We start from the raw sequence: 225,245 nt of genomic DNA on the forward strand, positions 1-225,245 counted from the left end.
AACGGTTCATTGTGGTAAACGAAATTGTAAGTTAATCTAAGTAAGAATTTTTTTTCTTCTCAATTTATGAAAACTCCTTAAGTGAGAGAAAAAAATGAATATTGGTTTTGAAATCCGGTTAGCTAAATTATGAAAGATCTGTCATGAAAACCAAAACAACCTTTATCAATTTTAAATTTGCAGGCTTGAGTTATGAATAAATATATGTTCAGAAAAATTATCGTCTTTACACAATATTCCCTGGACTTTTTGTGATACTGTTTGTTTGTTTTTTAATTTCGCGCAAAGCTATTCAAGGGCTATCTGTCCCTAATTTAGCAGTGTAAGACTAGAGGAAAGGCAACTAATCATCACCACCCATTGCTAACCCTTGAGTTACTCTTTTACCAACGAATAGTGGGATTCACTGTCAAATTATAATGCCATCACGACTGAAAAGGTTTGGTGTGACGGGGATTCGAACCCGCAATCCTCAAGTTACGAGACCAGTGTCTTAACCACCTGGCCATGCCGGGCCTTGTAGTACTGTTTTTATAATATTTTCCAAGTTCAATAATGCGATTACAATAGGACATAATTTCTAATCATGCTTATTAAATAAGCACGTTTAAAATATATATTTATCATAGCATACTCTATTTCCAGCCTTTTACTGCTAAATTCGGGATGGTTAGCGCAGGTAGCGCTCGTGTAGCTTTGCGCGAATCCAAAACAAAAAGTACAACACATATAATTCAAGTTATCAATGTCATAGTGACACTGTAGGTACATAGCTAAACGGTCTGTTTTATCCAGGTAACGCCCGTTAATCATCCCATGGTTGTCAGAATCCAATAGAAACTATCAACATGAATTATTATAAGGTGAATGTAAATAATAAGTAAAACCGTTTTGTAGAATTAAACCTCTTGTTTGAATGGATGCTTTTTAAAAAATGTGGTTTGACCACTAGTCAGTTTAAAGACATGCAGAACTAGAAATGTATGTCTCCGATAAGTAATAAATATGAATCTAAACGACGCTAACTTGCCAGTAAAATATATAAATATATATGGCACTAACGGTGGAAGTTTATATTTGACCTGACATTGACCTTCTCTTATCCAAGGAAAAATATCGAATAAAAAACAAACTTTTATTTGTTTATTAGCCCTTGTAATAACGATCTAAAAGCTGCTCTAACTGTCTCTAAACACATTATATAGTAACCTACAATACACTACTCCTATAGAACAAAGTTTAGCCATTTTCACTATATAATTTGTTTATTGTAAGCAAAAAGCTATACAATGGGTTGTCTGTTCTCTGCCCACAAGGGGTATCGAAAACCGATTTCTAAGGTCGTAAGACTCCTGATTTACCACTAAGCCAGGGAAAGATTTTCCAATATAACCTTACAATTTAAATACGTATGTTTATAAGCTGATGTACCCATTAGTCACTCAATTGAAACTAATAACAAAGTCAAAATACCTTGGAAGATAATAGCATAATATATGTTGAGAATATAGAGGGAGATACTGAATAAAAAATTCATGGTTCTGGCTTTTTTGCTCAGCTTAACACATTGATTTTTTAAATATATAAAGATTTCAGCATGTAAGTTTCTCCCGAGTTTGAACAGATTATATCAATAAACTTTTCATTGGCTTAAATGATGATAATACTTGGATAGCAAAAAATGTTATTTTCTCCTAAAGATTGTTATTCATTAAAAACTTCTTAAAACGGAGAAGGATATTGCGGGGTAAATATAAAACAGTTCGATAACATGCACGGTTCATCCTATCTAATTACTTTTACCATAAATTTTAGTTTAGTTCGTGCATTTCAAAAACCTATAAAATGTTTTATAGCTATAATAAAGCGTAGGAAGTTCTAGAATCACGAACTAACTAGGAAATTGTGTCGTCACACTTTCGTGCTGAAATCAATCTAATCTGTACATTAAACCACTAAAATTTAATTTGATTTTTTTATTAGGCGTCTAAAATTCCTTAATCCAGCTAATTTTTTTCTTTTAGAATTGGTTGTTATGGTCGACAAACTTGAGGAATTGTGAAGAAATATCTTTGTATATGTCTTTATGTTTGTTTCTTGTTAAACACAAAGCTACACAATAGACTGTCTGTTCTGGGCCCACCACGATTATCGAAACCAGTGCTTTTTTTCGGTGAAGTCCACATGCTTACTGCTGAGCCACTAGAAGGCTGACTATATGCCCATGAAAATGTCTAGTATTATATACATATATATACACATAAGATTTCATGTGCTAATATACTCCAGCCATAATCAAACTGTCGTGAATGTGTTTATTTTTTCGATGTTACTAAAGGTTATAAAACCTATGTACACGTACCATACAGTCAGTACCTTTTCTATTTTCGTTGTCTTAGTACTTTGTAATGAAACGGTAATCCACATAAAATTATTCTACTTAAAACAACTTTGAAAGCTACAAACATATTTGAAAGGCATTTAAATGGACTATTACTAGTAATAATGTTGATAGTGAAAGATTCCTGGAGAAAGAAAGGCTTTGTAATACCTGAAGTAACTTTGTGAAAAACAATACTGTGAAGCTAACAGGTCATCCCTTAAGTAACGTCTGATTTTAGGTTCAGAAGAAGAGAAAGGATTTCATATGCTTTTAAATGTTATTTAATCAATAATGTTTGTTCCATTATTACTAATCACTTTCTGTCAACGATTCACTAGCTTCTGAATGCCACTTTATAAAATTATTGGGGTTTGGAGGAAAATAATGTAGAGAGAGTAGTTTTGACATCTTCATGTGTTCCAAGCTTTTCTTCCATCAAAATACTTCTGCAAACTTTGGAATAGATTATAATAAGATGGAGCAAGATCTGGAGAATAAGGAGGATGTTACCCAGTCTAGCTCTTCAATCTTTCCAGATGTGATCGTTGCTGTATGCCATGCATTAACCTGGTGTAACACAACACCTTTACGACTGATTAAAGCCAGGCCTCTATTCTTTCAGTACAACATTGAAGCGCTCTAAATGTTGACAGTAGAAGTCTGATGTAATCGTTACATTGATTGGCAGCAACTCAAAGTGGATCACACCAACAATATCCCAACAAACGCTTAACAAGACTTTCCTAGAGTGTACGTCTATTTTGGGTTGTGCTTCAGCCAGTTTACCTGCACTGAGTCATTGTCTGCGGTGCTTAATATTTTTATAAAATATCCATTTTTATCTCCAGTCACTAACCTGTCCAAAAAAGGAAAGTGCAGATGTCCACTTTTGCTCTAAGGTTGGCTTCTGTGCTAGTTCTTCAACTGTTGGTCTGGCATGGCTAAGTGGTTAAAGCACTCGACTCGGGATCTGAGGGTCGCAGATCCGAATCTTCATAACTCCAAACATGCTTGCCCTTTCAGTCGTTGGGGTGTTATAATGTGACGATCAATCAATTTGTTGGTAAAAGAGTAGCCCAAGAGTCGGCGGTTGGTGATGATGATTAGCTGCCTTCCCTCTAGTCTTACACTGCAAAATTAGGGACGGCTAGCGCAGATAGCCCTCGTGTAGTTTTGCACGAAATTCAAAACAAGCGAAACCTGTTACAGCACAATCTTCATCAAATACAGCCAGCAGCAAGTCATAATTAATCTCAACAGGACAACCTGAACGTGGCACATCGCTTAAGCTGTAGTCAACTGATCTGAACTTCTGAAACCACCTTCGACATTTTCTTTCATTGAGAGATTCCGCACCATAAACACCTTGAATGTTTCGTGTAGTTTCTGCTGCACTATTGCCTTTTTTAAACTCATAAAGTATTATATGTCTGATGTGCTCCTCAGACACCTCCATTTTTATACGGGTTTATTTGATTAATTATCTGAAAAAGTGGAGTTGGACTAGTTTCTTTTATTTGTCTGGACATTTTTTACACATCCTACTACATATTTTCCTTATTAAAGCCTTCTGTAAAGAGAGAAATGATGATGCACTTTCTGTATTAAATTTTCGGGCATTACTTATGGGATGACCTGATATTTTAATCAGCTGACTGACATTTTATAAAATGATATCACAACTGTCGAGTGTAAAAGTTGCGATGAAGAAAGACGAAAACTTCACTTATTGAAACCACATGAGCGTAGGGACAATGTACCAGAAAGAAGTCTACAGAATTTTTGAGTGATATTAATGAGCGTAGGGACAATGTTTAATCCTCTCTGAACTTAACAGTTTTGTACTTAAAAGAAAGACCAGAAAGACTGAACTTGTGTGGGCCTTGATTTCAGCTGGAGGTTTACAGTACAGTAAACAGCCTCACAGAAACAGAAATTTTGGACCCCATTCCGAGCTTGAAGGGGGAGGTGGCCTCTTATAGCACACTTCAAATAACGTCTCTGACTTTTATAACCCCACATAATTACAAGGCCAGAAATCCGTCAAACTTGGTTTGAATTATTTCTAGCCTTTAGAGCAAAGCTAGAATGATTCGTCTGTTCAGTCCATCATGGGGAATCGAAACCTGAATTTTAGTGTTGTAAGTCCATAGACTTACCACTGTCGGACGTGAAGATAAAAACTAATATAGTTGTTGTTGTTTTGAATTAAGCACAAAGCTACACAATAGGCTATCTGTGCTCTGCCCACCACGGGTATCGAAACCTGGTTTTTAGCGTTGTAAGTCCGCAGACATGCCGCTGAGCCGCTGAGATAACAAACATTAGTTAATGTTTTCAACATTTCAAGTCTGGACATGCTGGATCAGCTGCAACCTGACAAACCAAACCTTTCATTCATTATTTTAATTTACAGACTTAAACTGGTAATATTGGTAGAGTGATGATTGGGTAAATTATGTTCATTATTTACTACAACCTATTTGTGAGAATAAGGCTATATAAGTGTAAACATAATTTCGAAAATAAAATGTCACTTAATATAGTACCTACATCAATTAAAGGACGGAAAATCAATTGCACAGGTAAGGGTGATGGTAAGAAAGAGTTTGTAGGAGCCAAAATGTAGCCCCCCATCATCGGCATTTCCTACCTTAAATCTCTCCTTTTAAAAACAGTAAAGGATACCTCTTGTTCCTTTATTCTAACTTTTGATAGCAATTGCCAGAGAAAACGAGCGTCCTTACTATGGTTATGTGAACTTTATGCCATTTCACCCATAGAAAGGTTATTTGACTTTGCTTCTTTATTGACTATATTATTCAGAAATTCTTCTGTTACACTATAAGATGAACGTAATGATTATTATTACCAAAAATAAATTCTTATTTAAACAAGATGTGATGAATAGAATAAATATTTCTGGTTTACTTGCTACATACAAGGTACATTTATCTGCACCAGTAATGCCCAGAGAGCATGAAAGGATTACAATCATTTTACAGCTAGGTATATCCTGTCTAATTAAATACAGTCAATCTCTTCTATCTAAGCCTTTTCTTTTCTGCTTTTCTTACACCGTGAAGTGCAGTTCTTAGGTATGCCACCCATATGTAAGTACATTTTTTAATATAACCTATATAATTTGAGATAAATCTGCATCTTCGAAGTATTTACTACATCGCACAGACAATAGGCTGAAAGTAAAAACATCGTTCTTGGATACAAAAAGCAGTCCTAGCTCTGTTGTCATCAAATTTCTACTTGCCATTAGCCAGGTTCAAACTTTCAACTCCTATATGAGCAGATCTCATGTGTCCAGATATTTATTGTGTAAGGCTGGTGAAAAATGTTGATATATGATGGATCTTACCAAATGAACTCATCGGTAATCAAAAGAGAACTTTTTACGACGTTCTTTCTTTTTAACAATCGCTACTGGAAATGCCAAAAATAATTCAGCATTCAAACCGCTTAAACATCGGCTATATTCCCAGCGTTTCAGTAAAGCCTTTAGTTCGTTTCGTGATTTGTGTTTTTATTCAAACATATGTTGGGATAAAGTGTAGTCTAACATTTAGGAATTAACTGTTTTCGTACTTCCGCAAGATTTTATCGAAACATACATACAAAGTCAGGATGTGAATTGTAAGATTTTCAATTTTAGATCTCACTATTCCGAAACCAAGTCGTTTTGACCCTTCTCAGATTTACTAACTTGAAACAGCCGACATTTGAAATTAACTTCCTTTCCAATTTACGCGCGAAACTGATATGGTGGGGTTTACGAAGCTCTTAAGAATCAGCAGAAAAAAACCTGTAGGAAAAGACCCGAGAACTAGAGCATGATAAACTGTCCAGTATGTGAATTACAACTGATAGAATAACAAATAGCCCCAGACAAAGTAGGTGGAAATTGTCAATAGATCTAAGCCTCTAGATAATAAATCGTAAACCATTTTAGCTCTGTTATCAGTCTGAGCAATCAACCATTTCACGGGAAAATGTAGCTGTTATAAATTATGGCTTGTGAAAGTTGTTTAACTAATATTTAAAAATACTTATATAAATATTTATGTTGCAAACATCTGTGTTTGTTTAACTGAATATGATAGGTAAAATAGTTTCAGAATTATATTAAACAAATACATATTTCGTGCTATTAGCGTATAGCTACCTATTACGGTACGTTGTTAAAAATAAATAGCAAGTAGTGATGGAGATATGCAATGATGGCTGAGTAGGAACCTGGAAACCATAAAGATTTCTTTTAGACAGTCTCAGAACACCCTGGCTTGATTCCATTGGAGTAAGTTTTCATACTGTCAGTATTTCCTACATATCAGAGTGTCCGGGCTGGTCGACATTACTCAGCTAGGATCCAGAATGTGAAATATATGGAGCACTTGGTAGAGCGCAAAAGAGTATTTAACACAAGTCTGAGATCTGCTGGCTCATCATGGGTCTTCCACCATTGACCTACGCCTCTTCTTCCTTGCTATATGTCTTTCTATTAAAATAAAAACACTGATCTAAGCTGTTTACAATAAATGGAAAACTAAAAGGAAAAGTTCGTATGGCTTACCTTTAACATCAATTACTTAATCCAAGATGGTCCCATCTTTAGCCTTTCCAGAGCCATAATTTAATATTATATGGTTTATTGGAATAGAAACGTTCTTGTTAAAATTCATTAATGATATAAAAGTCTGTTCGTAGTCTGAGCTGCGCTAACTTAGAAGAATGTGTCATGGCCCTAACAAAAAAAAAAGTTATACCTGCCTAATATTGAGGTAATGTTAATCAAAATTAGAACACTTAGATTTGGTCTACGTTATTAAAACTTTTTAACGAATAATAATAAGACACATTGAACACTACACAAATTATCTATAAATGTACAACATATTAAAGACTAATTTAAAATATATCACAAATGTAATTCCAAAACAGTTTTGTATTTCACATTGTTAATCTGTGGGAAAGAGCAAACAAAAACCTAAATACAAAATCTTCATCCTAAATTAACAGGCACAATACATTTCTTTTTCAACATTCATGTAAAACAGTATATAATATATGGTTGAGAAATAAACACAAAAACGTTTTGTTTTAGTATTCAGTTGGGATTACTATAGGGTATCCTCCCAGTGGCACAGCGATATGACTGTGGTCTCACACCGCAAGAAACCGGGTTTCGATACCCTTGAGTGTAGAGTACAGATAGCCCATTGCGTAGCTTTGTGCTTAATTCCAAACAGTCAATCAAGCGATATGGTATATTAAGCATTGTTAAGATTTCTAACCGATACTTATTTGTGAACTACATAATTTCACAGGCATATTGTTTTACGCATTCATATCCGTACATGCATTTATTCCTTGATATACCTGTTACATTACACTCACATGCAATTATATGTTTGATCAAAATATACAGCAAATTTAACTTTTACAGAAATATACAAGAAATTAAAACCAGTTTTTTTTTTTACACAAATTCCAAATTTGTCCTTAAATACACATGAATGTACAAGTACGTCAGCAATATTTTCCAGAAAAATCAACATATAAATTGCCAGGAAAGTATTGGAATTGCGCGAATGTGTTATAAATTACAAAATACACCTTTGAATGAATGTGTGTTTCCCAATGCTTTTTATTTTCACAAACACGTCTTTGAACATGAAAAATACGAGTGAAACAAAATCTTGTTTTCAAAAAATTTGTACTCATATATACCAATACACTTTGTACTGACATACACTTTCTTTCAGACATCGCAGATGATTATGAAACAAATGTTTTCAGAAACGTGATTTACTTCTAGTTGTTTGTTTATTTGTTAATAAATGATAAACACTGACGAAACATTTGTCTATCAGATTTCCTCACGATCTTAAAACCAAATAATTTTGTTTGTTTGTTTAATTTTTTTTAATTTCACGCAAACATACACAAGGTCTATTTACGCTAGCCGTCCCTAATTTAGCAGTGTAAGACTAAAGCTAGTAGCTAGTCATCACCACCCACCCTCAATTCTTAACTGTCTTTCCAACAGGCCTTATTTTGCTCAGCTGACCGAATTATTTTAAAATCATTGACATATGCTAGTCGTGCACTTTGTCATAAAGAACGATTAGTGTTTGAAACGTGCTACATAATTTTAAGATGCCATATATCCACCTTTTCTGATAAATATGTAGTACTTAGCTTTTATGTATTTTCTTCTATAAATTTAGAGGCCTAAGTTAAATCAAAGTTCTTAGTACATTTATAAGTATACTTCGTTATGGCTCTAATAGTGTGGTATATTTGTTTTAATCCATGTGATATTGTTTACAACAGCAGTAAATAAACTCTAATAATGTAAATGTACAGGATGCTAGAAGTATAAATTCCAAGAAAGGTTCATTAATTTTTCTTCCGTTTATTACTTATAGAGTAATAAAAATCAAGTTTATAAACAGTATCGAAATAACTGGTTATTTTGTTATCGATCCAGTAATTCTATATTGACCTTCCACCCCAGTGGCTCAGCGGTGTGTCTGCGGACTTACAACGCTAAAAACTGGGTTGCGATACCCGTGGTGGGCAGAGCACAGATATCCCATTTTGTAGCTTTGTGCTTAATTCAAAACAAATTCTATACTGAGCCTAGTTTTTAAATTCAAGTGTTCGTTGGAGGTTCTTATATTTTAACAAGATTCTTAACTGCTTGAAAACACAAAAATTTTAAAATTTACAACAAAATTACCCAACTTCACACCATGGTTCACAACGCTACAAAGAAACTGATATATATATACATCTTATCTCGAAAATATACATTTTATTTCTGAACATTACGCACATTTTAACAAGTTTATTTCGATGACCTTCACAGCTACTCAAGAAAGCCTTCTAACTAACTTAATGAAGAATTCTATTTTATGAGGAATTAAAAAAAAATGGAAAACTGAATAGTGTTTGCAAGAGAAATAAATAACTGTCCATTGAACTTCATTCAGCGTACAACCATTCAATACTCAGAAGTATCACAGAGGTAAATCTTCGGATTTACAACGCTAAAATCAGGGGTTCGATTCCCCTCGTTTGAACACAGCAAATGGTCCGATGTGGCTTTGCCATACGAAAATACACACTTCAGATGTACGATCCAAAATATCCTTCACATCGGTCTTTCATAAACAGGATGTTAACAGACTGAGTATACAAATTCATATTTTCTGTAAAATACGTTGCAATAATTTTATACAAATTAGAGTTGCAGTATGTTTTATCCAAGCATCAAGTTGTTTTCAGATTTAATTTCTGAAATATTCTTGGGTTAATGTATATATGCATTGGTCTTATTTGCCCTCCTGGTAGTTCTACCAGGAGGTAGAATAGGTTTAAGGGGCTTAAACATCAAAACTCGGTTTTCAATACACAAGACTTGTTTTGAATTAGTTGTTTGGTTGGTTTGGTGTTTTATGGCGCAAAACAACTAGACTATCTGCGCCGTTTTGAATTAGAAAGTGTCAGCAATGTCCTCTCCTCAGAAATTGAATCATGGTTTGTTCTCCTCTTTCAGACATATTTGTATTTGGAATGTTAAAAGAAATAAACCGCTTTACTTTTAGTGAATGTGTAAAGCCATAATGAAAAGACAGATTTTTTTTTCTAAATAACTAAACATTTTAATGTTTAAAACCTGAAGTAATAGGTGTTTAAGCGAATAAAGCACAAAGCAACAAAATAATTATTTTTAGGCCACAAAACGTATACTCCAATACGTACATCAGTTTTTATCTCTTTAGCAACTTGAAACAGTGTCTGCTAAATTACATGATAAATTCAAGTCTTATTACAAAATTTTGCTACGGGACAGTCAATACACACTCTATTTCTACAACATAGATTTGTAATTAAGTTAAATACACAGAAAGCGCTTGCTACTGTGATTTTTTTACGATTTCGCTTCGTAGTAGTTAGTTCGTATTCGCTACTCATAACACAAGAATCTTCAACTTGCAGGCTGTTCGAAGAGTCTTGTTAAGAGACTGTTTGAAAAACAAATTCTTAAACGAAGTGACCCGAGTTCATATTTATCACAGCAGACATGGATTTGTTTATAACACAATCTGAGGCAGAGTTAATACACTGGGCTTGCTCTTTTTCTTTTTGCAAGATATCTTCCTGCTTCCTTGCCTGTTTTCTTTCTTTGGCCCTACGGTTTTGAAACCATATTTTCACTTGTCGCTCCGATAGGCCTAACATGACAGCTAGTTCACTTTTTCGCCGAATAGTGATGTAACGACTGTAATGGAATTCTTTCTCTAATTCCAGTCTTTGGTGGTCTGTGTAGACTACACGGTATTTCTCTTTAGTCCTGGTTTTTACTGCAATATCGAAAGTATGAAATAAATTAAGTCACAGCAATATTCATTAAACATACTTCAGTTAAAATAAACACTTACTATTGCAGCCTAAAAACAATTGCTATTTTGTTTCCTTAAGATAAATAGATATCACATGGTAAAGCTACTAAATTAAAAATACCATATATTATTTTACTTAATATCAGTTCAACTTAGTTCATTATAAAGACAGTTTAATATTTTTAATTATCTACCTTATCGAAATAATAGAGATATTCAAATGGGAATGACGCAGATTACAAGATGTTCAACTACTGGTGTGTGATTTTACAAAATAATGTTGATCTTTAGGTGTGTAAATACACTGGCAAGCCAACTAATATAAAAGTGGTTGTGGATAAAACAACACCCATCACGCTTTCCAGGAATTACGACGTGTAAGAGTGCGACGACATATAACTAAGGCACCTTAAGAATCTAGTAACTTAACAAGTGCTCCAGCTTTTGCTTGAGGGGACATTTAATCGGCTTCATAAAAACAGCCTGTCGCGTTAAGCTCATAATTCTTTTGTGGTGTAAATGGGCGTCATGCGATTCCAATTTATGTTACCATAAGCTTAGAGTATTTTTATAAAACTTAGCAAGATTACATGGGAAAGTTGAAATTGAAAGCTTTAGTTTAACGTGTCCTTTGGTTACTGTTGGCTTGAATAGTACTCCTGAAGCATAACAAATTGAGGATATTAACCACTTGTGGTTCCATAAAGTTTATAATTCCATAACACCAAATGTTTTACTTTCGTAATAATACACAAGCACGTGAAGAACGAACGAGACTCTGGATCGGAGGTAGAGCACTTCAGATTCAAGAACACAGCTTTGTGTGTATATTGTGGTGCTGTGAAATAGTACATCTGTGCCTCTATCCAACACGTACACTTATTCCTTTAAATGTATTTAATTTTTAAAATAAATTATCGTTTTATATTTGTTACAAAACGTGATTAAATTTAAATATTATTAAATATCGCAATACCTTTCAAGTGTAGAATCGAATTAATTTGTCCACATCTGGTCTTTAATATGTATTGTTTTAGTGGAAATGTAAAACATTGTTTTGTCTGATATAAAAAATGCATCTCCCTATGATACTGAAACGGCACACACAATATATAACTTGCAGTAAAACTACAGAAAATATTGTATGAAAAATTGCTCTATTTAAATAACTTTTTCAAAATACTTTTATGATGACCCAGAATTTAGGACCCACTTTAATAGTTTCATTAAGTCACTGACGTCACTTCTGAAAGTAATAACCCGCCAAATATAACATAGAGACTGTTGCTGGAAAAATTATAATTCTGCGAGAAATACATCGAAAGAAGTATTTATATTCAAACTTTAAAGAGCAGAGAAACAACTTGAATAACATTACAGGTCTGTGGAATAGAGGTTTGTCGGAAACTGGATCCTACTGTTAAAGTGATAGCTGGTCCGGGTCTCGAACTCGAACTGTTGTCTTTTAAAATTAAACGTTTAATTTGACCCACAAGCAGTTCATTGTTAACCATAGCAGAAATATTAAAAACACGAAGAACATTGATACATTTGCTAATAATGTATTACTAGTTCAACCTGTAATTTTCATACATGTATATTTTGTATTTACAGTAAAATTATAAAAAGTGTGACATTTAGTGCATGACATTCACGTAAGCTTCCGTTTTTTTTTTCTCACATAGTCCTTTTAATTTGAACGTTTCAGATTCTAAAAAAGTTAAGCTGGACAAATGTTAGCACTACTGGGTTTCAGTTTTTAAGTCTCCGTCATTCGAAAGACAACATTCAAAGAATCTATTCAACACTAATCTGCTATAATCTTGCTGTAAAATGTATAAAACTGTCAACGGGAGCTTAATTATTAATAATCTTGTATGTTCGTTTGAAATACACGCGTATGTAATATGAAATATAACTTTATTAAAACAGTAACAAAAGGGCAAAATTCGGAGTCATGGAGAAACAATTCACTATAAATATCAGCACTATACTCTACCGGTATAATATTATTGAAACCTAACAATATGATCTCTCACTAATGACATATCCATGTTTCGAGAAAGAGAGACAGAAAAAAAACAACAGAATGCCGCCTTCATTATTGCTGTAGCTGAACTTGTATTCATACTAAGGAAAGACGTTCAACACTAACCGCCTGTCGTAACTGTCAAAAAGTACCGCCTAGTTCTGAGTTCGATGACGTGTTTCCCCTGAGAGATAATTTGTCACAGGTGGACTTAGACTAGAGGTCACCGAGAATTGTCTGCTGTAATGCCATCCCCAACGCCAGAAGCATCAGTATATCTCTAGCGGCTCCTATTATCTTCAATGTGTAGCTGGTAGTGTCTCTTGATATCCTTTTGTCCCGCAGTAGTCTGAAGGGAAGAACGCGCGGTGCTTTGTGCATTTCTTAAATAAACTGAAAAGCGATGCTTTTCGTTGTTATCATTTCTGTGAATTGAACAAGCATAGGCTGACTCTTGCTTCCCACTAATTAACTAATTTACAGAAGTATGGAACTTTTCGAAAACAAATCAGAAGAATCATTAAAGTTTGCTGTTGCTTTTGGTGAAGAGAGAACACAAAAACATTTTCACTATTTATTAAAGTTCTCTGTTATCACGAGAAATAAAAAAGCCACTGTTATTTACAAAAAAAAGAAAAAAGTTGTCACTGATTTACATCCAGTTAGCAATGCTTAACATACACTTGTATTATATTAATGCATTTCTAAATAAACAGTTTTTTAAATAAACAGCCCTCATATAATTTTTCAATCATCTTATTTCAGCAAGCATTTCAATTAACCCTTTGTAAGTTGAAAGAGCATTAAAGTTTTAAAATTAATGTGTAGCTAACTGACCGAACTTTCATGTTCATGTTCTGTATGAGCCCGAGTTTCGAAAGTTCTGAATATCCATTACAGAAAAACACATTCATAACTTTGCTTTTCAAAATTACATTCAACAGAATATTCAAAAAATAAACCCAGCTGTGAAAACAACAGAACTTCACGCCTCATTATTTGTCCGTAGGTTTCGAAAACTTCAAAATGTTGATTGTAACAGGGCCCATAAACAATCCTGCAGGTCTTAGACTCCTTTCACAAATAATTAGTATTTTAATTTGTCGAACGTGTATGGCAGCGGAATTTGCGACTCGGGTCTCGCGAAGTTTGAGATTTACAATGTCCGATTTAACTTAATTCTTAGCTGAAATTTTAGTATTTGAAGCCTGAACCACGACTTAAAGAACATACATTCTCCACAATATTCAGTAGAGGTAATTTTTTATGATTTTCTAATAGTTCAAGGTTTGTTCTTGTTAAGCGAAAAATTCACGGTTAACTATCTTTGCTGAACGTCATACTGGAATAGAACCTTTAAACTTAGAGTTATAATCCCTCAAGACTACTGCTTAGCCACTTAGGTCAGGAATGTAAGGAGAGTTACGAACCATAATGTAATGTAATTGTTAAGTCTACAAGTTCATTGATGAGACACGTTTCTTTAGTACGATTTATACAAGAATATATATTTGATAGTTAAAATTTGTTATGCTGATGATAAACGTTTTAGCAACAAATATTAACAGTTATCTTACACATATACACAGTACGTGTATTAGAAACAAAGAAAACATAATTCATATGGATAATAAAACAAAACATTTTTATTTTAGCCATTCTTACACAGATTAATTATATAAAATTATATTTTGCGAGTTTTAAAACTTATTCAGTCCCATGATTCAGCCATCTGAAAAGTAAAAATATACACTATAAAGGTCGAATTACGAACTTTCAGAATGCAAAAACTGTGTACTGGACTTATTAGTGAACGTTATGGTTACAGGATTCTGGTAAAATTTTGGGCCAACTCACAGTGAGTGAGCGCAACGAATTCTTACTCGTTTGTTTAAAATAATCTGATAGATAGAAAGGAGTAGAAGAGATATATAATACATGTGCTTTTTTAATAATCTTCCAAAAAAAGGTCATTTATCGGTTTGTTTCGCTATTTTCTTGGTTATTGTATTAAAACTTTTACCCCCTAGGTTAGTAAAGATTCAAACGTTTCCAATATATTTGGATATCACATCATTAATTACTTCAAAAAATATTATTAAAGGGTTATAGATGACTGGTTTGAGTTCCTGTGTTCGTATTCGTGAAGTACATATCAGCTTTAATAATGTTTGTTCGAATTGTGGGCCTAACTTGGTCTGTGGCTGGAGTGCCCGGTACATAAATCTGGATACTCGTTACCGCAGGAACTTAAACCGTTAGAGCTATGGGTACTTCTAGAGTAAGACCAACTCCTACTCACTATTAGATCAGATAGAATTTTGCTGAGGGTGCTGTCTTCTCTCTAGTCTGTAAATTAACATTGTGGACGGCTATACGCAGATAGCCCTTGAGTATCTTTGCGCGGAATTCTTAATATTCAAATTTCAAATTTTACCTATGAATCAGATAAAAATAAATAGTGCTTTCAGATGTTTAGATTTTGCTTAAGACGAACATTGCTAAGTCTTATCTTTATATAGAGTGTTTTGGAAATCACTCAAAATATATTAAATTATATATTCCAACTTCTTTATCTGAAAGGTTTTGTTTCTTAACCTCAAGTGTTAAAATGAGAGATCATCATTTGTTATAAGTAAAATATTCCTATTGAATAATGATTATCTTATAAGATTTGTGAAAAAACTTATGATACTTCCAAACTGATCTAGCATGGCCACGTGGTTAGAATACTTGACACATAATCTGGGGATCACGGGTTTGAATACACGTCACACCGAACATGCTCGCCCTTTCAACCGTTAGGGTGTTATAATGTAACGATCCATTCCACTATTCGCTGGTGAAAGGGTAGCCCAAAAGTTGGTAATGGGTGGTGATGACTAATGCCTTACCTTTGTTGTTTTACTGCTAAATTAGGGACGACTAGAGCAAATAACCCTGATGTAGCCTTGAGCGAAATTTAAAACAAATAGTCCCTTAAGTTCTTCACACTATAGTTAACCAATTATTTTAGTTCTAAAGATTCTACTTATTTAAAGTTTTTTATACTTAAATCTAGTACTTCTAAACTTACAAACCTATTAAAGTTTTGCAAATTGCTCAAGTTTACTTTTCAATGATGAAACCGGATCATCCTTATGATATGCAATTGATATTTGTACGTGTTTGATTATTGCAGGACAGCTCAACAAATAGATTTTTAAATTTAGAAATATTAGCGTTTTGTTATAGTGAGATTATTTGTATTACGAATAAACGAAAACGAATGTTTATATACTAATACTACTTCTAAAAACATAACAATACGTTAATCACACTATATGTAAACCAATAATTAATTTCTTTAAGCTAAACTTGAACTATTCTAGGGTGAATAAATAGTCTTACTAAATTTTTTTTTCACACAGAGTTAAACTGAATCAAAATCGTTTTCTAATCATGATAAGCTGCATTTATCAAAAACTGATAGTAGGTCATTTTTAAGCCCAATAAGTTGATTAATGAACTACGTTTTTGTTTTTCGATAAGTTACCTACATGTAAACAAAACACAACAACAACTTTGTGTTGCTAAACACAAAAACAATTTTCTTGACACTACACGAGTAAACGATTACTACAAACAGAACTCTCAATCAAGGTACTTCTTGTTTGTTTGTATTTGAATTTCGCGCAAATCTACACAAGGGTTATATGCGCTAACCGTCCATAAGGCAGCTAGTCATCAACATACACACTGTAAACTCTTGGGCTACTCTTTTACCAACGAATAGTGGGATTGGCCGACATTATTATAACGTCCCCACGGCTGAAAGGATAAGTATGTTTGATGTGAGAAGAATTCGAACATGAGACCCTCGGGCTACGAGTCGAGCGCCTTAACCACCTGACCATGTCAGGATATTTCCTTCTCGTGCTAAGTTAATCCAAACTTGTAGGCTATACTATGATATATTAGTGGCTTTAAGTTCCTTTATTTTCATTTATAACTTTCGATAGTGTAGAATGGACTATGCAACTGATATATCGTTTACATATGAACGTTGATCTTCAGACTGTTGAATGGTCAAAGTTTTCACTACGACTATAAAACTAGTTCGACATAAAGCTGCTGGAGATAACAAATGCTTAAGCGCCATGTTTTTCGAACCTGTCTAAAAATGTACCATTGGTTTTTCAACATTTTTAAAGGATATTCACTCACAAAACAGCCTTTTCTGTAGCTTTGTGCCTTATTACGAATAAACAAAAAATATATTAAAATATTTTATTTAATTCATCGCTTCCAATTATCTTTCCAATTTTAAGGAAAATATTACAGTGAACAATTATGTGAATCTAGTGATGAATTACTTGAACATTCTTATGGCAACAAAATGACAAGTAAAACCGTGATGTTTTGTGTTTTGGGGCACACCTTTAAGAAAGTGCGGGATCGAATCCTCTCACCGAACATTCTTGCCCTTTCATCCGTGGGGGCGTTATGTGACGATTGATCCCACTTTTTACTAGTAAAAAACAAAATAGCCCAATATGTGGCCGTGGGTGGTGTTAATTAACCATCTTTCTTCTAGTTTATTACATCTAAACTAAGAATGTCTAGCCCAGATAGCCTTAGACTGTTGTTTTTTTGCACGAAATTCAACGAATACTTTGATTTCTTGTCTCACTATTCCCATACGGCATGGCCTAGCGCGTAAGGCGTGCGACTCGTAATCCGAGGGTCGCGTGTTCGCGCCCGCGTCGCGCTAAACATGCTCGCCCTCCCAGCCGTGGGGGTGTATAATGTGACGGTCAATCCAACTATTCGTTGGTAAAGAGTAGCCCAAGAGTTGGCGGTGGGTGGTGATGACTAGCTGCCTTCCCTCTAGTCTTACGCTGCTAAATTAGGGACGGCTAGCACAGATAGCCCTCGAATAGCTTTGTGCGAAATTCCCAAACAAAAAAAAAACTATTCCCATAATATATAAATTTGATCACGGATGGATAAGTTTGAAAAATAAATTATGTAAATTTACTTAATCATATTAACCACAAAATGCGGCAAGAGTGGACCAAAATACTGTATAAATTTGGTTGTGTTAAAAGCAATAAGTAGATTCGTAACTAGGGCGTGGTAAGCGGAGTAAACACCCAAGGCGCAAAACTGTAAAAGCCGGGAAAATAACCGAAATAGCTTGCAATGGCACGCACAAGAGAATTAGGGGGAGGGCGCTAATATGATAACCTGCCAAGGGCGTTGAACTGCCGAGCTGCAGTTCTGGTAGTGAGATATCAACTGGTATATACTTCATTGTTTTCAACAAAAAGCTAAATCCAATGCATTTTAAATATTTGTTCACAACTGTAAATTTGTAAAGTGCCACTAAATGTTAAGAGAACAAAATACAGTTTTAACAACAAAAGAACAAAACAGTTTGGTCCTGTACTGGAGCCATGCTACTAGCTATGAGATACACAAAATTATTTCCCACACTTTATGCTGTCAGTGAGTTAAAAGAATGACAATCAAATCCTTCAGAGTAGATGGTTAGTTGTTCAGAATTTGGGACGGCGGCAGATAGCCTCAGAAGATCAAAATTATATATATAAAAATAAAAATTAGGGCTAAAAATTATATCCCTTTTTTCTTATATATACATATATTACTTTCATATAACACGTTTTAAAAAGAAAGGTTTAGTGCTTCGCCTACACTTTTTTTTTTAATTTCATCAACTCTGTATTTGGTAGATGTAGACATTATTTCACTGTTTGAACCAGTATTATACATATTAATTATTGTCCTCCAGTGGTTCAGCAATAAGTCTGCAGTTACAACGCTAAAAACTGGATTTCGATACTCGTGGTGGGCAGAACACAGATAGCCCTTTGTGATTACTTAGAAAGGGACCAACTGTTAATGCTAAATGCTCCTGCCATATTAGACTCTATTTGAATGTCGCATATACAACATATAACAAACTCATCGCAACATTATTTTGTGTTACATCTTCAAAAAACACTATATTATAAATTGTGATATTTGAATAATACTGAGAATATTTAGAAATACGTGAAGACAGAGAAAACTGTTAGATAGAAAATAAAAGGGAACAGTTCAAGGTATCAAAAATAACAATATATCAAAACGTTTCGATAACAAACCTGGGCGTAATTGGTCTGATTCTTGGTAGGACGGTGGCTTCATCCATTCGTACGGACTATGTGCATGTTGTGGTTGAGACTGGTAGGAACTATCCGGTGACGGAACTATATTAACGTTGATTCCAGAGCATGGAGACAGGGACTCCTCCGTCGGAACTACTCCTCCGTTGTCATTGGAATGAGCTACTTCCGTCAAACTAACTATTCCCTGACAGTTGGACAAAATATCTTGCTGTCTATAGGGGGGAAGTCCGAAATTCCACTGTTGACTGGCAGTCGAAGATAAGTTTACTGGTATACCTACGTTGGAACAAAGACTAGATTTAGATAACGAACCTTGCGACTGAGACCATTCCTCATAACAGTTTGGGTTTGAGGCCATATGGGCACACGAGTTGCCGTTAGTGCTAGAAATTGGGTAAAATGGAGAGTGCCAGCCCTGTTGAAGCATGCCTTCAGACATTGGACATTCTAGATCATAACCCTGTTGATTAGGTCCACACTGTGTCAGTGAAACCTGCTGAATTGGATTGGAAGAATAAGGGTGGGAGTTAAAGGTCGCCTGATGAGATGGTGCAGGAAACATAGTGTAGTGATTATCATAATAAAGGACCATAGTGTTATTTCTATCTGGGCATAATCAAGTTCTGTCAGAGGACTCAGTCAAGAGATTCTCCTATCAACACACTAACCTTGGTTAGTTATGTGAGGCAAATCGGAAACTTCTTATGACCGTCGGTTTGTGTGTAATAATGACACTTTAGAATGACGGTTTCGTTTGCTTTTATCTCTCATAAATCTAAGTCTTACTTCTCCGAACAGAATTTCTTTTATTCCACTGGAATGTTAGTCACACTTTCTCTCACCTTGATAACCTAACTTATCTAGTATAGCTACAGAAGATCTGTGCAAACGATTGGCTAAGGGTTTATCTCCTCCCAGGTCTTCTTAATCGGGCCAATGAGTTAACACAATAGTAAAGCAGTCGAAAGCATAACAGCGGTAGGTGGAGCCTCTTACGACAAGAACATCTCAAGGACATCTGTTTCCATTGAAATGACTCCAGAAATTGGTACTCCGGTTCCCCCCCTCCATCTAAATAAGCCAGGGCATAAAATAGTTTTATTCTAGCGCCCGGAAAAGAGTTGTTGTCTTGTTAATTCAATTGGATCAGTTTTATCCTATATCCTATATATCATTTTAACTTTCAAAATTTCACACAGCTTTTGACAACCAAGCAAACACAAACTTGTGCATTTGGTCACACTTCTACCTTTTCCACTAAACTCTGACTGACGCTATCACCACGTGCTGCAATTACACGCGCTTCGATTGCAACCAGCGGACAACGGTTCCTCTTCACGACTTTCTCTGAAGGCCCGGCATGGCCTAGCGCGTAAGGCGAGCGACTCGTAATCCGAGGGTCGCGGGTTCGCGCCCGCGTCGCGCTAAACATGCTCGCCCTCCCAGCCGTGGGGGTGTATAATGTGACGGTCAATCCCATTATTCGTTGGTAAAAGAGTAGCCCAAGAGTTGGCGGTGGATGGTGATGACTAGATGCCTTCCCTCTAGTCTTACACTGCTAAATTAGGGACGGCTAGCACAGATAGCCCTCGAGTAGCTTTGTGCGAAATTCCCAAACAAACAAACAAACAAATTCACGACTTTCTCTCCGGGTTTGAGTTGGCATCTTCCGCGTCTTGACAACCTCTTACTCTGATTGCTTCTCTAAAACTTAAGACTCGAGACCATCCACTTCAAATGCGTTAACTTTCTCATTGCGCTAAGTGAAAAGAAACACAATTTTCCGAGTACCAGACTGTCGTTCAAACCCAAAATTCTTTGAGCCTTGATAGAAAGATATTAAAGTTAAATTCCTGCCCCGATTTTTATTGATTTGACTTCAGAAACAATAGAACGCGTCAAAAGGTTGGGAATCTTAACAATAATAAATCGTATACGCATAGAGATCTCTCATTTGTTACAATTGATTGAGTTTTTACGTGTTATTAGGTTAAGCAACTTTTATTTATGTACATTCTATTGAAGGAATGGTAAGAAATGTGATAGTGAGGAAAGCAGCCAGAAAAGAGTTCCTCATTTGTCAGTAACTTGTCATACTCGAAATGTAAATTGTATTTAAACATATTTATATTGATCCAATTCTTCTTTCATTATTTTGTCGATCACCGTGTTATGCATTCATATAAATATACCAATAATCTGAGTTAAAGAAAAAAATAATGTGTCAACCATACCACATTATTGATATATCATGTGCCGACGAGGCTTTTCGAATATACCAGTACTCTTAAGGCTGGCCGGAATGCCACAGACATAGTAGTGATGTAGGCGTTATCTACATCACTAGTTTCCTGAACAGCCATTGTTGTTCTTTGAACTAGATTAAGTCAGTGATACATACAGATACATAACAACAACATCGAAGACAGAATCTTCTAACGACTACAAACTTATTAATAAATAACGTTTTCTAAAGGGAACACTTTTTGGTTTGGTTTTTTTGCATGGTTTGTTTGTTTTGAATTTCGCGCAAACCTACTCGAGGGTTATCTGCGCTAGCCGTCCCTAAGTCATCCCCACCCACCACCACGGCCTGGCATGGCCAAGCGCGTAAGGCGTGCGACTCGTAATCCGAGGGTCGCGGGTTCGCGCCCGAGTCACGCTAAACATGCTCGCCCTCCCAGCCGTGGGGGCGTATAATGTGACGGTCAATCCCACTATTCGTTGGTAAAAGAATAGCCCAAAAGTTGGCGGTGGGTGGTGATGACTAACTGCCTTCCCTCTAGTCTTACACTGCTAAATTAGGGACGGCTAGCACAGATAGCCCTCGAGTAGCTTTGTGCGAAATTCCAAAAAACAAACAAACCCACCACCAACTGTTGGGCTACTCTTTTACCAACAAATAGTGGGATTGGCCGTCACTATATAACGCCCCCACAGCTGAAATGGCGAGCATGTTTGGCAAGACGGAGATGCGAACCCGCGACCCTCAGATTACGAGTCGCACACCTTAACACATGGTTTGATTCAGAGCATATGCTTTTAACAAACTGTCTTATAAAAGTTGTACTGGTAAATTCTTGCATAATAAAATACGTTTATTCTATTCTTAGCACTTAGTACCCTCCCCACTAGTAGAGCGGTAAGTCTACGGACTTACAACTATTCTTAGCACATAGTACCCTCCCCCACTAGTAGGGCGGTAAGTCTACGGACTTACAACTATTCTTAGCACATAGTACCCTCCCCCCACTAGTAGAGCGGTAAGTCTACGGACTTACAACTATTCTTAGCACATGGTACCCTCCCCCACTAGTAGAGCGGTAAGTCTACGGACTTACAACTATTCTTAGCACATAGTACCCTCCCCCACTAGTAGGGCGGTAAGTCTACGGACTTACAACTATTCTTAGCACATAGTACCCCCCCCCCACTAGTAGAGCGGTAAGTCTACGGACTTCTATTCTTAGCACGTACCCTCCCCCTTACAGGCGGTAAGTCTACGGACTTACAACTATTCTTAGCACATAGTACCCTCCCCCACTAGTAGAGCGGTAAGTCTACGGACTTACAACTATTCTTAGCACATAGTACCCTCCCCCACTAGTAGAGCGGTAAGTCTACGGACTTACAACTATTCTTAGCGGTACCCTCCCCCACTGGTAGGCGGTAAGTCTACGGACTTACAACTATTCTTAGCACTTGGTACCCTCCCCGCTAGTAGGCGGTAAGTCTGGACTTACAACTATTCTTAGCACATAGTACCCTCCCCACTAGTAGGCGGTAAGTCTACGGACTTACAACTATTCTTAGCACATAGTACCCTCCCCCACTAGTAGAGCGGTAAGTCTACGGACTTACAACTATTCTTAGCACTTAGTACCCTCCCCACTAGTAGAGCGGTAAGTCTACGGATTTACAACGCTAAACTCGGAGATTCGATTCCCCTCGGTGTGCTCAACAGACAGCTCAATGTGGTTTTGCAATAAGAAAAACACAAACACGTGTTACGTACAAACTGAATGATTGAAACATTCATGTGTAAATTGTGTTGATGATACCACAGTAATAGAGTCAAACATTTAAAACAGACATAAATAAATAAATGCTAATATATATTGTTTCTTGTTCATGTTGATTGTTCTTTTCATTCTTTAGCAATCAACGACAGTTTTTCAATTCAATTGTGCTAGCTTATCTGTGCGATACAAAAATAAATATCAAATAAAGCTAAGTAAATTAAATGTAAAATGTCAATGACACATATCCTAAGAAACACGAAAAAAATCATTGTTCACAAAATTGTTCGAATCAGAAACACTATTTTGTTTGTTATTAGGCACAAAGCTATTGAATGACCTACCTGTGCTGTGCCTACCGTGGGTATCGAAACCTGAATTTAAGGGGTTTTGGCTCTCACACTTACCGCTGAGTTGCCGATTCGCAAATAATACATACACGTATAGCCATTGATATCAAACATGATATCTATTGGTATTTTTTGGGTATCAGGTTATTTTACACATAAGTGACATAGATGCTTTTATTTTTAATTGTGTGCAATCTAAAAAACACAGAGCATTTGCTAAACTGTAAGGACTGAATAAATAGTATCACACCAGGAATATGAACACGGTACAACAACCTCGACAAACAAAAAAGTAACACTCATTGGTGAACAACCATCCGCTTTTTTTTTTCTGTCGTCTGTAATCCATATTTGTTTGTTTCTTTTTGAATTTTGCCTAAACCTACACGAAGGCTATCTGACCGAGCGGTCCCTAAATTAGTAGTGTAAGACAAGAGGGAAAGCAGCTAGTGTTGTGTCAGTGATATATGTGATAGTGATATAAGTGACAGTGTTATAAGTAACAGTGATAAAAGTGACAGTGATATAAGTAATAGTGGTATAAGTGACAGTGATATAATTGACACTGATATAAGTGACAGCGATATCAGTGATGTGTCAGAGATATATGTGAGAGTGATATAAGTGACAGTGATATAAGTAAAAGTGATGTAAGTGACGGTTATATAATTGAAAGTGATATAAGTGACAGTGATAAAAGTGGCAGTGATATATGTGATAGTGATATAAGTTACCCTGATATAAGTGACAGTGATATAAGTAGCAATGATATATATGACAATGATATATGTGACATTGATACATGTAATAGTGATATATGTGATAGTGATACATGTGATAGTGATATAAGTAGCAATGATATATATGACAATGATATATGTGACAGTGATACATGTGATAGTTATATAAGTGACATTGATATATATGATAGTGATATAAGTTACACTGAAATAAGTGACAGTGATATACGTGACAGTGATATAAATAGCAATGATATATATGGCAATGAGATAAGTGACAGTGATACATGTGATAGTTATATAAGTGACATTGATATATGTGACAGCGATATACGTGATAGAGTTATATGTGACTGTGATATAATTGACACTGATATAAGTGACAGCAATATCGATGATGTGCCAGTGATATTTGTGATAGTGATATAAGTGTAAGTGATATAAGTGAAAGTGATATAAGTGACAATGATATATGTGATAGTGATATAAGTGACAGTGATATAAGTGATAGTGATGTAACTGACACTGATATAAGTGACACTGATATAAGTGACAGTGATATAAGTGATAGTGATGTAACTGACACTGATATAAGTGACAGTGATATTCGTGATAGAGATATAAGTAAAGTGATAGAAGTAATAGTGATATAAGTGACAGTGATATGTGTCATAGTGATATAAGTGTGAGTGATATAAGCGACTGTGATATAAGTGACTGTGATATAAGTGATAGTGATATAAGTGACAGTGATATAATTGACACTGATATAAGTGACAGCGCTATCAGTGATGTGTCAGTGATATATGTGATAGTGATTTAAATAACAGTGTTATAAGTAACAGCGATAAAAGTTACAGTGATATAAGTGACAGTGACACATGTGATCGTGATATATGTGATAGTGATATATGTGATAGTGATATAAGTGACTGTGATATAAGTGATAGTGATATTAGTGACAGTGATATAATTGACACTAATAAAAATGACAGCGACATGAGTGATGTGTCAGTGATATATGTGATAGTGACATAAGTGACAGTGATATGAGTAAAAGTGATGTAAGTGACAGTTATATATGTGAAAGTGATATAAGTGACAGTGATAGATGTGATAGTGATATAAGTGACAGTGATATAAGATACACTGGTATAAGTGACAGTGATATAAGTGATAGTGATATAAGTGACTGTGATATAAGTGATAGTGATATAAGTGACAGTGATATAATTGTCACTGATATAAGTGACAGCGATATCAATGATGTGTCAGTGATATATGTGTTAGTGATATAAGTGACAATGATATATGTGACAGTGATATATGTGATAGTGATATAAGTGTCAGTGATATATGTGACAGTGAAATATGTGATACTGATATATGTGATAGTGATACATGTAATAGTGATAAAAGTGAGAGTAATAAATAAGTAACACTCATATATATGACAGTAATATAAGTGACACTGATATATGTGATAGTGATATAAATGATAGTGATATATCTGATAGTGATACATGTGACAGTGACATAAGTGAAACTGATACAAGGGACAGCGATATCAGTAACAGTGTTAATGGACAGTGATATATGTGATAGTGATATAAGAGAAAGTATTATAAGTGACATTGATAAAAGTGACAGTGATATAAGTGACAATGATATATATGACAATCACATAAGTGACAGTGATACATGTGATAGTGAAAAATGTGATAGTGATACATATGACAGTGGTATATGTGATAGTGATATAAGTGACAATGATATAAGTGACAGTGATAAATGTGATAGTGATATAAGTGACACTGATATAAGTCACAGTGATATATGTGACGGTGATAAAAGTGGCAATGATATATATGACAATGATATATGTGACAGTGATATATGTGATAGTGATACATGTAATAGTGATAAAAGTGAGAGTGATAAATAAGTAACACTGATATATGTGACAGTAATATAAGTGACAGTGATATATGTGTTAGTGATATAAGTAACAATGATATATGTGACAGTGATATATGTGATAGTGATACATGTAATAGTGATAAAAGTGAGAAGGATAAATAAGTAACACTGATATATGTGACAGTAATATAAGTGACAGTGATATATGTGTTAGTGATATAAGTGACAATGATATATGTGACAGTGATAAATGTGATAATGATATAAGTTACACTGAAATAAGTGACAGTGATATAAGTAGCAATGAGATAAGTGACAGTGATACATGTGATAGTTATATATGTGATAGTGATACATATAATAGTGATATAAGTGACAGTGATACATGGGACAGTGGTATATGTAATAGTGATATCAGTGACAATGATATATATGATAGTGATATAAGTTACACTGAAATAAGTGACAGTGATATACGTGACAGTGATATAAGTAGCAATGATATATATGGCAATGAGATAAGTGACAGTGATACATGTGATAGTTATATAAGTGACATTGATATATGTGACAGCGATATACGTGATAGTGTTATATGTGACTGTGATATAATTGACACTGATATAAGTGACAGCAATATCGATGATGTGTCAGTGATATTTGTGATAGTGATATAAGTGTAAGTGATATAAGTGAAAGTGATATAAGAGACAATGATATATATGATAGTGATATAAGTGACAGTAATATATGTGACAGCGGTATATGTGATAGTGATATAAGTGACAGTGATATAAGTGATAGTATGTAACTGACACTGATATAAGTGACAGTGATATATGTGACAGTGATATTTGTGATAGAGATATAAGTAAAGTGATAGAAGTAATAGTGACATAAGTGACAGTGATATGTGTCATAGTGATATAAGTGTGAGTGATATAAGCGACTGTGATATAAGTGATAGTGATATAAGTGAGAGTGATATAATTGGCACTGATATAAGTGACGGCGATATCAATGATGTGTCAGTGATATTTGTGATAGTGATATAAGTGAAAGTGATAGAAGTAATAGTGATATAAGTGACAGTGTTCAAAGTAATAGTGATATAAGTGACAGTGATATGTGTCATAGTGATATAAGTGTGAGTGATATAAGCGACTGTGATATAAGTGACTGTGATATAAGTGATAGTGATATAAGTGACAGTGATATAATTGACACTGATATAAGTGACAGCGCTATCAGTGATGTGTCAGTGATATATGTGATAGTGATTTAAATAACAGTGTTATAAGTAACAGCGATAAAAGTTACAGTGATATATGTGACAGTGACACATGTGATCGTGATATATCTGATAGTGATATATGTGATAGTGATATAAGTGACTGTGATATAAGTGATAGTGATATTAGTGACAGTGATATAATTGACACTAATAAAAATGACAGCGATATGAGTGATGTGTCAGTGATATATGTGATAGTGACATAAGTGACAGTGATATGAGTAAAAGTGATGTAAGTGACAGTTATATATGTGAAAGTGATATAAGTGACAGTGATAGATGTGATAGTGATATAAGTGACATTGATATATGTGACAGTGATATAAGATACACTGATATAAGTGACAGTGATATAAGTGAGAGTGATATAATTGACACTGATATAAGTGACAGCGATATCAATGATGTGTCAGTGATATATGTGTTAGTGATATAAGTGTCAGTGATATATGTGACAGTGAAATATGTGACACTGATATATGTGATAGTGATACATGTAATAGTGATAAAAGTGAGAGTAATAAATAAGTAACACTGATATATGTGACAGTAATATAAGTGACACTGATATATTTGATAGTGATATAAGTGATAGTGATATATCTGATAGTGGTACATGTGACAGTGGCATAAGTGACACTGATACAAGGGACAGCGATATCAGTGACACTGTTAATTGTCAGTGATATATCTGATAGTGATATAAGTGACAGGGATATATGTGATAGTGATAAAAGAGAAAGTATTATAAGGGACATTGATAAAAGTGACAGTGACATAAGTGACAATGATATATGTGACAATGATATAAGTGATAATGACATAAGTGGTAGTGATATAAGTGCAGTGATACATGTGATAGTGAAAAATGTGATAGTCATATATGTGATAGTGATACATGTGACAGTGCTATATGTGATAGTGATATAAGTGTCAGTGATATAAGTGGCTGTGATATAAGTGACTGTGATATAAGTGATAGTGATATAAGTGACTGTGATACACGTGACAGTGACATATGTCATAGTGATATAATTGATAGTGATATAATGACAGTAATTAAAGTGACAATGATATATGTGATAGTGATATAAGTGACAGTGATATATATGATAGTGACATAAGTTACATTGATATAAGTGACAGTGATATATGTGACAGTGGTATAAGTAGCAATGATATATATACCAATGAGATAAGTGATAGTGATACATGTGATAGTGATATATGTGATAGTGATACATGTGATAGTGATATAAGTGACATTGATATATATGACAGTGACATAAGTGACAGTGATATATGAGACACTGATATACGTGATAGTGTTATACGTGACTGTGATATAATTGACACTGATATAACTTACAGCGATATCAATGATGTGTCAGTGATATTTGTGATAGTGATATAAGTGAAAGTAATATAAGTGAAAGAGATATAAGTGACAGTGATATATGTGACAGTGGTATATGTGATAGTGATATAAGTGACAGTGATAGAAGTAATGGTGATATAAGTGACACTGATATAAGTGACTGTGATACTTCTGATAGTGATATAAGTGACAGTGATAAAAGTGACAGTGATATATCTGATAGTGATATAACTGACAGTGATAGAAGTAATAGTGATATAAATGACAGTGATAAAAGTAATAGTGATATAAGTGACAGTGATATATGTCATAGTGATATAAGTGATATGGATATAAGTGAGAGTGATATGAGTGATAGTGATAAAAGTGACAGTGATATATGTGACAGTGATATAAGAAACAGTTATCTATGTTATAGTGGTATATGTGACAATGATACTAGTGAGAGTGATACATGTGATAATGATCAAAGTTATATTCATATAAATGATAGTGATATATGTGATAGTCATATAAGTGACAGTGATATAAGTGATATGGATTGAAGGGACAGTGATATAAGTGAAAGTGTTATAAGTAACAGTTATATACGTGACACTAATATAAGTGACAGTGATATATGTGACAATGATACGAGTGACAGTTATATAAGTGACACTAATATAAGTGACAGTTATATATGTGACAGTGATATAAGTTCCAGTGATACATGTGATAATGATATGAGCGATGTTGATATAATTAACATTGATATAAGGGACACTGATATAAATTACAGTGATATATGTAAGAGTGATACATATGACAGTGTTATAAGTGACAGTGATATATGTGATAGTGATATAAGTGACAGTGATAAAAGTGACAGTGATATAAGTGATAGTGATATATGTGATAGCCATATAAGTGACAGTGATATAAGTGATAGGGATACATGTGATAGTGATATATGTGACAGTGATATATGTGATAGTGATATAAGTGACAGTGATAGAAGTTATAGTAATGTAAGTGTCACATTACTATTAAGTGATAATATTAACCTATATATAGGTGACAGTGATATATGTGACAATGATAGAAGTGAGAATGATAATGTGATAGTGATACATGTGGTATTGATATATGTGATAGTGATATAAGTCACAGTGATATATGTGATAGTAATATAAGTGAAAGTGTTATAAGTAACAGTGATAAAAGTAACAGTGATATATGTGACAGTGATACATGTGATAGTGATATATGTGATTGTGATACATGTGACAGTGATATATGTGATAGTGATATAAGTGACAGTGATAGAAGTAATAGTAATGTAAGTGACACTGATATAGGTGACAGTTATATATGTGACAGTGATAAAAGTGACAGTGATATATGTGATAGTGATATAAGTGACAGTGATAGAAGTAATAGTGATATAAGTGACAGTGATAAAAGTAATAGTGATATAAATGACAGTGATATATGTGTCAGTGATATATGTCGTAGTGATATAAGTGACAGTGATATATGTGACATTGATAAAAGTGACAGTGATATATGTGATAGTGATATAAGTGAAAGTGATATAAGTGACACTGATATAAGTGAAAGTGATATATGTGACGATGATATAAGTGATAGTGATATAAGTGATAGGGATATAAGTGACTGTGATATAAATGACAGTGATATATGTGACAATGATACAAGTGAGAGTGATACATGTGATAGCGATATATGTGACAGTGATATAAGTGATAGTGATATAAGTGACAGTGATATGAGTGACACTGATATAAGTGAAAGTGATATATGTGATCGTGACATAAGTGACAGTGATACATGCGATAGTGATATAAGTGACAGTGATGTAAGTGACACTGATATAAGTGACAGTAATATAAGTGACAGTGATAGTTGTGATAGTGGTATAAGTGACAGTGATATATGTGATTTGTGATATAAGTGACAGTGATAAAAGTGACAGTGGTATATGTGATTTGTGATATAAGTGAGAGTGATATGAGTGACAGTGATATAAGTGAGAGTGATATGAGTGACAGTGATATAAGCGACACTGATATAAGTGAGTGTGATATGTGTGATAGTGATATAAGTGACAGTGATATAATTGACACTGATATAAGTGAAATAGATATGAGTGACAGTGATATATGTGATAGTGATATAAGTGACAGTTATATGTGTTATAGTGATATATGTGATAGTGATATAAGTGACTGTGATATAAGTGATAGTGATATAAGTGACAGTAATATATGTCATAGTGATATACGTGACACTGATATAAATAACAGTGATATAGTTTGGAATATAAGTTCTAACCCTTTATTGTGTAAGTTTGCTTATAAATAAATTGAACTAACCATGCATTATATTTTTGCCGCTGAAAGTTATGTATAAAAATAAACAACAGAATAATATGTTATTTCTAACGTTTTATTTTTAGATAAATTAAAATAAACTGTGATTATTTATAATGATTAATTATTAAATAAGTGTATGCAAATAATGTGATTTGCTAGAAAATAATTAGAATATATAATAGAAAATCATATAGTAATTGAAAATAAATAAAATGATAGGTAAAAAGTGAAAACAATTGAAATCAGATTTGTACTTGAAGTAATCAGCTTTACTAAAATATAACAACTAACAAACTCTCTTTGTTAACCTGAAGGTGACCCAAGAAAGTCGAAACGTTGTTGTATACTTCATTATAATTAAAGTTTTTGTACTCATACAAGCCGTCTGGAAAATATATATCACAACTACGTTCTTTCGGCTTTTGTTACTTGGGCATGAACTGCATTGATCACAAGTTAGATTATGAGAAGGTATGGTACGAAACATACACTATTGGTAATTTTGTACTGGTGCTTGCCCTACTTTTATAATTAAAACTGACTTCCCGCCTCAACAGGTGGCGGAAACTCTCCAATCTAGTGTTCATCAAAGTCAATATGATAAGGTTTATTACCTGCAATTAATAAAATTAAAATAGCAAAGTAAAGCTACTTCTATTTGAGTAGCCTGCTTATCGTGTAAATAAAATATGCTTTATAATTACTTTTATTTTTCAAGTTTTGCCGATCATAAATACACGCCACCTTTCAGAATACAAAGAACTGCGTGCATGTCTTTTCTTTACGCATGCAGTATCGAGTTATGTCTGACTGATTCAGAAAGAAGAGCTTTATTTTATAAGAACAATTTACCTACATAAATAAACTTCTTCACTTCCAATTTTATGTGTTACGTTTCAGGTTACCATTAACTTTAGGGCTTCTTTAAAAATTATCATCGTATAGAAAACATTCTTGTATTGGGGAAGCCTAGGTTGCTACAAAATAACAATCTAGTGCATATTTCACTTTACATTCTGTTCTGTTGCTGCAAAGGTTTTTAATTTAGCAAATGTATAATTTAGTTATGAAAATCTACTCATTTTGCACTTAAATGGTGTAGTGCAAAGCCAGTATTGTAATGGTTTAAGTGGTCATTAGGAAAAAGTGTGCACCAAGATCTGAAAGACCTCTGACAAGCTATTCATTATATATTTAATTAGCTCTGGTAGTGAGTGAAAAGCCTCGTGGGCGGTCGCACACAATGGTTGGACCGCAGCTATATGTTTATCATAAATATCTGTGTTACAAATCATTTATTAATGGCTGCTTTGGATTAGTAAGTACTAGGTGTCAAAATAATAAACATAAATCTTATGTTTTGGATTTATTTTCTAGAAAATTCAATTTTCTGATAGAATTACAGATAACAATATTCATGCAATGTTCAGGACTCACTCCAGTCGGTCCCGCTATGGCCGGATGTGTTAAGGCGTTCAACTCCTACTCTGAAGATTCGAATCCCTGTCGCACCAAACATGCTCGTCCTTTCACCCGGGGGGCGTTATAATGTGACGGTTAATCCCACTATTCGATGGTAAAAGAGTAGCTCAAGAGTTGGGTAGTGAAAACTAACTTCCTTCCCTCTAGTCTTACACTGCTATATTAGGGACGACTAGTGCAGATAGCCCTCGTGTAGCTTTGCGCAAATTTCAAACACTCTTGTCAATAAATTTTCTTTTTAATCTAAATTATCTTTGTGCTCCAAATTTCTTCAAAACATTCTTTCCTCAAATTAGTTTCGATTGTTTTCTTTCTAAGTTAGTCTATCAAAAAGTTTATATCCTCATTTAGTGGATTTTTTTAATGTAAATCATAATTTGAAAAAAAACAAACGACAACAAATAAACTGGAATACGTCTTCAGCATTATAAATCATTACCAATGTAAACTTTGATGTGGTCACCGAGCTCAGTTCATCAGTTTGCTAGCTGTTATCAACCAGAATGAATGTTCACAGTTCTGGAATGTTTATAATCACTGTAAGGATATTAGATTCAGATATTATGCAATGAATAAGACAGGCAAATGCTCTATAGAAACATGTAATACGTTCCACAAAATGAAAAAGTTAATTTATACATGTTCTTTTTTCGTTCGCCCCCCGCCAGCACAGCGGTATGTCTACGGATTTACAACGCTAAAATCAAGGGTTCGATTCCCCTCCGTGGATTCAGCAGATAGCCCGATGTGGCTTTACGATAAAGCAAAACACACTTTTTTGTTGTTTTTGTCCAGAACCTATTGAAAAGGGTATGGGTATTTAATGCCATCTAGGAATAGTTTACAAAACTAATATATTCAAGTACTCAGAAATACAAAAGGTAACAATACATTCAGTGGTTTATTTTTGCCTTCGTTCTAAAATGTATAAACAAATGATATTTACAGTGCGCAGTGAAAAAGATGTACAACATAATTCCAGTTCCGTATCCAAACAGAAAAACAAGTCAAGGTAGACAAAGCAAACAATAAAAGATTTACAGATTACAACACCTCACGGTTGTGTTGAAAAACTAGCCTCCTGCATCATGCTTGAAATAAAATACTGAAACATTTTAGTACTTTATACTAATTTTAAAATAAATAATACCTGTTACAGCCTATAAAGAACATTGTTTAATATAAGAATGTGTACAACAGTGTTCTTCAGTGATTTTTCAGGTTATGGCCTCACTGATGTTGTAGTAAGATTGACCAGTTGTGTGATAGCACATGTTACACTGATTAAATGTAAGGTTCCTTAGAAAACTAAGAAATGGTAGTTTGGTAGATGATCTTGACCCAAGAGAATATCCAATAAATTCAATCATCCGATGTTGTAAATACACTGCAAGTACATGTACAGTGTCTGTGTTTAATGTAGGCTCAGTCAAGTAAGTTTTAGCCATAGACATGCTATAATCTGTATCCTAATCAAATATCTAGTTATTTAGTGAACCTATCCAATAGCTGAAAGCTATATTCAGTTTTTACTGGCTGAAAGGAGGATGCTTTAAGTGAATAAATATCAGATAGATTTGAAGTATGATAAATGCAAAGTGATAGAAGTTGGCTATCATAATTTAGATTACAAGTATATTTTTTATGGGAAAAAAAATTCACAGTGTTATAGCAGAAGAGAATCTCAGTGTTCTGCTCGGTTTATTAAACCATCCAAACAGTGGCAATTCTTTCACAAGTTCAATACATTCTGTAGGTAGTTCATACACTCTGTAGTTAGTTCCTTACATTCCATAGCTAGTTCAGTACAATATATAGTTGGTTCATTACATTCTATAGCTAGTTCAGTACAATATATAGTTAGTTCAGTACATTCTGTTGCTAGTTCAGTACATTCCATAGCTAGTTCAGTACAATATATAGTTACTTCATTACATTCTATAGCTCGTTCAGTACAATATATAGTTAGTTCAGTACATTCTGTTGCTAGTTCAGTACATTTTGTAGCTAGTTTAGTACATTCTGTAGCTAGTTTAGTACGTTCTGTTGCTAGTTCATACATTTTGTAGTTAGTTTAATGCATTCTGTTACAAGTTCATACATTCTGTAGGTAGTGTAGTACATTCTCTAGCTTCTTACACTTTGTACCTAGTTCAGTACATTTTGTTGCTAGTTTGTAAGTAAACATGGTTTTAGGTTTTGCTAAAGAAATACTGAATATAAGTGTATAATAGGTTAATATTTTCTTCATCTGCAAATGTATTTTAGATAAATACTTTTCTCTCTGCACCATGAAGAGCTATTATCTTATGTACAGCTCTCACGAAATTTCTTGAGCATACCAGAAGCTTTGAAAAATTTCCTACCTCCTACACAACCACATTTATTGTGCCAGTCTATGGTATAATTGCCACAATGCTATAGCCTACCATTAAAAAAGGGCACCCCAGCCTCCACGTGCAGTAATCCTTGTGCATACTTCCCCACAATCACAGACTCATTTTTGACAAGATAAATGAAATGCACTGAGAGTAAGAAGGAAGATTAGAGGTGGTGTAAAGAGACATGCCAGAAAAATTTTAGCTTCATAAATGTTACTTACCTCTGTGCACCACCAAAACTTAGAATCTGATGTTGAAAATGATAGAGAAACCAGTGTTGATCAATTACAAAGAAGAACTCCTTTTTTTTGAGCTAGCAACAAAAAAGAAATGTCCACTTCACATCAGAATAAAGGAAAACACCCTGGTTGGTGTGAAAGACACAAAATATCTTATAGAAGAAAATAGGTGAGATGATGAAAAGAAACAGATGGAGTACATAAAATTAGATACAAGTCTTAAGGAAGAGCTTGCACAAATCAAGGATCATCACTGAAAGAATAATACTGAGACAATCCTTAAATTTCAAATGCTAGAAGTCATGCTCTTATCTACAGATGTGCCTCAATTGGAGGATAAAGTAGCAGTGAAGAGATAATTCTAGTTTAAGAGTCAGAAACTGAGCATCAAAAGTGGTATGAGCACAATCATATTACCATAAGAATTCTTTGATGTGAGGAGATGATCAAAAACGAGGACAGATCTACTAGAAGATGTGTACATGTTATGCTTCAAAATAACGAAGGATTCCAGGGAAGCCAGACTCCCCAGAAATGACAAAAGACTTTCATGGAAGACGAGAATAAAAAGTCCAAAATCTGGTAACCATATAACACAGGACAAGAGGAGAGAGATGAACACAGCTGAAACAAAACGAAGAAAATGTCCAAAAGTACCAAATATTGAACGTATATGAGAAAGAACTTAGTCCTCCCAACCAAGAAGCCTCTGGTAAAAAAAAAAAGAAGGTTTGAGAAAAGGAAACCAACAGAGAATGAACAAACAAAAAACACTTGTCCAAGAAAAAAGTATTGTCAGCTCAAAGCTGTGAATATTGTGAGGAAAGGCTTTTATAATACCAATGGATACAAAAGGGGCTGATGCTATGTCAAAGGGGAGAACACGGATTGGGAAGACACAAAATTGGTGGACAAAACATAGAAAACATACAGAAGACTGATCAAATATGATGTGTAGAAAGGTGTTGTGCACATATGTCATAGTCAACTGGAGGCCAGATTAATAAAAATCATAGATGGGGTTGAGAAAGAATGAGGAGAAATGCAAAGAAAAACAACAAAAGAGACTATAGTGGAGAAGTGAAAAACGATTGTTCACAGGAAATAAGATCAACAACAGGACAAGTAACTGGTAACCTCAGGATTTTATACATTTGATAGTCATTGACCAGAAGAGCAATGAACTAGAGCTCTGGAAGAGGGAGGATGAAAAAGAGAAAGGCCTGGAATTTGGATTTGGAAGGGTAAGAGTAGACTGATCCAGACGAAGAAAAGGAGTTATGTGCAAGGTTGAGAAAGAGAAAAAAATATAAAAATAAGGAGGAACAAAGCTGTATAGCATCAATTTGGGTCACCAGAGAGAAATGAACACTAATGAAGACATCCAAATGAAGAAATGGAACCCAACAACATATATCTACATAAAAAGGATGAAAGAGTGCCTGATTCAATGAGTCCCAACTTCAGGGGACCAAAGCAAAGAGGGATAGAGCAAAAAAAGTGAAACAAGATAAGCTTGCAAAGAGAAAAGATAACATCTACAAAAAACAACAACAACATCTGAACATGATCAAATTTTTCTGGTAAAAGACAGAGGTAAAACAGGAGATATAGGGGAGCAGTGAGAAAAATATGAAAACGTGAAAATGGAGTACAGGAGTGAAATAGAATGTAAGGGGCTCAGTTCCCAAGTTGAAGAAGTAGTTACCAAATACAGTGAATTGAGAAAAAGAGAATAAAAAGTCTACAAAACAAGAAAAAATAGCCATGAATGCAAGGGGAAAAAATTTTAGTGAAAGAGAACAAGCAATTAGGGAAAAGAAACAGTATAAAACCTAATAAAAAGAAAGGAGGAAAGACGAGGTAAACCACAAGAATTGTAAATAATGGAATAAAACATGAGAAATAACATAGTCAAAAATAAGGAGTGTGTGTGTGTGATTTTCTTATAGCAAAGCCACAAAGGGTTATTTGCTTAGGCCACCGAGGGGAATCGAACCCCTGATTTTAGCGTTATAAATCCGGAGACATACCGCTGTACTAGCGGGGAGCCGAAAACAAGGAAACGAACATACATGAGAATGTAATCTAGAAAGAGATGTGAAGGTTAAGGTTGTTTCCCCAATGGCAAGGTTCAACCCAAAGCAAACCATCTTAAACTTATAGTCCAGTAGGTCATTCTTGACTGAGGAGAAAGAATTTCAGTCGATGGTATCAGAGAAGGAAACCCAGAAAGCATGTTGTAATATACAACTCATTGAACAATAGTTGCAATGTATTAAATAGTTATCGAGCTTCCAGAAGCCACAGCAGAAATAAGCTATTTGTGTGAATAACGTTACCCGCACAGGGCAAAGTGAAATTCACGATTAAAAAATAAAACTTTTGAGAAAAAAAGAAAATAAGCTAATGAAAATGAAAAGCAAAGTTTTATTAACAATGCAAGTTTCAAGAAATTGAACTCAGATGAGAAAATTAAACAAGTCTGTTCAATAAAATGTTTAGGAGAAGAATGAAAATATTTCGAGTAGAAGATTTATTAAAAATATACTTATATTTTATTATTTTAAAGCAGCTTCGATATAGTTCTATAAGGTGACAGGACTGGCAACTACTAGTAAATAGCAAATGTGAATAAAGTGCTGCATCGATCTATTTAGACATCATCAGTATGTTCTTTCTAAATTTCGCTTGAAATAGTAATTTCAGTAGTTCGCATGCAGAATGAAACGTAAATAAGGTTACCAGATTTAATTTCTATTTTGAATTATAAAAATACGTGCCATTTCTATCAATTGCGAGCGTTATAAAGCGTATACAAACACTGAGTAGTATTGTCATTACGTCATAATACGTAATATACACTATGCAGTGATTTGTATTATTTACATGGTTTCATTTAGCGGTGATGTATGGTAAACGGAATAAGTTCGTTTGTGGAGTTTGACATTGAATTATTTTTTCAATGTTCGTTTAATCATTATTCGAATTTACATAAAATCATGGAGTTTCCTGATTTAGGTGAACAATGTACAGATCCAACATGTAATCAACTAGGTAATATTTTCTTTATAAATTGTATAAAAAAATGTTTCACTTAAAATATTTACGTTTGAAATGGTACTGTGCCATAAAGTGACTGATGACTCATTCATTTGATACTGATGATACTCGGTAATTGTAATGGTTATGTCCAACTCAAATACTATAAAATAGCAATGCTGCAGAGTAATTTCTTCCTGAAAATGTAATCAAGGTGTTACCAAATAATTGTTATTATCTTCTGTGTTATATGAAAAGCATTTCAAAATTCGACTTTTATTGTCTAAAAAAAAATTCGCATCCAACTTCGTTAGTTTAAGCTGCTGTCATTAATTTGTTCAGCTGGTAAAATTAAACATTGTGTAATTTGTGATAATCGTAATAAAATTAGGCTATACTAATTTATACGATAAAATTTAAAGGCTAGAGATTATGAGAAGTAATACATATTTTTAAAGTTAAACATGGATAAAAATGCTAGGTGGGTTTAAGCTGCTTATGAAATAATTTTAAAGTACGTCTGTGATAAAGGTTGTAGTGACTGAACGAGTAACATTGCATGTCTCGTCTCATGTTACATTTATAATTATTTTTTTCCTAGCATGAAAGCCACAAATGTGCTTAATGTTTTCTACGTCTGTCAGTCATATGATAATCTATTTTGACAGTGAAGGAAGAAGCTGTGAGATTAAAAGTTAAGCATTTCATGAGAAAAAAAAAACTCGTCATTTCTCTGCCTTAGCAATGTAACACAAAAACCTATTTGTATACTTTTTCTAATTGAATTTTTATCATAAAACTATTTTTAATATTTATCCAAGAAGAATTTCTACAAAATATGAAATTTAAAATTTGTCTACAGTAAATGAAAATTCTTGTTCAAAAACCATAAATTACCATTAGGTTAGTGAAATCTGATAAACAGAGTGACACTTAATATTTCAAGTTAAATTTTTAGAAGAAATCTGTTGTAAGAAGACATTTAGAAATTTATTAAGGTGATAGCACTTAATCACAGCTTTTTACGTATGAGTATTTACAGGTCCTGCTATTACCATAAAAATGTTACAAAACAAATGATAAGCTAAATAAATAAGACACAAAGTATGTATAATTAAGCAATTACGCTTTAGTGCCTTGTAGTGAAGTACATTACAATAAGGAAGGGAAACTTTACTGATGTTTTTTTTTTGTATGTGTGTAACACAGGTAATGAAAATAAACAATAATAGTAATAACTTATTAAATAACATAAAATATTAAAAAGGTACTATACTGATTTGACAAAATGGTTTAAACTTCATTGCAATTATCCATTTTGATAGTTTTTGCAAATGAAGTTACACTAGTTCTGGCTGATTATATTTCACTTTATAGTATGTGTATTTGTAGTAATTAGTATTTCCAATTAAAATAATCATCACAATAATGCTCTTTGATAAGATAACACAGTGATGTTTTCTTGTCTTATTAAAATTACTGAGTGGTTGATATTATATGACATTCAGAAAGCCTTTGGTGACATGCTTCACAATTGTGATATTAATTGTAAGTGGAGTTTTATGGGATTAGTGGGTAAAAAGTGGGTAGAGAATTATTCATTTAATAGTAGAATATTAAAAAAACTTCTATTACACTGGTTTACAAAGAAATTGAGGCAAGCACAAAAATAGCTGTTTTAACCTAATTTGGGGGTGCTGAATTCAGATTTGAAATGTTTTACTCATCACCTCTAGTTTTTAGATATGCATACTGTACATTTTGTACACATACTGTACATAAAGGCGTATATGCATTCAGGGTTAATTTCTAATATTGTGTGACTTATGTCTTCTTTTTTAGTTATTATGCAATAAATGTAAGTGATAGCATTACATTATATATAGCTATTCATCAAGACGGATTTTGGCAGTTAAGTGTAGCCAACACGTCTCAATCAACAACCAGTAGTGCACTGGCAGTCAGTGCAGGAGGTTTGTGTCCCTCGACAATTGTGTTACACAATCTTTGGGTATATATTTGTATTACAATTTCCAACGACGCATTATAATTATTATTGCCTTACATATGATTTAATTTTACAAAGTACTGTTGTTTTCTCTGTCTCTGGGATAGTCGAGCTGTATCCCAGCATTACAAGCAGAAAGACTGGGGTCTAGAAGCACTTTCGCTCCTGGCTTAACACAGCCAAGGAGAATCCTCTGGTTGACATGAAGAAGGTGCTTCTTCCTCCTCTTCACACCAAGCTTGGTTTGATGAAGAATTTCGTGAAGGCCATGGACAAAAATGGTGCTGCCTTTCAACACTTGTCTACTGTGTTCCCAGGTCTCAGTGCTGCTAAGCTCAAAGAGGGCATCTTGTCGGACCTCAAACCTGAGAAGTGCTGAAGGATACTGATTTTGAGGAGCTTCTTACCTTAAAGGAACTGAGAGCATGGGAAGCATTTAAGTCAGTCTGTAATGGCTTCCTTGGTAACACACGCTGCACCAAATTACCAAGCCTGTATTGAGAAGTTGCTAAAGACTTATGAGGATATGGGATGCCGAATGTCACTAAAATTCATTTTCTCCATTCCCACCTCAACTTCTTCCCTCCAAACCTTGGAGCAGTGAGTGATGAGCACGGAGAAAGATTCCACCAAGACATTACGAAGATGGAGAGCAACTACCAAGGCAAGTGGAACCCCAGCATGATGGGAGACTTCTGCTGGATGCTCTTGCATGACATCCCGGAGGCAAAATACACCAGATCATCTAAGAAAACACACTTCTAACTGTCTGCGGTACTATGAATTGTGTACATTGTGTCATCCAAGTATATTTATTCCGTCAATGTTCTTTATCTATCCTGTTTTATCTGTAATAAGCTGCTGCAACTGTTGAAATAAGCACTGTATACTCTGTATATACTAAAATGAGACTATTTAAAAGCCAGAAAACTAGAGGTGATAGAGCAAAACTGTTTATAAATTTGAATTCAGCACACCCAAATTAGTAAAAAACACCTATTCACATTCTTGCCTCAGACAAAAAATATTTTTTTGTAAACCAGTGTTATTACTGTGCCTTAGGTCAGAAATTGGGTATCCTCTCTGTTAGTGGTGTTTCTAGTTTATATAAATGTAAGAAATAGTGGTGATGTATGTAAATAGAAATTTTTCTAACTTAGAAACTAAATGAACCACTGAAGGGTGTGCTGTATGTTATTATATATAGTAACAATATGAATACCTTCTAATACAGGAATATTCTTATTTGCTGCATAATAATATTAAAATTCTAGGGAGAGCTGAATCTGTTGACAAAGCTTTTCTATCCAATAAACCTTGACTGCCCTGGTAAATGACCAGAATATAGAAAATGAATTGTAATGAGAAGTGTACTGTTATCCACTTGACCTATCACTTTTCTCATTGGATTTGTATTTGACATTCAATAATATATCTGGAAAATATAAGCTCATGTAAAGCTTACCACTGTAAATATATCACAATAAGAGTTATAAAAACTTTTTGAAATGATTTAGTTTGTAATAATTCACGATGATTTCAAGCTTGATTACGTTGTTTTAGTTGTATGAAACAGTTGATAGCAGGTTTACATTTATGAATGCTTTAATATTTGATAAAATTGAGCTTTTTCTATAATTATTTTTCTTTCTTAATTAAATGTTGGTAGATAAGTACTAATGTTATTTCACTGTATAGTTTACAGTTGCATATTTGTATTATACTATTAATACGATAAATTTTGTTATTTATACTCTTATCTATTTGTTATTACATCTTGCATGACCAATGCTTTCCCTCTTGGTAACACGGTCTGTATGCCTCCTGTAATTCCTAGAAAATTAACATGCTCCTATAAAAGTGCTTAAAAACCCTGGTAATATACAGATTCCTGAAAACTCATGGAATTAATTTACAATTAAAAAAAACGTTCATTCATGTCACATATACCCAGGAAATTAATATTTTAAAAATTTTATGTTGTTAAATACACATGGGCATGCTAAAACCATTATAACTAAGGCTCTTACATATAGTGTATAGTGCATGAGAAACATACTTAATTGATAGTTGTCTGTATTATTCTCATTAACAATTCACTTGTGCACAATGCAGTTTTAACAACTGGCAATTTATGGGTTTGTTAAAACTTAACAAAGCATTGATTTATTATGCTCAATGCTTGACCAAACACGTAAAGCAAATTGAAGCTATGCCACAGGGAATGCACATTTAATACCTTTTGGCTTGATAAAAACAGAATATGTGGACTGACTTGTATATGGCAGTGCAGTCAAACATGGTGCTGGTTGCAACATATGTAAGGTTTTTGACGTCTTGAATATGACGGAAACTGCAATTAAAAGCCACATGCAACAGTCTAAGCACATTGTGTTATTTAAACAAATCCAACAAACAATGGTAATTTACAAATTTATGAGAAGAAACCTAGAAGAATTAAAACAAAAATCAGAATTTGGAAATACATAGAGAAATGTACAACAAATGCTGAAGTATATGCTGATAGAGCAGAAGCTATGGATAAGTTGAACTTTGTAACAAAGTCAAACAACTTGAAAATAGTAGCCAGTGATCAAAAGAACACTTTACAGAGTCTAAATAATGACATTGAGTCTGAGTTAAAGCTTTTCAAAAAGAAAGTTTAAAGATACTGAAGCAGTTTATTGAACAGAAACATTTTAAAACATTTATTTGCATTAAAACACCCCTATTTGCATGTTATACTATGTAAGAATTAATGCACTTGATATATTCTGCAAGTAAAGTCATTTTTTTATAATTATTCACTTGGTTGTTCCTGGAAATTTATTGATTTATTCATGGAAAAGTTCTGGGAATTTTTTTCAACTTGTGTTGGTACAGATCTTGTAGTAGGAACAGTGTATCAGTTTCTGTTTTGTTTTTACTTGATATTAAATGCTGACCACAAACATGATCATCTTTCTCAATTCAGATACAAATTTTTTCTCTTCACTGTTCCAAGTTATTCTGTTATGAGCATCCTTTCTCTTAGGAAAATCTGAGAATAAATTGTACTTTTCATGTTAAATGTGTCTGTGTACCCATTAAAAAAATACAAGATTGCTCCATTTTTCAGAAACTTGTAAAAAACAAATTGAAACAGATTTAGAGGTGCAATCATGAAGTGCACTTTGCTTAATATGTCAGTCAGTTATATCCCTCTAGTCTTCTATATAATGTCATGACATTTGCTCCTACATTTTTCCAGTGATCTGTCTGCTGATTGTTGAAAAATGAATATCAATATAGCAATAGGTATAAGCATTAGAAACCAAAATTAATAAGAGTTTTGGATACAATACAATACTTTTTCTCATTGATAGCTATTCATGTTCAGTGCTGTCCTTTATATGCAAACTTTTTTTCACATGTCACAAGCTTTGAGCTCTCACATACTCCACAGTCAATGTGGTTCAGTGGTTCAACTATCATAATCGTAAATCACCACCTGTCAACCATCTACCAATAGGATTGTGACACACACACCTGATGTATATGACTCTCTCTATTTGCCCCTCAATGTGGATTCCTGTATGTGGTGAGGGGACCTTCCAGAGAAGGTTTTGTACTTTCAGTTTATCTCCTCTGGAATCTAAACATCCACCTGCGTGTTTGCCATGTGTGCTGACCCATGAATGGGAGGAGTGGATCCTGGTAGTTGAAGGTTCCAACTCCAACTCACCACTTTGGCCTTGAATTTCTGTAGACAGGTGGTCTTGGGGTGGACCCCCCAAGATCAGTTGGCTTGTCCATTTGGGCCAGGAAAAAACTGAGTGCCAGCATAGAACGTCCTCAGTAGGTGTAGTGAACATTATGTCTGATACTGGTGTTCGGGTATAGTGCTCATGAAACCCTGACGTCGCTGCAGTGACCTCATATGGCACTGTAGTGCATCCCTTCATAGGGCTTCATGGTGGGTGGGGTCAGTGGGCACTGAAATATTATTTTTATTATAGATACCCCTCAAAAAAAAATAAAGAAACATGAAAGCATCGAGAAAAATCTGACTACTAGCAAACAACCACACATTGATGACCCTGTATAGTCAAACTCATAACTTGAATCTGTCCTGCGATTTTTAATTATACATTCTTTAACTGAAAAACCCTTAGGGTAGATGTCTCCATTTTTCATTCAGAAGGGTTTGGAAGGGCTAGCTGGCTCTCCTAAATCAGTAAAAAAGCTACAGTCTGGGGACATTTTAGTGGAAACATTTTCATCACAACATTCCAAACTCCTCTTGAAATCAAAGGCCATTGGGAATATACCCATTCAGGTTACTCCTCATTCTACTTTCAATTCTTCCAGAGGAGTTATAGTTGAGAGGGATTTAAAGACCATTCCAGAGTTGGAGATCCTTGCAGGTTTCACCAGCCAAGGTATTACAGCCTTGCGCCGAATTTTTACTCGTAGAGATGGGATTATGTAGCCAACAAATGTTCTGATATTAACATTTGCAACACTACGTCATCCTACCACAATCAAGGCAGGAAATCTGAATTGTAAGGTACAACCTTATATTCCTAACCCTGTTAGATGTTTTCATTGTCAACAATTTGGTTACTCAAAAACATCTTGCCGTGGTTCCTTAACATGTGCTTGTTGTGCTGGTAAAGATCATGATACTTTTGAATGCCAACTAGAACTGCATTGTGTTAACTGTAATGGTCCACATCCTTTCTATTTTACTTCTTGCCCTAAATGGGTGGAAGAGAAAGAAGTACAATGTCTCAAGGCAGTTCATAATATTACTTATCCAGAGGCTTGGAAATTGCTATTCCCAATTCCATCTCAGACTTATGCTACTGTAATCCATTCCACTACTACAGCAGGAGTTGAGACAGACCTTTCCATACCTCCTACAGAATCCTTAACAGCACATCTTAATTAATACCCTCTAAAGTCAACAAAGTTAATGAATCAGTTTCTACTTCTCTCTCTGTCCCTACCACATCTTCCAGTCATTGCCCAGCTTCGCCTTGTTTGAGTCCAGGTATTTCCATGGGGTCTTTCTCTCTTGACACCCCAAAAATTAAACAACCCATTTGTTCACGTCCTCAATCACTAGAATGTGTGTCTACAAACTCCAACCTGCCTACTAGATCCAGAGGAGGATCACAAGGGAGTGACTGACCCACATCCAGTAAAGAAAAAAGCATGGTCACAAGCAAAAGATCTCCATGCCATATTCTCCTCCAAAATAAATAAACATGGCCATGCTAATCCAATGGAACTGTCAAGGTTTTCAATCAAATGTGAATGACATCAAGGATTTGATTGACTTTTATCATCCCAAATGTCTTTCTTTACAGGAAACATTTTTAAAACCTACTGATACAGTCACAAGTTGACAATATTCCTTATACCAAAATTACAGGTCATGTGTAGGACATAGGAGAGTAGTACTGCTGGTTGATCAACATGTGCCCACCTGGTCCTTGTCATTGAATATGCCATCGGATGCTGTAGCCACCCGTATCTCCTTGGGTTGTACCATCACTGTTTGTTCTCCATATCTTACCCCTGGAAAAATTTATCATCCCTTGGGCATTGATGCCTTCACTGAGCAACTGTCAACCCCCTTTTTAATTTTGAGGGATCTTACATTATGAGCTTCATAATCCCTTATTAGTGTTTCTTGCCCCACTCTTTCCTAGCCTTTACTACTTCTTACCTCCAGGGTTCCTCCACTCCTCATATTATTCAATATACCTGAACAAGTTACCAATAGTACTGGTGTCTATCCTGTGGGTTCCGGTTCAGTGGGGGCTCACATGACTAATTTTGTTCCCCTGTGGCAAGATATCGCCATAGTTATTTGGGTTATTAGGGTATTATCTGAGGGACTTGTCATCCACTTCCTTTCCCCTCCTTTACTATCTTGGGTACCCATATCCTTCCTCTTGCCTCAGAATCCTACCCTAGTCAACATCTGCCTGAACTGATACAGAATTTTCTCTCCCAGAAAGCCATCAAACTTGTGCTTTACTCTTTTCCAGGTTTTTATTCAGATATTTGTGATACCCAAGAAAATCAAAGACTGATGACCTATGATCAGTCAGTTCCACCTTGGTCAGTTGTTGATTCTGCCTCACTTTATCAGGTGGGCTTTTCCAGGTCTATGGTTAGCCATAGTAGACATTTTGAATGCTTTATTTGTATATTCCTGTTTCTTTTCAGTTCAGGTACTGTTTTAATTTTGCTCGTCATTAGTTAATGTATCAGTTTTGTGCCCTACCTTTTGGGCTTGTTTTGGCTACAAACGTCTTTTATTGACTCATCCAGGCTGTCCTTGTGTTTGAATTTTCACTTATCTCATGAAAAGTTTCTTTTTCCTCTTTGTCTATGGATATTATCATTCAGGTTTGTCATTGTTTCACATCCTCTGTATTATTCCATGTATGTTCTTCTTTATCCAAATGTTGTGTTCTGCTTTCTCCCTTTTGTCTGGATTTGCACATATTCATGAACAGAGATGCCAACCATTATGATTTGAGTGTAATCATTACGATTTTGGTGTATACATTACGACATTTTGCTCATACAGACAAATATTACGACTTGTTGCAACTCCCAAATTATTATATATTATATAGGCCTATACAATAAATTGTTCTCCCAGTGCTTGAAAGGGGTGAAAAGAAAATTTGTAGTGAGATACAGATAAATTTTAATAATAAATAAAAGACACAGTTCAAATGGCTACTTGGGATAATCATGTTTGTGCTTGAAATAATAAAAAATATTTGTATTTCTGACATCTACCAATAGTTTGAGTTACATCATCAGTGCTTGTCAGCCAATCAGTGCTCGCGTAGATGGGTATTTCTCGTTTTCTAAGCGGCATAGAAACATCAATGCGATTATTCACAAGATGGAATAAAAGAGGCCTCATCAGATTGTCTTGTTTCTGGCAAATCTAAAAGGACTAAAACTGTGAATCAAAAATTTAGAAAAGAGTATAGTGCAAAATGTCTGGTCATTGCACCAAAAGTCAGTGACAGTCATGCATTTTGTACAGTTTGTCACATCAATTTTTCTGTGGCGCATGGCAGGATAAACGATTGTTTCAGACATACAAAATTGGCATCTCACCAACAAAAGGCTGAGGCGAAGACAAAAACAATGCAAATAACGACATTTATGAGTAAGAATTGAGAATATGAAACCATAAATGTAAAAGTGATATTCACGCAATTCGTCATTGATCATAATTTACCCCTAGCTGTAACCAATCATGCAGGACATCTATTCAGAAAAATGCTCCCAGACTTTGATATAGTGAAAAAATAAGGCTGTGCTAGAACCAAAACTACAGTTATTATACAAATGTTGGGTTGTGAAGATGACAAAATGATTTCAAGCATACTTACTAACAGTGTTTACAGTTTAGCCACAGATGGATCTACAGACATGGATGACTCAAAACTGTATCCAGTGATTGTACGATATCTGTATGGGCTCTGTCTACAATCATTACGCTCAGTCATTTGAAGTACTTCTCACCTGGATGCATTTGATTTCTGGTTCTTCATCCACTTGCATTGGCTGTTAATGTATTCAGACAGAATTGGGCCAATAAATAACTTTATGTATCTTTCCATCTGTCTCTTTCCCAGGGTAATTTTGGTCTTTCACACCACTCTGTATCAAGTCCTTTTGATTGCTTGTTACTGGCTGGCCCAGTGTGGTTTGTGTGGCTGCTCCAGGTGCAGTACACTCCACTATTACCTATATCAGCCTTGGTCACTAACATTTCTTCCAGACCATTCATCTTCACAACTGGCTTTTAACCAGTCTTTGATGAGATCTTGTTGGTCATTTTTAACATATTCCATACACTCTTTCTCTTGAATGTTTATCAACGTAAGTGGAACAATTACTGCTGTTGTTCTTTTGGTTGGAGATCTTTATCTGCTGCAACCCATTGTTTCTGTTTCTACAGATTTTCTCACTTGAACATGGACTTCTTTTTCCATAACCATAGGTTATCAAATTGCCTTTTCTCACACTTTTTGTTTTTCTTGATACAGTAAAGTTTTTATCTCTCCTACGCTTTTACTATTGTTGTGTTTCTTCTGGATTTGTTGACCTCTTCAGCCTGCATTCATTCCAGATTAGGATGTCAATGAGGTTTTTCATTGTCTTATCCTACTTTCATTTCAACCACTGTCCTTGTGTTTGAATTTTCACTTATCTCACGAGACTTGTTTCTTTTTCCTCTTTGGTGTGGATATTATCATTCAGATTTATCATTAATGTTTCACATCCTCTGTATTATTCCATATATGTTCTTCTTTATCCAAATCCATCTTTCTTCCCCAAACTTCAAAACTCATGAGGGTAATTTCTACTTCTCTCTAATTTTTCTTCCTTTCATTTCCCTCCTGTGTGTTTAGTCTGATCCAAATATACTACTATGTCCTGTACGTGCTCTTTGTTATACTATCCACATGGCTTTTTTCTGTAGTGCCTGTTCCCACTTTTTCATTCTGTGGAAACTATTTTCTGTTTGTGCCCTTTCTCCCTCCACTTTTACCAGCTGGGTTCAGCTTTTGATTTAAATGGCTCATTCTTACTTGTATCCTTTTTGTTATTTATTCTAGGTGTCTTCTCACCAGGTTAAACACTATACCTTTACCCTGGTATCTCACCTCCATTATCCATTGGAGGAAGTTCTTTAAAAGCCATGTAGGTCACACTACATACATTTCTCTCTCACTCTCTGCATCGGATAGCTGTTTCTCTCTCGCTCAGTTGTCTCCTTCCACCTGTTGCCATTTCTTCATACTTTGGGGAGACTGGGATTGCGTTGCTTTTGAATATATATATCTTCTTTATCAGGAGCATGTTGTCCCCCTTTTTTTTATTAAGGCAAGTCCATGCTGTAAAGCCATTATGACTTTACTGTTGTAATTTCCATGGTCACTAAATGTACACTGTTGAGATGAGTGTGTTTCACAAAGTTGCTCATAAGTTTTCCTTGCAATATATTTGTTTCATTAATATGTCCATTCTAAACCTTACTAATTCATCAACTTCATTGCTATTCCTTAGGTTGAATAAATCAGATGTGGTCTGCTTTTCAAAATAGGGTTTTTGTAGTCACCCATTGCACTGTCTTTAGTATTGATGTTCCTCTTTTTTTACCACTTTCCTGTTCCAAAGCTGCCGGGGTGGTGTAACATGGAGTCATTTTCCTGGATGTGATTGATACATATGATGCAAAAAATACTATATCCATTCAGTTGAGAGTAGGGCAGTGGTGGTGTGCTGGTTTAGATGATATGTTCTCCAGTCTGACACACCATCTTTGAACAGATTTATTTGAGCAGATGTTGCATCTTTGGTGTAAACTGTTGAAATTGCATTTCATCCCTTTGATTGGGATTCCTCATCCTAATATCATGTGGATGTTGGTTCCCAGTGGCTGGATTTTGGATTCAGAGCTGGACTGATTAACATTAGTTCTCTTGTATTAGAGGTGTCTCTGTTTCCTCACTCAGTTGGACTCGTTCTTTGTTACTGTGTTGTGGATGAACATACAGGTTAATATGTCTCTTCCTCTTACACTATCTCCAGATGATTTTCATATACCAGGTGTGTTACTTACTGTGCAGGAGTGTTTTGCATCTGACTGGTTTTGAATGGAATATTTCACAATACAGGGACATTTGAATGTTGGATTCCCAGGTTGGTAAAACATTTTATCACTTTGCTATAATGTCCCCTGCTCACAGGTCAGTGGTGTGATATCTCCCTCTGATCTGTTGAACTTAAGAAGAAAATGGTATGGTTCTCTTTTCCCCCACCAGGTTCCTGGGTTTTAGATTGCGGCTGATTTATCAATGGTATAATCTTCATCCTACCCCTACATGAAACTAAGTTCCTGGTAGCTGGATTTTGGGTGCAGTTGACTTACCATGTAAAGTCTGTCATGCCTTAGCCAATCTACACCTTTGGATACACCCTTTTTACACACACCCACATTACTGTCATCAAAAGAGATTGAGATTCCAATATCAAGTCATTCAGATCTGAAATTAACTATTTTTCTCTCTATTTTGGATGTGTTCTTCCTATTTTATGTCTGTGTTTGTGACACCCATTTCCACACTGGATGTAGAGTATACCTGGTAGAAAAGTGGTATGGTTTTCTATGTCTGATCCTCTACTGCAAGAATCTCCCCTTTTTGAGTGTTGTTTGGAAATTTTTGAAGGATGCTTCTTTCTTTTCCTTGCACCAGTTTCTACACTTTTTCATTGTAGGATTTTAGCTGTTTCCATGACAAGAGGTAATCTACCATATTGAAATCTACAATATTCCAATAAGTACTTACCTCTAGTCACACTTCCTACTATTTCTCCTCATTGAGAACTGGCACTTCCATTTTTTTGCTAAAACTATGTAATAGTTTGATAAAATCAAATTGAGGAGTCGTGTGTCAAAAGGGTATATCACACTCTTATTGATGGAGGGTTGTCACATGATGATTTACATTTAAGGTGTAGTTGAACCACTGTTGACTCGAGGTCTGTGGCATCCAAAAACATTTTTTTCGTATGAAGGATAGCACTGAATGAGAGCAGCTAAATTTGTGAAATATATTTCCAGTATAGGAAAGTTATAATGTTTGCTGAAAGAGCTGTTTTACTGTTATATTTATTAATTTATGATATTATTTGATTTTTAATGAGATTAGTGTGGTTTATGCAGTTTGAATTCTCTTAAATTTTGTCTTGATACTTATATGGATGTGAAGTGCTATATTTAAGTTGGACTTAAAAAAAACAACATTGAATTGTGTCATATTTAAACGGAATGTTAACTTGTAAGGTTTCTTCCCAGATTTCCTGCCATTGAAGTGTGATGCATGTAGTAAAATATTTTGGTAAGTCTTATTAATTTTTTGTAAACATCATTATGCATTTGAAATTAATAATTTTATGTTCTTTTTAATGAAATCAATGAGAAAGTTACATAAGGATAAATATGTAGTCTCAGAGTATGTTCAACTATATATATACACACGTGTATCAAAAAATGAATAGTTAATTACTGATCTATTGCACAGTAAGATAAGGTATACACACATATATTTATGTGTTGCTGACTTCACAAATTACAATCTGATGAATCTGTGGTGTTTGTAAGTATGTTTACTTGATTGACTAAAATGTCCCGACACATAAATAGTGTAGAAATGGTTTAAACAATTAAAGATTAAAAATCAGTGAAAACTTATGAAATGTAAAAAGTCCAAGTCATAGGAATGCTTTACAAGTATGATATATATGGTAATTTCCTTGCACAATATATTACCATTCTTTAAGAAACTATTCTCAGTTACTAAGCACCTTTGATTTTAAAGAAGCAAAATCAAGAACAAGAAAAAGCCTGAAGAATAAAATATTCATAAAATGAACTCATTTATCCTGAAAATTAATAATTCCATTTTGTCAGTTGTTAACTTGCTGAGAAGGTTTTAAGTGTGTGCATAATGAGCCAATAAAGGAAGATTTTCTGCCCAACTAACTTACACCAGGAAGATTTAATTCAGAAATTCACAGAAAGGTAAGAAAGTAGTCAGGAGCCTTAAAAGTAATTAATGTTTTGTGAATAATGTATATCACATGTAAATGTTGGTATATGGTTGTCTAGATTTGATCAGCTGTTGGCTAAGCTAGCATTAATAAAATGATTTTTCTGAAGCAAAAAGTGAAGTAAATTAGATCTTTGTGTTAATATTTCAATTTCTTTTTATCATGGTTGCCTGTTTTTAAATGTACTAGCATAAGAATGAGGAATTAAAATAATTACCATGAGATACACACAAAATTGTGAATTAGTTAGTCCTCTGACCTTCTCTTTGATTTGAAAAATAATAAATACAGTATGTTTTGAAGGATATTTTTAAACACTTATGTTCTTGTGATATTATTTATTTTGTTTTTTACAAAAGTTTTATTTATTAATTTTTAAATAAACACAGCAGTTTTTGATGATAAACATTATTTCTGATAACAATAACATTAAGCTTTTCTATCCAAATTCAACTAATAAAAACCATGGGTTATGTTATCTTTTAGTAAGGACCATTTACCTTATGGTCAGCATAATTGTGAAAAAGCTTACCAGAAGGATGTTCAAGTTCCTGTCTGTCCACTGTGTAATAAGCCAGTTTCAGTGAAACGTGGTGAGCCACCAGACATTACAGTTGGAGAACACATTGATAGGGACTGTTTGTCTGATCCTGCTGCTGAAAGAAAAGTTTGTACTTCTTGCTCTAAGTTTTATAAAATTTGTAGAACATAATGTTCTGCATTATAAAGGTGGTGGAGCACTCATTTGTAGTGTGGGAGGGTTCAAGTTCATTTCCACATATGGTAGTATTAGTTAGTGGTTTACCTCTTTAACTTAGTTGTCAGAATGATTGTTTGGTGTGTAAGGAAGCTCAAGTTTAATCCTTGATTAGTCATACAAATTGGTTACCTCTTCTCACTCTTCCTACATAAATCTCTTGCCTACTGTGGCCAATGCAATGAAATCTACATTAGCAACACACATTATTTTATTAGCCACACTGCTTAAAGTATTAAACTTATGCTAGTAAGTGTATTGAAGCTGCTGAATGTAAATGTACTAAATTTAGATACAATAGTAGTATAATAAAGCTGTAAATGTAAGAATGATAACTTTGAGGCATCTGTTATCATAGCAATCACATCATCAACATTTATAAAATAAATTATAAGAGATAACAAGTTTTGTCTTCAGAGAGTGTTTTTTTTACATATATAAGTTAATACAAGAAGAAGACTAAACAAACTAAATGATTACTAGTATATAGCAATTTACTGGTAATAATTATCAATACTGTTTTACATAATTTATATGAACTATGATAGAGGACAATACTTTGCTACAGTATGTAAAATTGTACTAATATGCATTAGTTTGTAAGAAATGAAAGCTTTGACAAAGTCTCGATGTAATCACGAATAATTGAACCTTAACAGTTCTTAAGTGATCATGTTCAAACTTCTTTTTCTGGATGTCTCGATCATTATCATTATTGTTCTTTTCTGGAACTGGCAGGAAAAGAAGGCTTATTTCTTCTGATTTTTGTATTCTTGGAGCCTGAGATGTTATGTTTATGAAACTTGGGTTTGACCAAAGTAAAGCTATTTCTAATTTGATAAAACTACTCCTTTGGAGTCTTAACAAAAATTCCTGTGTAAAAAATGGTATCCCGACATTTCGCTGCCTCAATTTCGCTCCCAACTCTTGGCAGCCAACAATTTGACAGCCGATTTCATTGGCAGCAGACAATTTTGCACCTAGCCCTTGTGTTGAATATGAGTAGCCGATTGGCACCTGGCCCCGAGTCATGTAATAGAAACAGTTCTCCTGTTTTGAGGCGAGTGAAACATTCAGGCAGGATCATAGTTTCCAGGGGATCAGGCTGTCGTGGAATGTGCTGTTGTCTTAAGCGCATCCGCTGTATCATGTGCTGCAACAGCTGGCACAACTATGGTGGTGGTGTTAGCCAAAATGGTAACAGGTGTCTCCACTGTAGCACCTGCCTGTGTTTTAATTGCAGATACAAGTTCCAGGACAGATTTTCTCAGTCCATTAGGTGCATGGCTGTGCTCCTTGAGGCGAGCTGTAACTGTATCATCTCGGACATGAATCCACGCTGGGCAGTGCAAAGTTCTGTAATTTTCACACATGTAGAAAGTTACCTGATTGTCCTTCTTGCTACCCTTATCGAATAAGTAAACATATCCATTGTTGCATGCTTTTGGCTTTCCTCTGTTTGATGTTACATAAGTTACTGTGTTGTTCATGGTGTTACTAATTGTCTGTTTGAAACTGTTTTAAAATAAATCAATGAAAGCTCAACGAGAAAACTACGTGTTGAAGTTCTAGCAGTAAATGCAGATATTTTATACGTTTTTGTTCCAGGTTTAATAGTGACGTCAATTTTCAAATGGATGTTAATTTGTTGTTAAGTTACATTATTAACATCATGAACAACACCATAACTTAATTATGTATTGCTTGGCTGGGTAATCATCTGCTACCAATTTTCCTGGGTGGGAAATTGTCCACTGCCAATGAGCTCAGCTGTTAAATTGTTGGTTGTTAAGAGCCGGGGGTGTGAAATTGGGGCTGCCAAATGTCATAGAACCATAAAAAATAGATAACCCTAGATTATTTTCCACCAACAATGCAGAATAAGCTTTCTCTGATGGGATAAAAGTACCTCTTTGGTGTCTCAAGAAAAAGTACCCTTGTAAAAAAAAAGAAAGAAAAAAAGACAACCTTAAGCATATGCAGGATGCCTATTCTACATTGGCAATGCACTATAAACATAAAAGCAATTTGGAAATTAAACCACAAAAATATTAAAATGTATTGACAATTCATTAGGTGGTTTTAGTAATATATTTATGTGTGGGTAATTTTCTATTCTTGGGGAAGAGGGTAAATAACTTCAGATGAAAGTTAATTTATTCAACCTGGTGTTTTGGCTTGTGCCTTTTTTCAAGGGTCAATGAATGGCACAGGTACCAAACTGATTTTAAATTAGAGTAACCAAAAAAAAAAATAGAAGTGCAACTCCTAAGAAAACAGTACATAGCATACTAAAAGTATTGTTAAATGGTTTAGAATAACTTGATCATGAAGTTAAAAAATATTAAAAAATAAATAAATAAAAGAAAATACTTTAAAAAAACATTATAAGAACAAGGCATTGTACCTGTTAATGGAAGGTATCTGGATTTAATCAAAAGAGATTCCTTAAATTTTCGTTCAAGTAAATTGTCACAAGTCTAAACTTTTCATTTGACAAAATATCTCATTGACTGTACCGTTTGTCTCAATGTAATGTTCAGTGGTGTTTTCTTTGTTGTCAAGATTACTTTAAAAAGTAGTAATGAATTTCTATTCAGTTTTGTGGTTAATTAAAGGTGATTTAGATTTGCCAGATTGAACTTAGCTTTTCACATTTGCGAGTGTGGTGATTGGCTAACATGAGAAAAGGTTAATACATTTGAACATCTGTATTATTATAGGCTTAGTAATTTACAATGTATTACTTTCAAAATACATTGTTTTCCTTTTAACATTTTTAGTAATGCTTTTCTTTAGAAATTAATGCACACACACACGAGAGAGTATGTGAATGTTAACTGGTAAGTACTTTTAACATTAATATTTACTTCTGATCAAAGGAAGTTACTTATATACATCAGAACCAAAATACTAAAATTATTTTTTGGAAATTTGTTACAGATGTGATATTTTTGTTTTAAGATTTTAAGAAAAAGATGTGCTTTGTTTTAGCTTTTGTATTATCAGAGTTTTTAAACGATTATTATGAAAGTGAAATAATATGCTTGTGGTGTTACTTATCCAAGTAAATTTTAATAGAATTAAATTATGTTATCAATTTGTATTATTTTCAGATCTATACAAATAGGTGTTCTCTTAAAGGTTGTAAACAAAAGGAGGTAAGTAATGTGTGTTACATTATGTACTTACAGAACATATGATGACAGTAAATGTTCTTTTGTAAACAACAAAACCAAAGTAACAGTGTCTGTAATATCAGAACACCCAGTGGCACAGCAGTATTTCTGCAGACTTACAAAGCTAGAATTCAGGTTTCAATGCCTATGGTGGGCAAAGCATGGGTAACCTATTGAGTAGCTTTGTGCTCAACTTCAAACAAATAATTATTAGATGACTTCTGAAGTTATCAAAGTACAACAGCTTTTATTTGCATTTATGAAGAAGTAACAAAATTAGCATAATGATTAGCATTAATTATTTTAAGTGCAAGATGTCAACAGCACTCTAAATGAACTTGTGTTGTTACATTACATGAAACATAAAAATAAGTAATAAATATATGTTAGCATATTATTCCTTTATGAGATTTGAGAAGAAGAATAACTGACCTTTGAAGCAGCTAGCCTTGTAATATGGTTATGAAAAACTTATTTTGATAAAATATTTTTTGAAAATTGTGGGAACTTTATAATGTAAACTTTATACATATATTTCATCAATTCTAATTTACAAATATCACTGATTTTAAGAACATTTGAAACCAAATAATGTGGTGATGCACAGTCCATTCTTGACCTAATGTTCATGTTATGATTTTGCTGTCTTAAATATTGATTGATGTATGTTTATAATAATATCTGAATGGCAGCTTGTAATTCCATTGTTAATTTAAGGTTATAGAAAGCTATAAACCATCAGCAAAATTTCATACTTGCCATACTACCCCAACTTTAATGTAACACCAGTAGATTTTAACAGTTTAGTACTAATCACATTTATATGCTGTTCCAATTTAATTTATTTTCAGTAATAGTTCTCCCAGGTATGTAACTATAGTTTATTTAGTAACAATGTTTTAATTTTTGTCTGAAAATGACTGTATTAGTATATTTAGTTTTATTAAAATTGATAGAAAGTTTATTTGCTAATTAATATCATTTATCTATAATAAATATTTCTGTTATAAGTTATTAAATAATTACCAGTCATTAATATGTAAGCATCATCACCATATAGTCTAATATTATAGAACTGTCATTTACTAATTAGTTTATAAAAGTAAGAAATGAAAAATAGTTCTAAGATTGATACTTTTGAAAGTCCATAAGTTATATGTAAGCTATCAAATTTAAAATATTAGTTGATGTGTATTTTCTTTTATTTAGATAAATTTTTAAAAAGTGACACCTTGTATACCATAATTATATATTTAACCAAGAAATGTTATTTTTTGCAGTATTTATAGTCTGTGCTTGGTCTAAAGTGGATGATTGTATTACTGCAGTTAAAATTTTTAAAAATTCTTTGTTTATTTTGAAGACCAAGTATTACATCTTCACAATTAGAAATTAACTGAATGTCTTGCATACTATTCAGTTTGAAACTTTTAAGTAATTCTTCCTTATAAATTAACAACTACATATATCTATACTATAATTAACATTATTCTTAATTTTAGAGTCAGAAATAGCAATTATTTTAGGAAGGCATGGAACTTTATGGAATAGTTCTTTATTTGTAAATGTTTTCTAAAACTGTGTGTTAATAAAAAAAAGTCATTTTTTGAGGTACTTCAGCCACATTTTCAGTTTTGTAATACTCACTTGAAGTCTGATGTAGTGATCAAGATCATAACTGTCAAGCTTTGGTACATTCAGCAAACAAGGTAGATTAGTTAAATTATTGATATCTCTTACATCATTATCAGAATAACCTGAAACAGCAATATACTATCAACTCCATTTTCACTGAAGCATTGCTCATTAGAAGTAGTAAACCTCTTGAATCAATTTATAGAAAATAAATACAATTCAGGTGATATTATAGTAAATACAATTCTGGTCAACTTTGTTACAAACATTAAGAATATGGACAACTAATCAGTTAAGGTAAATCTTGTATCATATTCATCAGAATTTGCTATTTTTATCTAAACAAACAAGATTGTTAATATCCCACTTTTGTCATTTTAAAATTTTAACAGAACTCATCTATAGGTTGTTTATGTTCTGATTTTTTAATGAATGACACTGATAGTATAGTTTATGCTTGTTTGCATAAGGTTTTCATTTAAAAGTATTTTCTGATGAGATGAGCTTCCCCACTGACACAGTGGTATGTCTGTAGACTTGTACTGCTAGAAACCAGGTTTTGATACAGTTGGTGGGCAGAGCACAGATAGTCCTTTGTGTGGCTTTGTGCATGATAAAACAAACAATCAAACAAATGTGAAATGAATAGCCTAGTATATACACAGTTCAAGTTTGTTTTCTACCTTCCTAAAATGTTTGTTTTAGTATTACAGTTCCCAGATTTTACTGTAATAAATGGTTATACTGCCTGAGCTTAGGGAGTTGATGAACTGTATCAGAATTCCCTAGCATCAGTGTTACAGTGATATCTTGCAATTTTCATTCATATCCTCATTTTCAATGAGTAGTACCCTGGAAAAGTTCAATTGGTCCATTCTTGCATAGGTTCAAGAGCATCAATTAGTCTAGTAGTTGAATTATCGTGGTTCTGGGGGAGTTTCGCTGTTTGCTTTATTGTGGTTTTCTCATCTTTCAGAGAATTACGTTTTACAACCATGCATTTCTGGTTGTTAAACTGGTCAGCTAGAAATTCTCAATTCTTTGTATTTTATCAGTGTTGTATTTAAAAAAAATATTAGTTTTTGCTTTAGCATATTAATTAGTTTTTTATAGTATCAATAATACTATCAAGCAACTTTTTTTCTTAATTTTTCTATATCTTGATAAATCTAGTATTTTCATCATTACCCTGAATTCTAGCCTCAACCATATTAACAGTTGGAGATATTTTGTTGTTATAGTACAAGATCCATCAAGCATACTTTAAAAAAAACTTTGTTCATTCACCATCTATTTCATTACACTAAGGTCTTGAATAACAATAAGAATTTCTTTGTACTGTTAAGAAATATTACTGAATTTCCAGCTACTTCAAACTCCACTATCAAGAACAAACCCATGTTGGGTGCCACTTTAGCAGTTTCTGTTGTAGTTTTATTTCCTTGGTTTGGTTTTTACCCTGAGGCTATTTGCACACTGAGCAAGTCATTTACCAAGCAAGTTATAAGATTCCAAGTGGTTTAGTGATAGCTTTTCTTTGAGAAATTTACCTAAAAATAATTATTCAGTGAAACATCTTTCTCAGTAGCTGTGATTCAGTTAAGATATTTCTTTTGATACACCCTACTGAATTAACCCTTTCGGCACTGAATAAACATTTTTAATGTTTGGCATGGTGCTGAATATATATTTTTGGTACTTCAACTAATTATGGTATCAGTACTAAAAGCATGATATCTTGGCAATAACTCAACAAAAGTCCCTGAAATGTTCAGTGATTGTACCCAGTATTATATATGTTAAATCAATACATAAGAATAACAGGAATAAAGGAAGACACCCTGATACACAACGAAGAAGTGCCATGTAAAGCACAATAATGTATTATAAATTGTATACAATTTGTGCAGCAGCCCGTCGATAGTCTTTATGGTTATGATGTATCTCATGGCATAGTAAAAAGCACATGAGGAGATTGCACTGTTTGCAGAAATAATCAGTCTGCTTTCTTTTCCATCCAGCTGTGTATTTATCACTGCAAACAGAACAATCAGGTTTGTGTTTTTTGTCCTCATATTGTTTAATACTATGTCTTTCCACCAAGCGCTGACCTTTATCAGTACTTGGTCTTCCTTTTCGTTTGGCTTTGCTGACATATCCCTCCAGCAAATTGTGAATAATCTGCTCTCTGAATAGTCTTGGAGATACCAGGTTTTCACCGTTGCTCTTGCAGTCTGCACAATATATTATATATCCATTAACAAGAACTACCCTTGGTCAGTCAGTTTATGCAATAAGTTATATGACCCTAACTACACCATGTGTTTACCTAAAGCGGGGGCAGATTCCAGGCCACGAATGTCTTCATTATCACTTTCGTCTGTTACAAGTAAGCTCTCATTATCTTCTGGCTTAAACTCTTTTATCACTCTCTTCATCGTTAAAAATAATATTGATTACTTCTTTAGTGGTATAAGCTTTTCTTTTTGGCATTGTAACAATGTTGCAAGTATCAACAGAATATGCAAGGAAGGCGTCTTCTAAAACAATGAACAATATGATCTACACAGGCTAGAAAAGAGAAATCACGTTACCTCTGGTTTAAATACCTACTGGGAATCCCAAGTAAACAATAAATACACATGGTTCTAGCCTCAAGTGGGTCTACAGGCCTGTGTGATTATGATAATTAGCCACGAGGGTATGTTGTTTACATCTTATTGATGAAGATCACCTGCTGCACTGAGCCTCAAGCCGACTGCAGTTGGCAACCTTGCAGAGAGTTTTAAAGGCTGTTTACTCTGTAAATGCCTGTGATAACCTAGAGTCCTACCAAACACTTTGCAACAAGAGTTGAGTGATTAGTGAAATTGAATAATCAGTAAATCACTGGACTCATTAATCATTTATTCTCACACAAGAATTGGATGGTTGAAATAATCAGAAATATTAAATTTGAGTAGATGTTTGTGAATCATTTCTTAATTAAGCTGAACAATAAGAAATAATGGCAATATTTTGATTATTTGGTTTCTTAGAACAGTTAAACAGGAATAAGTGGAAACTAATTTTAATTAGTTGATTATTTTTGTGACATTAACCAATTTAGTCATAATTTCAATTAACTGATTATTTTGTATGACCTTAATCTTTATAAGCAATACACATATCTAATGTATTGATTGAGTTAATGCCAATCTTAGACATTGAAGAGAAAACTTAAGTCATAGCAACTGGAAAGTTATTAGGAGGAACTTAGACTTCATTTAACTCTTCATCTATTGAACAAAATTTAATATATTCAATTAAAATGTTCTGTTTCCATTACCTTTTATACTTTTTGGATAAGTTACTGTGTTTGAGAAATTTTAAGAGAGACGCCACACTGTTTTATTAAATTATAGACTTTTATTGTGGAATTTGAACCAACAATGCTACCTGACAAACAGGTGGTTTGACCGTGTTTGATTTAATTTAACTTTTTTTGTCTAGGATTTCCAAAGCTTTATTATTAATGAAACAGGTGTGTAGTAGAAAGACCAACTATCTTCAAGATTTCATGGAAAAATAAAAGCACAAAACCTGACTTGTGTAGTTTATAATTTTACAAGTGTTGAAGTTATATAAGGGTGTTATATATATTTCTTAAGTATTGTATAAACTCTAGCTTTGTTCTAAAACATTAATGTTTTTATCATTTCCTATGAGTTTTATAGTACTAATTTATGGCTTAATGTCTCAAAATATTTTTTTATTTCAGCTTATCCCAGTAATCTGTAGCCAATGTAAGCAAAACTTTTGTTTAAAACATCGCCATCAAACAGATCATAAATGTGAAGGCTTTAAAAGGACTGGGCATATTATATCACCAACAGAGTAAGTTTAAGAAAATAAAAAAAAATGTTTATTGTTTAAGAACTATGTTTTCAATAGCCATGAACTGCAAAACATTAGCAGTAGTTTTTGTGTCCTTTGCTTATATTTTCCTTATTCTATCATTTTCACACGTCATATAAGCTACACTTTCTTACAGACATTGTGTTGGATTGATAAATCCTAGTCTACTAGAAAAGATTTGATGTTATTAGGCAAACAAATTCATGTAGGCATAACTTTATTTAATAAAACTACATATAAAGCAAACAACAAATTAAAGTAATGGTATTTATAATGGAGTACAAAATTTGAAACACTTATGAGTGTAAAGCATATGACACTTTTTTATAAGTTGAAACAAAAAACTCACAAAAATGAAGAATATAATCTGTACTAAAGAAAAAAATAGCTAAAATTTGTTTATAGCAGCATATGAAAAAAACCAAAGCTACATTATTACAAAGCAAAGTAAATGAAAAGTTGTAATGAAAACCACCTTTGCTAAACATGTAGAAACATTTGAATGTTTATTTACATGTGATTTTTGAATAAACTGCACTTACAGATTTCAGACCTAAGTTACTTCAGAAACCTCATATCAATTGTATTTAGTGTGATGTTCATTTTGAAAAAAAAGTTATATGCAGGTTAATTGTTGTGTGTTTGAAAGACCTAATGAATAAAAAAAACTAAAGTTAAAATCAAAGCCAGTGATCATATGATAATAATGACATTGTATTATCACATTGAAAACTTTGATTAGCACAACAGGTAAAATTATTCTTAATTGAAAAGCCAATATGCAATCTAGTGTCCTCATACAAAGGAATTTCTAATGATATGAGGTTTATAATGTTAAATTGAGAAATTTGAAAGTTTCAGACAGACAAATGTAAGTGTATTAGTCATATAGATAATGATGCCACTAGTTTCCAAATGAGTGCTAGGATCAAACAAAACTAGAAATGTCTTTAAGACTATGAAACATTGTGTGCATCTTTCATGAACATCTTTGAACTGTCATGTTGAGCCTTAATTTTTTTTTTACTTAATATGTGATGTATCTTATCTGATGGCTTTAATTTTGAATGATATAGTAACAGTCAAATTTTGTGATTGATGTCTGAAAGTAAACTCAAATTTCATATCATAAATTTGGTGAAGTATCATCTGCCAAAATGAGAAGAATGACTTGAAATTATATTGTGACATTACTTCACATGTAGGCACCACTCTAATAGAAAGTATTTCTAGAAATATTTATATATACATTTTGACTTGCTTTCTTTGGAGTGTTACATTAATTGTCATTTTAAGCAACTCTTTGCTTCTGTGGCATTTTTTTGTTACTTTCTCTTTATGTCTATTGACTAATAAACTGTTCTTGGATTTGTCATTTTTCATATGACTTATAAAATCAGTAACAGATTTGTTGGTCTGTCTGTAGCTATGTGACTTGGAAAACACTGCACACAATCATAGATTACTTTTCTTAATAGTTCTAGTTCAAGTGAAGAACCACTAACATTTGTTTGCATGTTACATTGAAATATACACATATAGTCAAAATTTTGATCACACAGTACATTTCAAAATGTATAATCAATAGATTATTTTACTGAAAGTTAGGAAGTGGCAGAAATAAAATATTTCAAGCTATTAGTCATACTACCACTTTTACCTAGATGTAAATAAAAGAAGAAACCTGAAAACTTAAAGTATTGAATATTTTAGTGACTTTGTAAAATCCACAAATCATTTTTGCTTACTGATTACAAAGCAATACAATTTTAACCTTGTCTGGTAATAGGGATATTCAAATTTTTTTGTAATTCTCTTAAAAAAAATAAACACTTAACTTCCTTTCTATATAAATAACTAATTTTTGTTTAATTTTTTTTATAATTAACCTGAAGTAAGTGATTAAAATAAAAGTAGTTAGTTTTCATTCCATTTGCACTTCACCTTTAAAGTTAATATCAGCATGAAATTTAGCACGGTTGTTGATATTAAAATCTTCCATACCTTAAATTAATTAAAATAAATTGCCTGTAGCTTGTTAACATTGCAGAAAATTTGTAAAATTTTTAATTAGAGGTATAAAGATATAAATTTGCTCTATTTTAAGGAGCAGTGTTACCTTAATCTGCAAATTTAAGTAACTTATTGACCATTCCTTCATCTATATTACTGATATAAATCAATATGATTTAGGCCTGAGTTACTCCACTTTTAACATTAACCCTTCAGCAGTGGGAATGTTGTAAGTAGCCACATCAGTTGATGATGATGTCAAAAAAATTTTTTAAGAAAGCATTTTCCCTTAGTGAAACCATCTTGACTGTCCAATAAAATTATAAATTCTGTTAAACGGCTTTGTAAAGCATCATTTAATAGACTTTCCAAAATGTTTCCCACTACTGATGTAAGACTAATGGGCCTATAATTACTATAGGATTTTTGTCGTTTCCCTTAAAAAGAGAAGTCACATTAACTAAATTTCTGTCTTCTGATACCTATCCACTATTTGAGAATTTACAAAAAATATTAGCAAGTGACTCACGTATCCAATGTTTAACATCCTTTCAAACCCTTAGTGAAATATTTACTGGCCAAAGACCATTATTGTTCTTTAACACTCCTACAAAAAGTGGGGCCTAATAGGCCCCAGAGCAACTTGAAAGGTTATTAATATTAGGCTAATAAATTTGTATTTAAATGAAATCATCATGGAAATTTCATCTCCATGAAATTTAATCAAATTTCATATTTGATTAAATGAAATCAAATGAAATAGCAATTTCATTTAAGTACAAATTTATGAGCCTAATATTAATAACCTTTCAAGTTGCTCTGGGGCCTATTAGGCCCCACTTTTCATAGGAGTGTTAAAGTTTCTCATTTTTCCTACCAACCTCAGAATTAATGCAATCATTTTGTTTGATCTTGTTTCCCTCAAGTGTTCAAGATATGGAATATAAAATATTGCTTGAATATCCTTTAAAAAGTAAAACTGAAGAAAAAATAGAATGTAATAACCGAGCCATCTCCTAATCACCAAATATGAGCCTTCCCTTATCTCTCAAGAGTATTACCTCTATTATAACATTTTATTAACCCTTAATGCATCTAAGGAAATCCTTGCTGTTATTGTTTACATTTTCAACCAGTCTCCACTTGTACATCCTTTTTGATGTCCTAATTCTCTGATTATTCAACTTTCTTAACTTCTAAATCTTTCATCATTCCAGTCAATTTAAATTTCTTAAATTTAAGATGCTTTTCTTTAATTTTATCATTCATACTTTGTGTAAGCCAACTTGGTGTTTTTTCTTGCAGCCCCCCTTTTCTTTTTATAAGGAATATATTTACCTTGAATATTTAAAAAAATTCCACATTTGATCATTGTCTCCAAATAACTCAGCTGCCCTATTCACAACAGATAATTCTCATCGCATTCTTTCAAAATTTACCATCTTTTTTTTTTAAATTTGTAACCAAAATATCATTATCCCTTTTCTCCATATGCATCAAAATATCAAACCCAATAGAGCAATGATCACTTATACCTTGATGTTTCCCAGTTGCCACTTTCTCAATCATTTCTATATTTGAAGTTAACAATAAATCTAAAATAGCATTGCTTCTGGTATGGTTTCTTGACCCATTAACAAAGAAAACCATTTTGAACAATTTCCAAAACCTTTTCTCCCTCATGGTTTGACTTAAGCATTTTCCAAGCTATATGCCTGAAATTGAAGTCACCCGTAATTATGACTTCATTAACAGCTGAAATCATAATCTCATTGTAAGGTTATTTTCACTAATTTTGTAAGTATAATCTGATGGTCTGTAACGAATTTCCACTAAAAACTTTTCCCTTTACATTTGCTAATATACACCCGAATAGATTCAATCTCCTTGCTACTATCTTTGATTACCTCAAATTCAGTAGGATGTAACTCACATTTTACATATAAAGCTACTCTCCCTGTATTTAATATTCTATCCCTTTTAAATAACCTGTAACCCTGTGTTTCAAAGAAATTTCTCATAAAAATCATCTTTATTCCCTTTATATAAAAATCATCCATTTCTACCAGTACTCTAAAGCCATCTATTTCATTTCTTTTACAACTAACAATTAAGTTTACCCTTATAACTACTTCTGTACTCATTTCCTATGCTAAACTCTTCTTTACTTCTTATTGTTTTTGCAATTAGTTTATCCTAGCCGTTACCACTATCTAGTCCTAGTTTAAATCTTTTCTTACAGTTAATAGCCAGCCCTTATATTATTCTAATGTAAAACATCCATCCATTCCAAAATTCCTTGCATGTACAAGATAAAGCTATTCTTGAAATCTTACTGTCTCCAACCTTTTCAATTTTTTAAAGTAATCCTTAATGTTGCTTGAGTGTATATAAAGTTGTATATTAGCTTGTACATACCCAGTATTTCTCCTAGGACAGCTGATGTAGCTTGGACTCAGAACAAATTGACATCAACTAATACTCTCTCAGCCTGGACAAGTCCTACATCTACTTGTCTTCATGCTCCTCTACCTTCACACAGTAAAGCTAATGAGACACTTGTGACTGCCATTCACATTCGGGGCAATCTGGTACGTTGCACATGTTTTTTTTATAAATAGATTAACTTTCTTGGTTGAAAAGTCAGTCAGATGTTCTTATGTAGGTTACAGTAAAAAAATTAAACAATGAAATAGATAATTTTATTCTACTTCCTTACATGAATTATTTGTCCTGATTGGCTGAAAACATATCATGTAGTATTGAATATTTTAATTGTTGCCAGGAAGAGCTGTTCAGTAAATTACTTTAATGTTATCTGGTTGTCAAGGCTATTGCCAAGCATGCATGGTGACATTGCAGCAGAAGTTTGCAGCTAACTATTTTTGCATCATAGTGAAAAATCTGTAAAGTGAATGTAAACATATTTTATGGCTTAAGAGTTCAGTTAATCACAGAAGAAAAGTTCCAGAGACATAGGCAGCAAACCTTTGCAGATGACAGTCGTAAACCTGCTGATTAAGTTATAGCCACTTAGAAACAATATCAGAATTTTACCAATATCCTATGTGGATTTTATACTGATGCATACTTGTGGATCAGACTCATCACAGCACATTTTGTAGTTTTGTGTTTGATAACATCCATACCAAGAGTACTTTATATATTTAGTGATATGATAACATGATGATGGGCTGTTACATTATGAGAAGTAAACAGTTTCTAATTGTTAGCATTTATTATGGAATCTTAAAATTAAATTATAAACATTAGGATTTACATGTAGGCTGAAGGATGCAAACTGGATATGCTATGTGATAGCACTAATTTATGAGATTTTAGTGAAACTGAAAATAGAATTAATAACTGGTTGTTTTGGGCAATAAATCCATTGTTTTTAACTTACAATACAAGATAGATATTGAGTAATCCTTTCTACATGTGTGTTTCAAATACAACTTTTAATGTTGATTTTTATTTTTATAAGTGAAGACGTACATACATACTGTAACAGTCAATTGCTAAGTACTCCAGAGAAAAACATATATTTACAATTTAAACAACTGTGAATCCAGTTGAAAGGGTATGTTAATCCTTAAGTACTAGTATGTGATCATATGGAATGAAGCCAAATAATAATGGCTCCCAATCTTTTAAGTGTACAGTTGCTTAGCATTAAGATGGTGTATTTGTCTTAAAATTGCAGAAAACGTTTCAAGAACTCATTTTGTTGTTTTGACTAACTGTGATATTATACATTGTTCTGTTCATATGTGCTATTAGTTGTGACACTGTGCCTAGTGAAAGAAAGGGCATGGCTTTGTAGATAGTATGCCCAGATCACGGATCTGAGGTTCATGATGTTATTCCACAATAAAACTCTGGATTTTAGAATTATGGCTATACTGTAAGAGTAACAGTCAATCTCACTACTCACTCAAACTGAATAACTCAAGAATTAGCAGTGGGTGCTGTTAACTATTTACTTTTATTCTATGTTATTACTTCAAAACTAGGGACAGCCATTTGCAAATAATTGCCATGTAGCTTTGCACAAAAAGCTGAAACAAATAAGTAAATGTGATATGTCACTAAAGCAAACTAAAAACCTTGGGTCAATCGGCTGGTCCACTTGGGCTAGAGTCAACCAAGTACCAGTGTTGGAAGTTCTCAACAGGTGTTGTGGACATTGTGGCTGATGCTGGTGTTTGGGTATAGTGCTCACAAAACTCTGGCGATGCTGCATTGTCCTTGCATGACATTGTAGTGCGTCCCTTCGTAGGGCTCCATGGTGGGTGGGGTCAGTGGGTACCGAAATTTTTCTTTTTTCCTATGGATCCTCCTTCAAAAAATTTAAATAAAATAGTGAAAAAAACAGTCTATAGGTAAGCGACCACGTCTTGAAGACTCTGAGCAGCAATCTTCAACATCTGTAACACACGTACCTCATTTTCTTATATTACATTTTCTTTCAGAAAAACCTTTAGGACAGTTGTCCCCCTTTTTTATTCAGAAGGGACTAGAGAGTCTTGCTGGCTCTCCAAAGTCAGTAAAGAAGCTTCGATCTGGAGACATATTAGTTGAAACATCCACAACCCACCACAGTGAACTCCTCTTGAATTCAACAGCAATTGGGGATATACCTATTGAGGTTATCTCTCATGCTACCTTGAATTCATCACGAGCAGTTATTGTTGAGAGGGATTTGAAGAACGTCCCCGAGTCAGAGATTCTCGCTGGTCTCTCCACTCAAGGTGTTTCTGCAGTGAGGCACATCTCCACTCGCAAAGATAGAGTTACACTGCCAACAAATACCCTCATTTTCACATTTACATCATCACGTGCACCTGCCACCATCAAGACAGGTTATCTAATTTGCAGGGTACGGCCATACATTCCAAACCCTCTCCGATGTTTCCAATGTCAGAGGTTCGGCCACTCAAAGACATCATGTCGTGGTTCCCTGACATGTTCTCATTGTGGTGGCAAGGACCATGATGCCTATGAATGTGACATGGACCCACATTGCATCAACTGCAATGGTTCTCACCCTTCCTACTTTCGTTCTTGCTCAAAATGGTTGGAGAAAAAGAGGTGCAGCGTTTGAAAACGACTTATAACATTAGTTATCCTGAGGCTCGGAAACTGCTGCCCGCCACTCCATCTCAGACATACGCTGCTGCACTTCATTCCACAACTACAGTTGGAGTGCAGACAGATCTCTCTGTGCCTCCAAGAGAATCGTTTTCAAAACAAATGAAAAGCCTTTTGACCTCCATGGTTAAAAAGGTTGATGAATCGACTTCCACACCCATCTCTGTTCCTCCCATACATTCCAACAAACCTCAAGATCCACATCTTTCAGTTTCAGATACAGGCATTTCTTTTGATACATCTTTTTCTCCCACCCCAAGAGGCAAAATAATCATTTGTTCGCATCTTCAGTCACTGGAATCCCCTTCCACTAACAAAGACCTGCCCAATCAACCCAGGACAGGATCCATGGAGGTTGATAGACCTCCTCCAACTAAGGACAGTAAGGAAAAAAGACGTGGTCCTAAACAGAAGGGTTCTCCAGCCACTTCGCCTACCTGTTATTAAAAATGGCCACCTTGATACAATGGAACTGTTGAGGTTTACGTTTTAATCTGGATGATATCAAAACACTGATTACTTCCTACCATCCTGTAGGTCTTTCCTTACAAGAAACATTTCTAAAACCTGCTGATACAGTCACCATTCGGCAGTATTCTCTGTACAGAAATGACAGGCTGTGTGATGGACGAGTGCATGCAGGGGTGGAACTGTTGGTTAATCAGCATGTGCCCATCCTGTCTTTGTCACTCAACACACCCTTGGAGGCCATAGCCATCCATGTTTCCTTGGGTCATACCATCACTGTTTGTTCTCTCTACCTGTCCCCTGGAGAGACATATGATCAATCAGACCTTGATGCTCTCATTGAACAATTGCCGTCTCCCTTTCTACTCCTGGGGGACTTGAATGGACATCATCCCCTCTGTGGAAGTGCTGTTATTGATGGGAGGGGTCGCTCTGTAGAGCGTATGCTCTCTGATCACAATCTTTCTCTTTTCAATACTGGTTCTTCCACTTATTTTCATGCACCTAGTCAGTCCTTTACCTCTATTGATCTCTCAGTTTGCTCCCTTTAATTATTCTCCCATTTTTCATGGAGGGTTGACAGTACTCCACTAGGCAGTGATCATTTTCCTATACTTTTGAGAGAGACTGGCCGTGGTTGATGCCACCCTACCCGCGTGCCCTGGTGGAAGCTGGATCAGGCAGACTGGTCCTCTTTCACTGCTCTCGCAGAACTTGATCCTGCCATCATGAATCAGCCATCAATAGAAGACTGTGTGGCAGTGGTAACTGGCTGTATTATTCAAGCAGCTGCTCAGTGTATTCCTAAAACCTCGAAACGTTTTCCACGATATCCTCGTCCGTGGTGGAATCCTGCTTGCCACTTGGAAGGAAGGCTCAAAAACAGGCCTGGGATACTTTTTGTAGATATCCCACACTTTCAAACCACGTCACATTCCAACGGGCCCGTGCATATGCTAGTTGGGTAAGACGTCAAAGCCAGAAGGAATCTTGGATTCAGTTCACAACTAGCATATCTTCTACCACCAGTTCCAAGGTCATATGGGACAGGATTCGAAAGGTCAGTGGGCACTACAATTCTGCCCCCCTCTCGATCTTACTCTCTGATGGTCAGGAGGTGGCTGATGTCCGGAGCATCACTGATACTCTAGGTGAAAGCTTTTGCCGGGTATCTAGCACTTCTGCTTGTTCCTCCAACTTCTTGGCCATCAAGACTCGGGCAGAGCGTTCACCTCTTTCCTTTCAAACTGACTGTCTCTTTGACTATAATTGTCCCATTACACTGGTGGAAACTGAAAATGGCCCTTCATCGGTCTGGCAGTACATCTGTTGGACCTGATGATGTACACTATGACATGCTGTACTATCTATTTCCTGCTTCTCTTGATGTCCTTCTAATTGTCTTTCACCAGATCTGGCAGGAGAATGTTTTTCCTGATGCCTGGTGCCAGACTATTATTTTACCTTTCTCTAAGCCAGGGAAAGATCCCAAGATTCCTTCAAACTACCATCCAATTGCTTTGACGAGCTGTATCTGTAAGACTTTAGAAAGGATGGTTAATGCTCGTCTTGTTTGGTTTCTCGAATCAAACAACCTCCTCTCACCCACCCATTGTGGGTTCTGACAACAGCACTCCACCACAGACCACCAAATTCGACTTGAAACATCAATCAGAGAAGACTTTCTCAAATGACAACATCTTGTGTCAATATTCTTTGACATTGAGAAGGCTTATTACACAACATGGAGGTATGGCGTTTTGCAAGACCTCCATACATATGGGTTACGTGGCCATTTACCCATGTTTATTAAAAATTTTTGATGGACAGGAGATTCCAAGTTCATGTGGGTTCGACACTTTCCCGTTCTTTTGTACAGGAACTTGGAGTCCCTCAGGGCTGTGTTTTGAGTGTCACACTTTTCAGTATAAAGATTAATGCCATCACTGAACAACTCCCTCTCACTATTGCGAATGGGCTGTATGTCGATGACTTTTACATCTCATGTTTGACGACTGACATGAGCAGCAACTACAAACTGCCCTCAATCATGTACTGAAGTGGACTAAGGCGACCGACTTTAATTTCTCTCTATCTAAAACCGTTTGCATGCACTTTTGCTGCCAATGGGGTATTCACCCTGATCCTGAACTTCATATCGGTGAAGTTTCGCTGCCAGTGGTCCCCGAGACCAAGTTCTTGGGGCTTATCTTTGACCATAAGCTGACCTTTATACCACACTTAAAGCAGCTTTGGGTCAATTTACACAAGAGCACTGAACATCCTCCATGTCCTCTCTACTACCAGTTGGGGAGCAGATCAATGTTATATGTTACAGGTTTATCATGCTCTTATTTGATCAAAACTCGACTATGGTTCAATGGTCTATGGCTCTGCCAGATCCTTGGCCTTAAAGATGCTGGATCCCATTCATCACCAAGGACTTTGACTCTGCACTGGGGCTTTCCAAATTTCTCCAGTTCAAAGTTTATACGTTGAATCTCATGAACCTTCTCAGCACCTTTGCTGTTTGCAACTGTCTTTACTATATTCTTTGAAACTTCATTCCTTACCAAAGCATCCCACCTGGGGATGTGTTTTCCTTTCTCAGTGGGCCCTACTTTTTCAGAACAGACGATCTGCTATTGCTCCATTTGGCCTTCGCATCCAGGCGCAATTGGATGAATTGGGTCTGTCCTTGGATAACATTGCAGATTCCACAGGTCAGTCCATCCCACCATGGCTTATTACAGCCCCCAAATGTGACCTTTCTTTCAGTCATCTGAAAAAGGCAGATACTCCAGATTGGAAGTACCGTCTTTTATTTAATGAACATCTTTCAAACGATCATTCCGTTCCCATTTATACAGATGGTTCCAAATCAGGGAATTCAGTGGGCTCTGCCATGGTTTGTTGCAGTTCGATGGTTGCTTGCAGAATCCCCTCTACAGCTTCTATGTTCACTGCTGAACTGTATGCCACATCTCTTGCCCTGGATCATATTGAAGCTGAGCAGTACTCCAACTGCACTATTTATACTGACTCACTTAGTTCTATACTGGCCCTGGAATCACTTCACGTTGGTTCACATTCTGTTCTCGCTGATATTCAAAACCGACTGGCCCATTTCTCATTAACTGCTACTTCTATCCAGTTTTTCTGGATACCAGGCCATTTTGGTATTCGCGGGAACGAGCTTGCAGACACGGCAGCTAAATCTATCTACTCCGGCACTATCACCACTGTGCCTATTCCATACATGGACTATGGTCTTGTATTCAAGGCTCAGCTTTGTGCTAGCTGGCAGTCCACTGGGAGTGAGCAACGCGACAACAAGCTTTTTCACATAAAACCCTCTATTGGGCTTTGGCCATCTAGCTTCTGTAAGGTTTGGAAGGAGGAAGTTGTTCTGACTAGACTACACATTGGTCACAGTTTTTTAACTCATCGTTTTCTTTTATCTGGAACTGATGCACCAGTGTGTAGTTTGTGTAACACTCAAATCACTATAAGCCACATTTTACTTTCTTGCTTTCATTACGATTCTCAATGACGGCACTATTTTAAACATGTTTTATTCCAGGGTTTATCTGTAACATTGGATGTTGTTATTGGTGATGGTGACACTGTCCACCTTGATAAAGTTTTTTTGTTTTTAATGGCCATTAATCTTTTTAATCTCATTTAAGTGTTGAATATTTATTCATTACACCTTTTTAATTGTGGTTCCCTTTTTACAGTTTCATTCTCTCTAGTTTAATTTGACATTGGAAAATGGCCAGAACATTAAATAACTCAACACCAGGACTGGAAAGGCCAACTTCAGGTGACTAACGCTGCTGTTTGAACTACTCATTAGTCGTCCTGGCGAGTTGTTATTACACTTTTGCTGCATGTCATTAAACACTTTTATTACTTTACCTTTTAGTACTGGTCATAATGACACATAACCCAGAACCAGGACTGGAAAGACCAACTTCAGTGACTGACGGTGGTTCTTATACTTACCTGTTAGTCTTCCTGGCAGGTTATGATCATTACCATTCTGCTACAGGAAGTCCTTTACAACTTTGTAGTCTGGATGTCAACATTGGTTTTATGTCATTTTATGTTTTAATTGCTGTTTTGTTTTTACCTTCATTTATTTTTACAAATTTTACTCCATTTACTTTACTTTTACCTTTTTACTGGACATTTGGCTACTCATTATTACGATTTTGCTATATGTCTTTTAAAACTTCTATTATTTTATATTTTGATGATGGCTGCTATGACACATAACCCAGAACCAGGACTGGAAAGGCCAACTTCAGGTGACTGACGGTGGTTCTTAAACTTACCTGTTAGTCTTTCTGGCAGGTTATGATCATTACCATTTTGCTAGAGTAAGTACTTTACAACTTCTTTTATTCTGCTTTCTCTCTTACCATTGTAAACTAGGTGTCAACATTGGTTTTATGCTTTTTATGTTTTTCAATGATGTTTTGTTTTACCTTCATTTCCTTTTATGTATTTTACTACATTTACTTTATTTTTACATTTTACCAGACGTTTGGCACAGATAGCCTAGCTGCTTTGTGCCATAAAACACTAAATCAATCAATCAATACACTGTTTCTCAGATGTTTACCACAGACAGCCAAGTGCATAGACTTTTATTATCTTTTAACATTGAAAAAAATTGTTTATGCTGTGCTTTAATGAAATTTTGATGTATCAAGGAAAATCTGTTCATAGATTCTGATTATCACAGTTTTAATGGAAAACTAGTGTTTATTAAAATATTATTAAAGGATACATCTCTGGTGTTCTAATCAAAACCTAAGTGTTAAAGAACTTTTGATGATATTAATATATTGTTTATTTAGAAACCTATTCTATCTGTTCTAGAGAAAAACCTCATGACATGAGAATATGTATATATATTAGTTTTAGTGAAACATGAGAACCTCTGTGCCTATGACAACTGAAGTGTTATCCATGTAATAATAAACAGTATGTTTGACAAAATTATCAGTATTACCTGTACATGGTACTGTAACTGGCAGTGTAAATTTAAGAGACACTGAATGAGATTTTCATACTAGTGTGTGTGTGTTACAGAATAGAGGCTTTTTTGTGATTTATCTGTTATTTATAATTGAGATTAATTATTATCAATTGTAACTGTAGAATTTTAGCAGCTCTTCTAGTAGTAGTAGTAGTGGTTACATAATTGTCACTAGAAGATGGTAATACTCAGCTAACAGACTTGTTTATGGTAGTTAATAATATCGTAACAAAACAATGTAACAGAATAAATAATATCAAGTATATTAATAAATTGTCAGTTTGATCAGTAACAGAAGATTGTATAGTTTTTTTATAGAATGAAGATGAAGCCTTAGCACTTGCTCTGCAAAATGCATTGTCCAATTCTTTAGAGACATCACCTTCACAAACTCGCAGCATTTCGAGGTAAAATTATTGTGATATTTTTTCAACAGCTTAAATGTGTTAAAGTAATGCTTGCTTTTTAATATTCATGCTTTATAATAAATATTAAAATCATGATAATACCAAAAAACATTTTTAGTTACAGATGTTTCAGAATTATTTCAAATTCCATCATCAGCATTAAATAAATAAGGTACATTATCACTTCTCATATAAATAACTGTTCTTATTAAGTACTGCTCTCTGTATGTAAATGAATTTTTTTACACATTTCACAGGCTTTTAGAATTGGCTGATTCCAATGCACCTCTTATGTAAATCCTCACGAGTCAACCAACCTTCCACTAACAAGAGTATAGCATACTCTCTTGATGCATGTAACTCCCTTTATTGAATTTTATTAAACATTTACCTCTTGTTTGGCAGTACTTGTGTTCAGACATTTTATTATTTTTGTTCTTTTCATGTGAATTGTGATTTTAAGAGTTCAGTAGTATCTGAAGTGGGATTTCTATTTTATTATTTGTTTCTTTATATTGAAGAAATATTTTAATTTAACTTAAGTTCCTAGTTTTTTTGTTTGTTTTTTTCTCACCAAACACTTTTGTTTGATTTATATATTTCTTCAATGAATTCTGAGGTTTGTGTTTCCACTTCAAGTGTTTTATCTCTGGCACTATTTTCATAGGCTGCAGGTAGGAGAGACCTGTCATTGGATTTTATGCCACTGACCATTGTGAGATTGATCATTATATTGGTCAACCTCCTAAACTTGTCCCACCAGTCCTTTTTAACAAACCAAACTTGTTGAGATCAATGAAGATTAGATATCCTTTTTACACTAGATATTTTACTGTGTTTTCAACCACTTCTACAGAATCAGCTAGGCCTAATGTGGCATTTTATGACATGGTTTCTCAGATATGTTTTATCCAATACTCTATTTTTCTGTAATTCCTTATTACTTCTATGTTGGCTCATTTGTCATCTTTGGCTCTTTCTTTACATATGATTTCACTATAGTTGAGATTTTCTGGGTCATGATGCAACTCCTCACCTGTTTTTTACTGCCTATTTCTTTTTAGGATTTCTGTATTTTTTCTTTGGTAATATGTTTTCAGTCATGTATCTGAGACTTTGGAATCTCATGTGTAATCTGTGCATCTCTTCTTCTGGTTTTTCACATTTTGTGGATCAACCCCCTTCAGGGATGGGGGTATGGGGTTGATCAACTGGAAGAATCAGGGTTTTTTTTGAAGCCTAAATGTTTTCTCATATCAACATCCTGGAACTTCTTGCTGTAGGTTGTATTTTGGTTCATTTAATCCATCTGGCAAGAAAAATTATCTGATGATTCATTCCCACTTTTCTTCACTGGTGACTGAGATAAGCATTCATATGTTGAATCTTCTTTCTTGGGCCCACACACTTGATATTTCTGTCATTGCATGTCATGTTCCTGGTGCTTTTATTCTTGTTGCAGATCAGATTCCTGTCCAGACCACATTTATCCAATAGAGTAGTCTCTTCTTTTGTTTTCTGGATTCTTTGACTTCAGTGCCTTTTGCTGTGCCCTTTAACCACAATTGTTTTGGTCCTGGTCTTTGGCCTCTTATCTTCTTGCTCTGGCTGTTAATGTTTTCAATCAGGATTGGGCTTACACATTTGTCTAGTCTCCTATTCTACAGGGTGTTCTGAAAGTTACTGTGCAGTTTTGTATGTTAATAAATAAGTGCACAGTGACTTTCCAAACACCCTGTATATCTTATCCAGGTGAGTTCATTCTTGACACCCTTTATTCAGTCTTTCTTATAGCTCTTTTCTGACCATCTTGGCTGTAGTTTTTGTAGCTTATCCAGCTTCAACTTACTTCTCTGCTCCATTTTCATTTGTCTCCATTCCTTCTTTGCCACCCTTAAGCACCAGTGTTTCATCCAGACCTTTTTGTCCTGAGTCTTCACACCTGGTTTTCCTGTGGTTATTGGTAAGGTGATTGGATTTCTTGCAGTGGTTAGCCTTTTATTCTGGCTTGTTTCATTTGCCCTTCCTACATTTAAATTTTTGAATGTAAATATAATTTTTTCTGTCATTTGTTTCTAGATCTAGGGTTTCTACGATCCACTCACTGTTCTTAGTCATATGGATTTCCTCTCTTGATTTTTGGATAGGAGACCTTGTGTCTCCTCAGTCATGGCTTTTCAGGTGCCCTTGTCCCACATCTCTTGATTTTCCTGATCCTGCAGGTATTTACCCCTCCTACACTTTACCAATTGAAGTGCTCCTTCAAGATTGGTTGTCTTCTGCAACAGACTGCACTTCCTGATGGGGATATTAATGTGGTCCTGCACTACCTCACCTTGCTTATGTTCAAGCCACTCTCCACCTTCCCTTATGTCTTTCTTCCTTCTTCAGTTTGCTTGTAGATGTCAGTGGTCTGTTTATTTGCTATTGATGTTTCATATACTCTTTATCTTTCCATACATCTCCTTCCTTCAGATCATTTTTCCTTCCTGATACATCAGCAACTTACGAAGATTACTCCTCCATTTAGCCATACTCCCTTCCTTTCTTTTTACACCTTTATCATTCTAATCCAGATAGATTTCTGTGTCATGTAGGTACTCTTCTATGTTATAATGCCTGCATGGTTTCCTTCTGTGGTGTCCATTCCCACATCTTACTTTATTGGCAACCATCTTTTGTTTGTGTTCTTTTTTTTTTTTCCCCCTTCACCAATTGGGTTTTGGCTCTTCATTTGATTGGCTTCTTCCTCCTGTACTTTGTTCTGAATGTCTTCTCATTCAGTTACAAACCTTATCTTTTCATTGGCATTTCATTTTTGTCATCCTTTGGTGGTACGTTTTTAAACATGACTGTGAACTACCTATGATACATTTCTCTTACTATTTGCATTGGATGATAGCTTTCTTCCTCCTTGGGCTATCATCTTCTGCCTTTGTCCTTTCTAGAATAATGGAATTCAGTGAGACTTTGACTGATTAAGTTTTTTTTCTTATTTATACTTTCTGGGGTTAATAAAATACAAACAGGAAGTAGAAATTATTATAAAACCATTCAGTCTGAGAGTAGGGCAGTGGTGTTTTTCTGGTATAGATGATGTGATATTCTCCAGTATGAAACATAAAACAAATGCGAGTGAAATGTCAAAATTGCAGTTCACCACTTTGATTGGGATCCCTCATCCTCTCGCACACATATTACAGATGTCTGTACTCCTCCCTCATTTATACTCCATTAGTATTGTGATTCCCAGTGAAGATAATTGTAGATTATTACAGTTCTTTTTTCTCTTCCATTATCTGTCAGTGTTTCTTATGCTGAGGATTTTAATGTAGTTACAATTAATTTCATTTTTGTATTATGTAGACATGTTTTTGGTACTGGATGTTGTGTTCTGAATTAACCTATCAATTTATCATATTAACATGTGCCCCATTCTTGAGTTAGTGAGTACTAGATTCCCTCCAGTCTCATGAACTTGAGGTGAACAGACAGTATGATCCTCTTTCCAACCCCAACCAGGTGTCTGACTTTTGGGTTGTAGTCACTTGCCAGTGAATGATCCTCTATCCTACTTTCACATGGATATTGGTGCCTGGTAGTTGAGTTTTGGATGTCAGTTTCCAGCAGCTTGGGTTTCGGATGTAGTTAAATTCCTGTAACAGTCAGTTGCATCGTAGCTACTCTATATCTAGGGGCATATCCTTTTCATTTTACCCACTTTTATAATTTCTGGGATTGAGTTTCGTAATGTTATATCATTCAGATCACTTCAAGCCATTGTTTTCTCCCAGTTGGATCTGTTTCTTTGATTTCAACCCATACATGCAACATCTTCATACAATGAACAAAAAGTATACCTGGTTCAAAAGTGGTACAGTTCCCCTCATCAGATTTTAGAATATGACTGTCTCACTTTGGGAAGTGTTCTTTGGATACTTTTAAAGGATGCTTCTTTCCCTATCTCCACCTATTGAGTGTGGGATTCTAGCTGTTTATGTGAGGATAGGTAAAACACATTACATTGCCAATGTTTATGTTCTTTTAGCCATAAGAACACATTGATATTTGCCCAGTGTATTTGTATAACAAATAACAAATATGCATGAGAGATGCAAGAATAAAATAATTTAGTTTTCTTAGACACGTGAGGACATGGGAATTTCACCTAAAAGCAGATATTAGTTAACTAATCCAACTGAATTTTATATCTGATTGCACAGTGAGAATAACAACCACCCCATACTTTTAGAAAACTTTAAAATTCTCAACACTGGAACTGCAGATATGAACACTTTATTCAAGAAAGCCTGTCTATTTTCATTGATCACCCAACACTAAATAATAACACCATCTCTTCCCTTTTGTCATTAATATAATCAATTGTAGATTCTCAGTGTTTTTTATTTGACAATTATCATTATTTTAAAAATGTAGTGTTTACACTTACATTTAAGCCTTTTTCTTTTATAAGGTTTACTCTTAACAGTGCTATTTATTATAAGTTTGTTACATGTTTCGTCATACATTCCTTTATATTGTTACTGTTTAAAGCTGTTCTTTCTAAACTTTTGAATGAAAAAGAAAACTACTTGTTCAATAGACAATGTTTTTATAGTTAAAATATTGCAAATAAAGTTTTCAAAGTTGTAATCGTGATGATGGAATTTGAAGCAATTCTGAAACATCTGTGATTAAATATGTTTTTTGGTATTATCATATTTTTTTAATATTTGTCGCAAAACTTTTTTCCACCTGATGAATCAGTTGCAAATATTCATGTTTTGTTAAATTAAATATTTTATTTTATTTAGCAGTTAATTAATTTCATTACTTAACAGTTACTGTTTTTCTTAACTACAAGTTAATTTATTATGGTTTATATTGACTTAAAATTTGTGTGGTATTGCTGTATTGGACATCAATTTTTATATTCAACACTTTCACATTGATTTGATATTATATGACTCACACCTGTTTTTAAGTAAATTCAAAGCTTGGTTGGAATGTTGTTTTGTTTTTTGTGCATGTGGTGGAAAGTAAAAACTGAGATAATGTTTAATATTCATGTGCCCAGTATATACACAATTGATTGATTAAGGTTAGAGTTTTCTGAGATGCTTTCTTTAGGGCTACTCACATGAAGTTCTCTTCTATCTCATATGTAGAACTTTACCAATTCCTATTGCTATGTTCACAAGCATCAGCTACATATTAAATAAATTTAAATGTAGCTGGGAATCACATGCAATAAACAGGCCAGGAATAGGGTTAATTATATGGTAAGTGTTAATTATTATAAAATAAAATTTATACATGAAATTAAATAGAGGAATAACCAAATATGCTTGGTTTCTTTTATGAAACTATTGGTAAGTTTTGAACATTTTAAAAATATGCTTATTCTATCTTCAGCAAAATCTGAAGATAGTATTAAATATATTTTTTAACAAATCCTGTAGTATGATCAGTCACTAATTTACCTAAATATGAAGTAAAAGTGGTAAATGGAAGGGGAAGAAAACAGATTATATAATACAAATGTATTATCAAGTATCAGTTTTTAAACGTAAATGTGTAATCATTTTAGTTCTAAAGAGATTTGTAAGTTATTTAGAGCAGGATGGTCTTTAGCTATGAGTAAACTCAATCATTTTTGTCTTTATTATTTTTTATGTACGTTGTTTGTAGGCTATTTGATAGAAGAAGTTTAACATTTCTATAAGTTTTATGAAGTATTTTAGAATTAAAGGTAGTGTGCTTATCAAGTTGAAATATGATCCCATGATTTGTTTTGTTTTTCAGGTTGAAAGTAATTTTGTAATGGTAAATCTTGTGATTTGCTGCATATAACATTGTTTTTTTTAATTTTATGTATTATTTTCTGTATAACGTAAGAAGCAAACACTTATTTTGAATAGGAAGCTATGACCAAAATATTTTATTCTTGGATTTCTGTAATATAAAAAATTATTCAAGTCAAGCTAATAATCAAGTATTACAGTTAGATGCTGAAGTTATATATGCAACACAATATATCATTTCTACATATAATACATCATTTAATTTATTGCTGAACCTACTAGTGGAGCATTTTACATCGTCTTTTTATCATATATTAGTAGGATATAAAATGCTTTATATCATTATCAATGCTTGCATGGTAGCAAAGTAATTGTTAAAAAATGACAGATTTTTGTTGTTTTACATGTGAAATTTAAAACATTGAAAATACACATTGCATGAATTTTGTTTTTTCTTTGTAAAATGACATTTAAGTGTAAGCCAATTCCTTTCTACTCCCTTCCCCCCCAACATCATATTTCATTCTATTAATAATATGAAACAATGCATACTTGCTGTATTAATGATATGCAGTCAGTCTTGTGTAACATTTACAGAAATGCTGCTTATAAAGGTACTTAATAGGAGTTGCTTTTTTAAAATATTGCATTCAATTTCAGCGTGTAATACACGACACGCTAATACTATTCTGGTGATTTATGACCTTAAATATTTGCCCTTAATGTTGTGATCACATTTGTTGATAAGTGTATTTCAACTTATTCAGGCAAGCTTTAAATGAAAAGTGTATATAGCTTTTGAGATTAATATTTCAAAGTATATGTAATGCTTACATAAAATTCAGTTAGGCCTTGTTAGCTATGTTATGTGTTCTATTAATTCCTCCTCCAATTGGCCCGGCATGGCCAAGCGTGTTAAGGCGTGCGACTCGTAATCTGAGGATCGCGGGTTTGCATCCCCGTTGCGCCAAACATGCTCGCCCTTTCAGCCATGGGGGCGTTATAATGTGACGGTCAATCCCATTATTCATTGGTAAAAGAGTAGCCCAAGAGTTGGCAGTGGGTGGTGATGACTAGCTGCCTTCCCTCTAGCCTTACACTGCTAAATTAGGGACGGCTAGCACAGATAGCCCTCGAGTAGCTTTGTGGGAAATTCAAAACAAACAAACAAACGATCCTCCTCCAATCAAAAGGAGATGGAACAGACTTGTGTCAAGTTAATGCTTTATGAAACGTGTTAATGGGTGTTTAAGCTTCTTTGTTATTTTCAAAATGTATATACAGAACATCTAGATGAGTGCTTAAAAAACTTAACATTGAGAATTACATCAATAGCTAAAACAATATACTTTGAAATTAGGTTTGAAGTAGACTTGAGAAACACAAAAGTACCATTCTGAAATGTACATAATTAAACAGACATAACACTTTTCACATTCCCCAAAGTGTTACTTTAAGGTCTTTATGCAATTTATGTGACATGAATTAATATTTGGTGAAATTTTACTTTTCTTGTAATGTGGTGCACATCAGAGGTTGCCTAGTGACATAGTTTGCCAAAACTACTAATGTGTGGAGGGAAAGAGCTGATTGTCCAAACATTATACATTTTAAAACAGTAAAGTTTACACATAAAGTTGGGATATATTTTGCTGTACCTTAATTAATCAACAAGTGTATTGAAATAGTATTCTACAATGCTGTTTAATTCCTAAACTTTTATTATACATTAAGTAATAACTTTTCCTGACCTTTTTTTTTTATATCTTTGTTGTTTCCTAGTGGAAAGTGCTAAGAGAAAAGTATTGTAACTGCTCAATTACCCAATTATTATGCAACAGAATAACTAGAAAACAGACTTTAGTCCTGTGTTTTTTGCTCCAGGTTTGCCCTGTCACTAGTAGTGTAAATAGGTCTTATCAGAAGTAGGTTTTTTGTTTTCAAGTGCATTATGTAACAAATGTCTAGTGTGTGTAGAGTCTTTTACAATACATTTAGTATAGGTTCTTATTCTTATTTTAAGATTATATAAATTTTTCTTTCATAGGAGTCCAATATCTCAGGAAGAGGCAGATCGGCAGTTGGCCTTAGCTTTAAGAGAAAGTGAAAGGAATCACCAAGAAGGTCAAAGGGTGAGAGTACATTATGAAATATTTCATCTGTAGTAGTGATTTATTTACATTTATATAATAGTGATATATTTATTTAAAATAGGTATTGTATACTACACATGGAATTTTTTTATCCACAAAATTTCATCATTTTAAGTTTTTTACAGATATACAGTGCTTAAAACAGGAGTCCTATTTCCCTTGGTAGACACAGCAGATAGTCTGATGTGGCTTTGCTATAAAACCACACTCGATTATTTCATCAGGTCACCACATGAAATTGTATTTAGGATAAATTAAAAATGGTACATCATCATATTAACTTTTTCCATCATCATTATCTGAGAGATTTAAATTAGAAGTAGTTGCCAGTTGTCATCAGGTTTTTCTACCACTAGTGTTAGTTCTTTGGAGATATCTGAAATAATGTTTGTGTTTGCTCCTGTTTTCTAGTTGGTTTAAGAACTTAAAATACATTTAATCACTTATCAGAGGGTTCAAGATACTTTGTTCTTTTGAAGACACCATACACCAGAAAGAGTTTTTAAGCATAGGAATGTAGAATTTGTATGTATTTCATTAATTTTTTCATAGTTTACCATTTAATTCAGAAGACCACTAAATTAAATGCACTATACAGAGGACTAAATATATTATATTATAAAGATTCTGAATATGCAAGTCATCAAGTCACATGACAGCCACAGCCAAATATAAAGTTGTGGTGGAATGGAACGATAAGAACTATATTTTGATTTGTTTAGAATTTGATAGTAATGTAATGCCATAGGAAGTTGATTTGTTTTTGAAAGGATCTGTAAGAATCTTTTTCTGACATAAAACATGCATATTTGTGTTGGAAAACAAAGAAATACAGATTAACTTGAAGTACCAAGTACACTACAGCTGGAGTCTTTTAACATAAGATAATCCACAAACATAAAGGTCAATGGCAAAAGCCATCTACATGTTTCATGCAAGAATATGAAACATAAGTAAGAAGTGTCACCATCTATAAAAGTGACACTGCTTCCATGACACATTCAGAAGAGGAAGATCAACTGTAGGAAATTGTGTGAGTAATGCCTAGCAGGGAGGAAATGGCAGTATATTGTAACATTCAACAAAGCTTACATACACCTGATAAGTGCAATAAGTCTAGTGATCTTTTCAACTATTCAGAGTCAGTGGAAGAAGTTATTTCTAAAAGTGGTATATAGCATTTCTCAAAACGTTTTCAAAGTGATTCAATCATGATCATTGCTGGAAACTGCTATAGGGTTAACAGGGGATCAGAGAGTGGATAAAAAGGTCATTATGGACTCTGTATACTATAATACTATTATTTGTGACACTTTGTACCATACAAAAATAACACCTTTGTTTGGAATGGAGGCTGAAAGGGTACAAGTGAATTAATATAAGACTTTCAGACATATATTTCATTTAACAGTTGCATATTTGAAGCAACTAGAAAATGAAATTATTCTTATGCTATTCCACATGAAAGCATAGCAGTCAAATTGCCTGACACAGCTTTTATGGATCCCGTTTTTATTGAACAGTTGAATTGGAAAACCGTTATCTCTTGTGGTTAATAGACTATGGAAAGAGGAGTGGTGCACTTTAGGCTTGTGATAGCCTTATGACAGTCTTTTTGTAATAGAAAATACACTGCAGGCTATTAACAAGATGTATGGTCATCAGCTTAATGTGGTAACATTTACTGTAATGACAAAATGAGACTGGTAAAATTGTTTAAATAGAATATAATCAACCCTCTGCAGACAGTTGTTGTCAGTAAAATGTCTAATTGCAGTTATAGATTGTAAGTATTGTGATGGTTCTTGGTCTGTGCTTACACTGCCTTTGTTTTTTAAGTAATGCCTTTGTGTTTTTGATCTTTGATCTTAATATTAACTTAGATAAGTAACAAGAAAACGATTTTTGCATCAAGTTAATATTCATATTATTATTTAAAACACACTGAATGCCTTACCTATGATTATCATTTAAGTGGTTTTCTTTTTAAATTGCAAAGATGCATGATATTGAATAGTTTTAGTTCACCTGCATTATTCATATTAATAATTTTTGTAATTGATGTATAATGTGGTTCTTTTAAAGAATTTAAGACATAGAGCATTTAATTTACAACAAGCTAAGTAGTTCTGATGAACAAGTTTTCTTAGTCAATGACATTAAGACACCATATACTTATTTTACTGATAAGGACTTGTTGGTGTTAAGATAGTTCTATTTAGTTGTGTTAGCAACAAAAGTGTTCAAATGAAATCCATTCTGTTCATACTACATGTTACTAGTATTCCATTGAAATTACCTTCACCTTTTAAAGTGACACTTTAAATGCTGTTGAATTAAATAAACATCAACAAAGGTTAATTTATATTACTTTTATGCTGTCCCAATTTTATTTTCAGGAAATTATTTTAAGTAATATAACAGTTTAATATTAAAAGTGTTGTAGAATTAAATATACATCAGTAAAGTTATATTAATTATATACTGCTTAGTTGTATGAGCTCTAATGTTGTCTCATTAACTGTGTTGTCATTACCAGTTCATAATCTGTCAGGAAATATACTAGAATGGGTTGAAAGAACCATGGTGTTGACTTTAGCCTCCTTGTCTTTAAATTGTAGATTGTTGATGTTTATAGAATAGCATGTTTATTCTTTAGTTTTGCCAAAATAATTCCTGTATAGTGTTTTATTGTTACCAGAAAGAAAGAGTTTATTCTTCTTCTTTATTGTGTTTTGTTTCTTTTATCACATATTGAAAATTTGTCTTACATTTACCATGGAATATACAATAATCTTTGTTCTATTTAGTACATTACTTGGGTATATCTTTGTATGCAAAGTTTACTTGTCTTTTTACAATGATATGTTAAAGATGTGATCAGCATTTATAATTTCATGGTTTAAAAGATTAATGTGGGACATTAGTTTTAAAAAATGCATTAAATATAGGTTGCAGTCCTTAACTATAAGGAGTAATTGAATTTTTCAAATAATGTCTGAGGAATAAGTTGACACATTAATGATTTCAGGTTTTCTGCTATATTGAATCTTATGAGTTTGCCATGTTTGAGATGTCATGTACTGAGAAGTTTTATTATATTACAAACATACATTTAATTTGTTGTATATTATGTAATTACTTTGCAAAAAGAACAAAATAAGGTAGAACATTGTTATTGACAACACAATAACTTTTGGTGTCATTGTTTTCAGCACCAAAGGAGCAGCAGCTACTTGTGTAATATTACATAGCATTCTGAAGCCTCAAGTATTTTATGCTGGATAGGAAAAGACAAGCATAAAACTTGACCTTTTAATATTATTAATATTATTATTATACAAATTTATTAGTTTATTTATATATTTATTTATTTTTTATATTTATTTTTCTTAATCATATTTTCTTTATCATGGTCATTCACTAAGTAATCAAAAATATTCTAATGATTTTTATATTATATTAAATTCAAGATTTGTGAAGCTTTGCCCAATTTTTTCATAGAGAAACGGTATTTGCTGTTCAAAATTATTTTATATAAATCATAATTTAAAAGTTTAGAGTGTGATACTTTCAGATCTGTTTTGAACTTTAACCTATGGAGTTCACCATCTTTCATGTGTCATACAGTGAACAGATTTACTTATTTTAAAGGCATATTGTAAAATGTTTGATTTCTTCCAAAGATTGTGTAGTAAAGAGTTTGTAATTTTTTTCACAGATCATATCATAAGTGATTTAACTCCTGTTAGAAGTTATATAAAAAAAAATGGTTATTGCTTATAAGTATAAAAAATTGTATATAAATTGAAATTATAAAGATTGACTTAGAAGTAATTACAGGCCTCTGAACAAACCTTTTAAAACTTTCCCCCCAGAAAAAACCTGTATAATTGCTCAAAGACATTATAATAGCTCATAACAGCATGATGTTTTTAATACCTCAGGTTGTAAAAAATGTATATTTATAGAAAGATAATGTGTTTGGTCTTCAGTTAAATTGTAAAATTTAGTTATTAATTTTATCTGTCATGCATGTCTTGAAACAGACAATGTGGTCAGTGATTTGGGAGTAATCTATTCTTAGTTTCAAACAGTTATGTTTTGAAGTACATTAAGACTTAATCAGTTATAATATAGCATCTTCACAATAGATATTTCACCATGTAATTTTCAAATTTAACTTTTATTTTAAAGACTGTACTGACATCTTTTTAATTTTAATATTACTTTGAATATCAAATTGCTTAACCATTCAGTAGATGGAGGTGAAAACTTCCATTATAACTGAAGTCTAATATTAGTGGAAATGATGGATTTTTCGGTCATGCCAAATTTGTCTCTTTGTTATAGTATGTACAAGTAAATCATGAGCCACATAGGATCTATGGGGAATTCCAATATGGTACTTCCCTCCTTTCACAAGATGAATTTTTCACTTTTTGAGCTGCCATCTATATGCACACTTTTATTATAATTCATGACACAAGCCTTCTGCACCCCCACCCATTGAAATCAAAGATCCCAACATGTCTTTCATGCAAATCAACAGATCTCATCTCCATCAAAAGGAGAGCAACACCATCGCTTGATGCATGTGACTCCCTCTGTGCACCACTACCAGACTATTACTTCTCATATGGTAGTGCTTAACTTCAGACATGTTTATTTTATTCCAGCTCTACTACTGTGTAGGTAAATAAATTGACTTTTAGTTTATTTCATTTCTTTCCAAGAAATTTTCACTTTCATTTGAAAACGTTTATTTACACATTTTATCACCAAATCTTTCACTTGTTAGTTCAGTTTCAAGCATGAATTCCAGAGTTTATGTTACCACTTTGAATCCATCTCATTCTTGTGATGATATACTTCAGGCCACAGGTGCTAGTAACCTGTTAGGGAATTTACTGGCATTGATTCATAGGAGATTGTTATATGAGTTGACCTTTGTTTCTTCCTGTTGCCTCTCTTCCTCCTGAGCCTTTCAGTTCTGGCCATACTGACAAGGATTTCAATCTTTTGTTTTCCTTTAGAGATTTCTGTGCCTTACCCACACCCTGCCTTGGGATTCTGTTCAGCCCTCTTTGGTTTTATTGGATGTTATTTTTCATGTGTGATGTTTTGTCAATTGTTCCTATTTTTTATGACCCCAGTCCTTCCCTTTTCACGATTCTGCCTTCCAAACTTTAATTTTTCCTGCCTTTCATTGGGTGGTATGAAACTTTGTTACACGTCTTCCTGTGATGGGGTTGCACTTTGATTTCTGCATGGATGACTGGCTTATTCTTGCTCTTTCTAAATGGGAGTCAACTTGTCAGCTCTTTCTTGAACCTGCTCTGGAGGTTGATCAAATTGAAGTTTTTCCTCCATCCTACCCAGTACCTCATTCATTTAGGTCTTTTCTTTAACACACATCTTAGTTGGCCCAACCTTATCCTCTCCAGCTTTGTGTTTTTGAAAGGGCCATTTGAAATGCTCTGTCTGTTCCTTCACTTTCCTCTCACAAGATTCTATTGTTTTTGAAGATGTGTTCTTCAGTGACTCCTCTCATACCCCTCATTTTGGCTCATGTGGTCCCCTCAGTGGGCCCACCACAGCCAGTGGAAACTTGCTTACTATTCTTTGGATTCTCCCATCAACATTTCATCCTACATTATGGACATTCTGTGTTGGCATTTGGACAAAGCTCATACTTGGCAGGCATCCTGCTTCATCCTCTATGGTCAGATTTAAATCTGTTCACATATGCAACCCTTCAGGACTGGGATGCATGGATAAAGCACTGAATGGCTTTAGCTCATTGGTCTGTGGAGGAAAGTTCTCTTTCTATCATTGTCTTCAAACTAATTGCTGTTCATTGGGCTTTGAATGTTTTTCTTCCTGTCTCCAGGGGTCAGTAGTCAAGATACTGTTTGTTTGTTTTTTTAATTTCCTGCAAAGCTACTCGAGGGCTCTCTGTGCTGGTCATGATACACTCTGATAATTCAATAGTGGTGGCTCATATCAATCACCAAGGGGACACCTGATCGAGAACTGTTTTCTCACTTGGTATATAGCACATCATGTGACACTTGTAGGCCCAAAACAGAAGATCCAAGTTAGTAGATGGTCTTTTTCAACCAGACCTGGTTTACCAGACAGGGTGATCCTTTCATCTCCTTGTTTTTGGTGGCTTTGCAATCAGTGGGGAACTCCTCTTATTTATGCATTTGCCACCTCCCTCAGTCACCATTTACCTTTGTTTTTGTTCGCTGTTCTTAAGCTTTGGCTCTAAATGCCTTCAATCATGATTAGTCATACAAGTTGCTTTATGTTTATCCTTTTATCTAATTAATTCATTAAGTAATCTTCCTCATCTGTACTGCTCTAAGCAGAGTCCATCTGATTACTCCTTACTGGCCTGCACAACTTTGATTTTCTTGCTCACTCCAATTACAGTTGTTCTCTCCAATCCCTCTCCCCTTATTCCCCAACCTTCTTTTTCAACCACAGTCACTAGATCTGCATCCTGCACTTCGTCCTCCACTTTCATGCCTGGCTTTCTCATATCAGATGGTATTATATTTGCCTCATTCCATTCACCCATAGCTATGTATCAGAAGAAATAGAATGTTTTTTTAACACCTGGGCTCTGGCTTAGGAGGTTCTGGCTTCTCATCCAATAGTTGATGTCTCCAAGTTTCTTTCATGTGTTCCTGAGATGGGGTCTTTGGTCTCCTCAATATCTGGGTATTGGGCAGTTCTATCACATACTTTTCATTTTTCTTTCTACTGCAGGGTCTTTCTTTACCCTGTCCTTATTCTTTTGGGATACATCAACTACTTCAGCATCTGTCTGGATTGATACATTACTGTTGTACTCCATTTCCTTACTTTATATCCATTTGAGCCCGTTGCCTCATGTTCTTTGTTTTACCTACCCCTTAAAGCATATTCCCTTCTCCTCTTGGCCTGCTTATGGCATCACTCAGATATATTTGCTATGGATGTCACTTTTACACTGTACCACCCAACATATCTTCTTTATCTGGATCCTTCTTTCTTTCCCAAGACTTCAGTGGCTTATTAGGGCAACTCTTCCTTTTCACCCAATTCCCTTCTTTCTATTTCTCATCTCTACCCTCATCCTGATCTGGATAGACTTCTATGCTTGATGCATGCCCTTTGTTGCTGTATTGCCCATAGGGATTCCCATCTATTTATTCTCTAAGATCCCTCTTCCTCTTGGGATATTTCTTCTTTTACTTTATTCATCCTTGTCCCCTTCTCAATATATGTTGTTCCATGTTACCTCCCATCAAATCTGCCACATCACTTTGCTTCTGGTCTTGGTTAACCTTTGGAGAAGATTCTTCAGTCAGGCACATGCTCATCTCCTATTATTTCTGCATCCTTGAGGTATTGTGTACTTAATACCTGTGGTTATTCTTTACACTTTAGTGTAACTATGACACAAGGCAAGTCTATTGATGTTTACTTTTCTCTCGGAGGATTTTACTTCGAATTTTGTCTATTAGAATCCTGCTCATGGTGAGTGGTTCCTGACCAGATATTCATTTTACACAAATCCACATTCTACATCATATTTGATTTGCATGGCTTTCCATGGTGTCACACGCTTACCTTTGAAATGGTGTTTCATAAGATCACTGGAGGACCAATAGCCTCATAATATATGCTTCATAAATAGACCTATCCTGAATAGTACCACTCATGTATAGCATAAGTAAAGCAAAATGGGATAGCTCCCCATCCCTTTGATTGAAAAATAGGTATGGTTTACTTTTCAAAATAGGGTTTCATGATCACTTATTGTACTGTCTCATCTCTAGCAGTTCCTCCAGACTTCTCAATGTTCTTTATCTCGCATTCTTCCATTGGAGTATGTGAGTCCTTATCACTTGCCTTTTTCAAGCAATGAGAGAAGGGAAGTACGTATCAGAAATATGTTTTCAGTAAAAGAAAATTATAACTTCTGTCCTCTAATAAATTTGTTTTACTTGGTTCATATACATTACTATCTTCCAAAAGTTTAATGAAATAAGTTTTACATACCTTACAGTTTCTGACAAGAAACATTTAATTCTGATTGTTAATTACAATAGATATTTAATTAGGGATTTATATACAAAATTGTGAGAATTTTCTGTTTCTTTACTGCAAAAACACTGAAATTAAGATCTGTGGTGTTTTTCACCTAATGATGATTTTGAAAAACGATTGGCTGGTAAGTAATTATTTCATATAGGAATATACATACCCAACTAAGTAATATTTTTACTTATTCTGTTTCTCATGTAAAGTACACATGATTTGAACTTTATCAGTTTGTATTACATTTTTGACTTCTAGTTATTATACATATTTTACTACTAATACTACTGTTGTATGGAATATATTTAAGAGCTAAGTAGTTTCCAAAAATATTGGTCATGTGTAATATACATTTTGTAATAGTTAAAGTAAGACATATTTTAATAGCTGGGCCTGGAGGGTATATTAAGTTTTAGCTTTGTAGAAAGCAAATTTAAGAAAACTACTTTTAGTAGTGTATAGTAAGCAAAATAATTTTCTGACTCAAAAACATGTTTTAATGAATACTTTTTGAATTATAATTTAACTAAACAGTTACAATTATAAAGAAAATTGTAACTTTGACATAATTAAAATTAATGCTTAGATAGAGTTGGTGTTTACAGTTAAAAAAAAATTGAGTTCAGGTAGAAAATGTTTCATCAAATTTGACTTAACACAGACAATCTTTTAATTTATGACAAATCAGTAGTTTTGTGTCACAACTGCCAATGACTGATAAAATAGTATCATATTCAAATATAATGTATTTTGCACAAGGAGGTAATAAAAATGTACTCCAGAGTTTCTTTTTCGCTTACTTTTTTGTCTTCTTTTCTTTAGAATATTTAAATTAGTTTTTAACAGTTGAAGAAAACAGAGGTTGAGTACATTTTGTTAAAACAATTTGGAGCCTTTCTAAGTCATTATAGCCTGAATTTCTTTTCTGGTATGTTGATTCCTCTTTAGCATGTAAGAGTTAATTGGCAATATAATAAACATGATTTTCCTGTTCAGTGGATGCTATTAATACTTTCTGCTTCTTGAGAACACAAACTCTGTGAAGATTGGATCTAGCAGGATATCTCACTCTCTTCTACATCAAGCATATTCAAACATACACATTCCCTTCAATATCAACTTCAGTCTTAAGCCTGCTGACCAATCAGAATCTTGATCTGAAATACTTAGCTATGCACATTAGTTATATGCAAAGTTTTTATTTTAACTTATATTTCTACAAGATAAAAATAAATCTTTTTGTAAAAATAGTTCAATGTCTTTTATGAAGTCAGCTGCATGGACAACAGAAAAAATAGTCGAATACCAAGAGCAAGTGATATTTGATGGTTTTAAACACCTTCTGATAAACAGTCAGCACTTTGAAGTAACTGATATTTACATAGTCACTATACTTAATATTTTCAAATTGTTCTGCCACCTAAAATGTAGTGTATATGGTATATTTTAAAATTATTTCCTGTCACATGAGCTAAAAGCATATTTGATACACTTAAATAAGGATGACTACAAATTTTTCCTTTGTTTTAAAGGTTCTGCTGTTAAAGTCTGTCTCAAAGTGTATTTCATGTTCTTTAAATGTTTGACCACTAGCATTGTGTTTGATGTTTTAAACGTTACCAGTAGAACTAGAGGCATATTTAATGTCATAAATGTGTTACAAGTAGAACTAGAGGTGTAATTGAGGAGTATTTGATGTCTTAAATGCCTTATTACTGTAACTAGAGCTGTCTTAGCATTAGTGCTAGAGATGTATTTGATGCTTTAAATGTCTTACCAATAGAAATAGCAGTATATTTATTGTTTTAAGTGTTTTGCTAGTAGAACTGGAGGTGGATTTGACATTTTAAATGTCTCAGCATTAGTTCTAGAGAAGTATTTAATGTTCTAAATGGGTTACTAGTAAAGCTAAAGGCATATTTAATGTTGTAAAAGTTTTGCCAGTAGAACTAGTGACATATTTTGTGTTTAAATGTTTAGTTGGTAGAACTTTCAAATGTGTTATCTATAGAACTAGAAGTGGTGTTGATGCTTGAAATGTGTTACCAGTATCATTAGACATATATTTTTTTTAAATCTCCTACCAGTAGAACTAGAACGTTTTAAATGTCTTGTTACTGTAACTAGAGATATATTTAACATTATAAATGCCTTAAATGTTTTGCCAGTAGAACTAGAGGTGTTTTTCATGTTTTAAATATTTTGGTATGATACTAGAAGAGAGTTGCACATGTTGTAAATGTCCTACCAATAGAATTAGAGCAGATTTTTATATGTTTCAATGGTCTTGCTGCTAGAACTGGAAGTTTGATGTATTTTGAATGACATACCACTATAATCTGCATGTCACCTGGTATTTTAAAACTACAAACTTCTGATAAGCATGTTCACCAACATAAGCTCGGTGACTTTCAAGGGACATAAAATGTTTAACAGGAACCATAGTATTCAAGTGTGCTACTAATTTTTGAAATTTTTCTGTATATGGGATTCATACTTTGATATCTAAAAAACTTTTCTTAATTATTATATTTTATATAGCATTATGATAATATTTGAAACAAGAAGTAGGGTTTAAAAAACAATAAGCTTGAAATATGAATGAAAGTTTAGAAGATATCCATTCATGCACCTTTTTTGGCAAACCATTTTTAAAATGCATACATTTAAACATAGTATGTGGGTTGTTAACATCTTGTGTTTCAACTTTGGCAAGTTAAACGTTTTGTATCTACCTGAAGATAAATAGCATGTGTTTATCTCTCGTCTGTTGACTGGTCAATTTTTTTATTTTTTATTTTTAACCTACTAATAAATAGCTTTTGCTTATCTTTAGCAGTGTTGGCTGATCAAGATGTTTACAATTCTAAATAAAGTTTGTATTTACCTTTGGGGTTGGCTGGACAAAATGTTTGTTCTTACCTGTAGCTTGTGATTTTCATCGGCAGTGTTGGCCGATTAAGCTGCTTGTTCTTACCTATTGGTAAACCGATTCTCAAATTAACTGACATTGGAAGAATATTATCTTGGCTTTTGTACGATTTTGCTATTGGTTTGTAATTCTGTTTGTTATTATTGGATCAAGTTTAATAGTTTCAATCATATGACAAATTCATCATGTTTTCAGTAAAAGATTTTAATTCAACTTTATGTAGAAAATTCGTTGTTATAATTTACATGCGATTTAACTTACAAACTTCAACTACATATTATTGAATTAAATTAGGGAAATTTAAAGCAGCACTAATATATCACAGAGAGCCAGAAGTAAGAAATTACCACCGGGTATAGTTGAGTAAAACATGATATTAGAACTGTGACAATCAGTCAGAAGAAACACTTGACGAGAAGCAGTTATAGCGACCAATGCCCACCAGTACTAGCGCAACCTATTAATTAATTGCTTTGATACACATTTTAAGAGGATTAAAAAAAAAGTAGTGCTTTTGTTTTCTAAATACAGTAGAGAAAAGTAGAATAAATATTTTCCGTATTAGATAATGTTTCTAATTTTAACCATTTTAGATATACGTTTTGTTAACAGTTCATACTAGCAATTTTCTGTGCAATAAATTATATCGAAGTGATACCTATTGTTGTAAACAGATGGCGCTAGACGTGATGGGCTGAAAATGTATAAGATAATGAATTGTTAAATCACAAAATTTTATAGGATTGAGCTCAAAATGTTGTTGAAAAAGAAGTTGGCATGAGCACCAGAAAGCTCTTGTTGTGTTATATACAATGATGAAATTTTAATTCATTAAAAAACTTATGACGTTGGAAGCCTGGAGAAGATACTGAGACGAAAAAAAAAGTTTGTCCTCTCCAACCCAAGAAACGACAGGGTTCAATTTGTAAACATTTTTCCACAAGTATCTTAGTATGTGTTATTTTAACATTTTAATTTGTACATATCTTTTTTTTTAGAAGAAAGTTGAATTATTTACATTATGAGAACAAAGTGAAATATGATTTTCAGTCAATTATTTCCTTTTCTTTAGTTACAGTTTGACATGCACGTTTCATTGTAACCTAAATTGTCCACACCTGAACTTTTTCTGCTATAATGCACCAGTTGGCATGATCATAATAAGATGATATAATATGCAGGTTTTCAACGTATCTTTCAATGAGAGAATCGAGTTCACCCTGGCGAAACACGTGATAATACCGATGGCATGTCATGACACCAGCATCGTCATGGTCCTGCAAGCTCTCTTGAGAACTCGACATTGACATAGATTTGTTTTGAATTACAGAACCAGTTGTGGTTTGTTTGGTAGTAAGAGTTTCTTTCTGTTTTTTAACTTCCAAAACAGTCTGATCAGTGTGTAGTATTTTGGGGATATCAGTTATTTCCACACTGACGTGCTTCTGGTCATTATCGTGTAAAAAATCAACAGAATGGTTAGATTTCTCAAGAACCGATGTCATTTTATTTGTTAAATCCACCGTGTCGTTTATTTCTTGAACTAATGTTTCTTTTTGGTTATAACCCAGTTTATTTTCCAATCTCATGTTTGGACTTTTCAATGTAAATGACTTTTTCATTTCTTGTTCATCTGTTGGGATAAGTTCTTCTAATTTTTTTTCCCCGGTTAAGACAGATCTTGTCATCTTACCACAACCACTTTCAATAACCTTTATCATCTGGACTTCACCTGTAATAGTCTCCAATACTGCACAGTTTTCAGTAGTATCTTCATTTATTCTATGGTCTACAATTGTGGCTTTCTCCTGTGCCTTAAGGTCTCCAACAGTTTGTTTGTTTTCAACTGTAACAGCCTCTAATATATCACTGTCTCTACTAGTATCGGCTATTACCCTTTTATCTGCAACTGCAATAACCTCCAATATGTTACTGCTTCCACCAGTATCAGTATTTCGATCTACTACTGTAACAGCTTCTTCCAATCTACGATCTCCATCTGCATCAGTTCCTGTTCTCTTGTCTTCATTTGTATCGGTTTCTATTACTGTTTGACCTACTTCTTCAAAGTCCTCTATATTCAGATCCGTAACTGTGATAGTCTTTGATGTATTTGGACCTTTGGTTTTCTCTCTTGGAAACTTAATGATGACAGGCTTTAGTGGCTTATTTTTTATCGTAATGTTTTTAGTTGTGGTCTGTTTTTCAACTGTGACACTTTCAGTTTTATGGCTGTTTTTCTCCTCAATTTTTATCTTTTTAACTATGATATCCTCTGATCTCAGTTTTTCAGCTGCAAGTCTTTCCTCTGACATGTCTTTATGTTGAGCTACCGTAGACAACGATTTTGTACCACATATCGGATTAGAAGCACCTGTTTCGAGCGAACATGCATTCACTTCGTTAAAGTTAAGCAAGTTGTATGGAAGTACGTTTCTTTCTGCATCTGTTGCACACTCGCTGTGATTTTCGGACTTCAAAACAACGGAAGAAATTCTCTTATTGTTACTTACTAATACGTTTTTTCTTCCTTCTTGAAAACTGATATAATCACTGGTATTATTTATACAGTTAATTGCATCATCAGCAAATGGAGAAATTTGCACAATGTTATCTTCAGAAAAGTCTTTTGGAATTTCACTCGATTTCATTGGTATTTTAATAATTTTCCTAAAATTTGACTATCGTATTCGTTCAAGCGACTTAAGTCTTCTAAAGGTTCGTTACGTTTTTGACCAGCACTATTTAATGATTTTATTGTAGTATTAATAGTAGTTTCACGAAACTCGTCTATGTTTAGCAGTCTAGGTAAAACATCTACGAACTTGTCGTTTCCATAAGATTCATTCTTGAAACCTTTCACCATGTTTATAGGGTTGCAGGTATCATTCTGAACTACATATGAAGCAATGTCGGAACTACCTGTAGGATTGATAAATCCAGCAGCATTACTCGATAAAGGAGAGAAAGAATATTTCCAATTAATGTTACAGTTTTCAAGCAATCTAATCTGATGCGGGCACTGTACTTTGATGTTATTTTTTAAACTTTGAAGATCACCAGAAACTTCTACGTTTTCACCCTTTACCTCCTCTTCATTTGTTGGTGTCTTCTGCTTCTCTTGAACTGTACCACCCGAAAATGATTTCAATGGCTGCTCAGAGGGGTTTGTTACAAGACCAAGACTTTCTGTATTTCTTGTTTGCTGTAATAGTGAATGTGACCAGCATTCTGGTTTAGGATCAGATTCGTTCTTCTTCTGACATGGCAAAGATCCTCTTGTTTGGCAAGAAACACTAACATCCAAATTCTTAATAAAATATTGGTCAACGGTATTATTAAGTGTATTTATATGAGACTCCTTTTTTCCGTTGTAGAATGATGGAATTGTTTCTTTTTCATCAAAGGTAAATACTTGCTTAGAGTGTAAGTTATGATCTGTGGATGTTTTATCTGCGATTAATTTAGGCGGAGAAAAATTGGGTGATTTTTCGACAGCTTCACATTCTCGAACGTAGATGTTTTTTTGGTTTGATGTGCGACTTTCATGTGTTGTGGTTTCCGGTATAGGCGAGGAATAGCTGTCTCTCTCCAAGGCACCTGCATTAATACTGGTTTGAGAAGACCTTTGGTCTCCATTAGGCCTAGAATAATGTAATCCTGAAGCAGAAAGTGGTGGCGAAGAGTCCGAGGTGTTTCCAGAACTATTAAGTAGGGTTAAAGGTGAAGCTTGAGCAGAGCGACTGCCAGTTCGAGAATGTTCTTTTCGCATCATCAGGGCTTCAATTTCGCTAGAACTCCGTTGGATAACTGAGATAATGGACTCCTCGCTGTCAACACTTGATTCACTCTGCACCCCATTGTTCTTCCGAGCTATAACTGACACTACAGACTCTTCACTGTCAACGCTGGTGTCGCTCTTCAAGCTCTCTCTACGGCTTGGACTTTGAGGGATACATTTAGTTCGCAAGCAGCCAACAGGTAATCCTTGGGACAATGAAGTTGACGATACACCAGACTGAAGAGTTGGAGTCAATTTTTTAGCTGTGTCTATACTTACACTACGTCTCACCTGTCCTTTCGTTAGCATGGAGACGCAAATATCGTTAGATCGATGAGCTGGTAACCTAGCGGTTAAATTTCCTGAAGAGAAGTTGTCATCTTTTTCTTGCCATCTGATTGCCTGGCCTCCATATCCCCAATAATCCATGACATCATCGTAATTGTCTTTGTCGGGTCGATTAGCACTAAAGGAATGGTCAGTAACGTTTAGTTCATTTTCATGTAACCATAAATTTTCCTCAGTTCCTATTCTATGCAGTTCAGGCATAGAATAATAGGAAGATAACCGGCTTTCTACTTTATCTTGTTCAACCTCAAAAATTCTTGCATCCGAATTTAATGCTTCATGATTGTTTTCAGTACTTGTTCTAGTGTTCCGATAATTTTTATTATCATTTTTGTTTTGAACAGCTTGTGGACTTGTTTTCGCAAGAGGTACATGGTTTTTAATATTTTTTCTCCGCATTTCTTCGCCAGTATAAATGTCATTCACTATATTGTGGAGAATATTAGCGTTGTCCGGTAGTGTTAGGGAAGAAGAGTTCTCCACATTAGTGGGAATGAAATCTGAGGGAAGTTTAGGAGGAACAATATTTTTTGCAGTATTTTTGTTTTCCTGACTTTTCATTTTATTTTTTTCTTTATCAGACAGAATGATGTTACCATTAGCAATATCGGAAACTGTGAATTTAGTAGAAACAATCTCGTCAGGTGCTGTTGACTCTGTTACACATGGAAGCTTTACTTTACTATACAAAGTATTGTCTACTAAACTTTTCAAGCTATCAAACCGCGCAACGCAGGACATGGTGGATCTCGATCGCACCAGGCCATTCTTTGTCACAGACTTCACGAGGTACTCACGTGGGTCACTGACCGTAGAGATTCTTTTCTGTATCTCGCTCATGGTATCTTTATCTGAAGTTCTCCTGCTGCGAAAGAAACTCGGTATGATGCTTAGTAGATCAGTCAAAGACCAGACTTTCTCTTCCTTCTTCTTCACGTGTTCTTCCTGCCTATCTTCACGTGAGATATCAGTGAAGTCATCTTCCTCTAAGTGACGTAGCTCTATACACATATCGACAGGCTCTTCAGAATCCTGACTTTCATTTCTGTTTAACTCCTCCTGAGGTTGCTGAGCGGGGGGAGTGGGAGGATTGCTCGACTCTGTGCTTTCAGAGAACCAAGGACGTCGACAAGAGCTGTAGAAGTACGACTTTGAAGTGCTATGTCCAGAGTAAGGTGAAGAGGGTACTGTTAACTTCTTAAAGGCACGTCGTATAAAACTGTAACATGTCTCGTTGGGGCTGGATAGCTCTGAGCTACTGCTCTCATTGTAGAGAATACCACTTCTCTGACTACTATACCTACTGTCAGTGGTTTTAAACCTGTTCTTTCGGCGAGGGACGTGCCCAAATGATGCTTCTGTGTCCGAGGGTGGTAAATAAGCATTGTAAACTAACAGATCGTCGTCACTTGTAGTTGTACTTGTCAGCTCCCGTTCTGCTGAAGAACCACGATCTGAATAAAAAGTTTAAATATCTAGTTTTTAACATTTAAAATTAACCACTAGTAACGCTTTACGATAATTCAAGCAAAAACTTTATATTTCAACAAATAAAAAAATCATTTGCTAAGAGCTGAAGTTCTTGTCAAAATGGAATAATTCAGAGAAAATAATCTAAAACTATAAACCATTCTCTAGAGATCAACTGCGCATTATACATAATCCAAGGCCTGAATGCGTTATTCTCGAGCAGAATAACGATAAATAATTTTGACAATTTCATTCTACAGTTCTGTATAAAAATGTTAAGAGAATATTTTATCCTTCCATTGCTAATTTTTTTCATGCCATTATGGAATTATTTACATTTAACACTATGGTAATGCTTCACTAATCCATGTTGACAACTACATGAGACAGGATGAGGGTTCTTATCATTCTTTAGAATTCCTGTACGAAAGGCATGCCATAAGGGTTCCGCTTAAATGAATATACTGATCAACCGGAGGATCTGAAATAGCTGCTATGATGCCTTATGCAATGTATTAACTGTTATGGAGCTAGCATATGGTACCAGTATTTGTTAGAAGAAATCAATTTTAATACCACTCCCTCACAAATAAATATTGATTTTTACTGATATTGATATTTTACTGTTTTTACAGTATGCAACGTTGCGTATTAAATTTTGTTCTGATACACTGACAATTATCTACATTTTTGGGTCGTAGCATAAGAACAAAATTACCAACAGCCCGCTTTTTGTAATTGGAAAAAGGTGTTATGGACAGATAAGTCCAACTTTAAAATATTTGATTCAAAGCACAGGTTGCAAGTCTGGCGGAAAAAAAAAAAAAGAGATGAAAGATATTTATTTTAACATATAGCACCTACGATGAAGCATTAGGCAGTGTAATGGCTTGGGTTGTTTTTCTGCTGAGACAACAGGAGATATTTGCAAAATAGATGAAATAATGGATTAGCGCACGTACTGGTGGTACTTGGGTATTATTGGTAAATGATTCTACTTCCACGAATATGGTGACCCCATATACTCATCCAACCTATACAAAAAATAATTAGCTTAGAAAGAAGCTGCTGAAGGCATTCAAATGATGCAATGACCCCCACAGAGTCCCAATTGAGTAGATCTGGGATTTGAGAAATCGAAAACTTGATAAATCAAAAGTGTCTTCCAAAGTAACGTCATGGGAGAGTATTAGAGACACTTGGAGTAAAGTTCCAAAGGGCACTTTAATTAAATATATTGCAATAATGTCAAAAAGATTGTGTGCAGTTATTAAAACAAAGAGGGGCACACAAAATATTAACTGTTTACTGAACTCAAGCACATCCACCGAGTTCCTGATTAATAAATGTTGATGTTTCACCTGTGATTAACCTTCCATTGTTCCTTGAAAGTAGCCTGAAATCTAATTTTGATTCTGTCTTAACATTTTTGCACAGTACTGTACATACATGAAAATACAATAAGTTATTTAAACTTGCACTGGCGAGTCATCTTACGTTAAGATTTATCAGTTCATTTTTAATTTTAAAAAAGTCATCTCAAAACACTACAAAACAACAAGATGAGGATAGAAGTATGTAAAACAAAGTATAGTAAAACCTCTTTTATGGCGCCAAATATTTTACTCAAGTAACTGTCATTCAAAGTTATACGTCAGACCTAACACCAAATGTAACTTATTAACTCCCTTAAACAATAAACCACACTGAAGAAAATTCACTGTGTCAAAGTTCATGAGAGCACGGTCAAAAGGTGTTTGAATCTCCAAGTCAAGATAATGTTTGAACAAAATATGGAATCGTGTTAAATTGTCTAACTTCTGAGGTGTTTCTTTAATCTTTAGTACAAGTTTCTTTAGTACATATTATGCAATGTACGCCATCAGTTTCTTCAGTAAAAGTTATCAGACACTACATCTTATAAATCTCCTCAATAGGTCATCAGAACTACACCGTATTTCCTTTTATAACAATATGTAATTAATGAGTTACAAGTTCTGGTAACGTCACAGTAAAACAGTTTGAATTTGTTTGTCTTTCTTTTGTTGCTTTCTTTATCACTATCAGACAGGTGGTAATAGTGACTAGGTAGGGATGGCTCAGATTCTTTATCGAAATGGTTTTCTTAATATTTTCATGGGTCATCAGAAGTTTACAATACTATACATTGTTTCCTTTTATTATACTATCTATGTAATGACTGAGCCACAAGTTCTCGGAATATCTCTAAATATCACAGCAAAGAAATATGAATTTATTTTTCTTCATTGTTTTATTACCTAACTCAAAAACCAAAACAATGGCGTCAACCAATTTCACTGAGGCGATATAAAAGTGGATCCTCCGTTTGAAACTATAAGTATTATTCATAACTGATAGTAACTTTTAGTAAATCATAATTCTAATATAAACAATGGTATCATTACCCTTCAAAGTTTGTTAGATTAAAAAAGAAATTTTGTGTTCTCTTGAAAAGTTTAAGTACAGGGTGAAACAGAAATGAACAGTCAATAATAGGTAAACAATAAATATCAGTTTCAACCGAATTGTATTTAGAACTTCTTATGTCTACTGAAACACTGCATTAAAAGACACGATACAAACAATATAGTAGTGATGGCATTTGTATCATCCCTATGCAAGCAAGCATTAAAACATAATACATACAACATTCAATCACTGCTGAATTTAATTAATCATATTTTTGTCTGTTAATATTCTACTATACTGGAAACCCGTCCTCTTATGTAGAAATGATGAAAATGGCATCCATACTTTTTTTGTGTATGGTTTTTCAAGGACTGATATTAACCATCCCTACATTTACTTCCTTTTCTGTTTTGTTTTGTTTTTTTTAAGTTTTTTGTTACATATGTGGTACATTTCGTAACTTGTACTGGAAGAATATATAACTACACGTTTCTGTAGTACGAGTTATATAAACGCTGCGAGACTAATCTTTCTCCCTAATCATACTTTGTACAGCTAAGCAATGGCCCCTTAACGACGAGAGTTAATTCACCACAACGCAGTTAAGGATGTTGATGGTTAAATACTTGCTATAAAACTACATACCCATGAACCATATGGTAATGTAATGCTATTTTTCAACACTGTTAATGACTGACAGCTTGTCCATGAGGCATCAGTTAGTCGTGAATCACGAGGTTATATAATGTTCTTTTAAACATTATTAGGGACCGAGCATCTATGTACTATGCGACACTAATTATCCATGAAATATAATGCTATATAATATTCCTTTTCAACATTGTTTAGGACCGAGCACCTATCTCCTATAAGACGCCAGTTATCCACGAAGTATAATGGTATATATACAATGTTCATTTTCAATATTAAAGGTTAAAGACCTGTCTGCTGCAAGTAGTGCTTACTCATTAGCTACCATATTAAATTATATATCATGTACTCCCTCTGCAGCTATTTGTTAGAAAATTAAAAGCTAATTACTAACTATAAGAACACTCATATGGCTTAGTATTAAAATTAACTAATTACCACAAAATAAGAGTTACCGACTAATTGTAAAGTTAAAGAATGCTTTATTTCAGCATTGTTAAAAGTTGAGTGTTACGGTTACCTAGCTAACGACAAACTGTAAGATTATAGAATGCTCACTGGTATCATTGTAAAAAATTAAGTGTTAAAGTTAACTAGTTATCATGAGGTACAGCTGTCGATTGACTGTAGAGATAAATAATGCTTACTTTCAGTATTGGTAAGGGTTGAGTGTTAAAGTTATCTCGCTACCACAAAGTAACGGTGCCTGACCAACTCTGAGATGACTGTCAATATTATTAAGGGTTTATCAATTAAGTTATCCATCTGTGACAAGACTAACGTTTTGAACATAAAACATGACATCTTCTCAGTTCCATGATACCTAATAGGTGCAGATTATAAATTATCAATAGTAATTAATACTTTACGAAATACAATGCTCGTGATAAATAAAATATTTAGAAACCAAGGTGATTTTTAAATTACTGTTTTGAGTGTAATATTTTTGGTTAGTTTTTCTGAGTAAAATCCTCACCTTCACTGCTGTTTGTCACAGGTTGATGCCAAGGCACTAGCACGTCTTGAGAATCGAACTAAGGCAGAATAGAAACAAGAACGTAATTTTTCATAATATAATTTAAAATGGTACAAACAGTAAGAACCGTTTGGAAAATTTTAATATTTATTAATTTATAATGCCAATTTCTACTGGTTGGAATAAAGACAAAGTAAAATTCTATTGTGTAATGTTATATGGAATTTTTCTCTAATTGTGTAGTGCCATCTGCGTGAAGATGGTTATGTAACCTAAACATGCAAAAATATACGTTTGTTTTTTAATTTCGCGCAAAGCTACACGAGGGCTATCTGCGCTAGCCGTCCCTAATTTAGAAGTGTAAGACTAGAGGGAAGGCAGCTAGTCATCGCCAACTCTTTTTCCAACGAATAGGGGAATTGACCGTTACATCATAATGCCTCCACGGATGAAAGGGCGAGCATGTTTGGTGTGACGGGGGTTCGAACCCGCTACCCTCGGATTACGAGTCCAGTGTCTTAACCACCAAGCCAAAAATATAAGTAATTCTATAAAAATCCCGGAAAATACAAAAAAGTTTATTGCAATGTTAAGATTTCTGAGACATGATTCAGCAAAGTGGGTTTCACTGATAAAAAGCTAATTTAATACACAGTACCGATGACTTTATTATTATTATTATTTGCGCATTGACCGAGTACTTTTTAAATGTAAAAGGTATAACATTCTATATTTATAATATGTGTAATTCAGAATTAGAACAAAATTAGACTAAGGCTTATTAACATATTTTTTTATTCTGGAAATGTAGCAATATACTTACTTATTAATTACGGTAAACATGATTATACGTAAATGTCTTAAATATTCGAGTATACGATTGTATTAACAACACCAATTGAGGACAAATCGAATGGTATATTTTGATGTTTTCTAGGCTATTCCCGTAATAAATATCTGTTTGAAAAATATGCTTGAATATGGGTTAATACCCTCAAAATTATCAGCTTCACTCTCTTGTATGTTTCTAGATTGTATGTGGCTTTTATCTCATTCGTCAGTATTTCCTCCTTAAATGCATTTCAAAACATTATTATTGTTATTGTAAATGAAGGGCTAATATTAAAATGTATTTATATAAATTGTTTGTTAGTTCTTTTTAATTTCGCGTAAAGTTACACGAAGGCTAGTCATCATCACCCACCGCCAGCTCTTGGGCTACTTTTTTATCAACGAATAGTGGGATTGACTGTCACATTATAACGCCCCTAAAGCTGAAATGGCGAGCATGTTTGGTGTGATGGGGATTCGAAACTCGCGACCCTCAAATTACGAGTCGAGCGCTCTAACCACCTGGCCAAGACATACATTGGAAAATGATCAAAGTGCTTGATGTTACTACATTACAATTAATTACTAAACTATAATAATCAGTTGTCATCATGCATATAAAACAATGTCATTTTCCACTGAAAGTTTACATCATTCTTTATTGACCTCAAGATGTACTTATACAGGAGTGCTTATGCACTCTCAATGAAATATTATTATAACATAGCAAATTAACCTTGTTTCCAGTTGTATGTACAATAATACATACGTTACACACGGAATAATTTCAGCTCATTGAAACTGCACTCAAAGAAACTGTATTTATTACCAAATACGTAATTAGATGGTGATATAAGGTTTTAATACGAAAATAGAACTTACTTTCCGATTATTCTGCTCCATGGCCCATACAGTTATCATTACTTTGCCACCTATCCTCACAATTCGAGCCAGTTCTTGAAGTGCCCTCACGCGGCGTTCAGTAGTAGCAAAATGGTGTATAACAGCTATTGATATTACGGCATCAAAGCTTTCGTCACGGAATGGTAACTGGTGGTTGTCACATACGAGAGCTTCGTGGCCTTTCTTCCCAGCAGTCTGGAGCATGGAACTACATCGATCAACTCCCACTTTGTACACCTCGGAATTGATGTCTAGATATTTTCCATTTCCACAGCCTGGAAATTAATTGTAAATGTACTGGTATATAGCGGTGATAAATACCCTCATCCCCCCAAATAACAAAAAACAAGTTTGTAACTACCAGAATGAAGGCGTTTTGATGATCCTAAACTGATGACATAATGCCAAGTAATTATCCACATGAAATAGGTAAATCCAAAACACGAACATAGGAACAACTCTTTGTGTCAAATAAACTGATGCTAAATCATATCTTTATTTTTATGGCTTGATATTTGACTTTTTTTTTTTTTGTCAAAACCATTTCAATATTCTCCTAGTATTATCTGAATGTGTGGTTTCAAGGAGAAATAAAAGTAAACTTGAAGAGAGTTTTGTTCAAAATAATTTTGAACAAATACCTTACAGGGTCTCCTTTTTCAAATGTGAGAGATGACACTTCACACTGTTTTAACCTATGGGAGCTACCTCTTCACATAAAACTATGATAGATACCACTTCACACAACTCTAAACCGTAGTAGATAATACTTCATACTGTTCTAACCTCTGGGAAATGTCACTTCACACTATTCCAAACTTTTGGATGTGCCATTTCACACTAAATCCTTGAATTCGCAAACTTAACTAAAATAAAAAAAGAGGATGGTATTGAAAGTTAAGCAACTTAAACAAATAAACGACCACAATTTTATTAATTAAAGGAATTTATGGAAAAACAAGCTTAATTTATTTGATGTATTTTATAACTGGTAATGCAACTCAACAACTAATGGTAATCAGACTAAATCTTAAATAAATTTTGAAGGTTTCCTGACTGACTTAGTTTATACTCTTGAATTGTTTTAAGTAACAATATATTCGACCATAAACATTTATACACACATTAATTGGCAAGTTGAAATATCTTTTAAATAGTTTGATCTTACCTTTAAATACTATAGTCATTTTCGTTAAGCTACGTTTTAAACACCGAATGTTAAAAATATGGACTTTCCTCATACTTTTCTATCATGTGCATGACGAGAAAATAGTAAAAGAAACATAGTTTCATTTGTGTAAGAAATAAGCTATTAGAGGGCTCACAGTTGCAGACTCTCGAGGGAATATATTCCCTAAAGCATCCTCTTTAACTCACGTTAAACTATGTTAGTATCGCTCAACGTAGACATTTATTAACCTCTCCAATATTTATATGAGAAGTACATTTTAAATGACTGGTAGTTATTGATGACAACATGAAGTGGAAGCTAAGGAGGTAAACAATTTGAAGTTCCTTAGCCTACAACATACAAGGTGTTAATAACCTAAAAGTTCATTCACTCAATATGACTTGTGAACCTTCCTCTGTCACGACTGATGTATCAGGCAAAAATAAGAGTTAGTAATTATGTTTCATAAGTTAAGAAATGCCGTATAGTTAATAAAACACGTGAAATTACGAAACACATTACCTAACTTTAACAGATATTGTGAAGTTAATAAAAGCATACACAGTAACAAAAAAAACCTAACCTAACATTCACAAATATTGTAAATTTAATAAAAATATGTATGTATTTACCAAACACACAACTTTAACAGGTATCACGAAGTTAATCATTTAACCCTCACTCCCGAGAGTTGCAAATACATATATACAGATTTCGCTTCTTTAAATGTCAAAGTGTAGAACAGTTAAGTATCAACGATTTAATGGATTATAAAGATAAATATCACAGAGCACTAAGAATGTTTATTACAACATGAACATTGCAGTTACAACAGTGCTTGGGATTAATTATTTACATAGTTACATTGTTCACCACAAGAGGTCGCTCAATACCACATGCTCGATCTTAATATTTTCTTTGCTCTGAGTAGATGTTTTAACCCAAATAACTTACGCTTCATCATAAGTTTTACAGAACTATATATATTGTTCTGAAGATAAACAAAACTCATAATAAGGCTGCACCTCTCTATATAAAACAATCAACTGTTCTCAGTTATATGCCGATTTAAATAAATGTGTTTATTAGAAAAATGTAACTTGAATTAGCATTCTACTAAACTTACCATTTAATACATACAATTTCTTAATTTGTAAACATACTTACAGCAAGCACCTACATTTTTTTATATATTAAAAAGTTTTTTCATCATAAGTACAGCATTTTAACACAGCTTCAAAACTTTAATAGAAAATTTAATCCACTTACAAAAAAACATAAAAAGAAGTTAAACTTCCAGATACAAACATTAACTTTTATTCGCTGCTAGTTATCATAAATATTTCTAAAAGCATAAAGGTTAAGCAATAGTATCTTTATCTATTTTTTTTAATAACATCTACGATAATATTATTGTGAAAATGATAACAACAAGAACAAAGTTTGAAACTGAGATGATTGTTACTGAAGTGCTGTACGTGTAAGTACAGCTTGTCCAGCTTTTACTGTAAGTAAAAACATGATACCAAAGAGAGAACTGATTAGATTTTATTTTCCGTTTGCTTTTTGTTTCTTGTTTTTTGTAATATATCTATACACACACACACACACTATTATATATGTTTTGTTTTGAATTTCGCGCAAAGCTACTCGAGGGCTATCTGCGTTAGCCGTCCCTAATTTTGCAGTGTAAGACCAGAGGGAAGCCAACTAGTCATCACCGCCAACTCTTGGGCTACTCTTTTACCAACGAATAGTGAGATTGACCGTAACATAATAACGCCCCCACGGCTGAAAGGGCGAGCATGTTTGGTGCTACAGGGATTGTGTGTGTGTGTGTGTGTACCGTAATTATTCGGGGAATATATTTGAATGTTAATAATTTAATGAAGCTATAAAATATAGTATGTTTTTCATGTGGTTATCCTTGCACCCCAATGGCACAACTGCATGTCTACGGATTCACACCGCAAGAAACCGGTTTTCGATATCTGTGGTGGACAGAGCACAGGAAGTCAACGGTGTAACAATGTGTTTAATTCTAAATAAAAGAAATCGTTATTCCATTTCTTTTAGACTACACAAATTAAAAACGTACATTAGTTTTCAACTGTTTTTGATTTTCTTTCTCTATGTTCTTTTCCCGTTCACCGCCAGTTTTCATTAGACTTTAATTACTTTTCAAAAATACAACTGTGGCATGCATAACTTTTTGATGACAATCAAACTTCTGACTCCCAGCTTCAACTTTACGGCAGAATTAGAAGGTAATTCTGTACTATGATATCTGAAATAAAAGTCAATATAGTTTTTCTAATGCTGAATTATCTGCACTTTATTTTGTCTTTGACTTATTATTGAGTTAGTGTTATTCTCGCTCGAGTAATTGTTCGCCACCTTCCAAAACTAGTTTGCGAAGAGAAAACACCTTGTCTAAAAATATGTCATTTCGCTTTTCACGAAATATTTCTTACAATTAGCTGAAGAGAAATATTTTTCGTTTTATTTAATTCAATTATAACGACTATCACTGAACGAGCCAACGTTCACGTGCATGATTTATTTCTTTGCATTATCACTCGTTTCTGACAGTGTTCCATAATTATTTTTAACTAATAATTCGTCCACAGTTCCAACTGTCACAGTTGTTTCTTTGTCCACCAAACGAAGACAGTGAAATATCCTTATAAAATTAGAAGGGTGTAGTAACGTTATTTTATAAAACAAACAGTGGCATAGCAGTATGTTCGTGGACTAACACGCTAAAAACCAGGTTTCAATACCCGTGGTGGGCAGAGCATAGATAACCCTTTGTAATCACAAAGCTACACAAACAGCCTTTCTTATATTATAAATAAAATTTATAATGATAGGTTTTCCAGGTTGTAGAAACATAACCTCGCGGCACATTCTTTATTTCCAACATGCAATTTAATCTGTAGCAATCCATTTGTTTATTTTTTTCTGTTGCATTATAGAAGGCCATATAAACGTACTTGGTTTCCGTATATCTATAGTGATGGGCAAGTTAAGGTTGTTTTGTTTGCGTCAAACAAAATGACCAACATTTCCGTCTCAGGAAATGGGTAAAAACATCAAGCAGTTGCTAGGATACCATTGCCTTAGGAACAACGTTGACTTGGAATCATTTTACTGGAGGCAATCAACATGAATTTTCTGTTCTTCAGATGGTGCATTTCCTGTTTTACAAACTAAGTGCGCATTTAAAGTTTCCACGTGAATCACATGAAATATCAAAGTTTTGCATCAAATCTACGGTTATTAAACAGATAATGCAATGATTTAATTAAACTGTTACGTTCGTCTTTATCATAATGTTGTTTATAAAGTGAATAGTGGCGTTGGCATACGCGCGTGAATATATTTAGCCTGCACGTAAGCATGCTTTTACTTCAGAATTACGCCGAGAAAAAGAAAATCACTAATATATATTTTGAGCTGGAAACTTCACGTATAGTCAGAACCATTTTACTCGGAACAAAACCAGTAGGGAATAGATTTGAAAGTCTTTCCTGAAAAGAAACAGATATATAAAGTGCGCTTATTAAATCACAAGTAAAAAAAACACGTGTAATTGTAATAATAATAAAAAACAAATGTATAAAAGTAACAAAACGTGTAATTGTAATAATAAAAAACAAATGTATAAAAGTGCGTTTATTAAATCAACAGTAAAAAACGTGTTATTGTAATAATACTAATGAAATAAATGTATAAAAGTGCATTTATTAAATCAAAAGTAAAAAAAATGTGTAACTGTAATAACAATAAAAAGTTTGTATTTTTACTTTATATTAAGTAAAAGCAATCGAATTTAGTATAATCCTACCAACAATAAAAGCAGAAAAAACCAAGATAAAGTGCTTCCAGCTTACAGAGAAAAGTCTTTTTTTTTTTTTGTATCGTTGGTCCATTTTATGTTTCAAATTGTGTTTTCAGATACCTTGACTTTCAATCAATTTCTGAAACTTACGAGCTTGCTACGAGTTCCTTATTTAACTTTCTGTATAAATTCACGTGTTTATACTTAATGTTCATATTTAATATGAAATCACATGGAGTTATTTACTACGGATACTTAGGCATTTAATAACAAAGTCATTCCCATGTTTCAATAAATGAGGCACAAACGCTTAGTTCGGACATACTGAACTGTTCGGATAAAAACTTATATATACGCATTTTATGGTACTGTATGTGGCTATAACTAGAGAGACAAAAGAAAAAACGTAACGAAAAACAAATTCCTACGCAATATTTTGGTTACTGTATAGATGGACTTTACCCACCTACTAAAGTTCCGTTCATAATACTTTTGTGGTCATCATTTCTCCCTGAGTCAAGTGGGGATAGCATGCTCGGACTGATATCCGGAGGTCCATTGTTCGTAAACCGTTGCCGTAAAAACTGCACTTCTCACTTTGGGGCTATGGGTTTGCTATAAGAGTAACAATGAATCCCCTCTATTTAGCGAAACAAGAGTAGCCTAAACATTGGCGGTAGGTACTGTTAACTAGCTACCTTCTCTCAAGTCTATCAGTTTAAAACTGAGGACTAGTATAAACAGAGGGTTCTCTGAATAGCTTTGCACGAAAATTCTAAGCCAAACAAATGTTAACTATTTCAAAATATAGCAAATATTATACTACTAATGGCATGACTTCTTCATCGGTAAATATTGTTGTGTCCCAAGCCTGGCCTAATAGTTAGCATGCTCGGATTTTGAATCAAAGGATACATAGTTCTCTTCTCTTTACCACAAAAACTGCCCTCAAAACTTTGAGGCAGTAAAAGCCTGATAACGTATGGGTATCATAATTACAGTGCTAATTTATTTCCATCGAATAAAGGCCGTACTTAAAGACTTAACAAATGTTAGGCCTAAAAATAAAAGTTAACTTACAGATTTTGGTGTTCGCGATTAAAATTATTTTGTAATATTATAAAAAAATCCTGTATTTAAAGAAGCACTGTTCCAGTTAAAATATTGGTTCGACCACAAATGTTTTACGAGTGTCTTAATATATTATAAAGAGAAACCCTGCATGAATAATGACAGTTTAGTTTCCTTAATTTATATATAATGAGCTTATATTTTCTCATTGTTGACTTTTTTGAGACACTGTAGGCCTAACACTGGCCTAAAATTGTTAATCCAGGAGAAAAGGTGTTGTAGGTCCCTTCTGAAAGTTGGAATCACTAAACCTAACGTGTAAGAATAGTATTTAGAGCATTTTCCATTAGGCATTCTTCCGAGATGAAATACAGAAGTGCTCCAGTGCATGACAACTACATCCTTCTGTTCTTGCTCTAAGATGAGCATCTGAAAGGAGGATATCTTGTTTAAAATATTCTTAACGTGATGTATGTGGATATTATGATGTACCGTATTTTCCGGTTAATAAGCCGAATCGCCGAATAAGCCGAGGCCAATTTTCAGCTCTGAAAATGAGGGTTTTTGCTTATTACCGCCCAATAAGCCGAAGCCATTTTTAAGAAGTGACAAGTTTCTTCAAAATGATTTCTTAGTCTCGTTTCAGCGTCAGCATGCATGTTGTGTGTGATCATTGGCGTTCTGTAGTGAAGCAGAACGTGTCGTATTGAGACAGAGATGGAATCAATATGTCATTCGTTATTGGCTCCACTCACTGTAATTAGGTAACCAATGAAATTCCAGAAACAACGTTTCACTGTAGTCTTAACGTGCTTTGCTGATTGGACAAAATTACCGCCTATGGTAATTTTCAAAAGAAAAACATTTCCTAAGAAGAAGAAATTTCCGAAAGGAGTGATCGGCCAATAAGCCGACCCCCAAAAATCAGGTCCAAAATTTAGGGCCAGAAATTCGGCTTATTAGGCGGAAAATACGGTATATTCCTACCTGAGGAACAAAGTGTTTTAACGAGGTTACATATAATATTTGCTTCTACACTAGCTATAATTCCAATCTAAAGATTACCTTGAAAATATCGAACTAGATTTCTGGAGAATTAAAAATCAAAAATTGTGAACTAGTTTACAGAAAGCGAGACTCAAACTAAAGTGAGATAACTGGAGGTTCAATATATATAACTTGTTCTTAAGTAAAAAATATAAAGATTACTTCGTGACTGATTCAAAGATTTTAAGCACACACTTACACTGTCGGTGGAGAAACTCTCCAGAAAAAATATTCAATCCCTGAGTTTGTTTGTTTGTTTTGAATTTCGCGCAAAGCTACTCGAGGGCTATCTGCGCTCTAAGACTAGAGGGAAGACAGCTAGTCATCACCACCCACCGCCAACTCTTGGGGTACTCTTTTACCAGCGAATGGTGGGATTGACCGTCACATTATAACGCTCCCACGGCTGAAAGGGCGAGCATGTTTAGTGCGACCGGGATTCGAACCCGCAATCCTCGGATTACTACGATTTCAGTGTACAATATCTGCGCTGGTATAATTTAGGGTTTTTGTTCCACCAATGTTATGAATATTAACTGAATCTGTCAGTTTACAAAGTTAAGGAATGTCTATGTTAGTAAATACACGCTTAGCAAACTAAATTTTCTTAACTACTGAAGATAATACATCAACACGAAAATAGATAGATATCTTGCCAATGGTAACTGACAACACAGATGTGTAAGATACGAGGCAGCTACACAAGTACCTAAACTTTTATTTAAATAATGTTGGAAATTACAATTAAGATTGTTAAAAATGAAGTATGAAAATACGACACTCACTGTAAGTACATTATACGTCATTTGTACAAGTATTCTAATTTGTGACCTACGAATATGAAAAGCAGCTGTAAAAGTCAAACAAGAATAAGAAACAACGAGATTCTTGAAAATCTTCTTTTGGTAATCTGACCGTCTTCGTTCTCTAATTAGCTTAGATTTGTTTCATTATTACCTGCATGACACGGACAGTTTCAGTATTAAACATCAAACATGTCCTGTTTAATACTGAATAAAATAAATCAACTTTAAATTGAGGAAAGCATCTTTATTGATAAAATACTTTCAGGTTTTCCAATGATCATTAGTTTGATTCCTTTAGGGCTAGTTTTTTACGTATGATGAAAGATCTGAAAAAAATATTGCGACAACATAGCATCTGACTATATCTTACGGTCTCGTTTCCCAAGTTTTAAATAATCTCCAACGTTCACCAGATAGGCGTTGAACATGGTGAAGAAAGTTGATCGGAAAATGATAATACATACTACAAAAGTTCCGGATAAATGTTCTTTCTCAGGTGCATGCGTATTCACAAGTTATGTGACTCAGCACACAACCATAACTCTAGGTGTTTGAAGTGCTCTTGGTGATATTTTATTTAGTTATTACGGCTTCGGATATAATGTGGATTTTGTTATACAAAGGAATATGTCCGATTACAAGCTATTTACATGTAACAGTAAAAGCTCTCGTGTTTATTTTGCACGCAACAACAGGCTATGAATAACAAATACTGTACATTGGATATTAATATGATTTCAGTGTAGCCTGTCCAGTCCTTTCACAGTCAGTTGTCTCGGAAATTAGAGAACTGAAAAGTGACTTGTACTCAATTTCTGTTTTAGTAAAAAACGACAACACTGACACTAATAAGAATTGGTTTGGTTTGTTTTGAATTTCGCGCAAAGCTACACGAGGGCTATCTGCGCTAGCCATCCCTAATTGTGCAGTGTAAGACTAGAGGGAAGGCAGCTAGTCATCACCGCCCGCCACCAACTCTTGGGCTACTCTTTTTACCAACGAGTAGTGAGATTGACTTTCACATTATAAAGCCCCACGGCTGAAAGAGCGAGCATGTTTGGTGTGACAGAGATTCGAACCCTCAACCATCTGACCATGCTAAGCCCAGTATTAGTATTATTCAGACAATACCAGAAGTCATAGAGCTACCTTGATTAACGAGCTTCTATTGTAAAAACACTGAAATCATTATACAAGTTAGACATAATGAAAGATTTAAAAATGAATCTTAAAATCAACATATCTTAATGGTCTAGGACTCTAGGATTTCAAATATATATAAAGGATCGCATTTAGTAATCGAAATAATGCAATGGACATTGTTTGAAAATAAATAAAAACTCTATTTCTGAATTGTAGTTTACTTTTTAGCATAAAATTAACAATAAAAGATGAAAACTAAATTGTTATTGCATTTCATAAAATTTTGAAAATAATACACAAGCAGCATAGTACGAGTATCGTCTCTTTAAAAAAAAACATTCTTAAATGTGAAAAGCATCTAACACTTAATTATTTTTGTTCAAAAAGACTAGAATCGATGAACACGCATTATTATAAGTAAGATATAAAACCTTATATACACGTTTCAAATAGTGAATGAACAACATTGCTAATTTATGCCATTAAGTAAATAAATGATATTCATAAAAAAATTATTGTTTCCGTTTACATTTTAGTTACATACTTTTGACTAACATTGTACTAAAATAAGAGTAAAGTAACATTGTAATAATAAATACTAAAACAATTAATCATGACAAAACAAAATCTTAAGCAACGATACGATGACACAACGGACGCTACAGAAACAGAACAATGCGTACTAAACAATGAATAAACGGATAAAAAACAAGCAGTGTGCGAAAATGTAATACGATAATGGGATAATGAACCATCAGTCAGTGTAAGCAGCAGCAAAATAGAGCAACAAGCAGTGAACTAACAAACAGAACAAGAGTGGAACAATGAACCATCAGTTAGTGCAAGCAGTGAAATAATAAAGTAACAAAAATGAAACTCCGAAATGCTGACGCAACATATCTTAAAAACTCTACGAACACAAGTATAATATGCAAACTTTTTTGTTGTTTCAGTATGATTCCTGGTGTAGCGGCACAAGAACAGAAAAAGGTTTATGATAAGCAGCTGTTTCTACATTCCCTTTTTCATTTTTCTTTTTACCAATACGTCTAAGAAAGGAAAGCTATTATTTTTCTTAATTTCATACGTAAAATGAAAAATTAAAAAGCGAATTTGGAAACATCTGTTTATCGGAAACCTTTTTCTGTTCTTACGCTACCACACTAGGAATCATATCATACCGAAACACCAAGAATGGCTGCATTTTATATTTAGGTTCATTTTGAAAATACGTACAAAACAAAAACAAAAGGACTTTAAAATGAGTTGTTACTAACAAAATGTATAGTAGTTTAAGAATGATTTAACCCACCTATTGTTGAGAAATTCACTAATGTGGTAATAATGAATCAATGCAGTATATTAAAACAGAGTTATAATCAAATTTCAAAAGGTATGTTTAGTGCTGTTCCAGGTTTAACTTCTAGTTTATTCAAATTATCATAAAACAAATATTTTATTCTGTTTATACTGGACAGACAAAACGTAACGGATGTGTAAACATGAAAGAAGAGAAAAATCTTCCATTGAGAACATGTACAAAAACACAAAATAATATGAAAAAAAACAGTAATATTGGTTTAACCAAAGGGTATTAGATTCAATAATATATGCGAACCTTTGGAAGTAATAAATATTTGTGTAAGAATACGGCGAGACCTCTAAAATTTATGCAGAAACGTAAACTTACACACAGGTCACATGACCTAAGAAGAAATGGGTATAACACTTAGGAAAGTTCACTCATGATGAGTAAACGTCAAAATATGTACAGTCCACATTCTAGAGGCCATAGATTGGCCTGAATTAGAAAATGTTTTCAATCGAATATCGAGTTTAAATGTTATGTATTCTTTTTTTAATGTTCTTCCTTTGGTGATATTCCAATTAGAAGACCAGGAAGGCTAATGGACTGGACCCTTAAGAGGCGAAACGCTGTTCCATATTGTTCTGTTCCAAGTTAACAACTATGTACATTATCATTTAAACCAGTTATATTTATTTTACTAGCTTTTGAAATACTATAATTTAATGTTATTAAATCATGTTATTGAATCATCCTTCCTTTTTTAAAGTTGTTTTCTTTTTTTCCCACAAGTTTTCGAACCCGAATACCAGAGTCTCAGACAGGTAAATTTTCATACCTATTGAAGGTTCACTAAGAAATTAATTTAATAATCTCATCCTACGTTATCAGACTGAAAGTCTGTTTACTTAATATCCTCGTCACGTTGTTCATCAAGTCCTCTACATCACAGGTTTTACACACCATCCACAGCCAAATAACTTGCGATAATCTTTTTCGTTTGGAGTCTAGTTAAATGTTATCGAGCTTATAACACAAGTTATTCAAAGTTAGCCTTTGATGCTAATATTCTTCTTGTTATTCAACAAACCCTGTATGTTCTGGGGGGGGGGAATTAAAATGGATGAAGTATTGGAAATGCCTTCGAGGCATTCTAGGGCTCAATTAGCGCCATTGTAATGTCGTTTTTTTATTTTTCGCGGACGGGAAAAAAGTGGCATATCGATTAAACAAACACCCTCGAGATCCTTGATGCCTTAACAGAATGAATGTTTTAGTAATTTGCCTGTGTTTTAAATATACGTTATATATTTAGGTAATCTTAACATTAAGATGTGAAATTACAATTTACAAAATATATTTTATAATCCTTTAATTCCTATTATTATTGGATAATTTATTTCATATCAGTATAACGCTACTTTATTGCCTAAAGAAATAAGTTTGCTATCTTCTATTACTGCCTGTATTATTTTGTCTCAGACTAAAAATAAAACGTCAGAACAATAACGATTATACTTCTTGCTAGCAAAGGTGACGTAATCAAATAAAATAAACAATCAACCCTAGCGAATAAAAAAAAAGCCAAACTTACTACACTGGTTAATTCAAACAATACTAGGGGTTTTTATCTAATAGGTGATTCAAACTCAAACTTTACGAAGCATTTCTGACACACAACTGATTCAAACTGATTAATTCAAACCATACAAGGATTTTTCTTAGATAATAGGTGATCAAAACTCATTACACTAACTTAAACTTTACAAGGCTTTTCTGTCTCACGAGTGATACAAACTCATTACACTGGTTACTTCAAACTATAAAAGTCCTCTCTAAACTAAACAAATGATCTAAATTCATTACACTGCCTAATTCAAATTATGCAAGACTTGTATGGCTCACAAGTGATCCAAATTTATTCCACTCATTAATTCTAACTATAAAAGGCCTTTCTAACTCACAAGTTATCCAAATTCATTACACTTGTTAATTTAAACAATACAAGGTATTCCTGACTCACAAGTAATACAAACTCGTTTTACTGGTTGCTTCAAACTATGCACACTTTCTGACTCACAAAATGAACATGAGAATTTTAATTTTGATAGTCCTAAAAGACAAAATTTACCTGGAGAGGAAAGATATATATATATATGTGTGTGTGTGTGTGTGTGTGTGTGTGTGTGTATATGTACAGTTTGAAGTTTTTTGCAAGTGTATAAGCCTGTTATCTCTGTTTCGATTGTCGCTTACGCAAGAAGCTGTACATTATAATGACATATTCTAGATGGAATTTAAACTAAAGAAACTGCTAACATAAGAAAATAATTGTTCCTACAGAGTTTCATGTTGTCTAGAATGTATTATTTGTTACCATGTACATTTAACAGCAGTAAAAGTTTCGTAAGGTAGAAAATAATTCAGAAGTCAGACTCAGTTATCCAGGTTTTCCAAATTTTATCAACGGCCTCATTAAAAGAGCACTCTTGGAACGCCACCAAAAGGTGGAGAATTTATGGATCGATGGGATGAAGCAGATCGAACGATCCACACGGCTCGCATAGTCATTCATGACTGGTTCATCTTTACAGCTATTACGTTACATTTGGTCAGTCGAAGTTTGACGTAAGTTTGACGCACGTCTCCAGAAAATGTTGGTCACTTAATTTATGCGCTCGTTTCTTTATAAATACAATTAGTCTTAATATTCAAGTGGCATATAGAGGTGTTACTGGTCATCATGTTGCTAGTTTGTACAAAATAATGGAAGCGTTTGTGTTACTTGTTTCTCACATTGTGATGTTTTTAACCATAAGAACATGACTTTCTGGTCTTTGACGAACTGAAAATATAGAACTTCTGACAACATGCGATCAGTAAACTAACACTTATGATAAAAGTCGATCCTGTTAGTCTGCGTATTAGAACCAGACAGCCAACAACATTAACTGTTCAAATATTACTTCCGCTAACCCAAGAAAATCAAACTAACGAGCACTGTTCGTAAATAATTGCGATAACAGAAGCAAAGTCCTCGAGATAAGCACAAACTAACAAGTCCTTGAAATGTAAGTTCTAAATTAATGATTCCATCAACTGTTTAAGCTACAATCCATATTTCACTAATAACAATTAATTGGCATAACGAACAATTAGCATACTCTTTACACAGACATTGTACTGGAGCTTCGAGTGACGCTCTTGTTTGTTGATAGAATGTATAATTACACCGTAGCAGTATCGATACTTGAAGAACTTTGGTCAGGATGGAATTTAATAAGCACAGTAAAGCTGATGCTTATTTGATACAAAAAGTTTATAAGTAACAATGAGAGTTAACACACATTTGTTTCACATTTCAGTTGTTTGGGTCCACTGAGTTACAAACGTGTTACAGGAATAACCGAGTTACACACAAATATATATGTATGCATCACATACTAAGAATGCGCACATTACCGAAATCGGTAAAATATGATCTGTGAAAAGAAAGTTTCATTACAAATCACAGAATTAAAACATTTCTCTCAGCATATATGTAATTTAAAGTAATTTGTACACCCATACGCATTTCAATGGAAATTAAAAACTGTAATGTTTGGAAAGAACTGTATAATGTGGTACATGTGAACACGCATTTCTTCTGTTCTTTTCAGACTAAAAATGAGTCAGACTTTTATCTCAACAAGATTTTTTTAAGTTAAGAAATATACCTGTTCAGATACGAACGTATTCCACTTACCGACATCCACTACTAAGCTTCCAGGTTCTAAATCTAGAAGAAAATGTTTTACATGTGGCCATGCTCGATATCGAGAGTTCTTGAAATGTGGTGCAATTTGTTCATATACATCATGAACATATGCTTTTTCTAGGGCTAGTGATCGAGCTTGTTTTTCCTCTCGCGCTGAATCCGTCTCTTTCTCGGGTATACTAGGAGCCATTGGACTGGTGAACAGTAGAGGGCGCTTTCTTTATCATTTACATAATCTGAAAGACAAGAAATTTCAATAACTTTTAAGTGATAAGGCTTAAATATTTTGAATGGTGTCTGAGAAAATCGGTATATTGATGCCTTGAAACAGTGTATTAATTTATAAAGTCTAAATAAAATATATTATTTAGTACGTGAGAGTGTGTGTGTGTGTAGATATTATAATAACTTGTTTCCTACAGTAATTAAATAAGTTCGTACTTTGTAAGTTCTACCAAGTATTAACCACACGAACTTTCTTATACTAGAACTCATTCGTATTAAACCGATAGTTGCATGAACATTTAATTAGAAGAGGAAAGCTGAAACACAAAATAAACGAAACTGATTTTGCTTTACGGAGATTAATTCCATGCCAAGCTATAAATACGTAACAAAATCGCTAATTTACTGACATGTATTCCGGATTAAGTAGTGTGCGCATTACAAAATAACAAACAGAGCTTCTAGGTATCGTATTACAGCAGCACAGAGCAACATAATCAGTGCTCCTCCATACAGTTGATGAGCCACAGAACCAAGAGAAGTTATTCCAAAGCAGTGTAAATACAACTCATTAAATTATTTTTTCACCTCAGATAAGAGAAGTACAGAATACGAGAGAGATAATTATCCTTTGTAAAATTGAAGATTCGAATATTTTGTTCTCCGTGAAAGAAAACGTAAAGAAACAAATGTCTGACACCAGACACACCTATTAAAAATATAGAAAGAGTTGTATATGACTACCAAACACAAACGCTGTTTAATCGGTCAAACCTACCTACAGTATAATAGAAACACGAAACAACAAGCCAAAACATAAAATTACAAAAGAATCTATTCAGCTACCTCAAACAAGAACCAATTCTTCTGTATGAAAAAACTGTCTTCCAGGTCCTGAAAATCTTGATTTGTTCAATGTTTCTCTGGGTAAAATCTCCGACCTACTCCACTGGCGACCATTCAAGCTCTGAATAGTGAAGTTCTCAGCCTCGTATACAGGTTTATCCTAGGGTCTAGCTGATTCAACTGTAACAACGCTTGGTTTGCGTCAGTGACATACTCTAGTTTACTTCCCACCCCGACCTACGTCACCACATGTCCGCGTTACCAGAAGTAGTGCTTTGAGCAGTGTGTGAAATGATGACGTCACCGTCTCGCCATAGATTGGTGTTGAATTGGTGGAATTACGAAGTCAATACTTTTTCTCTCTCTTTCTATCTATCTTTTAAGTTCAGTATTTCTTAGAAACAGCGAGAGCGTGGGATGGGAGTTGTTTTAATACGTAGAAGTTGAAATACTTAATAAATTATTGTAACTTTCATATGTAACTTTATATCACTCAGAGGCAGTACAAATTACCGCTCTCTAATCTAATAATTACGTTATTAACATAGGGAAAAAAACCATGAGTAGTATATATCACCCAAATTTTGTAACATCCAAGTAAACATGTAAATGCTTAGAGTAAAAGTAAAGTAAGTTATATTCATGCATATAATACATTAATGAAGATGTTAAAAGTTTTAAATAATTTGGATCTCTTGTTCCTGTGTTGTGTGACTCTCAGTGTATACAGGGAAAACATTTATACAGGGAATTAAATATCTAAGCCCAAATACTCATTGGTTTGTTTGTTTTGAATTTCGCACAAAGCTACTCGAGGGCTATCTGTACTAGCCGTCCCTAATTTAGCAGTGTAAGACAGCTAGTCATCACCACTCACCGCCAACTCTTAGGCTACTCTTTTACCAACGAATAGTGGGATTGACCGTCACATTATAACGCCCCCACGACTGAAAGGGCGAACATGTTTGGCGCGACCCTCAGTTTGCGAGTCGCACGCCTTAACACGCTTGGCCATGCCAGGTCCATACTCATTGGTAAATAACCATAACAGGAATAATAGACACCTACACTCACAGCATAAATGAAAAAAACAAAAAAAAAACACTTAATGTACACAAATATTTGGGGTTTCTATGTAAGAAAAATAATTATGTAACCAACATTTGGGGCAAAACGAGTTTCAGATGTCACTTAGCCGAAATGGTGACCAAACAACAGTTGTTGTTTTTTTTCCAAAAGTTGATTTTAAAATAATCATTTCTTTGAATTTTTGAAATCAATAATAGATTGACTGAACGTATAGAAACGCCACAATGTATTATTTCTTTTGTTTGATGTGGGTGTACTGTAATATTTACTTTGGTCAGAGAAAGAAAGTTATTAATGTACATTATTTATGGGCAAAAGAGATGTAAAAACTATAGAAATATGAAATATTTAAATAAATTGTTATCCCTGTAGTTTGAACGTAACTAGATTATTTACGTTTTACATTAATACTGAAAATACCTGAAAATCTGACACTCCAAATGTTTTCGTTAAGCAATAATTTTACTTAAAACTTAGATCACGATTAGTTAACTGTGTAGCTTTATTTTGTAACAACCAGATACCTAAACCTTCTCAATTTTTTACTTAAACGTCTTTAACAGTGAAGTAATAAACTGAATTTTCTAGTGACTTAGTTCTGTCTAATCTATATAATAATAACTAGAAGTATTATCTTTAAAGTCACTTCGTGAAAATGTTTTTAATACTCAGGACGACTCTCTAAATCAAAACAAAATACAAAATATATCATTCAAGAGAAAGAAAAATTTATTTTGCTTTTCAACTATCAGAACTATGAATACAGTAAAAAGTAGAATTAATTTATTAATATTAAGAAAGCATTATCTATCGCGTTGAAATTTATTTATCCTATAATTTATATATGCCGAAAATAGATGGCGCTAATAGTTAATATTGATTTAATACCAAAGTATAATACCTAACTTGACAATCTTGGTTACCATTAAATCGACATGTAGCGCTCATTATCCTGATATTTGTACAACTTACAAAAATATTAAACACAACCTCAACTGCTATGAAGAATACGATATCTGCCACCTCTTAACTCGTAAATATTATCCACTAGTATACAACTATTTAAAGACTTGGAACAAAGGTGCCATTTGTTAGTGACGGTAGTTTCAAAATGACATCCTAGTAAGCACTGAATTCATGATTATTATTAATAATACGATTGACTAGTAAGGGATCGTTTAAAGATAAACACAATCGTCAGCAGTGACCTGATGAATATGGATAATGAAGCTACTTACCAGTGAGGCTCCTTTACAGGTATAAAAGTACGAGGCGGTACTGAAGTTACAAACATAGATATCTTCATTGGTAAAGAAAATTTAGAAGGAGTAAAAGTGATCTCTATTAAAGTAATAAATGTAGGTGATAACATCCTTTAATAACAAAATGAAATTTATAAGAAGCCGTTACTGGTCAGGACTAATGCAATATTCTAAATCAAAATAATGGAACGTATTGGTTGAAACGTTGTTTATTACAGAAACGTTAAAGTGATAGATATTTTTAACTACAAAACTTGTTTGTAGCTACAAGAGGGCTATCTGCGCTAGCTGTCCTTAATTTAGCAGTAAAAGACTAGAGAGATGATTACTAGTCATCATCACCCACCGCCAGCTCTTGGACTACTCTTTTAGCAACGAATAGTGGAATTGACCGTGACTTTATAACGCCCTCACGGTTGAAAGGGCGAGGATGTTTGATGTGGGGGGAATTCAAGTAACGAGTCGAGTGCCTCAACCACCTGGCCATGCCGAGCCACTACACAACTTAAGTATATGTGTATATATATTATGCGATCTATTGGAATCTGTAGGGTAGGTTATTTTTCTTTCTTTCTTTTAAGAACACTACTCATTGATTTAAGACACCTTAAGTTTTATCCCATTCTTCATACAGGTATGTGAGCATGTAAGATGAAATGTTACAGGAGGTAAGTTTTCATTATTTTGTGGATAATCAGTGATCCACTGTAGTAACCTTTTCCAGTTTTAATTATTCTGTTTTTGCCAGTAGGTTTCGTTATGAGAAGCTCTCTCTCCAAGGTGTCTCGAGGCAGTGAAATGTAGTTTTAAATTTGTGGAGCTGTGAACTTGAAAATACACATTTGTTCCTATTTTTCTACCTCCAGTTTCAATTCAAACCTAAGGCTTGGAAATATATGACGTATCCAGTATCACTTCGTGGGTCCTACGTCAGCAGATACCTCTCCGATTAGGATAAACTTTACCATTCCAACATTGTATTTGTGCTTCAATTTTATTTTTTTGATTTCTACTGTATTGTCGAAGATGTTTATTTTTGACCTGATTTTAAACCATCATTCCAGGTCAGGAGATCCTTTGAATTGTTATCCTTCAGACATTAAATTATCACAAAACTTCTCATGTTTCACTTTAAGGCAGTTACCCCCCTTTAAGTTCAGAGCTACACAATTGGTTATCTTCGCTCTGTCCACAGAAGGGAATAAAATACCAGATGTTAGTGATGTTCTTCCGTAAACTACCACTGACCTACGGAGTGGGGTCATTTCAAAGTGGGATATTGTAATGTGGCAAATATTTACTCTCGTTTTTATAAACATAATAAATGCTTCAAATATGTATATTTTATATAAAGTTGTTACCCGAGTCAACGTAATAGCCAGTATAGATTGAAAGTTAGTATATACAAGGTCATGAGTCATCACGTGAAAAAAAAACAGCTTTTTACTTCAGGTTGAGAATTTTTTTATGTAGAGGAGCGAACAACGTTTCGACCTACTTTGGTCATCGTCAGGTTCTTTGTGAAGAGCGTTGTTCGCTCCTCTACATAATTTTCTCAACCCAAACCAGCCGTTTATACATATATATTTTTCTCTACAAGTATTTTCTCGTCATCACAGTTTATTATAGCTTGTTGGCCAAAATGTTTGTACATTTTGTATTAAGATGGAATACAAATAAGCGTAACAGTGTCAAACTGATTAATGCATTAAACATCTACGTGCTTAGTTTGTATAATGACACGTTCTACGAACGTCAGACTGATTTATTAAACCAAAACAATTTGATCAGGCACCTGTAGGAAGGTTTGTAATTCAACATTCCATATATTATAGCAAAACCTTACCGAAACATATACAGTGACAAAATATAATACCAAAATTGTATAAATAGCGCCTATAACCTTACATAAGTTCATATTAAATATTCAGTTCTTGGTTGGTCCTCCTCGCACCCTAATAACCTTTGCAAGACAAAGTGGTATGCTGTTGATGAGGTAGGTATTGACGTAATCCATCGGGATTCCATCCTGACTTGTCACTAGAAGGCGCTGCAACTCATCTGCAGTAGGTGGTTTAAGGTTGTGGTTAGCAATTGTCCTCTTTATTTCTTCCCAGCAGTTCTCAATGAGATTATAATCTAGAGATTTTAGTAACCATGGCAAGGTTTGGCAACAACTTTTATTCTAGAATGACTGTGCCACTACCAATACTGCACGTATCGCACTCGATTATTTCCAACAGGAGGATGTTAAGTATCATCTCCACGTGATTCCTGTAGGAGGCGCCCTTGAGGATTTCCAGAAGGATGTGAAGAACAATTTTTCCACCATGATGAATATAGCTGCCCAAACATGAACTGCACTCCCTCTTGTGGGAAAGATAGTCTTCCCCTCATCTGTTCTCCAGACAAACGACGGACACAAATCCTATCACCAGCTTCAATAAACCAGAAACAAGACTCATCTGAATAAATGATATGTCACCAGTGTCCTAACTGTAAGCCAGCATGCTGTCTTATCCAAGTGAAACAGTGACTGTGGTGAATTCTGGTTATTATCGGTTTGCAGATATTCCTACTTGCAAAATAGTTTTGTTTGGTCAGTATCCTATTCGGTATTATTTTGGATATCCTGGAATGGATGTGTTCATGCCGTTCCTGTCGTAAGATGTTGCAAAACTTCTTTCAACCTTGAACTTCTTACCTGATCAAAACAAGATCATCTCGGGCAGTAGTTTTTGGGTCTACCAGTAGTCTCTCCTGGAATAACGCTTCCTGTAGCCCGATGACGTTTCAGAATCCTGGACACAGTGCACTACGGGTAGTCTACTGTTCCGGCAACGTTCGATTGCTTCATACCATTTCTGGACAGTTGGACAATTTGATGCTCTATAACCTATTGCACGTGACAAGGCATGACTCTACACCAAGAACAGGGAATTTGTCTGAACAAAGCGTTGCTTTGTTTCGAAAAATATTATACCCCGTTATACAAAACAGATACGTACATGCCTTTTGACGAATAAATGCTCAGAACAATTTATACAGGCCAGAATAACAACGGTAAATGTTTACTCGATCATACGCTACCTCCTCGGTTATTACTCGGGAATTTACTCAATAATACTACACCAATATATACAATAAAAAGGTGAATTTAATACATCTCTACCCAGTAGCGATGTAGTTTGAAGCATAAAAACCAGAGCGTTTTATTCAGCTCTGATGTCTGAAAAGAACTAATAAACAACAACATCAGATTTATCAAGTTTTCAAAAGGTGTTAAACTTGAAGAGATAAGTTGAACTCGGGTAATTGGACTGATGGAACTTTTATGTTCCAGACTAAAAAATAATAAAAGTTATTTGTTTTATTGGGGCCTAACCGATTAGAAATACAAGCAAGAAATATAAAAGCTCTATAATGAAATATATAGACAGAATAAAGTAAAGGATTGTTTATCAAAGAGTTGTACTTGGAATATAATTTTATAAAGTTTCTCTTTCTCTATAAGTAGCACCTTTAATGGTACTGTAAGCAGAATAAAATTATTAATAATTTTTAATTCTTAAATAAAGAACATTCTAGCTTATAGAAAGAGAGATATCTATATTTATTTTTAGATACTTTCCAATCGAGCAGCGTTTTACTGGAAATTGTATTTATCCTGCCTACATAATTAAGACTTACAATTAAATATCTATATAGACCAGGATATGCAATCAAATAATTAGGTTTATCCCGTCTTTCTGGTCCGAAGAAAAGTAACCAGTTCATTATCTCCTACCTATCTTTATGGTCAGAAGGGGTACTTAGTTCATTACACCCACTGCGTCTACACAATGAGGAGATGCAACGAGTTCATTAGGTCCTTACTTTTCGTATGACCAAGAGATATAATCATTTGAACACATCCATCTTATCTATGTGAAAGATATCTAGTCACTTCATTAAATTAAATGTGTCTACATAAATAGGAGATGTAACAATTTCGTCAGTCAACTTACCTGTGTGACCAGGACATATAACTAGTTCTTCACGTCTCTGGTGCCTATATTATCAGGATATACAAATTCACTCTATCGAGAAAGAACACGTTGTTAGGTCAATCCTATATTTCTGATCGGAATATCGTGCCAGTATGGTGTGTCTATATATACAGGCGCGCACACATACACACACCCCATAAGTGGATACAATTAGTTTATTAATTCTATACTGTTTAAATGACCAGTTCGTTCAATCCATGCTGTCTGTACGATCAGGATATACTGTGTATACATTTAGTTTTCACATACTCTACATTTATAAATTTCATCTTCGTAATTAGAGACGTGTAAAAATAGTTAGTTTGTTATTCTGTCTACATAATTTTAGTATCAATTTCATATATTCACAAAAATATGTAAATTCATAATTCCTGTACCAAATAAGCTGTTTTTAAATCTGCATGAGTCAAAATTCCCTGCAATTAACAGTAACATTCCTCACTAACCACCAGAAGGAATTTTCATAAAGAAAGTTTGATAAGCAAAATATTTCATATCTATCTTACTTAGCTGACTTGTTCTATTTTTTTTTACTGCTTTATCTGTTTTCACGCGTGCATTACAAATACATATATCAAATACTTGTTTACATATACAATACATCAATATAGAATTAAAAAAAAAACAACTGATGTTTCCTTACGTGAATTGTTGGGTAGAACTCGTGAATACAAAAAAAAGATAAAAAGATACAGTCACTAATCGCATAGTTAACAATAACTGTTGAATATTATGCCAAAATTTCTCCTAGGTTTGGTTTCATTGCTGTATTAACTTCAAGTAATTAATCCAAATTTCAGAAATTAATGTAGATAATATGGTATATAACAAAAACTTGCTCCGTCTCCCAAGTTTCCATGTTACTTATTAAGAATGTTAAGTTAATAATTAAATATTTACTAGTTTACTACGTACTTTTTAAAACTTTACACTAATAGCTAAATAGAAATCGTATATTTGCTATTAATCGTAAAAAAACTTCACTTCTATAGACTTTCAAACTGAACACTGTGAACACTACGATTCTCTAATTCTTGAATAAAACTGTATAAAATAAGGATAACACTTTAACACTGTTGTCTCAGTCTTTAAGGAAACCAAATTAAGAAAACAACTGTTTTTTGCGTTATAAAAGAAAATCAAGAAATGTCGAAAGCGACAGACATTTGGTGGGACTAAAGTATAATTTTTTTCTCATTAACTAAGACTATAGTTTTTAAATTGTTTATAACATGTGAAATAAACAGACGTGATGTATTGAAACAATAATTATTTTTATTTGCTTTCAAACAAAAGACAAGGTAAAATACAATAATCTTACGAACTCGTGTATCAGCGTTATTAGCGCTATTCTATTGTACGTTAAATATTACAGCGTAAACAACCAAAATTAGCCATTGATTACACACGGAAGACTATTACGTATATTCTTAGAAACAGTTTTCTCCTGAGTGTCATTAAGAATATGAGTAATAGAAAAATCAAATGTCTAAAACACATCAACCATAAGTTTCCTTATTTCGTGACATAGCATTCGTCTAACATAAACCGCGTTCTTCTTTCTCTTTTTTCAGTCAAACACAATTATTTGTTCGATAATTTTTCTGACCTCAGAGAGCCATTAGTTTTGTTGGTTCACTATCCAAATGGATTAATTTAGTTAGGTCGTTCAACTTTGATATTAATTTTGATACAGCTTGAAAAAAGCATATATAATTTCACGATGGCAGCACTGGCTTGTAGTAAAAGATTGGATCACAAACATTGTGCACACAAAGATTATTCCATTTGTTACAAAGTTTAATGAGCTAAAACACCAAAGCTACTCTCCGTTTCTTTAATTTTTCCTTTTAAGACCTTTTCTAGGATTTCATTGTTTCAGGTATTATATACCAGTTGTACATTTCATTGTTGTCCAATATAAAACAGTTTTTAAATGAGCTAGATTCTAAAAGTGAAGTTTGGCTTGATTATATATCAGTTCATTGTCATTTGAGTATCGGAAATCTAGACACTGCTTAGAAAGTTGTTTTTTAATGTTTTAGAAAACAAACTAAGCTCAAATAGAAAATCTGACAAAAAGATAACATGAATTGCATTGTGAAAACTTAGAAAATCTGAAGAGAAAAAATTCTTAAATCAAATAAAAAAGAAAAATGATGTTAAATCATTTTAGAAGCATTCAGTTTTTAAGGAACAGAGAACCTTTTCAAGAATTCTCCACAGTGCAATATCACGGGATGGTCACGTGCTCTGTAAAAGCTTTAAATTATAAGCAGTTTTACGGAATAATATTTGATAACTGTTACATTACAGTGGTTTGAATTTTTTGAAATACGAATGCAACAGCAGAAAATATACAGTTGACCGATTTTAAAACCTTCATGACCAGGTTACAACTGTTAGTCATATTTATTATGACTACTTACAAAAACTTTTAACAAGAAAAAATTAAAAGCTTTATTTAATTATTGCGTATATATTTGTTTGTTATTAAGCTATCTAGACTGTGACCACCACGGGTACAGAAACCCAATTTTTAACGTCATAAGCTTCCAGATTTACTACTAATCCACTGGGGAATATTAAAGCGTTTATTTTGTACTAAAACGTACAAGAAGAATAGTGGTGCCCTTGTGGGAAATAGATAGTTTCCTGATGTTGATTTACATATCGATTCTTACGAATACGAATGGATAAAAAACAAAGATGAATATTAATCTCAGTGCTTTCAATAAATCAAATACAATAGTCAATAATACTGAAATTTGTCTTGTAATACTACACTAAATCACTTAACAAGGTTGGCATTAGTATGTAAGGATGGACAGAGAAAAAATGGCTGATGAGTAGTATGTACTACTCATCACAGTCTCAAATCTCTCTTATTACAATCTAAGAGACTTTTATAAACACCTAACTTAGGTTTACCAGGTTTCCAAAAGCTATTAAAACCTTCACTTTAGCCAAAATACAACTTAAATAGAAAACAGGTGAATAGTGAAAAATCAAATGTTCTGTTAATTATTGTGCTTTTGACGTCAGAAGGGCTAGCTCAACATGTACGAGTTTTTACACTGACTTACCCACCAAAATGTTGCATTTGAACTTGGGGAGTGCAAAAGCAGTACAAGTATTTCAACACATCATGTCCATTGAAACAACTCATTATACCAGGCTAAAACTGTTACATTAAAACTGTTTTAAAACAACAAGAGGAACACGTAGTAAAACAAAAATGAAAACATAAGTATAACGTAGGGCTGGCAATCCCAAAATGTACAGAAACAAGGTAGGGATGAATACACAAAACCATATAAAAATCACAACGTAAGTCGCTACTCAATCAATTTACAATTTTATGAAAATTAGCTATTGCAAGACTTTACAGCATTATTCAGTTTAAACTATTTTATTCGAATCCAAATTCATGCAAATGAAAGGAATTCAACATTTAGTTGTAAATAAAATATTTTATTCGAATGATATGCCTACTTATATAGTGATTTTTTTTGTATGGTTTTGTGTATTTATCCATACATTATTCTTATTTTTCAGATTGTTTTTATTATTTGTAATATATTTGAATGTTACATAATAAGAGGCCATATTGATGTCGTCTAGTTTACGATAAGCAATCCTCTTTACACTGTTGCATCTTGACAATGATTAGTTTGTTTTGAATTTCGCGCAAAGCTAGCCGTCCCTAATTTAGCAGTGTAAGACAGCTAGTCATCACCACTCACCGTCATTGACCATCACCATGAAAGGGCGAACATGTTTGGTGTGACGGGGATTCGAACCCACGACCCTCGGATTACGAGTCGAGTGGCTTAACCACATGACCATGTAAGGCCGACAACGTTCTGCTATTGAAATGGAATTTCAATAATTCTAAAACAGAATAAAGTCACACAACTTATAATTTTTTCATTATAAACATGAGTCAGTGTTTTAACATGTATTGCACTTCTTTTTCCGGAAATGCTGAAACTTGCACTTGTTTGTCTGGAGTATTCGCGGTTAGATACACAAGAGCTATCTGCACTTGGTGTCCAAAATTTTGAACTGATAGACTAGATCTAGGCAACTAGTTAACAACACTCACTGCCAACTTTTGGAATACAGTAATCGAATAGTTAGACTTGACCTTTACTCTTACTGCGCAACAACGGTCTCACAGAATGTAGCACGACTTTGCAACAATGAAACAAACCCATACACCCACAACTTTACAGTCCGGCATACTATCCATAAGTCACGCCCTTCTAAAACTTAAGTAGCATTTAATTCTATAAGGGTTATTGCTTGAAGATAACGACAGCCAGCAAATTATGTTTTTCTGTTGTTTTTAAGAATTAAACTACTGATTATCAATACTGTGCCCGCCACTGATATCGAAACCTAATTTTTATCGTTATAAGCTTTCAGACGTATCGTTAAGCGACAAGAGGGCAGATAATATAAATGATCCATGGATTGTTTCTAATCATAAGATTTCTTTAGAACGCATGTTTTGAACTAACGGATGACAACAGACAGTGGAAAAGAAGAAAAAAAAGACTTGGAAATGGAAGGTGTATATCAATACTATAGCTTAAACCATATTAGTTTTTTGGTTTGATTTTTTGACTTCCCGCAAAGCTACACGAGAGCTATCCGCGCTAGCGGTCCATAATTTAGCAGTGTAAGACTAGAGGGAAGACAGCTAGTCATCACCACTCACCGCCAACTGTTGGGCTACTCTCTTTTCCGACGAATAGTGGGATTGACCACAAGATTATAACGCCCCCACGGCTGAAGGGGCGAGCATGTTTAGTGTGACGGGGATTCGAACCCTTGACCATCAGATTACGAGTCGAGTACCTTAACCACCTGGCCATGACGGGCCAAACCATATTAGTAATATATTCATTTGTTCAATGAACCTGGATTGATTTATGTTTGTTTTTTTCATGACTGGCATATCCCTGCCTCTGAAAAGGTCTAGTGCACCTTCTTAACTACTCATGTCTAGTGAAAAGAGGCTAGGAATTTGCATGACCGTCATTGTTGTCCACGGTCATTGTCGCAAAATACAATAGGAAAATAATCACATAAGATTTTTTCGAGCTTTTGTTTCAAAGTTTCTGGCGCGATGATTGTTTGATATGTTTTTATAGATAAATAAACAATAAACATTTTATCGGCACCCGCCACTATTTCTCCGTAAAAACCGTATTTGCATATTTTCTAAAACGTACATAATGTTTATTTCGCTATTTGCATTTGTTTCAATGTCTGAAATCCAATTTTGTTCTCGAGACACGTAATACATTATTTACTACACTATCTGCATTACGGAAAAATGATCTTATAAGGCTCCGTTAGTCAGATGTTAGAAATGACATAAAATACTGATTGGTAGCGTTTGTTTTCAATGTATTATCTAACTGATTTGTTCTTCCCCAAAGCAGAAGAATTTAGCATCCTGTCACCATTTCTAAGATAATGGCCAGTTTTTCAAATCTTTATTAACGAGAAATATATAACCTTTGATTATTTGTGTCTAAAATAAAAGTAGTTCTGTTTTTAAAGTCATTTTTGTTCCTGAAACAAAGTAATACTGTGACAGAATTAGCTGTTTGAGCAAGCCATAAATATTCCTTTTTGTTAATAATTGTGAACCATTGAAACTGACAAGTTGTGTTAATACGTAATATATATATATATATATATATCACACACACACATTTAAAAATATAACAAGGTTTACAGAAACTGCTGATGCTCTCTTAAAGTGGGGGCTGGCATGACCAAGCGGTTAAGACACTCGACTCGTAATCTGAGGGTCGCGGGATCGAATCCTTGTCACACCAAACTTGTTCGCCTTTTCAGCCGTGGGGGCGTTATAAAGTGACGATCACTCTCACTATTCATTAGTAAAAGAGTAGCCCCTGAGTTGGCGATGGATGGCGATGACTAGCTTCCTTTCCCCTAGTCTTAGACTGCCAAGTTAGGGATGGCTTACGCAAACAGCCCTCGTGTAGCTTTGCGCGATATTCAAAAATAAACTCTTAAAATGAGAAAGAAGCGACGAGTTTCTTTACTTACAACGCTAAAATCTGGGTTTCTAGTCCCAGCGTTATACACAGAAGATAGCCCAATGTGGTTTTGCTTTAAAACAAACAAACTTAAAATAATCGTTTTCATAAAACAATATTCATTGTTGTTCAAGTATTTCAACAACAGTAGTCTCAATACTTACTTATAATAGTTATTTATATTTTTTTACAAGTTGAAGAACTCTGAAAATAACCCTTTTTTCTATGTTTCAATTTGAAATAGTTTGCCTGAAATATCTCTTTTTACGATCTAATTGGACGAATCCATTACCCCTGAAGACATCTGTTACTTCTGATGAAAACTATATTTTGGATATTGACTAAAAATGTGCGTGTTTTCTAAGAGCAAAGACACAGAAGGCTATCTGTTATGTTCTGAATTTAGCGTCGTAAATCTAAAGGCTCCCTCTGTCCCAGCGCGCAGTTTATCTAACAACTTAGATCTCACAATAATATAGTGCACTATTGGGTTAAAATTAAACTAGCTCATTGCAGATTCTTAAAACTTAATATAAACTTGTCAATGAATTCCAAAGCTTAATTGTGTTTTGACAATAAATTAATAAATAAAAATATGTTTCGTAAAGTGTTTTTTTCCTAATTGCTTGAAAGCGTAGTTTCAGCTACATGTTTTTACGTTGTACAAGTTTTAATAACTTTATATCCTGAAAATATAATGGTAAAAAAAACCACTAATTCCCCGTATGTTTAGAGATAAATAAATGTTTGTTTGTTTTAATAAGGCTTAATCTTCTGTTTTTAACGTGGATAAAAGTCGTGTTCAGCTTATTTCTATGGATATTTTAGAGAAATTATTATAAAAATAGCCTTACTGAGTTATTATAAACCACCATCTGTTGTCCGTTTTTAATTGAGTACAACTGCAACAAATTGAAATTTGAGAACTAAAATCAACTTAACTCTTTGAACATACATAAGAATTAGATCAGTTTACCAACCATAAACCGGTATTTAATAACATTTTCGTAACCGTTGAAACTAACAAACGATGTAATTTGTAAGACGGTTAAGTTTTACTTCCTACAGTAAAATCAGGAGTGGACTAGTGATAAGCGCGCCTCTGCGTATCTATGAAGCCCATGGTTCGCATTCCTGTAGACAAAAAATATAAAACTCGCACACCTTTCTTTGTGACTTTGGGCGCATTATAGGAGTGATAATCAAGACCCACTAATCGTTGATAAATTAGTGGTGACTGTTGTTGACTAGCTCTCTTCCTTCTAGTCTGTTAGTTCAAATTAGGTATGTCTAGCGCAGATAGCCTTCAAGTAACTTTTCCAAATATCACATAAAAAAAAGATTAATTAACTGATAGGTATACTTCCATTTCAAGTGGAAGTTCATATCTCATGGTATTTGTCAAAAAAATTATCTCGTTTATTGACAAAGGAAAAACTTACATATTACCCATGTTTTAAACTGTTTTATTTGGAATCAGTAATTTTAATATTAAAAAATCAAGTTATTCCGAAAACAACAATACACTTTCATTGGCAGAAATGTAAGAATGACAAGTTTCTCTAAACAAGAGAAAATACTAGGCTAATTTTAGTTTTAAATATATTAGCTATTTAATAAGGTATAGTGGGGAAAAATCCTTGAATTTTAAACAGCCTCCAGGTATCACGTCAAAAAGACATAACAGGTCTATGGCAAACTTTCCGTTTCATAAACCACTAGTGACACATTTATAATTTGATCTTTATATTTCGCCAAGTGCAAAGAAACAAATCACAAGACATTGTGTAACTTAACAGCTACGTTCGACACAAAATTGGTTAACAATAGCTGACGAACGGTGCCTCTAAACACGTCAATAGTTCTCGTTACGTTGATGCCAAAAAGGCCAGTGACAATGAGCACATTACAAAAAAAAAAAAAACAAGTTAGGTAGGAAAAGCTTTGACTTATTCCTGTTATGTAGAGCCTTGTAGGTTTCTACAGTTAATAGCTTGTAACTTTCTTTCTGGTTGTGTTTGCTTACAGTCTTGTGGTGTTAACAACCACTGAACAGTATGATTCCTCTAGAGAACAACGCCATACACTCAAACTAAATTAAACCCTACATATTCATATACCAAACCTAGAAAGTTTAAAAACACATTTAAAGTAATTACACATTATCTAACAAATCACCCAACAGAATTATAACACTTATAGTTTGTTTGTTGTTGTTTTACAAAGAATATGTTTAGAGCCGAACTTCCGAAGAAAATATTTAATATTCGTAGTAAAAACAATTTCCATTTTTACCTTGTTACTCCACTACTGTAATATTCCCCACACTCCATACCTGTTTCCAATGTATTAAATTTGATAAAAATAAAAGTCATACCCTACAGGAAGTAAATATTCGTCTTTTTATAACAAGATCCAAAACTGGGCATGAAATACAAAATAATACCTGATGAAATACAACATAATACTTTATCAAAGTTACAGTAACATTATTACTGTTAAAATCAAAATTTTTCATACACATATCCCAGACTTGCATATACTCTTTGCAATACAAGTGAAAGCTTATCTAAACACTTTAGGCTTTTATCGACAAGTACGCCCAAAACATTATATTTGTTCACAAGAATAGCTGTTCCTGTCACACAAGGAGCCAGTCCTTTCAATTATTTTTTTTATACCACAAGGGTGTAGTTTCAAATCCCTAATATTGAAATAATTTTTTCTTGCTTCTTCACTGAAAGTTTATCTGAAAACAAATCTCCAAGGAAACAACTCTTTATAACATAGAAATATTTGTAGCGACTTAAATACTACTACCTATGTTGTTTATAAAGTCGTTAACATAAATACGATTAAAAAGGTTTCTAAATACAAACTGTCAATTCGTCAGGAATTTTATTATGAGAAGCCTTTGCTCTCTGCCATGTAGTTTTTAACTCATCTAACATGCATATAAAGTTTTGACTCGCAAGATAACCGAGGCATCTTATCAGAGACTTTAAAACTGAAGACATACAAGAGTGTTTTAGCAAAGAAGAAATTAACGAAGCAGAAAATTCCACTCTCATAATATTTTTTGAGTATCGTTTAAGAACAACCTTTAAAATCCTTTTCTTAGCGATTTATAACAAAAGACCATAACTCTTTGTTAACAAAATATATCAAACTAACTAGCCTCGATTTTTTGTCTTTTCTGGTCTGCGTCAGAAGATGTAGATCACATCGACAATCTTCCAAACATCAGTAACCTCAAAAGTTGTTGGCATTTTCGGAAAGAAAACGTCAGTCAGTTCCTCAAACAATGGTTCAAAGTTTTAAGATAAACTCACCAGAAGCAGAAAAGGTATTTGCAATAACATACTTCAATTATTCCAATTCAACATTAATAGGATAAACTCCTGATGAACCACATCTTGTATTTACATTTAGTTTTAATGTCGTGTGATATTCTCTACGGCAAACCTGATAACCTACCACTTATTTTAACTCTCTATATCAAATCCTTTCTCTTCATATAAAACTTTGTTATTACACACCTAACAGTGATATCCCAAACCTTGTTTAGTTACTTACATCTAATCCTACTACCCACAGTTCAACTTTCTGTATCGATGATTTAACTTACACTTTGCTTTAGCTCTATCTGTATCTAACTTTGATAATTACAATTTGCTTTATTTGGTCACATTAAATGTAGGTACATCATATCTTAATACTTAAATTTTATTATAGAAAATGTCTTGCATTTTTACCTTAGTATACATATTTAGGATTAGCCTAATCTGCCAAGTTAGAACTTTGCGGGATACTATTGAGTTTTCAGACGAAAATATTACTAACAATAAGTAAGAACATCAGAAACGTGTTTAATTACTAGTTTTATTTTAATTTCAATCTAAGTATATATCGTGCTCTGAACAAATATTAAAAAATAATTTTATCAGATCTCCACTTCATTGTTACATTCCACAAGTTGCACAGCTCTATAACTTTAGTCCTTATATCCTGCACATTTCTACACTCCACAGGCAATCCTGATAATAGAAACCTTATTTAAGCTCTATCTAATTCCGATATTCTGTACCCTCCTTTTGTGCTTAATTATTAAGGACATAATACACCCTTCATTTTATTTCTCTGTATTTAATCTTAATACTCCATTATTACTTCACATTTTGCTCAACTTTCCATGTCTAATTCTGATACTCTGTAATTTGTTCAGGCCTTCACAGATAGCCCTGATATTCGGTATCTTGAACAGCCCTCTATAGTTACCCCTTATATTTGCTCAACTCTCCATATTTAGTTATGATATTCCGATATTGTTCAGCTCTCTACATTTAAACCATGATATTTGTTACTTTGCACATTTGTTTAAAACTTATCCTCATGCTTTTAATCTATTTCTCATTTTTATACATTTAATTATGATAATCTGTATCCTGTTCACCTCTCTACAGTTATTCCAGTTATCCACCACCTCCTTCCATCTCCCTACATTTACTTCAGTTATCCATCACTCCCATGCATATCTGTACATATATTTCATTTATTCAGCATTTTCTTCCAACTTTCTTCATATCTTCTACTTAATTCCTACTTCCCTCCAACTCTCTATCAAACGTGGCAGTTCAGGTCACAATATATGGATAACTTTCATTACAACTAGTAAATATTTCCATTTAAACGAATCTATCTACAACGTGTACATAATGAAATTCCTACATCAATGTGCATAACTTTTCAAATGAAGCTGCCCGACATAGCCAATCGTGTTAAGGCGTGCGACTTGTAATCTGAGTGTCGCGGGTTCGCATCCCCGTTGCGCCAAACATGCTCGCCCTCCCAGCCGTGGAGGCGTTATAATATGACGGTCAATCCCACTATTCGTTGGTAAAAGAGTAGCCCAAGAGTTGGCGGTGGGTGGTGATGACTAGCTGCCTTCCCTCTAGTCTTACACTGCTAAATTAGGGACGGCTCGGTGCAGTGGGCTAACAACCTACTCACTTAAATACTTGTTGAAAATCCGCAAGCGATTGCGGCCCTATGTTCCAAGATGGAATCTAATGGTGATAACTAACTAACTATTTAACATTCATTCATATACGAGTTTTAGCATCATTGCTAAGAAAGCAACTTCGGAGATTTAAATTACGCAGATTTGGTAATTTATTTTTCGAAAATACGTTGACTATTCAATTAACTATCATAATTAATAGTTCACGTAGTAACTTTAATAACTAACTTTTTGGATTAAATGGTTATTTTCATCACACGAATAAGCACGTATTAAATGTCCTGAAACACAAGCTGTGTTAACATCCAGTTTGAAAGTAAGGGAAACATGTTTGGTTGGTTAAGTCCTAACCAAAGCTTTCATGCACTATTTCTCTCCTTTTAATTATGTTTAAATATGAATGATGCTTAGAACCTGAACTGACCACCAGTATGGCCTAACTCATACAAATATCCAGACTAAAAGGAAGTACAATCTCACACAAAACGTGGTACTGTCCGCACATGATCAGCAATATAACAAGATCCGGTTCCGGTTTTGCGAGTTCTGTCAATAGAGTTTAGTTTGTTTTGAATTTCGCGCAAATCGACTAAAAAGAAGGCAGCTAGTTAACACCCACATCAACTCTTGATGTACTTTTTAACTAACGAATAGTGGGGTTTATCGTGACATCATAATGCCCCACAGTTAAAATGGTGAACACATTCGGTGAGTGGGATTCGAATCTGCAAATCGAGGGCCTTAAACACCAGGTCTTGTCGAAAAGGTCAACACAGACAGTTCAACCTCCTACGCTTCACATCTTAGAGGACAGTTTTTTTTGTTGTTTTTTTACAGTAAAGTGATTTTTTTAATATATCTAGTCTTTCAGCATAGTACATTTTTTGTTCTAATTTGAATACTGAAAACCTTTAACTCGCCTCTGTAACCCCTCCAGCCCCTCGGATTCAGTCTAATTGACTAGCAGACTGGATGTTAAACACATAAAAGAGCCTTCGGATGTATGTTATTGCATCTTTTATCTGCAATATTCAAATACAGAAGTACATTTTACTCATTTAAAACTAAATCAAGACAGCTTTTTTTGTATTTCTATTAAACTGTTATAAAAGATTACTTATGAGGCTGATCCTTAAATTTACTTTCTAAATCTAAACAAGTCATCAGCACTTGATCTTTCTTGGTCTGTTCATCGACTTGCGTGACATTCTAACGCTAACAAACAAGATTTTGATTGTTTTATAGGCTATATCTTTTACTTTTTCTAAACCCGATGATATCTAGCTCCGTTTCCTTGGAAACGTTGACGTATATGAGCTACAAATGAGAACGCTGGAAAAGGCATCTGAAGGGCTTAGGGAAGATGTATTAACTTTAGGAAGTGTTTGTCTGGAATCATAATTACAATTCGCTCTTCTTACTCGATAAATTTTCTACACTCATTATGTATATATGTAAGTATGTATATAATCAGACCTTTTCGTGTATGTTGCGATTTTATAAGATGCAGAACTAAGAGTTCTTCGATCCATTACGACCCATTTTATTTTTAGCTTCGCGAATAAACATCTTTAAAAAAGAAATATTAATGGCTGTGAAACTAACCTAAAAGCAACCAACGTCATTCTACTTTCTGATGTGGTTGAGAGAATCTGAGACTGTAGTTCAAGAGGACGGCGCCGGCCTGTCCAGACATCTTTCTAGACCACGTTAAGCTTGGAGAGAAATATCCGCAACAGAACGTGTCTTATGAAGTTAAAAGTGTCGCTTAAATATTTTATAGAGACAAATATTAACTCTGTCTAAGAACAAACGGAAATTAAAACGTTAATATACACATTGTCGTCGTTTAGGGTAAAAACCATGGCTTGCTTGTGAGAACTACAACAAAAAAAGCTAAATATAACTTAAGGGCCAATTTGATTATTTTGTACATATAATAATTATTGTATACATATTTAAAGCTCAGAAATGTCTTTGCCATATATCTTTAAGAAAATAAATAAAACCTGTAAAAGTGTTAAAACAATTAGTGGCTTTAAGGCCAAACTTATGATATTAAAGGGATTTTCAAAACGTTCGAAAAAGTTTGTATGTTTTTACACAAAAAAAAGGATTTTAACAGCTGACCAAACTACTGAAGTGCACGCATTAAAGGTTTTAAATTATCAGAGGTATTAAGATAAAAAAGGTATTTCATCGAAATTGAATTTACCATTCCATTTAGGAAGAAAAAATATATTTTATTAGAAAGAGCACTTTAAATTAACCAAAGTTGTCAACCAAGTACAAATTCAACGTCAAGAAGTTGGTTCGCTAGATAAAAACGTTTTGACAGACATTATCAAGTGATTTTGTCGCTGCTAGATAACTCTTAACATACAAGTGATTGTGAATAATCACTTTTAAAATCAAAATATAGGGACATTGTTCACTTGAAACGTGGATGGTGAGTGAAACAACAGTGCTGATTGGCTGCCTTTCCTCTTCTCAGAAGTTCAGAACTAAGGACAGCGGCAAATAGCTTCACCACATGCACAAAATCCAATTACTGGCTAGAATACACATGTAAGATTACTCCATCATATAGTACTAGCATAGCATGATCGAAAGTTTTAACGTTATATTTACGGAAATGCGTTTGCCTTCAATACATTACTCATGCAACGTTAGTACATACATTTAAGTAACAAATTCATTTATGATCACGGTTTGCTTTTGGAAGTATTCCTGCAGTATCTGTATTTGATTTTGATCACATGTGCTTTCCTCAACAAGTTTAAGAGAAAGGTAACTACGTTACGACTTTCCAGGATTTCGCTTTAAAAAATGGAAAAGTTTTTAACAACATTCTTAATCAACATGCACAATGGAATACAAGCTCATTAAGGTTCCTCGGCTTTTATAAGAAAACATTTTACTTCATATCTACTTTTTATTAAACAAATTGTAAGTGCCATCTGAAGATGCCGTAATGTCTCTTGAGTCTAGTAGGTAAGTAATAAAAGCCAGAAAATCGATAAAGTACCCGCCAAAAAGTTGTAGTAAGATAAGGTTTGGTGAGAGTAGATAATTTTCATGAATTGTGACAGTCGTGTTTTCATTAGTAGTTCTCAGTTTTGACAAACTTGATGCTAGAATAACTACCGAAATCAAATTCCCACAAACTATGATTTATACTTAATTCGTTTATTTCATCTTTAATGAGATAAAAGAACTGGCATAAAAACATTAACAAATTATAAATTCAAAAAGAAAGGATTCGGCCTCGAAATAATAAACAATTATCGTTTCAGAATTTCTGCGCAAAGCTACGCCTGCGCATAGCCGTCATTAATTTTCAAATGATATACAAGTAGGATAGCAGCTAGCCAAGAACATCCACCGCCGACTCCTGCTACATTTCAATCGCATAGTGGGATTTTATACTAATTTAAGTGGCACACCCATGGCTAACAAACGAGTTTCTATAGCAAAGGGCCACGAACCACCAACTCTCGAAATCACTAAGCCATGCCCATAAATAAACAAAGGTCCATTAAAAGCAAAACACAGCGTTTTATACTTGAACATCTAAAATAAACAAAATCATTGAGGCTCTTCCTTAGAAGGCTGCTCACCAAAAATTTGTTTGGTCTGTAATAGAAAGCTGGAATGACAAAGGCGAAAGTTAAAATACTTTCAACAGTGTATGTGCGTTTGTCAAACCTAACTTTTGTACAACTTCAACCGATATAATAAGTTCCCTTTTTGGTACCTGGATTCTTTCTCAAGAGTAAAACTGTCTGATGGTCGTCGAAACAAAGCAACCAGAATAATTCATGTAGTTTTTCCAACAGATGTCGCCAGTATATTTAATATGACATATTATATAGTTAATATATAATGTAACATTATATATGCTAATTAACACGGACACCAAAACGTATCGACTAAACTTAACAACCGGGTAAATGTGCTCTTTAACAGAAAAGTAAAACGCCTACTTTCCCATTCTATTTACAGAAATCGTCCAAACACAGAAGTTAGCCGTGAAAAATCCAATGCAATTTACCATGAGAAAATTGCAAAAAAAAATGTTTTAAATAAAAAACAACAACATGCACTTAAGAAAGATAAGAATTTTCACTACTAGCATCGACTATAGAAGAATGGTATTTGTTCCTGTTATAGAATATTTTAAGATGCTTTGACAGTTATTACTATGACATTACCGCCGTACATTTTCTGAATTTTGATTTCCGTTTTATTTTTGTTGATTTAAAACTTTTTTTTAGATTTTATCCTTCCTGAAGATTTTCTTCTCAATTTTCCAGTATTTCACCGTTGCCATTATCTCTCCATCTTCATGTATCTCTCTCTCTACGTTTTTCATATATTTTATCTTCTCCGTTTTTGAGTTCAGCATTTTTGATTTTGTTTTCAAACACGTTCTTCCTTGGTATAATAAGTTATCATTACTAAACCAGACTTATTCCGTATGTTCTTTCTAAACGTTTTCTTTATTTGTACCGTCACATTTTTTTTCTATACTATTATTATTCTAATTGAGACAGTTTTTCAGCACGCGTGTCTCTTTAAACGATTTTTTTTTCATTTTTCATCATCACCGCTTTTTATTAACCCCTCTAGGTGTCGCCACGTTTCTTGTCCTCTCATTAACGTTGAACGTTGCACGCATTTGCAGGTAAGGATTTCCTTAATTATAAGTACTTCAGGAATTCGATATGTTCAGAAGTTATTTATGAAAAAGAATGCTTCAGATACGAGTTTCCTATAAAGAAAACCTTAGCTGATTATAGTCGCTGCACTTTTCTTTATGAAGAAAACGGTTTCATTTCTAATAACATCTGATGACCACCTACGCATGAATTTCCATTTCTCTCATCCTTTTATCTCATGCGGATTAAGACAAATTTGCACACAAGTTTGGTACACTTCCTAAAACACCCACATCTACTGATCCAGCTCAAACCTAGATAAGACGTTTAATGACAATATCTACTATCTTGTAAAAATCCGATAAACGGGATTAAGAATATAACGTAAACATTATATCATGTTAGTAAGAACAACATGTAAAACAGCAGTTCTTAAAAAAAAAAGACATTTAATTAATACGTTGAGTTAAACACTGAAACAAACCAGCATTTCTTGAAAAACGTATTCAACACTTATTATTCAAACTCTTCAAAGTAACAATAAGAAAAAATACAAATAATTAATTTTGTTTGTGTGTGTTTTCTTATAGCAAAGCCACATCGGGCTATCTGCTGTGCCCACCAAGGGGAATCGAACCCCTGATTGTAGCGTTGTAAATCCGTAGACTTACCGCTGTACCAGCGGGGAGCAATATTGTTTGTTTTTGTTAAGTACAGATCCGCACAGTTAATGGTATGTACTCTGTCAACCACAGGTGTTTAAACTCAACTTTATGTGAAAAGCACTCAGACTTATCGCTGAGCCACCAAGGAGAGGTAGCAGTCATATCATTAAAGAATCCAGTCAAATTAAACAAAAATAACAATCTTTTTCAACAGTGGACACAAAAATGCGTTTTTTCAGTTATAATTTAATTTCCTGCGATACAAACCATGTGTCATATAAAGACACACGATAAATCTTACATATATGTTTCCCCTAATAGACTTCGAGACGACGATTGAGGGATTTGATGATAAAAACGTATTCCTATGTATTATTCGATAAGAAAATAACACTAAAGACAGGAGCACTGTTTCCTGTTCTGTGACCTAATGGTTAGTGTGTCAGGACTGAGAACCTGAACATTCACAGTTTGGTTTGAATTTCGCACAAAGCTACACGAGGGCTATCTGCGCTAGCCGTCCCTAATTTTGCAGTGTAAGACTAGAGGAAAGACAGCTAATCATCATAAAGAAACAATCAATAGTAAACTTAATTATTGATCAAGAGTAAAAAATAATTAGCCAATGATGTCATTCAAATACTAATGCATATGTCCAAGTTTGTATGTTTACCTTTACGCGTAAAGCTACAAAATGAGACACCTGCAACGTTAAATGGTGAAGAAAAAGCAATTTTTTTATTGACTGATGAACTCACTTCAAAAACGTTTCGTGTAACGATAAGTATTCTGCAATGTTAAGTTCCATTCCTTTCTGCCTATTACCACATTACATTTCAACTTATAGTCTCAATCTGAGACTGTGCAACAAAAACAAACAGCTGGTCATCATATACTGACTGGAAAGTTCATTAATTTAAAACCCACCGTGTTCATGCCACAAACACTCCACAATTTGCATTATGTAAAACAGACTGATCACGAAGCACAAACGCAGTGATGCTATAGTTAGCCTGAAAGACAGCGGGCCAAACCAAGGATCAGTAAGACTTCAAGAGAGGCACGAGAGTAGTTCCTAATCTGGTGAGGGTGTTCTCATTAAATATCGCACCAGCAAAACTACCCACGCCAGGCAAGGCATTTATTTTTGTCTCTTCGTTCGGCTAGCAAAACGAGGCGAGTGCCATTAGGTGTTAGTAGGAAGTTTGGCCCGGCATGGCCAGATGTTATAGCAGCGCTCGACTAGTAATCTGAGGATCGCGGGTTCGAATACCCGTCAAACAAAACATGCTCGCCCTTTCAGCCATGTGGGCGTTATTATGTGACTGCCAATCCCACTATTCGTTGGTAGAAACGTAGCCCAAAAGTTGGCGGTGGATGCTGATGACTAGCTGTCTTCCCTCTAGTCTTACACTGCTAAATTAGAGACGGCTAGCGCAGGTAGCCCTCGTGTAGCATTGCACGAAATTCATAAACAAACAAACAATCGCAAGTTAGCTTGAAAGCAACCTTAATTACCCTATTACAAACTAGAAAATAAACAAAGCAGAAGGTTTTCGAATCCGTCTGAAACATACCTGAACACATTTGGAACTTTCGTGATGATCAGAAGCCGAGAAGATAGAAACTTTTCGTAATGGACAAACAAACAGGCACAAGCTGCTTTATACTATAGATTTCTCTATCTCTTCAAAGTCCTCCGTTGTCATTAGCAGTATCATATGTTTGTTTGTTTTGTCAATTTCGTTCAAAGCTACACGAGGGCTATCTGCGTTAGCCGTACCTAATTTTGCAGTGTAAGACTAGAAGAAAGACAGCTAATCATCACCACCCACCGCTAACTCTTGGGCTACTCTTTTACCAACGAATAGTGGAATTGATCGTAACATTATAACGCCCTCACGACTGAATGGGCGAATATGTTTTATGTGACGGGGATTTGAACCCGCGACCCTCAAATTACAAGTCGAACGCCTTAACCACCTGGGCATGCTGGGCCTCAGTATTATATGAAAAGGATAACTAGTGTGTACGCTACTCATGTAAAAAGTATAAATAGAAATGTATGCGTTGAAATGTGTTTAGAACTCAAATCTATAAGAGAGCTATCTGCGCTAGCCGTCCCAATTTCAGCAATGAAAAGACTAGATGAAAGGCAGCTAGTTTTTTACCACCCACCGCCAACTCTGGGCTACTCTTTTACCAATGTATTGTGGGATTGTCCGTCACATAATAACGCCCCCACGGCTGAAAGGGCGAGCATGTTTTGTGTGACAAGGATTCGAACCAGCGACCCTCACATTGAGAGTCAAATGCCCTAACCACCTTGGCCATGCTTAGCCATTCATATAGGGGCACAGGGTAAATGCAGATACAAAAATTATCGACTTCTTTAAATAACGTCTATATTTTGCATCATACTGAGCACTTTTACGTGTTTGGCTCTTACGACACTCAGTACAAAAACAGACTAAAGCATTACATGAAATCTCTATTTCCTTAAAATACATAGAGGACTCTAGCAATAATTGGAGAGATTAATGGATGGTGTCTTTGTTTAAATTTTAAACAACTCAAATGTTTGGAAAACATATAACCAACAAATTCATGGGCTCATAAACAGATTAGTATGTGTGTGTGTGTGTGTGTGTGTGTGTGTGTGTGTGTGTGTGTGTGTGTAGTTTTAAAACATTGTATGTTAAAGTGTATAGAATAGCACTAGTAACGTGATTATTTCATATCAGAAACCCGCTTGACGCATTATTATTTATTTTATTCTAAATAATAACTTTCGTTTATTAATTTTATACATTGTATTATTTTCAGCATCATATATTTACTTTAAGTCTCTTACATTTAAAAGCTAAATGAGTTCTAGTTTAAAGCATGGATTTCACACAGGCTGCTAATAAAACAAATTTAGAATGGAATATAAGGAAGTTCTTTGTACATATCCATACACAGTTTACCTTTACATCACACAAGTTATCTGCCACCACCTGTGCTGAATTCAAGTCAATACTGTAAAGATATATTAGGTGGTGACAGACAGTGTATGTTTAATGATATATTTGATAGTACATCGTACTAAACAATAACGTGAGCTAGCTTATCGTATCTTAGTGTCTTTGATATCAATATATCAGTTTCTTTAATTATATACAGATAAACCTGCATGTTAAAGTAATTAAGATGTATCTTGATCTCTTGTTTTTTTTACTGTATGCTTAAAACTATTATGTTACATTTTTCTTCAAAATGGATAAATTAATGGCGCTAGTAAAAATAAATACTCAAAAGTAACAAAACAAGCCCACAGTTTAGAAATAATAATTGGCAAACTTATTCTTATCTTATTTCATTAATAAAACATTAATATGTATTTATGATACTTGCCAACAAGACTGACACAGAATTTTCATTTTTAAACACAATTACATTTTAATATACAAACATAAAAACAATACAACTTATAATAACTGTTATTATTAAGTTATTACAAATGATGGTTTATATACAGGAGTTTTACAAACTTATAAATAATACTGAGTCTTATATTGACGATCACAGAGAGCAAATTAAGTCTTTGCTGCTAACCTGTACACTTCTTTTGATAGCTGGCTAAGCTTGAAGCACCCATGAGTTTTCGCTGGCCACAATATCTAATGACCTCGTGGAAATACTAAGTCCGAAGTTAATTCACCGAAGTTAAATGGTTTGTAATCTTCGAAATCTACAACGTACCTGGTCAAATTCTGTAATTTTTCCTCGATTGATATATGTTTATCACAACTAAGGTCTCCGATGCCGATAGCACACTGACTGTAGCTGTCCAATAATAGTTTTATTCTACTGTCTCTCGGATAATTGTTTTCATACGACTCACGCGAGTTTTTCGAAGTTTCAACAATATTCGAAAAACAGCGTTTTGGTGAAACAAATATCGTTGATTATTACTATTAAGAACCTTCTACATATTTAGAGAACAATACACACAGCCAACAATATACGTCACATGCAAAAGAGTACTCTGAAACAAGCGTAAGTATTAAAACAAACGGATAACGGTAAATTCGTTATAGCCTACAGCCAAAACGTTGCGAAATAAATCAATTTGATAAGAGGGTAAAAAGTATTATCTAATTTTTTTCGTTGTTTGATTTCATTATTGTTAACTTTGTTTAACGGAAACTGGATTTTATTACGATGTATCTTTACTGTCTCAATATTTCACTATTACAGCTTCGTCAGGAGCTATTGATATGATAAGTTCATTAATCCAGTTAAAACCAAATTTTATTTACCTTAATAGAAATGATAAACAAAGGTGGTGACCGGATAAGGAGTCAAAGGTATTGTTTCAGAAATAAACAATACCTTTTCCTTCAGGTCTAGCTGTGTTCTTTACACGCGAGTTCCACTTTCATGCCAACTTTGAACAATAGTTTGACAGCAAAATAAAATATGGAGCAGGGTTCTATTATGTTATCATAACCATCTGAAAACAAATTTGGAAAAAATACGTTTATATTTATTATTTGATCTTGACGAGGTCCAACAGTTATCAGTAGGTAATTTCTATAGTGCATACTGATGTATAGAAGGTATTAATACCAGAAATAAACGACCTTATAACACCAAGATGTTTCATTTGAAGCTTTGTGCTGTTAGTTTCGGTTTGCGTTTTAACAAACACTCCTGAAGAAGCTGTAAAGCGAAACGTTGAGTATCTAATTAAATAAATTCAACATTTTTGGTGTTACAAGGTCGTTTATCTCTAGTGTTACTCGTCACTATTGTTTTGAACACTATTTACATTGTTTCCCAAAATAATGGAGTCTCTGAACAATTCATTATTTCTAAATTGTTTACTCCACTGTAATAACTATCACTATAATTAGGATAAAATGTAATAAAGGATAACTTAATACAGCTAAATAAAATACAATGAATTTTTTTACTGAACGTGTTAATTAATCCTTTACCACTTTTTATCCGAACTGTTCTTGCTCACGTCTAGAGGAAAGACAAAGACAGTCACTTAACTATGTGTGTATCATAAAAATATAAAATAAAACTATATCTCAGCTATTAAAGTAAACAAACATAACATATCCTCCTATGTACATTCACAGATGCGAATAGTTACCACAAAAAAACTTGCTGAATACTTTAAAGTCGTGGTTGCGTTATGGGAAAGACAGTCAAATCCCACTCAGTAATCGCATAAGAGCAGCCCAATATTTGACTATGAGTGCTATTGGCTAGCTTCCTTCGTTTTATTCCATTAGTTCAAAATTATAATTTGTTTTTCTGTTGTTGTTTTTTTTATATTTCTTTCAGAAGGATTTATTTAAAAATATTAAACCTGTATAATATTTTATTCAGAAGCCAGTTATTATATTTGTGAATGCAGCTAAAAACCACTCTTGGAGAAATATCTGTACTGTGCTCATCACGGGTATTGAAACCTAGTTTTTAGTGTTATAAGCCTCCAGACTTACCATTGAGCTACTAGAGGCTCAAAACTAGGAACGGATATGCGCAGATAGCCCTTATTTAGGTCTGCACAAAAACTTTGAAACAGACAAGTACAGGTTTTTAGCTAAGACCTTACGCATTACAATCAATTATACATAAGTTATTAATTTTGAAGCTTACTGTGCGTAAACTCATATTGTTGTTTTTTATATTTAATTTCTTTTAGAAGGATTTATTTAAAATATTAAACCTGTATAATATTTTGAATCAGAAGCCAGTTATTATATTTGTGAATGCAGCTACACTAAACACCACTCACGGAGAAATATGTAAAGTTGAATTATGTCTTTTCCAGAAAAAAAACAACAAAAAAACTGGGCAGAACACAGATAATTCGTTGTATATCTTTGTGCTCAATTTAAAACAAACAAATAAACTGGCAAAAAATATTTATAACTGGCATGTTTCCATAGAAGCAAAACTTCTGTGTACAGGAACAATATTATGACTTAGTCTTCTATAATCTGGAAAATAAAACCATTAACTAAGACTACTTAGTATGTGTGTATATCCATGACTGTTACATCAATTTTAACAACTTTATGTGAACAGCGGGGAGACACCACGCTACCAACACGTGAGACCTTCATCACGTATTGAAACGTAATTCAAAGTCAAATGTAAAATGAAACAGCAGCACACATCACGTATGTCTAGGTAATTATTGCGTGAAATATCATGCTACGTCAGTTTTTAGGAAAAGGTATTACATTTTATAATGTTCAACGACGGAGAGAAATAAAACTTACCAAAGCAATGTAAAAAATAAAGTCCATTTAACTGGCCTCACATGTAAACGAAATAATTGTTGGGCGGATTGTATGGACGGAATAAAAGTCGTTAAGAAATAACAATAATATATTGTTTGTAGGAGGAACAATTATAGTATAGTTTAAAACCAAGAGAACTGAATAATGAAACTTACATGAATTATTCACCGATACAATAGTGGGTACAGGTTGGTTTGTTTTCCTTTTAATTTAACTCTTGGAGCAAATATAAATGTATAATTAAACATTAATTTGAAGTTTCGTGGCCAGGAAATATTCTCGAAGAAGGTGGTAATAAAAAATTGTAGAAGTTCTATATTTGGCGTTCAATAATATTTACACTTCGTGAATATCTTGTTAATCAAAAGAAATGCTTAAATCCACAGAACAGAAAACTCAAAAAAACAAAATGTATTATTTGACATTTCGTCTTACACACTGTTGGTCTAATGAAGTTGTATTAACCATTATAGCAACACACGAGCAAACAATTTTCGAATATGATTTCTGGATGTTCTGTATTTGTTATTGTTCTAGAATTTAGCTAAACCATATAGGTTCTTACATTGCGATGGAAACAAACCCAGGATGATACTAGTATCAGGAAAATATTTTACATTAGCACTTTCCCATCAGTAGCTGATTAAGTTGAAACCATACTATTATGCAATCTTTACACTTCCGTTTTATACTTTAAACTTGGCTTATATTTTGTTTTTTAGATAAAATTCTAACATTTTGTAACACTACAATTGGCTTGTTGCGTATAATCCTCGAAAATACGTTGGTAAAACGAAAAGAAATGTTATGTATTAACATTTCAATGTAATGAAGATAAAAACTTATGACTCGTTAACTGGTTAACAATTCAAAATTAGGGTTATGTATATACGCCTGAATTCTGAGGTATCCGACCTGGACCGTCAATCCATGTGCCCTTCAACCCTTTCAGTTTGAATATGCCAAATTTTCACACCAGTTTTATTCTAGAACTATCGTTAGAATGAAAGTTCTTGCCCGTTACAAAAAATACTTTAAGCAGATTCTAGTTAATTCTTCCATTAAGTTGATCACGTGAAACACCCAACTAAGAATAATACGCAAAGCTCGTAAAGACCAAAATTGCTACAATTACCGGCTGTACAATTATTAATTCCACAAACACACACACGAATGTGCACAAGAAAGTAAAGAAACAACTACTAGTTAAATAGTGTGTTTTTTAACTTCATGAACATGAATAATGTACTAAGACCACGTCTCTAACTTCTTCCGAGTTGCACTTACATACTGAACAATGTCTTTAAAAATAATTAACATGTGCGTCTCTGAATTAATTCGTTGAAACAATCCAAAATATTCAACATGAACAGAGCACTTAAAGGCGGTAAATTATATTCCTTAAGTTGTTTTTTTTATTTTACCAGGTAAAGATGTTTAATAGAACTGCATGAATTACACATCAGTTCTCTACCTTAAAAGAAGAATACATTCATACAGATACACCATATATTTATAGTAAGTTTAACGTTTCAAAACATGATAAGCAGAAAAACAACTCGAAATAAATTCATCACTTTTTCATTTCTTTCAAAAAACATACCTCGATTAGTTAACAGACTTTAAACTGAAATATATTTAACGATAGAAGGCGCTAATACAAGAAAAACAAAAACTCACACTTAATCTGTTCACTGATTCATTGCACAGTTCTAAATTTTGCATTCATTTTGTAACAAGGGAAAAGAACAACAAAATTATCCATTTGGTTTTGTCCCCAATTACAATAAGGACGACGTTTTAATTTAACTGTGTGATAGAAATCCTTTATTGTTTCTTAAACAACATATTAATGATTTGTAAGTGTTCACTACCATGTTTTATTATAATATTAGCTGTTTCACTGGAGTTATTAGGTTGATAGTGTTGTATAACATAAAGAAAACTGTATCGTTTCAGAAAAGAGGGAGAATTGTTATATAATAACCTTAGCTTATTCAAAGCAAAAAATCTCCCATGAAAATTAACGTAATAAACTGCTATTTTCTCAAACTGGAATTATTTATATCGCAATCAGAGTGTAAGTGATGTAATTTTAACCAGTTAAAATTAGGCCCGAAAATATTTTGGTTTCCTTATCGAATAACGTATACACTTAACTCGACATTCTACGTCCGATATACATCATGATTTCTATACTGAAATAGTAGCAGTTCACACAAGTATTATACACTTACATATAAAATACTGTTATATATGACAATTTACCAACCTGGTAATAGTGTGATGTTAGTAACCATAATCTACAACAGTGGAGTCTCAACTTTTAACTTCTGTTAAATTACAATACATATTTTCTCTATTTCCCGGTAATGAAATACGATATAACTGTGATGTTAAGAAGTTCACGTGATGTTTTTAAGGTTATTTTATTCTCGAATGTCTGTGTTATTCAATTTACTCAAGATTAAGTCGAACTGAAGAATCACGTGTTAGAAATACTTTCAAAGATAATTAATTATAACATCTACATCCACAAAACACGAACTTTCTGAACTGTTTTGTAACGGTATTCCAAATTAAATACGTTGGTATTGTTTCACAGCCAACACAGTGTCATAAAACTGTATTTTTCTGTAAACACCATTCTTAGAAGGATATTTACAGCTGTAATGATAAATACTTGATGACTAGTGGCAGATGAACAGGCTAGTCTATAAACACTGCCAAGTATCTAACACTTTAATCATCACAAGACAGTATATTATTAGGTTTCTAATTAAAGATCAGAACGTATTCTATGGAGTTTACAAAGAAAAAAAAGCTTTTGTTGCTTTGAACTACAAAGCAAGAGCGATTTTGCTTATAAAATAAGGTAATGATAATTTGATACAAATTTTTTTAGGTAGCGCTAAAGATAATATACAGTTCATAGAAAAAAGTTGAAACTGAGAAAATAGAATGTGAACTTGGAAGTGTTTATAGCTGGCAGACAAAACGTAATCTAAAATATCCTGTAGAGAAACATGATGGATGCGTAAAAAAACAAAAAGACTGAAAATTCGGCCACAGCAGAACAACACGTACAAAAAACAAACAAAAACACAACATAAGATATTATGGGAAGAAAGTAGTAATATTGGCTCACCCTAAGGGTACTAGAGCCAATAATATCCGTAAATATCTAGAAATAAAAAAGTTGGCCAAGTGGGTTAAGGCGTTCGAGTTGTAATCCGAGGGTCGCGAGTTCGAATCCCGGTCGCACCAAACATGCTCGCCATTTCTGCCGTGGGGGCATTATAATTTGACGGTCAATCCTACTATTCGTTGATAATGGAGCAGCTCAAGAGTTAGCGGTGGGTGGTGATGACTAGCTGCCTTCCCTCTTGTCTTACACTACTAAATTAGGGACGGTTGGCGCAGATAGCCCTTGAGAAGCTTTGCGCGAAATTCAAAAAAATAAAGGTTAGAAAATATCATGAATTGTTGAATAGAGGCGAAGCTCCAGTGAATATTTGCATGATCTAGCTAATAATAAATAAATGTGACACTTACCACTTGCTGGTCCACACTTGATGATGACGTGATATATGTCTAAAAGTAAAATCACACATTTTAGAAATGTTTTCAATTGTGTATCGATTTTAAAGTTGCGCTCATTTAGTTGTTATTTTAAAATACAAACTATCGCTAAATACGGATGTTCTTACGTAAAATAGCTTCTTCTGGGATATCGAAGAAAAAAACGTATACAACGAAGGATTATGGAAACCTAAAAAAGTGTAAACCCTCTTGGTTCTAATACAGAAGGATTCCACTACGTTGATTTACAAAAATAAAAATTTGCTTTTTCATTAAAAAAAAGGAGATAATTTTGATCTGTTTGTACCAAAGTGTCAAATTTAGGCATGTGACGCAAGCTGATAATCGAACACAAGAATGATTGAAAATGTGTATTTTAGTTTTGAGAATCCGAACACACACAAATATGTTTTTATTAAAGAACTCTTCCGTATCAGATAACTCAAAGAAATATTTCTCGAGGTGATAGCCAGAACTTGTCCCACGAAAACAAAAAAGTTGTTGTTTTGATTTAAGCACAAAGCTACTCAATGGGCTATCTATGCTCCGCCCACCACAGATATCGAAACCCGGTTTTTAGCGTTGTAAGTCCACAGACATACCGCTGAGACACTGGGGGCAACAAAAAAGTACATCCGTTTATAGAGAAATTATTCAAGACAACTACAGCCCAAGAATAATATATGAATATACAGAGTAACACGTCAACCCTCAATTACCGACTTGTTATATGATATCGAAACCCGATTTTTAGCGTTATGAGCTTGCATACTTCCCATCGAACCACAGGAGAAAAAGCATCATGTAATTAAAAACTAAAACGTCAAAAACTTAAATGAAACTTGCTCCATAAATAGTTCAGAAAAACTTGTCTAAATAAACGATGGCATCCAAACTAGAACTCACCAATACCAGATCACCGATGAAAACATGTTCCACTTTCAAAACCTTTCTCACCAAAGTCCAGCACTCGTATTTCACACACACAACAATAATAATTTCCTCTTATCTGACTTCACCATTTACTTACATTAACTTCTCAATGAAAAGATGCAAACATCTTACATTTTTTTTGTCATGACCATGGCACCTAATGCTCTGTAATTTTGAACAAATATTTTTAAGTGTATAATCACCCGTACCAGTTTTAAGTATGTTATAATTGTCATTAGCAGTACTTAGGAAAAAGAGTAAAGAACTTCACTGATGGGTCCTTATATTGAAACGTCTGCGAGGTTTACTCTTAACATCACAATCTTTGTACTCATAAAATCAGTTTGACTGCCTACAGATATCACTCACATTACATGAACTCTTCCAGAAAATGAAAATTTGGTTACATTTTAATGACGTGCACAAAAACAAAACTCGTCTAAATAAATAACTAAGATTAAGATATCAAATTTGTAACTCATGTTAAATAGATTCAAGACGAAATTGGTTATTTCTTAGAATACTGATATCGAAACCAAGTGTATATCGAGTAGAATTTTATATTAAAGAAAGACTAGAAATTTATAAAATAACATAAATAGCAGATATGATAAAATATTATATGAAGTATTAAACTTATAAACGTAAGTTTAAAATATAATCAGTTTACTTTGAATAATACAAAACAAAACTTCAATTATAAGCTTAACTGTTTCGACTAACATCTAATTATTATATAAGCCTACCGGGAAAATTTATCATGTTGTTCATTTGCTTAACAAAAATTCCCCTATGAAATCTGAAATTTAGTAGATAAAAATTTTCATTAGTGAACTACCTAAATTAACATAATTTTAGTTTTAATACTTTCTGCATACCAAAAAAACCTTATTTTGGTTAATCTAATTTTATTCTGATGACTAGCAGAACAAATATCTAAAAGGCCTGGTCAATAATACTAAGGTTAAAATAAATTCTTTGATCGTTGAATCTTACTGCCAATGAGTTTTTCTTTCAGTTATATTACGGATCTCACGAGAAAAGTCATAAGATAGCTTTAATAGTTTTAAATTATTCTTATTGGTGTCATTATACATAGTATGTGAGCTATACGTTCAGTTAACGTACAACAAGATGAATTTATTTTTATCTTTCATTAAGCATTTTTGTTTCAACTAATATATGGATGCATTTTGTTATAAGCTTTACTAACCATGATTTTCTTTCCAGCAACTTCCGGGCACGGTCAGGGTAGATTTTTCGGCGCCCTGATCGTAAATGTGGGTTTTCTCGGAGTACGCTTGTCTCCCCAGCAAATTCTGAGGTTTTTGGATCTACAGATCCCTATCCTCTTGTGTGTTTTTTTTATTTTTTGTAGAGTCAGTATTCAACCTCCCGCGGACCATCGTTGGACCTTTGCCACCCGATTGCATTACAAACTCGTTAACTTTAAATCTTGTCGGTTTAGCTATTAATAATCAATCACTAGCCCAGTTAAATTTTACTTCACGAGTAGGGCGAAGAAAAGGGCTCTTCTGAGCGCTCTCGATTGCTTTACATCTCTTCTTGAGATGCAAAGTGTTAAATCAAAATACCTGCCTCGAATTTTATTATTACCAAAGGGAGTCGATCTTCTCCGATCTATTACATTCAACGCCTTGCAAAAGTATTTACTCTTACAGACATTGAATCATTTTGATGAAATACAAACAATGTAAACAATGTTTTAAGAAGTTTGTTTTATTCAGAACTGTGCTGTTAAGTGTAAAGGATGTTAAATGTCAGCTAAACCTATAAAAGAAAATATATAAATGAAAATTTGCTGATTACATAAGTATTCAGCTCTCCCAAGTCAGTACTTGGTAGAAGCACCTTTGGCAGCAATCACTGCTGCGAGTCTTTTTAGATAAGTTTCTATCAGCTTTACACAATGGAAAGGTTTAATTTGTACCCATTCTTCCATGCAATATTGCTCCAATTCCAACAAGACAGTTAGGGATTGTTGATGGACTGCAATCTTCAGTTTTGCTATATATTGGCTACTGGATTTAAGTCAGGACTTTTATTGGGGCACTCCAGGGAATTTACTTTCTTCTTTTGAACACCTCCAGGGTGTATTTGGTGTTGTGTTTTTGGTCATGGAAATGTATGTTTTTAACACACTTTTAGATTAGTGGCTGACTCGTGCAGGATTCCTCTAAGTTTGCCCTGCATGTCATCCACCTTCTCTAAATACTGACAAGCTTTCTAGTCTCTGCTGATGAGAAGCATCTTCATAACATGATACTGCCGCCATCATGCTTGACAGATGGGGTAGTGTTGACTGGATTATGTGCTTTGATGGGTTTGCGCCAAGTGTAATACTTGAACTTAAACCATGAGCCTCTATTCTTTGTCTTCTCTGATCAAAAACCTTCAGCTGAATGTCTAAAGTATCATTTACATAATTTATCACAAACTTCATACGATATTTAAGATGATTCTTTTTCATCAATGGCTTCTTACTTGCCAATGATCCTTACAGGTCAGCTTTGTGTAGTATTGTTGATGTATAAACACTGACTCCTATCTCAGACATGGAACTTTGCAAATCTTTCAAATTCACTAATGGCTCCAAAGTCGTATCTCTAACCAGTTTCCTGTTTGCTCGGCTGCATAGTTTGGAAGGGTGGTCTGACCCGAGTAGTGATTGGGTGGTACGATGAATTTCACCGCACTCAAGAAGATAACCAGCGACTTTTGAAATTTTATTCTAACATTCACTGGATCTGTGCTTTATCCCTCACTTGTTTGGAAAGCTCTTTGGTGTTCACAGTTTCTCAATCATTATGAGAATTGTGGCTTGAACAGATGCATTTACACTGAACCCAAGTTAAACCATTTAGATTACAGACAGACTAAAGCCATTACACCAATTTTGTGGCCTTTAAAACTAATCCTTTGCACTTGAATTTATTTAGTGTTACCGTACCAAAGAGGTTGAATACTTATGCAACTGAGAATATTCTAACTTACTTACCTAATATCAACAGTTAAAACAGTTTGTAGTAGATTTTTGTTGTTGCTATTTGAAACCGACACATTGTCATATTTGAAAGTTTTAAAATTGCAAGCTCAGACGGCAAAGAAATGTGGGAACTTTGCAGGTGGTGAATATTTTTGCAAGGCATTGTATTATTCGGTTTTAACGTTTAATTAAAGCTTTCTATTTTAAGTTTTTAATGCTATTTTCCCATTTTCCATTTTGATGAATAATTTAATCTTTTATTCTGTTAAGACAAATACGTTTTTGTGCAAAACTACTACTTATTATGGAAAAAACCTAAGTATTCTAATTAAAAGATAATAGTTAAACTTGATATAACTACCAAATAAAAGAAGGATAAACTATTTTACTGTTATCCCATTACATTCTCAAATAAACTTTAAGCTACTTTCGAAAACTAAATATTTTTAAATACCTTCTGCACGTTTTATTGCTCTTACACAAACCCAATGTAAAGAATTTCGTTTGATGTTAATGTAAATTTGATATGATTATAAATCGTTATTAATCCGAACCTGTTTTGTTTTGACTTCCCGCTAAACTACACGAGGGCTATATGCGCTAGTCGTCCCTAATTTAGCAGTGTTACCGAATTTGTAGAGGAAAGGCAGCTAGTCATCACTACCCACCGCCAACTCTTGGGCTACTCTTTTGCCAACGAATAATGGAATTGACCGTCGCATTATAACGCCCCGTCGGCTGAAAGGGCGAACATGTTTGGTGTGACGGGGATTCGAACCCGCGACCCTCGGATTACGAGTCGAATGCCTTAACTACCTGCCCATGCCGGGCCGTAATCTCAAACTCAGATTGTTTTAGATTGATAAATACATTTATCTTGCATTGTTTGGTTAATAACAAATGTAACAAAATAAATTATAAGTGGCAGTGATGCCTAGAAATGATAAAACTTATTCAATAATAACGAAATTCTCAATATGAAACAGTATGCGATTGTTTATGAAAAATCAGCAAGATATTTCACTTTCAGCTACTCCTATTCACACGTTAGGAGTAATTTATGAAGGGCTTTGAAAAAAAAAACATTTTCTGATTTTGGCAGATGAATTCCTAGTAATTTTTAAAAAGCAAATTACAATTCAGCCACCTTAGCAAATCCGTCATAAACGAAACTGCTCAATCACTGAAACGAACAAATAGACGAAGTAGCGGTTATCTATCATTTCTCTTACTTTTTATCTACTTAACTGATAAAACACTGAATGAATGTTTTTAATTTTTGTAATCAATCATTACAGAAAGGAGTTAGTGTTTTTAAATTTAATCAACTTCTCTTATCGTTTAGATAAGCATTATAGTTAAGCCTTATGAAAAGGACAAAGAAGGATATGGAAAGACTACTGATCAGCTCAGTTCAAACGCCAGTGATAATAAGTACATATTAAATATAGCAAGAATATTATACCTATTAAAATTGCGCTACGTTAAAAGCATTAAACAGTGCTATGTTTGAGTATTATGTTTCAGTTGAGCTGTTTTTATTTTAGCGCAAAGCTAATGCAATAGGCTTTCTGCGTTCTGTTCATGGAAAGTCGAGCCCCGATTTTGGAGTTGCAATTCTGTAAATTTACCGCTAACCCGCTGGTTATAAAATGAAAATGATATATCTTCTGCAAATACGGACAGTGGAGATACCAAAGAAGAGTCAGACTTGTGACTGACACCAAACAACTAACAATTAGAAAGGATTAAATTCATGTACAAACGCACAAAACTAGATTCATTTTTAAACGCCTACCGAATGTCTATTTATGGAGTTGCTTTTGGTTAACTTTATAAAGAACATGCACATACGAAAGAGCTGTATTGAAATTCAAATTAGTCAGAAAAGGTATTCACAATTTACTATTTAAAGGCATTGTCGCTCACTGTTCGTGTTTGTTTAATTGTTTTAATTACAACTAAAGTTGGTAAATTCTTTTCCTCGGCTTCCGGCAAACCCGTAAAATAAATAAGCACTAACTTTACAGCTGGTTTCATAAAGCGTTGAAATAAAAATCTACACGCTGGAGACTCGATCCGTTACATCTTTCATACAGTTATCTTGGCTCAGAGACAGATTAAGCGTCATTGAAGCCCTCTTGTTAGGATATACACCATCGTGTCATTCAAGCATAACTTTAGTTCAGTACTCTCGCGTATTCATCTTAAATGTTAAGTGAAGATGAAAATTACAGAGTTGTGGTACTATCAATTTGTAAGGAAATTCTGTGCGAGTTACTCTGCATATTGGGCTATACTAACAATTCATTTCACACTTGATGCATTAGGTTATTGTTTGTAAAGCCTTACTGCAGTCTACATTATATCATACTAAGAAAATTGTGTTTAAAGCAGTCTTGAAAAGATCAGTGTGTGTGTACCTTACGAAAAAGGTAAACCACATTCTATTTGATTAAACTGATTAAATAAAACAAAAATTAATCAACTACGTGTAAATTTATGGTTTCTAGCCTAGTTTTAAGAACCCTTAACAAATAACACCATTCTAAGAAATTATTTTCTCTGACTAAACCAAAGTAATTTACACTAAAGGAAAACATTCATATGACTAAACACAGAAAGAATAATTCATCGTTGTTCCCATTTTGTTTGCTTATTCTTGAGCACTCGAACCTAAGATATCAAAATCAAGGAACATGCGCATAATATCCCTTTCATTAACCGTGGAATTTACAATCACGTAATTAAAGACTGTAGCGAAAAAACAAACAGTGAATACTTCAGAACAACAGACTCAGCAAAAGATAATTGACGCTAAGAAAAAAGGAAGCACTCCTAATTCATAACCTACAAACTAAGCTGAACAATGAACTACCTACGTCATTGCATCTCAAACTACCGTGTTTCTCCGATAATAAGACCTACCCATAAAATAAGACCTAGTGTGATTTTTGGGGATAGTTTTAATATAAGCCCTACCCTTAAAATAAGCCCTATTTAAGAGTGGCAGGAAGAGGAAAGAAATAAAAAAAAAATTAATTTATTAATTAGTTTAATAGTTAGTTAATTAGTTTGTTTAAGTATTAATCAGTTAGTTTAATAGTTTAATAATAGTTTATTTTAAATGGTTAGTTTAATAGTTTTACTTTGTAACTTCATTTTTTTAATATATCAAAATAAGACATCCCCCGAAAATAAGCCCTAGTGTCATATTTTGGAGTGAAAATTAATATAAGCCCTGTCTTATTTTCGGAGAAACACGGTATGACCAACTCATCGCGGCTGAGATGGGCAAAACGTGAAACCTCTATCCAACAAGGAAATATTAATAGTTACTGAAATGGCAAAAGAAAGTTCTGCACGAGTTACCTGTACTTTGTCCACAGCAGGTATCGAAGCCTAATTTTAAGCGTTATAAAGTTACCTCTAAGCCATCGAGGACCCATTGTTCTTGAATAGTATATTTTCAAAACTCCAATAAGCGGCGTCTGGTAGTACATGTGAAAAAAACCAAAATCCTTTTCTCAAGTTTACTAAGTCACTTACTGTGTGCTCAATGTGCTGCCGCACGAGACTGGAGGATTATCGTAAATACAGGTAAATCTTTAAATTATGCAAACTACACTGTTAATTTCACTCAACGCCAAATGAATCACATATACAAAGAATATACCCATTTTAGTGAGCTATGCTAAATTACTGGAATAATACTTCTTACTTTTAAACCTGCACAGTATCACTAGAAAGATTTCGATTCAGCAATATTCATGACTGACACTCGGTTACTGAAAATTTAATATCTTGAAATGCATTTAAATGTTTAGTGAAGTAGCCCTACACATATACAGCACTTTAAAATCAAACATTTTAATTTTACAGTTTACAGAATGTAATTTTGAAGGAATGTTTATACAAAATGGGCTGTATTTACGTAATGTACCCACTGTGAGTATCAAGCCCCGATTTTTAACGTTGTAAGCTCCCAAACTTACCGCTCAGCTGCTGGGAGCCAGATTTGAAGGAAATAAATTCTGCAGGAAGGTTATTTGAATTACAAAATTTTTTTAAATAATAAAAACCATAGAGGACGATTTGTTTGTCTGTAATTAAGCACAAAGCCACAACACCATGGGATATCTGTGCTCTGCCCACTACAGATACTGAAACGGATTCCAGCGTTGTAAATCCGTAGACATGCCGCTGTGCTAGATAGAAGGTGAAGTAAATTATCTACAATTATATTACATATCATTAGGTGAAGAATCTGGTTCGTTTGTTTCATTGGTTTGTTCTGAATTTCGCGCAAAGCTATACAGAAAGCTGTCCCAAATTTAGCTGTGTAAGACTAGAGGGAAGGCAGCTAGCCATCACCACCCACCGCCAACTCTTAGGCGGCTCTTTTACCAACGAATAGTGGTAATGACCGTAACATTACAACGTCCCCACAGATGAAAGGGCGAGCATGTTTGGTGTGACGGGGATTCGAACCCGCGACCTTCGGATTACGAGTCGAGTACCTGAACCAAATTCCCTCTAATCTTGCATTGCTAAATTAAAGACGGTTAGCGCAGACAGTCCTCGTGTAGCTTTGCACAAAATTAAAAAAAAACAAAGAAACAATTCTTTTCCCCCAACCCCGTTTTTCACTTTCTATTATTTAATCCTCATATCACAGAAACAGGTATGACGAAGTTTCACCACACACTAAGGTTTTGGTATATTTATGTACAAATTTACCACAGTCAACACAGAATACTTGAGACAACAACTGCAATTGCATTGTGTATTTCTACTAACTAACATATTAACAAACCCAATAAATGCGTTTTAAGACAAAGGTAAACATAATTATAAACTCTCAAGAGGAACAGGTAGAAGCATAATATTCACTTGATCTCATTTGTTTTGCTTCTCTGCCTTTCTACATTTACTAAACTTGAATATTTTGAAAAATTAAAATAGTTTTACGTAATGATATTGAACAACAGATCGAACGTGTAAGTCTTCTTTCTAATCTAGTAAGTTAAAAAACAAGGAGGCGAAGAGTTCTCTATATGTTTGGTTTATAAGTAATGTAACACTGCGAGTTCTCGCTGACAAAATGGTTTATATATTAGAAGAGAAAACAGGAAAGCTGAGCATGTGTTTCACATACAGAACTCGCACCAACTTATTTGAAATAATTAAGGCAGATCTACAGTGCTTATCACGAACGGAATCAGTTGTATATAATATTTTGCCAGTCTATCCTGCAGCTACTTGCAGTGTACGTGTATAACACAAAATTACTGAACACTTGCAGGAAAAAAAAAAACAACAAAAACATCTGCACTGGGTAGAAGGACAACACGTTTTTTTATCTTCACGCAATATTCACCATACCTGTTCCAATTTTAACACTGCAGTTTTCGTTTGCGATGAATTTCGTGCAAATTTAGGGCTTTCTGCTTTAGGTGTCCCTATTCAAGCTGTGAAAAACTAAAGGGAAGATAGCTATTCATCACTACCCACTCCAGCTGTTTAGCTACTATTTTATCTACAAATAGCGAGATGGACCGTCACATTATAATAGGAATTCGAACCCGTAATCCGCTGATTACTAGGTTCTGCTGTGTTGGGTCATGTCCTTAAATTTATAAAACTATCAACCAAAAGAAGTCGAGACACCCAATAACTGGGTTACACCCGATATGTTTGGGATAGGGATAAGGGAAAAGCTTTTAAGTATTTTTTTGGCTGTGTTTAAACTTAAAAAACAAAACAAAATCTACTGTACTTTAAAGTGAGATGAGGATGTTAATAGTAATAGACACAAAATATAGAGGGCAGTGTTACACTTGATTTATAGGAATAAATAAATACTTTAAATATTTTATTTTGTATGAAGAAAACAATTATACAAAAATTAAATGAGAAAAATGACTCTTATTTTCGAAATGACGGATTTTTTATTACGATTGTAATTTAAACAATTATTCCAGAAATAATTGCAAGCCATGTATAATAACACTGATGTAAAATATTCGTAAATATCTGGACGTGTTTAAATGACACAGCTTAAACCTGATCATATTTTCAAAATTAATCCATATTTTAGCATTTCTAACTTCACATTTCATAAGTGAGAGAAGTTTTGTTATGAATAGGGGTCACTTGAAATTCCTATGTATTTGCGCGCATTAACCGTGTGGTTTTAAAAATGAAGGAAGAAGGCAGATACTGCGGGGTTAGTTCCATCCGGGAAACTCGAAGTTTCCTGTTTGTCGACCACAACAAGATTAAAGTGTTATAGCTTATCAGGACACTACACAGTAAAATGTCATGTTTCTACAGCGTAAAAAATACAAGCTTGTTTTGTACCTCCTCAGTTTGCCCGGCATGGCCAGGTGGGTTAAGGCATTCAACTCGTAATCTGAGGGTCGCGGATTCGAATCCCCGTCACACCAAACATGCTCGCCCTTTCAGCCGAGGAGGCGTTATAATGTGACGGTCAGTCCCATTATTCGTTGGTAAAAGAGTAGCCCAAGAGTTGGCGGTGGGTGATGATGATTAGCTGCCTTCCCTCTTGTCTTACACTGCTAAATTAGGGACGGCAAGCGCAGATAGCCCTCGAATAGCTTTGCGGGAAATTCAAAAACAAACAAACCTCCACAGTACAAGCTGCATTAAGTTCATATTTGTTAATAAGACAGACATACTTCTCAATACATTAGGCATAACTGTAAATATCTTATCACGCACTTTTGCGATAAAGTAACCGTATTAATCCAACAAAGTATCTAGTACATTTACATCAAAGTGTATGTTTACATCAAAACGTGCCATGTACATTTACAATACCCCTCGTACTAGCACAGCGATATGCTTGCAGATTTACAACGCTAGAAATTGGGTTTCGATAGCTGTAGCTGGAAGAGCACAGATAGCCCATTGGGTTGTTTTGTGCTTAACTTCAAAACAAACAAACATTTACAACAAAATGGACATATGAGTTAAAAGGTACCTAGTACATTTACAACAAAGGGGGCATGCTTATCCAAAAAGTATTGCATACATTTACAACAAAGTGGACGTATTATTCAAAAAAGTATCATATGCGTTTGCAAGAAACTGAACAAAAGGTATATTATATTTTAGTAACGAGTGCTAAAAACGTATTATTTCTGTTTTATCAGAGTTCAGCGAAATAACACAGGTCAACACGGGTCACTCGAAACGATCAGCTCTAGAACTTCGCCCTAAATATTTCCGTAATCACATGAACAGCCCATCACAAAATCATTTGCTTGGCAGACTAAATGACTAACTATAATCTAGTAATGAACTATTACTGTCACATTTCATAACTATCTGATCGTATAATTATCACATCCATTTTTATTTTTTATTAAAAAATAAAAAAATGAATTGTTATAAGGACGTTCTGAATAGTTAAAGCATACTGATATATCTATGTACAACATGGAAAGTTTCCATTTAAGGAAAAGTCTTATCCTACAGGATACTGTCTTATCACTTCGTTTTAAACCTACCAAATAAAAACCAACAGTTTATCACTACCACTTAAGTACCACAATGAAAAATGGCATATTGAGCAAAAACAAAATAAACACTTTTATTTCCTAATTACTATTCCTGGAAACCATTAGCAATTATCAACTCAAGCACACCATCAAGAAATATATTTTAGTGATTAAAGTAATACATCAGCTCACTTAACTCTAGCGTCAAGAGATCAATGATTAAACGTGGCGAATATTAACAGGTTTATCGTTTACTATTGACTTGGTAAGCGATCATTACAGTGTATAGTAGATGTAAGTTTAAGGGAAATTGTTGAAATATTAAAACATTGATTTTGTTTATCTTTTCTTTTGCATGCAGACACGTTAGTAACCGATAGTAAGGAGTATGGGGTTGCTTAGTTACCTTAGCAACCAACTGGAATAGAAACTATATCTGTATAATGACGTACATAGGAGCTAACCAATAGGAAAACAGCTCGCAATTTTTGTAACATGTTCTCGCAAATACCGAGGAGAAAGTCAAATAATTTTACACAGAAACGTTTGTTCTATAATTATGATCACGTGCAGGAACCTTGGATTGTCTTGCCTAATGCAACTATAAATATCTTGGCGAGAGAAAATTGAAATTTAGTCAGAACATATGCAAAAACGGCTCGTTTGGGTTGAGAAAATATTTTACACAGAAGAGCGAACAACGTTTCGACCTTCTTCGGTCATCGTCAGGTTGTTCGCTCTTCTATATAAAATATTTTCTCAACCCAAACGAAGCGTTTTTACATATATATTTCTCTACAAGTGGGTTTTCTCGACATCACTGATTTAGTCTGAACAGTTCCTTACAATTAAAAAGTGTCCCCTCGATATATCAGCGATAAATGTACAGGCCTACAATATTAACAATCAGCGATTACCCGCAATGAACAGAACGCCGATATTACATTGTGTTTGTTTATTATAAAATTTACAGTACGTATGATATACACGGTTTAACAAAGATTATTATTACAGAAATTATAATCTCGATACCACACAAAATTACTTTATTCTGTTCCAAAACTTGTGGAAATCAGTCTGTTTTAGCATAACGATGGCCTAGTTGACGTAATGGTTCAATATATAAATATATCCTTATAGCATAGAAAGCGTTTCTCGAGCAAGGCTCACATTTTTGACAAAAAAAAAAAACATAGAAAAAATGGGTATTTTTTCAAGCAAATAAACATTATATAATTGTTACATGCACAAGAACTGATGCACAAACACTTACCTGTCACGGACGCTCTGTTGCTAATGTTATCTAAATTCTGGTCAACCAGTTCAACGGTCACAGAAAAGAAAGCAGGAGAAAGTGATATGGCCGTTTTACTAGAAAACTCAAAGAGCTAACGTATACCCACGAGCCTTGTCACAATATATATATTTTGCACGTGCCCTGTGTTATTCATTCATGGGGGAGACGCTATCGATTGGTCGGTGTCATAGTAACAAGTCAAGCTGCGCATGCCACGAGCCGCAATCATGCCAGATCTGTGTTCCATTTCTTGCGTGAAAAGAGTCTTTCTGTACGCCAGCCTGAAACCGTTTAGCTAGATGCTGCATCCTAATCTGGGAGCAGTTGTGAAAGAAATTAAAGATCGATGCTTACAGCACAACACGTTAAGCCTGCATTAAGCAACAAAGAGTAGTTGGAACGTCAACTTTCATTTACTGGACCTGCAGTTAGGTTTGAAATGTAAAAAAATTAGCCACCTCTTTACACCCAAGTGTAACTTACAATCATAAAACCTCAACATTGCACACAAATACATATCTGGGAAGGAAAAAAGTTAAATGTAGCATTAGTATGAAAAACATGTCCAAAAATATGAATAAAATATTTATCGAAGACATATGTGCGTCAATTCTTTTTTGAACGTCATTTTCGTTACTTTTTTTTTATATGCAAAAACGGCTCGTTTGGGCTGAGAAAACACTTTTACATAGAAGAGCGAACAGCGTTTCGACCTTCTTCGGTCATCGTCAGGTTCACCTTACTTGTTAGCACACATTCTAGTGGGAAAAAAAACAAAACAAAATTTACAATAATTTACTTTGCGTGTATAATTTCAAAGCATCACTTTTCGTCAGATATTGCGTAGTATGTTGAAATTGTAAGAAATTATTTTCTGCTGTAGATCACAGATAAATAGACTAAAAACAATAAAAAAAAGAAATGCGGTAAAGCATCACTTACCCTGTTTTTGATGGTACTTGCAGAAAAACCAGAAGGAAAATTTGTTCTATAGAAGTTATTCCCATAGACCAAGTTTCTTTTTCTGAAAGTTTTTTTTTTTTTTAATGTGGTTTTATAAGAACTAGGCCTAGTGATTTTTCGGTGTTGAACACCTTATACATACTGCATGGTCGATATTTCAATTTTTAACTTCACTTAGCTGTTCCTGGAATCGCACACCCACTTTGTACGTTTAGGTCTTTTATTTATGCAAACTATGTTTATATTGAATGATCTTGATAAATACATGTACAGTTTCGTTCTAGGAAAGCTGATTTTGTTTGAATCACAACTCAGTTCCAAACTGAATATGTGGCGTCAATAAATATATTTAACTACGAAGCTCTCTGTCTCAAAATTTTCCACCAATAGGATGCAGTGTCACTATATTTTATTTGTAATTTCTTTGTCGAGATTGTGAAAAATCAATGAAAGGTTAAAAGCTTACATTTTATATGCAGAAATAACGGATTGGTTAGATTAAAATATTGTAAATCAAACGGAGGAGATACTTATATTGTTGGTATATCTGTGTTTAGCTTCTTTTTTGTTTCCTGACGAAGCGGTAAAAAATTTAACTAGTTTATATTATCATAATTGTTCATTGCGAGTTTTCAATAGTTGTACAAAATCATCTCTGTAGAGCATAATTTCTTAACGATAAATAAACCTGAGTCGCCAGTGGGAGGTATGTTAACTGCTATGAACCAGGGGTGGTCAGGTAATTACTATGCTGAACTATAGATCGGAGGGTCCCATGTTCACGTCCTATTCAAGTAGGAGTTGAAGTCATTTTATTATTCTAGAGTACGAGATTTTACTTAAGAATAAGTAAGTTTCTGTAGAATATTGAGCTTCGAGATGGTTGTTCAATGGTTGCCAAGAATCAGGCTTAACTTTTGAAAAAAATGTTTATTTAATGTAACATTGCGAAAAAACACTTAAAGTTTGGAAAAATAAATATTTATACGTGATCCTACAAGCAAAACCAGTTACGTTTATAAATTATTTCCGGTAAAGAAGTATGATAAAGCATTAGTAAACAGAATCTACTGTACTTGTTTCCACACCTATTGTGAATACAAAGCTGTATCGAATAATATTTTCTTGCATAATTAAACCTCTCAGATCTACGGTAAGTCGAAACGTTCTCAGCTGACGAAGGAAGTATTTAACATGAGCAAGTGTGTTCTTTATTTTTGAGGGATGTAAGTATCATTATGGTATACAGCGTATAAACAAGCGAAGAATGATTTGTAAATTTCTAGTTTGTGTGATATTACATACAGTAAGATTAATAATAACTTTTAAAAAACCTTTCTTTACAAGCCTTATAAGACTTCCCAATAAGAAGAATAGCAAAGAAAGATTTCTTAAGTATTTTCATTCTTAATGTTATGTTATGTTACGAAACTCACTTGTCTATACTTCTCGATTACTCGCAAAGTGATGAATCAAACCATCAGCTGGATACAAATTACTTGTCTACGTGAAACGAAATTCCTACCTGAAAAACATTAAGAATATTAATAGGTTTTTGTTTGGTTATCTGAGAAAAAATGTACATCTCGTGCAAGATCTTTAAAAATATATTAAAATCGCATGCCTAAGTAATAATTCTCGAAAATTGTGTAGCTTTTACTTCTCTCTTTTAACAGCACGATATTAGTGCTTTCAATAAAATGCGTATCTCCCCCCCCCCAAACAAGTGACTTTGCACTAACTCTGAGTGGCCCGGCATGGCCAGGTGAGTTAAGGCGTTCGACTCGTAATCCGAGAGTCGCGAGTTTGAATCCCCGTCGTACCAAACATGCTCACCTTTTCAGCTGTTGGGGCGTTATAATGGGACGGTCAATCCGACTATTCGTTGGTAAAAGAGTAGCTCAAGAGTTTGCGGTGGGTGGTGATGACTAGCTGCCTTTCCTCTAGCCTTACACTGCAAAATTAGGGACGGCTAGCACGGATAGCCTTCGTGTAGTTTTGCGCGAAATTAAAAAAAAACACAAACTAATTCTGAGGGTTCACACCACTAAAGATCATATTTCATTGCTCGTGGTGGATACCGCACAGACTGTGTAGCTTTGTGCTTAACACACAAATAACACATATTGTGCAGGATAATGGGAGAATCGATGAATATCGATCAAAACAGATAGTGGCTAAAATAGTTTCGTTTAGGCATAGGGTTGATAAGTTGATTGAAAACGACAGAAAACATGTTGAACACCTGTATGTGACAATTTTGGAAACATGCTGCACCTTCCACAATTTACGCGAGCGAATACTTTAGAACTAGAGCAATAAAATAGGACCAGCCAGACCAGCAGCGAGCGATGAAAGCGATGTCGACTTGAGAAATGTTCGCTTCGTAGGAATAAAAACTGTTTTTTTTTTCTCTCTTTCTCGTCGTGCGACTTGAAGGAAACTGACCAATCCAAATAACCAAGTATAACACTAATACTAATAAGGATGAAGATTGGATAGAGTTTAACAACAACAATGTAATAGTTTGGTTTGTTTAGTTTGAATTTCGCACAAAGCTACTCGAGGACTATCTGCACTAGCCGTCTTTAATTTAGCAGGATAAGACTAGAGGGCTTCAAGGCAGCTATAAACCACCACTCATCGCCAACTCTTGGGCTACTCTTTTACCAATGAATAGTGGGATTGGCCGTAATTCATAATGTCCCCCTACGGCTGAAAGGGCGAGCATGTTTAGTGTGACGGGGATTCGAACCCGCGACCCTCAGATTACGAGTTGAGTGCCGTAACAACCTGGACATGCCGGGCCTCAATGTAATAGTAATAATACTATTGTACTTTAAAATTAAAATGAGAAACGTGCACGATCAAATAAGAATTTTGTACACAAACACAAATAAGTTTGCAGCAAGCTGTATATATATATATAGTATGTCTAATAAGAATGCATGAGTAGGTTATGCAAATCCAGTCTTTTGGAACGTTTCCAATTTTTATCTAGTGTGGACTGATTATCATTCGGCGATTTCGTTCGTGTTTGGTATGAATGAGCCTTTATTCGCCATTGTCTCTAGCAAAATTAGATTCATCTAATATACTCATGATTTAAAATAAAACTCCCCCCCCAGTAGGTCAGTAGTACAGGTACGGACTCGCAACGCTAAAATTCCGGTTCGATTCCTCGAGATGCACAAAGTATAGCAACATAGAGAGACTATTTCGTAGTTTTTCGCTAAAAAGAATAAAAAAGAAACTTACTTTAAATTTCCTTCACAACCATCCTATTGAAGACATTCCACGAACTACGAGTAAGATGTTCCGTGTAAGCTTGCTATAATGATAACAAACATAGAATAGAAACCATGACCATTCTTCCTGTGATTCATTCATCATCAAGCTACTTTGTTTTCATTTATAGCTATTCGGATTTTGAACATATATATTATTTTAGTTACCGGATTCAATATGTACATTTAAGCAGCGCCAAACACCAATTCAACCCAATTTGTGTCTTTTTCTTTTCATTATTGTAATCAAATCCACGCAGTATACCATTGTTGCGTCCACATAACACAAGTTATATATTTTGGAAATAATACATACACACGTGTCATTCATTACTAAGTAAGATATCGCAATTTAAACATTTAGGCTTTCTTATTACTTAAAATAATTCACATGTCTAATTACACTTAACCGTTTCAAAACACAGTTTGAATCACATTAATATTCAGTAATCTAACACTGTATTACACGCAGGTTGCATGAATTATTATCTGGTGTCCAAAGAGGATGGACCAGGACTTACAAATTAACTCAGTAATTAATATAGTTAGTTCAACATTCCATTTTACTTATAATAATTAGACAGTTTTACAGCAATACGGAATTTATAGATTTTTGAGCAAATAATATTTATCGCTGATTAGAAGTAAGACTAACAAAGAGGAATAATAACCAAGAAGTAAAATTCCGGCGATATATATAGACAGGCACTACTATTTTTTGTTTGTTATTAAGCGATCCCTACTGTACCCACCACAGGTGTCAAACCCAATTTTTAGCGTTATAAGCACTTACACTTAACCCTTAATCAGCTTGAGGCTAATATTTTTGTTTGATAATTTTAATAGTGAGTTACTCGCTGCAGCCACTAGGTTAAAACTGATGATTCAAAGGTCTATAGATGGGTGAAAAGTGTGAAATGAAAGAACAGCGTACTACATGTTCGCGAACATCTTTCCCTGACAACTGGAATAGATTCAAGGGCGAATATCTTAATCCTAATTAATTTTTAAACAATTAAAACAAAAATATTGATATTTAATTAAAGCGTTTTACATTTCCAAAAACATCCAAGATATAATAAGGCATTCAGAAATATAAGTTGTATAAAATGGCAAACCACGTAAAAATGTGACGTAAGCTTCGGTCAGTTAAAACATTATAAATTCTAGAATATTTGACTCCATTTTAATTTCACCTGGAACAAGTAGCAACATGAACATAATAAGGGAAGTATAAGACGCTGCATCTGTATGGATAGCTTTCAACTTTGAGTAGAAGTTTATTATTAATGAATTAATAATAAATAGTAATAATCCAAGTCAGAATAAATAGGTCAACCATATAAAAGTGTAATATGGAAAACAACCAAGTAATACATATGAACAAACCCTCTAACTTTGTGAAGTAAAAGTTCGTAAGTAAAGAAACAAAACGGCAAAAACTTGGCCACTTATAAATTACTATTATTTAATTAAAACAGAAATTATAAAAACTATGAGTTATCTTCTAATTAAAGATACTACATTGATTTAAATGTCATACTTAGAGGTAGCAACCTTAGATGTTGTACCTATGAAACAAGAAGAGAGAACAAAATTGCACAGCTTTGATTACATCCTTTCAAATCCAGTATGCTAAGTTTTATTTTAAAATTATGTTAATTCACTTTTCAAAGTGACAACATTACATATTAATGTACAATAAGTTAAAAAGAAAGAAATTGAATTTTCGGTTAGTGTTTTCTATTCAAGCATCTCAAAACAAATATTCTTTGACATGAAGTAAAACTATTTCTAATAAAATTAATAAAAATCTTATTTAATCAAGATTCATATATCTTTTTCACATGCAACAGGACATGGATTGGTCCTGGTAGAGTGCTGGTGTTTGGAGTTGGCGAGCTAATTTCGAATTCCTGCGGTACCACATAATATTCATTTTACCATAATCTGTTAGTGTATTATAAGAGTGAGAGTCAATCCTTTAGTGTCGACTGTGAGTTACTACCGTTACTGCTTATCAACAATTCAAAACTGCAGATGATAACAGAAAGCCTTGATAGGTTTACCATAAATGCAAAATAATCTGCAGTTTGTGTATCAGTACTGCAGTAAATATATATATATGATCCGTTTCTTCAGGTATTATGCACATTACTGATGGTATCATTGTACATACCTCTGTGCACACGAGTATCATCCGTTCTTCGTGTATTTTAATCTACAATATACCCACCTAGAAACAGGAAATACACTCTGATAAAGAGTCAAAGAGAAACTTTTAAAAATAACTCTCATTTAGGCTTACTGCTCTAGGTTAGACTAGTTTTAGGGCATAAAATCCACGTAAAACGTGTTGAGGTTCTAATGAGAACATTAAAACATTGGATAATTCTGAAAACAAACAACAGCAACCAAAAAAAAGTAAAGAAAATTAAACTAAATCAATTGAATACGTTTCAGTGTTCACATTCTACATATCTGATGAATTTTTACTTTTCATAAGACAAGCTTTTGTTTGTTGAATGTTCGTGCACAGCTACTCGAGGGCTATCTGTTCTAGACGTTTCCATTTTAGAAGAGAAAGGCTGGAACGAAAGCAACTAGTCAATACCACTAACTTGTAGACTACTCTAAACGATTAGTGCGATAAATTGTAAAGTTATAATGCCCCCAGAAATGAAAAAGCGAGCATGCCCGAAGACTGATTTTGAACTTGTGAACCTCAAATAGCAAGTCAAGCGCCCCAACCACAAGGCCATGCCAGACCTTAGCCAGCTTTTCAATTCCTCTATTTACATCTCACATTACCCATCTTGTCTTACCTCCCCCCGCCAATGGCACGGCGGCATCTCTGCGGATTTATACTGCTAGAAATCGGACTTCGATACCCGTGGTTGGCAGAGTACAGATACCTTTTTGTGTAGCTTTGTGCTTAATAACAAACAATAAACAGTAGCCATCTTGTTTTGACATAAAATTGTTTAACTTCCCATTGTTACTTTGTTCGTTAATGCATTCCAGAAAGTTCCTGAATTTATTAAAGTTTAATTATTGTCTCTTGATCTCTCATTACTCGGGAGTTCAAAATGAAAAGTATAATCTACTATGTTTCGAATAATGAGACAATTATGCAATTATTACACTGATGATCATTATAACTAAAATGTTGATAATGATATTTGTGAGTTACTAATAATGCACAAAAAGCAAAGAACTAAACTGACTCATGTGTAAGGTTTTATAACATCGTCTTTGTATGAAGATAAGACGTTTCCTGTGCATTTTCACAAACTGACGAAAGATTTCTATGTGATTTTTACTCATATTTTCAAAACTCTTTGATCAAATGTCCAAGCAACTTACATTTTTCAAATCCAAAGCAGAGCCCACTGAGTTTTATGTGTAATAAAATAAAATATGAAAAGTGTGTAAATATTGCTATGAATGACTTCTAAAGTTAAAATAACATAAAACAAAGTATTCCGTCCACTTCGAAACTCAAGTTTTATAAGTTGCTTCGTTATGTAGGAGATAATAGAGGTATTTACTTCATGATCTCTCTGGTTTGAGACTGTTCAGTATACAGAAGTTTATGGTTTCTTTTGCAGTTCATCTAGTAACATCGTATTTTTATACCATCACATTTCTAAGGAAAATACTGAAGTCTGTACTGATATTATTTTTTGTATTGCATGACACTATTTATCAAGATAAGCTTGAAACATGCGAGTGGACATCCTTTGTAAATTAATTTTTCTACTTGATTAAATTACATCTCAGTGTGAAACTGAAGCTGAACCTCAACACCAAGAGTGACCGAAACCTTTAATATTACTTAAATAGTGAGTAACTAAATAATGAAATGCGTTACCAATAATTTGTCTTCTTAAAACAAGATCGTCTTAGATACCTTGTAGCTGTTTTATTGATGCAAAGCGACACAATGGGCTATTCCCACTCTGTCCACTGCGGGGAAATGAGTCCCGGATTTTATCATTGCTAGTCCATAAATTTATTGAGGCCCCACCAGGGCATATATTTTAAAATTACTGAAATATAATTTCAATTTTAAAAATGTCATTATCCAAAAATATCAAGAGTAAATTACTAAGTAAACGCTAAAATGAATGTTTTCAAGTAAATGATAAAGTTATTGTTTTATTTTCTTTTTCATGGAAGTAATATAAATATGATTCAAAAACAACACGATGGAACACAAGCTTGTAATTTACGTAACCTAATTATTCTCGTTGTTTATCAATAGTAGAAAAATTATGCAAGATATTTTATATTTATGTAACAAATATAAAAATTAAGCAACTAGACAAGACACTTGTTTGTTTGAAATTAAATGCAAAGCTACACATTTGGCTATCTGCAATGTGTTCACCAAGATATTGATTGATTGTTTGAAATTAAACACAAAGCTACACAATGGGGTATTTGTGCTCTGCCCAACACGGGTATCGAAACCCAGTTTCTAACAGTATGCGTACGTAGACATACCACTGTGCTACTAGGAGAAGCATCAACCAAGAGTTTGTTTTGAATTTCGCGCAAAGCTACACGAGGGCTATCTACACTCGCCGTCCCTAATTTAGCAGTGTAAGACTAGAGGGAAGGCAGCTTGTCATCACCACCCACTGCCAACTCTTCGGCTACTCTTTTACCAACGAATAGTGGGATTGACTGTCACATTATAACGCTTCCACGGCTGAAATGGAGAGCATGTTGGTGCGACGGGGATTTGAGCCCGCGACCCTCGGATTACGACTCGAGTGCCTTAACCCACCTGGCCATGCAGAGTCTCCACCAAGAGTGTCGGGCTTCTAGTTTGAACATTATAATCTAATATATTTAACGCTGAGCCAACAGGGAGAGGAGCAAAGATATAAATACAAAGTGAGCTATAAATTAATTTAACAAAGGAATGTATATCTGTTTACTTTTATAGCAGAAGTTACCTTGTAATTCAAAAGTTTTTCAGTTCTTTATGCAGCTAAAACTAATCTGAAAACAAAATCGCTGACCTTGATATAGAATAAATTCAGATATGTAATATTATTATGACCCAAACTTTGTTGAACACTAATTTAATGGTTTCAACATTATCTTTACTTTTGCTGTACATTAAAAATGGAAAACATTACACAAAAATGTAGTTTCTCTATTCAAAGATTTTTTTGATTTTTTTTAGCGTAAAGCTAAAATTTCAACTTCATAGCACAATGGGCCTATCTGCGTTCTATCCACCGCGTCAAATCGAAATCTGGATTTTAACATTGTAAGTTCATAAACTTAATCGCTGTTCAACCATATTCTCTCTTTATTGAACTAGTACTCAGACATTGATCTATTCTGATCAAAGGAAAACTAAAAAGTATTAGATATTATGAGTACCATTCATCCGTAAAATTTTAATGAGCTGTTTTTACACTTTCACAAATAAGAAACGTGTGATAACAAATATATATTTTTAAGGTATTTATTTATACAAGTGATCCTTTTACCAGAGAAACAAACAAAAAGTAATAAAACTGAAATACTAAGTTACATCACTAACGTTTCGCAAGGAATGTTTTTTAGACACAACAACATTTTCAGGTAAAACAATTGCGAAAAAAAGAGGTTATTGTCATTGTTACAACGTGAACCTTCACAATGGGGACGTGACGTTTTGTCCGCCAAGTAGAATCAAACCCCGAATTTCAGCATTGTGAGTCCGTAAAATTATCGCTGATCTACTGGGGTACGTAGAAAAAAACAATAACTGGTTTAAGTTGAAGTCGTATTCATATTACCTGACCAGTACTAAATAAATATAAGAAAGTAATTGAATCTATAGTCAAATATCTGTCATCCACTGACACAGCAGTAACTCCTGTAACGCTAAAAATTGGGTTTCGATATCCAGGTGGGCACAGCACAGATTGATTGATTTAGTGTTTTATGGCACAAAGCAGCTAGGCTATCTGCGCCAAACGTCCGGTAAAAAGGTAAAAACAAATTAAATGTAGTAAAATACATAAAAGGAAATGAAGGTAAAACAAAACATCATTGAAAAACATAAAAAGCATAAAACCAATGTTGACACCTAGTTTACAATGTTAAGAGAGAAAGCAGATTAATAGAAGTTGTAAAGAACTTACTCTAACAAAATAGTAATGATCATAACCCGCCAGGAAGACTAACAGGTAAGTTCAAGAACCACCGTCAGTCACCTGAAGTTGGCCTTTCCAGTCCTGGTTCCGGGTTATGTGTCATTACAGCCATTATCAAAGGGTAAAGTAATAAAAGTGTTAAAAGACATGCAGCAAAACTGTAATAATAACTCGCCAGGACGACTAATGGGTAATTCAAACAGCAGCGTTAGTCACCCCAAGTTGGCCTTTCAAGTCCTGGTGTCGAGTTACTTAATGTCATGGCCATTTTCCAATTTCAAATTGAACTAGAGAGATGGAAACTTTGTAAAGGGAACCACAATTAAAATGGTGTAATGAATAAATATCCAACACTTCACAGCACAGATAGCTCATTGTGTAACTTTCTGCTTGACTACAAACAACCAAACTAGATCAAGTCTTTGCTATTCGTTATTGCTTAGAATATTTAAGTTGCTGTCACTATTACTACATGGAATGGCCCGGTATAGCCAGATGGTTAAAGCGCTCGACTCGTAATACGAGGATCGCGGGTTCTAATCCTCATCACACCAAACATACTTCCCAGTTTAGCCGTGGGGGTGTTATAATGTGCGGCCAATTCTACTATTCGTTGGTAAAAGAGTAGCCCAAGAGTAGCGGTGGGTGGTGATGACTAGCTGCCTCCCTCTTGTTTTATACTGCTAAATTAGGGACGGCTAGCGCAGATAGCCCTCGAGTAGCTTTGCGCGAAATTAGAAAAAATATACGAACTATATGTAACTCGACTCATAATCTGCGGGAAGCGGGTTGGAAAATCTTCATTGATCCCTTTGGACACGGCGAGAATTTTTGAGTCCTATGAATGGAAGAATCTTGTATCATCTCACGTTACAAAAAACGTAGGTTCTGCTAACTCAAAAGCGCCATGATAAAGAACGAGCTCGCAACTATACAACGCGTTGTTTCTTTGATAGCAAATGTTTTGTTGATCAGACACTATTAGGCTAAAACACAAAAATTCAAGCGAGAATGTAAACTCTTCACACACCACTTCTGTATTATTTCTATTCACTTTTGGCGGAAGTGTTTTAAAACTTTACAAATCGGTTTCCGAAATACAACGGAGGCCGATGGAAACGTGTATGTAAAAATTCGTCGAAACCATAAAAGTTTCATAAGCACTTACAAGGAACTGATATAGTCACAGCACATGCATCTTAAATCTGGTTAACCACAGGTTAAATAATTGTCTGATTCATGAGTGGATTCTCTGCGGATCTAACAATGTACCATGTTATCAGTCGTATATACAGACGTTTAGATGTTATATTAAGACGACATGGAGCCTCACAACATCGTTGCAGTTCATATTCCATGTCTGGTAAATGCTATACATGACGACCATGCATCATGAGAATAGCCATGCAGCGTAGTTACCATTGCGTGAGGTCCATTGTAAGGCTGCCGTGTCCAAAGCACACACTCCTTCTCGATTGCTTTCCATAATTCACATGCTGCACGAGGACAACAGTTTCTCAGTGCCCGTTTCAAGAGTCTGATCGCACAAAGAATTAGTCAGACAATATAGCTGGTGTATTTTTATAGAAAAGTATAGATACACTTTTCATTCTCCAGTTCTTTGAAGTATGGCACAGTCGAATGGGAGATACAACTGGAAGTCATATTGGTAAACCCATACCTTGTTAGACCTCATTTCCAGGCGCAGATTTGTTTTTTACTTGTCTTGCCTACTATTGCCATTGACTTTTATGTTTTGAATGTTCAACTATTAAAGACCTTTCTTACCATGACTGGGGTACAGTTTGTTGCACGTCCCTTTCTCGATAGTCTTGGCACCCAAAATTGATTCATATTTGTTTTCCAATGCTATTAATTAGAAGATACATCTCCCTGTATGAAATTTTAAACTCCCAATATTAACACGCCCCTTATGATGCGAGTGTATGAATATTTTGCGTCATAAAAGGCGATTATATACCCTTCGCAAAAACGACCAATTTTAAGTGGCATCACACTACACATTAAACACCAAAAAATGATAAAATGGGATTCTGTTATGTTGCGTTCCATCGTAAATTTATATCGACAATGCCTTTCACGTGGCTTGCTAATTTACAAATTAATAATCGTTTTATATAATGTATTCAGCCATCCAGCCCTTTATATAATGTTGGAAATATAAACGTCAGTTTAATAATGTGTCTGCTTACACACAAGATCTGCGAGTTATCATGAAAAAATATTTATTTAGCTAACTGTTTATATAATGTACATAATATTTTAAACTTGCAACTTTAATGTACATTCCTGAAACCTAACAAAATTAAAGAAGACATCTGGAGGTATACACACAAAATATCGAATTGCCTCTTCATCTTGCAATTGTAATTAAATCAAACAGAATTTAATACTTTTAGTAGTTTTAAACTAATATGCAAGTTTCAAAACTACTGCTGCAGCAGGTTTGGGAAATTTCTATGCAGAAAGTGCATTAAATTAAACTCGAACACACACACAAAAGAAACAGGCTACGGAAACACAATAATTTTATTTCAAGACACAGACTAAGGCCGACACCAAGCAAGAAGGTAAACTTGTATATAACAGTCTTCACTCTGTCGTCGACCTATCGCTGTTCAATTCACTCATATCATCCAACCAGAAAGTTATTAACATCTAAATCAACAAATTATCAAACACTTTAATCAAATGTAGGAAAAATATTAAATGACGAGTTTTTTTACCATGTTTGACAGTCTTAAGGAAGGATTAACACAACTGAATCACACAGACTATGTTACTGCTAGCAAATCTAAATAAATAACATGATTACTAACATACAAGTGATTTGCGCTACAAATTGAATTATTACACACCATATTACTGCTAACAAATCCAAATAAATAACATGATTATTAACAGAAACATACAAATGATTTGCACTAATACATATGCATTTTTCTGTCTTATAAAAAAATAAGCGTTTGAGCCTGTAAAAGGTTTCTACTCGTGTTGACACTTCCGGGCGTGGCTGAATAATCCAATTTGAAAATATCGTATTCGCTGACACTTGTCACACATATAACTTGTATGTTAGGCAGCTAGTCGTCACCGCCCACCGCCAACTCTTGGACTACTCTTTTACCAACGAACAGTGAGATTGACCGTCACATTATGAAATGGTGAGCATATTTCGTAAGGCGGGGATTCAAACCCGCAAACCTCAGATTTTGAGTCAAGCGCCCTAACCACCTGACCACACTGGACCTTGCTTGATGCAATGGCTGCGTTCTTCTTTTAAGTTTTGCCCTAAATCCCAAGCACCAGTTGAAGCAGACAGATCGTGAAGAATCAGCACCTTACTGGCTGGAACTGCCCCGCTTGAGGCGGGCGGTAAATGATCTCTCCCACCGTCAGAGACAACATGTAGTGTCCTTCTCTACCCCAAGAGACAACATGTAGTGTCCTTTTCTACCCCAAGAGACAACATGTAGTGTCCTTCTCTACCCCAAGAGACAACATGTAGTGTCCTTCTCTACCCCAAGCGAAATAGACTTGACTTGTACTGCTGTTCCCCTTGTTGTTTCTACGTGGGTGACGAAGTCACAGTGCCCAAAACAGGACGCAAAGATTCTGGACACGTGTTGTGGAGATCATGAGTTGCCAGTGCGTCAAGATCACTCTTCGACTTGGTTGGTTTACTCCCAAGGAAAGGAAAAGGTTTAAACCAGGAAAGCTACAAGAGCTGCTGGAACAGCTAGGTGACATCCACCTGTCCGCCTAGCGGAGTTCCACTTCTAGACCAACTACCTTCCAAAACCCTGTCGTGTTACATACAGTACGTTAGTACGTGCTTCAAGGCCTCATTTCTTCCACCAAAGGTAAGAATTCGTACTATCCTAATGTGTGCTCATCTGCTCGAAACAGTTGGTACTTCAGAAGCCGCTTGATATTCGTCACCAGCAGTTGAAGATCGTCCTGACCTGGCAGAAGTTTAGGGTATATAGGTTTCCACCTAACATATGTACAAGGTAACAGGAAAAGGCTTGACATGACATACGTATAAGGTGTATTTGCGCTACTAACTGAATCATAAAGATAGTTTTACTGCTAACTAACTTGTACACGTAAGTTAACTAACTGAACCAAACAGCTGATATCACTACTGATTGAATCATACAAACAATTGCTAATTCCAATACATATGTGAATTAACCGCTATCTGGATAATGATTGAATTACAGAAACCGACAGACTGTCAACTGCATTTTACACATAATTTAGTTATTTATTGAAACGTAGAAGGTAATTTATTTACCATTTCACTTGTGCAGATAATTTGAATACTAGCTGAGCCATTTAAGTGCTAACTGATCTATACATATAACTACTAAATGGAACATACGGGTAATTTAACTTATTAAATAACCATGCAAATAATATGACTCCTAATTAAAATAAGACAATTGATAAAACCTGTAAAGTTTTCAACTAAGCCAAGGTTGAATTCATACAGATAAGGTATGAAATACACATAATTTAGCCCATGTACTCTATAAGAGATCAATTTCCAAAGCACGATATATGAAACAGAATGAACTGTGTAGTAAGGTAAATCAGACAAGATTTTCATTCTGGCACTTCCACAAGCTTTTGGCTGGCACAAGACCCCAGAACGTGCTAATGTCAGTATTTTACAACGATTATGTGCCGTAGTTAATGCATATGAAGACTGAAGCTAGGCCTTCATATTCAGATGATCCAGTTACAAGAAGGCGTGATGCTAGGGAAGCTTAAGCTACACTATAAGATGGCCCGGCATGGCCAAGTGATTAAGACACTCGCCTCAGAATATGAGGGTTGCGGGTCCGAATCACCGTCACACCAAACATGCTCGACCTTTTATCCGTGGGGGTGTTATAATGTTACGATCAATCCCACTATTCATTGGTAAAAAAGTAACCCAACAGTTGGCCGTGGGTGGTGATGACGAGCTGTCTTCCCTCTAGTCTTACACTGCAAAATTAGAGTCAGCTAGCGCAGATAGCCCTCGTGTAGCCTTGCGTGAAATTCAAAAAGAAAACAAACAAATTATATCCTAAGCACATATATATAGAAAAACGTCCTTGGACGAGATACACGGAGTAATAAACGCATCTAAAAATGGAACTCAAGATCTACATTACTTAAGAATATTCCCCCCCCCACTAGTACAGCGGTAAGTTTACGGATATACAAAGCTAAAATCAGGGGTTCGTTTCCCCTCGGTAGGCTCAGCAGATAGCCCGATATGGCTTTGCTATAAAAAAAACACACTTAAGAATATTCGCCTTTAAGAAGGTAACCTATTAATGTTAGAGTTATAATCTGTATAACTGGATAATAGGTAGTGTTCAAAAAATAAGAACTGATGTCTTTATCAAATACTTATCTAAGTAAACTCATGAATGACCACTTTCATCTTAAAAACACACTGAATCATCGTCCTACAAAACATTATTCAGAAAATGTTGTAGCTCGAAGTCTTGCCTATCAGTTTGAACAACTGCTTTCCTCCTCTACAATGGAAGAGAAACCTAGATCAATGCTGTTAAATTTATAGCTGATACATGGTAAGGCCTTAAAGCTGGTTAAACCTCGTTAGTAACTTCAGATATATTATAGAAGTCCAGTTGTCCATTTTTGTTGATACAATGCTCAAAATAAGTATCAAAGTATTTTACAAAAGATGGGTCGTAAATGTACTAAATGCCACAATATGCATCATATAACATAGAAGCTAGTAGTCAGGTTGTATTACCATCAATACTGGTTTACCTCAAAGTTTACCACCCTTGTTAAACCTCTTCATCATCTACAGTATAGCCTGTCTGAACAATCTAATAACATGTATTTTGCTAACTTTTGCTGACAACAGCTGGCGAAGTTGAAACCAAAGCAAGATGCAAACATTGCACATTTTGTGCAATAATCCAGAAACGTATTTAACCATTCCATGTTTTGCATACTCAACAACAGACATAGTAATGTAAAAAAAAAAAAAAAAAAAAACAGCATCACCCTTTGTGTGTACTGCAATCATTCTGGAAAAAAACACTGAAGTACCTGGGAGAAAATTTGACGGCCAACTGAAGTTTAAATGACACATTGACGCTATGATAACAAGCGCTAACAAAGGCGCTAATCTGCTGAAAGTTACAGCAGGAAATAGAACTGAAGAATCTCACCTGCAATGCTCTACCTAATTCTTATTAGATTTATACTGGATTATGTGCTATCAATGATCATTATAAGTACTAGATAACTAGATAAAATACAATATATCTGTTTAATACTAGCAACAAAATGTGTGTTAGCTGCCCAAATTAATGTCCTATTGCACTTCATAAGCTTCAAAAATAGCACAGAGCAAAAACAGTTCTTACGAGCACTAGTGCCTTGAAGCGTAAATGTCATGCATTAACAATTGAGTGACTTCCATTTTCAGTTGGGATATTTTCACTCCATAACGACATTTCTTATACCAACCAAGTAGGAGGTTGCTTAAAAGATACCTAGAGAAAGAGTTATGGGCAGGCAAGTGCTATATAGCCCCTACTGAAATAATTAGTCGCTATCATACTTCAAATACCCCCTTGTAAAAGAAATACCTGGGGACAGTGGGATATATAAGAATCAGCCTAGACAGAAAATGCAGAGACTGGGTATATCTTGAATAAAAAAAAAAAAACTTGTCACCATCTTTTAAAAACTATGATGGACAATTACCTGTCATCACAACTACCGAAGGATCCTACACCACAGACAATCAGAGAGATAATTAGGCATTCATCATCTCGAAAAGCAACAACATTCTTTATATGACCCGTGGAACATTAAAGCTCTCCACCTCTTTAAGAGCACAAGGATGGATCTGGAGAACATAAGGCCAGACAGACTCTCCTCTGAATTGTTGAAAATAATAAGCCGCATATAGATATTGTCATTAAGATAATGTTTGCAAGTGACTTGCTGGCAGTACTGCATAAAATTCAAGATGGCCAGTCCTCAGATGGAAGGCAGAAATCAAACTAACTGCAGGATAATACCATCACTTGGATGTGTGTGTCAGACCGTAAAGAAGTAAAACAAAATAAGAAAATTAACACTGACAAGCTTGTAAGAGAAGCCCTACTGGTAGAATATCAAACTATTGCACTAGTAAGACGAAAATGACAAACATGGAAGTCCTTCATCAACATTCAGAAAGAAAATGAGACTGCCTGAGAACAAAGCAGCGTGTTGTGTAGCTAGAAAAATAGGAAATTAGTAGAACAGTGTATAGCCAGAAGAACATTGATAAAGTTAGTAAAATAATTCTCTTCTATCTTTTGAAGGCAGCTACTTTCCACATGAGAAATTGGCACCTATCGGGCCAACCCTTGGCATTGTCATATAGTACTCAACTAAATTAATTTCAACCAAACTAAGTTAACCATGCAGGTAAGTTGATTACCAATTGAATCATGCAGAGCATATGACTGCTAACTGATTCATACACATAATAAACTTAAACGTAATGATAATTTGACTTGTAAATGAATTATACGAAATATATTAACCTATGAATATCAATAATATATTCAGTTAAATTGTATACACAAGTATAATACTTATTAATAACATTGTTTAACCTGTACGTATAATTTTACAAATAATTTAGCTGTGCAGCTAATATAGTCAGTAACGGAAACACGTGAGTAGCATGACAAATGAATAAAATATGGTTACTTTTAGCTAGATCTTAAACTACACAGCCGCTCTACGTGCAATTAAGATCATGTGGTAAGCAAATACCATTCTTTGTTTCCCATATATTTTACATTAGCAAGACGAATGTTTGATGTTCACCACGAATTTTCAAACTTGTTTGCCCATACTTCTTCCAACTATCTCTATTGTTTTTGACAATAAAGCATTGGTCAAATTATATAAGTGAGGCTAAATTCCTTTCGCTTCAGCGACACGTTTTCCTGGGTCGTTACCTGAGGGTATCGCCTGTACTTTCTCGTGAGAAATACTGCTGAAAGGAAGAGAGTAATAATTTTCATTGGTAAGTGAGGCGATACCCTAAGATCTTATTTTGCTTTTGAAATTACCATTCGTGATGTGGGCTAAGCATGGACACTGAAAAGTATGGCATTATGGGAATTATGTGTAAGGTATTGCTCTCTTAGTCCACAGCCAGTTAAGTTCTTCAATTAGAAAGTAAGTTACAAGTTACCAGTCTACAAATAGAATTTTTTCTATAATTGTTATCTGTAGATAAGTGCACTTGTTTGCCTTTAATCGTGTTTGCTAATAAAGATTGCTTTTCACTTTGTTTCCACATTGTTTCTAGCCTCTCTATTCAAACTCAATCAGGATCAGAGAATTGATATGTAACTCCGTGATTTTATAACGGTTTCCAAACTGTTGCAGTACGACTACTTAACTCTTAGATTATCAGTGCATCTGAGGACAATAGTTATATTATATTAACTGTCCACGTAATTTGACTATTAAACTGTATAACAAAAGCACAACCATAACTCAAGTATTTTAAACTATGCATTTTTTTTTGAATACTACTTTTGATATATTTTATACCACTATATAAAGTTGTACCAGAGATTTATACACAGAAGAATGTACGTTTTTTATATTGTGGGCCAGCCGTGGCTTAAAAATAGCTAACGTACAGGGCTAACAATACGAAAGTCCGTGGTTTACGTCCTGTTGTTGCAAAAAAATAAGATAAAATAATCGCTCACCACTTTAGAGGCGTGGATACGTTATAAGAACGACAGGCAAATCCATAAATTTAATTAGAGTAGCCCAAGAGTTAGCGATGGATACTGCTATCTTTATAAGCGCTTAACAAAAGGTAGACTAAGCACATGCCCCTCAGTTTTGTTTTGTTTTCAGTTAGTGTACATATACTATCATTAATAACTGGTTAGACCGACTTAGATTTCCCATCAAAGTCAGACATTCTTTTCCTATCGTCTATCAGTTAAAATTAGGGAGAGCTAGTGCAGATAGCCCTTGTATAGCTTTGTGTAAATATATAAAAGAAAACAAACTATCTCAATATTATTACATGTTTTTGCTGTTTTTTTATACACTATGGTACAATAAAACTTTGTTTCAAACCGTAGATGCTTTTATGTCATTTTCCCAGAACTAGCTAACGAAAACTGCTTGTTGCATGAATATTTGTTTTGTTACGATATGCTATGCTCAAGGTATCGATTTATTTAAAGCGACCGTTTTTCTGTTGTCTTGTTAACTTGTTTGTGAAATTCGTGAAAAACCTCTACCGTTCGCATTGACGTCACAGAAGACATTAATAGCTGGTTATCGACCAGTTCAGCAGGGAACAAGCTAAAATGTCCTCTAACAACGGTTGATTCAATTTTGATTTTATTGTAATTATATAAGTTTCGTTGTTGTTTTGACATTTAAGTTGATAAAACTGTTTGAATTTCTTTGTTCCGCCTTGTAATTGTATTGGTCTCAAAAATCAGAGATGTTTTATTTGTAAAAGTAGATCTGATTTTCAAATCAAATCTTAGTTTAAAACTGTCGTAATTACAAACTCGCATGGTATATGAAAACAACATTTTCTTTCTACGAATTGTCTAAAGTTCTGTTTACATATAAATAAATACGATACTGATGGTAATCTCAAGGACTTCACAGATTCGTACGTTAAATTCTTGCACGAGGCAGACATTGCTGGCTGATTTATACACACAAAATGATCTGTATTATGAAGTTTTTATTTTCAGTACGGCTACAGGAATTAGCATTTGGCATAGTGTTAGTAAAAGTACCGTATTGTATGGTTTCCTATATGACTAGTAGTTATGGCTAGTATAGTTTAGTCAAAGCAATGGGATGACTCAAGATCCTGTCAAAATCATTGTACTGTATACAAGTATTTATAACGTTATTTATAGTTTGAACTTTTGTTTGTTAACTATCCCATTCGGGAGCTAATAAAGTACACTGTATTTACCAAAAATTAATAAATATTGGGCCGAGTGTGGTACAGTAGTTAACATGACAGACTACGGAGTTGAAAGTCCATGGTTCGCCTCTCGTTGCCGCAGAATCGTTCTTCGCACTTAGGGGTCGTAATTGATTTACATAAATGACGGTCAAATTTTCCTATTTGATAAGAGTATCCTGAGACTTGGCGGTGGATGTTGTTCACTAAATAACTCTTCTAAACTATGAATTTATATTTTGAGATGGCTATAGCGCAAATAGCTATTACCAAAAATACTGGGATTGACCAAGGTTTATAACGACCCCCACGACTGAAAGGACGAGCATGTTTGGTGGTAAGTGGATTCGAATTCATGACTTTCAGACTGGGAGTCAAGCATCCTAAATATTAGTCGATTCAGTTAGTAGACAAATGCTGTGTATTACAAGTGTAATACTAATTACATTACCTTTATGAAGTGAGTTACAGTTCAGTTACCCATTGAGTAATTGATGTTTAATTACCAGAATTATTCATTTAGGAGTCATATGTGAAATAATTAGAAGCATTACCTAAGTTGCAACTAAAGGCTGTATTATCTGCATAGTATAATTTAAAACCAATTTACTCGTATGTTTCAGTTGATAGTTGAATTAACTGTGCTCTTAAGTTCAACGATGGTCACATTAACTGTGTATTTCAATTCAGCGTTAAATTACTTGTAAAATATAACCAACACACATACAGAGTGCACTTCAATTCAGTGTTAAATTATTTGTAAAGTAAAATCTACAACCACCTTCTATGATTCAGTTAATAGTCAAATTAACTATGCACTTCAGTTTAGCGTCAAATTACCTACATGGCTTATATAGTAGTAAATTTAAATCACCGATTTCTTAGCACTAGAATCATTTAGACGAAAAAGCTATAATTTCATGTGCAGTTGATGTATAATTATAAAATTATCAATAAATTCAACTGATAGTTAAATTAGTTATAAAAATTACTTTATATTTAAGTTCATTCAAAATCTCAAATTGCGGGGGTTAATTAATATTAAAGTGCTCAGTTTTAGCCAACTATATTATCTTTATTGATTATTATTCATAAAATATTTGGCAAAACTCTTGAGCTAAGACAGATTGTAAATCATATAATACGTTTACTGCATTTTATTAAAATACTGCGATATATTATTAAAGTATCGATTTTAAAGGCAGAACATCCTACTGGGATAGTATTTTTTGTTTAAATGTATTGTTTGCTTTTGAATTTCGTTATAATGTGACGGTCAATCCCACTATTCGTTGGTAAAAGAATAGCCCAAGAGTTGGCGGTGAGTGATGATGACTAGTTGCCTTCCCACTAGCCTTACACTGCTAAATTAGGAACGACTAGCGCAGATAGCCTTCGTGTAGCTTTGCGCGATATTCAAAGCAAGCCAAACCAAACCACATTGTTTACTTTAATAAAACGAAGCGTTTTCGACTAATGTAAATATTATTTTTACATTTCTGTGATGCTTGAATGGCTTCGAAAAGCTTATGTTAGTAACAGAGAACTTTTAGATGAAGGAAATCTGGACTCTCAAAAATTAACTTAAAAACAGTTCTGCAACATTTGGAAGAATTTACTTAGTAACTGTGCATGGATTTTGCGCAATACACCTAGTCATTTTTGCTGCAGGCTTCGGTGCTTGAATGGTTTCAAAAAGAAATTTGGCAAGTAGCAATAAAAAATACTGATAAAATCTCTCATTATTCAACAACCAACATAAAAATAGTCCTATGACCTGCGTAGGAGTTTTTTAAAATAGGTTTGTCCACATTTTAATGCAATATTCATAGCCGTTTTTTCTGTAGGCTTGTGATACAAAAATAATATGAATAATAATGGATAATTATTATGAAGAAAATGGATAATTTTTTAATATTATCGAACAAGAGGAAAATCATCTTTTTGTGTACGTTATAAGAGTGACGGTCAAATCTCACTGTTCAATTAGAGTAGTTCAAGAGTTAACAGTAAGTGTTATTGAGAAGTTGCCTTACCCTGTAATTTATTAGTCCAAAATTAGGAATGACTAGCGCAGATAGCCGTCGTGTAATTTTACACGAATATCGACACAAAAACCACTAAATAACAGTACTAATTTTTCATTATTAACTTGTATTTTCTGTTTATAGACTTGTATTATTTTCTCAGTAAGTCACTTGCATTTGTTATTTTCTCGTTTAATTTTACAACCACTTCCCTTATTTTTTTTATCATAGTGCATTCACTTTTATGGATAAACTCGTTTTTACCTCGTGTCTTTCTGACTGTTTTAGCTTTTTTTTCATACAATTTCTTATGTCTCTTCTTTCAGATGGGCTGATTGTTAGTATGCCGGACTGTGGATTTGAGATTCCTCGGTTTACACTTCGTTACCGCAAAAGTAAACAAATAATATTTAGCTCTGTGCTTAAGGGAAGTGGATGTATTTCATACGTGACGGTGAAATGCCCGTTTTCTGGGTTTTTTTCTTTGTTTTGTTTCCATTTATTTTACTCTGACGTTAAATCTTCCATAATTTCCTTCCCTGAATTCCCGTCCCACCATTTTGCTCTGAGTGTTATGTTATTGTCGTTCATGACAAGTTTAACGCCAACCATTTTTGTTACTGTGCGATTCAATTTTCACATTTCTCCATTAGTCTAGTTTTTTTCACTGCTGCTCTACGCTTTCTTCTGTGTATTACTTTAGCATTATCTCGTCTATCTGTAGCAACAGTTATAATTATATATAATGTTTTCCTCTTTCAACCATCAATGTTAGATATTCTGTTTTTAATTCCTTTATATTTTTACTCACGGGTTCGAATCCCCGTCGCACCAAACATGCTCGCCCCTTCAGCCGTGGGGGCGTTATAATGTGCGGTCAATCCCACTCTTCGCTGGTAAAAGAGTAGCCCAAGAGTTGGCGGTGGGTGGTGATGACTAGCTTAAACTGCTAAATTAGGGACGGCTAACGCAAATAGCCGTTTAGTAGCTTTGCGCAAAATTAAAAAAAACAAACTTTCTATTTTTCTTTTAACGTCTCTCTGTTGCTCATAAATTTCTGCCCTTATAGAGTTTAGTGATTTGTTTTTCACAGATCTATTAGTCCCAAAACTAAATACAATTATTGAATTTCGCCTCCTACTCTCTTGGATTTTTTTCTTGTCCTATATTTTGAGTCTGTAGCTTTGCATATTTGTCTACCCTTATAACTCCCATTTCTAAACCCTCATAAATGTTGCTTTATTAGTACTGTAAGATAAAATAGCGACCTAAATTATACACCTCACCAACCTTAATCTCGCGTGTCATGATATTTTATTCTGACATACAAACATCCGTAATAATTCAGTGGTAACCATATGCTGTTACATCCAAGTACGAAGTTGAATATCATAGAACTCATTTACCGTAATGCAATCCTCACAGCTAGCAAATACTCATGAAAAATCACAAAGGCCGTTTCTGCTAACAGTATAAACCGAAAAGAAAATACGATGACTGATGATGCAGTATACAGTTTCACTGTGTTTAACTTACATTAACCTTAGAATTATTGGTGACAATCGTGTGAACCCCATGGGCTTTTTAAACATTTTTTTTTCAAGACTATGCATCACATTACTTGAGGATTCATGGTTTTGATATCATAAGATTCCTGACAATAACAATATATCGAATCTCAAAAAATTAAACAGAAATATCGTCATTAATCAGAATAATTACTGCTGGGGTTCACTAAATAATTTGCCTAGAAAATGAGTGACGTCATCCTTTTATTTGTTTATAACTTGTTGTTAAGCGAAACTCAGTTAATAATTTCTTGCTAAATAATGTTCCCCGAAATATTTGATTTTAAATGTTTAAATAAGAAAAAAAAAAAAAAGATATCGCAATTTTTTTGAGTGATAAAGTTCCCATGAGAAAATCTAACGATTATGATAAGATGAAAAAAATATACGTTTGAGTCAATATAAAGGGTTATTGAAATCTCTGAAAGTAACCGAAAGATTGACTCGTAAATATTCAAATATTTCAAGTGAAAATGATACAAATCAGTTATGTAATGAACAAATAAGTTAGGAATAATAATAATAATAAAATAGAAATTCGACAAAAGTACTGGGATAATCCTTATTCGAGACTATAATCAATGACACGCTTTATTTGAAAGTGCAGACAGAACAAAAGACCCACACTCTAAAGGAATAAAACATTAACATTTTGAGTGATCAGATTTGTCTACTTGATGTCTCTTTCAAAATCAAAATAATGTTTTAGCAAAACCGAAACATTTGTAAATCATTTAGTGTCGTTTTTGAAACAAATTAATCGGAATCGAACATTTTCTTCCAGATGCAAGTTGCTACAAAATAACAAGCAGATCAAACAGTGCCGTTTAATCAGTACTGTTTTACTGGAACAATATTTCATATATTTTAGATTATTTTGTAATGCCTAAAATCACGAATGAAATATTAATGTTAGTAAACAACATGTGGTTCTTAAAGAACAACTACATCATTGCCAGGTTAATATTACCTTATGAAATCGAAGTGGATGAACGAGTTCATTGTTTCGCCACTGTTTACTTTTGTTCGTGGCGTTTATACTGGTTCCGTTGTACTGCTACTTTTATGAAGAGAATGTTTACATATAAAAAGAAGTGTTTTGTATGAATACAAACGCTATAACAATGAAATCTATACAACATTAAAGTATATTGTTTAACCTAACACTTTTCCCGCAGTTTGTTATTAATCTCTTGTAGAAGAAGAAAAAAAAGACAGAAAAGATTTCTGAACAGTCTCTTCCAAATTTTAACTAATTGTTGGTAAACATTAGTCAACCGCATTATCTAAAAGAAAGAAAAAAGAATAATGTTTGAACTAAACAAATAAATATTAGATCACCATTTTACATTGGTCTGGCATAGCCAAGTTGTTAGTACGATCGACTCGCAGTGTGCAAAGTATGCATTTGAATCACATCACTAAGCAAGCTCCCCCCCCTTTTGAGGCTATATAAATGTGACGATCTAATTCGACTATCTATTGATAAGGGGTAACCTAAAAGTGCTCTCTAATCTATCACTTCTAAATTGGGCATGGTTAGCCCTTAAGTAGTTTTACACTGAATTCAACAAAAATAGTGATTTTTCTTTTGTCATAATGTTGTAAAACACTCAGTTGTTTTTAAGAGTACATAAAATATAATTAAGAAAAATAAAAACGTGATTTTTTAATGTTTCTGTTGCAGTTTCTTTTTTTATACAAAATGAGAGGTTCTGGAATACACAGACAGACCATTACAAATACATAAAATACACAGTGCTATCGGTTCCTAACTCAGTCAGGATAGGAAATGTTCTGTGGAACCTTGTGACAAGAACATTTGGAATCCTTTGTGCTAGGTTACCGTTCACCATTTTGAAATTACGAGAACTAATATATCCCAAACCAGAGTTACTATGTAGACATTGTTATTAGAATACCCTTGTCAATAATATTGCTTCATATTGTTTTATAATCCTTATTTTAAATTTCAGATAGTAATTGGTATCCATTGAATTTAACATAATTAAAGTTGGTTTACTACAACTCGAAAAAGTCCGTTTTAACGTAAACTACTGCAAACCACTACGTGAATTGTACATAAATATTACAAGTTTTCCACATGAAGTGATTTCCGAGTAAGCCGTAATGTATCTCGAAGCGGGGGAAAGCTAATGGAAACCTTCAAGCCACATCTACAATATTCGGTGCAAAGACAAACCTATAAATAGTTGCTTACCTTAAGGTCTGAGCCTAGATTTGTGTTTTTGGTTTTGGTTTTCCAGTAGCGCAGAGATTGCAACTATCAAATGCCTTTAACTCTATCTCGCAACTTTCGCCGTTAGCAACCATACATTGCAGGTTAGGCTTTACTGCAGCACTCTCATAAATAGATTTTACTCAGTAGAGGGAGCTACGAACATCTTCAAAGCAGTAAGTACCGAGTTCTCACCAAATTACATATAATTATTGGCATAAAAAGACTGGTTTAAAATATATTTTACTTACGTTTTACTACCTTCAGTCATTTAACTTATGCGTTTTTCTCATGTACCTGGATAATTTATTTAAGAATATGAAACCATTTTATAAATGTGGGTGTAAATACCAGTACCATATTTAATTTTGGCTTTGTTATTAATGGAGTAACAAAATATAGTTGTAATCTCATAGGCGACAATAATAACCAAAATTAAATAATAGCTTGTACAATCGCCAGCTTTTAATATTTCTAAACTTTTCATTAAAAGAAGGATGACGTATCGAGTTAGCGCTCTTTATCAGATTGTATTGTTTACAATAACTGGCGATTTTTCAACCTATTATTTAATTTACAAATTAATAGAGTCTCTGTCTCTCTATTTAGTATAAAGGAACTCTACGAAATAATTTTTTTTTTTTAGTTTATCTTTCTAATATACAACTACAGGTTAAATTCATTAACGCTGTTTAAAGCTATTTATATAACTTATCAACGCAATAACACCTGTGATGGAGTATGCACTTCAAATTTATTTCTTGTCTTTAGAGATTTGAGATAGAGTAGGGAGATTTTTATTTATACTGTTATGAGTTATATGTTTAACAATTTTAGTTTAGAGATTTTGCAATGTTTGCCAGAGGAAGTTTTGGCATGACGTTTTCATAATGTGTGACGCCTAGAAATTTCTTGAGTTTACGTGATGGGTATGTGATGTTCAGATTTTATAGAGAGATAGGTAAAAAGGAATATGTATAATCAGACAGTGAATTAGTTAGTTAATTAATCAGTGTGTAAATCATTTACGTAGCAGGTAAAGTGTTATGAAAGATAGAAACAACTCATTACAAATAAGTGGACTGCACTTTGATTTTGTTGTTTACCGAATAATAAAAAAAAAGAATCCACCCAAAAACAGAAACCGTTAGAACATTGGTTTTCGGGATAGAATTATGCTGGTAAAAATAAAATATGGAGTAAATTTCAAAATGAAAAGACGTGTTTACAGTGAAATCGAAAATTTGCTGGAGATAATGAAACAGCAAAAAGATGAACAAGCAAAGGTGAACAAAAAATTTTTAAAAATGTCGGGAAGAAAGAGCCAAAGATAAAAGGAGAAGGAGACAGAAAATTAAAGGAATATAAAGAAGAAAATTATAGAAACTTTAAAAAAAGGTCAAGAGGAAAGAGACAACGGTTTAAAGAAGAAGTTAAAATAAAGAGACGAAAAATTAAAGATAAATTAAAACCAAAAATAACCTTAATTGATGATAAAATTCGAGAAGATATCGCAAATTTACAAACGGATTACAACACAGAGTTTGAAAAATATAAGAAGATTATAATAATGAACAGAAGTGTCGCCAGGAACTGGCACACGGGGCCTGTGCTCCGATTTTACGTGATAGTGTCCCGAATCCCAAATTGATATCTTGAAAAATCGGAATGAAAAGCTTGATCGATATCATTTCTAAGACGCCAAAATTATTTGCGCTTATTGACCCGAGCAACGAATGTTTTAAGCACCTAACAACACATCTGGCAATAAACCTGGAGATGTACAAACATAAATCAGCGACGTAGATAAAACATCTGGAAAATGAATATGTAAATGCAAGGACCAAATCAATCCACATCTGTCGAAGAGTTTAAACCCCAAACACTAGTAACTATGAAATATAAAAAAGGAGAGCCTATCTCATCTGCATCAGTTACTATTACTTCTGTGCCACTGATGATTCGTGGGATTTTCCTGAACTACTCTTGTTACATTACTATTTCTTCAAGTTAAGGATGGGATTTTCTTGAACTACTCTTTTTACATTACTACTTCTTCAAGTTACGGATGGGATTTTCCTGAACTACTCTTGTTACACTACTACTTCTTCAAGTTACAGGTTATAGCAGACCAATTCTATAACATCGCCTACTCGAGAAACCAACAGGCTATGATGGAAAAGTACCATGAGATGTGCATCAAGCTCATTTTGAAATAATTTCGAAAGTAAATGGTTGAAATAGTGAACAATAAACTACTTATCTTTTTACTCATTACTCATTAAAGAACCAGCTTTAACAGAATTAAGCGATTTTGCAGCTGAAAGTCATAACTATCAAGCATTGGTGGCTGAGTTATTGGACAATTTTGGAGTGACACACCAATAGTACGTTTCTAAGGAAAAATTCCGGAGCAGAGTGCAAAAGAAAGAAAATGCCTCAAACTTAAGAAAGTTTGCTTTCTTACTATCTTACTCAGATTACTGAATTAAATTATTAATTTATTATATGTGATCAATTGCGAGAAACCATATTGGATGAGAATGTCAGTTAGTCTAAAGAAGATAGGTGTATGTTGTTCAATGAAGCTGTCCAGTTGGTGATTGAACTTTAATCCATTAAAGTCGCAGATAAAACAACTAAAATTCTACCATTCTGAATTTACTTAACCATCAGACCAAATAGAATACAAACATCGACACTCTTTAATGAAGGTCTAAAAAGTTAAAATGATTCATTAACAACTGTTACCTCAAAATAAAAGTATATTGTTTGACAAAAGGTGTTTCAATTGCAACAAAATCCTTTAGCTGGAGTGCTATAAACTCAGGAAAAAAACAAATGAATTATAAAAAAAGTTGTTGCAACTGTAGTTAATAGTATATATTACTAGGAATCTAATTTACGCATGGAAAACATATTAGATTCACGACGTTTATGAAACAGCCGTTGATATTAAATCAGTAAGACGATATTTTGAGGATCTGAATACTTAGTCTGTTCTTTTCATTATTATGGAAAGTCTTGCAGTATGTTGATTGAAAATGGTTCGACAACTACAATTGTTCGACCCAATCTGATAATGAAACAAACATATGTATTGATGTGAATAGCGACTGGTCATAAATTCCAGCAAAAGAAAAGCCAAAAGACATTCTCGTCATGGAAAACTTCTCTCATTCAAGAAGAGCGGTTATTCGGAGCTGACCTTTTCATGTACTATGCGATTGAACTTCAAATGACAACAAATACGTGTGCACAAAAATAATCTACATGGACTGGGATACGTCACAAATGGTAGTAGCCAAGAGCCGCCTTTTGTGATCATATATGAAAGGCACTGACAAAAAAACAACTAACAGCTTAACTTCAGAACAAACTTCACTAAAGAGCCTATGGTTCCTACCAAGACTACTTTTAGAAGGTCAATAAGTACGGAGTAGAATCCCTTAATCATCAACCTGGAGAGGATTACCCCAATAACGAGACAACAAGTGGCAATAAAGAAAGACAAATCATTCCATCTTCGTACCATATGCCCCAGAAAGGAAAAACGCCGGAAAAAACTGGGCAGTTTAGAAAAGGTAAATAAGAAAATAATGAATATTTGTTATACCCCACTGATACAGTGGTAAGTCAACGGATTTATAACTCTAAAATCAAGGGTTCAATTCCCCTCGGTGAACTCACCAGATAGCCCTGTGTGGCTTTGCAATAAGAAAAACACACACATAATATTTGCTTATTAATATTGTGTTTTGCATATTTCACTATTTATTCAATAATTACAATATTATTTTTACAAATATTAATATTATTAATTGCAAGATAGTGATTTTTATTGGTAATTATGGACTTTAAATTAAGTACAATTTATCTTTGTGCTTTAGGATTATTCAAGAGACTGCACAGTCGGGGGAAGGGCAGTATTATAAACTATGCTTTTAAACCCATATGCAAAAACGGCTCGTTTGGGCTGAGAAAACACTTTTACATAGAAAAGCGAACAACGTTTCGACCTTCTTCGGGCATCGTCAGGTTCAATGACGAAGAAGGTCGAAACGTTGTTCGCTTTTCTATGTAAAAGTGTTTTCTCAGCCCAAACGAGCCGTTTTTGCATATGGGTTTTCTCAACAAGTGGGTTTCTCGTCATCACAAACTATGCTTTTAGTTTTACAACGCTAAAATCAGGGGTTCGATTCCCCTCGGTGGGCTGAGCGGATATCTTTGGGGCCTGGCATGGCCTAGCGCGTTAAGGCGTGCGCTTCGTAATCTGAGGGTCGCGGGTTCGCGCTCGAGTCGCGCCAAACATGCTCGCCCTCCCAGCCGTGGGGGCGTTATAATGTGACGGTCAATCCCACTTTTCGTTGGTAAAAGAGTAGCCCAAGAGTTGGCGGTGGGTGGTGATGACTAGCTGCCTTCCCTCTAGTCTTACACTGCTAAATTAGGGACGGCTAGCACAGATAGCCCTCGAGTAGCTTTGTGCCAAATTCCAAAAAAACAAACAAACAAACAAACAAAGCTTTTAGTTTTTATTTAAACATTTTATTATTTTTTCTAGACTGAATTTCCACATGATGTAAAGAAAATATCTTAAACGAAGAAACTTATTCAGTATCAATTTGATATAATGTGCACGTGACATCTCGAATTTTTAGAGACTTGGAAAAAAAAAGAATGTTGTGTGAAAATACCAGAGAGAGTTGCTGTTGATTGGAGTAGAAAATGAATTTATTGTCATTTATTTCAAATAAATGGCGGCGATACAAGGGTTCACTTGACCACCCAATATTTTTTGCCCCCCCCCCTTCCCAAATTAATCGTACATAGATAAAGCAAACGTAATGAGTATAACAAGAAAACATGTTCGTACGCGCACTACCGTTTTAAGGGGTATTATTTTCTTGTATACAAGAAGTCCAGTAGACATATCATAAAATAATAGATATTCCTTTTAACCCTACTTGGCCCGGCATGGCCAAGCGTGTTAAGGAGTGCGACTCCTAATCTAAGGGTCGCGGGTTCGCATCCCCATCGCGCCAAACATGCTCGCCCTCCCAGCCGTGGGGGCGTTATAATGTGACAGTCAATCCCACTATTCGTTGATAAAAGAGTAGCCCCCAGAGTTGGCGGTGGGTGGTGATGATTAGCTGTCATTTCTGTAGTCTTACACTGCTAAATTATGGACGGCTAGCACAGATAGCCCTCGAGTAGCTTTGTGCGAAATTCAAAAAAACAAATTTAACCCTACTTTTTTATAATAACGCTACTACTGCATTATATAATTATTTATTAAATTAAATAAAGCTCAAACTAACACAAAATAATAGGATGCAAAAAGTAGAATATGCTCCATAACTATCACAGTTTTTCTGGCTTTTTTACTATGCTACATACGGCGTTAGAAATTAACCAAAGCTGGTCGATATGTTCCCGTGAGAACGAAAAAAAAAGTGAAACCAAATCTTTACATTGTCTATTGACAAGATAGAGAGAAAAAGAAAGTAGAATGATATGTCATTTTAAATCTGGAAACCTTTGTTTTCCGATTGATTATACCTTATATAGAATTAAACGTCAAAGAAAATAAACTGGCAAGTTTTGAAAATGAAGGTTGATAGGTGGGCGCGGCAAAAGGGTTTTAATTTTCTTATCGATAGCTCTGTAATTAAGATTGAAGGCTATAAATATTACGCTTTACCTAAATGATGACAATATTATACAGCATTCTGCAAAGTTGTTTAAAAACAGACTTAGGCCTACCTTTCTCGGAAAAATAGATAAATAAGGTCTTCAGACCGGATTTGCGTTCAGTAGTTGTGACAAGCATAGACGTGTTGTATACAAACTATCTTCAGCGCTTTTGCTGTACACTTCAGTAGGTGTTGTGAGGTTGTTCTTTAAGTTTTTAGGTCAGGCCCCCCGCTAGTACAGCGGTATGTCTCCGGATTTACAACACTAAAATCAGGGGTTCGATTCTCCTCGGTGGGCTGAGCAGATAGCCCGATGTGGCTTTGCTATAAGAAAAACACATTTTAGGTCAGGAGGTCGCGGGTATCTTTAAATGATACATTTTACTGTTGTTAATTGCAGTTGGTGCTCTGCATGCATATAACTGGGAAAATTAATATAAAAAAATCGCAAAAACCCGCGTAAATCACAGGACTCCAAGGAAGATGAATCTATCAATGAGACTGGTGGACCAAAGGAAAAGCGCCAAAGGACTGAAAATTAAATAGTCTTGCCTGAAGACCGGATAGAGGATAAACTATTAAACTAAAGAACCAGTGTGGATACTTCTGATCAAGAACATGATGATATATTCGACGAAGCCGAAGAGCAGCGGAAAACCAACTCTGCCTAGGCCTACTCTTTGAGTAGGTGGTCATGCTGACATATCCTGGATCCCCAACAATGGACCAAATCGACCTGGTCTTAATTAGACCTTCCACTTTCCAAAGACTCATGTACAAACATTCCTACCTAAGTGGTACAAAGCATATCTTTGGCATGAATTTTCCACATCTACTTACTGTTTTATCTGTTGTTCAATTTACTACTGGCGCTAAATAGCAAGATGAATAAACTTTTTGTCTGTCTGGCTCAATACATAGAAAAAGTTATCGGGTGTATTTAAACACAAGCAGTGTGATGTGCATTTGAACATCGTGTGCATATATAATGCCTATTTAGAATCAAAGGCTTCTGAGAAAACAGTATTGGACCACTTCAGTGAAGCTGACTGTTTGTGGAAAATATATGAAATACATCAAAAATACTTGCAGAATCATGGAAACTTATAGCTGTCTAAAACACAGCTCAAAGGGAATAAGACACAGCTGATAATAAAGGAAAGTTTTTGGAAATATTAAACTTCTTAAAGACTTATTCCTAGATACTAAATGAACACCTGTGTGAACGATCTATACACACCAACTATACGCACCACAGTGTATAAAATGCCATGTGGAATGCCCTCAGTGATATAATTTTGGACGAAATAAAAGAAAAAATAAGAGAGCTCCGTATTTTTAGTCTCAGTCGATAGAACTGAAGACCTATCCAGAAAAGAGCAGATGAGTTTCGTTGCTGATAAACTAGGCGTAAAATCACTGACCAAATATGTTCTAAAGGAGTTACAGAACAACGGGCATAATATCACAAACCCAGTTGGTTAAGGCACTACCATCATGAATGGCAAGTGCGCTATGGTTTGTAACGGATTTACTTAATACATTTATTTTAATGTCTGCGTTTATTTCATTTTGATACATGTGACGTATATTTTTTGTATTGTATTGCGCAAGTCTCGCCTGTTCTCTAACTTTGTAGAAGATTCTCGAGAGCAAGAATCAACAATATACGTTTTGCGAAAATATTAGTGTGTCGTCGAATATTGTTCAACATTCGAGGACCCCGCCTAATGAGTATATAAACCGATGTGCCAAGAGACAGAAAAGAATATTATTCGTCAGCTACAGTCAGTATATTATAAGCCTCGAACGTTTTAATTGTGATTAAAGCTTATTAATCGTACAACCTACAGAATTTGACCAGGAACGTTTACAGATTTCGAACATTACGAGCCATTCAACTTCAGAGAATTAACGTCGGACACCAGTATTTCTACGAGGACATTATATATTTATCTTCCTCTGTGAATTGTAAACTTGTAAACCGCGTTAGGCCAAAGAAGACTACAGCTAGGAGTAGCTAGCATTCCTGTCAAGTGAAGTATATCTATGTTTCAACACAAAATTAATTAGCTCATCGTGGACCTAGACCGTCGATAAAATATTAAGTCCCAGACCAGATAAAAGACTGAATGCTGCTTGTGAGTTTTTTAAACATTTTGTATACAAATAATTATTTGTAATAACTGTTATTATAAATTGTATTGTTTTTTGTATATTAAAATATATTTGTGTCAAGAAAGAAAATTTTGTGTATCAATCTTGTTGGCAAATATGAGAAATTTGATAATTATTAACATTTAATTAACTTGTAAATTAAAATTAAAATTTCCGGTTATTTGATGGTATATGGTAATGTGCGTACCATAACAAATCGGAATCTCGTACGAAATAAATTATAATACATAATAGATTCAACAGAAAAATGAGACAACCTAAACTATCTACATTCATTCCTTTGCTCATCGTCTTAATTTGGTTATCGTACAATTTGAAATCTTATCATTTACTACTATGGCTGACTTTTTTTCTCAACTCTTCAGGCTTGCTATAATTTTTAAGTGGTTCTAATGTTCACTCGCAGTGAACTGTTCTCCAATAAGAAAAAGACATGCACCCAAATCAAAAGCTTGTATAATTTAAAACAATGTTGGAAACACGATTGGCTTGCCAGATGCTTGCTGTAAATGCAGTTGTAACCAGGTTTGACTGTTTTATTAAATTTCTGCTGCATGTTAACGTAAGTGACATTAGTCGAGACTGTTTATTAAATGCTCGATCCATTTTGGCGCAACTTAGCCAGACATTCATTTTATGTATGGTGTTTCTAAATGAAATCATAAGTGAAGCAAAACAAGCATCAAATACGCTGCCAAGCTCGATATTAAATTACTTGATAGCAACAATCTCTTGGAGAGTCTTCTAGCAGTGTTGTAAACCTACAGATGTCACGAAAAAGATGAACATTATTTTAAACGGTCTTGTATCATCGCTACCATCGGCGTCAGTTACGGAGCTTCACGCCTTCAAACATGGACAATTTGTAGTCATAACCAGTGACAACACTTGGAAAGTGTTACGCCATATGAGATTCTTCTGATATGAAACGAGCCATCCTGTTTTCAACCATTGATAGTTTTCTTGGAGAACTAAACAAACAATTCAGTGAGAAAGTCGCCAAATGTTTCGCTATTTGTCGGCAGTTTACTCCAAATCTGAAAACAATCCTCAATTTTGAGACTACCAAGCCTCTTGCAGCCCATTATAAGCTGAATCTTGAATATATACAGATGAAAAATGAGGCAAGCTAAGAGAATAAATAAGTGTTGAGGTGTGGCACTTGGAGCAGTCGAGGAGACTGCTGAACATCTCAAACCTCTATTTATGGCATTTATTGAACTTTACAAGTTTATAAAGATAGCAATAATTCTCCTGGTTAGCACACCTGCTTGTGAAAGGAGTTTTAAGACTGATCAAAAAATTACCCTAGAACCAGTATGACAAATAAGAGATTAACGGTAACTATTTATCAATATCCTTTTAAAAAAACTCGTTATTCACTCTTCTTCTTGGCCCGGCATGGCCAAGCGTGTTAAGGCGTTAGATTCGTAATCCGAGGGTCGCGGGGTCGAATCCCGGTTGCACCAAACATGCTCGCCCTCCCAGTTGTGGGAGCGTTATAATGTGACAGTCAATCCCACTATTCGTTGGTAAAAGAATAGCCCCCAGAATTGGCGGTGGGTGGTGATGACTAGCTGCCTTACCTCTGGTCTTACACAGCTAAATTAGGGACAGCTAGTGCAAATAGCCCTCGAGTAGCTTTGCCCGAAATTCAAAACAAACAAACACTCTCCTTCTTCAAAAAAAAATGGCCCGGCATAGCCATAGCCCTCGAGTAGCATGTGCGAAATTCAAAAACAAACACACAATTATTCAAAAAAATTGTCAGATCTGTTAGAATGGGATAAAAACCTCCTGATCCTTTCCAAGATATATAAATACTTTAAAGCGTCAAAACTCATTACGAAGTACTTTTTGAAACCCAACGTTGGCTCGAGATAATTTAGCACGAAGGGGGGGATAACAAGTACCTTTTAAACTACACGTGACTATAAGATGTCCTATTTTGCTCCGCAAATTTTGGCTTGCTTCCCGACGTTTCTGGTGCTAACACTCATTGTTTCAAAGACAGATTTACACACTGTTGTTGCACAGTCAGATATTTTATTGCTAATAACACCTGATATCTTGGAAAATGAGAACCATAATTCTTTCTTTACTCATTTAGCACATGTGTAAAAATCATTTATTCATTTCACAATTTCACACTATTTTGCATCCTCTCCCCCCTGTAATTACTTTATAAGAAATTTTGATTTATTCTGTACAAAACACTTATAATATTTATTAAAACCTGCCAAATATAAATCGTATCGTATCAGACTATGTGTCGATACTATCACGGCTTCACGATAGGTATCACTTATTTCCACACCTTTGGTAAAACATCATAGTTTAACTATTTAAGGGAACCTTTACTCAGTGGTTTTATGCATAAATTTCAGAACTGGATTGTTGGTAACCCCTTGAATGCTATACTCTACTAATTTTGCTAACTGGTTGCTGAATTTTTGAGAAAATACATAGATAAAAAATAAATTAATCTAAATAAGGGTTTGTTTTTTGAATTAAGCACAAAGCTACACGATGGGTCATTTCTACTCTGTACACGACAAGTATCAAACTCCGCTTTTTAGCGTGTGAGTCTGTAAACATCTCGCTGTGGTGCGGGGAGGTAACTTAATGAAGTTACATTCTATATTTCTTTAATGTCACATTTATTAACAGTATCGGTAAAAATATCTAACATATCCTTTTCTAACATAATACCGTTATTGTAAAGACTATTTTGCACTTTTACTTAGTTTATGGATTTAGAACTAATCTAAATCTCCTAAGTTGGCCAAATCTCATAAGATCTTATCAAGTACACGGTCATAGATACTGTTAACAACTAGGGTGCTTAACTGATACAATTATGCATTCTTTTCATTATAAGTCAGACGGAAGGAAAAAAAGTAAAATGTATATAATTAGCTAGACTTATATAATCATATTTTATTTTATTTTTGCTAATTAGGTAGCTTGTTCTAATTGGAAATTAATGTTAATATAGATACACTGGTAAACTACTTATCGATTAGTTTGAATAACCAAAGTAATACTTAGTATATTAAGACTATACATATATCTGTGATATGTAAAAATCATAAACTAAATCACCGTATGATATCTGATGTGAATATCAAGAGCGGATACACAGATAAGGGGCCAGAGGGTCAGAGAAAAAAAGAAAGAGTGGAGACCTTGTTATCCTGTAAAACTCTAATATTACTATGAACTATTCTGTATTCCGTTACCCCTGTATCAGGTCCCACAACCGTATCTTCATCTTTCCCAAATCCAGCATCGCCTCTAATTGAATATTTAATTTTTAAAACTTTTCACTTAGAAACATGTCCTAATTTTACGTTTCTGCCCAGACTTGAAAAAACTGAAAAATGAAAGGTATCTCATTTATTGTTTAGGACAACTGAATGATTAAATGTTGTAAAAATGCTGTGAGAAAAAAAAAAAAACAACTATCATCTATGAAGAAAGTTTTGTTAAATGACCTGTCAATATTTACAATTTTTTTAGATGAAAAAATGAAAAATGACTTTAGACAGCCAACACAAGGATGAAAGAAAACTATTTTATATCTTAAAATGTATTGGAACATTTTCACTTATTATGAGTTCAGTTTTTATTTGTTTATTTATTTCGCGGATGGCCGTAAGTTATGTTTGATAAAATCACTACAAGAATCCAAAAACTGTTGCGGACTTAACATGAACTTTGTTGACCCAATAACTTTTATTCGAAAAATGTAAATTATTTTCATCTTTACAAACTGGCTCAACTTGTTGGTTGCTTCAAACTAATGTCGTTATTAACTTAAATATGGTGTGGATAATTCAATTATCATCAGTTCATTTCTTTTCTGAAGTTAATACAGATATTAACAAAAACAAATTGCCTCGTAGTGGGACAGCACTAAATCTGCGGACTTACATCGCTTAAAAACTGGGTATCGTTACCCGGGGCTGGTTTAGAATTAAGCATTAAGAATATTTTTTTAATTAACGTAAAATAATTTTTAACTCTTTGTTCATCGAAAAATAAAAATGTAATGAATATGAACTGTAGATTTGATTATATTTTGTTTGTCACTTTCGCCCCCGTTTCTCTAAAAATAAAATTCATGAGCTTTTTAGATAAAAGAATGTCTGTAGTTAAATATTTAACTCTGTCAGACTTCCACTTAAGATACTGCAAAATCTTGCGAAGTTCATCCAAATCGGACTTGAACTGTAGGAAGAGTTTTGTGGAAAGACAGACATTAATTAACTAACCTCTTATACATATTATTGTGAGATAAACTGCAGATAATAGTTTTAAGCTTTAACAGTAGATGGCGCGACATACGTATCTTGTTTGAAACTATTGTTTGTTTTGAATTTAAACAATCAGTGAAATTTCTTCACGCTGTTTCATAGCGTTGAGTTACGTTCGTAATATGTACTTACTGATTGATCAAGAGAGTTAATTTATATAAGATTAATGTACTGGTTACTTAAATTAGCTGTTTGTGCCAGTAGTTACAAATCGTGTTACCCCCGCTAATACAGCGATATGCCTCCAGATTTAGAATCCTAAAATTAGGGGTTCGATTCCCTTAGGTGTGCTCAGCAGATAGCCATATGTAGCTTTGCTATAAGAAAACACACACACATTTCGTATTATTCATACCTTACTGTAAAATAATAAAGAAAAAAGTCGATATTTTCTAAAAAGAGAACTTTTTTTTCGTTTTTTGTTTTTTTCTGGGAAGAAGTGCACCAAGTTTAAAGCCTATTCGTGTCGCCATTTCGGATTCTTTTAACACAGATAGATAGGTACAAAGATGGCCATTTCATTGCTCCATTATAGTGACATAAACTTCTAACCACCAAAAAATAAACCTTCATAAATATTTGAAAGACAGTTTAGGCGATAAAGAAAGTACATACGAAATTGCAAGTCACACAACCTCTGGAGAAAGTCAGCAGAGCAGATACTAAAAATTCATAATACCACAAATATATTAACCTCACTGGCTGACTGATATTGTTCAATGCTTCTAGCTGTGTAACAAACAGACTTATCATATTTATAAGCGCACCAAATATAACAGTAGCACAAGAACCACTTGCAACGTTTTTTCATACTAAAGATCACCAGAGAGAAGAGCAATTCTACGTACATCAGGTAGTACCTTAAACAGAAACATCATGCTAAAATATATATGTGTGATTGCTCACTCTGTGTACTGAGTATGTGCGGTCACATAAAATAGTGGAGGGTTGTGACCTTCTCAGTCTGTGAATAGTATGGGATATACCAACGCAGGGTGAACCTTAAGAGAAGTTCACTGTTTAGGCTGGAAGACAAGCTGCGCTCGTTTGGAAAGAATATATAATATGTATTGTAAATTTAATCATATAATATGTATTGTAAATTTAATCATATAATATGTATTGTAAATTTAATCAGGTCTGCATTCACGAAGCTTAATACTATGGTACACACCTACACTGATGATTTGTTTTTAAATTTCGCAAAAAGCTACTCGAGGGCTATCTGTGCTAGTCGTCTCTAATTGTGCAGTGTAAGACTAGAGGGAAGGCAGCTTATCATCACCACCCACCGCCAACTTTGGGGCTACTTTTTTACACACGAATAGTGGGATTGACTGTTACATATAACGCACCCAGGGCTGAAAGGGCGAGCATGTGTGGCGCGACTGGGATGCCAACCCGCGACCCTCAGATTAGGAGTCGCACGTCTTAACACGCTTGGCCATGCCGGGCCTACACTGATGATCTACATATAGAATATTAACACAAATTAATGAATGATGCATAAGATTGTGCCATCTTTTATGAAAAAAGTACATGAATAAGTGGAAAAATACAAAAAAAAAATAAATAAAGCATAGGAATAAATGAATCAAACAATGAGAAAGCAAGGTAGGAATGAGCATGATGTAATAAAATTTCCTCCGTACAACTAACTTCAAAGGGGCGTATACAACATCCGTTCTATGCCTACATGTTTTTCTGTGTTAATGATATTATGCAACTTACGTACAAAAGTGTGTCTATGATTCTTCTACTTTTATGTTGACCGTAGTGAATTCATGACGTCGATGTACAGAAACTTTTTACAATATTTTATATTTGAATTTTAATCCATCTATGTAGCTGGTGTAGTAAATACTTTTGCTTTCTCATGCAGTTACAAAAGGAGGAATAAATGATAAATTAAAAACAAGATATGTCATGGTCCACCCGGATATCTAATTATTCTGGTGTTGTATAAACAGACTTTAATTGCATGAACTACTTCCAATAATTCAATTCATAATAACTTCTATATAAGCATAACTACGTTTGATAAGTTTAGTCTGCTTAGCTTATTGTGAACAGGATATAAAATACAAATGAAATAGACATTGTGAGGATGTATAGAGGAAGTTTTATTACTAAATGCCCATTACCACCTTGATTTCTCACTTTTTGTGGCACCCATTCCTTCACTTTCATTGATTTTGTTCACTTGTAATAATTTTGGATTATATTGTTTATTACAAGTGAACTCCTTTGTATTATTATGATAATGATCTAGTAAAACTAATATTTATTTTAAATTACAACTTTTAGCAGAGAAGTTAACTTAATATATAACATAGCCAGCACTGAGAGTAAGAAATTATGCGTTTAAAACAACGTAACTTCTTGCCACATCACGAAACTTTGCTAGTTGATTAAAACATATTTGACAGTTCTGAATACAAAAAATTGGGAGGAGTTAAACGGCAAACAAACATGCAAATAAACAAATGTCTCTCAAGTCATGGTAGGGTACAAAATTTATCATAGTGGTTGATACTAAATGTGGGTGAGAATGACTGGGAAAATTTATGGAGAATATCTTAATACTAATAATAATGTTAGAGACTTGTAACTTAATATTATAAAAAGTGGTTAAACCTGACGCACTAACTGTGATTAATACAGAAACGTCAAGGCCACAATTATCAAGGTAAGATAAATAAAACAAACTAATAATAGCGAACAAGATGTTCTAATATATCAAACTCAGTTAAGTATTGTTACATGAGAAATATTTAGAAAAGATGCTGGTTTATTTGGTAAGGTTGTAAACTTTTATTAATAGTTGAAGTTAAATTTTATATAGATTAAATGGTAACACAGAGATGTTTTATATTTATGTACATTTACATTCACCATCTTTACAATACTTAAATAGATCTAAGTGTATTTTAAAATATTGGATTGCTGAATTAGAAATGGGTGAAAATCTATTCCGTTGGCAAATTGTATGTATGATTTCACTTGCTAAAACATTTTATTGACTTGTAAGTTGTAGGAATATATATATATATATATATATATCTACCTATAACTTTGGGTTATGTTATTCATCAAGAGGCATAGAATTTTGAACACTGCTTTTGGCATTGTTTTTTTACCCCAATTTGTGAATAAATTAGTGGGTAGAGAAACTTTAAGAAAAATTGATGCAAATTTACAACAATATATATATTTTAGTGAAAATTAATACAGTTTGATAAAGTTAAATAAAAATTACAAAGAAGAACTGCATTGAAAGTAGCAAATCCAAACTTGTAACTGATTGTGTTAATTTGTTATAAATTTAAAAAAACAAGCTGAAAAAATTAAACAAACAACACTGCACAAATTGAAAAATATCACAGAGTACAAACCATAATGTGGGATATAAAAATGTACCCTTGGTTTTGGAGGTGACTGCAGAAGTAGGACCTACATTACAGTGGAAGTACACCATCTATCAATTTTAACCTCCATCTGCCAGTCTCACATAAGAAATAAAAGAGTAGCAGAAAAATTAATTGAAATAAAAATAAGAATAACAAAATAAGGTACTACCATTTGGAGTTAAGTAAGTTGAAAATTTACTTCTTGAAGTTAGCATTCCAGCCCCCAGTACGACAGAAAGGCACTTACTGATAGGACAGTCATGGGGTTAATTATATATCATGTGTCTTAGTGTAATATTAGTTTTCTTGGTGACATAAAATGCCATAATTTCAGGATTAAATTATGCATTTTGAATCACTAACAGAATAGTCATTTGGCAAAAGGTTCCTATAGATTTATCAAATTCTTTTATTGTTACCTTAGGAAAGTTTTAGGAAAATTATAACTATAAAAATATTTTATGCCTATTATATAAACAAATGACAGTAATAATGAAATATAATTTTAGTGCTTAAGAGTGAAAATTTCAAGTTTCATATTGTTGACATCAGTAAGAATCAGCATGATTCTAGGAAATTAATTTTAATTTTTTCCCTCAGTAATAAAATTATGGTTTTTCAATTATTTTTATACTGTCTTTGAATGATGACACACTGAAGAAATGTATATTGATTTACTGATCTTTGTATGATGTAGAATTAAATGTCCACCATGTTTATATTAGTAGTAGCTATATTGCTACAGTAAGTTTTAATTTTACATTCTATAGATATTAATATAAAGTGTTTGAAGAGGTTCCTGACTAAAATAGTATAACAAACATATGAAAATGCATTTTCAACTATTTTATACCAAAATGTTGTTCATTTTTTAACTATCTTTGAATCAGTAGCAATTTATTTTAAAATTACTTGCATATAAAACTGGACACTGTAAACTGCAAATAAAAGCATTGTATTAAATTCAAACTTCAAGATGTTGTTAGATTTAGGAAATATGATTTGTCTGAAAGTGATTGTGTTATATTTCTACTTTTGTACTTTTATATGTGCTCTGTAATAGCCATATATTTATAAATTTACTAAATTCTAATCAGACTATTAACAATATAACACTGTAATACCATAAATCCAGAAGGTATATATCCAAGTGATTGTGTCTCACCCTATAGACTAAAAGTATCACTAACAGGACACCAGTTAATATTAGTTTCCAGTCAGAACAACCTTCCTACTTGGACCAGAAACAAAAACTAATGAAGTATATAGATAAATAAACTGTTGGTTATAATGATTAGAATACATTATTTCATCAATTGGGTATACTTGCTGCTGATATTTTCAGCCTTAAGCCCATTACTAAATAACATAAGATTCAGTTAGTTTAGGAATTTTAATTAGTGTTAAACTATGATAATAATGCAAAATATTTCTACAATAACAATTTAATCATAAATACCAATACTTTCAGTGAAAGTAGTATTAAAGAAAAAATAAAGTTCATCTTATGTTCTAACAAGTATACAGTAGTAGCAACACTGTTTGTTATATGAACCAGGAAGGAAACAGTGTTAAGAACTTGTATAGATACTTCCCCTCATAAGTCAACAATAAATTTACAGACTTATAACTAAAATTCAGAATTTGATTATTTGTGATAGACAGTGGAGATAGCTAATTATATAGGTTTACATGGCAACAACAGTTATAGTTATGTATTTAGAAGTAGGAATAAGCTATGAATGATGTTTTTGTTCTGCATTTCTGCATCTCAAGCATATTTCTGGTATGACATGCTTAAATGAGAAACATTAATTTTTCTGTTGACATTCTAAAAGCAGCTGACCAAGTTTGAGGTATCAAATGTAACGTTATATTAAAATTAATAATTAGGTAGAACTGTTTGTATGCTTTTACATTTTGTACAAGTGTCATTAAAACTAAAACATTTATTAAACAAACTGGTAGTTTTTCAGCAGTTAAAAAAAAGTGAATGAATATAGAATAAATAAAAAAGAATTTAACCTCTTTGAGTAGCAGTTGTGTCAGTATATAATGCAATACTAAGAAATTTCAGTTGATTAGGTTTCAGATCTTAGCCAAAGTAATTTTTCAAACTCAGTTGTTTAGTTGAATGTTCAAAAGTTCTGTCCATGCATTGGTCAGACCCCATTTTGGAGACGGAATGTTAACAATAAATTAGGTGTATCATTAAAGCATTTTTATTTAATATATATGTCTGTGAATTAATAACATTTGTCTGACTCGAGGCTCTGGCAAGTCAGATTGTAAAGTGATGTTTATGTGAAGAATAAAAATACCTGTCTGTCGTAAAGTTTGTACAGTTTTTTTTATGATATCTTGATCCTTCATAATGCATATCATCTAGTGTTTTTTTTCAGTATGTCTATATATTGTATCCAGTATTTACTCTCCTATTTCTAAATTAGTAATTTATGGTAAAATGAATAGTTTAGTTTTGACAACAAATACTTAATACCATGTAAATGTCATTGTGCAAAAGGTCATAGTATGTATGGGATATGGACAGTGTCTCACCCAATTTCTTTTTTATATAGTATACATTTTTTTTATTTTTGGAAGAAATCTTGAAAGTTTGTTTCTTTGCAATTTTAGTTTTGTTTGTTTCAAAGTAAGAACATAATTATATCAGGAAATTTACTTTAAAAGAGTGTTTGTTTCCAAGTGAGAATCTAATTAGGTAGGTAATTTGGTAATTAGAGCTTGTATTTATCAAGATGAGAAATTACACATTGTTTCAAACAATTTGGCATTTTGTTGCATAAAATTGGCTTTTTATTAGAAGTAAATGGTTTTATTTCAGTGAAACAATTGTCAAACACATTTTTAGTCAAATATAAGAGACTAAAAATTTTCAAAAATTATTGGGAAATACAAAAGACATATGAGAAAAACAACTTTGTATGAACATAAAACATCAACTATGATGATTTAATATCTGTAAAGAAAATCATAGAGCAATTACTCAGGAATGAAACATTCATAAATACTTCTTGAATATTTATAAATATTTGAGAAACTTTGGTGGTCAACTTCATTTGATTACTGCATTCAAGTCTTACAGTTATAATTTGTCACATAGTATGCATCTTATGCTTTATCAAATTAACCCAAATTTTTGCAAAACATCAGAAGTTAGTTTGATTTAAAGCAAGAGTCAGTGATCATGAAGGTGAGACATTGTTTTACATCCAGCATGCACACCCTGATTCCAAAACATGCATTTACAGTTAATGCCTTATTTTGTTTTCTCTACATTTGTCTTGATTATTTGCACTTTTTGTCTACAAATTTAATTTCTTGGTTATAAAAAATCTGTTACATCATATGCCTTTCTTTTTTCTTCCTTACACCAACATTAATTCTTTTTACTCACATTCTAAAGATATATATTTAGTTAGTTATCTAACTAACCCACTTATTGCAGAACCTATATAAGCAAAAGTTTGTAGTGCTTTATATGCTACCTTTCTCTTTGTACTGAATACAGTTTAGAACCTGGCACTCATTTTCCTTGATAAATTTGTAAAGAATGCCAGTTTTGGTTTTGAAAAAAAACTTGAGGTGCAGGTGTGTTCTCTTATAGCAAAGCATCATCAGGCTATCTGCTGAGTCCACAGAGAGAAATCAAACCCATGATTTTAGCATTGTAAATCTGTGGACTTACAGTTGTACTAGTGGGGGACAACTTGAGGTAACAAGTTATATTCCAAGACTTGAATAAAATTATTGGTCTTTACTATTATTGATGCCTGTACTTAGTCTGAATTAGACTGATGAGAGTACTTACTTTTTAAAAACATGTCTATCTCAGACATTAATGTATGTTCATTTGCCTTAGTCATTCAGTGACTATAGCAAAAGGGAATAATTATGAATTAACAGTAGAATAATTTATGCTAACAGTTATTCTGCAGAAATGTTGCTTTTTATAGAAATTATTGGTTATTTATAGGATATAAATAAAAACAAATTGCATTTCAAGTTAGTACAGTGTTTGCATGTCAGTTTATGTGAATTTATATTTGTAACTTCACAACTGAACTCGTATATTTGATAAGCCTTACAAAATATAAACATAAATAACAAAAATAAATTTGGTTACAATGCAATTAAAGTTTTGTTTCTATAGAATTTGAGATTTTAACTGTTTGCATCTTAACACAAAGGATTTGAAACTGTCAAATATTAGAAAGAGTGATATTATAAAAGAGTTGTTGTTTTTATGAAAGTTTGTTCAAAAGAGAATAGAAACATTACTTGTTGTTATCATACTTGGGAAGAGAGTCAGTAGATGCTTTTGTTCTAACATAGTGCCCATGTACAATGAAGAACCACTACTTAACTCAGATATTTGAGACACTATGCTACTCAGCATCAGTAGCAAGCTTTGAACTTTCATACAGATATGGATGATGCAAGACATCAAGTTTATCTCTTTCAAAAGAGGCATAATGCATGGATAAGTAAGAATAAAATTGGGCATGCAGTTGAATTATACATTAGATATGTAATGAATAAATAAGTTTGCATTTAATTAGAAAACCTAGTGTGTACCATATGTTGGGGATTTAAGACTGGCTTTTGATTTACAATCCCTGTGGACTCGTGTCTTCAATTGTTTTTCACCTTTGGCTCTACTCATTATGATAAAGTTGTCTGTCACATTTTGAGCACAGATTTATTTCTAATTTTATTGGGATGTGTTATCTTGTGGATAATCACCTAGTGGTAGATCCAGTTGGTTACTTTGCAGAGAAAATAAGAAGAAATTTGTATATCACAAAAGATTATTTAAATGTTCACAGGTTATGTTATCAATAAATTCAGTGTAAAGTTCAGTTTCACAACTTCCTTGAATTTTACAATCTCTTAATGCAATAAAACATAACTACAAATAATTCTGTATGTTCAGCTGAGCAAAACTTAACCAAAGTAGTTTAGAAAGTAAGTCCTGGAATATTTTAAAAATTTCAGTATGGTCATGGTTCTTTTCCAAGCAAAACTGGAACCAGCAGATAAACAGTAAGTACAGAATAACAGGGAGATTGAAAAGCCATATTTTTAAGATGATACAATTAAGATGGGAAGTTCACCAGTCCTCAGAATGTTAGACTTCAACAAACTGTTAGTCTTTAGGCCAACACTTTACATGTTGGAATTGGAGCAGCACTTCTATAAAAACTTGAAAATGGACTATTTCCAATATTGTATATTAGTAAAAAGCTGTTGAGCAGTGGGAAGATCCACTCTGTGATTGAACAAAAATGCCTGGCCATCATATTTGTCATCTGAAAATACTAGAACTATCAGTTCAAGATGGAGCTCATCATCCAGACAGACCACCAGCCTCTTTTATACACTCAAAGGTGTAAAATTGACAGTGCAGAAATCATGAGATGGGCATTGTACCTGCAGAACTATCCATTCTGCATTGAGGCTCTCCAGAATACTACTCATGTTAGTGCAGACTGTATGAATATACTTTATGCATGAACTGAGAACAGTCTTGATATTAAGTATGAACAAAAAATATTATAAGTATTTTTCTTGAAGAGGGGCTTATTGTTGGATATACACAGCTGTTCAGTTTGCATTACTTGTTTAGTTCAATTGTTGTGAATTGATATCATATTACTTGAACCTTCTGAATTTTTTTGCTTGCTTTAATTAAATACTGTTGTATTATGTAACAGTAGTAGTGTGTACAAAGTTTTAGATTGCTGTCTAGCGTGCATACATACACACACACACACATATATATATATATATATATATATATATATATATATACACGTCGAAAGAATATTTGAAAAAGCAAAAATAGATATACACGTAGACCAGGTGATCATAAGTTTAACCATAGAGCATTTATAGTGATGACTTTTAAAGTGTAATAATTATAAAGTTTATTATAATAACACATTAGAGTTGAATAATTTGTCTTGTCAGCTGGATTCTAGAATAACTGAACCAGTCTCTGTATACTTGTGATGAAAAAAAAAAAAAAAGAGGATTATTTAAAGCTCTGGATACAAGAGTGATAATTAAAGTTGTAATTGTGATTTTAAAGTAAAATTATTGCAGACTGTATTGTAACAACAGAGTAAAGAAGAAGAATTCATCTTGTAAATTGTGTTTTAAAGTGAACACACCTGTGTGGACTTTTGTCGAAAAGAGATAATTATTTAAAGCTCTGGATACAATTGTGACAACCAACAGTATAATTAACATTTGTGTATATGTTTGAATTGTTTTAATATATTATTTTAAAACTAGTGAAACATATGTGTATGTTATTGTTAAAGTTTATTGCCAACAAATCACTGATACCTACTGTGAGGAATCATGACTCTATAAAACCTGATACCAGTTGACCATAAAATTCTATTTATATTGCATTTTAATTAATAAGATGGGCTGTAAAACAATAAGCTGCAAACTAAAATCCACACATCTTTCTTGATCTTCAAGTTTTGAAAATATTCTGGAAAATTCTACTGAACAGTATAGTATTCACTGTTAGAAGATGTCGATTCTTTTATATACTTATTAGAAGGTCAGAGTTGCCTGGTCTTAAGGTATCAATTGGAATTTTATTATATAACAAATTCACTATTACCTTAATAAGGACAAAGGACATTAGGTAATTACAACTGTTACTTACATAATATGCTGTTCAGTATTTTCTTGACCAGGTGTGGCATATTCGTTAGCATGTCAGGTTTCAGTTTCAAGATATGATGTTGCAGGAAATTATTATTGTATATGTGACAGTGAATTTCATTCTTGCATTCAAAGAGCCAGACAAAACCCTTGTGTTAGCAGGTGTTTCTTGCTGGCTGCCCCTTAAACAAATAGTTCAAAATTAGAAATAGTTTTATCTTAACCCTAAAGGTCAGAATAGATATCTCTTAACCTCTGTGCATAAGACTCTGGTCAAGTTGAAAATTTATAAATGCAATATATCTTTGTTATTATGAGCCATTTGTTGTACTATAGTTATTAATATGAAATCCCTGATGTATGTATAGTATCCCTATGATGACGAAAGAAAAGGCTGTTGTTTTTAGTGCTAGCTGGTTACACATGGTACCAGTGACTTAGATCCTCATGTGACATATTCCTAACATTATATCTATATTGAGAAAATTAAAGTTCCCTGTGATGGGAAATGGAGGTGAAATGAAAATTTGAGACCCCTATTGCACATTTACATGCACACAAGATAAAAATTTTGCAAAGTTGGGGTTGCACATCACATAATGAGAAAAGTTTTTTTCAGTATCATGTAAGCAAGAGTTCCATTATAGTATGATGTGCCATGTACGCTTTGTGTCCATATAATGACAAAAGAAGAGTCTGTTGTTATGAGCATGATCCATGTATGGTTGGTGTCCTTACAATGACTAAAAAAAGACTGTTAGTGTGATTCATGTATGTTTGTTATAAAGAAGAGGCTGTTGTTATTAGCATAATCCATGTATGTTTGGAATCCTTACAATGACAAAAGAAGTGACTATTGTTATTAGCATGGTCCATGTATGTTTGGTGTCCCTACAATGACATACCAAGGGACTAACTTTACATTTCATTTTGTCTTGTGAACAAGTTGTTTTTTAAAGTCCTACAGTCATTATGGAAAACATATTCTTTAGTAGACTTGATTATGATCTTGCATAAATGGAAATATTTAAACTTAGACATAATGTTTACCAATATATTTTATTCTGTTATAGGCAGTATTTTTGAATTCATATAATTTACAATTTTCGATCGTTTAACCTTTGTTTAAGCTGCATGAGGTTAGGTAACAGTCAAACAATAAGAATGTAATTTTTCTTTTTATAAAACAGTTTCAAGTTTTGCAGTATTTCTTATTTTTGTTTCCTAAAAGTTTGTCCAAGGAAACCTTTTACAGTATGGTCCCGAACTTTGGATTCTTATAACTTTTCATTGACAACTAAAATGATGAAAAATGTGAAGCTTAAAATAGGCAATTATGCATCACCACTAAAATATGCTAGATCCATTCCCACATTGAAACTCTTTATACAAAAACTGGTTGAAAGTATTTATAGTAAACACATAATTAGTGGTTTTTGGCATTCAAATTTTTAACCAGCTACATGCATGTTGTTGGTTGGTGGTAAAGAAAAGATATCATAAAATTTTGGGAAGTTAAACATTGAGAAATTTTGTAGTGAAAGAGAAGACAAGCTGGAAGATACTTGAGGAAGGTGAAGTTCATTATGTAATTACTGAAGTCTACTGAAAGGAAGCTTAGGAGTTTAGAAGAATTTTCACATTTCATCATGTAGTCAGTTATCAACTTTTGTATGAAACAGTCTGATCTTATGGCTGCAATGCTGGAAGTATATGCAGCAATGTTATTTGAAAGTATAGGCTATCTCATGATCCATTTAACACTCCAAACTTTAAGCTGTTTGCATTATCAATTTACTGATATTTAGCTAATAATGCTGAATTACCCCTGAAGTCTCACTGCTGCTGCTAGTCTATACTGTATTTTTAACGCCACAAAACCAGCATATTACTTCATTAACTAGATTTTATCATAAAATTTTCAGGTATTTTTGTATTTAAGTATGTGTGTTTTTCATAGCAAAGCCACATCAGACTACCTGTTGTAAATCTGTAGATTTACTGCTGTCCCATGAGGGACTAATTAATAAGTAAAACAGCTTTATTAACAAGACTTTTACCACAATAGAAGAAATAGTAGATTTGAAGGATGTTTGAAAAAAAAAAGAGAGGGTCATATAAAATTAACCTGTTAATTATTATTATTTCCCATCTCTAACAAGCTGTGAGATTTTACTACTAAATAAGTGACTTGTAATCTGAGGGTCACGGGTTTGAATCCAGGTCACACCAAACATACTCACCCTTTCAGCCATGGAGAGCATTATAATGTAAGGTTACTCCCATTGTTTGCTGGTAAAAGAGTAGCTCAAGAGTCAGTGGTGGGTGGTGATGACTAACTGCCTTCCCTCTAGTCTTACACTGCTTAATTTGGGAGGGCTTGTGCAGATAGCCCTCATGTAGCTTTGCATGAAATTCAAAACAAAGTAATTAAGTATACATAAAGCATAATTGTTCTTTTTGCCAAATAGTAGTTAATGTATTATTTATGAATTTCAAGTCTTACAAAATACTGTTTTGAAAATTTTCTTAAAATACAGCATCAATAAACTAATGTAGTGATTACAAACTGCTTCCAAACTCATTGAAATATGATCATTAACTATTGAGAAATTATAAGAAACTCTTGTACAAACTAAGTTTTATGTAATATTGGGAATTAATACTTATTCATTTGTGAAATAATCTTGACATTTCTCAAAGTTGAACTTGAACATAACTTTTGTAAAGAGTTATTTACAAATATGCAGATAATTGTTTTATGATATTTAGATAATGTTTTTTGTAACTAAACTATGCTAAATTATCATCTTTATACAAACACTAAACATTACAAGATGTAAAAAGAGAAGATACTACCGATACACCTGTTAGTCCATTAACATTAAGATAACTCCAGTTTTTCTGAAATTGTCTAGCACTGAAATATGGGTGCAATACATGTGAATGCCATTCTTTCTGGAAAATCTTATTTCAAAGAAAAATAGCCTATAAAGTTTCACTTGCAAGTAAGATTACCTGAAAGGAAGCCAAATTCTTATTGAAATTCTGTGACTGGACTGTGAATCCAGAAGTTTATTGTTCATATTCTGTAGCCTCAAAATCCACTCTCTGAATGTGTTATAAAGGTGACATTCAAATTCCACTATTCGATCAGAAAAGGGTGTTGCAAGAGTTAATTATGGATGTTTGTGATTGCTGGTTTCCTTTAATCTGTCAGTTCAGAATCAGAGAAGGTATGTGGAAACAACCCACCTATAAGTTTGTATGAAAATTCTAAAATAAGGAAACTATTGAAACTGAAGGAAATGAGATAGAAGTGAAAAGGTGAGAATTTTCTGTAGTTCAGCACTGCATGTCCTGTTCTTGTAGTCCCATTTAACAAACAATAAAATATCACAAAAGTTCTAATTAATTACATAAACTATTGTCTGGTAAGTGCAGTGATAAAACATTGGCAGGTATGATACTGTTCAATTCAAATGTGAATTATGTTTCATAAAGCCCGAATATGACAATCCAATGAAATATGAATTCATTTATTGTGAGCTCAACACGCACAGTTCTATACCTTTGAAAACATTAAAATATAAGTGTTTTACCAATCAACAGGTTACATTCTCTGTTATGTGAACCTTTATTGGCCGAAAGCATAGTTCAAATGCATCAAAGTAATAGCCTTTACAAATTAACAGAAATAAGGAATTTTCTTTATTTAAATGAAATACAGGTAAAGACATTTAAGTCTTTATAACTTTAGGTCGTAATTACATTTTATGCTCTTTGTGTTAGCCTCAAGCGATTTATTGTTAACCCTGAAATAGATAGAAGCATACTCGTTCATATATCGGATGTGTAGGGATATGAATATATTACTACACTACGTATAGTAGGGTTATTTCGTAGTTTAACTTTGTGACATGTTCTAACATTCATTTTGTATCCTTATATCTCTATAATTTAGTAAATAAATGTTCTCATCTCAGTGTTTTTCGAAATACTAGTGTATTGAAAGCTACGAAAACAGAGCATTAAATATCTTATTGTTTAATTGGCAAGACGTACATGTAACCAAGTAATGGATCTTTCATCAGCTATATACGAGGACGTTTAAGGAGCTGTCTTTATCTTGTTTTTTAATGGTTGTAAATACTAGTGGACAAACTAGTATTTGACAAACTAGTGTCAAACATTGACAGGAAAACTGAGTAATATTCAGATTGCTGGTTATAAATCGTACTTTGTAAATTTGTTAGTTTTATGTATTGTTTAAACGGCTAAATTTAGTTATTTCCATGACTTTTCGAATCGGCAAACTGTGTTCTCTGTATACACGCATACAGAAACCTATTTATGGTGTTTACGTAAGATAATTTCAGTTCCCATCACCGAGTTTTACAAGGAAGTGTAAATATTAATACATGTTCAGTAAACACCGTTCTGGTTGTAATGAATCGTGGTATGACACTTCTTGTATTGGTTCAGAATTCTCCATTACTTATCGAGTTATTGAGAAGATAATCTTCACCAAAAAAGACAATCATGAAATGGATTTTAAAGTTTTATTTCACTAATAATAATAATAAGTGAACAGAATTAATCTGGCCAGCAGAATATTTTTAAAGTCATACATACTACACAGTATGATATATATTATACATGTTTATTTACTGATTTTGGAATCATCGTTAGGGTTAAGTAACTAGAACATTTTTTAACTATAAATTAATGACTTAGACTCCTTTTCCGAATCATATAGATGAATAATTTAAGCCTAGCTGTATAAATATATACAAAGTACTGTACATTATTTACATTAACGTCAAAAACATTTTAGACAATATAAACTTATCTCTGACAAAATAAGACATATAATTCATAAACAGTCGTTAAGGTGTCATATAGTCAAAAACAGGTACAGCTGCCGCGTCACGAACAATATCTGGACTCCGGTGATATATTGTATATGTGTGACGTTGTTTATGTTAATACTACCAGTGCAGAAGTCTCGAGCGCCATCTCAAACCCCGTGTTCGTCTTCCTCTTTTTCGTTTAGTACAGGTAGCAAGGCATGGCGTCCAATAATACCCCTCTTAGGCACGAAAACTTCTCGATGACAGGTGAGAGCCGTCAGCCAAGCTATCACGCTGTCGTCGGAGCCTGGAACACGGAAAGTGACTGCAACGCCATCACATGCTCGCGGAACAAGCCGCAGTTCTCGATAATCACTTACTAGTTGCTGAACGAAATAACCACGAAGATTGAGGCTGCCTAGAGGTTTTCTGTCTATGGACGAGTTTTGCAAGGGATAGATTACACAGAAATGTTCTGTCGAAGTGCAGTAAACACGGACAAACACTCGGCTTGAAGCAGGGGATACTATATCCAACACTCCCGCCAATAACTCTCCAACTTCAGGCTTACTGGAGATAGAGAATGCTTCAGTGTTGAACATTGATTGGTGAAGCATTTTCAAATACATCTAATCAAATATTTTAAAAGTATCACCAAATTTCATCTCTCTTCTATGTATTACTTTCTTTCTAATTCCAGTAAGACCATTATATATCTTTATACTTGTGACACGTGACTTATTATTGCAGTGGTTGCTTTTCCAGGATACATCTCGTACGCTGTGACGTCACAGTCATTGTAAGTTTGGGGAAGTTGAAGGGTGGATTCCAACAGGCCAATAGTACTGACACTAGTTGTTTAGATGACATAATAAAAAATCCCAGTCTTGCTTCATTACGAGCCGAGGAAAGTAGCTGTACAGAGAACAATCTGTTTGATTAAACATCCTCATTTTAGATATAAAAATAGTGACTGACTCATTTTGTTTTGGGTTATAACAAGAATTTGTTTTTGATACTAGAACACCGAAGCCTTATTATAGTCGAGTTGGAATTTGAAAGGTCAAGATATGACCAGAGTAAAATTTTCTAGCTTCACAAAATAATGTGGCGAAATCAATGCGCATGTTATTAAAATAACAAAACATAGTGCGACTTTACTGTGTTTTTTTAACGTAATACTGCTAGGGTAATAAACAAAAAGAAAAAAAAAGAAAAACGAAAATTTACATATCTAATACATCTGCTTTCATGTAAAATATTTATATTATAAAAGTAATTAGGTACAGGGGAAGGGGATAAAACCTAAAGGATTTTTAAACTATTAAAACTAATACTTATTACAAATTTTAAAATCAAATAATCCGATTTATAGTAATGTAATGCATAGATGATCTTAAATACATTTATATCAAGTGTTTAGGATTTTACCGCCATTTTCTCACCATAATTTTGTAGCTACGCCGTTGTATGTATATATTATTGTGCCATTTTGCATGTTTATGTATATATATATTACAACCTTATGTAAATAACCAGTATTTTATCCAGAAGCAACCCTTTAGGTAATGAGTTTTACAAACGAGTTCATTGATTGTAGAGTATACAATAAAATGTGATAAATGTACTGCATTATTATAGTGGATTTCCAAAACTATATGAAACATATACGAGGTCTGTTCAAAAAATACGCGGACTGTTTGAATTGCGCGGTTCCAGTTGGTTCCAGGGGAATCCGCTTGGTGTCGCTAGGTTCGCACAGATCAGTTGATTACGACGCCATTTCCCGATTGCAGATATCTTCATTTGTGTATTAGCTACGCGGTTTTAAGTGAAGTGCGACTTTTTCGTTTGACCGATTTCAGAATGAATGACCTGAAGGAGCAACGACTTGCTGTGAAATTTTGTGTTAAACTTGGAAAATCTACGACTGAAACTTTTGCTATGCTTAACACGGCTTACGGTGATGTTGCTATGAAGCGTACGGCATGTTTTAAGTGGCATGAACGTTTTAAGGATGATCGATAGTCCATTGAAGATGATCAGCGTCCTGGACGTCCTTCCACGTCAACTGACGACCCACACGTCGAAAAAACAACACCCTGGTGCGGGCAAATCGACGTCTGACTGTCAGGGAGCTTGCTGAAGAGTGTGGGATATCAGTTGGATCTTGTTACGAGATTTTGACCGAAAATTTGAAGATGCACCGTTTTGCTGCGAAATTTGTGCCTCAGAACTCGTGCGTTTTTGGCCAAACACTCGATCACTGTTCTTCCCCACCCCCCTATTCACCTGACCTTGCTCCTTGCAATTTTTTCTTGTTCCCCAAACTCAAAAGACCCTGGAAAGGAAGAAGATTTGAGACGATTTCCGAGATTAAGGCAAATGCGACGAAGGAGCTGGAGGGCATTACAAAAGAAGCGTACCAGGACTGTTTCAACAAGTGGAAACACCGTTGGGATAAGTGTGTGCGTTTGGGAGGAGAGTACTTTGAAGGTGTCCCAGACCTGTAACTTCTAAATAAAGTACATTTTGTTTTATGACGTCAGTCCGCGTATTTTTTGAACAGCCCTCGTAAGTACAAATTTATCGCCGGTGCTAAAAAAAGTACAGGCAAGGATTTATGATTTCAAGTTGGTAAAAGGGCTGAAATACACTAAACATCATTTAAGTTTGGTTTGGTTTGAATTTTGTGCAAAGCTACTCGAGGGCTATCTATGCTAGCCGTCCCTAATTTTGCAGTGTAAGACTAGAGGGAAGGCGACTAGTCATCACCACCCACCGCCAACTCTTGGGCTATTCGTTTACCAACGAATAGTGGAATTGATCGTCACATTATAACGTCCCCACGGCTGAAAGGTCGAGCATGTTTGGAGGAGACAGGGATTTGAACCCGCGACTCTCAGATTACAAGTCGAGTGCCTTATCTACCTGGACATGCCGGGCCCATCATTTAAGTAAATACTGTACTATAATTAAGAAAAAACTGTATTAATTTACTGTAATTGGCAGTTCCATTTATTATAAAGAGAAAATTAATTATTTTGAGACAAATCCAATAGAAACTTTCTTTTTAATTTGAATAATATTTATACTAATATTCTTTTTTTTATATAAATTCAAAATAATCCATCAGCAATTAAAATATATTTTATTAGTTTTGATAAATTAATGCTTTGTGTATTGGACAAAACAGATATTTTTTATACTTATGTTAACGCTCAATGGTTCTATGGTAAACAAGCGAATATTTAAAGCTAAAATCCGGGGTTCGATTTTCCGCAAATTATGTAAATTTGACAAAAAGAGAATTCTAATGGTGCTACTAATGAAAGTTTTAAGTGTCGTACAATAAACGAGTTCTTATAAACTGTTTTTTTTTACTTCACAAAATATGATTGGCCATGTGTTTAAGGTATTCGACTTGTAATCTGAGAGTCGCGGGTTCGATTCCCCGTCCCACCAAATATACTCGCCCTTTCACCTGTCGGGGCGTTATAATGTTACGATCAATCTCACTATTCGTTGGTAAAAGAGTAGCGCAAGAGCTGGCAGTGAATGGTGATGACTACCTGCTTTCCCTCTAGTCTTACACCGCTAAATTAGGGACGGCTGGCGCAGATAACTCTGGGGTAGCTTTATGCGAAATTCAAAAACAAACAAACAATCGATTTATTTCAACAAATACAGTAAATTATAATGTGACGGTCAATCCTGCAATACGCTGGTGAAGAGTAGCCTAAGAGCTGGCAACGAATGATGTTGAAAACTTTCTTTCTACTGTAATCAAACTCTTCTAAATTAGAGACCGCTAGCAGTCAATTTTTTTTTCTCTCAAAAGTCAAAACACACTTTGAATGTAAGGAAACTTTTGTCGTATTCCTTGGCGGTATTCGTATTAGACTATTTTATTTTAATATAGTAACATTAAAAGACAATTGTTCGAATACATCTAAACACTCGCGTCTCTCTACTGATTAATAGAAATAAAAAAAAAACAAAAACTAATAACATTCCCGAAGGGTAACTGGACTAACTCTCTCACTGCGTTGTATCTTTTTACTTTATAGTAGCAGCTTTTAATGTAGTACGTCGAAAATTTTAAGATGTGTTGCTTACAATATAACACATAAAACTTACTTTTTTTTTAGAGAATTTATATTATTTTATAAATTTGATTCACAACACAAATACAGAATTATGAGATTTGTCCTCACATCATAACTAAACGTAGCAGATGAGTGGATCTGACATTAGTTAGGTAAAACTTTGCATCCAAGGTTAAAAATAGGCTTTGACATGAATATATGTTACGTAACTTCTCTAACTCCATTGTTTTTAGTCGTGCTATAATTATGTGTATATTTTAAACGTATCACATTTTTAACTCATCAAAAGTCTGAATGGATTTGAATGTGATTAAAAACTTGTAGCTTTTTACAGGCTAATGATAAAAATCACAAACAAAGCAAATTAATTAAATCACGGTTTATTCACCTCAAACCACACTTATTAAGCAAACTTGCTAGAAATTATTTAATTCAGTATTCAGCTAGTGTTGGGTGAAGATTATGCTGAATTGACTCATTATGTGGCAATGATTGGTTAGGCTAGAAACCTCTACAAGGAAATATATTGGTGGATACATCTCGTGTCAGAAACATGGGTTTGTAAGTACAATTTCTTAGTTGTGTCGAAAAGAGAATATCTTGGAAAGTATCAATATTATGCTGGTAAATATCAAGATTTATTTTATTTACTGTATCTCTAGTGGAAGAAAGTCTGCAGAAGAAAGATACTGATGTAACGTTGCTCCTTCGTTGACAGGTTTGTTGTATATACAAGACTTTTCAGTTATTATTGAGCTCATTCAGTGATTTCTTATTTAGTGACTATTTAGTTTTCACAACACTCAATGAAATTTGTCATATCTATCGTATTTAAAATAATTAACTTTTAACACTCTTGTTTTCTACTTGTTTCTCCAATATAGAAGTCGTAGCAGTTATCACATTGTATTTTATAAATAATGTTGGTGTGGTGTTTGTCAGCGTAGTTTTTACATAGAAAGAAAGTTTCAAGTAAAAAAATGGAAACCAGATTCAAAGAACATAAAAAGTCACCTTCACACGTTTTCGAACACTGCAAGTCAAATAAACACAACATAGCCATAGAAAACACTCAAATAATAAATAAAGAAACAAACATAAACAAACGCAAAATTAAAGAAGCCTTACTTATACAACAACTTAAACCCAAAATAAACCAATATAAAGGAACGCCTTTATACCTATATTAATATAATAAAATAAATAAAATTATATATTCAAACATCTAACACCGCCTTCTACGTTCCGACACTCAGTTGCACAACCCCTTTCAAACATGTGGTCAGCTTCCGGTCAGTTACCTCTTTCTTTGTGAGCCTGACGATGACCGAAGCAGGTCGAAACGTTGTTTGCTCTTCTATGTAAAATATTTTCTCAACCCAAACGAGCCGTTTTTGCATATATATTTCTCTACAAGTGGGTTTTCTCGACATCACTAATCATTCACCTGGCACATAGTACAACTAATTATACATACGTTTTTTTTTCCTTACGTTTCTACTTATAAAGATTATAATGCATTATTTCATCAGTTGGATACCTTAGCCATTAACGACATTTTCGGTCGTAATCCTAATAATATCTCGCTTATTTCGACTTGTTTAGGAGGTTTAGGTTAGCCTTAAATACATATATTTATCATACTACCAATGCAAAAAGAAAGAAACACTTATAGTAAATATTACGATATTGAATAAATCAAAGTGAAACGTAATAATATTCGATATACTAAAGAGTTTTACCGATATTGATAATGAAAGTGACAATAAATAAATAGATAAAGAGTATGCCTAATTTAATAAACATAGAAACACTAGCTATTGAGTTTAAAAACTATCATGTAAAGTTGCTTGGAATTCGTAACCTTAGTATACTCTGCCTGTTTTGTCGACATATCTACCTAGCACATATTTTGATAAAAGAAAACTCGTGTTGTCCATTTTATTGAAAATCTTAAATATCGCAGTCTTATCTGATTAATAATTCTGATGGTAAATCCAGATATTGTGCTTTGATTTTAGTGGAGTATCCTTTTGCTTTACTTTTAGAGTGAGCTCTAGTGAATAAATTTTTATGGCTATGTATAGAAAACCGTGATAATTCGATATAAGAATATCAGCTATGTATTTGCAAATGCCACTTGTTCTTAGTAAAGCGTGTAATGTACGAATG

The 225,245-nt window shown here is 33.8% G+C and overlaps 2 protein-coding genes and 1 pseudogene across 5 annotated transcripts; 1 reads left to right on the plus strand and 2 right to left on the minus strand.

Moving 5' to 3' along the window:
* Positions 1 to 9,773: 9,773 nt before the first annotated feature.
* On the minus strand, positions 9,774 to 19,862 carry LOC143248363 (uncharacterized). The gene is made up of 2 exons (XM_076496722.1): positions 18,985 to 19,862; positions 9,774 to 10,767 (listed from the first exon to the last, which is right to left on the minus strand). The coding sequence occupies exons 1-2, from the start codon at positions 19,598 to 19,600 to the stop codon at positions 10,448 to 10,450; spliced, it is 936 nt and encodes a 311-aa protein (XP_076352837.1). The 5' UTR covers positions 19,601 to 19,862; the 3' UTR covers positions 9,774 to 10,447.
* A 17,939-nt stretch (positions 19,863 to 37,801) lies between these two features.
* LOC143249382 (AN1-type zinc finger protein 2B-like) lies at positions 37,802 to 91,278 on the plus strand. 3 transcript variants are annotated; one of them, XR_013027750.1, is made up of 10 exons: positions 37,938 to 38,243; positions 51,128 to 51,170; positions 52,369 to 52,549; positions 55,756 to 55,800; positions 61,214 to 61,329; positions 65,798 to 65,954; positions 74,354 to 74,442; positions 82,294 to 82,378; positions 85,615 to 87,850; positions 87,941 to 91,278. XR_013027750.1 is itself a non-coding variant. In XM_076499144.1 (9 exons), the coding sequence occupies exons 1-9, from the start codon at positions 38,099 to 38,101 to the stop codon at positions 85,651 to 85,653; spliced, it is 900 nt and encodes a 299-aa protein (XP_076355259.1). In that variant the 5' UTR covers positions 37,802 to 38,098; the 3' UTR covers positions 85,654 to 91,278. The 3 variants fall into 3 exon arrangements, 2 of the variants coding, with proteins under 2 accessions (XP_076355259.1, XP_076355257.1); XM_076499144.1 differs by having other exon boundaries at positions 37,802 to 38,243; positions 85,615 to 91,278; XM_076499142.1 differs by lacking the exon at positions 55,756 to 55,800 and having other exon boundaries at positions 37,937 to 38,243; positions 85,615 to 91,278.
* Positions 91,279 to 93,616: 2,338 nt separating this feature from the next.
* On the minus strand, positions 93,617 to 165,668 carry LOC143249383 (uncharacterized; annotated as a pseudogene). Its single transcript, XR_013027751.1, has 5 exons — positions 165,496 to 165,668; positions 118,952 to 119,199; positions 104,798 to 105,093; positions 103,085 to 103,142; positions 93,617 to 99,011 (listed from the first exon to the last, which is right to left on the minus strand). The product of XR_013027751.1 is annotated as an uncharacterized LOC143249383 (transcript).
* Between the last annotated feature and the right edge of the window lie 59,577 nt (positions 165,669 to 225,245).

Source organism: Tachypleus tridentatus, chromosome 4 (genome assembly GCF_004210375.1).
Source record: "Tachypleus tridentatus isolate NWPU-2018 chromosome 4, ASM421037v1, whole genome shotgun sequence".
NCBI classification, from domain to species: domain Eukaryota; kingdom Metazoa; phylum Arthropoda; class Merostomata; order Xiphosura; family Limulidae; genus Tachypleus; species Tachypleus tridentatus.

Coding starts and splice junctions, on each gene's coding strand:
- LOC143248363 (XM_076496722.1), bottom strand. CDS start 19,600: ATGGTCCTTTATTATGATAATCACTACACTATGTTTCCTGCACCATCT. Junction 10,768..18,984: donor ATCAGACCAATTACGCCCAG/GTTTGTTATCGA, acceptor TCGATATTGCAG/TAAAAACCAGGACTAAAGAG.
- LOC143249382 (XM_076499144.1), top strand. CDS start 38,099: ATGGTAAACGGAATAAGTTCGTTTGTGGAGTTTGACATTGAATTATTT. Junction 65,955..74,353: donor TTCACATTCGGGGCAATCTG/GTACGTTGCACA, acceptor GTTTTTTTATAG/AATGAAGATGAAGCCTTAGC. Junction 74,443..82,293: donor CAAACTCGCAGCATTTCGAG/GTAAAATTATTG, acceptor TTTCTTTCATAG/GAGTCCAATATCTCAGGAAG.